Source organism: Saccopteryx bilineata, chromosome 11, assembly GCF_036850765.1.
Source record: "Saccopteryx bilineata isolate mSacBil1 chromosome 11, mSacBil1_pri_phased_curated, whole genome shotgun sequence".
In the NCBI taxonomy this organism is placed as follows: Eukaryota; Metazoa; Chordata; class Mammalia; order Chiroptera; family Emballonuridae; genus Saccopteryx; species Saccopteryx bilineata.
The window spans coordinates 33,115,357-33,383,632 of NC_089500.1; the positions used below are offsets into that span (position 1 = coordinate 33,115,357).

The following is a 268,276-nucleotide window of genomic DNA, read 5'->3' on the forward strand; positions in this document are numbered from 1 at the left end:
ATTTTAACATTGAGCATGTCTGTGCATTATAAAATGATGAAAATATGGTTCCTGAATGTCATTATTGGATTGTATGATATATAGCCACATTCAAGAGGGAAAGCTGACTTCCAGAGAAATCTTCAGTTTTGGCTGAAATTTCCTGTTTCTTTTCTGTTAATAATCTCTGGCTCAGTCTTATGAAAAATCAAGGCACCTGATGCTTTTGGGGGGTGCTTTTCTAAGTGAGCCTTAGCTTTGCATTATTTTATCTTCACATATTGTGCTTCCTTTTGTACTTAATACTTCAGATTCTTTTTTTTTTTTGCAAGAGAGAGAGAGGGACAGATAGGGACAGACAGACAGAAAGGGAGAGAGATAAGAAGCATCAATTCTTCATTACAGCACCTTAGTTGTTCACTGGGGAACAAAATTTTTGTTGCATTCACAAAAATACTTGTTCTTACCTAATTTGAGTGTGCTGATCTCAAATCTGACATTAGTTTTTCTCTGTAAGCTACAGTATTTTTGCGATTCAAGATTTTAGGTTTGCATCTTATTGTAAAATTTTCAACATTTAGTTTAACATGAAATAGAATGTCTTCTTGGGCATCATCTTTGTGAAAATATAATAATTTATATAATGCAGTAAATACACTAATACACTAAAAGATATGACTGCATCAAAATTTGTCTATAATTTTGAAATAGAACGTATTAAAACATTTTATTTTAATCATAAAATTTGTGCAAAACTTATTTAAATTCTATTCAGGCAAAAATTTGTGTTTGTACCTCTTACGTTTGTGTATTTGAAAGGACATTCTCTTTTGATGCTCCAGCAGTAGTCTGCTCATCACTAACAGCTCCAAGATTTTCGGGAAACTTATCAAGGTAACTGACTGTTCAGGAAGTGAATCTTAACGTTCATGTTCCATCCAATGTTGCGGAAAGCCAACATTGAACCAGAAGTTCATAGTTTTCTGCTTTTTTGTTTCCAAGGAAGTTCTTTGTAACTGCCACAAAAGACTGCCATGCTGCTTTCTCCTCCTTATTCATCTTCCTGGCAAATTGTTCGTTACGTATGAGGGTTCGAATTTCAGGTTCATCGAGTACACCTGCTTTTATCTTCTCGAAAGACAAGACAGGAAAAGCAGAAAATTGTTGAAAGCATTCACTTTCTTTATTCAAAACCTGAACAAACTGCTTCATTAAGCCAAGTTTGATGTGAAGTGGGGGAAAATGATCCTGTCTTGATTAATTACAGGTTCATTCACAATATTTTGCATCCCTACTTCCAGAGCTTCACGTTTCGGCCACTCCTTCTGTGTCCAGTGTTTCTCCCAAGCTCGGCTGTCCCACAAACACAGAAAGCAAGGATGCTTCGTGAAACCTCTCTATTGTCCTAGCAGGAAATTTCCCATTTTAAGATCCATACAAAGGATCCAGTTATGCTCCTCATACTTCAGAAAGTAGAGGAAAATTTTTATGTCATTATAATCTTCTCACAGATGAGTTGAATAACCAATTGGAACCACTGCATAAACATTACTGTTGTATAGGAGAACACATTTCAGACTCCTTTTAGAGCTGTCAGGAAATAGCTGCCATTCTGTTGGACTGTAAGTGGTAACACCTAGCTGGCTGAGAAGACTACTGATATCATGACAGTAAACAAAGTGTTTGTCTTTGGAAAAAAAGTCCACAAAAATTTGTTCACGCTTCCTGAAATGGGATATTTTAGCTGACCAGTGAAGTATGTTCTTTATTTGAAGCCCGGAGGCTAATAACTCAGCTGCTTTCTTTGATAGGCCCAAATCTCTGACTAAGTCATTCAATTCGGGTTGGCTAAACTACTGAGGGGTTAATGACTGCTTGGCATTAGAAGAAGACCCTTCAGATTTTACAACCATTTCCTCATGCATCCTATCAAAATACACTTGATCACCATGTTCACTTTCTTCGTCCTTAGAAGAAATAAAACCATTGAAAACTGGAACCGGGAGTATCTCAGAGTGTGGGATAGGTCGTATTGCTGAAGAAATATTAGGATATGCGATCATATGCCATTTTTTCTTGCCGATGCCCTTTGTATGGATCAGACAGAAATAACAGTCACTGCTGTCATCCTTAGGTTCACGCCAAACCATGGCAATACCAAAAGGCATTCCTTTGCGTTTTCCTTTTGTCCAGTCATGAAGCATTTCCTCACAATTATGACACACAATATGAGGAGCCCAATTTTTGTCTTGATCACCAAGGGGAACTTGAAAATAGGCAATATATACACGTGTCACAAATAATGAAATATTGCGCCTTTGATGTTGAAGTGTGTAACAGCCACATATATAACAGAAGGTGTCAGGACTATTCTTATATTTAAGCCTACTCAAAGAAGCCATTATTCAATCTTAAAACAAAATAAGAGGATGTTTTTATCAGATAATTTTTTACATTTAAAAACAACTACAATTATGTAAAAGTGACGTTTGTAAAACATTAATTGCCTTGTGGTTATGTTCAATCCAAGAGTCATTGCCCTTTAACTCCAATTTAAAAAGTAATGCATGCCATTAACTGTAACAAAAAGAAATTAAAATTGCATCAAAACTAGAGAATGCACCAAAAAACAGATTTCAGATTTGGAATCAGCAATGCAGAAATATATAGAAACAGTTCTAAAACCTCATGCAACAGGAAATGAAAAAAAAATTTGTTCCCCAGTGTAATTGCTTTCTCATATGTGCCTTGACCCAGGGTGGGGCTCCAGCAGAGCCAGTGACCCCTTGCTCAAGTCAGTGACCTTGGGCTCAAGCCAGCGACCATGGGTCATGACTATGATCCCATGCTCAAGTCAGTGATCCCGCACTCAAGTTGGTGAGTCTGCACTCAAGCTGGATGAGCCTCGCTCAAGCGACCTCAGGGTTTTGAACCTGTGTCCTTTGCGTCCCAGTCTGACACTCTATTCACTGTGCCACCACCTGGCAAGGCTTACACTTCAGACTTTTAATAAGAGTTTGCTTTAATAGAATTTTTTTTTTTTACAGGGACAGAGAAAGTCAGAAAGAGGGATAGACAGGGACAGACAGACAGTAACGGAGAGAGATGAGAAGCATCAATCATCAGTTTTTTTGTTGCGACACCTTAGTTGTTCATTGATTGCTTTCTCATATGTGTCTTGACCACGGGCCTTCAGCAGACCAAGTAACCCCTTGCCCGAGCCAGTGATCTTGGGTCCAAGCTGATGAGCTTTTTTACTCAAGCCAGATGAGCCCGCGCTCAAGCTGGCGACCTCGGGGTTTTGAACCTGGGTCCTCTGCATCCCAGTCCAACGCTCTATCCACTGTGCCACTGCCTGGTCAGGCTTAATAGAAAAATTAGGGTAGATTACTAACATAGCAAAGGAATTGGTACTATTTTGAGAAGTTGGGGTACTGAGGTGATAAAAACAATGAAACCTGTTTCTTCATTCTCTGTGCTTTGTGAGACTTAGCAAACCTGTATGTCTTTATTTTGTATGGGCCTGCATTTATCATTTGCAGGTGACATTTGAAAGGCTAAGCTGGTGTGTATTTTTTATTATTAATACCAGTGGAGGTGCCTAAATTATTAGTCCATGTTAGTTTGCCTGTCGACCCTGAATTTCTACCCTAGTCCTTGAATTCTAATACTAAAAAAAAAAAAAAAAAAGATTCTAGAGAAAGCGAGAGGAAAGGAGAAACATCTATTTGAAATCCCACTGATTTACACATTCATTGGTTGCTTCTTGTATGTGTACTGACCAGAGATTGAACCCACAACATTGGCATGTCTGGATGACACTCTAACCAACTGAGCTACCTGACCAGGGCTGGTACCTTTTATTTTTAAAAATTCTTGATAATAATTACATAAATTGCACAGATGAAAAGAAAATGATCCTAGAGTGATTCCGTTTTATTATTCCAGGCACAGGCAAACTGTTTGTAATCATAGCTTCCTTAGTTGGCATAGAAACTAACTTTTAACTGTGGCTTATCTCCTAAAAGATATGATTCATTAAAGTTGGAGAAATTATCTTGATTTATGCATACAGTTTCCATGTACCCTTTTGTGCCACTTCATTCAAATTAGTAAGTAAATCAAATCGCCAAGTCATGCTTGTAACCAGTGTACTAATTAGTATCAGACAGCAGCTCATTTATATAAACCAACATAATAAGCCTATTTTTTTGCATTTTTTATCTTCTATTTTTTTGAAATATATTTATTCAAGAGACAGCACATTCTGTATATTCTGTAAACATCCTCACCTTCCCCAGGTTATAAGATTGATAATGGAGAGAGTAAGACATTTATAAGTGAGTCCCCGACTGGTTTGAAAATTACATATTTTTCATTGTAAAACTTGGCAATCAGCAGAGTATGGCTAAAAAACAAGATGGGTTTTGAAGTTAGGCCAAGGTTGGAATGCTGATGTACTAATTACTAGTTACTTTACACAAATTAATAAATGTGTACATTGGCAACTTAAGCTTTGTAACACACAGTTGCTTCAAACATAAAGTAGGCATATAATCTTGGTCCTGCTGGGGAGTTGTGAGACATAATCGGGGAGAATACAGAAAGGTCTGGCATCTGTGGTTTCCAAGTTGGCCTTTAATTCAGTAAGCATTTATTCAGTACTCACTGTATTCTCAATATATTTCAAAAATAAGTCTTTCAGATGACTTCTTAATGAAAGGATCATTCGGGAGTATTCTGTAGTAAAAGAATAATGGGTATTTTATTATCTGAAAACTTCTCTTTCTCTGTATTTTTGCAGACTTATTATATAATAAAGATGATTAATATTTATTAGTATAATCTGGAGCCCAGAGGAAACTTCCAAATGATTAAAGATAGGATAAGTCATATGATTTCATCTTGAAGCATTTTTATTATGTTCTAATTCCTTAAGAATCAGTATTCGAATTGATTGAGTTTCCTTTGGGTATAGGCAAAAAGTCTATAATCATGCCAGATAACCGATCCATTGATAATTACTAAAAATAATATAATACCACCCATTACCCAGTGTTTACTATGTGCCACACTGTGTATTTCTCATCTAATTTCAACATGCAGTCTTAACATTAACTTGAACCATGCAGAATGTATAGTATTATCCCCATTTCACAGATTAAGAAAGTCATAGAGATTGAGTTAAGTAAGTGGCTCAAGGTCACCCAGGAAGTAAGTGGAAAAACCCAGGCTTGGATATATACCCATCTTACTTACCTGCCTTACTCCAAACCTTGGGTTCTTCACTGCCGTGCAATTTTAGATTGCCTTTTATATCTGCCTTCTCCTAAGTTTGTTTGTTTATTTATTATTTTATGCTCTGTCATTAAATCCTTTCTCTCTGAATGGTTCCATGCTACCGGAGTGTGTTCTAAAATACAAATGAAGGCGATTTTAAGTGAGGAAAATGTACTAACAGTAGCAAAACATCACTAAGGTTGATGGGGTAGAAAGGTCACACAGTCTTTGACATCATTGTTGAAGACATGGGGATTTAGCCATGTGAAAAGTCCATTGTGAGGCATTGCCATATGCATTGGCCAGAAAGTAGTAATGGAAATGCTAAATTTCACTTCAATAGAAAATAAAGGCAAAGAATGGAGGTCTTGCTGCCAATACCTGCAGACAACCTGGTAACATTAGTCTGTGAATGAGTACGATTCTAATCTGTTAGGGGACATACCCTTCATGTCGGCAGCCATCTAGACTGTTGTATGTGTAGTGTGTGTTTTTCCTGGGCAGAGAGTTCCACACCATTGTCAAATTCTCTACACCATTCTGAACCAAAATAATGTTAAGAACCAGCTCGTCTAAGTTTAGCCTTGTAGCATAGGTACTATAGTCAATAATATTCTAATAACTACGAATGGTGTCAGATGGGTACGAGACTTATCAGGATGATCATTTAGTAAGTTATATAATGTCTGATCACTGGGTTGCACACCTGAACTGAAACATATAATATTGTAGGTCAGCTGTAATTTAAAAATAAAACACAATTAAATTAAAAAACAAAGTGATATGAATAAGTAAAATAGTAAGTTTAGCCTTACAAAAATGATTTTTAAAAAGATATAGTTAGCCTGACCTGTGGTGGCACAGTGGATCAAGCATCGACCTGGAATGCTGAAGTTGCCGGTTCAAATCCCTAGGCTTGCCCGGTCAAGGCATATATGGGAGCTGATGCTTCCTGCTTCTCCCCCCTTCTCTCTCTCTCTCTCTCTCTCTCTCTTTCTTTCTCTCTCTTTCTCTTCTCTAAAATGAATAAATAAATAAAAATTAAGAAAAAGATATAGTTAAAAGGCGTAGTTAAAGATCATTTCTGAGGATGTAATTATGTATGGTTTTATGTTAACCCCTCCAGTAAAAGAGAATTGTACAGGCAGGTTTGCTTGATGGTTGAGTGGTAGGTTTCAGAAATCAGTAAGTAGGTTTGAATCATATCACTGTCTTACCCATTTCTAACTTCTGCGGCTTAACTTCCTCTTCTGTAAAATGGGGATAGAATATATTCCTCATTGGGTTGTTATGGAGATTAATGAGGAAATTTGAATTATCTCTGCAGAGAAAATATAAATTATCTCAATACAGCAAATAGTATGACACTGTTTTAGGGACTCAGTAAATGATTATAGTCAGAGCCCCAGAGCCTGTATTTTAAAATTAAAACAGCTAATCTAGCTAATATTCAGGACACATAGAAAACGTAACAAAAAGACTAAATTATTTTAAGTCAAGGAAAGTGAGCTTTTGGCAAAATTGAGGCAGGAAGTATAAGATGGCAGCAAGTTTGTTGTGTTTGAAGAAGATCTCCAGGTTATGATGAGAAGGTTTGTAGGAGGATTTAGAAGTGACCTGATCAAGCAATCGCAGGAAGTATATGATGCAGCTTTGGAGTTATCCCAGACGCAGGAGTGAGTCACACACCATACCAAGTTCAGACGCTCCAGTGTTTAATGATGTAAATTACTTCTCGAGGGGATATATTCCAGCTGCTGGCAAAGCCATGCCTCATTTATTACTCGTCTGAACACACAAGAGTCCTCATGTTGAAAAATATATTCATTTATAATGGGGGGTGGGAGGTGGCAAGGAAGGGCTTGGTGACTTCAAGTGCTGCAGAGCTGCCAGTGTTCTTGTGACAGTCATAAGGTGGACAAGCACAGTCCTTCACTTGAAGCAGGACAGACTTCTTCACAGGTAAGTCTTCCTCGACCTGCTTTAGATGGTGGTGTTTGTGCAAAAGAAGTGCTTTCATAATAAAATTAAAAATGTCCAAACAGCAATTGAAACAGGAGAAAATATTTTTTTTCTTTATTTTCGTATTGAATTATAATTGCCATATAACATATTAGTTTCAGGTGTACAATGTAATGATTCAATATTTGTATATACAATAGTTGACCTTTGAACAATGTGGGGTTTAGGCGTATCGATCCCCAAGCGGTTGAAAAATATGTATAACTTTTAACTCCCCCCAAACTTAACTTTAGTTGTGCCTCAGTATCCACAGAGGATTGATTCCAGGGCCTCCTTCACCCTCCAAGATACAAAAATTTGTAGATGCTTTTAAGTCCTTTATATAAAATGGTGTAGAACAGCAATTTTCAATTGCTATGCTGCAAGAAATTTTAAAACATACAATACCTGACTATCTAGTCAGGGGCACTGACCTCTTTTGTCTTAGATTGTCAAATAAAAACAATGACAACAGCCAACAGAACAATAGCTGTCTGGTGTAAATGAATCATAATTATACCTATTTTTTCTGTCAGATTGGCAAAATATATTTTGTGTGTGTGCTGCAGAATTTTAGCAGTTTATGTGGGTCATGAGATGAAAAAGGTTGAAAATCACTGATGTAGAACAATGCATATATTTCGTCCTTCCCATCCCTGACTTCTCAATCATGGATTGAAAACACTGTGTTTGACTTGCCATTGGTTGAATGGGCAGATGTGAAAGCCAGAAATATGGAGGACCAACTGTATATTTATTGAAAAAAATCCGTGTATATGTGCACCTGTCCAATTCAAACCTGTGTTGTTCAAGGGTCAACAGTAAAATGATTACCACAATAAGTCCATTTAACATCCATCACCACACATAGTTACAAATAAGAGAAAATGCTTTAAATTATAATCAACGATCTTCAACACTTGAAAACAAACTGTCTTTTTAACTTAGCTGGTTCTGTAATGCAACTACGTTCAACTCCCTCGCATGGAGCCTCGTGCATAGTAGGCTCACATGCTCCCCACCTCTGTCCTTTCATGTCTTTCTGGTTCAATGAAAACCTCTGAACTCATGAGGGACCCGAGTCACAACACCAATGTGGAGTTCCCTAATGAATGACAAAAACACATTTACAAGACAAAATATCTTTTTTTTTTTTAACTTATAAAAATATCCTTCCCCTTCAGAGTCAAACATTCTCTGTTCTACCAGGATATGAATGCTGAAGCCTTTTAACTCATAGAAACAGTGGGTTTTCTTTTCTCTGCAGTAAAGGCCTTAGAAAAGTTAGTGGTCTCGTCCTTGGCTTTTGTGAATGGGACATGAAAACACCCACTTCCCTTTCCCAGAGGCTGTTTCAGAGAATAACTGCTTTTCTCATTCTACTTATATCCTAAATCCTCTCACAAAGCTCTTAATTTATAATGGCTGATTTGACTGACTGTATAATCTTAATCTTAAAGCATTTCAAGTTCTTTTTGGCAACCACAGGAAGTTTCCATGTTCCAAAAGGGAATGTTCAGTTTACTCTCTTCTTTAATTAGATGCGATGGTGGTTTTTACCCTATCAAAAGAGGCAAGATCAAAAGAAAAATCTAGATCATATGATGAGATAGGGAGAACAGATCAAATCATGAAGAATGTCAGATGAGCAGCAACTGTAATTTGAACTCCTGTCCTTAATACTGTCAGAACACCAACTGTCAGACGAGACTGGGCACGCTTAGGGTGGTATGGGTGAAGATTGAACACCAACAGTCAGGATTTGTTTACTTTGTTCAGACCTGCAAAGGAAAATCCAAAACCCCATGGTAGAATATCCCATTACTTGCAGTGACAATCATCATCTCTTTTCATCCAGGTGGCCCATAATTTTGTATTATAGGAGAAGTTTGAGCTAAATTTTTATTTCTGTTGTCACTAGTTTTACAGGAAATATGGCAATTGTGTAATGTCTTCTCTTGTTACTTAAATAGCTTATTTTAGTAGCACAGTTTTGTCCCAAGTTATTCTTTAAAGGACACAGTAACTTCTGGGCTTACGGTAAATTGGAGGAAAGTGCTGGATGAAACTCAAGGAGCTTTAAGAAGCATTTGAAAGTCCCCAAATGGCAGGGATGATTTGGGACCCTTGGGAGTCTCCCTGTGCTTCCCTTGCTGGAAGTCCAGTGTGGAGCTAGAATTCACCTGGGTATCCACTTGGAAGAGTAGCAGCAAGAATAATCTGCTCTGGGTCTAAGCCAGATGTAGAGAGCTTCAGGAGTCCTTAGAAGGGTAGGTGTATTTCTGAGAGTTCTCAGTATGTTACAAACCTCACAGGAGTGGGTCATAAGCTGGGGTTTCTGTGGTCAGATTGCCTGGGTTCAAGTTTTAGTTCTGCCATTTACCAGTCGTATGATCTTGGGAAGTTACTCTGCCTTGCTTTTCTCATCTACAAAATGGGAATATATAATAGTACAGTTTTTATTTTTTTGTGACAGAGACAGAGAGAGAGGGACAGACAGACAGGAAGGGAAAGAGATGAGAAGTATCAATTTTTCGTTGCAGCACCTTAGTTGTTCATTGATTGCTTTCTCATATGTGCCTTGACAGGGAGCTACAGCAGACCAAATGACCCCTTGCTCACGCCAGCGACCTTGGGTTCAAGCTGGTGAGCTGTGCTCAAACCAGATGAGCCCACACTCAAGCTGGTGACCTTGGAGTTTTGAACCTGGCTTCCTCTGTGTCCAGTCTGATGCTCTATCCATTGCGCCACTGCCTGGTCAGGCAGTACAGTTGTTTTAAGAATTCAATATGTTAATTAAAAAGAAAGCTTTAGGGTCTGACACATCGTAACTGTGTATGTTTGAAAAAGAAAATACCAGAGGGGGAAACTCAATATAGTCTAGAGCAGGGCTTGGTCATCTGTAGCCCATAGGCCAAGTCTGGCCTGCCACATGGTTTTTGTAAGTCAAGTTTTATGGGAACAGTGCTATACCTATTTGTTTATGCATTGTCCATGGCTGTCTCTGTGACACAACAGCAGAGGTTAATAGTCGTGACAGGGACCCAATGGCCTACAAAACCTAAAATACTTATTACTGCTCACAAAAATTAGAGGATATTTTATTGCTTCATATTCATTTTGAAATATCCCCTAAATTTTGTGAGCAGTATATTTGGCCCTCTATGGAGATAGTTTGCAGGCTCTGAGCTACGGTCTTCATTCTTTTGCATTCATCTATTTCCTTTATTCAATAGTAAATGCTTTTGCTGCAGATCCAGCAAAAGTGCTTCCAGCTACTCTTTCCCTCTCCAACTGCGTGAGAGTCTGTAGGTCATGAAACTCCCACGAAGCCGCACATTGTACCAAGCCGACGGGCCGCCCATGTCACGGAATGAATTGTGACTGGATCTTTTGTGGTGGTACTGTGGACCATTGAGACTAATATGAAAATTACCTTCTGAGTATTTATGTGAAATAATTTAATTTTAGAGCTCATAAACAAGATCAGAGTTATGTGGTTTAACAAAAGGTCTCCTTATGTGTAAACACTCTTGCCAAAAACATGATGAAATCCTGAAACATGGCAAACTTAATGTGCACTTTTAGACTTACATGTGGCAAACAGAATTGACTGGTGTGTCTGCTCATAAATATTTCTGTTGCACTTAGGAAACCTAGATCGTTCTATTGAATATGAAAATAGAAATAAGAAGGCTCACTAGGGAACCCTCTGCCAATTGATACACTCAATACCAAAGTCCTGCCAGCAATTTTTCTTTTCTTTTTAAAAAATTACATTTATTGCGGTGACATTGGTTAATAAGATTATATAGGTTTCGAGTGCACATTTCTATGATACATGGCCTGTAGATTGCGTTGTGTGCCCTCCACCCAAAGTCAACTCACCTTCTGTCACCATATATTTGGCCCCCTTTACACGTTACTATCCTCCCACTCCCTTCTCTCTGGTAACCACCATACTGTTGTCTGTGTCTATGAATTTCAATTTTATACCCCACATATGAGTGAAATCATATAGCTATTAGCTTTTTTCTGCCTTCCACTTAGCATAAAGATGTCTCAAAGACATCCCTGTTATCACAAATGGCAGCACCTCATCTTTTCTGATGGCTGAGTAGTATTCCATAGTACATATGTACCACATCTTCTTTGTCCAGTCATCTGTGGAAAGACACTGGTTATTTCCATGGCCAAGACAAATCTTGGCCACCACGAATAATGCTGCAATAAACGTAGGGTGCATATATCTTTGCAAATAAATGTTTTCAAATCTTTTGGGTAGATACCCATAAAAGGGATTGCTGAGTCATATGGTAATTATAGTCTTAATTTTTTGAGGACCCTACTATACACTGCTTTCCATAGTGACTGGATCAGTTTACATTCCCGCCAGCAGGTAATAAGGGTTCCTTTTTCTCTACAACCTCTCCAGTCCTTGTTGTTACTTGTCTGGATGATACAGTCATTCTAACAGGTGTAAGGTAAGATTTCATTGTAGTTTGGATTTGTATTCCCCTGTTAGCTAGTGAAATTGAGCACCTTTTCATATCTTTTGACCATCTGTATGTCTTTTTGGGAGAAGTGTCTGTTTAGGTCTTTTGCCCATTTTTAAACTGGATTGTTTGGTGTTGAGTTGTATGAGTTCTTTATCTATTTTGGATATTGGCAATTCTTCTTTTTGAAATCTTATGTTTCATAGCTGTAGTACTCCAGCCCACTGGGAACTACCAGTGTCGCTTGGAAAAAACCTACTCAAGACACAAACTGATGTCAAGAGGAAGAGAAAGGAAGTCCAGCCAAGGGAGGTGAAGAGAGACCTCCTGATCTCCTTCTCCCTTAGCTTTTATTGATCAGAAGCAGAACAGAGGTAACAGGATTACAAGGGAGGGAGGCCAGGTGACAAGGGGGAAAAATGACTAATGGACTTTTTGCTGACATGGAGAGAGGGCTAATTTGGTCAGAATATTCTTTTTCTTTTACTAATTAACAAGCACAAAGGAAGGGGCAATTCAGAACCTCTAGGCTAATTTTCTAAAGCCCTGTTCACATGCATTCCTTTGTATCTGCACAAAGTTCACCCACTCACACTTTCTTGGTGTTTGCATCCAAGAGACATTTACTCAGGGCTTTTAACCAATCCAAGTCATAGAGGTTTGAAGGTTAGGTGGTGATTCCCTACACATAGCAAGCATACTCATCTTTTCCCAGCGTCTCGCCTATTCATTTGAATCTGTTCTTGTTCACACTGCCTGCTCATTCTTGTAGGAACTCCTATCTGAAGGCTGCCCTGGTGCTATGGCTCCCAGAGGCTCCAGAAGCACAGTGGTGGGCAAAAAAAGTTAAGTCTACTCGAGTCCCAGCTGAAGACTTAGATTGGACATACTTCCCAAAAGTTTTTAGGTAATTTAAAAATTACTAAAAAGCCTTTTCTTTCTTTCTTTCTTTCTTCCTTTCTTTCTTTCTTTCTTTCATTTTTCTGAAGCTGGAAACGGGGAGAGACAGTCAGACAGACTCCCGCATGTGCCCGACCGGGACCCACCCGGCACGCCCACCAGGGGCGACGCTCTGCCCACCAGGGGGCGATGCTCTGCCCCTCCGGGGCGTCGCTCTGCCGCGACCAGAGCCACTCTAGCGCCTGGGGCAGAGGCCAAGGAGCCATCCCCAGCACCCGGGCCATCTTTGCTCCAATGGAGCCTTGGCTGCGGGAGGGGAAGAGAGAGACAGAGAGGAAGGAGGCGGTTGGGGGTGGAGAAGCAAATGGGCGCTTCTCCTATGTGCCCTGGCTGGGAATCGAACCCGGGTCCCCCGCACGCCAGGCCGACGCTCTACCGCTGAGCCAACCGACTAGGGCAAGCCTTTTTCTTTCAATGTAATTTGAAAGCACCAAGCATACATATCAACTGGAAAAGAATTGATAGAAGAAAAATGCCTTCAAATTAATTCAAAGTTATTGAGAGATACACAACCACTCAGCAATGCATTGATAATTAGGGGCTGGTTTTATCACCGTTGAAGATAGATAGCAGATGCCATCAGTGATCAATTTCATTCAGCAAGTACTTATTTAGAATGGACTCTATGCAAACCATATGTGGCCATATTTAAAACTGGATTAGATATACTGGAACTAATGTTACTATCACCTGACTATAGATTTGAATAAAGACGTTTTAGCAATTTTGATACTCTAAAATAATATATATGTAGTACAAACATTTAAGCACTATAAATACAATAGCACTACAAAAAATATAGTAGTCATCTTATAAAAAATGCATACTGTATAAAACCTCACTGATAATTAAAAAAAGCAGACCGAAATAAAGTCTCATTTTTTACTTACTGATTGGCAAAGATGAAAAAAAATTGATAACATGCCATGATTTCTGAGGGGAAGTGACTACTCTCACATAATGTTGGTGGAAGTTTAAATTTGACAAATGTTTTTTGTAAGGTTGGTGGATAGAGGGATAGCCATGTGGGGAACTCAGACCTGCCCACTTTGGCTAGGACCACCCACAATCAAGCCCGCCAAAGGAAGCTTCCCAGGAACCATTTGGAAAGAAGCAATCGTCTGCCAGCCAGTGAAATTTCACCACGTCATAGTAGCTCCACTTCCCTAGAGGGACCCTTTAAATATCTCCTACGTGGTTTAATCCGTGCAACTTCTCTGGCCTCCATCTTTCCTCGGGGCCAGGGAACCTTGGCGGGCAGGGTGTGCGCTCTGTACTCAATAAAGCCGTTTACTTATTCCACATTTTGTGGCTCTGGCCCGTTCCTTCCTTCTCGGCGGGGAAAAATACCTTACATTTTTGACATATATATTTTGACAATATATATGAAAATTCTTTTGACTTGACAATTCTATTTCAAGGAGTTTATTCTATGGATATACTCACATGTACAAAGATATGCACCTGATGATGTTCACTGCAGCATTGTTGAAATAGTAAGAAGCTGGAAACAGCAAAATCTGTAATATACTTGTTGTGGGTTAAACTGTGTCCGTTGCTCTGTACTCTAATCCACATGATGCTGTAATCCCCGGTATTTTAGAATATAACTGTATTTGGAGACTTTAAAGAGGTGATTGTGTTTAAATGAGGTCATAAGGGTGGGGCTCTGCAGTATGACTGCTGTTCATGGAAGAAGGACGAGACACCAGGGACATGCGCTTAGAGGGAGGCCATGTGAGGACACGTTGAGACGATGGCTGTCTGCAAGACAAGGAGAGGGGCCTCAGGAGAAACCAAACCCAGTGACATCTTCATCTTGGACTTCTAGCCTTTAGAACTGTGAGAAAATAAATTTCCTATTGTTTAAGCCACCCAGTCCCGTAGCATTTTGTTATGAGCCCTAGCAAACCAATACAGCATCCATCCAATCAACTTCTATGCAGCTGCAGCATAAGGTATAGTATTCTCTCATTTATTGAATAAAAACAATTTTCAAAGGTACACAATGGAATGCTTATGTATCCATAAACCTTTTTTGGTTGCTTTTGGGGAGACGCCTGGTAGTAGGGCTTGGGAGTAGGTGAGGGAGAATTTTTTTTTTTGTTATATCCTATTTTGTGTTGTTTGGATATTTTTATAAGAAATTATAAGTTTTATAATAATTGAGCATATAGTTAAAATAAAGGAAATAAAAAATTCTGCCTAGAATATAAGTATTGTTTGACAGGTATAGGATGGAATATAGTCCCCACCAATGTATCTACCTATAGATAGATTACTTTTTGTTTTTTTGTTGCTGTCTCCCATTTAAGTTCAGCACTGAGGAATTTTTTCCTAAGGAAATGACAAAATTTAGGTAAAATAATAGATGCTCTCTCTTTTTTTTTTTTAACTTTTCCAAAATTTCTTTTATAAAAACTTTAAAAACAATAACTGACCAATGCTTCCATGGAGAGTATAAACAAGGCCCTGGCTGGTTGGCTCAGTGGTAGAGCATTGGCCCAGTGTGTAGATGTCCTGGGTTCGATTCCTAGTCAGGGCACACAGGAGAAGTGACCATCTGCTTTTCCACCCCTCCCCCTCGCCCCTCTTCTTCCCGTTCCTCTTTCCCTTCCTCTTTCCATTCCTCTTTCTCTTCCTCTACCTCTTCCCCCTTCTCTGTCTCCCTCTTTTCACAACTATGGCCTGATTGGGTCAAGCACATCAGACCCAGGTGCTAAAGATGGCTCTGTGGAGCCTCTACCTCAAGCACTAAAAATAGCTCAGTTGCAAGCATGGTCTCAGATGGGGGTTGCCAGGTGGATCCCGGTCAGGGTTCATGTGGGAATCTGTCTCTCTATCTCCTCTCCTTTCATGTGGAAAAGAAGAAAAAGAAAAAGTGTAAACAAAGTTAGATATTGATGTAAATTTTCTCTTTTCTTCCATTTTTCCTTCTTTTATTAGATTGAATTTATTGAAGTGACATTGGTTAATAAAATTAGGTAGGTTTCATGTGTACAATTCTATACGACATCATCTGTATATTGCATTGTGTGTTCACCACCCCAAGTCAAGTTTCCTTCCATCACCATTTATCTCCCTTTCACCCTCTTCTACCTCCTCCCAGTCCCCTTCTCCTCTGGTGATCACCATGCCATTGTCTGTGTCTGTGAGTTTCTTTCTTTCTTTGCTTAATCCCTTCATCTTTTTCATCTGGTCCCCAACACCCATTCCTGCTGTCAGCATGCAGTCTGTTCTCTGTATGAGTCTGTTTCTATTTTGTTTGTTAGTTTATTCTGTTTATTTGATTCATATGGTACTTGACTTTCTCTGACGGGCTTATTTCACTTAGTATAATACTCTTCAGGTCTATTATACTATTACAAAAGGTAAGATTTCCTTTTTTATGGCCGAATAGTATTCCATTATATATATGTACCACTGCTTTTTTTATCCATTTGTTCTACTTATGGGCACTTGGGCTGCTTCCAAATCTTGACTATTGTAAATAATGCTGCAATGAACATAAGGGTGCATGTATTTTTTTGAATGAGTGTTTTGGATTTATTTGGATATAGTCTCAGAAGTGGAATTGCTGGGTCATAAGACAGTTTCATTTTTAATTTTTTGACATACCTGCATACTGCCTTCCACAATGTCTGTACCAAACTGCGTTCCTATCAACAGTGCACAAGGGTTCCCTTTTCTCCACATCCTCACCAACACTTGTTGTTGATTTATTGAGGATAGCTATTCTGACAAGTGTGAGGTGATATCTCATTGTGGTTTTAATTTGCATTTCTGTGATGATTAGTGATATTGAACATGTTTTCACATGTCTGTTTGCCATCTGTATGTCCTTTTCAGAGAAGTGTCTGTTCAGGTCCTTTGCCTGTTTCTTTCTTTTCTTCTTTCTTTGCCTGTTTTTTAATTGAATAAAAGTTCAGAGGTGCTGTTGCAGCTTTGTTTATGCGAATGAAGTATTGGAATTTTCTTTTCTTTAGAGACAGAGTCAGAGAGAGGGATAGATAGGGACAGACAGACAGGAACGGAGAGAGATGAGAAGCATCAATCATCAGTTTTTCATTGCAACACCTTAGTTGTTCATTGATTGCTTTCTCATATGTGCCTTGACCACAGGTCTTCAGCAGACCAAGTAACCCCTTGCTCGAGCCAGCGACCTTGGGTTCAAGCTGGTGAGCTTTGCTCAAACCAGATGAGCCCACACTCAAGCTGGAGACCTCAGGGTCTCGAACCTGAGTCTTCTGCATCTCATTCTGACACACTATCCACTGTGCCACTGCCTGGTCAGGCAAGTATTGGAAATTTTAACAACAGTGTGATGTAAAGACCTAGAATTAAGGTTCCCTATTATGTGCTGCCTTGACATCTGAAACTCGAGGATTAGGGACTTGACTGGCCTAACTGCAGGTTCCCTTTCCCATTCTGCTCTGTGGATAAGATACCTGAGCCAGAAACTCTCCTCATCACAGGGCCCAGGCACAGTGCTGCTCATCCCTGAGGAGCAGGATTCAGTTTCCTGCCAGCCTGTGGAATTATTCAAACAAGCCCAGTCACATCCTCTGACGGCACCAGAGGTCACCACACTCTCTTGTTACTATACTACCAAGCCTGTTGCCGCAGACCCTGCCTGCTCACTCTGTCCCCAGGTATACACCCCCTGTGGCCCTGGATGGCGTGCACTGTTCTGCCCGGACTGGGAGAGTGTGACTAATAAATTGCTGTCAGTCTAACCTGTCCAGTGCCGGATGTCATGTCTCCTGCCATCCCCATACCCCTAGGGCAGGTTTCGTCCCTCACCAGCAAGGAGAAGAGGAGATGAAGAAAACACAAGGCATTGGTGAATTAAAGTACAGTATACCCAAAAGCCAAAAGGCTAGGCAATCATGAAAAATTTTATAAAATATTTAATATGTCAAACTGCTTACAATTTATTAGGCATAATAGGCATTTAGAATCATGCACTGCTCAATGACAGGGATATATCTCGAGAAATGCATCGTGAGGCATTTTGTCATGCAAACATCATAGAGTGCACTGACATGGACCTAGGGGTTATAGCCTACTACACACCTAGGCTACATGGAATAACTATTGCTCTTAGGTTACAAGCCTGTACAGCATGTTACTGCACAAAACAACCTGAAACTAAATCAGGCACAAGAGAAAATGATGTGTTCACAAGATGATATAAATATGAGATGTATGAGGCTGCTGTCAGTGTAATATGGCATACTGTTTTATAGTAAACTTTTTTTCTTCAAGATTTTATTTATTGACTTTATAGAGAGGAGGGAGCAAGAAATATTGAGTCATACTCACTTCACTTTATTTGTTCATTGCTTGCTTGTTGCTTGTTGTATGTGCCTTGACAGGGCAAGCCCAGGGTTTTGAACTGGCGACCTCAGTGTTGCAGGTCGACTGCACCACCTCAGGCCAGGCACAGTAAACTCTTTTAATAAGTAAAAGAGTACACTCTAAAATAATGAATAAAAAGCATAAAATAGTAAGTACATAAACCAGTAGCACAGCTGCTTGTTATCTTTGTGTGTAATGTACTGTAGATACTTGAGTGGTGCTGTGCTTTTATACAGCTGGCAGGGCAGTAGGTCTGTCTACAGCAGCATCACCACAAGCACGAGAATAACAGGTTTTGCTATGGTGTTACAACAGCCAGCATATCACTAGGCAAGAGGACTTTTTAGCTCCACTATAATCTTACGGGAACATCTATGTGGTCTGTCGTTGACTGGAACAGTTATGTGGCACATGACTGTACTTTAAGCCATTGAGTAATCTGTCCATCTCTGGCTGGTTTTGAGGACTAAATGGAATGGTATGTTATGGACACAGAAGGTGGTACATGGAGAAGCAACAGAAAGCCCCCCAGGACTCTGAGAGTTTTTGTCCTGATGTTTTGACTCAATCTGAAACATGTTATCTCTGAGATCATTTCTGACTGTAACATTGCGATTCTGTAAGATTATTTTTTTAAGAGAAATTGCATTCCAAGCTGCAGTGTTGGAGTCACATTACGGTCCCTTGAGTGTTTAGTGACGGTACTTGCTGAGACACAGGGACCAGGGGACCAGGGCCTCTGTCAGGACTGCTTGTATATGTAAACACACACACACACACACACACACACACGCGCGTGCGCGCGTGGCTTTGTATAGTAGAAAATAATGAGCTGCACACTGATATTCCCAGTCAAAAATTGGCTGTTGGGTCTCATGAAGTCCCAGGACCATTGCATGATGTATCAGAGCATTCCACAATATTGGTTGGGAACTCATATTCTACATAGGGTGACTTCAGAAATAAAGGTGGTCTTTTTTTTTTATTCTTCACCATTTTTGCCTTTCAGTATTCTAAAGAACTTGAACAGAAATATTCATAGAAGTTTTTATTTTATTGGAAATGATGAATTTCATAAATATTTATTAATATATAAGCTTATGATTTCATACCATAATATAAGATGTAATATGATATAGAAGGGAATAAAATAGTAAAGGGAAAATGTAAGAAAACTATGTAACAGATTTGGATTCCAGGAGCCCTCCCAGAGTTCAGAACTATTCTAAGATAACACTGGAATCCAGTTACATTTATCCTAAAGAGTGTCTGAGACTCTCCTTTAGTAGGTAGTTTAACATGGTGGTTGAGAACATGATTTTTGGAGTCAGACTGTAATAGTTGGGTCACAATACAAATCAAATGATACATTCAAATTAAGTTAATTTATGGGGCATTTTTTTGTGTGTGTGTGACAGAGAGAGGGACATATAGGGGCAGACAGACAGGAAGGGAGAGAGATGAGAAGCATCAATTCTTTGTTGGGGCACCTTAGTTGTTCATTTCTTGCTTTCTCAAATGTGCCTTGACCAGGGTGCTACAGCAAAGTGAGTGATCCCTTGCTCAAGCCAGTAACCTTGGGCTTCAAGCCAGCAACTTTTGGGCTCAAACCAGCGACCATGGGGTCATGTTCATGATCCCACACTTAAGCCAGTGACCCCGTGCTCAAGCTGGTGAATCCAGGCTCAAGCTGGATGAGCCCGTGTGCAAGCCGGTGACCTTAGAATTTAGAACCTGGGTCCTCTGCATCCCAGTCCGACGCTCTATCCACTGCACCACTGCTTGGTCAGGTTTATGTGTGATTTAGTGGAGGGACAATTTATGAGAGTAGAGAGAGATCACATTGGATTGTGTGTACTTCAGAGTGAAGGAATGAAGGAATGGGGGGTTGACTGGTTCCTAAACCCTGGAGGAGAGAGTTGTGTAGAGAGCACCATTTTGAGATCAGTGATCTTCACTGGAGGGGTACAGAAGCTTGAAGTGACTCCACAAGAAACACCTCTGGTGTTTTCTTCCTCCCTCTGACTTCCGCCTTGGCTTCCTTGGGCAAAAACAACTGCAATTCAGAAGTCATGGAAGCCTATTGAAACCATTCATAGAAATCAACCACCTGGTTATAAGACTGGCACGAGTCATACACTTGGAGTAGAGATTAGGATGGAAAGTGGATTTGGAAGGGCTAATGAGGAGAGCTAGCACACAGACCCATCTGAATTTGAGTCATAACCTGGCTGTTTCTTAGCCATGTAACTCTGGACCAGTTATTTAGCAATCATGGGCTTATTTCCCTATAGGTAAAATGGAATTGATAATACTGTTTCAGAGAGTTGTAAGGATTAATTGAGCTAATTTAAAGAAATTCCTTGGTGTGATGTTTGACTTGTAGAAATGAACAATAAGTGCTAGCTATGCCATTGTTATTGCCACATCACCATCCTCTTCCTCCTCCTCCAAAAATCAAGTTTTTTTAATTTTTTTGTTCTATTTATTTGTTACTCTTGGAAAATCTCATTTTTGACTGGATTCCATCTTAGAGGTAGAAGCTGTCAGAGAGGATAGCCTACGTCTCTTGGCGATCCATTCCAGATGTTTTGCTTTGGCCTGCTTCATTCTCTTAGCCAAAAGTTTAGCACATTCTGCAGCCTCTTCCTTATTTTTCTCAGTACTCCTTTTCTTCGGAGCAATACACCGACGTTTGTGTTGTAGGACACATGGAGTAACCAGATGCTGGGTCTTACCTTCTTTGTCTAGGAGCTTTCTCATAACATATTGGTAGATGTCATCTTCTTTAGAGATATTGAAAATTTGAGGGTTTTGCTAGAATTTTGGGGCCCCAGGCAAAACAGTACTATAAGGCACAGTAGTATCAGTGACACCAGGAGTATCTTTCTCCCCCTTTTCTTCAATGACCAAGTTGAGAATACTGAGATTGGCATCCACAATGCAACCCTGAACAGATTGCCCCAGCCCATCCTGGGCTTCATCTGATGAGATTCTGTTGACTAAGACAAGGATCACTTAGGGGTTGTTTTGATCCCCTATGAAGGCAGGGAGCATCTAGTGTTGTCACTTGGCCCAGCATTGTTCCATTCATCTAGAACCCTCAATTTGATTTCTATCAGAAGTCTGACAAGCATTATGATTCTATTGCAAAATACTTCTCACTATTTTCTTTAAATTTTTGTTTGTTTATTTGTTTATTTATTAATTTTTAGTGAGAGAGACAGAGAGGAACAGACAGGGACAGACAGACAGAAAGGGAGAGAGATGAGAAACACCAACTTTTCGTTGCGGCACTTTAGTTGTTAATTGACTGCTTTCTCATACATGCCTTGACCAGGGGGATCCAACTGAGCCAGCGACCATGGGGGTCATGTCTATGGTCCCATGCTCAAGCCGGCGACTCTGGCTCAAGCTAGTGAGTTCATGCTCAAGCCTGATGAGTCTGCACTCAAGCCAGCAACCTTGGGGTTTTGAACCTGGGTCCTCTATGTCCCAGGTTGACACTCTATCCACTGTGTCACCACCCAGTCAGGCTATTTCTCACCTTTTTAAAAGTTAATGATTAGGAAGAGGAGAACTGGGCTTTCTAAGAATCTTGGCGTTGCACCTAAAACTCTTATAGAAAAAAATATTTTTATTTCCTTTTTAAATGAAGGCAACAGATTTATTGTAGAAATGACCTAATACTTTAGTTACAATTTTTTTCTTGTAATGAGAATTTTTATGATTTACTTGCTTAGCAAATTTCAAATATGTGATACAGTATTATTAACTATAGTCATCATGTATACATTACATCCCCATGGCTAATGTCAATGTCTAATGTCTGTTAATGACTCTGGAAAGTTTATTAGACACAAAATGCCACCAGTGGAGAAAAGGACAATCACTTTACTGCCAGGATCCTTGGACTAGTTTCTGAAAAACTGTGTGAACTTTTCAGGAGAATACCTGTGGATAATTCATTTCATTTTTGATGTTTTAAAAATATATTTAGAAAAGACACCTGTGAGTGTCAAAAACAAATAGAGAGCAGAACATTAAATTTTACAGAATGGGGAAACATTGCCTTCCTGACAATGTATACAGTTTAATTCACCATACAAGGAAGATGTGTGAGGGAATTTCCTAGAGTAACATGTCTTTATAATTAAGATTTCTTGGATTGTGTTGTCTTTATTATAAAAACCATATACCGAAACCTCAGTCTTGCAACATGTGGGATGAGCCAGTGAACATACTATGTCGGGTTTCAGTGTCAGGTTTCTGGGTCTGTTGGTTCTGTGTCCATCTGAGCTGTCCTCCATTCAGAGGCTGCCAGTAAAGTTCTTATTCTATAACCCAAACTTCCATGGCAAGAGTATCCCCTGGTCTCTTCATCATCAACAGGTTACTAGAACATATGGCACTCAGGATTGATGGGTCTTCAACTTCTCTGCTTTGGGGAGCGTAATTAAGGGAGAAGTCCATTCATTTCATTTTATTCTATTTTTTAATTATGGAGAGGACTAGTTATCCAGTTGCCTTTATTAGAAACCATTTAAGGGACACACCACCTTTTCCTTTTTCACCCTAAACAGTTCGTGTCAGAATGATGTGAAGAAGAACATAAAGGTTAAACATGGAAGTGTCTGTCACTATTGCAAATTTCTTTCCTAAGAATTGAAAACACTTCTTACAATGTATAACGATTTTATTATAATATCATATTTTAAGTAAAATCTATGTCAGTCCTGTTCCCTCACCCCTCAAACACACACACACACACCCCTATACTCACATCTCTACACTCTACACACTACACCCATGTTCCAAAGGGGAATCCGCTGTTAACCTTAGAAATGGTGGTAATTTGGTTAACTAAGAACCCACGTACAGCCCGGATCTCATCCGGCATGAAAGCACAAAAGTGGAATGTCAACTCTAGAAGAGCATGGAAGATATTTACCAAAGACATTTTTTGTGATGGAAACTATACTAGTGATTAAAACAGTCTCCAAATTGTAAGTTGCTTTTGTTTCAAAAGTTAAGCTAGTTGTCATCTCTCAGAAGTTATTTTTCCATAAGCAATGTTAATAATGTTAGTTCTGTTCCCACACTGGCCCCTACAAGCTTATTTAACACGTGTGCAGTTGAACAATGCTGTTCTATTCATAGCTGAGGGTTGTGAGAGATCTTCACGTTCAGTAAAGCAGTACATTATACAAAGGATCAAATGGGTTAAGTGACTTGTTTAGGGTAATGCAGCAGAGCCAGGGATTGGATCCACATCTGAATTTCAGGCTGACTTTCCAACACACTGTAATTTATAAAACTGGACCACTGTTTACCACCTTGTACCTCTAAAAAGTTTACTTCTGCATAAGTATATATCACTATAGAACTTAGAAAATGCTTCCCCATTGAGGAGGCTCACAAAGTCCTCACAGGAATCCTATGCAGATGGTAGAGCAGATCTAACCCCATTTTAAGGATAAAAACATGGAAGCTGCAAGAGGTAAGTGTCCATGGTCACAGAATTAGTAATTGGAGGATCTGGGACTCAAACCCAGCACTTCTGAGTCTGAGACCAGTGCTTGCCCCTCCCTAGATATGATAGCAGTAATGTAACCCTCAGGAAGCTCGAGAGTTTCACCAGAAGACTGCTGACCTATGTGGTGAGTACCAGGGCCTGGGAATGGTGTTAAGACTGAAGGACTAAGAGGGGGTTCCAGCATGGGCCCAAAGGCTAAAAAGTGGATTAACCGTTAGGACTAGTTATGGGGTTGAGAAGCCTAGAACTAGGGGGATGAGGGCTGGGGCTGCAGGAGGTGGGACAGCCAGACAGGGCAAAGTGTTGTGGGCCCAAAGTCTGAGGCCTAGAGCTGGGAATGAACAATGGGCAGAAAGAAGAGCTATTGATACATGCCTTGCCTACCTCACAGGATTGTTGCTTGGCTCAGAATAGCCAGAGGGAGGCCCTGGCTGGTTGGCTCAGTGGTAGAGCGTCAGCCTGGCATGCAGAAGTCCCGGGTTCGATTCCTGGCCAGGGCACACAGGAGAAGCGCCCATCTGCTTCTCCACCTCTCCCCATCTCCTTCCTCTCTGTCTCTATCTTCCCCTCCCGCAGCCGAGGCTCCACTGGAGCAAAGATGGCCTGGGCGCTGGGGATGGCTCCTTGGCCTCTGCCCCAGGCGCTGGAGTGGCTCTGGTTGCAACAGAGCGATGCCCCGGAGGGACAGAGCATTGCCCCCTGGTGGGCAGAGCATCGCCCCTGGTGGGTGTGCCAGGTGAATCCCGGTCGGGCACATGCGGGAGTCTGTCTGACTGTCTCTCCCCGTTTCCGGCTTCAGAAAAATACAGGAGAAAAAAAAAAAAAGAATAGCCAGAGGGAGGCATCAGAACTGCGGAGAGGCTGGGTGTAGGTATTGGAAGTTTGGGTCTCTGTGGTACATCTGAAGTTGTGCTGTGGCTGAACAATGTAAACTTTCCCTTGCTTGTTGGGGGGTAGGGTACTGATGCCCAGCAGCCAAGGTCCCCTCTTAGAATTGGGTGGCCTTTGTCATCAGGCTCTGTGGGGCAGAGTGGGAGCAGGGCTGGAGCTTTGGCAGCCTGGCATTTGCACTGAGCCACCTGGGGGACCACAAGGCTGCCAGAGACAACTACCTACATGCTCTGCAGGCTGCCCAGGACAGTGGTGAGGGTGAGGGGGTTAGTAGGTGGCCTGGGGTGGTGGATCAGAGGCTGAAAGTCTTGGGGCTGGTAGGAAGCAGTAAGGGACTTGGGGGTGGGAAGTCCCTCTGAAAGAGAGGGTTTGTGGGATAGGAGCCATAAAAGGACCTCTCAGGCTCTCTTCCCAGGAGATATGAAGGACCAGAGAGCAGAGGCTGTGCAGGCAGGGTGCTGGGTCAGTCCTAGAGATGGGCGGGGCCTCCGAAGGAGACTGCAGTGCTGATAGGGCAGCAGAGATGAGGAAAGGATGGTTGGGGCTTAGGGTAGTTAGTTCCCAACTGTGGTGGGAGGCTGGCAGTTGGTGGTCCACAGTGATAGGAGGTTGAAATAATGGCAGAGTGGATGAATTGCTTGCTGTTGATATGTTCAGGTCACCTTTCCTTAGGAACTACCTATACATAAAGGTGACCTTTAATAGATCATCTAGCATATGATTGACGTTCTAATTTTAATGTGTGGATTAGGAAATAGTGCCTTGATTTAAGTAAGCATTTGTTAAGAATTTAATCTAAGTCCTTGTTGAATTAGCCTAACAGGAATTAACCTACAACCCCTCTATAAGAAGATGAAATGGCTACAAAATACCTTTTCAAAGCAACTGATCTCCATTTGAAGAACAAGTGCTTAATTGCGTAATAGAAGCGTATTTTTACTAAATCTTCCTTTAGAGCTTTGTGCATTTTAACCTCTATTAGAAAGAAATGTTTACCTACAAAAAAAAAAGGAACCTACTGAAGAAAATTGATTACAGCTGTTGATTTAAAACAGCTCTGACATTACTTGCACATTATGAATTCTCCGGCATGGAGAAGGAAAGAAAACAGCATTCTGAAGTGTGTGTGACACTGCTTGCCACTCAGCCCATCCTTGCTCTGGTTACAGGTGTTGGCACACAGGGCTGTGGGTACAGGTAAGTGTTCATGAAGAATCCTCCTGCTTGTTTGGTAGGAAAGATGGAGTCAGATTCCAAACTGCAGCTTGGTGGATGGACTGAGAGGGGGAAGAAATAAAATCCTTCACAGCAGCCTGCGGTCTGGAGGCTCGCTGCAGAATTGGAAATGGTTCCAGAACAACATCATGTTTCTGTGCCACATGCCATATTTCTAAGTATTATGTCATGTCGGTATTTAATTTGCATTCCTTGGTGCTTAATTTTCATTGCGAGGGGTCTCTTTGCTCACTGATGCTTTCAATTTATTACCCTGCGATTGCAAAATGTATCACTCCAAGTGGCTGATCCTGTTAATGTCAGGAAAGGGAGGGGGAAGCCCACATGGCAGGACATGGAACTAATTTATGAAATCTCTGGAAGGCTACATCTGCCTTCTCCTTTATTTCATTCACTGTAACTACTATTTCTTTGTCCCTTATCTCTAATTTCTACTTTTTCCTTGTTCTGGGCTCCTTTTATTTTCTCTGACTCTGGTCTTTCCTCATCTCCAGTTCTCACCTCATCTGGCTCTTTCGACATCTCCTCTCTTCATATACTCATCTCTCTCCCACTCTTCTCATCCTTTGAGTCTCAGGGTTCTCTCCCATTCCCCTTCAGAGCTCGCTTGTGGTTACCTCTTACCCACCTACTCTCTTTAGTTTACTCATTTTTCTTTCTTCGTCTATAATATTTCTTGCATTTAATGCTCCTTATTTTTAATTATGTCTTAGACTGTAAGAAAGAATGGCTGGTTCTGAGCTATTGGGTTACATCCTAAGATGTTATTTGGGAGTTGAGGATAATTTTTGCAACTTCTGGTCTAGGGTTACTGAACCATTTCAAAGACATTTGGAAAAAAAAAGAAGAAAAGGTAATATTGTATTATTATTCCTGCTAATAACTATCATATTTAATGATGAGTTACACCTACCTTACAGGTCTTCCACTTAGTTACTGTATTTCTCCAAGGATAAGATGCACATTTATTTGAAAAATTTAAGGTCTAAAAACTGGGTGTATCTTCTACAGTAGTAGTAGGTTTTCTTTACTTGCATTTCCTGCTTTTTTGAGGGTTTTTTTGCTCTCATTATTGAAGACAGTGATTCATCATCAGACACAGATGAGGACAAGCTAATGGATGGGAATTTTGACAGTGATGAGGAGTTGTATGAATTTTATGATGAATAAAACTTGAGTTCAATAACTTTATGTAATACTTTTTTTTTTCAAAATTTCGGCCCCAAAATTAAGATGCATCTTATACATGGGAATGTCTTATACATGGGGAAATATGGTATATATCAGTTCAAGCAAATGTAATTTCCATTTTGGAGAGGCAGCACAATAATGCGAGGAAAAAACATGCACTTTTGTGTCAAACAGATGTGAATTTAAATCTGGGCTCTGCCCTTAATTAGTACTGTAAAATAGTCAAATTATTGCTACCATATGATGATTTATTATTTTATTAAGTATCTCAAGTTCACTAAGAAGTATATATAATAACTGTTCACCCACTATTTTTATTTTGTCACATCTAATCATTTTGCCATATTAATTTCAGATCTCTTCCTTTTTGTCAAGAAAAAAAAATGTTACAGCAAATACTTAATTGCTCTGAATTTGGGGTTTCTTTGACTCTGAAATGGGTCTAATCAAATCTTTATTCCAGAGTCAGGAGAATTAAACAGCATGACATATCTAAAGTGTCTGCCATGAAGTAACAAATGAAATAGAAACAGACTCATAGATACAGAGGACAGACTGACAGCGGTCAGAGGAGAGGGAGGCCGGGGGAGGCAGAAGTGGGTAAGGGGTTACAAATAGTGATGGAAGGAGACAACTTGGGGTGAACACACAATACATTATACAGATAATATGTTTTAGAATTGTAGACCTGAAATCTATATAATTTTATTAACCAATGTCACTTCAATAAATTTAATAAAAACATCGTTTTTAAAGAAGTGTCAGCCCTATGGTAAGTGCTTAAAAGCATTAGCATTCTCATGCAGACAATCATGAATAAATTACTTTAGTCACCTTTCAAAAACTCCATCTGAGGCTTTTAAAAAGGTAACAAAATTTTTCTAACCTTGATTTTGTTATAAAAATAAAGATGATTTTCTCTACCACTGACTTAGAGAAGAACCCTAATTTAGTATTTCCTGAAATTAACTTTTAAATGTTTAATCTTCACAGGCATTTGAGTTTTTAAATACCAATGAGTTCCTTGTTAAATGCATTTTGAAAATAATGTTTGATAATCGCGGCTACTTTGTAAAAGGCTCCCTTCCTTGGCACAGCAGGGTCGCAGCCTTGGTGAGTGAGTGTCCCCTTGGGGAGCCGGTTCAGCAGCAGCTGCTGCCCTCTGATAAGCTGCTGTCTAGGCAAATGAGGAAAGGTGTCTAGTTCGGGAGAGGGTGACACTTCAGGGAGACCGGACTGCCAGGGAACCGAGGGGGATCACTGCCGAGGGAGCCAGGGCCCTCGGGACCCAGTGACACTGCAGAGGCTTGTCATGTGTTTGTATTATTGAGTGCCTAGTGAGTGTTAGGCACTGTCTCACCCGCTTGAGAATTAGGGCTGAATCAACCATCAAAATTCGCTTTTTCTTTTTTTTTTTTTGCATTTTTCCGAAGCTGGAAACGGGGATAGACAGTCAGACAGACTCCTGCATGCGCCCGGACCGAGATCCACCTGGCACGCCCACCAGGGGGCGACGCTCTGCCCCTCCGGGGCGTCGCTCTGTCGGGACCAGAGCCACTCTAGTGCCTAGGGCAGAGGCCAAGGAGCCACCCCCAGCGCCCAGGCCATCCTTGCTCCAATGGAGCCTCCCTGCGGGAGGGGAAGAGAGAGACAGAGAGGAAGGAGAGGGGGAGGGGTGGAGAAGCAGATGGGCACCTCTCCTGTGTGCCCTGGCCGGGAATCGAACCCAGGACCTCCGCACGCCAGGCCGAGGCTCTACCACTGAGCCAACCGGCCAGGGCCAAAATTCGCTTTTTCATAGAGCTTACATTTGGTGGTGGTGGGGCTTGATGAGGACAAGAAGATAAATTTATAGCATGTTAGAGGTAATAAGTGCTATGGAGTAAGAAAAACAGAGGGGCAGGGTTTGGGAAGTGCTGGAAGCAGGGCACGGTTTATGGTGACTGTGGGTGTATTCACTTTGTACGTTCAGCTATTCCACAAACATGTACTGGACAGCCACATCCTCTGGGCAGCGCAGGAAGATGCAGTCCAGGATCTGAGGTTCCCTAAGGTCTAGGGGGCAGCGTGAATCTGGCAGGATCTGCGCGAGGTGTGCCATGGAGGGTGGGAGGGGGCATTTCGACTCTTTAGTGTCCAGACGGTTTCTTGGAAGAGGAGAGTGTGTTGAATGATAATAAAGAGCTGGATCTGATAGGACATGACCGCAAGTAGGGAATGACTGCGGCAAGGCGTCTCGGATGAGGTGTGGTTGCTGCAGGTTCTGTTGCGTGGGATCAGGCAGTGCAGGAGGACCACGGGGGATGGGCAAGGCGAGGAGCTCTGTTTTGATGCGTATGGGAACCTGGGGCAGTTGGATAGAGGAGCTCACAGAGCAGTCAGCCTGGAGAAGCCACCTGGTACAGTGCGAGATTCCTGGGCATGTTGTCCAAAGTGCATATTGTTCATGGGCAGCTCCCTCCTGTAAGCAGGATGACTTAGACACAAAAAACTGAACGGGGTCTCACTGACTGCCTGGTGCTCTCTTTCACATGGGACAGCCACAGAGCTTTCTGTCCCTGCCACTTGTATCCTTCCTATAAGCTTACACTCCAAGCTTTAAGCTAAATCTTTGGGGAAAGCTAAGGAGTCCTTGTTTAAGAGCTCGGGCAGGTCAACTTTGCGGTCGGCCATACTCAGAAACACAGCATGGATCATCTTCCGAGAACCTAGTCTACAATGCAATGTAATAAACTGGACCTTTACTTTTCTCGGTTCTAAATCCTATCCTGGCACCTTTCCCTAGACTCTTACTCCCTTAAGACTGGTTTCCTGCTTGACCTCAGTAGTTCAGTTCCATTTATTTATGAGCACTTGCTGAGTCCCAGGCACAAAAGGCAGCGTGTAGGGTGCTGAGATTCAAAAATGAATTACACATGTCCCATGCCCTTATGGAACACATTACTTTAGTAGGAGAGCTGGTCAAATAAGCAAGCAATGCTGGGTCTGTATGATTTGATGCAATAATAGCAGAATATTTATCCAGAGAAAGCACAGTTCTGCCCAGGAACAGGGGTCCCAAAACCCAATCCTGACCTTAAAGCCACCTGCTACCTGCTGCAGAATTTCCCTGTTGGTAGTTGCTGGCCTGCTCACCACTATTCTCCACTTTGTTTTTACAGGATTGACCCATCAGTGGTTTTAAGAATTCTTTTTGGAGACTAAATATTATGTTCTGCCTTATGTCTCCACTGCCTTTCTCTGCTAAATACTCAAACTGTTCAGCCTGCCTTCCTCCCCTCTTTGCCCTCTCCTGTCCTGCTTGGACCTCATCTGTTCCCTGTCTTGACATAGAAAATTAACATTCATACAATAGTTTTAAATCTATATCAGAATTTGAACCAGTGCCCCAGAGCCACAATGCCATGTTCCTTCCATGAAAGCTTCTGACCAGGTATTTGAAAGCAATGGTGAAGAATTTTTGATATGCATAGTATGGTAGTTTAAAATCACATCTGTAAGTTCTTTGACATTTCTTTCTTTTTTTTTAATTTTATTTATTTATTTATGCATTTTTTACAGAGACACAGAGTGAGTCAGAGAGAGGGATAGACAGGGACAGACAGACAGGAATGGAGAGAGATGAGAAGCATCAATCATTAGTTTTTCATTGTGCGTTGCAACACCTTAGTTGTTCATTGATTGCTTTCTCATATGTGCCTTGACCGCGGGCCTTCAGCAGACCGAGTAACCCCTTGTTGGACCCAGCGACCTTGGGTTCAAGCTGGTGGGCTTTTGCTCAAACCAGATGAGCCCACACTCAAGCTGGCGACCTCGGGGTCTCGAACCTGGGTCCTCTGCATCGCAGTCCGACGCTCTATCCACTGCGCCATCGCCTGGTCAAGCTCTTTGACATTTCTTTATCAAAAATTGGACTCTAACATTGATAAGAGTGTGGTGGTTATGGGGGGAGGGGGGAGAGGGGAAGGAAAGGGGGAGGAGGAGGGGCACAAAGAAAACTAGATAGAAGGTGACAGAGGACAATCTGACTTTGGGTGATGGGTATGCAACATAATTGAACGACAAGATAACCTGGATATGTTATCTTTGAATATATGTATCCTGATTTATTGATGTTACCCCATTAAAAAATAAAATTATTAAAAAAATTGGACTCTAATCCCCCCTCTTTGAATATGGACTTCCCTTTGTTATTTTAGAGAATAGAATGTGGCAGAATGACAGTGTGTGACTTAAAAGTCTAGGTTAGAGGACAGCTTCTGGCTGGCTCTCTCTTGGATATTAGTATGTGGGATCCAGCCACCATGTTGTGAGGAAGCCTAATCACGTATAGAAGCTTTGTGTTGTGTCTTTGGCCCAGCTAAGGTCCCAGCATATGGCTGATTTCACCCACCAGACTTGTGAGTCATGAGCCTTCAGACGCTTGTACTTGTCAGCCTTTGCTCTATCCAAGGTGGCAGAGTGAAGCAGAAATGAGCTGTCCTGCTAAGTTCTGCCCAAACTACAGTTAAAGCACAAACTTTTGCAGCCATTTTTGATATAGCAATAGATTATCAGAACACAAATAAACAAAGTTACTGAACATGTCAAAGGCTGTAAGATATTTGAAACCTTGATTTTGCATGAGAAAGGCAAGGAAAGATTGCAAAACTTTACCTTCTTGGACTAGAATTGGTTGATCATCTATGAATAAGACTCATTTAAAACATTCTTTTGAGGAACTAAATCTTTCTCTGCTTTTGTACAGGACTGGTTTGTTTATTTGCAGTTAGTTATACCTGTCTGAAAACTGATATAATATCAGTAGATTTGAGCAGAAGGAAGTCAGTCTCTAGTTTCTTATGTATTATTATTATTATTATTATTCTTTGTGACAGAGACAGAGAGAGGGACAGACAGACAGGAAGGGAGAGAGATGAGAAGCATCAGTTCTTTGTTGCGGCACCTTAGTTGTTCATTGATTGCTTTTTCATATGTTCCTTGACTGAGGGGCTCCAGCAGAGCGAGTGACCCCTTGCTCAAGCCAGTGACCTTGGGCTCAAGCTGGTGAGCCTTGCTCAAATCAGATGAGCATGTGCTTAAGCTGGTGACCTCGGGGTTTTGAACCAGGGTCCTCCACATGCCAGTCTGATGATGCTCTATCCACTGCGCCACCACCTGGTCAGGCTGTATTATTATTTTTGTAAAAAAACTTTATTGACATACAATAAACTACATACATTTATTTTTTTTTTTAATAAATTTTTATTAATGGTAATGGGATGACATTAATAAATCAGGGTACATATATTCAAAGAAAACATGTCTAGGTTATTTTGTCATCAAATTATGTTGCAAACCCCTCGCCCAAAGTCAGATTGTCCTCCGTCACCCTCTATCTAGTTCTCTGTGCCCCTCCCCCTCCCCCTAACTCCCTCCCTCCCTCCCATGTCCTCCCTCCCCCCCCACCCTTGGTAACCACCACACTCTTGTCCATGTCTCTTAGTCTCATTTTTATGTTCCACCAATGTATGGAATCATGTAGTTCTTGTTTTTTTCTGATTTGCTTATTTCACTCCTTATAATGTTATCAAGATCCCACCATTTTGCTGTAAATGATCTGATGTCATCATTTCTTATGGCTGAGTAGTATTCCATAGTGTATATGTGCCACATCTTCTTTATCCAGTCTTCTATTGAAGGGCTTTTTGGTTGTTTCCATGTCTTGGCCACTGTGAACAGTGCTGCAATGAACATGGGGCTACATGTGTCTTCACGTATCAATGTTTCTGAGGTTTTGGGGTATATACCCAGTAGAGGGATTGCTGGGTCATAAGGTAGTTCTATTTGCAGTTTTTTGAGGAACCACCATACTTTCCTCCATAATGGTTGTACTACTTTACAGTCCCACCAACAGTGAATGAGGGTTCCTTTTTCTCCACAGCCTCTCCAACATTTGCTATTACCCATCTTGTTGATAATAGCTAATCTAACAGGAGTGAGGTGGTATCTCATTGTAGTTTTGATTTGCATTTCTCTAATAACTAATGAAGCTGAGCATCTTTTCATATATCTGTTGGCCATTTGTATCTCTTCCTGGGAGAAGTGTCTGTTCATGTCCTCTTCCCATTTTTTTATTGGATTGTTTGTTTGTTTGTTGTTGAGTTTTATGAGTTCTTTGTAAATTTTGGATATTAGGCCCTTATCTGAGCTGTCGTTTGAAAATATCAGTTCCCATATAGTTGGCTGTCTGTTTATTTTGATATCAGTTTCTCTTGCTGAGCAAAAACTTTTAATTCTGATGTAGTCCCATTCATTTATCTTTGCCTTCACTTCTCTTGCCATTGGAGTCAAGTTCATAAAATGTTCTTTAAAACCCAGGTCCATGATTTTAGTACCTATGTCTTCTTCTATGTACTTTATTGTTTCAGGTCTTATATTTAGGTCTTTGATCCATTTTGAATTAATTTTAGTACACGGGGACAGGCTGTAGTCGAGTTTCATTCTTTTGCATGTGGCTTTCCAGTTTTCCCAACACCATTTGTTGAAGAGGCTTTCTTTTCTCCATTGTGTGTTGTTGGCCCCTTTATCAAAGATTATTTGACCATATATATGTGGTTTTATTTCTGGGCTTTCTATTCTGTTCCATTGGTCTGAGTGTCTATTTTTTTTGCCAATACCATGCTGTTTTGATTATTGTGGCCCTATAATATAGTTTAAAGTCAGGTATTGTAATGCCCCCAGCTTCATTCTTTTTCCTTAGGATTGTTTTGGCTATTCGGGGTTTTTTATAGTTCCATATAAATCTGATGATTTTTTGTTCCATTTCTTTAAAAAATCTCATAGGGATTTTGATGGGAATTGCATTAAATTTGTATATTGCTTTGGGTAATATGGCCATTTTGATTATATTTATTCTTCCTATCCAAGAACAAGGAATATTTTTCCATCTCATTGTATCTTTTTCGATTTCCCTTAACAATGCTTTGTAATTTTCATTATATAGGTCCTTTACGTTCTTTGTTATGTTTATTCCTAGGTATTTTATTTTTTTTGTTGCAATCGTGAAGGGGATTATGTTTTTGAGTTCGTTTTCTAATATTTCATTGTTGGCATATAGAAAGGCTATGGACTTTTGTATGTTAATTTTGTATCCTGCGACCTTACTGTATTGGTTTATTGTTTCTAATAATCTTTTTGTGGAGTCCTTCGGGTTTTCAATGTATAGGATCATATCATCAGCAAAAAGTGATAGCTTTACTTCTTCTTTTCCGATATGGATGCCTTTTATTTCTTTGTCTTGTCTGATTGCTCTGGCCAGAACTTCTAGCACCACGTTGAATAAGAGTGGAGAGAGTGGACAACCCTGTCTTGTTCCTGATTTAAGGTAGAAAGTCCTCAGTTTTATGCCGTTTAATATGATGTTGGCTGATGGTTTATCATATATGGCCTTTATCATGTTGAGATATTTTCCTTCTATACCCATTTTGTTGAGAGTCTTAAACATAAAATTGTGTTGTATTTTATCAAAAGCCTTTTCTGCATCTATTGATAAGATCATGTGGTTTTTGTTCTTTGTTTTGTTGATATGGTGTATTACGTTAACCGTTTTGCGTATGTTGAACCATCCTTGAGATTCTGGGATGAATCCCACTTGATCATGATGTATTATTTTTTTAATATGTTGTTGTATTCGGTTTGCCAGTATTTTGTTTATTATTTTAGCATCTGTATTCATTAGAGATATTGGTCTGTAGTTTTCTTTCTTTGTGCCATCCTTGCCAGGTTTTGGTATGAGGGTTATGTTGGCCTCATAAAATGTGTTTGGAAGTATTGCTTCTTCTTCAATTTTTTGGAAGACTTTGAGTAGAATAGGAACCAAGTCTTCTTTGAATGTTTGATAGAATTCACTAGTATAACCGTCTGGGCCTGGACTTTTATTTTTGGGGAGATTTTTAATAGTTTTTTCTATTTCCTCCCTGCTGATTGGTCTGTTTAGGCTTTCTGCTTCTTCATGACTCAGTCTAGGAAGGTTGTATTGTTCTAGGAATTTATCCATTTCTTCTAGATTGTTGTATTTGGTGGCATATAATTTTTCATAGTATTCTACAATAATTCTTTGTATTTCTATGATGTCTGTGGTGATCTCCCCTCTTTCATTTTGGATTTTATTTATTTGAGTCCTGTGTCTTTTTTCCTTGGTGAGTCTTGCCAAGGGTTTGTCAATTTTGTTGATCTTTTCAAAGAACCAGCTCCTTGTTTTATTGATTTTTTCTATAGTTTTTCTGTTCTCTATTTCATTTATTTCTGCTCTGATTTTTATTATCTCCTTTCTTCGGCTGGTTTTGGGTTGTCTTTGTTCTTCTTTTTCTAGTTCCTTAAGGTGTGAAGTTAAGTGGTTTACTTCAGCTCTCTCTTGTTTGTTCATATAGGCCTGAAGTGATATGAACTTTCCTCTTATTACTGCTTTTGCTGCATCCCAGAGATTCTGATATGTCGTATTTTCATTTTCATTTGTCTGTATATATCTTTTGATTTCTGCACTTATTTCTTCTTTGACCCATTCATTTTTTAGAAGTATGTTGTTTAGTTTCCACATTTTTGTGGGTTTTTCCCCCTCTTTTTTGCAGTTGAATTCTAGTTTCAAGGCTTTATGATCAGAAAATATGCTTGGTACAATTTCAATTTTTCTAAATTTGCTGATATTGTCTTTGTGGCCCAACATATGGTCAATTCTTGAGAATGTTCCATGTACACTAGAGAAAAATGTATACTCTGTCGCTTTGGGATGAAGTGTCCTGTAGATGTCTATCATATCCAGGTGTTCTAGTATTTTGTTTAAGGCCACTATATCTTTATTGATTCTCTGTTTGGATGACCGATCTAGAGCCGTCAGCGGTGTATTGAGGTCTCCAAGTATGACTGTATTTTTGTTAGTTTTTGTTTTAAGGTCAATAAGTAGCTGTCTTATATATTTTGGTGCTCCTTGGTTTGGTGCATATATATTAAGGATTGTTATGTCTTCTTGATTCAACTTCCCCTTAATCATTATGAAATGACCATTTTTGTCTCTGAGTACTTTTTCTGTCTTGTAGTCAGCATTATTAGATATGAGTATTGCTACACCTGCTTTTTTTTGGGTGTTGTTTGCTTGGAGTATTGTTTTCCAGCCTTTCACTTTGAATTTGTTTTTATCCTTGTTGCTTAGATGTGTTTCTTGTAGGCAGCATATAGTTGGATTTTCTTTTTTAATCCATTCTGCTACTCTGTGTCTTTTTATTGGTAAGTTTAATCCATTTACATTTAGTGTAATTATTGACACTTGTGGGTTCCCTATTGCCATTTTATAAATTGCTTTCTGTTAGTTTTGTATCTAGTTTGATTCTTCTCTTTTGTTTTTCTATCATTTGTTTTTGTTTGTTTGTGTTCCATACTTCTTTCCTCTGTTGCTACCTTTTTTAAGTCAAGTGTTTTTGTGGTGGTTTTTTTGAGAGTGGTTACCATTAAGTAATGAAAAGGGTACCTACCATATTCATTGTAGTACCCTATCTTATAAGTATTTCTGCACTTCATCATCCTTTGCTACTGTTAATCTCCATCCTCTCCCCCCTTTTTTTCCTTTGTTGTCACAGTTTAAGTTTGGTTTTATTGTGTTCTTGGTGGAGCTGTTACTTGTGGTGTTGTTTTCTTTTGTTCTTTGAATCTGGTTGGAAAACCCCCCTTAGTATTTCCTGGAGTGGGGGCTTTCTGTTGATAAATTCTCTCATCTTTTCTGTATTTGTGAATGTTTTTATATCTCCTTCATACTTGAAGGATAGCTTTGATGGGTATAGTATTCTTGGCTGAAAGTTCCTCTCTTTCAGGGCTTTAAATATTGGGGTCCACTCTCTTCTAGCTTGTAGAGTTTCTGCTGAGAAATCTGATGATAATCTAATAGGCCTTCCTTTATATGTTGTACTCGTCTTTTCCCTGGCTGCCTTGAGAATTTTTTCTTTGTCATTGTTTTGTGTCATCTTTATTATGATGTGCCTTGGAGTGGGTTTGTTGGGGTTAAGAAAACTTGGTGTTCTGTTTGCTTCTTGAATTTGAGGCTTTAGTTCCTTCCACAGGCTTGGGAAGTTCTCGTCTATTATTTGTTTGAGTATATTCTCCATTCCATTTTCTTTCTCTTCTCCCTCTGATATACCTATTATTCTTATGTTATTCTTTCTGATGGAGTCAGACAATTCCTGTAGGGCTTTCTCATTTTTTATTATTTTTGAGTCTCTTTCTTCTTCTCTCTGTTGTGCCTCAAGTTGTTTGTCTTCTATTTCACTAATCCTATCTTCAATCTGGGCTGTTCTGTTAGCTAAGCTTGTTACCTCGTTTTTCAGCTCGTGAATTGAGTTTTTCATTTCTGTTTGATTTGTTTTTATAGTTTCAATTTCCTTGGTAATATATTCTTTGTGTTCATTGAGTTGTTTTCTGATCTCCCTATATTGCCTTTCTGTGTTTTCTTGTATATCTCTGAGTATTTTTAAGATTTCTATTTTAAATTCTCTGTCATTTAGCTCCAAGGCTTCCAATATGTTAAGTCTTTTCTCCATAGATTTTTCCACATCTATTTGTGTTACCTCTCTTTCTTTTGTATCCATAATATTCGATTTCCTCTTTCTTATCGGCATCTGAGGGTGGTCTTATTGATAGCACTAATTAGAATTAATAAAGAGTAAAAAGAAAAAAAAAAAAGGGTAAAACACCCCACAAAAAAAAACAGTAATAGTTTATTATTTCCCCCTTTTATTCTCTCTTCTCTTTCCCTCCTCTCCCCTCCTCAGGGAAATATCGTGCCTATAATGGAGGGCCTGATTTGGGGTGAAGAGTTCAAGGGGCAAAAAAAAGGGAGTAGGGACTTACTAAATGCAAAAAAAAAAAAAAAAAAAAAAGGAAGAAAATCTTAGACAAGCATAAGATGATTTGCTTGTAAGTGATGGTCAACTAAGAGATATAATGAGAGGGATAAGAGGGAATCAGAAAAAAGGACCAAAAAAGAATAATAAAGAAGAAAAAATAAAAATAATAAGTAAAAATCTGTTGTATTAAGTGGAGCGAAGACTAAATACAATGGAGACCTTGGGTTGGGAGGACCCAAAATGCCACAAAAATAAACAAACAAGAGAAAAAAAAAATAAAAACAAAAGCAAAAAAGAGAAATAAAGCCAAAAAAAAGCCTTGAGTCCCAAATTAACTAATTTGTTTGTGATTGAAGATTATATGGGAGGAAAGTAAAATGAGAAAAGAAAAAACGAATAGAAAGGAAAAAATAAGAAAAAGAGAAAAACGAAGGAAGAAATAAAATAGGAGGAGAAAAAAACAAAATAAAGCAAGACAAAGAAAAAAAACAAAAGAGGAGAGAGTGAGAGTTAAGTGTTTTGGAGTATAACCTTAAAGGAGGGTGAGGATGAAGAAGAAAAATAAAATGCAACACTCATGGGTAGTGTAGTTCAAGAAAGGGGAAGCATAAGATGGGCAGAGAATAGAAGGACCGAGGTGGAGGAAATAAAGGCAAAAAGATAGAAGAAACAAACAACAACAACAACAACAAAAGAAAATTAGTGGATCAAGTTGTAAAGTCTGTGGATTTTTCTTGATTTTGAGAGGTTAACTTCTTCCTTTTTCTTTTCTCTCCCTCTTCCTAGTCGGTGACTCTGTACCCCAGGCTCTGCCCCTGTGTCACTCTTAGGTAGGGATTTGCAGTTGATGGGATTCTATGGCAATGTCATATAATTGGCTTTAGTCTTGCTGGAAGTAAAGGCTTGTTGGCGTTTGCAGGGTCCAACGATGAGAGAGTTTGCTTTCCTGGATTCTCTCTCCTAGTCCCCCCTTTCTGAATTAGCAGCCTGGTGATCCAGCTATAAGGCTGCAACTGCTTCTGCCTGGGGAGTAAGAGGCTCAAAGAGCTGGGAAATCCCCACTCTATCCCCACTCAGTGCAAGGCTTTGGGAAAGGCTCTGAGAGTCAGGGCCTCCAGTGTAATCAGGCGGGGGTGGGAGTCAATTGTTGTCAAGGTGACTGTTCAGCGCCTATCATTTAGTTGGACCTCTCAACCCAGGCTTTCCACACTTTGTAGCCTGTTTTGGCTGGGAAGAAGAGGCACTAGTCTCTGCTTGCGACTAGTGTAGTATAGACCTTATTATCTGCCAAGTCCTTCTTGTTCGCGTTTATCCCTGAATATGGAGGCTCTATCAATCAGAAGTTGCCCCCACCCCTTTAGCGAGAGGCACTAAAAAATATCACGCCTCTTGTCTTGGATCGCTGAACTGAGAGAGATCTTATCAATTTGAACCAAGGGTGCGGAGATTTTATGGGTTAAGCTAATTTCAGTGATTGGGTCGCAGCTGTGTTTCCGAAGATATTTTAGGCTGCCTGCGTGTGCCCCTCCCCCAACGCTTGATTGTTAGCTTGAATGGCTGGGTGAGGTGCCCCGCCCACGGAGAGAATCTCCCAAGCCTCTCCCGCTCGCCCCGCCGCTGGCGGCTGGACCGCACCAGGCGCAGGATAATGGAGCCCCCTGGGTGTGCGGGCCAGTAGGGCGCCCTGGGCGCGTGGAATGCCCAAGGCACGCGCGAATGGGGCGCTCCGGGCACCGGTGGCCGGCGACCCCCACTCGCAGTGTGTGGGCCGCTGGGAACGTCAGCGGTGCTCAACCGGACCGGGCACGCGCGCGGCGGCTCGTGGCGGCCGCTCGCGGTGGCGGTTCGCGGGGGCTCGCGGCAGCTCGCGGTGGCGGTTCGCGGGGGTTCACGGCAGCTTGCGGGGGGCTTGCGGCGGCTCGCGATCGGCCGCTCGCGGCGGCTCGCGGTTCCCAAGTATATGGGCTGACTCACCGCAGGCGCACTCCCTGGCGGCTTGAATGAGCGTCGCTGCGGTAGCTTCCTCCACACCCTCGTCTCTCAGATTCAAGTGATAACAGTCCTTTTGCTTTCAGTTTGTGTGGAACTCCGGAATGCTCCGAGGATAAATTTTTCTGTTTCTAGTTGATAAATTTGTTGTGATTTAGGGGAGAGCTGTCGGACGCGCTTCTCACGGCGCCATTTCCGTGACGTCACTCCGCTCCATGTTACATACATTTAAATAGTGGTGGGATTCAAATAATTTAACAACCGGTTCTCTGCCCTAACGACTGTTTTAAGTATAAAAAAACCAATATACCCAAAGATAGTTTATTATTTCATGCATTTAATACTTAAATGAGAACAATAAAAGAGGTACACAAAACTAGGTTATGTTATAAAAAAGAGTTTTAAAATATTAATGAAAAAATATTAAATAATACCTGACAAAAACCAATAAAATGTTAAGATATTTCCATATTGCTTCTTGATTGGCATCCTTACATGTAATTTTTCCACCTATGGATGGAATGAACATTACTACAGGCGCTTAGAATATGCTGTTGTGTAGATGAATGTTAAAAAAGAGTAAGGAATGTAAATTTGCGATTTCCACATTGGGCGGCTGCCCAGGCACCCACCTTAGAGAGAACCCTGATTACAAGTGCCATTTTTACAACTAGTTTGCTGAAGTCAACAAAAAATTAGGTATTGGTTCTGCCGAACCAGTGTAAACTGGCTGAATCCCACCACTGTGTTTAAAATATGTGCAGATAGTACTGATGTATCTGACATATGTATACATTGGTGAAACTATCACCACAACTAAGATAATTAACATGCCCATCACCCCCCAACAGTTTCATTGTGCCTCTCTGTAATCTCTCCCTCCTGATTCACCCACCTCCACCCATTCAACCTGAGGCAACCACATTGAGCTGCTTTGTCACTACAGATTAGTCTGCATTTTCTAGGGTGTCATAGAAATGGAATCATAGAGTATATATTTTTTGTGTGTGTGACAGAGAGACAGAAAGAGGGACAGATAGGGACAGACAGACAGGAAGGGAGAGAGATGAGAAACATCAATTCTTCATTGCAGCACCTTAGTTGTTCATTGATTGCTTTCTCATATGTGCCTTGACCGGGAGGGTTGAGGTGGAGGGGGCTACAGCAGAGCAAGTAACCCCTTGCTCAAGCCAGCAACCCCGCGCTCAAGCTGGTGAGCCCGCGCTCAAGCCGTAATCTCGGGGTTTTGAACCTGGGTCCTCTGCATCTCAGTCAGATGTTCTATTCATTGTGCCACTGTCTGGTCAGGTGTATAGATTATACATTCTTTTTTGTCTTTTCCATTCAGCATAATCATTTTAAGATTCTTCCTTGTTGTTATGTGTATCATTACTTCATTCTACTGTGATTTTAGCCATTTTAATAGGTGTGTAGTGATATCTCATTATTTTAATTTGTATTTCCCTGATTACTAATGAGGTTGAGCATCCTTTCATGTACTTATTTATCACTTATATATCTTTGATGGCATATGTCCACATCTTTGCCCATATATCTATTAGATTATTGGTGTTCTGATTTTAGAATTTTTAGAATTATTTACATATTTTGAATACAAACCTTTTATAAGATATATGCTTATCAGATATTTTCTCCAAGTCTGGATCTTGTCTTTAATTTCTTAACAGTTTTTAGTTTTCATAAAGTCTAATTGATCAATTTGTGCTTTTATGAATCATAGTTTTGGTGTTGTAGCTAGGAAATCTTTGCCTAATGAAAGGTCATGAAGATTTTCATCTATGTTTTGTTCCAGAAGTTTTATAGTTTTAGATTTTACATTTCAGGTCCGTGGTACATTTAAGTTTTAAATTTTAAGGTCCATGGTACATTTATTTATTATTTTTTTTCCATGGTACTTTTTTTTTTTTTTTTTTTTTCATTTTTCTGAAGCTGGAAACAGGGAGAGACAGTCAGACAGACTCCCGCATGCGCCCGACCGGGATCCACCCGGCACGCCCACCAGGGGCGACGCTCTGCCCACCAGGGGGCGATGCTCTGCCCATCCTGGGCGTCGCCATGTTGCGACCAGAGCCACTCCAGCGCCTGAGGCAGAGGCCACAGAGCCATCCCCAGCGCCCGGGCCATCTTTGCTCCAATGGAGCCTTGGCTGCGGGAGGGGAAGAGAGAGACAGAGAGGAAAGCGCGGCGGAGGGGTGGAGAAGCAAATGGGCGCTTCTCCTATGTGCCCTGGCCAGAAATCGAACCCGGGTCCTCCGCACGCTAGGCCAACGCTCTACCGCTGAGCCAACCGGCCAGGGCTTCCATGGTACATTTAAATTAATCTTTGTATTGTGTGAAGTGTTAATCTCAGTTCACTTTTATGCATATTCCAGCATTGTTTGTTGAAAAGATTAACCTTTCTCCACCGACTTGCTTTTGCATCTTTGTTGAAAATTAGTTGCCCATATATGTGTGGGTCTATTTATAAACGCTGTAGTCATTTCTATTGATGCACTTATCTATCTTTATGACAATACCACACTGTCTTGATTACCATAGCCTCATAACATATCTTGAAATCAGGTAATGTTAAAGCTTTAACTTCGTTCTTTTTAAAAATGTTCTTCACCTTGGCCAGGTAGCTCAGTTGGTTAGAGTGTTTTTCCAATTTGCCAAGGTTGTAGGTTCAATCCCTGGTCAGGGCACATACAGGAACAGATCAATGCTTCTGTTTCTCTTATTCTCTCTCTCTCTCCCTTTCTTTCTCTCTCTCTCTCTCTTTCTTTCTCTCTCTCTCTCAAATAAATAAATAAATAAATAAAATGAAAAAAATTTTTTTTGTTATTCTAGGTCCTTTGCAGTTCCATATGAATTTTAAAATCAGCTTGTTTTTGTCTACAAGAATACAGCTGGGATTTTGATAGGAATTATGCTGAATTTATTGATCAGTTTGGGCAGAACTGTTACCTTAACAGTATTGAGCCTTTTTACTCATAAACAATCATCTCCAATTATTTAAGTGGTCTTCCATTTTTCAGCAATGTTTGTTAGGTTTATTGTACATTTTTGTACATATTTTATCAGATTTATCATATTTTTGATACTATTATAAATGATATTTTACTTCAAATTTTAATTATTCATCAGTAGTGCATAGGTATATAAAAATACAATTGATTTTGTGTATTGCTTGTATCCTGCAAACTTGTTAAATTCACTTATCAGTTCTAGTAGCTTTTAAAACTATTGTGTAGGATTTTTGCATAGACAATTTTGCCATATGCAGAAGAAGAGAGTTTTACGTGTTGCTTTTAAATTCAGGTGCCTTCTATTAATTTTTTCGCCTGAGAGGAGGGGAGATAGACATGTACCCCGACCAGGATCCACGTGGCAACCGCAGTCTGGGGCTGGTGCTCGAATTAACCTAGCTATCCCCCCAGGGTCCACACTTGAACCAATCTAGCCACTGGCTAAGAGAGGGGAAGAGAGAGAGAAGGGAGAGAGGTAGGGACGAGAAGCAGATCGTTGCTTCCCATGTGTGCCCTGACCGGAAATCGAACCCCGGATGTCTGCACGCTGGGCTGATGCTCTATCCACTGAGGAACCAGCCAGGGCCTTTTCTTGTCTTATTGAACTGGGCAGAATCTTCTGCATGATGTTGAATAGAAATGGTGAGAGTGGAAATCCTTGTCTTTTTCTTGATTTTCAGGGGAAAGTATTCAATCTTTAAGGATAAGGTTAACTATAGAGTTGTTATAGGTGCTCTTTATTGAGATGAGAAAGTTTCCTTCTATTTTTAGCTTACCGAGAGGTTTTTCTTGTAATGTTTATTTTATTGATTTTAGAGAGAGAGAGAGAAGGCAAGAGAGAAAGGAACATTGAACCACTTTTGTGTGTGCCTTGACTGGGGATTGAACCGGCAATGCACTTCCGGACAGTGCTCTAAGTAACTGAGATATCTGGCCAGGGCAGGTTACTGAGAGTTTTTATCAGGAATCAATGTTAGATTTTGTCAAATGCTTTTTCTGTGTTTATTGAGATGATCATATGGTTTTTCTTTTTTAGTTGGCTAATATGGTGCATTACTTTAGTTAATTTTTTAATATTAAACCAACCTAGAAGTCTAGGATAATCCCCACTTAGTCATGATGTTATCCACTTAATATATTGTTGGATTTAAGTTGCTAACATTTTTTTTAAAAGAATTTTTGCATCTCTGTTCATGAGGGATATTTATTCTGTGTTTTTCTTTTCTTGTCTCCATCTGGTTTCTTGTATCAGGATAATGGTGGTCTCATATAATGAGCTGGAAAATATTCCTTCCTCTTCAATTTTCTGGAAGAGTTTGCATAGAACTGCACATTATTTCTTCCTTCGATGGTTTTTCCCCTTTTTGTTGAATTTATTGGGGTGACACTACTAGACAAAATTATACAGGTTTCAGGTGCACAACTCTACAACACATCATCTGTATACACTGTATTGTGTGTTCACCACCCTCTTCCTTAAATGTTTGAGAGAATTCATTAGTGAAGCTTTCTGGCCTTGGAGGTTTGTTGTTGTTGTTGGTTTCCTGTGGTTTTAAACTATAAATTAAATGTCTTTAGTAGTTATAGGGATATTCAGGTTATCTAGTCATTTTTGTTGTTGAGTGAGCTTTGCTATTTTGTGTTTTTCGGGGTTTTTTTCATTTGTTTTGTTGTTTTTTTTTGTATTTTTCTGAAGCTGGAAATGGGGAGAGACAGTCAGACAGACTCCCGCATGCGCCCGACCGGGATCCACCTGGCACGCCCACCAGGGGCGATGCTCTGCCCACCAGGGGGCAATGCTCTGCCCCTCTGGGGGGTCACTCTGCCACGACCAGAGCCACTCTAGCGCCTGGGGCAGAGGCCAAGGAGCCATCCCCAGTGCCTGGGCCATCTTTGCTCCAATGGAGCCTTGGCTGCGGGAGGGGAAGAGAGAGACAGAGAGGAAGGAGGGGGGGCGTGGAGAAGCAGATGGGCGCTTCTCCTGTGTGCCCTGGCGGGGAATCGAACCAGGGTCCCCCGCACGCCAGGCCGACACTCTACCGCTGAGCCAACCGGCCAGGGCCTATTTTGTGTTTTTCAAGCAGTATGTCTGTTTCATCTAAGTTGTCAAATTTATTGGCGCAAAATTGGTCAAAATATTTCTTTATTATCCTAAAAATATGTAGATTCTGTAGTGGTGTCCCTTCTCTCATTCCTGATATTGGTAATTTGATTCCTTTCTTCTTTCCCTGATTGATCTGGCTAGAGAACGATCAATTTTATTGATTTTTTTCAAAACCCAGGTTTTGGCTTCATTAAATTTTTTAAAATTATTATTCCATTTCTTATTTTATTAATTTCAGCTCTGAACTTTATTATTTTCTTTTTTTACTTTACTTTGGGGTTAATTTGCTTTTTGTTTTATGGTTTGTTTGTTTGTTTTAAGGTAGTGACTAAAGCCGTTGGTTTGGGACTTCTTCCTTCTCTTAGAGGTAGTTAGAGCTATGATTTCCCTTTAAGTATGAGTATAGGCGCATCTCACAAAGAGGTTCTACTTCCGTCCCCCTCCCTGCACCATGTCCTGGGTTTTCTCTCAAGCCAGTAGGTAGGTAAATAAGAGGACTCACTGTCCTCCTTTGTCTGATATCCAGTATCTTGAAAACCATTGTTTCATGTTTTGTCTGTTTTTGAAACTTTCAGGCAGAAGGTTTCAATATAATTCTTGTTATTCCATGATGCTTGGAACAAGGAGTTCTTATGTATTCTTTAAAAAAATTCATTTATAGGCATTGCTTTGATTATGGAGTTCACTGTTCAGTTTATTCACCCTAAAGTTTCTCTTTCACCCTTCAGACACCAGACCTGGCATTGCTTTCACTAAGCGACAGTATAGTGTAGTAGTTCAAAGCTGAGACATTAGTCCTCTTCAGAAGACTTGTCAACCTTCTGATGTACTATTTATTTTGGTTATTTGTTTAGTTACCTTCTGTCCCTCCTCCTCCCCATGAGCACTGTGAAGAAAATAATTTTTGTCTCTGTGTTTTTTGCTGAGATTCAGCCCCTACATTTGTCACTTTACTAGCTAGACTTCTCTGTGCCTCAGTCATCGATTATAAAGTGGGAGCAGTAGTGCCTGTCGCAGGGTGTTGTTGTGAGATTTAAATCGGATGTGTATGTAAAGCACTTAGAGCAGTACCCAGTACATAGTGAGTCGTCTTCTTAGAGATGTTACTGACTCCCTCACTAGAGACGGGACAGAGTAACAAAGGATGATCAATGCAAGCTCAGCCCTCTCTGATAAGCCACAAACCAGTTGCACTTAAAATAGTTTGGATAGGGGTGTGCATTGAAATTATCCACTTAAATATGACTATTAGACTAAATACACACATAATCTAATAGCTATACTTTTCTGAATTAAAAAAAAAGCAAACTATTGAATCAGTAAAAGGGCTCAGATGACCTAGAGAAAATATGTAATGAAATTGTATTCTTGTGAATCTTTTTTTCATCAGGATAGTGGAGATATCTGAACTTCTTATTGCTGGGTGTGTTTTGGAATTTAGGTATTTTTGAATTTTAGAAAGAAAAAGGTGCATATTATTACTTACTATGTTACATCCCAGTAGAGCCTGGGGCAGCACCCCAGAATCCAACACATGACCCCATTTTGCACCAAAATGTATGAATGTTTGCATTTAGGGGGATAAATAAAGACTATTAAAAAATCCAGTCTGACCTGTGGTGGTGCAATGGATAAAACCTTGACCTGTAATGCTGAGGTTGTCGGTTTGAAAACCTGGGCTTGCCTGGTCAAGGCACATGTGCGAAGCAGCTACTAAAAATCGATGCTTTCCGCTCCTCCCCACCCTTCTCTTGCTCTCTCTCACTCTTTCTCTCTCCTCTGAAATCAATAAATAAAATCTTAAAAAAATATATCCAGTGTTGGTTCAGATTAGGTTTCACCACCAAAAGAGTTTCCTGTATATTTAGGAAAAAACATTTGGGTTTTCAGAACTGTTGTGTTTTAGAATTGTGGACTGTTTAGCATAAGGTTTTGGAGAGGATTAAATATGTGAAGCACCTAAAGGTAACAGAAACTCAGTAAGTTATTATTACTATTGTTATTCATTGCATCAATATCGTTAGTAGAATGTTGTAGTAGTATACATAGTAGGCATAATTATTGTGAGACTCTAAGAGTTAAAGGTCTGTTAGAAACGTTCCTCTATTTCCTTGATCACCCCGACCTGGTTGAAACTATGGATGATGTTGTGGGAGAGTTTAGACAGAAATAAAGAAACTGGGAGGCCCACCCTTTGAGGTCTTTCACCGTCCACTGAGGGAGGAGATGGAGAGGCTGGTGATAGGTGTGTGTGTGGGCGGAGGGTGGAGCCCCAGGTAACGTTGGTGCCCAAAATACTGGGAATTGCCTTTGCCCTTCTCCTCCTCCTCTTTTGCCCTCTTCCCCTTCCTCCCTCTATCCCTCATTCTGCCCCCTGTTCTCCCTCCCCTCCTCTCTCTCCCTCTGCTCTCCCTTCCTCTGTTCTCCATCCCCTCTCTCCCTGCCCCCTCATCCTTTTTGGTATCAACTTTATGACTCTCATCTCATGATAAAAAGGAAATTACTTCAACATGGGGCTAGAGGTTGAGGTTCATATGTGGGTGGTGGAAGCCAACAAAGGTTTTTACTTCTATGAGATGTGAAGAGTATGTTATTGCCTGCACCTTGGGAATGAGGCTCAACAGCCTCCTCACGATGCTAACATGGCTTTTGAGTTGTGTTTCAGCCACTTACTTGTTCAGCAGCACCTTGGTTTTTGCCCTTATTTCCTGAGTTTAGGTAAGGGACAACTGACTGACTTGGGGTTATTAAAGGCTGGGGTAGGTTTCCAAAGAAGTCAGTAGACCTGGGATTGTTCTAGGAGTTATCCTGCCATAATTGGAGATGGAAGTGGTTTCCAAAGTCTTTGCCCTGATGCCCAGTGCCTCAGAAATACCATAGACTTTGGAATATTTTGAAGCCTGGCTTTGCATGTGTAGGTGTGAGAAAGTCATTTAGCCTTTCTGAGCCCCAGTTTCATGAGATATAAAAATAACAGTTGTTTCCTTTGAACTGTGAGTTAAATGCTCCAAAATACGCAAACACCTGGTACATTCTCCAATGCATAGCATGTACCCCCAAAGAGTTATACATTGTCTATAGATATCTCATTTTATTGAATAAGAACATGCTAATAGAATTATCACTTGAAGATTATTTATAGTTTAAATTGCTGATGATGGCCCTGGTGGTTGGCTCAGTGGTAGAGCATTGGCCTGGTATACAAATGTCCTGGGTTCGATCCCTGGTCAGAGCACATAGGAGAAGCAACCATTTGCTTCTTTCTTCCTCCCTCTCCCCCTTCTTGTACTTTTCCCCTCCCACAGTCAGTAGCATGACTGGTTTAAGCACCAGCCCGGGGCACTAAGAATATCTCAGTTGGTCTCACTTGGATCAGCCTCAGGCACTGAGGATAGCTTGGTTGATTCAATCATCAGCCCCAGACAGGGGTTTCCAGGTGGATCCCTGTGGAGGCGCATGCAGGAGTCTGTCTCTCTATCTCTCATCCTCTCACTTAAAAAAAATGTTAATAAGCCTTGGCCAGGAGAATCAGTGGATAAAGTGTTGTCCCAGTACTGAGGTTGCAGGTTTGACCCCTGCTCAGGGCTCATACAAGAAGCAATTAATGAATACACAACTAAATGGAACAACTACATGGAATGAGTTGTTTCCTTGCCCTTCTCCCTCCTCTCTCTTTCTCCCTTTCTCTCTCTCTCTTCCTTTCTCTTTTTCTTTCTCTCATCAATGGAAAAAAAAATTTTAAGTGCTGCAGAATTGTAACAATTGTATTATACTGGTGGGGGATGTTGGTAGTGGAGGAGGCTGCGCAGTGTGAAGACAGAAGGTATATGGGAACTCTGTACTTTCTGCTCAATTTTATTGTGAACCTAAAACTGTTCTAAAGATAAAGCCTATCAAAAATAATAAAAATTTCCGACATGGTAACTGCAATAGCAGCTGTAGAGAAAGTCAGCATTGTACAAAAAAGTAGATATTTCTCACGTACTCTAGATGTCTAGAACATGATGCCGTTGTGGAAAGAGCCTGAAACCTAGTAACAGGGAACCTGGCTTCTAGCCTGGGCTTCACTGGTGGTGTGATCTAGAATTAGTCACTTAACTGGGTTTGAGTTTCGTCAGTAAAGTGAGGATCATGATGTAGACTTTGCCCACCTCCTAGGGCTGATGTGAAGATCAAATGAGAGCCTGTTAAGTGGAATCATTTTGTGACACTGTAATATGTCACAGAAATGGTTCTGATCCAAGAGCTAATCACAGGGATGGGCTGAATTCCAAAGGAACATCCTCTTCATTTCCTGCCAAACCAATATTTTGGTTAGAGGCAGGGAAATACTATCACTGAAGCAGTGAGGAAGAATGCAGGCAGGGATGGGTCTTTAAAAATGAAGCAAAATGAATAAAACATAGAAATTCCCTATTTTGGCCTCTCGCATTCGATACCTAGCTCATTCCTGGCATGGGTACTCCCCTCCTCTTGCTGGGGTTACCATGTATGTAAATTTCTTTATTTCCATTTTGTAAATCAAATGGAGTGTAATTATTTAGAAAATGGAGAATGTTGGCTGCCCTCCACACTGACAAGGCAAACTTGGCTGTTGTGCCCCCAGATCATATTTTTTCTTCCTATTACACTGTTGTCAGTTTGTTTCCATTGAATCTTTTTTTATATAAATTTTTATTAATGTTAATGGGGTGACATCAATAAGTCAGGGTACATATATTCAAAGAAAACATGTCCAGATTATCTTATCATTCACTTATGTTGCATACCCATCACCCAAAGTCAGATTGTCCTCCGTCACCTTTTATCTAGTTTTCTTTGTGCCCCTCCCTCTCCCCCTCTCCTCCTTCCCTCCCATGCCCCCCCCTCCTCCTCACCCCTGGTAACCACCACACTCTTGTCCATGTCTCTCAGTCTAGTTTTTATGTCCCACCAATCTATGGAATCATGTAGTTCTTGGTTTTTTCTGATTTACTAATTTCACTCCATATAATGTTATCAAGATCCCACCATTTTGTTGTAAATGATCCGATGTCATCATTTCTTATGACTGAGTAGTATTCCATAGTGTATATGTGCCACATCTTCTTTATCCAGTCTTCTATTGAAGGGCTTTTTGGTTGTTTCCATGTTTTGGCCACTGTGAACAATGCTGCAATGAACATGGGGCTGCATGTGTCTTTACGTATCAATGTTTCTGAGTTTTTGGGGGTATATACCTAGTAGAGGGATTGCTGGGTTGAATCTTTTATACTCCCCCATGCACTCTCCTTTGCTATAACATGCCCTTACAGGGTTCCCCAAACTTTTTACACGGGGGGCCAGTTCACTGTCCCTCAGACCGTTGGAGGGCCGCCATATACAGTGTTCCTCTCACTGACCACCAATGAAAGAGGTGCCCCTTCTGGAAGTGCTGTGAGGGGCTGGACAAATGGCCTCAGGGGGCTACATGTGGCCCGCGGGCTGTAGTTTGGGGATGCCTGACAGGGACACTGATTTGATGAGCGACACTTGGTCTTGTCTAAAACACCCATAGAGACATTTTTGGGACATACAGAATGCCCTTGATATTTAGTTCTGTCCTAAAATGTCCACAGAGACATTTGGTTCATGCTGAAAGGTCCCTGAAGTGTGAAAGACCAACAATCAAGCCATAAACAACTCATCGCAAGGTTCTTGCTGGTACGCTCAAATACAGCTGCCCACCTCACGATGATACCAGGAGAATCAAGTCCACATCACTGAAATGCTTCACAGGCAGAACGGGTGGAAAGCCGATCATCAGGACGATAGGAACTTGAGAGCCATCACTCACTAACATCAGGTAACCCTGCCGAGCTTCATGATGAGAAAGAACAAGAATCAACGTGAATTCCATGATTTCTCATAAATTACAAGAAAAATAATGTTCCTATAATTTGAATGGGGTTCAACATTTGTATTTTGTAACGAATCTTGATCCAGATGTCTCGGTGTATGTTTTGGACAAGACCAAATGTCCTGCAGCACAGTGGCTTAATTTTGAAAGGGCAGGGGAGAGTCAGCCTGACACCGTGGCAGGAACATGTACTTTGAATCCCATCTCTGCCACTGGATAGCTTTGTGATGTAACAAGTTGAGTCTCCTCTCTGAACCTCGCCTTCCTCACAAGGAAAGTGAAGTTAATACCCCTCTGCATTTAGGGTGATTTGGAATGGTTATAAATAACCTAGGGCAGTACTCAATACAGGGAAGTTAATTTTTATTAGGAGGAAAGGCTTTTGAAGTTAAATTCAGTTCTACTGTCCACTAGCTACTGGGGAGTGGACAAGCCAACCCTCCTGACCGCTCAGAGGTGACACCAACATTAAAATAATACCTGTTTATGGGGGTTGTTCTGAAAATTGAAGGCAACACAAGTGAAGGTCTGGAAAGTACTGGGAACGGTCTTTGTAATGCTTCTTGTTTAGTGATTGAGTTTACAGCCAGGAAGTCTGGGAGGAAACCCTAATTCTGCTACTGGCTTCTTTGGAGCTGTGTCCCCCTTAGTAAAATGGAGGATAACATCTTTCCTGTATAGTTTTTTTTTTGTGGCGATTAGAGAGATACTGTATACAAAACATCTGGCACTTTGGTAAAATTACTCAATAGATGTTAGGATTATTATTATAATTTTCAGTATTAGTAAATCTTTACTGTGTCCAATTTGCTAATTGTAGTTCTTTGTTTACTGAAAAATATCCAGTAATTGGCAGGAATGTTTAAACTTTAATTATTATATTTCTAGACCTGCGAGCATTACAGCAACGGAAAAAGTGAGTTCTTGACGTTTAGCTAAAGGAAGAAGTGAGGTTGGGCAGATGTCATCTGATCTGAAGACACAGTGGGGGAAATAATTCAAAGTCCTTTGTGCTCACATGTGACGGCAGGCTCAGTTCTCACCCTCCCACCTAGGAATGGTCTAGAACCTGAGTCTGCCTGCAAGGGAACCTAGCTGAATTTATACCTGAAGTCTGAACTTTAAAAGAGTGGCTCTTATTATCTTCCCTTTTAGACATGGCGGCTTGGAACCTGCTGCCAAAGCTAAAAGGTTCATTGTATATGGAGCCAGAAAGCAAGGAACTGTATACAATTGGCCCAGGTAACTCAAACCAGACATTTTCCTAAAATTAAATGTAGTCATGTAATCTGAGCAGTTTTCCCAATTGTTCTCCCCGTGTTGATCCAATTCAAACATATAATTGCCAATTAATAGTGCAGAATGCTTTCTGACTTGCCAATAGAAATTACAAGCGCATTGATTGATCCTCGCACTCACAAGAGACAATCTTTTTGATACCAGAGTAGAAGACAGTTCTCTTATCCCCAGTTAAGTATTTTATCAGTGAAATGATTGTGAAGTAATAATTGCAAAGTCGCTCTGGAATTGAGACAGTTTAAAAACTTCAGTTTCAAGGCATATGTTACAACCTGAATAATTGGAAAATGTGGATGTCTAACCATGTCTCAGCTCAATCTTCTGCACCCAAATAATGGGATATTGGACTGCTGCGACAAGGTACTGCACCGTAGGTGGCTCTGAACAACAGAAATAAACGGTCTCACAGTTCCGGAGGACTGCAGTCTGAAATTAGAGTGTTGGTGGCCCATGCTCTTTCTGAAGGCGCGAGGGCAGGATTTGTTCTAGGCCTCTCCCCTAGCTTCTGGTTGCCTCTGACATTCTTTGGCTCACAAATCCATCATTCCAATTCTCTGCTTCATATACTGTTTTCTCTGGGCATTTTCACAACATCTTCCTTCTGTGTATGTCCATTTCTGTGTCAAAATTTCTCCTTTTATAGGAACGCCATTTATGTTGGATTAGAGCCCACCCTAATCACTTTGTTTTAACTTGGTTACAGATGGAAAGACTGTATTTCTAATAAAAGATTACATTCTGAGGTACTGAGGGCTAGGAATTCAATGTGTTTTTCTTAGGAGACACAAATGAATTTGGGTTCTCCCCAAAGAAAGCTTGTGAACTTCTCAGTGTTTACCCTGTATATGATCAAAGAAATCTCTGATAATCTTGCTCTCTTTGTCAATACATCTCTTAAAGCAGTGGTTCTCAAAATGTGCGCCAGGGTGCACTGGTGTGCCCTAGAAGATTTCCGGGTGCACCCTACGGTATTCCAGAGAAATATGTGCCTGTTGGAGACCAAAAAAAGCAGGGTTTTTGGGGTTTATATTTTGGGGGGACAGAGGTGTGGGGAATTGGCTATAAGCTGACAGTCTACCCAATCCCCCACCTCACTTGCCTGATTAGGTTGCAAAAGGCTGTTAAGCTGTGGTGCTGCATTGTTCACACTACCCCTCATGTTCCCAGAAAGACTGGAGGCAAGTTTCTTCTATCCTTTGTTTGGTGTAAAGTTAAGATGATATGTATGGTGGGGTTTTCTGCATTCAACACAATGAAGAGTAAAAAGAGAGGAATTCTTTTTTTTAAATAATTTTATTTTTTTAATGGGGCAATATCAATAAATCAGGACACATACATTCAAAGATAACAAGTCCAGGTTATCTTGTCGTTCAATTATGTTGCATACCCATCACCCAAAGTCAGATTGTCCTCTGTCACCTTCTATCTAGTTTTCTTTGTGCCCCTCCCCCTCCCCCTTTACCCTCTCCCCCCGTAACCACCACACTCTTATCAATGTCTCTTAGTTTCACTTTTATGTCCCACCTACGTATGGAATAATGCAGTTCCTGTTTTTTTTTCTGATTTACTTATTTCACTTCGTATCATGTTATCAAGATCCCACCATTTTGCTGTAAATGATCCGATGTCATCATTTCTTATGGCTGAGTAGTATTCCATAGTGTATATGTGCCACATCTTTATCCAGTCATCTATTGACGGGCTTTTTGGTTGTTTCCATGTCCTGGCCACTGTGAACAATGCTGCAATGAACATGGGGCTGCATGTGTCTTTACATATCAATGTTTCTGAGTTTTTGGGGTATATACCCAGTAGAGGGATTGCTGGGTCATAAGGTAGTTCTATTTTCAGTTTTTTGAGGAACCACCATACTTTCCTCCATAATGGTTGTACTACTTTACATTCCCACCAACAGTGGATGAGGGTTCCTTTTTCTCCACAGCCTCTCCAACATTTGCTATTACCTGTCTTGCTAATAATAGCTAATTGAACAGGTGTGAGGTGGTATCTCATTGCTGTTTTGATTTGCATTTCTCTAATAGCTAAAGAAGATGAGCATCTTTTCATATATCTGTTGGCCATTTGTATTTCTTCCTGGGAGAAGTGTCTGTTTATATCCTCTTCCCATTTTTTTATGGGATTGTTTGTTTGTTTGTTGTTGAGTTTTATGAGTTCTTTGTATATTTTGGATATTAGGCCCTTATCTGAGCTGTTGTTTGAAAATATCATTTCCCATTTAGTTGGCTTTCTGTTTATTTTGTTATCAGTTTCTCTTGCTGAACAAAAACTTCTTAGTCTGATGTAGTCCCATTCATTAATTTTTGCCTTCACTTCTCTTGCCATTGGAGTCAAATTCATAAAATGCTCTTTAAAACTCAGGTCCATGAGTTGAGTACCTATGTCTTCTTCTATGTACTTAATTGTTTCAGGTCTTATGTTTAGATCTTTGATTCATTTTGAGTTAATTTTTGTACAGGGGGAGAGACTGTAGTCCAGTTTCATTCTTTTGCATGTGGCTTTCCAGTTTTCCCAGCACCATTTATTGAAGAGGCTTTCTTTTCTCCATTGTGTGTTGTTGGCCCCTTTATCAAAAATTATTTGACTATATATATGTGGTTTTATTTCTGGACTTTCTATTCTGTTCCATTGGTCTGAGTGTCTATTTTTCTGCCAATACCATGCTGTTTTGATTGTCGTGGCCCTATAATATAGTTTGAAGTCAGGTATTGTAATGCCCCCAGCTTCATTCTTTTTCTTTAGGATTGCTTTGGCTATTTGGGGTTTTTTATAGTTCCATATAAATCTGATTATTTTTTGCTCTATTTCTTTAAAAAATGTCATTGGAATTTTGATGGGAATTGCATTAAATTTGTATATTGCTTTGGGTAATATGGCTATCTTGATTATATTTATTCTTCCTAACCAAGAACAAGGTATATTCTTCCATCTCATTATATCTTTTTTGATTTCCCTTAACAATGGTTTATAGTTTTCATTATATAAGTCCTTTACATTCTTTGTTATGTTTATTCCTAAGTATTTTATTTTTTGTTGTTGCAATCGTGAAGGGGATTATTCTTTTGAGTTCGTTCTCAATTGTTTCATTGTTGGCATATAGAAAGGCTATTGACTTCTGTATGTTAATTTTGTATCCTGCGACCTTACTGTATTGGCTTATTGTTTCTAGTAGTCTTTTTGTGGATTCTTTGGGGTTTTCAATGTATAGGATCATATCAACTGCAAAAAGTGATACCTTTACTTCTTCTTTTCCGATATGGATGCCTTTTATTTCTTTGTCTTGTCTGATTGCTCTGGCTAGAACCTCTAGTACCACATTAAATAAGAGTGGAGAGAGTGGACAACCCTGTCTTGTTCCTGATTTAAGGGGGAAAGACTTCAGTTTAGTGCCATTTAATATGATTTTAGCTGATGGTTTATCATATATGGCCTTTATCATGTTGAGATATTTTCCTTCTATACCCATTTTGTTGAGAGTCTTAAACATAAAATTGTGTTGTATTTTATCGAAAGCCTTTTTTGCGTCTATTGATAAGATCATGTGGTTTTTGTTCTTTGTTTTGTTGATATGGTGTATTATGTTAACCGTTTTACGTATGTTGAACCATCCTTGAGATTCTGGGTTGAATCTCACTTGATCATGATGTATTATTTTTTTAATATGTTGTTGTATTCGATTTGCTAGTATTTTGTTTAGTATTTTAGCATCTGTATTCATTAGAGATATTGGTCTGTAGTTTTCTTTTTTTGTGCCATCCTTGCCTGGTTTTGGTATGAGGGTTATGTTGGCCTCATAAAATGTGTTTGGAAGTATTGCTTCTTCTTCAATTTTTTGGAAGACTTTGAGTGGAATAGGAACCAAGTCTTCTTTGAATGTTTGATAAAATTCACTGGTATAGCCATCAGGGCCTGGACTTTTATTTTTGGGGAGGTTTTTAATGTTTTTTTTCTATTTCTTCTCTACTAATAGGTCTGTTTAGGCTTTCTGCTTCTTCTTGACTCAGTCTAGGAAGGTTGTATTTTTCTAGGAATTTATCCATTTCTTCTAGGTTGTTGAATTTAGTGGCATAAAGTTTTTCATAGTATTCTACAAAAATTCTTTGTATATCTACGGTGTCCGTGGTGATTTCTCCTCTTTCATTTTGGATTTTGTTTATATGAGTTCTTTCTCTTTTTTCCTTGGTAATTCTTGCCAAGGGTTTGTCAATTTTGTTGATCTTTTCTAAGAACCAGCTCCTTGTTCTATTAATTTTTTCTATAGTTTTTCTGTTCTCTATTTCATTTATTTCTGCTCTGATTTTTATTATCTCATTTCTTTGGCTGGTTTTGGGTTGTCTTTGTTCTTCTTTTCTAGTTCGTTAAGGTGTGAAGTTAAGTGGTTCACTTGGGCTCTCTCTTGTTTGTTCATATATGCCTGAAGTGATATGAACTTCCCTCTTATCACTGCTTTTGCTGCATCCCATAGATTCTGATATGTCGTATTGTCATTTTCATTAGTCTGTATATATCTTTTGATCTCTGCACTTATTTCTTCTTTGACCCATTCATTTTTTAAAAGTATGTTGTTTAGTTTCCACATTTTTGTGGGATTTTTTCCCTATTTTTTGCAGTTGAATTCTAGTTTCAAGGCTTTATGATCAGAAAATATGCTTGGTACAACTTCGATTTTTCTGAATTTGCTGATGTTGTTTTTGTGGCCCAACATATGGTCAATTCTTGAGAATGATCCATGTACACTGGAGAAAAATGTATACTCAGTCACTTTGGGATGAAATGTCCTGTAGATGTCTATCATATCCAGGTGCTCTAGTGTTTTGTTTAAGGCCACTATGTCTTTGTTGATTCTCTGTTTGGATGACCGATCTAGAGCCGTCAGCGGTGTATTGAGGTCTCCAAGTATGATTGTATTTTTGTCAGTTTTTGTTTTAAGGTCAATAAGTAGCTGTCTTATATATTTTGGTGCTCCTTGGTTTGGTGCATATATATTAAGGATTGTTATGTCTTCTTGATTCAATGTCCCCTTAGCCATTATGAAATGGCCATTTTTGTCTCTGAGTACTTTTGCTGTCTTGTAGTCAGCATTATCAGATATGAGTATTGCTATGCCTGCTTTTTTTTGGATGTTATTTGCTTGGAGTATTGTTTTCCAGCCTTTCACTTTTTTTTTTTTTTTTTTTAATAAATTTTTATTAATGGTAATGGGATGACATTAATAAATCAGGGTACATATATTCAAAAAAAACATGTCTAGGTTATTTTGTCATCAAATTATGTTGCAAACCCCTCGCCCAAAGTCAGATTGTCCTCCGTCACCCTCTATCTAGTTCTCTGTGCCCCTCCCCCTCCCCCTAACTCTCTCCCTCCCTCCCTCCCATGTCCTCCCTCCCCCCCCCACCCTTGGTAACCACCACACTCTTGTCCATGTCTCTTAGTCTCATTTTTATGTTCCACCAATGTATGGAATCATGTAGTTCTTATTTTTTTTCTGATTTGCTTATTTCACTCCTTATAATGTTATCAAGATCCCACCATTTTGCTGTAAATGATCTGATGTCATCATTTCTTATGGCTGAGTAGTATTCCATAGTGTATATGTGCCACATCTTCTTTATCCAGTCTTCTATTGAAGGGCTTTTTGGTTGTTTCCATGTCTTGGCCACTGTGAACAGTGCTGCAATGAACATGGGGCTACATGTGTCTTCACGTATCAATGTTTCTGAGGTTTTGGGGTATATACCCAGTAGAGGGATTGCTGGGTCATAAGGTAGTTCTATTTGCAGTTTTTTGAGGAACCACCATACTTTCCTCCATAATGGTTGTACTACTTTACAGTCCCACCAACAGTGAATGAGGGTTCCTTTTTCTCCACAGCCTCTCCAACATTTGCTATTACCCGTCTTGTTGATAATAGCTAATCTAACAGGGGTGAGGTGGTATCTCATTGTAGTTTTGATTTGCATTTCTCTAATAACTAATGAAGCTGAGCATCTTTTCATATATCTGTTGGCCATTTGTATCTCTTCCTGGGAGAAGTGTCTGTTCATGTCCTCTTCCCATTTTTTTATTGGATTGTTTGTTTGTTTGTTGTTGAGTTTTATGAGTTCTTTGTAAATTTTGGATATTAGGCCCTTATCTGAGCTGTCGTTTGAAAATATCAGTTCCCATATAGTTGGCTGTCTGTTTATTTTGATATCAGTTTCTCTTGCTGAGCAAAAACTTTTAATTCTGATGTAGTCCCATTCATTTATCTTTGCCTTCACTTCTCTTGCCATTGGAGTCAAGTTCATAAAATGTTCTTTAAAACCCAGGTCCATGATTTTAGTACCTATGTCTTCTTCTATGTACTTTATTGTTTCAGGTCTTATGTTTAGATCTTTGATCCATTTTGAGTTAATTTTTGTACACGGGGACAGGCTGTAGTCGAGTTTCATTCTTTTGCATGTGGCTTTCCAGTTTTCCCAACACCATTTGTTGAAGCAGCCTTTCACTTTGAATTTGTTTTTATCCTTGTTACTTAGATGAGTTTCCTGTAGGGAGCATACAATTGGATTTTTTTTAATCCATTCTGCTACTCTGTGCCTTTTTATTGATGAGTGTAATCTGTTTACATTTAGTGTAATTATTGACACTTGTGAGTTCCCTATTGCCATTTTATATCTTGCTTTCTGTTAGTTTTGTGTCTTGTTTGATCCTTCTAAAAGAGAGGAATTCTTCAATGTATTGATGAGGAAATGAGAATTTGCCTTTCAAATATATGTCCAAACATTGAAGAAATAGCTAGGACACATCAGGCTCATGTTTCTCATAAACACAAGAATGAAAAAACTTAACACATTTGCATTGGGACCTGCCAAATTTACTAAATCTTACTAAGAATGTATCTATACATATAAAAAAATAACTTTTTTGTCATTTTTAAATTTTTTAACTCCTCTTTTTTATGAATTCTAAAAAGCATAACTCAAAAAAAGTAACATAAAATGTTTTTTAATGTCAGAATAAATTTGTCATATTTATTTCATTTAATTACCATAAAAGCACACTTAGACTTTATATTTTTCTTTAATATTTGACTTAATTATTATAACATATTTCTCAGAAATTTGTATATAGTGCGCCTACAATTATTTGTAGGATTTTAAATGCATCCTGACTTAAAAAGTTTGAGAACCACTGTCTTAAAGGCATGAAACATTTACAGTTCTGGTGGCTACAGTTCTCCTAAGTCTGAGAATGTCCCTGGCTTTTTGTACTTATTTTGTTTTGTAACCTGTAGAGAGAAGTAACTGAACCTGGGCACTGTACCCATTACTTAGATAATATTGTCATGTCTTAAAAGGCACCAAATCTTCTGTTAAAAACACAAAATTCATTGTAAGCTAAAGAGCTGAGAGTTTCGTTGTATGCAGGCATACCTTAAGACTCACAGAGTCTGCAAACAGAGATGCTAATGCAAGCAGTCTCTGTTGGCTAAGTGCATAAAAAATCCATGGTCAGTAGAGCGAAGCTAATGCAGAAAAGATTTTTCTACATTAGCTTCTGAGGAGGAGTTATAAATTTGGAGTTTGAAGGGAGGAAAAGTGGTACTTATATTACTAGATAGCTTGGGGGAAATCAGCCTGAAAAGGTAACCATGACAAAGCTTCAGAGTAGCATGGGCATTTCGGTGGTGGACTGTGGGCCCACATTCTAGGCACTTGGGATATCTCAGTGAACAAAACATGAAAATCACTGCCCCCATGGGGCTTACATTTGTGTGTGTGTGTGTGTGTGTGTGTGTGTGTGTGTGTGTGTGGTGGGAGGAAACAAAATAAGTAAGTAAATATTATAAAGTGATAAGTACTGTAGAGAATGGAAAATGTGTGGTAGCGGAAAGACGGCTGGGAGCACCAGAGGGACGGTGGTTGCAATGTTAACCAGGTGTTCAAAGCAGGTCTCACTAAGAGGGAAACAGCTGAGCAAAGACTTGAAGAATGTGAGGAAACCGTGCAGCTATCTGGGGGAAGAGCATTCTAGAAAGAGAAGTGCCAGTGCCAAGGACCAAAGGGAAGAAAGTGCCTGAGATGTTTAAGAAACAGCCAGGTGGCCATTAAGGGTTGAAGCCAGTTAAAAAGAAGAGAAGCAGGAAATAAGTCCAGTGTTAGGACTTCTGCTTTAATAAGTGGAATGGTTGGTCTGTGAGGCACTGAAGCAGAGGAGTGGAACGATACGACTGATGTTTGAAGAGGGTCTCTGTTGGTCAAATAAGTTTGTAAACATGATATATATGTTTGCTCGCTTGTGACTTATAATGGGTGTGGGGGACAGGCTATAAGCAGGCCAGGTTGTTGTAGCCTGAGGTTTGGTTTTGGGACTAAGCTTTTCCCCACACCCTTGACTGATTGTATGATCTGGGTGGTGCACTCTCATGAGGAATCCAATTATGCCTTGGATAAGTGACTTTGTATCGGAGACTTCCTTGTTTGTATATTGGATTAAGGGATTTTGGTTTTCTGCACTATAAAGTGGGACAGACCAGGAGCTTGGACACACAGTTCCTGCTATCCCAATTGCAGGGGCTCCCCTGATCCCTTGCCCTTCATGAAAAGAGCTGGTTTTCTGCTTTTCCCTTGTCTTCTTTTGTGGTTTGCCTGTCTTGGTGAGACACCAATAAATAGGATGGCCCCCCATCCTCTGACTCTGCCAATTCTTTATCGTCTGCCCGAATCCAATGGGAACCTGCATGTGAATGGCCACGATGGCGGCTCCTGGCCTTACAGTCTCCTTGGCTCTTTAGGGGGCAGGGTTAGAGGGAGAAGACCATTTAGGAGGCCATTGGGTAAGCCAGGAAAAACGTCATGGAGCCTGGACCAGGGTAATAGTTATGTAAGTGACAAGGGGATGGGTTGGATTCCATACAGTTTTCCTGATGGCTTGCTTGTAGCCAATAGGACAATCTGACAGATTGGTTGTGGAGTGTGGGAGTCAGTGTGACACTATGACCTGTCTTGAGCAACTGGAAGGATGGAGTTGTCCTTAGCTGAGAAACAGGAAGCTTTGTAGGGGCAAGATGGTTGTGGGATGGGGTAGGGAAAACCGGGAGTTCAATTTAGGACATATAAGTTGGAAAAGTTTGAAATGTTTATTAGACATCCAAATGGAAATATAAATTAGACAGTGTGTATGTAAGTCTGGAGTGCAGCAGAACGGTTTGAGCTAAAAATATAAATTTGAGTGTCTCTGTAAGAGGTAGATTGGACGAACTCTTTAGGGTGTGATTGATACTGGAAAAGAGAACAAGAACTGAGCTCTGGGACCTTCCAACATTAAAGAGGAGAAACAAACAAGAGACCAAGATGCAGTAAGCAGTGATGGAGAAGAAATAGCCATATGATTTGTTTGAGATGAGACAAGGGATAAATTGGGAAAAAGTCTTGAAGATCAAGCATCCAGTCTGTATTTCTTAGATGCTGAAACTGAGGTATAAATTGATGTAAGATTTATGTAGAATGACTTGATGATAAATTTCTTCTAATTTGAGTTCCTTGATTCAATTAGAATCTTTGTGGTTGGAAAAATTTTGTAATGTGCAAGGTTTAGAGATATGTACTTAATTCTATCATAGATTTGGTAAGAGAGGCTGTTTCATTTGAGTTCAAAATAAAGTCTTCATCTATGTGTGTGTATACTTCTGATAAATTGCATTTTAGAGAAGCATCCCCAGAACCATTGAAACTAGTTGGCCAGCATTACTTCCTAACATGTAGTTTTACTCAAGTAGCTTGATAAAGGAGAGGTTGCTTGAAACGCAGACTTAGAGTCTTTAAAATCTAGTTCTGGCCTCATGCTTTTTTGGTTTTTGCTAAGATGATTTGTCCTGTTTTGTTGACCTTTGACTCAACAATTTGGGTTTTCTTCTTACAGTATGAAATTAAAGAGAGTAGATTCCAAAAAAAAAGACTGAAATAATATCTTTGGAAATTCAAGTGTGATATAAGAATATACAAGAGAGGAAGGTGTAGAAATTCAACAACATCCCACAAGAGAGAAGAGGGGTCAGAGGTGGTGGTTTGGCACCTCCTGTGACACACAGATCCCAGGTGTCTATCATGGGAAAAAGACTTGAGATGGTTCAGAACTTCCATTGATTTTTGTTTGTGGCTACTGGGCAATTGCCCACTACACTGGGGATTTGAAGAAATAAGTAAGTGTTGGCATTTAATAGCCTTTAAAATTTGCTTTAAGACATCTTTGGTCCTGTTTTCTTTTTTGACCTAAACTCTCAAACTCTTTCAGAACTACAGCAGAAAATGTAGATTTAACCTCAAGAGTCAATGTTTTGTCTTGTGTCTCCTCTAATATAATACAGATGTTAGGATGGCTATATTTTACTTGAACACTTATTGAATTTCTGCCTTACTCTTTTCTCTTCTTAATGGGAAACAGTCTAACTCTTGTCCTCATTAAACTCAGAGAATCCAAGTTGTAATCCTGAGAATGAACATGGAGAGGAGATATATGCTATTTACTTAGATTACAAACCCTTAAACAGTTTCACTATTTGAGGGAAAAAACCTCTGTCCAAGAAAAAGACATCATAAAACAAACAAATAATATTAAAGATTCAAATACTATTTAATAATTGAAGAAGTAGACATCTGAAATGCTCTTTTTTGACTAGAATGAGTGTCAGTTCACTACTTGGGCAGCCTGTAATGTGGGGGAGATGTCACTTCCTAACATTACATTCTAGGTTTACAATGTCTAGACTTTCGCTCTAGAAATCCTGTTCTAAATCGTGCTATTACAGAGAATTGCACAAACCATCTGAATATTTCAACAATTTGAGATGAACTGTTTCAGCTCCGCTCTGTGTATCCCTGCTCTAGGTCAGCTGGCCAGAGAACTCAGCGTTCGTGTCCAGTGACTCTGTGATGCAAACAGTGAAACCGGAGGCCTTTAGCCAAAGTGCTGCATTTACTGATCAGTACTGACAGAGGCGGATTAAGGTCGGTTGAGACCCTGGGCACAGAAGAAATATCTTCCTTATATTAGGAAGAAGTATAAAGTTGGGTTTTGCGGGGCCTTTCAGAAGTCGGGGCCCAAGGAGCACGTCCAGTGCGCCCACCATTCAATCCACTTCTGAGTACTGAACCAACATCTGAAAAATTTTTTCAGTTTGGTGACAAGTTTATTTGAGTTAAAAAATACTCTATAACATGGTTGTGTAATGCGAGCTCATTTATATGGTTTAGGTACTACTTTCTTCACTAGCCCAATGACCTGACCTGCTTCTGCTAGTCTAAACATGTGTCATGATTGTTTGTTTCCTCTTCCGATTAACTCCATTAGAGACTTCTTTTTTGTCTTGCATTACAGAAGAAAATAAACATGCATCCATGTCCTGAGATGAATCACTGATTTGTTTACCCTGATAGCTACAGCTAATCATGAAACAGAGCTGTCCAAAGATGGAATGATGGCCTCTCCTGGGATGTAGTGAGCCCTTGGTCTGCATAGCCAGGTGCGACAGCAGCTTCTGGCATGCAGCCAGGTGATTACCAGGCGGGGATCTTATAAAGAGACTCATGCACTGAATGAGCAGTTGGTATAATAACTTCCAGGGCCCCGTCTCACTCCTAGAGGCTTTGATCCATGCATTTGATTCAGTGCTTTCAGGGATGACGGTGTCTGGAGAGCTTGGTTATTAAATGAGCAGCTTGGAGGCATGTTCACATCTGGTCCATTGTGTGCTGGTGAACCTGCTAATAATTACACGTGTACACTCAGCCATGGTATGGAGAATCAGCATTTATAATCATCTGTTGTTTGGGCATTGACATTTTCTTTGAAATTTAAAATTTCTATTTGTGTTAATTAGGAATGCTAGACATCTGGTTTTAAAAAACCCAAACAACTTATGTTAGCTGGCACTTCTAAAATAATACATATATCTAAGACTATAATAATAACACAATTATTATGTCAGTGATATTACTACTGTGGCAGGAGGCAATTTAGTGTACTTAGTCAAGAGCTGTATCATTTTTTTTTTTTTACAGAGACAGACTCAGAGAGAGGGATAGATAGGGACAGACAGACAGGAACGGAGAGAGATGAGAAGCATCAATCATTAGTTTTTCATTGCAACACCTTAGTAGTTCATTGATTGCTTTCTCATATGTGCCTTGACTGTGGGGCTACCGAAAACCGAGTAACCCCTTGCTCAAGCCAGTGACCTGGGGTCCAAGCTGGTGAGCTTTGCTCAAACCAGATGAGCCTGTGCTCAAGTTGGCAACCTCAGGGTCTCGAACCTGGGTCCTTCCACACATCTCAGTCCGATGCTCTATCCACTGCGCCACTGCCTGGTCAGGCTGTATCATTTTTTAATAGGATACTAATATATTTCTACTGTTATCACTATGGTACCTTATCACTGTGGAATTATAACAGACTTTCTTTTATAAATGTCTGTCCCCACCTCCCACCCTGCCATGGGTTTCTTGCTTTTCCACGTTGCCTAACAGTTACTATGTAAGCTTAAGCCTATAAAGGTAAACTTGAAAGGCACGTAGAGGGAGAGTTAGGAGCTGTAGGTCCAGATTGGCTTGGGTTTGAAACTTAGAGGTGAAACTCACTGTGTTGCATAGTTTCCAACTTCTTAGATTGTTTGGAAAAAGATCACGGGATTTATGAAATTCTATTTTGAGGTAGGTCCCATGTCCGGAGAGAGAGAAGAGGCACCGCTGTCCGCAGCTGGGCCTGGGGCATTAGCAGGAACAAGAGCAGTGTGGAAGAGGACAGGCAGCGTCAGAGCTTCTCACGTCCTTTTCTCATCTCCATTATTGGCTTGTATCTTGTTCGGTGGTTGATAGGAGACCCAAGGTGGAAGGGAAAGCTCAGTCAGGCGGTTAAACCAGTGCATGCCCAACAGTGAGGATCTTAATGTTCCTGAAACATAATCTGATGTTGCCTTCTCCAGTGTCCTGGAAGGATCTCGACACCTTGCTCGTGTTGTGTCCTTGGCGAAGGCTCTTCCAAAGTGGAGGTGTGAGTCCTTGAATCAAGCTTGCTCAGATAAGTCCAGCCAGTGTGTATATTGCACAATTAGTAACCCTCTATCTTTTGGAAAGAGAGCTTCATGTCTTCAGGTACTGGAGATGGCAAAGATTATTTCAGGATCCCCTTCCCATATTTGATGATCCTATAAAAAAACTTGGAGTTTATATAGGTTTGTATATAGACAATTCCTGGATGCAAAGAACTTGAATTTAAATTGAGTGACTTATGTTTTGACACTTATACCTGCTAATGATTACAAATTGTTAGGTAAGTTTACTTATGGACCATGTAGCAAACGATATGCTGAATCTGGTAACATTAATGCTCTAATTCATAATAATTTACCATGGTATTACTAATATTTTAATTCGCTTCATTAATACAGAGGATGATAAGCCTCACAGTTCAACAACAGCATCAGAAAGACTCCCACATATGTTACTGTTTATGTCAGGCACACAAATCATTGGCTATCTTTCCTTCTCTTTGGGAAGGTGTTGAACTTGGGTGATGTGGGAGGAATCTCAAGTGCTATTGGAGAACACCTGTAGCTAGAACTCGTCATGTCCACACCATTCCACGTGACAGGCAAGTGGCCCCGAGTTGTAATAGATTGAGGTTTCTGAAGCTGGAGAAGGGTTCAGGGGCAGAGCAGGGCGGGCTTGGCCATTGGGCCACAGAGCAAAGAGATTGAATGACCGCATCCAGGCTAGAGCTCGAGTGGGTGCCAGACTAGATGAAGGAACAAGCCAGAGCAAGAGAGAAAAACTGGGCATGAGTCTATGGCAAGGTATCTGAGGACACTAGACTGAGGAAGTGGAGGATACAGGGGCAGGATGCAAAGAACTTGAATTTAAATTGGGTGACTTATGTTTTGACACTTATACCTGCTAATGGTTACAGTTATGTGAATTTACTTATGAACCATCTAGCAAACTATATGCTGAATCTGGTGACAGGGCTCTGAGCAGGGTCAGACAGCCTAGCTAGTCAGGGAGCTATATATGAAACCAGCTTACTTATATCACATGGAAAGGCAAACACTGTGTAAGAGAGGTTTGCTGCACACCCTAACCTTGAATCCTTAGGGTCCCTGGGCTTATCTGATTGTTCTGGTTTCAAGAGAGTGGGTTCTGGAAAGTGATAGGTTATCCTCAGAAGCTGAGGATGTCTAACTTGGTCCTACTCTACCTTCCCTCACCAATCAAATACTTGGCAAACCTTGTGACAGGTCTTAGGAACTGTCACAGTTAAAGAAAATGCTGGAGAAGTGGTAGGAAACTTTGGTTCTTTAAACTTGGTTTGAAGCTTTACAATCTGGCGGCTGAAGGTGCATTGATTCCACATTCCCTGTTACCTGCTTTTACCATTTGGCATGCAAGGCAATGTGTTTAATGCACATCTATTCCTTATTTTTAGTGTGTTTCTTTAACTATAAAGGGACAGAGGTGTCTTAGTGGAGTTAGTCATTAGATGATCTAGATTTCCAGTTCCTTTATTAAATGATGGTCTGTTCATTTTAATTTGTAATACAAAGAAGCTATTGAAATGGAGGCATATTTTCATGTTCTCATATGAGAGCCAAATGAACAAAACATTAAAGAATAGTAGTTGAAATAGTTTCCAAATCAGAAAAAGTCACATTTCTCTATAGTTGTCTCATTCTGGTTTCTATTTCTATTTTCTGAGGAGGCTGAGTTGTGGTTGTCACAGAAATTCTTTTTTTAACTATGAAACTCTGATATTTTTACTATCTGTACCCCATAGCAAAGTCAAGACCTATTCAAATCTAAATATTTTATTTAAGATAATATCTGACCAGAATAGGTCTTTTAACATTCACCTATTTACCCTAATTTTTTTGACCTCTGAATTATAGGATTTCTTATGATTCTTTTTTTTTTTTTTTCAATTTAGAAATTAAATTTAGCCCTGGCTGGTTGGCTTGGTGGTAGAGGGTCGGGCCTGGTGTGTGTAAGTCCTGGGTTCTATTTCTGGTCAGGGCACACAGGAGAAGTGACCATCTGCTTCTTCATCTTTCCCCCTTCCATTCTAACTTTCTTTCTTCCCCTCCCGCAGCCATGGCTCGATTGGTTCAAGCAAAGTTGGCCCCGGGCGCTGAGGATGGCTCCATGGCTTTCCCTCAGGTGCTAACATAGTTTGGTTGCTGAGAAACAGAGCAATGGTCCCAGATAGGCAAAGCATTGCCTGGTAGGGGCTTGCTAAGTGGATCCCAGTTGGGGAGAATGTGGGGGTCTGCCTCTGCCTCCCTGCCTCTCACTTACTAATAATAGTAATAATAATAATAATAACAATAAATTAAATTTAATAGGGTGACATTAATCAATGAGTACAGAGGTTTCAGATAAACATTTATTTCTATAACATATGACTGTTGATTGCGTTGTGTGCCCATCACCCAAAGTCAAATAATTTTCCATCACTGTATATTTGTCCCTCTTTACTCCCCTTAGACTTCATTCTTTTTTCTCAGGATTGTTTTGGCCATTTGGGGTTTTTTATGGTTTCATAAAAATCTGGTGACTTTTTGTTCTATTTCTTTAGAAAATAAAATTGGGATTTTAATGGGGATTGCATTAAATTTGTAATATGGCTATTTTAACTATGTTGATTCTTGCATCCATGAACATGGAATATTTTTTCATTTCTTTGTGTCTTTTTCAATTTCTTTTAATAATACTTTGTAGTTTTTAGTATATAGGTCCCTCACATCCTTTGTTAAGTTCATTCCTAGGTATTTTATTATTACTTTTTGTTGCAATTGTAAAAGGAATTGTTTTTTCAGTTCATTTTTTGAAGTTTCATTGTGGCATATAGGAAAAAAGTGGACTTTTGTGTATTGATTTTGTATCCTGCAACTTTACTGTATTGGTTGATTGTTTCTGATAGTTTTTGGTGGAGTTGTTGGGATTTTCTGTATACAGGACCATGTCATGTGCAAAAAGTGATACCTTTACCACTCTTTCCTGATATAGATGCCTAAAATGTCCAGTACTATGTTGAATAAGAGTGAAGAGAGGGAGCAGCCTTGTCCTAATCCTGATTTTAGAGGAAAAGCCTTCAGTTTTTCACCATTTAGTAAGATACTAGCTGATGGTTTGTCATATATAGCCTTTATTATGTTGAGGTACTCTCCTTCTATACCCATTTTATTGAGTGTTGTTTTTTTGTTTGTTTGTTTGTTTGTTTTCTGTATTTTTCTGAAGCTAGAAACCAGGAGAGACAGTCAGACAGACTCCCGCATGCACCCGACTGGGATCCACCTGGCACGCACACCAGGGGGCGATGCTCTGCCCACCAGGAGGCGATGCTCTGCCCCTCCAGGGTGTCGCTCTGCCGCGACCAGAGCCACTCTAGCACCTGGGGCAGAGGCCAAGGAGCCATCCCCAGCGCCCGGGCCATCTTTGCTCCAATGGAGCCTCGGCTGTGGGAGGGGAAGAGAGAGACAGAGAGGAAGGAGAGGGGGAGGGGTGGAGAAGCAGATGGGCGCTTCTCCTGTGTGCCCTGGCCGGGAATCGAACCTGGGACTGCTACACGCCAGGCCGACGCTCTACCACTGAGCCAATCGGCCAGGGCCTTATTGAGTGTTTTAAACATAAATGTATGTTGTATCTTACTGAATGCCCTTTCTGCATCTATTGATAGGATCATATGATTTTTTAAAAATAATTTTGGCAAACTTCATCACTTTATCACATGTATAATGTTGTAGGAATTTATTTTTTCTCTTTTTTTTATTAATTTTTATGGGGTGACATTGATAAATCAGGGTACATATGTTCAGAGAAAACATCTCCAGACTATTTTGACATTTGATTATGTTGCACACCCCTCACCCAAAGTCAAATTGTCTTCCGTCACCTTTTATCTGGTTTTCTTTGTGCCCCACCCCTCCCCCCACTCCCACCCCTTCCTTCTCCTTCCTCCCACCCTCTCCTTCCCACCCCACCCCCCAGTTACCATCACATTCTTGTCCATGTCTCTGAGTCTCATTTTTATGTCCCATCTATGTATGGATTCATATAGTTCTTAGTTTTTTCTGATTTACTTATTTCACTCCGCATAATGTTATCAACGTCCACCCATGTTATTGTAAATGATCCGATGTCATCATTTCTTATGGCTGACTAGTATTCCATAGTATATATGTACCAAAGCTTTTTAATCCACTCGTCCTCTGACGGACACTTGGACTGTTTCCAGACCTTCGCTATTGTGAACAATGCTGCCATAAACATGGGGGTGTATTTCTCCTTTTTGTAACAGTTCTATGGTGTTCTTAGGGTATATTCCTAACAGTGGGATAGCTGGGTCAAAAGGCAGTTCGATTTTCAATTTTTTGAGGAATCTCCATACTGTTTTCCACAGTGGCTGCACCAGTCTGCATTCCCACCAGCAGTGCAGGAGGGTTCCCTTTTCTCCACATCCTCACCAGCACTTATTCTGTGTTGTTTTGTTGATGAGCGCCATTCTGACTGGTGTGAGGCGATATCTCATTATGGTTTTAATTTGCATTTCTCTAATGATTAGTGATGTTGAGTATTTTTTCATATGCCTATTGGCCATCTGTATGTCCTCTTTGGAGAAGTGTCTATTCATTTCTTTTGCCCATTTTTGGATTGGATTGTTTGTCTTCCCGGTGTTGAGTTTTACAAGTTCTTTATAAATTTTGGTTATTAACCCCTTATCAGATGTACTGTCAAATATGTTCTCCCATTGTGTAGTTTGTCTTTTTATTCTGTTCTTATTGTCTTTAGCTGTGCAAAAGCTTTTTAGTTTGATATAGTCCCATTTGTTTATCTTGTCTTTTATTTCACTTGTCCATGGAGATAAATCGGTAAATATTATATATTGCTGCGAGAGATGTCGGAGAGCTTACTGCCTATGTTTTCTTCTAAGATGCTTATGGTTTCACGGCTTACATTTAAGTCTTTATCCATTTTGAGTTTATTTTTGTGAATGGTATAAGTTGGTGGTCTAGTTTCAGTTTTTTGCAGGTAGATGTCCAATTTTCCCAACACCATTTATTAAAGAGGCTGTCTTTCCTCCATTGTATGCTCTTACCTCCTTTGCCAAATATCAGTTGTCCATAGAGCTGTGGGTTTATTTCTGGGTTCTCTGTTCTGTTCCATTGATTTATATGCCTGTTCTTATGCCAGTACCAGGCTGTTTTGAGTACAATGGCCTTGTAGTATAACTTGATATCTGGAAGTGTGATACCTCCCGCTTTAATCTTCCTTTTCAAGATTGCTGAGGCTATTTGTGTTCTTTTTTGGTTCTATATAAATTTTTGGAATATGTGTTCTATATCTTTGAAGTATGTTATTGGTATTTTAATTGGTATTGCATTGAATTTATAAATTGCTTTGGGTAATATAGACATTTTAATGATTTTATTCTTCCTAACCATGAGCATGGTATGTGCTTCCAATTCTTTGTATCTTCCTTGATTTCTTTTATCAATGTTTTATAATTTTCTGAGTACAAGTCTTTAATCTCCTTGGTTAAATTTACTCCTAGGTACTTTATTTTTTTGGTTGCAATAGTGAAGAGGATTGTTTCCTTAATTTCTCTTTCTGACAGTTCATTATTGGAGTATAAAAATGCCTCTAATTTCTGAGTATTAATTTCATATCCTGCCACCTTGCTGAATTCATTTATCAGGTCCAGTAGTTTTTTTCAGTTTATTTTTATTTTTTTATTTATTCATTTTAGAGAAGAGAGGGAGAGACAGAGAGAGAGAGAGAGAGAGAGAGAGAGAGAGAGAGAGGAGAGACAGAAGTGGGGGAGAAGCTGGAAGCATCAACTCCCATATGTGCCTTGACCAGGCAAGCCCAGGGTTTCGAACTGGCGACCTCAGCATTTCCAGGTCAACGCTTTATCCACTGTGCCACCACAGGTCAGGCCAGGTCCAGTAGTTTTTAGACAGAGACTTTAGGGTTTTCTATATACAATATCATATCATCTGCAAATAATGATAGTTTTACTTCTTCTTTTCCAATTTGGATGCCTTTTATTTCTTCTTCTTGTCTGATTGCTGTGGCTAGGACCTCCAGGACTATTTGAATAAGAGTGGTAAAAGGGGGCACCCCTGCCTTGTTCCTGATCTTAAGGGGATTGCTTTTAATTTTTGCCCATTGAGTATGATGTTGGCTGTGGGTTTGTCATAGGTGGCCTTTATCAATGTGAGGTATGTTCCCTGTATTCCCATTTTGCTGAAAGTTTTGATCATGAATGGATGCTGGATTTTATCAAATGCTTTTTCTGCATCTATTGAAATTATCAGGTGGTTTTTCTCCTTCCTTTTGTTTATGTGATGAGTCACACTGATTGATTTGCTAATATTGTACCAGCCTTGTCTCCTCAGAATAAATCCCACTTGATCATGGTGTCTGATTTTTTTCATATGTTGCTGGATCTGGTTTGCTAATATTTTGTTGAGGATTTTAGCATCTAAATTTATCAGGAATATTGGCCTATAATTTTCTTTCTTTGTATTGTCTTTGCCTGGTTTTAGAATCAGAATTATGCTCGCCTCATAAAAGGAACTTGGAAGTCTTCCTTCCTCTTGAATATTTTGAAATAGTTTGAGAAGGATAGGAGTTAGTCTTCTTTGAATATTTGGTAGAATTCACTTGTGAAGCCATCAGGCTCAGGAGTTCTTTGTTGGGAGTTTTTTGATAATTGTTTCGATCTCATTTGTTGTAATCAGTCTGTTTAGGTTTTCTGATTCTTCCAGATTGATTTTTGGAAGATTATATGTTTCAAGAAATTTGTCCATTTCATCTAGGTTGTCTAGTTTTTTGGCATACAGTTCTTCATAGTCTTTTCTAATATTTTTTTGTATTTCTGTTGTGTCAGTTGTTATTTCTCCTCTCTCATTTCTAATTTTATTTGAGTCTTCTCTCTTTTTTTCTTGGTGAGTCTAGTTAAAAGTTCATCAATCTTGTTTACCTTTTCAAAGAACCAGCTCCTGGTTTCATTGATCCTCTGTATTGTTTCTTTAGCCTCTATGTCATTTATTTCTGCTCTGATCTTTATTATTCCCTTCCTTCTACTACATCTGGGCTTTACTGTTTTTCTAGCTTTTTTTTTTTTTTTTTTACTTTTCTGAAGCTGGAAACGGGGAGACAGTCAGACAGACACCGCACAGGCCCGACCAGGATCCACCCAGCACGCCCACCAGGAAGCGATGCTCTGCCCATCTGGGGCATTGCTCTATCATGACCAGAGCCGTTCTAGCACCTGAGGCAGAGGCCACGGAACCATCCCCAGCGCCTGGGCCATCTTTGCTCCAATGGAGCCTTGGTTGCGGGAGGGGAAGAGAGAGACAGAGAGGAAGGAGAGGGGGATGGGTGGAGAAGCAGATGGGCGCTTCTCCTGTGTGCCCTGGCCAGGAATCGAACCTGGGACTCCTGCACGCCAGGCCGATGCTCTACCACTGAGCCAACCGGCCAGGGCCTTTTCTAGCTTCTTAAAGTACACCTGTAGTGCTATGAACTTCCCTCTCAGTACTGCTTTTGCTGTGTCCCATAAATTTTGAGTTGTTGTATGCTCATTATCATTCATTTCTAGGAATTTTTTATTTCTTCTTTGATCTCATTCTTAATCCATTCATTATTTAACAACCTGCTATTTAGTTTCCATGTGTTTGAGAATTTTTTTTCTGTTGTGGTTGATTTCTAGTTTCATGCCATTGTGATCAGAGAAAGTGCTTGATATGATTTCCATTTTCTTAAATTTGTTGAGATCACTTTTGTGCCCTAACATGTGGCCTATCCTAGAGAATGTACCATGAGCACTTGAAAAGAATGTATATTCTGCTGTTCACCCTAAAGGGTGAAAGGTTCTGAAGATATCTATTAAATCCAGTTAATCTAGTGTGTCCTTTAAGTCTGCTGTTTCTTTGTTAATTTTCTTTCTTGAGGATCTATCTAGTGATGTTAGTAGGGTATTGAAATCCCCTACTATTATAGTATTGCTATTGATCTCACCCTTTATATCCATCAAAGTCTGCTTTATATATTTAGGTGCTCCTATATTAGGTGCATAGATATTTATAATGGTTATATCTTCCTGTTGGATTGCTCCCTTTATCATTATGTAGTGGCCTTCTTTATCTCTTACTATATAGCCTTTGTTTTTTGTTTGTTTGTTTGTTTTTTTTGCATTTTTCTGAAGCTGGAAACAGGGAGAGACAGTCAGACAGACTCCCGCATGTGCCCGACCGGGATCCACTCGGCACGCCCACCAGGGGGCAATGCTCTGCCCATCCTGGGCATCGCCATGTTGCGACCAGAGCCACTCTAGCGCCTGAGGCAGAGGCCACAGAGCCATCCCTAGCGCCCGGGCCATCTTTGCTCCAATGGAGCCTTGGCTGAGGGAGGGGAAGAGATAGACAGAGAGGAAGGCGCGGCGGAGGGGTGGAGAAGCAAATGGGCGCTTCTCCTGTGTACCCTGGCCGGGAATCAAACCCGGGTCCTCCGCACGCTAGGCCGACGCTTTACCGCTGAGCCAACCGGCCAGAGCCCTATATAGCCTTTGTTTTAAAGTCCATTTTGTCTGATATAAGTATCGCTACCCCAGCTTTTTTTTCATTTCCATTTGCATGAAATATATTTTTCCATCCTTTTACCTTCAGTCTTTGTGCATCTTTTGTTCTAAGCTGTGTCTCTTGTAGACAGCATATGTATGGGTCCTGTTTTCTTATCCATGCAGCTACCCTATGCCTTTTGATTGGATCATTTAATCCATTTACATTTAAGGTTATTATTGATATGTATTTGTTTACTGTTATTTTATTCTATAAAGCTGTATTCCTCTTTTGCTATATTCTTTTCCCACTTTGATCTGTTTACAACAGGCCCCTTAACATTTCCTGCAGCATTGGTTTGGTTGTTATAAATTCCTTGAGATTTTTTTGTCTGGGACGCTTTTTATTTCTTCTTCAATTTTAAATGATAGCCTTGCTGGATAAAGTAGTCTTGGTTGTAGGTTCTTGTTCTGCATTACTTTGAATATTTCTTGCCATTCCCTTCTGACCTCAAGTGTTTCTGTTGAGAAGTTGGATGTCATCCTTATGGGGGCTCCTTTGTAGGTGATAGCCTTTTTTTCTCTAGCAGCTTTTAATATTTTCTCTTTATCACTTAGCTTTGGTATTTTAATTATGATGTGTCTTGGTGTCAATTTCTTTGGGTTTCTCTTTAATGGAGTTCTCTGTGCTTCTTGAACTTATGAGAGTTTTTCCTGCATTAATTTAGGGAAGTTTTCAGCTATGATATGATTGAACAAAGTCTCTATCCCTTGTTCTTTCTTTTCTTCTTCAGGAACCCCTATGATGCGGATGTTATTTCTCTTCATGTTGTCAAAGAGCTCTCTAAGAGTTTCCTCATACTTTTTGAGTCTCTTTTCTTTTTTCTGCTCTGCTTCCATGCCTTCATTCAACTTGTTCTCCAACTTGCTGATTTGATCCTTACCTTCATACATCCTGTTTTTAATATCTTCCATTGTGGTCTTCATTTCTGATATTGTATTTTTCATCTCCGACTGATTCTTTTTAAATATTTCAATGTCCTTTTTTATACTTGCTATTTCTTTATTTAGGTTTTTGTAATGACCATCCATTGTTGTTCTAAGATCCCTAAGCATCCTAACAATCATTATTTTAGACTCTGTATCCAGAAGTTTGGTTATGTCCATACTACTCAGTTCATTTACTGGAGGTTTCTCTTAGGTTTCATTTGGATTGCACTTCTCTGTCTTCTCATTGTGTTTGGGTGTATTGTATGTAGAGCTGGTTGAGTCGAGGCTTGGTATTGTCTGCTTCCAGTTTTCAGTTGTGTTATTTCTAGGTCTTCCTGGGTTGGCATCAGCTGTTATTTGTAATACACTTACGAATTTGGCTTTTCTAGTAGAGCTGATTTGAAGTCTTGATTTGTTTGTTTTCTTCTCAGTTTTCTTAACACTGGGTAGTCTTGTTTACTGATCTCAGCAGGGGGTTTATTTGAAACTGTATCCAGGAATGCAGTGGGTGTAACCAGAGACTCTGAAGGTCTGATCTGCCAGTTACTCTCTTTGGGGGTGGGGTGCTTTCTCTGCTTCAGTAGGGGGAAGTGTATCTCAGATCTCCATGGAGACCTGAGTTACTGCCCCTCCTCCCCACTTCTTGTTTTCAGCTGTGTCTTGTTGTGCTGATTGGAGCTGGAGAGATGTCTGGAGATGGGTGACCTGGAACCACTTTAATCTTGTGTTATGTGGAAGGATCAACCACTCCCCCAGCTATGGCTGCCTCCAGCACTGGATGAGTCAGCTTCTCAGGTCATCTCATGCATTCTTCTGCCCCTCACAGTCTGTCTCTCCCTCTCCCCTTTCCTTTTGGAAGACAAGCCAGCCCTTTCAACACACCTCATTCCCAGGTCCCCAGGCAAGTGACTGTGTAATATTTTCTTCTCTTTTCCTTGGAGTGAGAGCCCTTCTGGGCTCTCAGCCTTACCCCCTCTCTGTTCCTGTAAGCAGAGGAAACTTACTGCTCCTTAGCATTCCCTATCAGGCTTGGTGTGGCTTCTTCTTTGCTCCTTGGTTTTTTAGAGCTGTTCTTATAGTCCAGAGTTGGTTTTTCATGCTGGTTGTTCCTAAATTAAATTGTAATCCAGTCTGGTGGTGTGAGCTGGGAGTCAGTGCATCTGCCTACTCCACTGCCATCTTTAGGATCATATAATTTTTGTCCTTTGTTTCGTTGATGTGGTGTATTCATTGATTGATTTACATATGTTGAACCATCCTTGTACTACTGGAATGAATCTCATTCGATCATGATGTGTTATTTTTTAAATGTATTGTATTCAATTTGCTAGTATTTTGTTTAGGGTTTTTTCATCTGTATTCATTAGAGATATTGGTCTGTAGTTTTTCTTTTTTTGTGTTGTCCTTGCTAGATTTTGGTATCAGGGTTATGTTGGCCTCATAAAATGTTTAGGGAGTATTGCTGCTGCTTCTATTTTTTTTTTTTGAAGACTTTGAGAAGTACAGGTACTAAATCTTCTTTGAATGTCTGGGAGAATTCACTAGTGTAACCCTTTGGTCCTGGACTTGTATTTGGGGGAAGTTTTTTTATTTTTTATTTTTTTTATTTTTTATTCATTTTAGAAAGGAGAGAGAGAGAGAGAGAGAGAGAGAGAGAGAGAAGGGGGGAGGAGCAGGAAGCATCAACTCCCATATGTGCTTTGACCAGGCAAGCCCAGGGTTTCGAACTGGCGACCTCAGCATTTCCAGGTCGATGCTTTATCCACTGCGCCACCACAGGTCAGGCTGGGGGAAGTTTTTGATATTTCTATTTCCTCCCTGCTTATAGGTATATTTAGGGTTTCCACTTCTTCATGACTCAGTCTAGGAAGACTGCACAGTCTAGGAACTTACTCACTTCTTTTAGATTGTTGAATTTGGTGGCATATAATTTTTCATTGTATTCTACTATGATCCTTTGTATAGCTATGATGTCTGTGGTAATTTCTCCTTTTTTTCAAATTTTGTTTATATGAGTTATTTCTCTTTTTTCCCTAGTGAGTCTAGCCAGGGGGTTGTTAATTTTATTGATCTTTTCAAAGAACCAGCTCTTTGTTGTATTAATTTTTTCTATAGTTTTTTTGTTCCTATTTCATTTAGTTCTGCTCTAATTTTTACTATTTTCTTTCTTCAGTGGTGGGATTCAAATAATTTAACAGCTGTTTCTCTGCCCTAATGACCGTTTTGAGTATAAAAAATGATATACTGAAAGACAATTTATTTCACACATTTAGTACTTAAATAAGAACAATTAAAGAGGTACACAAAACTAGGTTAAAAGTTTTTAAATATTAGTAAAAATATTTAATAATACCCGACTAAAACAATAAAACTCTTATTTAAGATGTTTCCATATTGCTTCTTGATTGGCACTCTCACTTGCAATTTTTTCCACCTATGGACAGAATAAATAATACTATAGGCACTTAGAATATGCTGTTGCACAGATGAATGTTAAAAAAGAGTAAGGAATGTAAATTTGTGATTTCCACATTGGGCAGCTGCCTATGTGCCCACCTTACAGAACCCTGATTACAAATGCCATTTTAACAACCAGTTCACCAAACTCAGCAAAAAATTAGGTATCATTTCTGCCAAACTGGTATGAATTGACTGAATCCCACCACTGCCTTTCTTCTACTGGCTTTGTGTTGCCTTTGTTCTTCTTTTTCTAGCTCTTTAAGATGTAATGTTAGGGTGTTTACCTGAGAACTCTCTTATTTCTTGATATAGGCCCATAGTGATGTAAACTTCCCTCCTACTATTGCTTTCACTTCATCCCAAAACTTTTGATATGTCATGTTGTCATTTTCATTTGTCTGTATATATCTTTTCTTTTTTTTGTATTTTTCTGAAGTGAGAAGTGAGGAGGCAGAGAGACAGACTCCTGCATGCACCCGACCAGGATCTATCCAGCAAGCCCACCAGGAGGCGATGCTCTGCCCATCTGGGGCTTTGCTCTTTTGCAACCGAAGCCATTCTAGTGCCTGAGGCGGAGGCTATGGAGCCATCCTCAGTGCCTGGGCCAACTTTGCTCCAATGGAGCCTTGTTTGTGGGAGGGGAAGAGAGATAGAGAAAAAGGAGAGGGGGAAGGGTGGAGAAGCAGATGGCCGCTTCTCCTGTGTGTCCTGGCTGGGAATCAAACCCAAGACTTTCACATGCTGGGCTGACACTCTACCACTGAGCCAGCCAGCCAGGGCCTGTATATATCCTTTGATCTCTGCTTTTATTTATTCTTTGACCTAGTCATTTTTTTTAGAAGTATATATGTTGTTTAATTTCCACACTTTTGTGGGTTTCTTTACTTCCTTTTTGCAATTGAAATATAATTCCAAAGCCTTATGGTCAATAAGCTTGGTATAATTTCAGTCTTCTTGAATTTGTTGAGGTTAATTTTGTGGCCCAACATATCCTTGAGAATGTTCCACGTACACTGGAAAAGAATGTACAGTCTGGTGTTCTGGGATGAAATATTCTGTAAATGTCTATTATATCTATTTGGTCTAGTGTTTTGTTTAAGGCTGATATTTCTTTATTGGTTTTCTGTTTGGATGATCTCTGTACAGCTGTCAATGGTGTGTTGAGTGAGGTCTCTAAGTACGATTGCATTTTTTAAATGTTTTTTTTTGTTCTGTTAGAAGATGTCATATATTTTGGTGCTCCCTAATTTTGTGCATATATATTAAAAAGTGTTATGACTTCTTGATATAGTGTCCCTTTTATCATTATGAAATGTCTATCTTTGTCTCTTGTTACCTTTGCTATCTTGAAGTCAGCATTGTCAGATAGTATGGCTATACCTGCTTTTCTTTGGAGATTATTTGCTTGGAAAAGGATTCTATTTTGATGGGCCAGGAAATAGTCCCCTGAGCAGGATGGTTTGAAGATGATGAAAGTCTAGGACTTCAAGAACCCACCATTTACTCTTTGCTTTTAGCACCTTTAGTGTCTTGGAGGCCGTGAGGCGTTCCCATCATAGCTGTACAAAGTGGTCTGGCTTAAATAACGAAGTCTCTTCTGGAGTTTGTCCTTTTTTCTTTCCTTCATCCTTTTTTCTTTTTTTCCTTCTGTGTTTAGTTTTTTTGCCCTTGCCATTTTCATACATCGTTTTGAGCTCACTACTTTACTGAAAAGTTCTGTTTGAAGTTGACATTTACCCACTTCTTGTCAATGCCACTAGCATCTCAGAATTTATTTACCATCTGTGTCTTCTCTGGCTTTGATATTGGTGACCAGTTAATCCTCCTTGAAGATGTCCCCCCCTTCTTTTTCTTTTACTTTTTTTGTCCTTCCTTCCATTTTCCCACTCACTCACTGGCTTTGTCATGCCAAGATACCCTCCATTCAGGGATCTGCATTGTTCTAATTACTGAGTGGACTTTTCTCAATATCTCCTAGGCTCTTCTTTAATTCCTCTTCCAAAAAGTAGCCCCTTGCTCCAGTTTCTGCCTTGAATGGCTCCATGTTGCACATTCACTTCCTTGGTGGGCTTATTTACTCTTAGGATACTACCTGTTACTATGGAGGGCTGACACTCAAATCCTATCACTGGTTCTGACTACTCACCTCCACTACAATTCTGTCTCCAAATAGATACTGAGACAGTGCAGGAGCTCTCAACTTACAGGACCTGCCATCTAATACTGGGTTCAGCACCTTCTCCTCCAGTGCCAATATGGCTATTCTCAATTGCCAGAGGCCCTACTACTTTTCTGCCAATTGTCTAGACAAAAAAAATCTTTGAATCTTTGACTCTTACTTCTTTTTCATTTCCAATTTCTAGTTTCACAAGGATGCTTCACTTTTCAGGTAGGAAAGATATGTCTAGCTCAGGGAACTATCTCTTTTGGGCTATCTTTTCTTTTTAATTGTGTTATATATGTTGGTAATCTGAGATTTTAAGAAACAGAACAGATCTCAAACATCATAGAATCTAATTTTCTCATTTTACATTTTCATTTTATGAAGCTGAACAAAGTGAGGAGCCACATTATTTCACAGCTGTTTAAGCAGCAATGTGACTGAAGTTCCACTCTCTTTGCATGATGCCTGCACAAGGTAAAATTTGTCCTCCAGTAACCTGTTGCTGTGTAACAAGCTGACACTTAGTGACTTAAACTGATGTATTATTATTTCTCTGGTTCCATGGGTTAGCTGGGCGGTTCTTGCTTGGGTTCTCTCCTGTGGTTGCGGTCAGATCTGTCAGATGCATGGATGCTCAGAGGCATGTGAAGGCTTAAGGGGTCTGGGTGTCCAGGACAGCTTCTTCACACCTAGCTGCAGGTGATGCTGGCCTTCGGCTGGGAGCTGCGATGGAGTTGGGATAGGATTGTTTTGAAGGTCCCTTCTGTTCTATAAACTTATGCAAGTATTCCCTCTCAAGAACTTCACCTCATGAGAATGTCTTAGGTTACCAGGAAGAAATTCATTTATGTGATCCCTGACTTCTTTTGAGATGATGTGTATGTGCAATGCCAATAAAACTGGTTGCTTGAATTTCAGAAGAAAAAAAAAAACCACTGGTGGATGGTTCTGGATTCAAGGAAGCAACAGATGCTCGTGGATCTCAGATAAAACATTCCCTGGCTCTTTCCCAAGGGTCAGCTTGCTGCTTCCATCTTTTCTTCAGAGTAACTGCTTATGTGTAACATTAGCTCGCAGTGATCCTTCCTTATGGCTCCCTTCACTCTGCGTCCTTTCACACTCTAGCTCCCATTGCTAAGGACCTCGACCCTTAGTACAAAGGGGAGGAAGGGAAGATCTGATTGGTTCGGCTCAGAGGCAGGCCACATGGTCAATGGCAGCCCTACACTGGCTGCCCCAAGTTAGATGCCCAATCTAGACTCAGCTGTAATGGGGAGGGGGCAGGATTCTGTGGTGGGACATGGCTGCTCCTTTTGCAGGGGCGGTGGGAGTGGCGGGCAGTGCTGAAATGTCTAGTACTAGGGTAATGTCATTATCATAACATTTGTTACCTCCCTCACAGGGCTATCAAAACTGAAATTAGTAGTAATGGCTACTATTTATTAAATACCTACTGTGTCCAAAATGACTTTACAAACGTTACCACATTTAGTCTTCAGGACTTTTTGAGGAGGGCTTAGCTACACTCTGTTGAGGAAATGGAGGCTATGAAATGACGTGCAGTTTGTTTATAAACACCCAGCTAGCCTCCAGGGCAGAGCATTTTCAAAGCATAGCCTCTTTTTCTTCTACATGGTTATTTGTGAAACCATTTTGTGACCCCCTAAAGAATTTTATAGATGTAGTAAGATCTTTATTAAAACATTATCCCTTTGCTCCTACAAACTTATGTTTGGACTTGGGAAACATACTGTTTGTCAGTGGACTACCTCCAGGATAATTCTGAGGGTTATGGGATTGTGTACCAGCTAAGTTTCATATTAGTAATCTACACTGAAAATTGCCCAGTGAGTCAATTGCCAAGGATAATTGACAAAAACAAGTCAGACTCTTACAATGCTTCTGGGGAAGCTGTGACCCTGCACAAAGGTCTCCTCTCATCTGCCTAAGAAGGGGTGGGGTGGCCTTCTCCTGTGCCTTGTGTCCTGGCCAGGCTCCACAGCCTTCAGTGCGAGAACATTCCACATCCGTGTCGGCTGTCAGGACAGGGACTAGGTCTTGGTCAGCGGCATTCAGTACCTGCCCTCTAGGACCAGTTGGGTCAGCGGCGTTCAGTACCTGCCCTCTAGGACCAATTGGGTTCGAGGATCGCGTTCCCTGCCCTTCCATGTTCACCTAAAGCCATGCCGCAATGAGTAGGGCCTGTGTTGTCCCCATGCCTCTACCAGGGGTCTCAAACTCATGGCCCGCGGGCCGCATGGGCCCGCCCACCAATTTTGTGCGGCCCGCAGATTAATCCACGAAGTTTGATTAGTCTGCGGGCCGCACAAAATTGGTGGGCGGGCCGCACGACCGCGAGTTTGAGACCCCTGCTCTAGACACTCTGTCCAGGGACAAAGCTCAAAGCTCTTGGAGCTATTTTCATGCAGTTTTGGTCTCCGGTAGAGTGGTTTTTATTGACCTGTATCTAGGCATTGGGTCACCAGGGATAGTCCTGGTGACTATTAGAGAGAGATCCGTTAGACTGACTGTACTTGCTGTGAGATACTATGAAGGTAAGGCTCCCTAGGCCATTTAATTTCTACCCAGGAGGGGCTGTGGAGAAATTTCTCTTAGGCCCAGATATCTGTGCTATTAAGCAACTGATTTGTTTTTAGCTGCAGATACTTTAAATTGAGTATTGATTACCTCCCTCTCTGTGCTGGCCACGAGGACACCTGAAAGTCCCCCTGCCCACCCAGGTGAAGCCTGGAGACCTTAGGGCATGTGTGAGGCTACTGACTGTACTGCCTTCATTTCCCCTCCACTCTGATATCCTTACCTACATGTGATACTGCTTTATAAACTATGTATGTAACCTGCTTCAGTTTACTTCTCTTCAGCGGGGCAGGTATGGATTCAGAATGCCTCTTTAGAGTTCCCTCAGAGTAACTGAGGGATAGTGACATATTTTAGGAGTAAAAACTTACTATGGACTGTTATGTTTTGCCCATAGTTGGTGCTCAGCTTTTGAAAACAAATTAGAGAAGGAAAAAAATCCCCCCCCCCCGCCTTTTTTTTAAGCTTAAAAATTTCTTTTGGGTCCTTCCAAGTTAGTATCAGCAGCTTTCTTGGTTGTATGCTTTAAAAGTGGCTACATTTGGAAATTTTATCCTCTCCTGCTCCTTGGGGAGAGTCAACACTTGAACACATACACCTGTTCGGTAGAGAAAGATGACCAGGAATGAACTACCTGTCCATGTAGCTGTGGCCTCTGGTTGCCAGAGCATGGCTTCTCCAGAGGGGACATTAATAGTCCGAGTGACCAAACACCTTCCCGGGGCAGGAGCCCCGGAGCTCGTCCTGTGCTGAAGCTGCAGCCTTGGCGAGGTTCTCTTGCCCTCTTGCCGCCCGCCAGCCTCTGCTGGCCTTCCTCCTGTCCGCCCCAGGGCCTGGCTTCTCACCTTCTCACACTGTCCTACGAAGTCAACACAGATCCTGCTGCAAGCTGATCTGTTCCTGCTGGGCTGCTTCTGGGCAGATGGCACGATCAAGTCTCCTACCTTGCTACTTTCAAACCAGAAACAAGCGACTTGAAGGATACGGGATTATTTTTATGATACCCTTAGAAGACAAGAGGGGTCACATCACCTTATACCACTGTCCCCTTTTCCAGCCTTCCCTCTCTTTCCCTCAGTGCGAAAGGATATATTGGGGGTTCCCACTGAAGGGAATGAGGGGAGTTACAGGGAGCTGAAAGCTGCTGGAAGCACAGTGTTGACGGGTATCCTCCGTCCAGGCTTTCAGACGCCTACAGTAAGGTCAGTTCAGTCCCAAAGCACACCCACACTGGCTGTGTGGGCACTTCTACTCACAAATTCACCACTTTTCTTTCCTATATGGAACTCAGCATAGTGCAAAAGAAAATGGGAGAGGCATTTCCCAGCAGCCTGGAAACCAGCTTGGGTGACAGAGCATCACAGTGAAGTATGCTAGATTATGAAAACCATTCACACCAGGTAGGATGTTAAGGAGTTAACTGAGGTTATTTTATTGATATGTTATGTGTTGGATGTAGCAGTGTGGCCCATGGTACCATTTGTAAGTTGTATGAAAACTGGCAATTATGAATGTTTTCAAATTAAGTATATTTGGTGCCTCTTTAAAATGCTCAGTGGCTAACACAATTGTGTGTTCTAGCTAGGGATTACCTCCATTATAATAGTCTTTGCTTAGAAAAAAATGGTTGGAGATACAACCACATGTCTATTAATTTCCAACTTTATGTTCTCAGAAGAATTACATTTAAGCCCTTTTAGATATACTATAGCTATGACAAACACAACCATTCACTCTGTGCTTATTAAATCTTTAAAAGGAATGTTTTTCACCCCTAAGTAAATGGTATAAAAATTTTAAAAAAGGAAGGAAAACTGGAAACTGTAGATGCTGTGCTAATGTCTTAGCTATAACTGGTCAGCATCTTGTGATATTGATCTCAAAACCACTCTCTCAAGAAAAACAGAAGATGCATTTTCCTCCTCTTCCCCCTTCTCCCTTTTTAAGCTCAGGGATAGACAGTGTCTGTGTCTACAGCAGGGGTCTCCAAACTACGGCCCGCGGGCCCGCATGCAGCCCCCTGAGGCCATTTATCCGGTCCCCACCGCACTTCTGGAAGGGGCACCTCTTTCATTGGTGGTCAGTGAGAGGAGCATAGTTCCCATTGAAATATTGGTCAGTTTGTTGATTTAAATTTACTTGTTCTTTATTTTAAATATTGTATTTGTTCCCGTTTTGTTTTTTTACTTTAAAATAAAATATGTGCGGTGTGCATAGGGATTTGTTCATAGTTTTTTTATAGTCCGGCCCTCCAGTGGTCTGAGGGACAGTGAACTGGCCCCTGTGTAAAAAGTTTGGGGACCCCTGGTCTACAGGAAAGGAAGGTCTGTGAACTTATCTTTGAGATATCTTATAAGAGACTAATATTTAAAGTGATTTTCTATGGTCTTTCTCTAAAAAAAACTTCTAAGCTGGTAAAAGGAATTGTTCCATTGGTAGGAGCTCACACTTCATCTGTATATCAATAAATAAGATTGAAAGAACATCCTAGTAGAAAGCTGTGAATTTGGATTAAAACTCTGAATACATTTATGGGAACTTTTCATTCTCTAACTTCTAAAGATTAGAAATTAAGGCACGAGAGCAACCAGATTTGGTAAAAACATTTTAGTGAATAAGATAAACATATCTTAGAACAATTTCTTAAAGACGTTATATAGATAACCTTCGAGACCTAAAGAAATACCATAGTGTAAAGATACAAATGGAAACCGCTACACAGAAGTGTACTTTCTTTCCCTGAATAAACATGCACAGGCAGTAGGCTAATTCCTACTGAATATCAAAAATTCAAAGTATGTTAATATTTTATTACCCTTTGGAAACACTTGATTCTTTTTTTTTTTTTAAGGTCCAGCATTAAAAAAATAAAAAATAAAAATAAAAAAGGTCCAGCATTTTCTTTTAGTGGAGAGTGAAAAAGGTAGTCAACAATTGAGCTCTGGCCGGGCCTGCCCTTTGTGTTACCGTCCTAACCCTACACCAAAAGGAGGCAAGGCTTTGCTGAGCCTTCGGTGTAAACCCTGCCTCCACTAGGTGTGGGGCCAGGTCAGAGCTCGGCGAAGGCTTTGGACCTGACATTCTGGTGCCACCTGAGGGTTCCCCAGGGCTCGACGGACTCTAAGCTTTGCCTCCCATTAGGCAGTAAAGCCAGGGCTCTTCCATCACGGGAACGCCCGAGTTCCCAGTTCCGCAAAGCAGCTGTCAGACGCAGGAAGAGGCTCTGCTCTCCTATGGGTCCTGCTGGCGACACTGCACAGCGCTGAGGAGCTGGGTCAGGGGGCGTCTGCTGGGGATAGTGGCCAAAACAATCGCCGTGCCTGTGTTCTAGCAGTTAGGAGGGAGGATAAAAAAGTTCTGAAACGAAGTCTTTGATTTTAGACAATTGTCATTTTATAACCCAACTTCAGTAAATTACATCCTCCTCTTCCCCCAGGCATGGCCTACCCAAAATACGAGTAGGAACACGTGCTGTTTTAAGAGATATCTCCTATTTAATAAGTAGACATGTTATTTTACCACTTTTGAACCATTAGTGATGTGTTTACTAGAGCACACCAGTGCACCTTTAAAATTTTTAAAGTTTTACTTGATTTTATGAGGGAAGGGGGAGAGAGAGAGAAACACTGATTTGTTGTTTCACTTATTTATGCATTCATCTGTTGAATCTTACATGTGCTGTGACTGGGGATTGAACCTGCAACCCTGACTTATCGGGACAACACGCTAACCAACTGATCTACCCAGCCAGGGCCAGTGTGCCTTCTAAGTGAGATGAATCTCATGTATTCCTGATTGTGCACAAATATCTAAGTGGAAGATCCTGTGTTCAAAATCCCTCGGTTGGTGAATTAAATAGAAATGTGTGTTTTGAGCATCAGACTTCCTCAAGCGTACCCTTTGGAGAAATGAGTGTAGATAAAGAAGAGTGCTAATATCTTTGTCTTCATTTTCTCACTTCTCTGCTCTTAAAAAAAAGAGGGCCTAAAGCAGGGGTCCCCAAACTTTTTACACAGGGGGGGGCAGTTCACTGTCCCTCAGACCGTTGGAGGGCTGGACTATAAAAAACAACAACTATGAACACTGCACATCTTATTTTAAAGTAAAAAAACCAAAATGGGAACAAATACAATATTTAAAATAAAGAACAAGTAAATTTAAATCAACAAACTGACCAGTATTTCAATGGGAACTATGGGCCTGCTTTTGGCTAATGAGATGGTCAATGTGCTCCTCTCACTGACCACCAATGAAAGAGGTGCCCCTCCTGGAAGTGCGGCGGGGGCCGCATGCGGCCCGCAGTTTGGGGACCCCTGGCCTAAAGGCAAGGAATGGAAAACAGGTGCCCAAAGATAGGACAGAAACAAAACTGGCCTCTAGGTGGTGCTTGAAAGCAGTTCAGGAAGGTTGGCACCCTTCAGGGTGAAGCAGGTATCGGCTGAACCTCATAACCTGCAGGCCCTGGGCAAAGTCTTGGACAGACTGTCCCCTCCGTTCTCCAGTCTCTACAGGTGGCTCACTGGGCCAGTTCTAATACATTTGTTTTTCATATATTCCTCTGCCTTGAAAAAACTTTCAAGCTGGTAAACACCATTGGTAGCAGGTCACATTTCATCTGTATAAGTAGTGTATCAGATTGGAAGAAAGTCCCAGGAATAAGCTGTGAATTTGGATCAGATTAAAATTCTGAATACGTTTATGGGAACTTTAAGTTTTATATTCCACTTAATGTCTATAAATCATTCCTGTTCAAGTCAACAAACCCGAGAGAAATACATTTCATCAAAGAGCTGCTGCCAGTCACAGATCGTTCTGACACACAGCTTTACTTCGAAACATCTGCCTGCTTCCCCCACTGCGTCCTACCTGCCCAGTCCTGTCTCGTCCAGACGGAGCAGGCTGGACCGTGGGAGCTCGGCTGGGCTCTGCTTGGAGGTGGAATGTTTCCTCAGGGAACGGTTTAGCTTTATTTTGGTAATTTTTTAAAAAAGTATTACAGCTACATTTGATATGAAATAGTAATCTATAATCCTACTTAAAACTTTTGCCATAAAAACCCCTTCTCCCTGTGTAATTATAATAAAATGAATCCATACAAGTAGCCTATTCATACACACATGCTCACTCAAAAGGAAACCTTTAAGCATAGAAATTTAAGAATCTACAGATCCAAGCCAATTTTAACATATACTTTTTTTTTTATTAAATATGTAAAAAGATAACCGCAAGTCAAGTTATTCACATATTCAGACAAAAAGCCTATTCTACCATGCGACAGTTGGTGGGTAATGTAAAACGAATGTGATACATCTGAATAAGACCTTTTCATCTATGATGTCATTACTTATCTATATTTATAATTAACAATACATATGTTTACATTCCTTTCGGTTTACATTTAATATATAACAAAAGCTCTATGGTGTACTATTTAGTAAAAGTAATTTGAATGCATATGAAACCTGAACGGAATCATGGAGATACTCACCAGGTAAGGGAGCTCTTGGTTCCCTTCTGGAGTTTACTTCTCTCGGGTCAACGGGGTGTTTGTCTTTTTCTGCTTTTCTGCTCAGAAGACAGGCTCTCTTTGCCCCCTGCTTCGATCACTTCCTACCTGGCACGGGCAGTGGGAGTGCTAGACCAGCTGCTGCGGGTGTGGGGGCGGCCGGGCGTCCCGGCTACTGGTGGGGGGGGGGCGGGGGCGGGCACACACCCAGGGGGAGCTGCCGTCGGGCGGGACGACACGTGGTGGGGGCTGTGGAGGAAGGGTGCCCGGGTGCTGAGATGGAGGAAGGAGGGGGTGAAGGCCCGCACAGACGCTGGGTGCTGGCGAAGAGGAGCTTTGCTGTCGGGGCTCCCCTAGGCCTCAGCGCGCTCCCTGGTGAGGCAGCGCGATGGAAGGGGTTTCAGACGGCACAGAAGGAGTGTATAGCTCTTTTTTAAATAAGTGAACAGTGTGCTCCAAGACTCTGGGCAGGAGAGTACAATTGGATGACCGGGGAAAGTTCTCTTTGCAAACTCCCTGGCCAGTGCGTTTACAGCTGGGAAAGAGGGGGTCTGGGAGAAAGGCAGCGTTGTCAGTGGTGAGGCTTATGCGAGGTGCACAGTAATCACGTGCCCCGTCGCGGGGTGTCACAGCACTGTCTGGGGCCAGCAGAAAACAGCGTAGGGGCCACGGACACAGACTCAGGATGGAGTGGGTTATGGTGCCTCTTTGTAAAAGCTACTTTAAAACCAGGAAACTCAGTGAGTGCAACAGGCTAGGGGGGGAAACACCCTGAGGCATGACGCTGCGAAGAGCACAACCAGTACCAGGTGTAACCAGGTGTGGGAGGATGTCACTGCTGAGAGCCAGGCATTGGCCTGAGACAAGGGAGCTGTCCCTGGAGCGCAGAGCGAGCAGGAGAGAGAAGAAAGGGAAACCGAATACCATGGAACATCTGTCCTATTCCGCACAGTGTGTTGTAACCACCTCAAAAATACAAGCAATCTTTTCCACATGTAACTCAATATATACCACTTTGCTGCAAAAGATTTATTTTTGAGAAGACTCCTTTTGGTGGAAAGCTTCAATGCGAGAGTTTAGAATTAGTATTTCATCATTAATAAAGAAATGTCAAAGCTTTATGATACATAATTCAGAAATTTATTTGAAGCTTCTCATTTACGAGGAAAGTGGGGTGGGCACACTTGTTTGCTGATTTTGTTGCACCTGCTAAGTCAAGTAACAAGTGAAGTTAGAAATCAAGGGAAATGAATGATCCAGGAAGGGAGACCATCTGTCAAAGGGGACGGGGGGGGGGGGGGGGGGGGGGGGGAGAGGCAATGATTTGGAAAGATTCTAAGAAAATGTGCAAATCTTAGTTAAAAAAATAAGGAATGCTTTTAATTCACCAATGTTTCCTTGGTTTATGAACTGCCACGGCTTAGCGAAGGTCAGTGATGGGGCCGCAGTGTTAAAGAGGGAAGTTCCTTGTCCCAGAAGGTGCTGGGAGTCACAGGCTATTCTGTGCTGTCACGCCAGAGTCAACACTGGACTTCAAACCATGACGCTCCCTCGGAACTGTCCTCCTATTAATAAGGCCTTCCCTTCCCAAGCGTGCGGCATGATGCAGAACCTCCTGGGTGGCACTGAGGGTGGCACACCCCTAGTGCGGGTGGCAGGATGGGCACTGAACCCCACACCGGAGGCAGGAGGACCTGTGTACCTATGCGGACCCCTCTGGACTGCCGATAACGGACGATGGCATCCTGGGGAGAGTGGCTGCCCACCAAAGAGGACCCTGAGAAAGAAAATAGCATGAGAACCCAGGTGGGGTGTGCGGGCGGGGACAAGCACTAGAGGGCCAAGTTGAGATAGTTTTGAGAGACATTCACTCAAGGAAAACACCAACAACACACCGTGTGGTTGTCTAATGTGCTGATGTACGAACACTGCTGGGCCCTGCAGTCCTAGTTCTGAATCGGTCTCTTTTTCCCTTCAGTGTTGTGAACGGAGGGAGAAACTGACTCCACATTTTCCCTATGAAACAAGTCACTGTCATTATGGCTTTCGTATCAAGTATCTCTTTCCCTTTGTTCCAATTTATTATTTTTACCAAATTTATGTTCAGAGGTTAGACTTGCAAACATCAAAGCACCACAAATGTGTGTGACATCTAGTGACACTGGGTTGAGAAATGCCAATATAAATACCATATATCAAATTACCATTGTTTCACACCAGGATAAAAGGGGGTGTTGGTGGTGGTAGGGGGGTGGGGAAAGTTGTTCTGGAAAGAAATGAAAAGAGCAGAACCAATCTCACGCAGCCAAGTGGTGAAGTTGAAGGTATGTGACCCCATGATCTCTCAGGCCACCACACGGCCGGCTGCTCTGTGTCCTGGCAAAGGAAATGGGGACCGAGGGCAGTGGCTGGCGTATGTATGCGACAGTGCGTTGATGTTACCGGCAGACTGGGAACAACTGGTTTCTGTTGAGCTTGAGGCCACACGTGTTCCAATGCTCCAGAAGGAAAGTTCCCACGCAAACTGGAGTGTCCAGAGCTGCCAGGACCGGTCAGTACTCTTCCTGCTGCTGGGGCTGCTGTTCGTGGACTTGCTCCTCGGCTTCGGGCTCCTCCGGGTGGCCCTCCTGCGGGGCGGGGGAGAAACGGCAGCTGAAACGGCTTAGTGGGTGGAGGCCCCGCAGTGCCCAGCCCTCGCCATGCCAGCACAGCGTCCCCAGGTGGCAGGGACTTGGGCTCAGGGACAACGCGCCACGCAGGCACCCCTACTCCCAGGAGCAAATGCACACAGGGAGGATGCCTTCGCTTCCTGCTCCGTCAAAGAACAACTGTCCTAGGCACAGTCATCAGACTGTGTGCACCAAACTTTCCCTTCTGCACTGGATGGAAATCGTCACAGAACCTACTCTGTACTTTCCTACGCTCTGTGAGAGTGAACCAGACACAGGGGCTGACGAGCACCAGGAGACCACGGGGGAACCTGCTGCGAGAGCAGAGCCCCAGGGCCCGCAGGTGGTCACCTGAGCTGCTGTCATTCTTCTCACCTCGCGGCATGTCTGCCTGCAGCAGACCCCTGACTGTCTGCTACTCATCTGGTACAGGCTTAGATGCCAGGGAAGCAGCCTGTTGGAGAAGGTAAGGAGAGGATCCTGCATGTTTCAGGACAGGACCTGCTACACCCGTTACTCGGCCGTGATGACCGATGATGCTTCCAAGTAATCCTCCTGCTCGGGTGTCTGCACCCACTGCTTTCACACTGAGAGAACGGCTTGCCGAGTCCCGTGTGTGTGTGTGGTGATGTGAAGACTAGAACGGAGGCTGAGTGTAGTCATCTGGGCAGACCCCTTCAACTCAACCCAAGAGGCAAGAGCTCCTGTCTAAGGCAGTCCTGCCTGCTATTAACTTGGAGTTTACCTGACAGTGTTCCTACACAAGGACTCCTTGTTGGGATAAGACCTGGCTCAGAGTTAGAATCAGGTTTTTCCTCCCATTGGGAGTGCAGGGCTAGAGAGAGTCCTGCATGTGCCCTGCCTCTGGGTCACAGGCCTGTCACTCAGGCCCGCAGTGATGGACATACTGCGCTGGGCGTGGCGTCAGACAAGCTTGTGAAGAGAAGAACCAGTGTATCCTGTGCTTGAAGGCGACAAAGCCCTCTCTCCATACAGAACGTGGAGCCCGTTCCATTCGGGGGGGTGCAGACGCCCTGCAAGCAGCCTCTGGTGGCATCCTTCAGGTCTGAACACGGAGAACCGTATTTTGTGAGGCCATCACTGTCTCTGGGACCTGACCGGGCGGATTCTCAAGCTTCAAGTGCCACAGTCTGAGCCAGGGGTCCCCAAACTTTTTACACAGGGGGCCAGTTCACTGTCCCTCAGACCGTTGGGAGAGCCGGACTATAAAAAAAACTATGAACAAATCCCTATGCACACTGCACATATCTTATTTTTAAAGTGAAAAAACAAAACGGGAACAAATACAATATTTAAAATAAAGAACAAGTAAATTTAAATCAACAAACTGACCGGTATTTCAATGGGAACCATGGGCCTGCTTTTGGCTAATGAGATGGTCAATGTCCGGTTCCATATTTGTCACTGCTAGCCATAACGAGTGATATGACGCGCTTCCGGAGCTGTGACGCGTGCGTCCTGCGCCACTGGAAGTAGTATTGTACGTGAGCGCCACCGCCACATACAGTACTCCAGTGCTCCTCTCACTGACCACCAATGAAAGAGGTGCCCCTTCCAGAAGTGCGGCGGGGGCCGGATAAATGGCTTCAGGGGGCCGCATGCGGCCCGCGGGCTGTAGTTTGGGGACCCCTGGTCTGAGCTAATGATAACCAAGAAAGAAGTCTAAAAAGAAGATGTGGGGAAAATGAAAAATAAAAAAATAAAAAAAAATGGAGAGGCCCCAGATAATTTCTTATAGTTTAGGAAAATTACGTAGCTGGGATTTTAATCTTACATGGAGTAAACATCTGCCTGGTGTCAGCTGGAAGATGACAAAGGAAACTTGCCAGTGGCTTGTTCCATTCCACAGAAACACTAACACGCATGCAGCTCAACCACAGAGCCCACACAGCACTGCAGGCCTCGGGACAGATGGGACATGGGACCCTCTTCCAGCATCAGGTGGTTAGGTGGTGGCACTCCAACCCACAGGCCCCCCTCCCGCCCCGTACAGCACGGCCCTGGGGGAGGAGGCCCCGCCAGGCCCCACTCCCGCCCCGTACAGCACGGCCCTGGGGGAGGAGGCCCCGCCAGGCCCCCCTCCCGCCCCGTACAGCACGGCCCTGGGGGAGGAGGCCCCGCCAGGCCCCTCTCCCGCCCCGTACAGCACGGCCCTGGGGGAGGAGGCCCCGCCAGGCCCCCCTCCCGCCCCGTACAGCACGCCCTGGGGGAGGAGGCCCCGCCAGGCCCCACTCCCGCCCTGTACAGCACGGCCCTGGGGGAGGAGGCCCCGCCAGGCCCCACTCCCGCCCCGTACAGCACGGCCCTGGGGGAGGAGGCCCCGCCAGGCCCCTCTCCCGCCCTGTACAGCACGGCCCTGGGGGAGGAGGCCCCGCCAGGCCCCACTCCTGCCCCGGCGGCTGGGGCCCTTGGTTTCTGCCCTTCACCCCACCTGTCTCCTTGCTCCTCTTTCCTCCTGGCGCCTCATGCCCGCACGTCCTTCTGCACGCTCACTCATGAGGAGCGATCCAGGGGGCAGGCCCTCTGCACAGAAGAGGCCTTCTAGAAGTACTTTTTGGGAAAAGATGGTCCCACAGAGCTGGTCTGTCCTGGCAGTGAGTAACCCAGACAACCAGCTCCAAGAGAAAATCAGACAGTTCTGGGCCTGTGGAGATGCACACAGCATCCAGACCCGATTCTTCTTGCACCTCTCTGATCTTTCACGAAGAATCCTTACACACATCCTTACTGTTGTTTTTGCTCAGACTTCTGAAAATCACCTGAGATCTGGCTGCCCAGGCCTGTTTTTCTCAATCAAAACCCTCCTCCACTCCCCCACCCCACGTCCACCATCTCTTCCCAGATTAATAAATGGATGCGTATGTCACAGGCATGTGGCCAGTGGCTCTTGATGACAATGCTGTTTATCCCTCTGGGGATCTCAAATGCCCTGGCTGAGCTGTACTTCCGCTGCGGTCCCCGGGCAGTACCCTAAGGCACATCGATCGCAGCGCTCTGATCACGAGCGTCACTCCAGAACACAGAGCCACGGCTCCCACACTCACGGGCTCGTCTGAGGTGTAGAGGACTTCCATTAGTCGCTGCACCAGGTTGTCGTTCTCCTGCCCCTGTTCTTGGCAGAGCAGCTCAATCTCTCTCAACTTCCCAAAGTAGAAATCCCTTTCCTTTTCCACACCTTCAAGGGCGAGTTTTAACGAATGTACCTGCAAGGGAGGAAGGGTGGAGAAGAAAACCCCCCAAATACAGCGTAAGAAGCCAGCGACCCACTCTGCCTGTGCAGAAAGACCCAAAACACAAAAACAGACATGCAGAAAGTGACCCATGTGCAAATCTGAGGAGAAACAAGGGGCCGTTGTTTGGAGCTTGAGCCTGGGCCAAAACGTCCAACCTCAACAGCACACCAGTCATTCCCCTCCGTCGCCCGATGTTTATGAACCAGGGTCAGAGAGCGTTCTGCTGGCTCCAGTTCCCCCGGGTGAGTAAGCTCTCCTCTCCTGCTAACTCGGCCGGACGCCTCTTCCTCCTAGCCCATCCATCCTCCACAGGGAGGAGGCAGAGGCAAGCGGGGGACATGGGCCAGGACAAGGAGAGAGCCTGTCACTGTGCTTACAAGTCTAGCTATATTTGGAGGACACTTCTGGCTCTACATCACCTGTACTGAGTCATGCTCAGTTTTGGACCCCTTCATAAACATTCCTGAGCCAAACTGGACAGACACCCTCTACTATGAAACTGGGTGTCCTGACTACACAGGAAGAACTGGGTGAGATGAAAAGCCTGGCTGGGAAAAACTGTTCATTTCTCTAGTTCTGGGGGATGGCGGGAGGGGAGTCAAGAAGGACAAATATCCAGTGATGGAAATGGTTGAGCTTTGGCTGATGGGCACACAACACAGTCAATAGTTCAAATGCTGTAGAAATGTTCACCTGAACCCTATGTACTCTTATCAATGTCACCCCATTAAATTTAATTTCTAAATAAACAATTTTCTCTAGTTCTGGCTTTTTTTTTAGAGACAGAGAGAGCGTTAGACAAGGACAGACAGAAACAAAGAGATGAGAAGCATCAATTACTTTTTTGTTGCGCATTGCGACACCTTAGTTGTTCATTGATTGCTTTCTCATATGTGCCTTGACCGCGGGCCTTCAGCAGACCGAGTAACCCCTTGCTCGAGCCAGTGACCTTGGATCCAAGCTGGTGAGCTTTTGCTCAAACCAGATGAGCCTGCGCTCAAGCTGGCGACCTTGGGGTCTTGAACCTGGGTCCTCGGCATCCCAGTCCAACGCTCTATCCACTGCGCCACCGCCTGGTCAGGCTAGTTCTGGCTTTGTGGAAGATTTCCACCACTCGAGAGGTAGGAAGAGATGGAAGCCCCATTCCCTCCTCCCCCTTCCTGTCCCTTGATGCTGGGTCAAGGACCTTCAGAGGGATGCAGTGTCTCCTTGTGGTCAGAGATAGTGCTGGGAAGGGAAAAGACAAAAGGGGCAGAGCGCAAAGGACCCGTCATTCGGGCAGAAGGAACACTCACACTCAAATGACCACGCATTCTGGCTGAGACTCCCTCACTTTTTTTTAACCTTTTATGCACTTTGTATTCATGCAGAGAATGTTCTTTAAAAGGTAAATTAAGTCCTTCCTGGCCCTCTGCAGGTGAAATTTCTTTCAGTATTGAAAAACCACCCTTCACTGCCAAAAATCACGTCTGGGATGGAGAATTTTCTTCTCTTTCTAATAACCCTGGGCCTTTGCACATACTCCTTGTCTGTCTGGAGTCAGTGACTCATTCAAACACGTTCTGACCAGACACAGGGTCTGTCCTCCTTGCACTCCTGGCAAAGGTCTCCATCTGTACGGCTCAGGGATGCGGTTCCTCAGAGCGCCCCGCACGGACGCCCTCACACAGCTGCTCTCCAAGCAGCAGAGCGTCAGTCTGCGAATGCTGAACTCTGACTTCTCATAACTGCCTGGATATTGGTAAAAACTGAAGGCAATCAGCAGCCCCAGTTCCAGGAAAAAGAAAACTCCCTTTATCCTAGAAATCCACTTTTGATGCACCCAACCCACTCCCGGGGCTGGCCACTCAGCCATCGGACGCCCGGCGTGATGCTAGTGCCACAGCCATCGGACGCCCGGCGTGGTGCTGGTGCCTGCCAGCGCCCCTCAATGAGCCAAGAGCGCAGGCTTCTGCAGATACCCAGCCCGAGTCAGGCTTTGGTGGTATTCCAGACACGTTAGGCAATAGATGCGCAGCTATAAACATTCCCTAGTAAAAACCAACAGGAGCTAAATTATACGATGAAGATCAAGTGGCAACCGAATTCCAAGCTCATGGTCCCACTCATAAAGACTGATGCCTCCCTGCTCTTCACACGTCACGGCAGAGGCCTCCCTGTGGAGGGGGTGCTGGGAATGGGCCGCGAGCCAAGTTGGGGGAAGGGACGAGAAGGGAGAGCTCTCTTGTCCCACTTCTCTCCATAGCTAGGGTAACCAGTGTCCCCTCAGCACAGCAGGGACTCCACCCCACTGCCTGTTTGCTAGCTCATTCTCCAGAAACTGTCCCCTAATTATTTCAGTGATGTCTTTGTCTCCCCTGTGCCTTCTGATTCACTTCCATCACTGGAACCGTCTAGCTCGGTGGACCTTGAACAGTATGCCATGCGAGGCTGCCTGAATAAAGGCACAAGGCAAGTAAATGCGAATTCTTCAAGTTTATGGAGCTTGTCACTTTGTCCATTACTGCTGTATTTCACTCATCAGCCTCGCCATTCCCGGTCCTGGTGTCCTTGGCTCTAACAGTGACACCAGTGTGGCTCCCTGCAGGCTGCAGGGACAGAACGTGGAGGGAGCAGTAGCCGGTCGCCACAGAAACGAAGCCGGAATGAGAGCTCACTCGGCAGTTGTTGCACGAAGGCTCACAATTTCGGATGTGTATGACCTTCTGAGGGACAGGGTGTGGAGGGCGGGCACACTTCTCCTCCAAGTGAGTAAACAAGGGGGCAGGTGGGGAGTGAAGCCTTCTGGAAGTAATGGAGGGATTATAATGAGGGGGAGGAAGACCACTGGGGTGTGCCTTTCTTTTCTCCCTCTGTCTTCTCTAGAGCGGCAATTTGGATGGTAGGTCAAGGTCTGGGTCCCCTGGGGGTGTGGGGTTCTCGTGTGACTGGAGAGGGGGTGGGGCCGGCTGGCTGAGGCTGTAAGGGAGAGGGGGGTAAGAAGGACCTGGAGATTTCCGTGTGGTCACACTCTGGGGTAGAGGGGCTGGGACCGGAGGGTGTAGAGGATGACAGGGAGGGGAGAAATCACAAACAACAATAAAGATATAAAAAGAATGGGGTTCCTAAAGGTAAAAGAGTTATAACCTATGTATTTCAGACCCAGGCCTGATGCTCTTTATGTCTGCCCTACTTGCTAGCAGCCGAGGCATGTGGCCCAAGACTCCTTATGGCTTTCTCAACCGTCTCTCATCCGAGGAGAGTGAGGATGTTCTACATGGGCTCAGACTGAGACGCTGCATGTAGTGAGAACATTCCACAGTTTCTAAATCAAAGTCCTACCCACCAATGACTTAAGGCTTCACCTTTTTCATTCAAGTGATCAGAATTATAAGGAAGCACCCTAGTAAAGCAAATACCTGCTTTTAAACTAGCTTCTTGATTGCAAATATAATTACCTCAAAAACCATTTCCAGCCTCTTGATGGTTCATCAAGAGTCAGATTAATCATAGGAATGACCCAGTAGTGAGTGGCCAGAAATAGCTAGAGGACCTCAAATAAAGGCTCCTGTTCCTGTGGTGAGAGGAGACAGAATAAAAGTCCCTCTTCCTAACCTAGGTTGTGATTAGACGGCTTCTGCAGTGGGCCCCTCCCTAATAATGATTTTATTACTTTTAAAACTATTTATGAACACCTAAACTCAAGACATCTCAATTTCCTATCGTCAGCTCAGCCCTATGTAAGCAACCATCTACATCAGAGGTCTCCAAACTTTTTACACAGGGGGCCAGTTCACTGTCCCTCAGACCGTTGGAGGGCTGGACTATAAAAAAACTATGAACAAATGCCTACGCACACTGCACGTATCTTATTTTAAAGTAAAAAAAAAAAGGGAACAAATACAATATTTAAAATAAAGAACAAGTAAATTTAAATCAACAAACTGACCAGTATTTCAATGGGAACTATGGGCCTGCTTTTGGCAAATGAGATGGTCAATGTCCGGTTCCATATTTGTCACTGCTAGCCGTAACAGGTGATATGATGCGCTTCCACAGCCATGACACGTGCGTCCCACGTCACCGGAAGTAGTACTGTACGTGAGCCATGCTGCGCTTTGTGGCGCCGCCACATACAGTACTCCCGGAGCACAGGATGAGGATGGATCCTGTGCTCCTCTCACTGACCACCAATGAAAGAGGTGCCCCTATCGGAGGTACAGCGGGGGCCGGATAAATGGCCTCAGGGGGCCGCATGTGGCCCGCGGGCCATAGTTTGGGGACCCCTGATCTACATGCTGCTGTCTTAATATGGGCAAAGTACATATTTTGTTCGAAATGAAGTTCTAAATGCTACCTTAAAAAAAATGCAATGTATGCTATTGTTAGCTAGAAAGCATACCTAAACTTTTATACAGAAATTTCAAAGGCAATAGAGCTAGATTTACTGTAATCGTGAGGAATATGGGGTAGAAAGGAAAGTTCTACGTAAAAGACACTGGACTTTCTGATCACCCCATTATTGGTTTCAGTACTGCTGTGGTAACAAATTTTGGCTGTTTTGGGAAGTGTTAGGGTTTTTGCTTTTGATTGCATAATGACCAACCCTGAACACTTGCTGTCTGTAAGTTCTACGAGGGGAAGGAAGGTTACCATTATGTGAGCATCGAGCACAGCGTCTGTCACACAGAACAAGCCTGACAACTTTGACGGCTTGAAGAAAAGGAAGGCGGAAGGGAGACGAACCCGAAAGCCTTTAACATGATCTAGACTGAGTAGAAGTGGGCAGACAGACCATGGTCTAGACCAGTGGGCCCCAACCGTTTTTGGGCCATGGACCGGTTTAATGTCAGAAAATATTTTCACGGACTGGCCTTTAGGGTGGGACGGATAAATGTATCACGTGACCGAGACAGGCATTAAGAGTGAGTCTTAGACGGATATAACAGGGAATCTGGTCATTTAAAAAAAATAAAACATCGTTCAGACTTAAATATAAATAAAATGGAAATAATGTAAGTTATTTATTCTTTCTCTGTGGACCGGTACCGGTCCGCGGCCCGGGGGTTGGGGACCACTGGTCTAGACTGGAGCTCATGACAGGCACTCAGGTTCATGGAGGGAGAGGTTGGCCTGCAAGCCTGCATTTACCTGGGGACTGAGTCATCTGTCCTCCTATCTTAACGTAGCTTTGAGACTTGTGACTAACATCTTCTATTCATAATGGGCCATGGGTTTTATCTGCCCTAACAATTTCTTTTATTCTTACGTGTGTGCAACCCCCGTGCTGCCTCACCTTCCTCTCTGTGGGCCTACAGGGGTTTGTGCCCAGTCCCCTCCCACTGCTGCTGCTCCCAGGCACAGGCCCAGCGAGGAGAGTTACCTGCTCATTAAGCTGTATGACCTGTGTTTCCAGATCTTTATCAGATCTGGACGCTGAGCCGCTGGACGAAGCCCTTTTGGCTGAAGAGGGACGAGAAGATGTGGACCCTGGCTTAGATGCTGGACTTGATTTTGCTGCACCTGAAAATAACCAGAATAAAGGATCAACAATGGCAACATTACAAATGCTTTTTAGACAGACAGCAAATGCATGACAAAGTTTGCTGAAACGTGTAAAAGACAATGGCAGCGATTCCTCCCTACAGCAGGGGTAGCACAGATTTATGTAGGAAGAGTGCCCGAGAAGATGCTAGTGTCATCTTGGGCAATTTATGTAACCTTTCATAGCACTTCTTTTTCCCTCAAATAACATGAGATTAACATAGTTGTCCCTTCTATCTCAGAGTGATAAGAGTAACACATATATAGGGATTTAAAGATTTTTTTTCCTAAGAGGAGAAGTTTTCAGATCAGCTTAAAGCAGTACCATAGTTGACTTTCTAACGAACAAGAAAAAGACCTTATTCTATATTAATACTTTAGAAGAGATATTAATACAAGTGTTATGTTTTTTTCTTTTTTAATATATTTCCTGGCTTTAGTCACTGAAAGAGCCTGGGAACAATGGTATCTCTATGGCAATGAGCATTCCTGGTGTCCAAGTTCTGGTTTCTAAATTTTATTCTGCAATAAAAGAGCTACTTGAGAAATGGCTGATTCCGGGCCTGGGGCAGGGAAAGTGCGAGGTGAGCCTGGGATACTCTGTGTCAAAGGCAAGGATGTGCTTAAGGATTAGTGTCAAAGGACACGGGGACCAGGCTGAAGGGGCTCCCAACCAGCCATACTTGGGACAGTCTACACACCAAAAATAAGTAAATAAATAAAGGTTGTATTGTAATGCACTGATTAAATAAAAGTGTAGTCTATAATTATGGGGAGTGGGGAGGAAGAGACAGAAAGATCTTTATAGAACACTGACAGCAGAATAAATGTTAGAACTAGAAAAATCACAATTTTGCAAACACTGACTCAGGAAAGGCTCATTGATGGATTCTAAAACATTAAGTGATGTTTTTGGGTAATAAGAAATTCGTATGTTTCAAGGTATTGCCCTATAAATTACTTATTATACAGGGAAAAATATGCCTTTACAATGGGGAGATCTGGGAACTAGCACCCTAACCAAGTGCTTCAACAGCATCGCTAGTAATACTATAAATTGAAAAAAAAAAAAAAAGCCGTTGATTTCAGGTAAGAGCTCCCCTAGCTGGAATCTGGCTTACAATAAGCTCTCTCACTAGCCAGAACATGGCACAGACATATGAAATGACCTCAGCAGCCAAAACAGAAGGTACAAGGTAAATGCACTTCACGGATTGGGAGGTTTGGGGTCATTACTAGGGGCCTACCCCTCCCTTTCACTGAACACAGTTCTGACTAGGCGGCGTCTTAGCCTGGTGGCGGGAGGTGCTCCTCCGGTGTGCTCCCATTGGCTCAATTCTCCACCACAATCCCCAAACTCTGCTTCTTCTAGAAGGTTCTTGGAGTGTAAGGAACAGGTCATATTCAGCTTTGCAAGCCCAGTGATGAACACTTACTGGTTGAAGGAACAAATGTTGAAGTAACTACATGAACAAGTGAATTAAACATGGTTATACAGTTTACAATTTTATAGTTTATTCCCAACTTTATCAGTACCAACAGATTAGAAAGAGGTTATAAAGGCTAAGTGTGCTGATGGCAGCTAACAAATTTCAAACCCTCACTTAATTACAAAGTAGGAAACAAGAAGACTGAAATTTAGACTTGCGTGTCTTCATGGGGCCTAGAGTCACTGGTTATAGATGCAGTCATATACACCCTCAGAAGCGTTGACAGCATCATACCCTAATATATTTTAAAATGAGAATGATTAAATTGCAAATGGCTTAAAACAATTTTGAGTATTAAAAGAGTAACTCTTCAGTGACCTGGAAATCTCATCTACTTCCCGAGGATTATAGAGAGCTGACCTTCTGCTTTAGTTGTGATTCACATACAGTGGCGAGGACCTTCATCCCTGTAGAAGCCCATACAAAACACTCCCGGAGCACCACGTCCATGCCCCTTGGCCAGGTATGCTAAGTAAAAGTCAAGCCAACAGGGAGAGAAAACAGTGTTTTCTTTCAACAACCAACAGGAGGAGAGGCGGGGTGAGAACATGCTGACCTGACAAAGACCCTTTTCCGAGGGAAGCCGCTCGCCAGCCTAGCTGGGGAGGCAGCTTTTGAAAAATCAAGTTATTTCAGACCTTTTTATAAGTGCTGCACCATACTTTAATATAAAGACCGCCCAACAGAACGCAGATCAAAGCTGTCTGTGATCAGCACATCTCATTTACTAAAGACATACTAATAAAGTGCCGACGTCGAGCCACGTAGTGGCGATCCCTGTTCTCCAGGAGCTCATGGTTTTGTAGGAGGGAAAGCCATCTAAGAGTCCCCAGGCATGGCCACGTCCAGTGTTCTAGACTACGTGACCACAGAGTGTGATGCAGGCACTATTTCCTCTGCCTGAAACACTCCTTCTCCTCCCCTCCTTTCTGTGACCAAGTCTACCACCCTTTAGGTCTCAGCTTAGATGTCCCTGCTCTGGGAGACGGCAGCGTCTCTACAGCCTTCCTCACAGCACCTATCAGCTGCAATGAATAGTATACAGTACCCCTTATCCACGGGTCCACTTGCTGCAGGTACCTGTGGTCAACTGCTGTCTGAAATATTAAATGGAAAATTCCGGAAACAATTCAGAAGATTTAAATTGCATGCTGATTGAGCAGCATGACGAAGTTGTGCACCATCCCACTTGGTCGCCTCTGGGATGTGAATCCTTCCTTTGTCCTGTGTCCCCACGCTGCATACACTATCCACCCGTTAGTCACTCAGTAGCCACGCTGGTTATGTGATCGACTGTCACGGTACCTATGTTCAATGACTGTTGTGGTATCTATGTTCAAGTAACCCTTATTTTAATACCACAGTCACATAACTTATACTACAGTATATTGTTATAATTGTTCTATTTTATCATTTATCTCTCACTGTCCTTAATTTATAAATTAAACTTTGTAGTAGGTATGTATGTATAGGAAAAACATAGTATATACAGGGCTCAGTACTGCCCATGGTTTCAGGGGGTCTTGGGACACATCCCCCAGGTACGAGGGACTACTTCTCCCGTTGGATCAACTCTACGAGGTGGGAGTTTCTGCTTGGTTCACCACTTTGTGTTCCCACGCCAATCGCAGTGCCTGACCCAGACAAGACGTGTAGAAAAGTTTTTATAATTCACGGGACAACTCCTAGGAGAGGCATCTACCCACAGTGGAGCTACCAGGGAAAGCTTGGGGAGCTGGTGCTGGCGTCCAAGTCACTGACAGAGCCTGCACTACACAAAGGTGACTGAATAGAAGTCACCGCCTCTCAGAACGAGCTCTCTTACTTGGTGTCCTTTCAAGATCACCTTCCGTTATTACTTAGGCCCTTTATCTATGGAATCAGGACAACAGTTCAAGAGGACAGATTCAGTCAGTAAATGGTGAACTCTAAGTAGGGAGGAGCAAGGTGGTTTGGGCCAGGCTGTCCAAGTCTTGGCCATGTTCACTGGCCTCTTCTGAAGGAAACAGCCCTGCAGAAGGGACTTTCCCTGGGAGCACGTGACCCAAGCCCAACCAGGGGCAGTCCTCCCTAAGCAGGTCAGCAACTAGGACACAACTGATTCTGACAAATGGGCTAGTTCACCGGACACACTCATGTTCTTATACTTTCTGCCTTATCCAGCCTCACGTAAACTATAAGACAAACACGGAAGGGATAGAAAACAGGGCTACCACTGATTATATTTCCAGGACATCTTCAGTGAAGCCTGGGAAAAAAGCGGAGCTGTCTGAAAGCAGTGAAACGAAGTGAAAGCAGAAAGGGTCCTGGCAAGCCAAAGCCCTGTGCACGGCCACGTGGGGCAGGGGGCTACAAGTCAGCAGAGGAAGCTGCCGGAGGGGAGCAGCAGCGCGGGCCACGGCGGGCCCACACTGCTGCAGCGTCTGCCGGCAGGGACCACTCCCAGCTCCAAACACACGGGGTCTCACAGACCCAGTGTTTTCTTGAGGAAACATCTCTTGCTACTGACAGAGCCCAACTTAAAGATGCTTGTGGGGGTCTGTTTCACCAAACTGGTTCAGTCAGCCTTAACAATGGCATCCATTTCATGATCCTGTGGAAGATGAGGCTCAGGAGCTCAGGGGTTTCACCCTGGCCCTCCAAGGCTGCGGCAGAGCAACGTGAGATCAGAAAGAGGAAGGCCACGAGTGTCAGTGTGGCGTCCTCTGCTGTGGCAGCAGGGCTGGCGGGAAGCAGGGCTGGTGGGAAGGCCAGTTCTTGCTCCAAGAGGAATCAAAGGCTATCTTCTGCCCCTCCTGACAAAGGGTATCTTCTGCCCCAGTCCCTAACTGGGGTACAGTGTAGGCTGAAGAAAGCAATGAATGGAGGACGAATTTGGAAAATTTAATAATAGATCTATTAGTAATTAAGATTTGAAAATTAAAATTAGAGGGATTTTGAAATTCTGATTCAAGTTTGGAAAGAAACTGATAATAGAGGGAAGCAGACATCTGATGACTGTGGCTCAGAGACTAGTGCTGGCTAGCTGGACATTTATACCTGTGAATGAATAAATGCGAGGACATCAAAGAACAGCAAAGACATGGGGTAGCTTCAGAAGTTTAGAGTTTTAAAAACCAGGCAATCAAGGGTTAAACCTAAAAAACTCGTTTTTAAAAAGATGTAATGTAAGCTCTTCACATCATCACAGATATAATTTGATATGGAAGTGATTGACCCTTCCCAGCTATCACACGGTTAACATCCAGTAAGAAGTACTAAAATTTATGAATATAAATTTATTATTCATTAACCCTCATTAAACAGTTAAGAATTATGTTTTTGTTTTGGGTTTTTTTGCTTTAAAAATCTTATTGTCTTCTTTCACTTCTCTGAAGTGTAGTGTAGCCAGCTTCTGGGCTGCCAAATACTCTTTTCTTATTTACCTGGGCTACTATAAGGATATTATCAGAAAATTGTAGTTATCAATGTCAGTATATTTAACAGTGATATAATATTTTTATGTAAGCTACCGTTTGTAGTCCACCTTTGTAAAGTGACACAATAATGTCACTGATTGCATCCAAGCCCAGTGTGAGATACCACGGTCCTCAAGAGCTGCCTTCCTGCTTCCTAGAACGCCCCGGTCCGTCCTGATCTCACTGCGCTCCCCTGCCTCTTGGCTCAATGATGCATACGGGAAAACACTTATAAAGGCAGTGCAGCCGCTGTGGCTGTAACACAGCTTTAGATTTTTTTTCTTGCAGCTATCAAACATTGCAATTTCTTTCAAGTTGCGTTTGATGATGTCCTGAGAACATAATTAGTGGTCACCCTGCTTTACAAGAAATCATTTTTCCCTGAAGCTTTTCTTTCCCTCCCTAATTTTCCCTTTCAAAATAAGGAGTTTCAGAAGCAGGAAAATAGACATAAATTCTGTACAAGTCCCTGTAATTCCGACTTTACTCACTGGATATGGACATGACTTACAATGCTAGGCTTTGAGCGTTGCGTCTTAATTAATGCCTTTAAGATTTGGGGTGTAAATATGACTCTAAGACATTTTAACGATAGTAAAAAGCAACGAGTGGCCTGATTCATTGCCTCAGGGAAGCCAGAGCATCATTGTGTTTAATGTCAATAATTAGTAGCTTGTGCAGTGTCTATGGAAAACGCAACAACATTTTGGGCACACAAGGCCCAATGAATTCAGAATGATGAAGTAAATAAAAGCATTGTATTTGGCTTATCCTTCATGGCCAGTGCACTGACGGAATTCAGAAATTCTTCTCACATAATCTGCCGTATTCCGTCTGCCAAAATCATAAACAGAAAAGCTAAAAATATGACATTAATACTGTTGACAAGAACCACAGAGACATTAAAAACATGTGCACACACGCGCACACACACTCAGGAAGTAATCACTCTCCTTTTCACCCCCTACTTTGAGAGAATATTCCCTTTATCCCTGGGTCTCCACTCAATTCAAAACCCCTGAGAGGCAGGGTGTGGCAAAATGGGTGAAGGTAGTCAAAGGTACAAACTTCCAGTTATGAAATAAACGAGTCCTGGGGATGTAATACACAGCACAGTGACTGGAGTAATACTCTACTGCATATCTGAAAGTTACTAGCAGAGCAGATCTGAAAGTTCTCATCACAACAAAATACTGCAACTCTGTGTGGTGATGGGTGTTACCTAGACTTACTGTGATGATCAGTTTGCAACACATACAAATACTGAGTCACTGAGTAGTATACCTAAAGTATTATGTGTCAATTATAGCTCAATAAAAACAAAACCACACAGGAAACACATTGCATTTACTGTGCTGAGTTGTTTGTGGATAGTTCTGATGTTACTTCCTTGTCCCTTTTACCTTGGCAAACAGATTTTATTTTTCAACTGAGATAATGAGCTTTGTTAAATAACTTAGTAGATAAAGCCAGTGCTGGGGGCCAAAGGACGGGGCTGGATTGATGAGAAAATTCCCACAGGAGAGGGTCTTCTGAGTGACCCCACCCACACCAGAACCATCCCAACTGCAACATGACGCCAGTTCTGATCACTGTACATTCAAGATCCAAGTCTTTCCACCAGAAGTGGCTCCACCCTTACTTTGTAAATTCTGTAATTTGCTCTGAGGGCACCTGTAAGGCCAGGGGCCGCTGCTGTGGCCATGCAGGTTCTCACCAGATTTGGGCAGATGGTAAAGGAATTGTGGAGCCAGAAGATGGTGGGCCATTCTGTTTATTAAAGTCTCATAATGGTGGATGGGCAAACAGGCAGGGAAGATGCTTCCCTCTCTCTCAGGGCTCCCAAGGCCCTCAGCACTCCAGACTCAGCTGGACTCATAGGCCCCCACCAGTCTCAGCAGGGCTCCCAATCAGCTCCTATTCTCTCTGTGCTCTCCAGCAAAACAGGTGTGGGGGGGGCCCTTCTCCAGCAAACACTAGCAAACAATCACCCCTCCCAAGCAGGAAGGCAATCTGCAATTTGCAATCTGCCACCCTGAGGGCAATCACCAGCAGCCTTCCATAGACTATGCACACATGGTGCTGCCCCAATACAAGCAAGCAAACAAATTGAGATTCATGGATATAGATAAGAGTGCAGTGGTTACCAGGGGGAGAGGAAGGGAGGAACGGAAGGGGCGGGGGTGGGGAGGGGCATAAAGAAATCCAAATAAAAGGTCAAGGAGGATAATTTGACTTTGGATGATGGGTATACAATATAATCAAATGTCAAAATGATCTGGAGATGTTTTCTTTAAATCTATGTATTCTAGTTTATCAATGTCACACCATTAAAATTGTCTAAATAAAATTATAAAATTAAAAAAAATTATTTTTTTATTTTTATTTTTTTTGTATTTTTATGAAGTGAGAAGCTGGGAGGCAGAGAGACAGACTCCTGCATGCACCTGGTGGGGATCCACCTGGCATGCCCACCAGGGGGCGATGCTCTGCCCATCTGGGGCATTGCTCCACTGCAATCAGATCCATTCTATTGCCTGAGGCAGAGGCCATGGAGCCATCCTCAGTGCCCGGGCCAACTTTGCTCCAATGAAGCCTTGGCTGCAGGAGGGGAAGAGAGAGACAGGAAGGAGAAGGGGAAGGGTGAAGCAGATGTACACTTCTCCTGTGTGCCCTGGCCAGGAATCAAACCTGGGACTTCCACACATTGGGCCAACACTTTACCACTGAGTCAACCAGTCAGGGTTTACCCAACAGCACCCTCCCCCCACAAGACCCCCCAAACATTCCCCCACCTTGGTGGCTACATCAAATGAACTTGAATGGGATTCCACAATGCCCTGATTCATGGGATCATTAAGAGGCTAGTTCTTTTACTCTGAAATTAGTTCACAGCCTTTAGGGCCTCTGTCCCACTAGTATAACTAGTGACAGAGTTTGGATCCTGCTTTTTGATACTTCAGTGTCAGCTCATAAAAGTGGGCAGGATTCCCTTTTGAGCAGCTTGGGGAACTTTATACAGCTGAGCACAAACCAGGTTATCCTCGTGGGCAGCCGTCCTCTTGTCCTGCAGGAAGCCGTGGTTAAGAGCAGGGCCCTGCAGCCAGTGGCCTTCATGGGAACCCTGGCTCTGCTGCTTGCTGGGGGTGACGTTTGCTGCCACCTGGATTTACGTTTAGGAGGAACAGCAGTGCCCACTTCCCAGATCTGGGGTGAGTACACGAGTTAACAGATGGAAAGTTCTGCCATGAGAGCTTGGCATGCAGGAAGCGCTCAGTAAATGTTAGCGTACATTATTATTACTCAGCACATGAGACCTGACTCAACTAATGACGAAAAAGTACACAGATTTCCCATTCCTAGACACTAGCAAAATAAAAACTAATGCTGAAATAATAAGAAAATAAAACTCATTTCATTAAAAAAATCTTTACAAAAATTTATTAACTAATAACCTACCAGCGGGCTCCAGGGCATGGGCTCCCCGCATTCCACGCACTCTCTGTTGTGCAAGTCGGTGTGCTGCTGCCCAGGGCCCTGTGCTGCCGTTCCGGTTACCCAGATCCATCCAGCCACATGGCAGATGTTCACTGAACCCCTCCTGCCTACCTGGCAAACTGCAGGCACTTGGCTAAAACAATGAACAAAACAAGAAGATGCCTGTCCTTGTGGAATTTCCATTCTAATGGGGGTTATTAAATAGTAACTGACCTAAATAAATAATAAATTAGTAACTGACCTAGTAAACTCGAAGGTTAATGCCACAGAAAAGAGGGGTGGGCAGGTGCCAGTTTAAAATAGGAATGTCAGGGAAGGCCTGAATGTCCCCTACGGGCCATCTATAGTCCCAGCTCTTCCCTGAGACCCACAGGACTTCCAGGGATCACACTCAGCCCGAGCCCACTAGTGGGACAGGGGGTCAAGTTAGATTAGTGCAAAGACCTGAGCAAGGTGAGGAAGCTGGCCATCTGGGCACCAGAAGCAGTGTGTCCGGGCAGAGGGCAGGCCGACTGCCTGGCCTGGTCCAGAGCCCAGCGGGTGCTGGAGCAGAGCACACCCCAGGTACTGCAGGAGGACAGGTCTGAGAGGGCCGCAGGCAGGCGGCGTGGGGGCCAGAACACAGAGCAGGCGACACCAGACGTGGGTCAGCCAGGCAGGAGACCCTGCAGTCATTCCCCTGGGGATGAGCAGTGAGTGCTCAACACAGTTTTGTTTTTGGTAAAGCACGGTTTAGAACACCCTCTTACGTATCCTAGTGAGCAGGCACCAAATATCCAGCCGTTTTACACAACATACATTTTGTAACATCAACAGCCAGCAAAGACCTTCTGTGATCAATAGCATCAGCTATGGATTCCAAGGAGAGGCCTGAAGGAAAGGTTGGCAGTGACAAGAACTGTGAGTCAGCCAGTGTCCCTCCCAATCCACTGCTCAAGGGTCATTACACAAGTGTTGTAACTAGCTGTCCCGACAGCAAGCCAGTGAGCTACACTGGAAGTCAGGGGCCAGCGAGGGCGTGGCTGCCGCTGCACCAGGAGCTGGAGGTGCTGGAGGGCTCCCCCTCCTGACCTGCGGTCCCAGGGCCTGCCCCTGTGATGCGCAAGAGGGCCCGACTCCAGTGCGCATGTCCGGCCAGTGTGAGCATTCGCAACCGAGTTACTTCCGCCCTGGTTACCGTCCCTGAAGATGATGTGTGTATTTTTAGCCATCATGTGACCCGCCAGTATTTTCCAGGCTCCACTTGAGTCACTCTGGTTTCAGAGTATTTTTCATAGGGGGAAAAACGTAGGAAAGAACTCCTCATCTTAAAATGGTTCAAGTATTAAAAATTCTAACTTTTAAACAGCTATTTGAACATGGTGTATATTGTATTTCTTTTGATAAACTTCTGACTTTTCACATCTCTCATGTCTTGTTAGAAAATTAACTATTTTAAAACATGTGGGTGTCAACCAATCACTACCTTAGTTTGAAATCCCTGGGGTTTTTCTTTCTTTCTTTCTTTTTTTTTTTTTTGTATTTTTCTGAAGCTGGAAACGGGAAGAGACAGACAGACTCCCGCATGCGCCCGACCGGGATCCACCCAGCACACCCACCAGGGGGCGTCGCTCTGTTGCAACCAGAGCCACTCTAGCGCCTGGGGCAGAGGCTAAGGAGCCATCCCCAGCGCCCGGGCCATCTTTGCTCCAAGGAGCCTCGCTGCGGGAGGGGAATAGAGAGACAGAGAGGAAGGAGAAGGGGAGGGGTGGAAAAGCAGATGGGCGCTTCTCCTGTGTGCCCTGGCCGGGAATCGAACCTGGGACTTCCGCACGCCAGGCCAACGCTCTACCACTGAACCAACCGGCCAGGGCCTGAAATTCCTGTTTTTAAATTGTTCTCAGAATACTTTCTTTCTAGAAATGGTGAGGATCCCTCACCCCCATGAAAACCAGACACCGCAGAATCGCAACAATCATTTCGGGAAGCATCCCCCTTGCCTGTTTACTGCAGCACTGCAATGGACATTGCAGTGATTCAATTTAACAAATACTCAATAGGAACTTTCTACATGTCAGGCAATTTGGAAGCAATGATTGAACAAGGCAGAACTGGTTGATAGTTTAATTCACTCAAATTCAAAGGGAGTCTAGAAAATTCTTCAAAATTGTTTTCTATTCCCACCCAACACATCAAGTGACACAGAAAGGCACCAATAATAATAATAATAATAATAAAATAGGTTCACTGGTGATCTGACATTCTGCTCATGGGAACAATAAGTGCTAAGTCACTGCCTTTTGAGGCCTGACAGGTTTTATTGTGAGGCTGAGAGGCTGACACCTATATTCCAAGTTATTACACCTATAGAGAAAGCAGAGAGGACACATCAAAGTAATGCATGGTGTTAGCAGCACGGCTGGTTAGTATTTTGATATATAAAGGGAGCAGCTACATGAGAATTGACCCAGTACTGTTTGAAAAGGGTCTGGCGGGTTTGCTTCCCGGGTGCAGGCAGGACAACAAAGGCCATCAGCTTTCTTCGGCCGAGTCCTGTGAACAGACAGTGTGGCATGCTTGAATGCACGCCAGTTTTGTCCAAGGGGCTTATGCTTTACCAAGACTGTCTATTCAGAGAATTATTTGAATTGAAGGATTAAGAAAAATCAGAGATTAGTAGTCCTCCTAATCTAGGGCTCAGTATTCTGGGCTTTATACACATTTCTACTTTGGAGCTGTTAAAGAGGCCTGGTACAAGTGGCTTTACCATTCCTGCCTTTATAAATGTGAATACAATACAGTAACTCCCACTAAGAGCCTGCTGCAAGAATGAATGGGAACGGTTTTGAACTTTTAAAAAATTATTACTATTGTTAAAATATGCTATCCAAAGAGAGCAGCATGTGTTCTAAGCCGTTCCAACACTGTGGAACCTTTTATGTCCTCCATACACATGCAATTTGGATTTGGTCTGTGAAAATTTACCGTGGTTCAGTATGGCATGGAGAGAAGAACATAAAACAAGACCAAATCACAGTCAAGCTTCAAATCTCGGGGCCCTGACTTCTAATGTAGAACACTGGCGAGTTACTGAACCTCTCCGTGCCTTAGTTTCCTTAACTCTAAACTAGGGGTAATGGTCTCATCTATCATTTAGGATTGTGATGAAGCTAAATTGAACTAATAAATACTAAGTGCTTAGAACAATAGCTGGCACTTAGTATGTCTTCAATAAATGTTTGCTGATTCCCTCTATATATGATGGCTCCTTCTACATATTAAATGTGTTCCTTTTCCTTAACTTTCATGAAAAAAATTCTATTCATATTAGGTTAAAAAAGACAGTAATAGATCCACAACATGTTGCAGGTTTTGATCTCTAAGTTTTAAAAAAATTCTAGTTTTAAAGAAAACTATGACCTATTTCCATCCCCCAAACCAAAAATCGTTAAAAATTGCAAATTGAATTAGTAAGTTATCTGTCAAGGATGCCATCTCAGAAAGCAAATGAAGTGGGATAGAATTGAAAAATTCATGGCTCTTCCCAGGAAGAAGCGCTTGGGCTCCTCCACAGACAGTGCCAGAAGGTGCCTATCTGAAGCTTCTGAATTCTTCATGACTCCCTGGCTCCTCTCTGTGCCCAAATTCCAAACTCATCGATATTTACTATCCTGGCAAGGCACAGCACTGCTCACATTTTGTGCTGTGGTTTTATCATTATTATAGATAAGGGAATGCAGTTTGAATTATTCTTTAAGGAGAAAAGTATCCCAATACTAGCAATGTATCTTATCTTTCTTACATACAGTAGATGTATAACTAGAGGAACAAAACCACTTATAGCCTTCTCCTTCAAGGGAGTAGGGGATGCCCTCTAAGAATTTAATTAAGCTATTATAAGTGCTCCTCTCCATGTTTTCCAGGTCTAAACGTAGCTAAGAGAGCAGCCATCAATTGCTATGCAGCTTAGCAATGGGATGGTTTCTTAATAGGAACAGGCTGAGGGGTGCAATGCTGACCACATGGCAGGGACTGAGTGAAAGATACATTGTTCACACAGGAAGGAGAAGTGCTAACCTCTGTTTGAAAAGATGTCTTGCTAATTATGTGACTGTTAAGAAAAACATACCTCTTCCTTGTTTTGAGTTGATACTACATTCTCTCTCTCTCTTTCTCTTGCTCTCTTTAATGTTTAATTTATTGATTTTAGAGAGAGGAAAGGAGAGCATGAGAGAGTCAGGAACACCAATCTGTTCCCATATGTGCCTTGACCAGGGATAGAACCAGCAGCCTCCATGCTTCAGGACGATGCTCTAACCAACTGAGCTATCTGGCCAGAGCAATATTACGTGATCTCTTAAAATTAACATTTGATCTCTGAAGAAGTAAGTAGTTATGTGGGTAGCAGAGTGTGTGTGGCTGGGGACTATGGGATAACAGCATCAATCAGGTATATACTGGGAAGTTGTAAGAATAAATAGGCATAACTCATTTTGATAGGAAGATCATAATGGGACAAAAAGGTGCCTGTGTCTACCCTACAGGGCTCTGGGAAGTCAAATACCATCATGGACTGTACTAGTCTAAACAGAAGACATGGAAAAATGCATTTCTTAGAGTAACTGATGGCTTTGGGGTGAGAACAATGTTTGTGTTTAAGGGGTGGAGATTCTCGAAAGTCAAAAGAAAACTTACATCTTGATGATAATAAGAAAAAGGAAGTCTTGCATAAAGATACAGGCTTGAGTGGGATTAACTTCTTGCATACTTTTTACTTGGACTCTGAGTTAAATGCCTGTTAGATCAAAAACATCAACACTTTTTGGAGCAATATAACAAAATCCAGAGTCTCCACAATATGACATCACAATGTCTAGGATGCAATCCAAAATCACTCAACATGTGAAGAGCCAGGAAAATGTCACGTATACTCAAAGGAAAAGATAACGAACAGACGACAACTGTGAGATGGACAGAATGGTGGAATTAGCAGGCAGGAACTTTAAAGCAGCTATCTTAACTATGCTCAGTGAAGTATGCTTGTAATAAATGAAAAGGTAGGCAATCTCAGCAGAGGAGGAAATGGAAAATTTACAATTGAAAAAAATACAATAGTCAAAAATTTTAAACCTCGATAGTAAAATGAAGATGATTGAGGAAAAGAGGGTAAACTTGAAGACATAGTAATAAAAACCATGTAATGTAGAGGGAGAGAGAATTACCAATTTGTACTTAATTTCTTTACTATTTTTACTCAGTCCCTCAGCTGTCCTCCCTCTGGCGACTATCAGTCTGTTCTCTGTATCTGAGTCTGTTTCTATATTGTTTGCTTATTCCGTTCTTTAGATTCCATATTTTTTGCTCCATAAGACGCACCTGACCATAAGATACACCTAGGGTTTTAAGGAGGAAAATAAGAAAAAAAATATTCTGAACCAAATGGTGTGTTAAAATATTTAATAAAATACTGTAATTTTTGTTCCATAAGACGCATGGCATTTCCCCCTTTTGAGAGGAAAAAAGTGCATCTTTTGGAACAAAAAATATGGTAAGTGAAATCATATGGTATTTGTCTTTCCATTATTCCACCTAGCATTAAACCCTCTAGGTCCACCCATGCCTTTGCAAATGGTAAGATTTCATTCTTTATGACTGAGTAATATGCCATACTATGTATGTACCACAGCCTCTTTATCCACTTGTCTACTGATGGGCACGTGGGTTGCTTCCATATCTTGGCTATTGTACATAACCCTGCAATGAACATAGAGGTGCACATATCCTTTCAAATGAGTGTTGTTTTTTTCAGATATACACCCAAACGTGGAATTGCTGGGTCAGAGGCAGTTTCATTTTTAACTTTTTTGAAGAAGCTCCACACTGTTCTCCATAGTGATGCACCAGTCTGCATTCCTACCAATAGTGCGTGAGGATTCCCTTTCCTCTACATCCCTTCCAACACTTGCTTTTTGATTTATTGATGATAGCCATTCTGACAGGTATGAGGTGATATCTCATTGTGGTTTTAATTCGCACTTCTCTGATTAGGGATGCTAAGCTTCTTTCCGTATGTTTACTGGCCATCTGTATGACTCTTTGGAGAAGTGTCTATTCAAGTCCTCTGCTCACTTTTTAATTATTATTTTTTTGGTGTTGAGTTGTATGAGTACTTTATGTTGTATGCAAAGCACAACTGAGTATACAGTCAATGATATTATTGTAACTATGTATGGTACCAGGTGGGAACGGAAAATATCGGGGGAACACTTTGTAAAGTATGCATATGACTGTCTGACCACTATGCTGTACACCTGAAACTAATATAAAATAATACTGAATGTACACTGTAATTGAAAACTACAATTAAAGAAAAATAAAGAAAATACTGGAAAAGTACCTCAGGGACTATGGGATAATTTCAAAAGCTCTAACATACAGATAAAAGGAGTCCCAGAAAAATAGAGAGTGAAACTAAAAAATATATTTGAAAAAATAATGGCTGAAAACCTTCCAAAAATGATAAGAGATATAAACTTACAGATTTAAGATGTTTAATAAATTCCAAAACAAGATAAATTTAAAGAAAACCATGATGAGACATATCACAGCCATACTACCGAAAACCAAAGGGAAAGAGAGAACCTTGACTTCAGAGAAATACAACATATTATATATATAATGGGAAGGAATGATTAGAATGAGCATGCGCTGCTTGGGAGGCCACAGACAGTGGGACAACAGCTTTAAAATGATTAAAGAAAAAAAGAAAGAAAAAACAGCCTGAATTCTTTCTCTGGGAAACTAATCCTCAAAAATAAAGGTAAAATAAAGATATCTACAGAAAAAAGAAAAACTAAAAGAATTTGTTGCCACTGGACCTGCTCTATAAGAAATGCTAAAGAAAATTATTCAGTCTGAAGAGAAATGAAATCAGCAGGCAACTCAGATGTTCAGGAATTAACAGTGAAATAATAAAAATATAAAAAAATAAAACTATTTTTCTCTCAATTTCATTAAAATATATATGGCTGTATAGAGCCACACTGCTTAATAGAAACATAATATAAACCATGTAAGTAATTTAAATTTTCTAGTGGCAACTTTAAAAAATTTTTATATTAACTTTATTATATGTAAAATATACACAAAGTATAATTTCTACATGTAATCAACATAAATATTATTATGTTTTGTATTCTTTTTTACACACTAAACCTAAAGCTGGCATGTATTTTATACCTATAGAACATTTCAATGCAGAATCAGCACATTTAAAGTGGTCAAAAGCCACTATATTGAACAGTATTGATTTAAAACAAAGGTTTTAACATTTTCTTGCAGGGTTTATAATGTTTGTAGATGTAATACATATGCCAACCACAACAGAGGACAATGGGAGGGAGGGTTGCCAGGGTTCCACATATTACATAAAGCAGTATATTAATTTTAAGTACATTGCAAAATATATATATATAGTAATCCTTAGAACAATCACTAAAAAAAGTAATGCAAAGACGTATAGTTAAAAAGGCAACAGCCTGACCAGGCGGTGGCGCAGTGGATGGAGCGTCGGCCTGGGATGCAGAGGACCCGGGTTCGAGATCCCGAGGTCGCCAGCTTGAATGCGGGCTCATCTGGTTTGAGCAAAGCCTCACCAGCTTGAGCCCAAGGTCGCTGGCTCGAGCAAGGGGTTACTCGGTCTGCTGAAGGCCCACGGTCAGGGCACACGTGAGAGAGCAATCAATGAACAACTAAGGTGTTGCAACGTGCAACGAAAAACTGATGATTGATGCTTCTCGTCTCTCTCCGTTCCTGTCTGTCCCTGTCTATCCCTCTCTCTGACTCTCTGTCTCTAAAAAAAAAAAAGGCAATAAATTAAGATGGAATGCTAAAAATATTTTAAAAATCCAGAAGACAACAAGAAAGGAGAAACAGAAAAACAGAAAGGACAAGCAGAAACAAATGATAATATGGTAGATCTAAAACCAACCAAATCAATAATTACATTAGGTTGTAATGGACTGGATTCTCCACTGTCAAAAGATTACCAGAATGAATAAAGACACAAGACCTAGTTATATGCTGTTTACAAGAGACATACTTTAAATATTAAAGTCACAATTAACTTATCATGGAGAAAGAGACACCATGCAAAACACTAAGCACAAGGAAGTCAGAGTGGCTCTGTTAAACCAAGTAAAATAAATTTCAGGACAAAGAGTATTACAGAAGATATAAAGTGACACCATAAAATGCAAAGGTCAATTCATCAGGGTGACTTAATAATCATAAATACATAGGCAACTAATAACAGAGCCTTAAAAACAGGAAAAATTGATAGTATCAAAGGGCAAAACACACAATTCCACAGTCAATGCTAACATCCTCTTCGCAGCAATTGTCAGAACCAGACAAAAACACAGAGGACCTGAAGAACACTATCCAGCTACACCTTGAGATCAGCCATATTTCTAAAGTACATATAACCAACCACAGCAGAATACACATCTTCAAGAACACGCGGTAGGTTGACCAAGAAAGAGCGTATTTGGGCCATAAAATCAAGATCAAGACAAGGAGAAAAAACACCAGAAACTGCTGTGTTTCACTGCCTCTCCTAAAAAACAAAATACAAACTTTCTGGGGGAGGAAAAGCATCTCTTTTTCCCCCCGCAGAGGGTGATAGGGATGCTTACTTCGATTACACGTGCTTACACACGTGCAAACACTGCTGAACAAATACATCAACAGACTCGGCACCTTGTTCGGGTTGTATGAACAGCACAGGGAGGCTGAAAGGAATGAGAATGAGAACGAAAGTACACAAATAGTCAATAACGTTTTTTAAAAAAACACTGGATTTATTTAAATCTACATTTATGGATTTAACCATTATTGTTCAAATATTTTATTCTATTATAGTTCTTAGGTTGCTTCCTTTTAAAAACCATTTTTCTAGCCTGACCTGTGGTGGCGCAGTGGATAAAGCGTTGACCTGTAAATGCTGAGGTCGCCGGTTCGAAACCCTGGGCTTGCCTGGTCAAGGCACATATGGGAGTTGATGCTTCCAGCTCCTCCCTCCCTTCTCTCTCTCTGTCTCTCTCTCCTCTCTCTCCCTCTCTGTCTCTCTCTCTCTCCCTCTCTCTCTCCTCTCTAAAAATAAAAAATAAAAATAAATAAAAATAAAAAAATGTTTAAAAACCATTTTTCTAGTGCTGTATTTCTATTAATCTGACTTTAAGTCTGGAACTCTAAGGTCCCTAAGGCAAAGAGAAAGCTTAGACTCAATTTCCATGGCAACTCTAAACCTATCACACTGTATTTGGATATGGGAGTTTGATTTAAATACATTAATATATGTGAATTTGCAATGTGTCTAAGCTGTGGTTGCTATAGGAACTGCACCTTCAAATTTCCTTTTAAGTTTAGTAAGTGCTCACACATAAAAACCGATCCCCTAACAGCTATCTTGAGTTGCAGATATGCCTCATAGCAATAAATTTACAAATACGACGCATGATGATATATGCACTTAACAGATATCTCTCATTATGAAAATGTGCATTTTAATACAAGATCCTAGTTGGCAGATCAAAAAAAAAAATCAGGATGCAGTTCCTCCAAGTGTAGGTAGAAGGAGATTGCTATGCAGCCATCCACACTCACATGACAGCCTCTACTTATGCTGAAGCTTGTCACAGTCCAAGGAAGTCACCCATCTACACACAAACTCCAACTGGCTCTATGGCGTCTCTGAATTCACAGAACATCTTGTGTCTGTACTGAAATGGCAGAAAAATCTAGCACAGTCTCACAAAAACAGAATGCACTAAATACGTGGAGTGCAACCATTTTACACACAAGCAGACAACCTAGGGGCATGGCTATGTTAGTTTGTGTGACGTAAAAAATGCTTTCTTGCCAATGTAGACAGTCCTTTCTTAATGATCAACATGTGGCTAATCCATTCCATGATCACCTCTCCGTTCCAATACAGGCCCTTTGCCACAAGACGCTCTGGAGCTTCCACTTTCTGCTCTTAGTGTATTATTGTCAGGACATGCAAGTTAATTTTAGTATTTAGCTAAGGAAATATTTGGGGAGAGATAAATCCACTGCAAAATCAATCAACCATTTCAAAGCAAAAATAAAAATGTAATCAAAGACCATCTCATCTCCCATTTTTGATTATACCAACCATTGCTTATTTCCACTAATGCAGATAATTAAGAAATAACCAAGGTTAGAGGTGGGAACAGAAATCACCGCCGACTGCTACTGACCCGGCATCGCTGTGAGGTAACTGTGCTGTATAGATGGGGATTTCCCAGACAGCTGACCCTCACCCTCATCAGTCACTGTCATTTGTCTTGGATGGTCAAAATCAGACCTATGTATGAAGCGGATGGCCTTGAATGATTTCAGATCAGAGGCCGGGGGAGGCCAGTTTAGAGACTTACACAAGTAGTTCATGGGGGAGATGATTATAAACAGATAATTAAAGAGAATCTTAAGAACTGGAAGGGAACTGAAGGTATGAATGAGTACATGCTGGCATCATACAGACCCTGGGGATACGGAGATGCATGGACTATAGATTCTGTAATAAAGATCTCAGGCTGCTGAGTAAGGTTTTGGTAAATATTTCTGCCTCTTCTTTTATAAATGCTTGTACCTTCTATTGACATCACTGTACTCCTTGCCCCAATAAGTTATGTGCTGAGAAAGCATACCCCCATGTTTATTATAATTATGTCTAAATTAAGAAAGAGCAAATAGACTCTGGAGAAATATCCTAGGAACTCTCTTGTAAGGAGTAAAGTACATAAATTTATAGCAGATTTTACAACACTTATTCTGACGCTTAGAAGACATTTGGTTTACTTTTTTATTTTTACCATATTCCCAAGAGGTAGATATATGACCCTTAGAAAAATGAAGTCCTTACTGCACTTACAGGACCCTTTCTAATACAGCTTTTAAAACAATGTTCTGCGTGTGTGGTATACCTTGCTGTAATTTTTTCCATAGTTTTACAACCCCACAATGCCCAAGAGTTACAGCGCATTCTATCAAAAAGGGTATGACTAACTTGGCTTCTGGAAATATCCTTTCTCCCTGATTAAGACCAATGAGGTAAACATGGTCAAGGTATGAGGGACCTGCGTCTCAGGAATTACTGCCTTCTGGAACATTAAAAACCAAATTTATTATCTGTTGACGTTAATGTGTTTCCTGAGCTTTAAGCTCTGGAAAAAAATACACAGTATGTCTCTTTCAGGTTCCTGGCCATTCTTTCCATCAAAATGGCACAAGCTTCTCTGTGGCTTTTGTGAAAGACATATGAGGGAATTCCTAGCAAACAAGGCCAAGGCAGCTAATGACGGCTCTGTTGGAGGGAGTAGGAGGGCTGATGCCAATTTAAGGACCCATTATGTTTGTGGAAGACAAATCTTCTGAGGCCTGTCCATTTTCTCTAGTGAAAACTCGAAAAAGTGGCAGTGGAGTTTCAAGATGAACTGTGCCTCATAGAACGTGAGAAGAGCTCATGGTGAGCGCCCCGGCCACCTGCACGTTCTCACCGCCCTGTCCTCCCGCTGCCCCTGCCTGCGGAGCCCCTAACTCTGGGAAGACACCCCGACGCTCTGCCCTAGCTCAGGGACTGTGAGGGTTGAAGGACAAAAGTTGAAGGCCAGTTTGAACCACCCTATATTTTTGTCCCTCCCAGTTGCCAGTGGCTTCATTTTTACCCAACCTTTCCCCAGGGCTTCTGTTCCAAAAACATAAATATTCCCTTTCCTCTCTAAACCTCGACTGATGCCTGTGACCTCATCTTCCCCTCCAGCTTCAGGGTCACGTTCCACCAACTTGCCCTCCTTCTTACTTCCAATTATCCCTTCTCCCCGGACCTTTCTCCCACCGTACAAACCGGCTCGACTGTGTGTTATTCTAAAAGCAAGCAGAAATAGACGGAGGACATTCTCCTGCTTCCTGAAGCCACTTCCTGAAGCCCGACATCAATAAAATGTTTTTATTGTCCTCAGTCTTCCTCCTGACGAATGTGGTGGAGGTGGAATGTCCCACCTTATCCTCTGCACCCCTGTCCTGTCCTGCCCTTGTTAGGTCACTGCAATCTAGGCAGATGTGCTCAGCATTTTAACAGACCGACTCTCTAAAGGATTGTTAATCACCTTCTAGGAGTCCAATTTCTTTGGCTTATTTTCAGGCCTCAGCCTATCTGATGTCTCCACAGCTGAGACTCAGCACTGTTGGTGACCGCCCCCTAGAAATCTCCCACTGTTTGTTCTCTGATGCTGAGCTTAACTGCCCCACCCCCATGTTCATCTTTTTCTCAGCTTCCTCTTTTCCTCTTGTCCTTTATATGCATGTATGTATTCCCAATGCTCTGCGCTTTATTTTCTATAAGTCCATTCTCCCTGTGGCTTCCAAGTCGGGTTTTTACACCATCTGAATCTCCTTCCTCTAAATCAGGGATAGTCAACCTTTTTTATACCTACCACCCACTTTTGTATCTCTGTTAGTAGTAAAATTTTCTAACCATTCACAGGTTCCACAGTAATGGTGATTTATAAAGCAGAGTTACAGCAAGTTAAAGCATATAATAATAATTACTTACCAAGTACTTTATGTCGGATTTTCGCTAAATTTGGCAGAATAAATCTTTATGAAACAACTTACTATAGTTAAATCTATCTTTTTATTTATACTTTGGTTGCTCCGCTATCACCCACCATGAAAGCTGGAACGCCCACTAGTGGGCAGCAGGGACCAGGCTGACTACCACTGCTCTAAGTCCTCACCCCTCCTGGTCCCATCATTCCACTGAGTGACGCCCAAACTGAGAAATCCAACAGAGGCAGCCAGCCCTCATTTTCCTTGACTCCTCCGCAGATTTAGATGCTGCTGACTTTCTGCTCCCTTCCTTCTGTGTCCCTGACACGTCATTCCCTCATCTCCTTCCGTCTCCCTGGCACCTTCCCTGCTCCTATGCAAGCCTTTCCTTTTCTACCTAACATTAATGTTCGAGTGCTCCTGGCTTGCACCCCTCCTCCCTTAGTAGTCACTTCCAGCTTCAGTTACACAGGGATATGTGTAATATGTGACCACAATGTTCACCTTGAGCCTGCACTTCTTTGCAGTCCAGACAGTGCATGCGTGAGTATTGTCACAACCACTTCTAATCCATGACTGGAGGTTCGGCATAAGTGAGGCATCTGTATTATTTACAACACAAAGGTTACTGAATTAACAAGTGTCAACACTGGTTTTGGAGATAGAAACAAATGGTTTCCGAAGATTTTGCTGTTTAACTGTCCAGTCTGACCACTTGTGTTCTTAATAATGACCCTAATTTTAAAAGAATGCTCTGCTTGGTAAAGTATGTTTCTTAGAGCTAGGATGTTTATATTTTAGAAAGATTTTTTTATCCACAAACGTTTTAAAAACCTCAAAGTTCTAGGTACTTATTCTCAATGACTTCACTTTTGGATGAAGCTGAATAGGAGTTTTGCTGAATATCATCATATAAAAATTGGCATTGCCCCTCATAGGAGATAGGATGTAGATTTCATGAATTTCCTTTGAAGGATAAATCAGTTCAGATTCTGGTATGTAATACCAGCAATTAAGCAGTAAAATATTTCAGTCAAAATCTAAACAGACTAACTTGAAATTTCTCAGGAAAAAAAAATACAAGGAAAATGAGATCTATTCCTGAAGTATTTAACATATGGCTGCAGTGATTTAAAGTGAATAGCTCTGCCTTTTTAATATTCAAATCATGATTATTAGACTTATAACAGAGGGGTCACTCTGAAGAAGAGCAGTGTGGTCAAACAGACAGCAGACAACATCAGAATGGCCCAGAGGCACTAAGATACGGACTGCTGGGAAGAACCGATCAGTCACAGGGAAGCACGGGGCCGGCCGGCACCTACCTGCGGTGGGGGAGTTGGCATGGTGAGACTTCTTTGGCAGGTTGAAGATCTGTTCGCCAGGGTCGGGGGGAGGAATTGCATCTTGCCCTTGTCGTGCTTCCACAGGATCATACTCCTTCCCGTCGTAGTTAGCATCGTAGAATTTCTTAAACCACTGAATAAAATCCAGGTTGTCCTGGAAACGCCCTTTCACTAGCTTCTCCACTGGAATTACCTGCAACACACAATCGCCGTGAGTCACTAGGGTTCGTGTGTATTTAATGCGTACAACTGAAGCGAGCTGGAAACATAGCTGTTTCCCACATGTCTGCAATTCCCGGTGACCGGTCTCTCCCTGGGCTTCTGAGCCAGCTGTATTTTAGAACTCACAGAATTTTTCATCATGTTGAAAAAAACAAACTAAAATGTTATAAGTAGTTTTCTTAGAATATTTAATACTTCTTGAACAGCCTGAAAAAACAAGGAATACCCTTAGCCAGTGGTTCTCAAAGTGTGCGCCAGGGCACATTGGTGCACCCTAGAAGATTTCCAGGTGCGCCCCATGGTATTCCAGAGAAATACCTGCCTGTTGGGGACCAAAAAACTGACAGGGTTTTTGAAGTTTATATTTTTGGGGGACAGAGTTGTGGGGAATTGGCTGTGAGCTGACAGTCTGCCCAACCCCCACCTCACTTGCCTGATTCGGTTGCAAAAGGCTGTTAAGCTGTGGCGCTGATTGTTTATACTACCTCCATGACCCCCAGAAAGACTGGAGGCAAGTTTCTTCTATCCTTTGTTTGGTGTAAAGTTAACATGATATGTATGAATGAAAAAACTTAACACATTTGCGCTGGGACCTGCCGAATTTACTAAATCTTACTAAGAATTTATCTGTATATATAAAAAGATAACTTTTTTTGTTGTTTTTTATTTTTATTTTTTAACACTTCTTTTTTATGAATTCTAAAAAGCATAACTCAAAAAATGTAACATAAAAATGTTTTTTAATGTCAGAATAAATTTATTTTTGTCAAATTTATTTCATTTAATTACCATAAAAGCACGCTTGGACTTTATATTCTTTTTCTTTAATATCTGACTTAATTATTATAACACATTTCTCAGAAATTTGTATATGGTGTGCCTACAATTACTTGTAGGATTTTATTTATTTATTTATTTTTTTACTTTTTTAGATTTTATTTTTATTAGAGAGAGAGAGGGAGAGATAGAGAGAGAACAGGGGGAGGAGCAGGAAGCATCAACTCCCATATGTGCCTTGACCAGGTAAGCCCAGGGTTTTTTTGTTGTTGTTGTTGTTTTTTTTCTTTTTTCTTTTTTTTTTTTTTTAGAGAGGAGAGGGAGAGACAGAGAGAGAGAGAGAGAGAGAGAGGAGAGAAGAGAGAAGGGGGGAGGAGCTGGAAGCATCAACTCCCATATGAGCCTTGACCAGGCAAGCCCAGGGTTTCGAACCGGCAACCTCAGCATTTCTAGGTCGACGCTTTATCCACTGCGCCACCACAGGTCAGGCCAAGCCCAGGGTTTGAACTAGCAACTTCAGCATTCCAGGTCGAAGCTTTATCCACTATGCCACCACAGGTCAGGCCACTTGTAGGATTTTAAATGCCCCCCAACTTCAGAAGTTTGAGAACCACTGCCTTTACTGTCAGGAGGAGCTGAGCTTCTTTATGGCATGTTTATGGCCAAAGCAACAGCCTCCAAAACATGGGCCTGGGGTGTTGTGCCGTTTAAAGATTGATGGGTTTCTCCCTATTTCGTTGCAGCACTTGGCCCAGTTGTGTTGGAAGAAACTCTTAAAAGGATTATAGCTCTCAGAGAATGTGAATAAATAAGACTCAAATCAATGCAAATACGTACAAATCTAATGGTTCCGAATGAGCTTTCCCAGAGCTTATTAACAACGTGGAGAGAGAAGCGCCAGAACAACTCACCACACAGTACAGGGCCTGGGAATGCCTCGGAACACAGGAGCACGGCTAGCGTGCAGGGAACGTGCCAGGGCGGAGGAAAAGAAATGGAGGCTGATTAGGGGAGTCAGGGAAGGCGCTCTGGAGGAGGAGTGCACAGCATTCACCTCAACTCCTGAGGCAGATCTCAGCTTTTCCCTTCCCACGGGCAACCTAAAGAGCCAATCAGTATTCCCTTCAGGGCTCTTACAGGAACCTTCATTTTATGTCGGAAAGATATGTGGTGTGACTGCTTCATTTTAATTCAGTGGACAGCTATTTTTGAAGGAAAGTGGGAAGGTGCCTAGTTCTCCAAGCTGCACCACTACCAGATTCTTACTTGCTCATCTTTGGGTTGGAATAGTAGTTGAACATGAGCCATGCGAGTTATAAAGCTAGGGAGTGAGTCAGATTGTAGGTCTGCAAGTGTGTGTGAGTGTGAGATTCAGAAAAAGATGCAAGGCTCATACAATGCAGCCTCACTGTGTAGTGATATGAATGGGAACTGTATAAATTAAAATTTTCACAAGACTTTGCCACCTCGGGAGAGATATACCATTGGCATCCTAAAATGGATCACTAGGACCACTTCTCAAGAGTAGAAAGATCTTAAAATACCAATGGCAACTTGAAAGAAAAAAAGTAACTGAAACCTTTTATAGGGCATCCATTAACCAAAATATTAGCAATGATAATAATGATTTTTATGTAGCTAAAATTGATACTGGGTATAGAACAAAATAAAGAGAAGCAAACTTTTGGAGGAGCCCACAGTTTTCTTGAAGACTCTTTCAGTAATGGAGACTCAGGTACTGGGATCTTTGCTCCTCTCACTCCTCCTGAACTTCAGGGAAGTCTGCTCAACAGAAGACTCCTTCCACACATGCACCTAATTGACTTTTCACTGCACCACTTAAATGTGTTCATGTCTTCTGAGTTATAGGTTTTGTTTATGCTAATATCAAATGTTTAAGAAAGTGCCTTCTTAGTGCATAAGGCCATTTCATTAACATGTGATATATTTTGCTTTCTGCCAAACATGAAAATTTATAAACAGATTTAGACAATGGGGCTACTACGTTAACCATTCAAAGTAGGCACTTACTTCTGTTGACGTAATTTTGCATTCTCTATCAAAATGAAAGTCGTGGGCATAAATTTAAATCTCAGGTGGCAAGTAAATCTTTGCACAGAAGCTTCCTATGTGCTGTCAGGCTATGGGAAACATAAGCGGAGGTCTCTATCCGAGGACTTTTGGGTAGAATTATAGTGTATTAAGCTAGAGATTCCAACAAAGGCCATCTTCCTCCACTATAAGAATTTTACCTTCCATATTCTTAGGAATGGCTCACCCACTCTGTATGTGTATACTTCTGAAGAGATAAGGAGCCCCTAACTTATTATATTGCACATTTCATCAATAAACCCATCCAAGGGTGTTTCTTTTCAGATTAGGAGCATGTACTGAAAAATAAATGAAGAAGACATGAGTGATGCTGCTAATAAGTAAAGAGAACTGTGCAGCTCTGGTTCTGAAGGAGCTACTTGGAAATCAACCACAGCAAAGGACATACATATAACGTTGAAAAGAACTCAAAAGGTTAGGATGTTAAAGAGACTATTTTTGAAATTAAAATTCTGAGAAAATGAGAAACCAAGATTCTAGTAATAGTTTCATTAAGAATGTTTTGATTAAGAAAGGTATTAATTGCGTTAAAAATATATACACTTTACCAACCTTTTTCTTTTCCTTTATTTAGTATCTATTCTTTTTTTTTTTTTTTTTTTTTACTTTTTTTTCTTTCTGAAGCTGGAAACGGGGAGAGACAGTCAGACAGACTCCCGCATGCGCCCGACCGGGATCCACCCGGCATGCCCACCAGGGGCGACGCTCTGCCCACCAGGGGGCGATGCTTTGCCCCTCCGGGGTGTCGCTCTGCCGCGACCAGAGCCACTCTAGCGCCTGGGGCAGAGGCTAAGGAGCCATCCCCAGCGCCCAGGCCATCCTGGCTCCAATGGAGCCTCGGCTGCGGGAGGGGAAGAGAGAGACAGAGAGGAAGGAGGGGGTGGGGGTGGAGAAGCAAATGGGCGCTTCTCCTATGTGCCCTGGCTGGGAATCGAACCCGGGTCCCCCGTACGCCAGGCCGACGCTCTACCGCTGAGCCAACCGGCCAGGGCCAAGTATCTATTTTTAAATGTTTATTTTATTGATTTTGGAGAGAAATAAAAAGGGAGAGAGAGAGAAAGGAAGAAGGAGAGAAAAAGAGAGGGGGAGAGAGAGGAAGGGAGACAGAGCGCTGACTGGGGATTGAACTGGCAACCCCTGTGCTGACCCCTGTGCTAACCCTGTGCTGACCCCTGTGCTAACCCCTGTGCTGACCCCTGTGCTAACCCTGTGCTGACCCCTGTGCTGACCCCTGTGCTAACCCTTGTGCTGACCCCTGTGCTAACCCCTGTGCTGACCCCTGTGCTAATCCTGTGCTGACCCCTGTGCTAACCCTTGTGCTGACCCCTGTGCTGACCCCTGTGCTAACCCCTGTGCTTCAGGACGATACTCTAACCCAGTGGTCCCCAACCTTTTTTGGGCCATGGACCGGTTTAATGTCAGAATATATTTTCACGGACCGGCCTTTAGGGTGGATGGATAAATGTATCACGTGACCAAGACAAGCATCAAGAGTGAGTCTTAGCCTGACCAGGTTGTGGCGCAGTGGATAGAGCGTCAGACTAGGGTGCAGAGGACCCAGGTTCGAGACCCCGAGGTCTTCAGCTTGAGCGCGGGCTCATCTGGTTTCAGCAAAAATTCCACCAGCTTGAGCCCAAGGTCGCTGGCTCCAGCAAGGGGTTACTCCGTCTGCTGAAGGCCCGCGGTCAAGGCACATATGAGAAAGCAATCAATGAACAACTAAGGTGTTGCAACGCGCAATGAAAAACTAATGATTGATGCTTCTCATCTCTCCGTTCCTGTCTGTCTGTCCCTATTTCTCTGACTCACTCTCTGTCTCTGTAAAAGAAAAGAGTGAGTCTTAAGACGAATGTAACAGAGGGAATCTGGTCATTTTTAAAAAATAAAACATCGTTCAGACTTAAATATAAATAAAATGGAAATAATGTAAGTTATTTATTCTTTCTCTGTGGACCGGTACCAAATGGCCCATGGACCAATACCTGTCTGCGGCCCGGGGGTTGGGGACCACTGCTCTAACCAACAGAGCTATCCAGCTAGGGCAACATCTATTTCTCAATAAACCAGAACTTTATTTTTTTTATTTCTACAGCCTATCTATTGCTATTATCTATGCAAAGAAAAGTTTTTCATTTCTCCCCTGCTAGTTTATTTCTTTTCCCTTATTTAAAATTTAGTTTTTTCCAAGACTATTCCCTTGAAGAGATATATCCTAAAGAAATGATATGAATTAAATAAAAATAGCAGGAAACATGCAGATTGCGTGGGTTTTAGCAACAGTCTTTTATTGGGGCTGGACGTAAGAAGGGTCTCCTGTCTAACTCCATTTGTATCACTCAAGGACAAAATTACAAAATTCAAAAGAGAAATGGACAATGACCAAGATCCTGAGTGTATACACGATGCTGGAGATGTTCACCTATATTCCGTCACTTTAGCTTCATATAACCCCAGGGAAGGGGGCATCAGTCTTATTTTGTAGATGGGTAAACCGCTCAAAGAATTTAAATAACTTGCTCAACTCATGTTGCTGGGATTCAGACCCATGTTGCTTCCACTGTAACCTGCTCCTTCTCCAAAGGAGCAAAATGTACAGAGAACCACAGTGGCATCTGGTAAACACAGACACGTTTATATATATACAACGTTTTAATGTGTAATTCCTGTTAGGGTTTTTAGTCTAATGGTCACAAGTTTAGGAATCTCCTTAAATAAAAGCCACATACAAGTATGGGAAGTTAGGGTTGATGCCTTATGCCAGTGGTCGGCAAACTCACTAGTCACAGAGCCAAATATCAACAGTACAACGATTGAAATTTCTTTTGAGAGCCAAAAATTTTAAACTTAAACTATGTAGGTAGGTACACTGTTATTAACTTAATTAGGGTACTCCTAAGCTGGCCTTTGCGCCCGCACTCAAGGGGCCAAAGAGCCGCATGTGGCTCGCGAGCCGCGGATTGCCGACTAAGGCTTTATGCTATGCATAGACCCCAACCTACTGCTGAGATATCAAGATATATCCCATTGACACACATATATATATATATATATATATTTGCATTTCTACACAAAACTTTTTTTTAAGAAAGATAATACATTTAATGGAGGTACAAGTTAGTCCCCTACCTTATCAACATTCATTCGCTTAAATGATGCTTGTAGAAGTTTAAAATTGTGAATATACTCATGCTCCAGCTTTGCTTGAAATTTTACTTTCTTCAAACTAATGCAGCCGGGGAAGAGCATGTCCATGAACTGGCAGTAGGCCGCTCCTGGAAAGAGACAAGAAAAGTACTGGTGTGAGTCTGAGCGTCCGCAGGTGTGAGGGAGACTGCCGGGCAGGACGGAGCTGTCCTCCCACAGGGCCCTCCTGGCCACATGTGCCCCTCTCTCAGCACACTTACACCTCCCGGGGCTGGGTGGCAGAGCGTAGGGACAGCGCGCAGTGCAGCTCCTGGCACTGCCCCACTCCTCAGCACTGTGGTACCGACGTGGCCTTCACCACGGCATCGCCCGATGCCACGGACACTGAACACAACCTCCTACTTCAATGTCAAGCAAACGGGCAAATCACTCTTCTTACCGTCTACAAAAAAAGGAACCCATTTTTTCCTTCATTTACCTCCACATCATCAAACTCTATGAATGTAAGATATAAATAGCAGAAATTTAAACATGAGGAAACTACTAAAGTTCTCATGAAATGAGCAGCTCAAAAAAATACACATATGCTCTAGCTGTTTTACATCCATTTTATAAAACGGCTTAGGTGAAACTGTAATAACTAAGCCATCTAATACCAGAAACAGTTGTATACCAATTTAATTCCAATCCACAGCAATGGGGTTCCCATGTTACCATGAAGGATGGAGACTCAGAAACTACAGAAGTTCAGAGTCATGCTGTTTATGACTGACGAATAAAAATAACAGAAACGTTCAATGAGACCCCTGAGGAAATGGTCACAGGAATAAGGGTTTATTAGGAAGTCTTTGATTTTTTTTTTTAACAACTCTTAGATCTTCACAATTCCAACTAGAAAATCATTCCCAGATTATGTTTACTGATTCATATCTTTTTAAATATAAAGTCTGAAGGCATTTACAAAAGAAATTCAAAGCCAGAATGACAATTTCACGATTTTTCTTTTACAAGGAGAAGCAACTCAAGGTGGCATTTCTGTCTTCTCTTTCCTTCTTTGCTTCTCCAGATCCTTGGTGTGTTTCTACAATGTGCTTTCTGCAACATGAAAGGCTCCTTCCACCCTTTGGTATCAAGGTGTCTGTGAGAAGCCTTTCATTCCACTCGGATGACTCACCTTTGCAGAGGATAAACCCACGGTCTCTTATGTCAAATAGATGTCCAGCATCCTTTATTGAGATAGGAATCCAAGATAAGAGCGAACAAGATATCAAGGCTCAATCTAAAAGCTGCTAAACCAGGAAATGGTGGGGCAACTCATTTGCAGATAAGAGCACAAAGTGATGAAATACAGGCCACTTAAGTATGTCTGGCAGAATCTTGACATCTGTGATGCTTCCCCTTAGATGCCAGTACCCGAAATACTAACTAGTCCATCCCCAGTTAAGCAGATGGGTTCTCTTAAAATCAAGACAAAATAAAACAAACCAAAAAACAAAAACCATCAGAGGAGGTAAGAGAAACATCATGATCTTGGGGTGTGTTCTTACAGTCATCATCCAGCTATTCAGTTTTTCCTTTTGAAGTGCCACCAGATGGAGCGAATCCCAATGGCCACTTGAACATTATTTTTATAGAAATGGGGATGTCTAAACACAACAATTATCTGCTCTTTCAAGAGTTGTTTTCACTTTTGCAGAGTTTAGCATAAAGTCTACCTATGAAGACTAAGATTAACTTTGTATTCTTACAAAGAACCACCCAAGTCACTCACTTCAAAAATTTTTAAATAGCTCTCTCAAAAAAACAAACAATAAACTTCAATAAAGGCAGGCAGAGAAGGAGAAAGGGAGAGAGGGAGGGAGAGAGAAAGGGAAGAAGAGAAAAAGGCAGGCTCATCTCGAGTCTATTATTCAGAGAAAACCACGGCTTATGTTCTGGTATGTGCTTTTTTTTTCTTTTCTTTTTTTAATTTAACAGACCATGATTCCCTTTCTGAGTCATATAATATTCTCTATTGACATTTTTAATGGCTTTCTGATTTTTATATCATACTCAGCAATGTTCCCAAACCAAGATTACTTAAATATTCACGTGTATTTCCTTCAAATACTTTTATGGTCTCAAGTTTTACATTTACATTCTGAATCCATGTGGAATTTATTTTGGTCTATGATACACACAGGATGCTTCTAATTTTAGTTATTCCAAATGTTAGTGGGAATCTGTCATTTTTGGCTCTGCAGCATTTGGGCACCTTCCTACCTGAGTTGAGGCTCCAGTGCCCTGCCTCCCACCACAGTAGCCAGGGGGACATTCCTTTCCAGTCTTCCAGCAGTAAGGATACAAGCCCACCACCCAGGCTTTGCATCTGGATACTCGCCCGGGGCTCAGGGTCTTGAGGGAGTGACGAGAACATGCAGGGACCATAGTGGCAGGGGTGGGGTCTGGAGTCCTGAAACAGCCACAGCAGCACCAGCACTGCAGCGTCCTAACGACCCTCATCCAGTGGCACGAGGCAGGCTCTGTTCCCAGCTCCTCAGTATTTTTCATTTGCTGTCATTTTCTGAGCTTGGTTTCAAGCTCAGAATTGACGCCAAGTTACCCAATATCTTTCCTTTAAATGCATCTTTTGCTCAAGCTTGCCAGGATTATTTTTTGTTATTTTCAACCCAAAATTTCAACTGATAATATTAGCTGAGTGTTGAACACCATCATTTCACAAATAAAATATATATTTTTTTCCCATTGAGGAGAAGCAGCATCTTTACTATACATTACTTTCCTGATACATGCATTTAGGTCCCTTTCCAGACTTAACACTTTTGTTGTCTGTCCTTGTGATAGTTGTAAATCTCTTCATTATTTAAACACTAAAATATGTACTACTCTCTGAGACTAATTTCCCCTTTCCTCTTAAAATTTTCTAGTTTTTTAAATTGATCATTTATGCATTATATAGAAAATAACATAAATTTTAAAATATTAGCCAATTATTACTTTAAAAACAGAACTTTATTAAGATATAACACATATACCATAAAGTTCAGCCTTGTAAAGTATATTTAGTGTTTTTTAATATAGTCACAGAACTGTGCATCCATCACTACCATCTAATTCCAGAAGATTTTAATTACCCTCCAAAAGAGACGCCTTACCTACTAGTAGCTATTCCCTACTCTCTCCTCCCCACGGGCCCTTGTAACCACTAATCTATTTCCCGTCTCTATGAATTTGCCTAATTTTTACATTTAATATGAATGAAATCATGAAACATGTGACCTTTGTGTCTGGTTTCTTTCATTTAGCAAAATATTTCAAGGTTCATCCATGTTGTGGGATGTATCAGAACTTCATTTTCCTTTTTATGGTTGAATAACATTCTATTGTATGACTATAACACATTTCATTGATCCTTTATGGTGATGAACATTTGGGCTGTTTTCATTTGGGGGCTATTATGAACAATGCCGCTGTGAACATTTGTGTACAAGGTTTTGGATGGACATAAGTTTTCAATTCTCTTGGGACATACCTAAGAGTGGAACATGGTAACTCTAGGTTTAATATTTTGAGGAACTGCCAAACTGTTCTGCAAAACAGGTGTACTATTTTATATGCACACCAGCAATGCATGAGGTTTCTAAATTCTCTGCATCTTCACCAACACTTATATCTTTTCGATTCTAGGCATCCCAGTGGGAATTAAAGTGGTATTTCACTGTGGTTTGGTTTGATTTCCCTAATGACTAATAATATTGAATATCTTCTTCATAAGCTTCTTGGCATTTGTAAAAACTTCTTTGGAGAAATGCTTATACAAACCTTATGCATTTTTAAACTGGGTTATATCTTTTTTAATGGTAAGTTTTAAGAGTTCCTTCCATATTCTAGGTATGTCTCTTATTGGGTGTCTGATTGGCAAATATTTTATCCTGTTCTGTGGATTGCTTTTTCACTCTTTATGGGATCCTGTGACGCACTAAAGTTGTTAATTTTGATGAAGTACAATTTGTCAAAAAAATTTTTTGGCTCACATCTAAGAAATCATTGCCTAATCCAAGGTCACGATGCTTTCTACCTATATTTTCTTCTAAAAGTTGTATAGTTTTAGTTCTTACATTTAGGTCATGATCCATTTTGAATTAATTCTTGTATACAGTATGAGGTTTGGGTCCAATGTCATTATTTTGCATTTGACTATCCAGTTGTCCCAGCACCATTTGTTAAAATGACTATTCTTTCCACCTTTTAACTATCTTGGCACTCTTGTTAAAAATTAACTACAGGCCCTGGCCGGTTGGCTCAGCGGTAGAGCGTCGGCCAGGCGTGCGGGGGACCTGGGTTCGATTCCCGGCCAGGGCACACAGGAGAAGCGCCCATTTGCTTCTCCACCTCCCCCTCTCCTTCCTCTCTGTCTCTCTCTTCCCCTCCCGCAGCCAAGGCTCCATTGGAGCAAAGATGGCCCGGGCGCTGGGGATGGCTCCTTGGCCTCTGCCCCAGGCGCTAGAGTGGCTCTGGTCGCAAAAGAGCGACGCCCTGGAGGGGCAGAGCATCGCCCCTGGTGGGCATGCCGGGTGGATCCCAGTCCGGCGCATGCGGGAGTCTGTCTGACTGTCTCTCCCCGTTTCCAGCTTCAGAAAAATACAAAAAAAAAAAATTAACTACAAATTTATAGGTTTATTTCTGGACTCTCAATTCTGTTCCATTTATATGTCTATCCTTACAACAATAACTTACAGCTTTGGTTACTGTAGCTTTGTCAGTTTTGCAACCCAAAGTAGAAGTCTTCCAACTTTGTTTTTCCTTTTCACGACTGCTTCAGCTATTCTGGGTCCCTTGCATTTCGATATTAACCTTAGAATTAGTTTACCAATTTTTGTAAAATGGAAGCTGATATTTTGATAGAATCCAAATTGAATCTAGAAGTCATTTGGAGAGTACTGTGATTTTAACAATATTAATTCTTCCAGTCCACGAACATGGAATATCTTTCCACTTATTTCTTTTAATGATGTTTTAAAGTTTCAAGAATATAAGTTTTGTACTTCTTTTATTAATTTTATTACTATTTTATTCTATTTAATATAGTAAGTGGAACTGTATTCTTAATTTTCAGATTGTTCCCCGTTAATGTATAGAAATGTGATTGATTTTGACACTTACTTTATATCTTGCAATCTTCCTGATCTCACTAATTAGTTATAAGTTTTCTGATTTCTTAAGATTTTCTACATACAAGATCATGACAAAGGTAGTGCTACTTCTTCCTTTCCAGTGGACTGCCTCTATGTCTTTCTGTTGTCCACCTCTAGCACAATGTGGAACAGAAGTGCTAAGAGTGTATACTCTTATCTTATTCCTGGTCTTAGGGGGACATTATCTAGTTTCTCACTGCCTAGAATGATGTGAGCTGTGGATTTTTCACAGAAAGTATTAGATTGAAGAAATTCCCTTCCATTCCTAGTTTGTTTAGTGTTATCATGAAAGGATGCTGAATGTTGTCAAATCCTTTTTCTGTATCTACTGAGATTATCATGTGGCTCTTGCCCTTCATTCTATTATTATGGTATATTATACTGGTTGCTTTTAATATGTTAAACTAACCTTGCATTAATTCCATTGGATCATGGTGTCTAATCCTCTTTATGTTTCTAGATTTCTTCTGCTAGTATCTTGTCGAGGATTTTTGTGTCTATATTAATTAAAGATATAGGTCTGTAGTTTTCATATATCTTTGTTTGGTTTTGTTATCATGGTACTACTGGCCTCTACAATGAGCTGGAAAGTGTTCCCTCCTCTTACATCTTTTGGAAAAGTTTGTGAAGGACTGGTATTAATTTTTCTTTATACATTTCATAGAATTCATCATTATAGTCATTTGGTCTTGGTCTTTATGGGAATTTGAAATAAAATTACTAGTTCAATTCCTTGTTATATAGATCTATTTGGAATTGCTACTTTTCCTTAAGTTTCAGTATTTTATGTCTTCTAGGTGGTTATCCATTTCATCCAGGTTATTAAAAATGATTTATTTTAAAACATTTATTTCATAACTCATGAGTTATGATACATTTTCAGTTGTTTCTTTTTTGTTTCCTATGGAGAAATCATAATGCACAAATGCATTTGTTGTACTATATAGATCAGGGGTCCCCAAACTACGGCCCGCGGGCCACATGCGGCCCCCTGAGTCCGTTTATCCGGCCCCCGCTGCACTTCCGGAAGGGGCACCTCTTTCATTGGTGGTCAGTGAGAGGAGCATAGTTCCCATTGAAATACTGGTCAGTTTGTTGATTTAAATTTACTTGTTCTTTATTTTAAATATTGTATTTGCTCCCATTTTGTTTTTTTACTTTAAAATAAGATTTGTGCAGTGTGCATAGGGATTTGTTCATAGTTTTTTTTATAGTCCGGCCCTCCAACGGTCTGAGGGACAGTGAACTGGCCCCCTGTGTAAAAAGTTTGGGGACCCCTGATATAGATGTATGTGTATACACACACTTTTTTTTCTTTAATGAGAATATCTCATGTTTGTCCTCCAAGTCTGTTACTGGCCACTGGTTAATGATACTAAGAAAATCCTCTTCTATTTTAAGTTTTACCAAGAGCTTTTATCAGGAAGGAATACTGACCTTTATTAACTACCTTTTCAACCACCAGGAAGGTAATAAAAATGGTTTCCTCTTTTGAACTATAATTATAGTCAGTCATATTTATTGATTGCCTAATGCTGAATCACTTCTGCATTCCCAGCGTAGGTCCTACTGGCAGTGTTTACTAAGTTTCCATTTTGGTGCTGGTTTAGATTCACAAATACTTTATAATTTTTATGCCTACACCTGGTGAGATTTGTGTGCTTTTGTCTTATTTTCTCTTTTTTTTTTTAAATTCACTCTTGAGAAGAGAAGAGAAGAGAAGAGAAGAGAAGAGAAGAGAAGAGAAGAGAAGAGAGGAGGAGCAAGAAGCATCAACTCCCACATGTTCCTTGACCAGGCAAGCCCAGGGGTTATAACTGGTGACCTCAGCGTTCCAGGTCGACGCTTTATCCACTGCACCACCACAGGTCAGGCAGTATTATTTTCTTTTCATGGTTAAGTTTAAAAAATAAGTTGGGAAACTGTCCATATTTTTGAGGGCCTAAAAGCTTGAACACTAAAGTAAAGAAAAAAATGTTTGGTTAGCATCCTGACTGCACAATTTACTATCTGTAAGCTCTGGGCTTTGCACATCTTCCCTACGCACTGCAGAAGCAAATGAGCATCAGGTAAGAGGAATAACTTTCTCAATGAGCAATATAGAAAAGGAGATCATATTAGTATTTCCAGTAAATGGTATATTACATGCTCTTTTAGATATAACATCATATGCCACATTTTCTTGAATCAAAGGAACTCCTAGAATTTTTAAGAAATATGTTACTGACTTTGGGAATTATGCTGAAGATTTACTACTATTGTCCCTGGGTATGTCCATTTGAGCAGTTTCAACTGCTCCCCAAATCGCTAGTGTTTAAGAGACATCATAACAAGGATATCTTGAAATTAACTTCTGCCACTAAGAACAGCATCAAGGATTCTTGTTGGGGCAGGCAACCATACCCAGGCATCACCTGAACAAGGCTGCTGCATTCTGAATCCTATCAAATGTCAGCCCTGTTGTACTCTGGGTCACAATTCCTCTCACCTCCTCACTGATGTCACTTTTACAACCATTCTCACTCTCTCTTGCAATGTCATTTTTATTTTCTCTGTATGGATTACTGTTAAAGCAAGCAACCATGCTGGTATCATGTGACTTTGTTGAAACAAAATAAAAAACCTTCCTTAATTCTACACCATCCTTTAGATCAGGCATTCCCAAACTATGGCCCACGGGCCGCATGTGGCCCCCTGAAACCATTTATACAGCTCCCGCCGCACTTCTGGAAAGGGGCACCTCTTTCACTGGTGGTCTGTGAGAGGAGCACTGTATGTAGCGGCCCCCCAACGGTCTGAGGGACAGTGAACTGGCCCTCTGTGTAAAAAGTTTGAGGCCTGACCTGTGGTGGCGCAGTGGATAAAGCGTTGACCTGGAAATGCTGAGGTTGCCGGTTCGAAACCCTGGGTTTGCCTGGTCAAGGCACATATGGGAGTTGATGCTTCCAGCTCTCTCTCTCTGTCTCTCTCTCCTCTCTCTCCCTTTCTGTCTCTCTCTCTCTCTCCTCTCTAAAAATGAATAAATAAAATAAAAATAAAATTTATAAAAAGTTTGAGGACCCCTGCTTTAGATACTGGACCATTTACCTCCTTCTATGTGCAGCAAAACTTGACAAAATTGCCCCTATTTCCATTGTTTCATCTACCATTCAAACCAATTCAGCTTTCAATCTTACCATGTTCTGGTCAAGGCCCACAATAGCTTCTCTGTTCCCAAATCTAACACCCACTTTTTTTTCTTCATCCAACTTGACCTCTGAAAAGTATTTGGCCCTGTTACCTACTCCATCCTTTTTGAAATTCTCTATTGTCTTCCTTCATCAGATAAACTGGGTACCAACTAACTGGAAAGTTCAGGAATCACTGCCATTGTCCTGGAAGTCTAGCCATCCACAAATCAGGATGGTCTTCAATGACAGGTGTACAGACTTTTGGGTCATTTCATTAATCTTGCAAAAAAAAAATGACTTACATTTTGCACTGATCCCACTCTCATCAAATTTATGCCAAGGTCACCATTATTCAGGTCATGTAGCATCACTTGCTAAGTATAAGTAAAGTGGCTTTCTACACAACCACTGTAAAATCCAAACTCCATCCCTGGCCCACAGCCCTCTGTCCACCTCTCCCTTGCCTAATTTCCCTTCAGGAAACTCCTTCTGCATGGGCTTCCTTGTTTTTCCTAGAACACCCCAGGTCCATTTCTGCCTTTGGCTGTTTCCTCTGGAACTTCACATTCTTCTTGTCATACAGATCAAGGCTTAGATGTCACCTCTGAGACCCTCCCTTACCATGTCATCTGAAGTGACACTCTAGTCACATTTTATAACCTAATCTTGATTTATATCTGGTATTTTAACATTAATTCATATATTAACTTGTGGTTTAGCCTCCTTCACTAGAACGCAGGTTTCAAGAGAGCTTGTACCTTATCTGTCTTGGTCCCTGGACCCAAGCTTTTTCTATAGTAGTTGGTATAGCCTGGGCTTCAATAAACATCTAGTTAATGAATGAAGGCCTACAGGGTACAGCAGCTGAACCACAAAGATTGGTAAATAAAATTCTAATGTTACCAAAGTCCCAAATAAGAAGTATTAGTTGAGGAATTGCAATTCTTTTAAGAATTGATGGGATATAAATAAAGAATTTAAGACCACCAAAAAATGTAACTCAACCAAAACAAGAGCCACTCTGGAAACCAAGTCTGCAGAAAAGTGAAAGATAAACTTCAACAGGCTAAATATAACACCCTTAGGTAAAAGCAATAGAAAAGTGTACAATGTTGTGCTCATCAAGAGATTTATTATGATGAGCTATGTCCTGAGTCCATCAACTCAAGGTGCTACTATAGTTATGGAGCTCAACAAAATTCTGGAAATGATCAGGAAATGAATATGAAAAAGGAAAATATTCTGTCTTTCTACTGCGCCTGCTATGCCTGTAGCTAAAGCCCTAACAAATGGTTGTGGCTCTTATCCATCCAACGTGGCAGAATGGAACTGAAATGTTCGGGGAAGGGAATCCAAAATATATATAAACAGGGCCACTCTATGAAGGCAGAACTCTACAGTGAGTATCTACACTCAAATGATTCAGGGGTTTATGATTTAAGTCTATGAAATCATGAGAGGGAGAAGACAATCTCATTTTTACCAGCTCTCAGGTCTTCAACAGAAATACTAACAGGATAAATGAACATTTTTTTAAAAAAATTTTCATGTAACAAAAAGGGAATACTAGTAATAAGAAATTTATGGAATGTTATGCCAGGAGATATAAGAAATGAAAATAGCTATATTATATTATAAAATCTGTGAAAGCTTTCATATCTATTTTTAACATTCTGAATCCTACAGACGTAAGTATTATTACCACCATCCTAGTTTACAGATTTGGGAACAAGGCTCAGCTAAATACTTAACAGAGGTGTAATTTAAACTCTGACCTGAACTTCAATTTTGAAAAAAATTTCCTCTTATCTATGCTGCTTCTAAGAACTAAAAAACTTGAAAAGTCAAAGATTCAAAGACAGTTTAGAAAAGTTTCTAGATTATAAGGAGTTACAAAGGAAACTACAAAAGTATGTATGAACCTTTCCAATTGGTATCAGGGGTGTCAGCTTCATTTTTCCCATTCAAATGAAATGTTCATCAGCTCCAATGTGATCTTATGTTTTAGTATATATACTTTGAAGAATTTCATTTTACATATATATAGTGTAGATATATAAAAAATATAATAAACATTTCATCTCTTCCGCTCTTCCTACCTCCCTCTCGCTGGTATATATTTATATATATATATACATATACACACACACATATACATATAATTGCTATCAAACCTTCATAGCACTTTCCCAGAAATGTGACATAATCTTTGGAGAAGGCATCAAGGCATCTAGTTATATCAGGTTCTGCCACGGCTACTCAAATTGCCTGTCTAAATTTTTCACAGGCAGAGGAACTAGTATACAGTAAAGCCTATATCATTGAAGGATTTAGTTACAACTTCCCATAATCTTATTTGGTATTGATGAAGGATCAGAAAACCAGAATGACAACCTTAATATACTGGACACATCTATGCAATTATATGTTTCATTACAGGAAAACGATTTGCAAAAAAGCTATTCTCTTACTCTAACATCAATGAGGGCCAGGGAGGAGGCAGGGAAAGATAGAGAACTAGTTTGTTGCTTCTTGGCTCTAAGCCTTAATCATCAAGAATGAACTGTGACATGTCATCATACTCTTCTAAGCCAACAGTATTCCCATCTGCAAAATGTCAGGTTTGGATAGATCTCTCAGCTCTAAAATTAGACGATTCTCTAATTCTCAGTCTGTTACCAAGATTTCTTTCAAAAGATACTTGATATTTCTGCTAATTAAAAGATAATGCTTCATCGTCATAGGACTAAGACTTCTGCCAGTGCTCTTGCTCCTAGCCATGACCATCTTTTTCTCTTAGCTGCTATAAAAGCCATGAGTACACAGCTGCATGGTTGGAAAGAGACTCCCAGGACACCACCCCCTCACGCCCTTTCAAGATTACAGGTCTGGTGGTCTTATCTTTCCTGTATTCCTCTTTGAGCTCTTGATATTTATATACGCTGCAATATAACCATATTTTCTGTCATCTTCAGTAGTTGACTACTGAGTGACTTTCATTTTAGAAATATCTTTCATATTAGAATTTAATTGAATATGAAATACTTTTCATATTAATCATAAAATCATTTCAGCTCTATTTTCGTATTTTCTTCTTCCACCTTGTCTTTCCTTGAACTGATCTTACTACAGAAATGCATCTGTCACCATGGCCCAGACCTCACGTTCAAGGCAGTGTTCCCCTCTGGGAAATCAGAGCTTCCTAACAAGGAAAGTGAGTCTGCAACACACAGGGTTACCTATTTCCAGCACATCAGCAGAGATCTCTCCACCTATACAATACCAGAGCTGGAAGAGTTTAATGGCAATTGTGAAATAAAGCTTTGAAACATTAATGTTTTAAAGAAATTTAAAATCCCAAAGTCCAACTGCATTTTTCTAATCGAACGAAAATATGATGCAGTGAGTAGTAGCTCTGTGTTGTTTGTGGGCACCTTCCCCATTCCTGGTATGAACAGCAGCTTGACAGCTTCAGTCACCACAGTATTATTTAACTCTGGAAAAGTGAGCTTAGGAGTCTGTCCCCATCACCTGCCCTGAGTCATGAAAGCAAAAAGAAAGATCTAGACTTCAGAAATCTGGTTTCAACTGAGCTTAGTCCCTGCAATTCCCACGGTCCTCTACTGAGCTTCATGCTTCTTCCACACTGCTTGGAGTTATGTCAGAAACTTTTTATTCATATTTTAAGTAAGTCTCAAAGACAAGTGGATTTCAAACTGATCCCATGAAGGGGAAAAGGAGTAATAACCAGCAGGAAGACTTCAACTCCCGCAGACACAGACAGAGAAGGCTTATGTGAACTGTGCAGAGAGTGCTGAAAAGCACCCCATCTCCATACACACAGTCAGCTGTCAAAGCACATTTTCCTCTCCTTTCTTTTACAGAAAAAGAAGTAAGCCAGCAATCATTCTTCAGGCAGATGAATTTTTAAGAGTATTAGCAGATATATTAAAAAGCCTTGTCACACCACATGGTTGGGTGTTCATTTGATATGTGCCCTCAGGTTCTTACTAATTCATATGATATAAAACCGTTTTAAGAATCTTATAAAGCTGTTGCAAACTGCGGTCAAAGGTACCGACATTCTCTATTTACAATCTGACTTCAAGAACCAAGAAAGCTTTTTAGAAAGTAGTGTTGCCGTTCAATGAGATGTTTATTAAGAGCCTTGCAGAACGATGTTAAAAGTGAGACCTGTTGCAGGGAAAACCATTGGATATTAAGATCAATGTGCTGAGTTAATTTAAAACTGCTTCTTCATCAAAAATCACAGAAGAATGAAGAATACTTCCCTTTATCTGCCACAAGAAAATTTCAAGATAGTAAAGATGTGCATACCAGTAGTCTTGATTAGGATCAACATTTTTATTAAAACGTTGTAGAGAAATAGCTAGATTATAATATAAATGCACAGTACCCAGAAGAGAGCTGATATACTGAGTGGTATTTGTAAAATAATTCTTGTAGAAATGAACTATAACTTTCTGAGTTGAGAATACCATAATGTAAAAAACACTGAAATACGACTGGGATATTTATAATTGTTCTATCCAATGAAATCATGATTACCTTGTAACTTGTCATCCTGCATTTTAATACTTTAGGAAAGAAGTACAAAACTTCACATCTGCCTGTTGATACAAAACATGATTCAGCCAATTGAAAGAATAATGAGATGGCAAGTTATGAAGTATCTTGTTGGTTTGGAAGATTTCTTTTCTCTACTAACTGATGGCAGAGTGTGAGGTGATCAGTTTCACTTCTAGCTTCTCACACCAGCGCTCTCCTCTAGGGGAATGTGCTCATCACGCTGGGCCCCTACATAGGAATGGAGAAGGAAGGAAGCGGGAGAGCACTTGGAGCACAGGCAAGAACGATGTGCAGGACAAAAGGTCACTGGCTCCCGGGGAGTCTGATACCGACACTGGCAGCAAGAGGTCCCAAAGGCTGAAGTCTGAGAACAGGGCTAAAGTTAGAATTTGGCATTCTAGAGAGAGAAGTAAAGGAGGCACAAAAAGCCTTTATTACAAATAAAAACAAGTTAGAAAGGTACAAATGGAACCTGCTCTGAAAGGATCAGTTTTCTTACTAGGTTCATCAAAATAAAAAGTTCTAGAAAGCTGTAATATCAAGGGGCATAGTTTTTCTGGGGGCACTGATGCATTTTCATAGAGTTGTTTGTTACCTACTCTACTGGAATGGACACAGAAATTTTTGGAAGTGTTAAAATTACATCATTGATTATGTAAAAAAAAATGGTTTAAATTCAGAAAAGCTTTAGTTGGAGGCAAGAATCTGAAAAGACGGGAGATTTCCTATATAATTTTTGTGGTTATAGGTCACTGCTAAAGAAATGCCAATCTGTAGGTGTTTTAGAAAGATATCACTTTATTAATCAATGAAGTATCATTACTATCATTGTATTAATCAATGAAAAACCAATAAACCAACAAATACTTATTGAAGAATATGATTCCAATCTTAAAGAAACACATATGGTAAAACCAACAAAAGTACAACTGTAAGTGCTAAATTATGGCAAGGACACACAAATACTAAAGGAGTTCAAAAATTCTGCCCCCCAAAAAACCCAAGAAAGAGTAATCAACGGTATCGAACAGATAACATCAAGTCAAACTTGCACGGTCATTTCCAGTCTTCTAAGGAGCTTAACCTCTAATGTCAACGTTACAGGTATTCAATGACCATCAGACTGCAGAGCTCTGAAAATTGAAGCGGGACAGCTAACACTTTGCGGAAGGTGATCAGGAAGAACAGGGTGGAAGGTGGCACTGGAGTTGGCCCGCAGTACAGGCATTCCAAGCAAAGAAAGAGCACTGGGACATTTGGTGAAAGGGGAGTGGGAAAGTGCACGCTATGGGTAGGGGAGTTATGGAGGCAGATATTAAAAACATGGGCTGCAGGCAGACTAGTCATGACCTTAAAACCCAGGGAAAAGAAGTTTAATTTGCTAGGCAGTAGTGAAACAGTACTTATTTCTGGGCATAAATGTCTATAGAGAGAGTGCCTGAACTATATGACACCTTAAAAGCTCCAATTTTAAGAACATATCTATTTCACGGGCAAAATGAGATTAAGGGTAAGAAACCTATAGCTTATATACTTGTTTCGATTTCTCAAAGAATTTCTACTGAATCATTACCCATAACATTTTACTACCAGTTTTATATGCCAGGCCACTACGTAAACTCCAGGTATTGTAGCTGATGAAGAAACTGCTGGTCCAGTGTAAGATGTACAAACCGCAGTCCATTTCTACACAATGGGCCCCTCTCTCAGGTTGCTCTTTTTGTGGCAGAGGTCACTGTCCCTGGGACTGGGAGCTCCAGGGTTCTTCCTAGATATAAGCCACCTCCCCTGCTCTCCAAAGCCTGCAGGTGAGGGCTCCTTACTTACTGCCATTCTCTGCTGAAATTCATCCCCTACCAGCTCTGACCAATGCCAATAACATCCTCTCCTTTCCAGGGAGGAACATTCTGTCCCCACAGCTCCCATATAAGGAGCCCAGTGGCCAGACAAAGCCCAGAAGGCCAGGGGTGGTACCAAAGGTAGCCTCCAGCAGTTACAGAGGAACTACCACATAACATTCACGAAGACGGTGATATGTAAGAGTACATTTTTCTATAATGAATTACTTTCTTTATATTTTACAGATCAATCACAGAACACATTGTTTTTCTAAGTACAATTCTAGTATTAGGAAGAAGCCAAATTAGTATGAGGAATGTATAAATATTTACTCAGGGATTCAATCATATGACCACAGGAAAAATAAAAGCAGAATGGAATTTAATTTTAGTTAAAAAGAAAAGGCAGGACACAAGGTTTTGTAATTTTTTTAACAGTGGATTTAAACACAATTATGTGTAATTTTAAAATTGACATACATGTTTTCATTAAAATTTGGCTATTCAGTTTTCTCAAGTTCTTCCATGAATTGTCATACAAATGTAATCTACAAGAAATGAAAGTGGAAAATGATCCTCCTTAAGGAGAATGCTGAGAAATTGCAGGAAATTGTGTTGGCATGAGTTTCACACTTACACGCTTCTTAATGGCAAATAATTTGGACAGAAAAGCTCATGAGTGTTAATACTTGGGTAAGAACAAACCCTTGGAACAGAGAGGACAAAGAGAGAGGTAATTTGTAATCTGCCAGGATTACGTAATGCTGACAGGGTAGAAAAACCCAATCTGCACAGTGATGGTTATTTTAAGATCTGCAGATTTTAAGATTGCCAAGCAAGTCAATCACTCTGTTTCCAGGTATGGAATTCTAACATGCCTAAGTGTTTGACAGTGACTTCTGACATTTCATTTTTTTCTTTTTACAGTGTCTATAGCTGATAAACTGTAAATATAAAAACACAATTCAGAAGAAATGTTTTCCTGTGAAGAACAGCAGAACTAGAAGATCCCTGGCTGCTTGATCATCTTAGTTCTGTAGACACTAGATGGGCTACTAATGTTTCAGATATTCCATGCACAGACGCCCGTTAGTGTTATATGCTGTATAATAGTGGAACAGGCTGGATGTCTACTTTTGTCCAATGACCTTGGTTCTACCTTTGCTTTGTACTTGGGTAAGCTGAGGGAAAAAAACAAACAAACAAACAAAAAACTGGAATGCTCTGGATACAAACGAGTCAAGGAGAACTCTGGCAGTAAAAGAATGAGTTCTAACTGGGTATGATTTGTATTATTTTTTCTATATAAGCTGTATCCAAAAATCCTAGACCATCATGTGACATTCTGTAGGCACTCACTAAATATCTGCTGACTTCAGGAATACATAAAGCAATATGCTAGAACATCAAATCAATATCTACATGGTATTTACGCAAGATTTCCATCTTCTTCTTGGCCCGAATCCTATCTTAGTTTGAACACCATTTCAATTAAATTCCATTTAAGCCTGACCAGGCAGTGGCGCAGTGGACAGAGTGTTGGATTGGGATGCAGGGGACCCAGGTTTGAGACCCCGAGGTCGCCAGCTTGAGCACGGGCTCATCTGGTTTGAGCAAAAGCCCATCAGCTTGAACCCAAGGTCACTGGCTCCAGCAAGGGGCTACACGGTCTGCTGAAGGCCCTCAGTCAAGGTACATATGAGAAAGCAATCAATGAACAACTATGGTGTTGCAACGCGCAATGAAAAACTAATGATTGATGCTTCTCATCTCTCTCTGTTTCTGTCTGCCTGTCCCTGTCTATCCCTCTCTCTTACTCACTCTCTATCTCTGTAAAAAAAAAAAAAAAATCCTTTTCCTAAGTATTTACTGACCATCCACTAAATTTGCATGGCTATTTGGCCAAAGACCCAAACAAGGCTAAGACAAGCTTCTCTAGACTGAAATAATCTTTCCTTTCTTTGAATTCTACAGCAAGTATTACTAAACATCCCTGTCCCTCTTCTGTGGCTTTGTATCCTCTTACATGTTTCAGAGTTTCAGGGATGCATGTACATGCCAAAAAACCCTTTTCTCTACCTTGCTAAAACATCTTCTGCCTAAAATGGCCCTTTGCCACCCTTTATCCTTGAAATTTCTCATTCCCTTAAGTTTAGTCTAACCGTCACTTCCTCTATGATGTCTTTCTATTCCCAGCACAAAACTAACTTTCACTATAATGGCTATGGAAACCAAACAGCAGCGTGACTAGCATTTTAGTTAGCTATCTCTCTTAGTTCACTGTGAGTAACTAATTAGTGTCTCACTACTATTGGTAAAAAAAAAAAAAAGTTCTTGATGATTCTTCTTGGGTGAAACCCTTGTCATTAGTAAAATTAGCAGACATGTCCCATTTCTTCAAATAGAATGCAATAGAAAGGGTGGTGGTATGGACTTCTTTTCTAACTCCTCTATTTCTAGAGATCTCCAATGGGTTCTTGATAGAAAAGAAAAGAAATAAGAAACACACACAGTGTGCCCTCTATCACATCCACATCTACCGGACACACAGCAAGGACAGCGCAAGGATGTGATCCAAGGAGATTCTTGTTCTAGTGTCAGCTGTGACACTTGGCTTCTCTGAGCTTTGATCCTCTTATACAAAATCGGAATAAAAAACTCATATACTTCTGCACACAATTGTTATGAGAATTAAAATGACTACTATATATAAAAGCCACTGAAAATGGTAAAGAGAGACATGTAAAAGTTGCAACGTTATGACGTCATTAAGCCCCTAATGTGTAAAACTATGTATTTTATGTACAGTTAAAATAATCAGAAGTTTAGGCCCTTGCTGGTTGGCTCAGCAGTAGAATGTCAGCCTGGCGTGTGGAAGTCCCAGGTCCAATTCTCAGTCAGGGAACACCGGGGAAGCACCCATCTGCTTCTCCACCCTTCCCCCTCTCCTTTTTCTGTCTCTTTCTTCCCCTCCCGTAACCAAGGCACCATTGGAGCAAAGTTGGCCTGGGTGCTGAGGATGGCTCTATGGCCTCCACCTCAGGCGCTAGAATGGCTCTGGCCACAATAGAACAAGGCCCCTGATGGGCACAGCATTGCCCCCTAGTGGGCATGCAGGGTGGATCCCGGTTGGGCGCATGCGTGAGTCTGTCTGACTGCCTCCCCGCTTCTAATTTCAGAAAAATACAAAAAAAAGAAAAAAAAGAAAGAAAAATCAGAGCTTTAAAAATAAATATGATACTATGATAGGATTGTTTCAGATGTGAAACGTGAATTTCCACAAAATACATGTTTCAGATTCAAAGGGCAAAGAACCAAAAAGCAAAACAAGGTCCTTGGCCTTTTACTAACAAAGAATGGGTATGAACACATTCCTAAGATCCTCCAGTTTATCTACTGGAAAATATTTGAGGGTTTCTCTAGTTCTTAAGTCTTCCCCAGATAAATATATGAGGTCCTTATGTAATCACAAATTCATTTATAAAAGGAAATGACTATTTCTCCCCACTTTTATACTCCTCCTGTTAAAGTCTTTATGATGATCAAAACTGAAAAGGAGAAAAAAAAAGAAAAAAATAGTAATATGAATGCAAAATAATGTTTTATTGGGAACATATCCATCATGTAAAGTAATTGACAGCTTTAGAAAAAATCAAAATTGTGAACAGTATGTTGGAATGTACATTTTTTTCTTTTTAAGATACTGGTGTTTATAGAGCTTGGTGAATGACTTCAAAATAAACATAGCATATGCTTTGCCTGACCAGTGGTGGTGCAGTGGATAGAGCGTCGGACTGGGATGCTGAGGACCCAGGTTCGAGATCCCGAGGTCGCCAGCTTGAGCGCGGGCTCATCTGGTTTGAGCAAAGCTCACCAGCTTGGACCCAAGGTCTCTGGCTCAAGCAAGGGGTTACTCAGTCTGCTGAAGGCCCACCGTCAAGGCACATATGAAAAAGCAATCAATGAACAACTAAGATGATGCAACGCGCAACGAAAAACTGATGATTGATGCTTTTCATCTCTCTCCGTTCCTGTCTGTCTGTCCCTGTCTATCCCTCTCTCTGACTCTCTGTCTCTGTAAAAAATAAAATAAAAAATAAAAAAAATAAACATAGCATATGTTTTAAAAGTAAGCATCATAAAACAAAGACAAAATCAGAAAAGAAGGGGCTCTAAAGGTTTCTGACATTAGAATGATGAATTACTAATGAGTCTTACATATACCATATCCTTGGGCTCCAGCCCTGTTTCCCACACCTTTGCCCGGGATCCTGGGGCCAGGAAGTCAGCGCTCCAGGCAGTAAAGCTGATGGACCTGATTCAGAGGTGCACTCATTGTTCTCAAGCCTGTATTCTCACCAGCATCACCCTCATCACCTACCTACCCCTGGTCAGCAAACTGCGGCTCTTGAGCCACATGCAGCTCTTGGGCCCCTTGAGTGTGGCTCTTTCACAAAATACTACATGCGGGCGCTACCTCGATAAGGAATGTACCTACCTATATAGTTTAAGTTTAAAAAATTTGGCTCTCAAAAGAAATTTCAGTCGTTGTACTGTTGATATTTGGCTCTGTTGACTAATGAATTTGCCAACCACTGAACCCACTCTGTACTTGTTCTGATGACCTGCCCATGGGACAGCACAGTTCTCATCCCTAGACTCACAACCATAAATGACTCACAGTTTCTGTGCAGGTAAAATTCAGCCAAGTCTCACTACAGATCAGAAGAAACCCAAACTCAAGGAAATGCATGATAGTTTGTAAATTAGCAATATACTAAGAACTCTGAAGATGGAAAATTTTCCAAGTTAAGGGAAAATAAAAAATGAAAATCTAGGATTTAACTAAGGGTATTGCTTTGTGCAAATTCCTACACTTATTAAATATTTGTGATCTTACTGAGAATTCCCAAAGACAATCATTAGTTTAAGTTTCTACAAATATGTCATCATCTGTTGCACTGCCCCCAAAGAAATGAAAAATTCTATAGTTTCCTGAGACTATCCCACATGTATTGTATGCATAGTTGCTTCAAATAGAGTAAAACGATTTTCATTCTCATACAATGAGATCACCAGGAAAATCTTTTTACATTTCTCTTAGAGAAGACAACACGCTTCATGCACTTAAGGGCTGTACCTAATAAAATACACTGTGTCCTAAGTACAGTCAGCCCAGCTGACTCAGGAGGGGGGATTTTGGAGGCATTTCCCAAACTGGGGCCATTCCAAGTCAACCTGGCAGCACCCAGACAATCCCCAAATAATCTGAATGCAGGTCTATGTCCCCCCAACCCCACCTCCATTGTATGCTCCAAGTTCTTGCAAAACGGCACTTACCATGGTATGGTCTCTAGTCTTTTGTAAGACGGCATTTGCTGTATGTATGGCCAGTAGCCACGGCCACCATCACAGCCGCCTGGCCCATGCAGGTTCGCATTGGATTCAGACAGTCGGTAATGAAACAACGAAGCCAAGAACTGGTGGGCCATTAGCTTTAATCCTAGCTTGCACCTGGCGGGCAAGACATACATACAGTGGGAAGACACTTCCCTTTCCATTCAGGGCTTCCAAAGCACTGACTTACCCGAGTTTCTTAGAATCAAAGATTTGTACCACACCCGTCTCATTCACCTCTGTTCCCCATATTCTCTCTGCACAAACTCTACACAAACTGGCTTCTCCTTCAGCACTCCACCATCTTGGTTGCCTCTCTTCTCCTCTCCTCCCTGTGGCTTTTCTCTGCCCTCTCCTCCAGCATGAGCTCCTTCTAGAGCCTAATCACTCTTCTCCCCTCTAATGATAATCTCAGTAACCAAGAGAAAGCAAGCTCCCGGTCTGCCCCATTTTATAGTGTAGAAATCAAAACCTTTAATCCAATATACAAATAAGGAAGTCTCTGATACAAAGTCACTTAGGGTGGGAAGGGCTTAGTCTTAAAACTAAGCCTTAGGGTATAACAACCCTGCATGCTTACAGCCTGTCCCCCACACCCAATGCAAACTATAAGAGAGCAAACATATATCATATTTAAAAACTTATTTGACCAACACTGTATTAAGCTCTTGGAGGACAATGACCAGTACTATTTATCTGGATCCCTAAGGCCTAGCTCAAAGAAGGCCTCAAAATATGTGCAATAAATAAAACTAAACTAATGATCACAACCGAATAGTACAGTGTTGATCAAATAAGTTTTAAAATATGATATATGTTTGCTCGCTTATAGTTTGCATTGGGTGTGGGGGACAGGCTGTAAGCAGGCAGGGTGGTTATAGCCGAAGGCTTAGTTTTAAGATGAAGCTTTTCCCCACATCCTTGACTGATTGCATGATGTGGGGTGGTGCACTCTCATGAGGAATCCCATTATGCCTCAGATAAGTGACTTTGTATCAGAGACTTCCTTGTTTGTATATTGCATTAAAGGTTTTGATTCCTACACTATAAAGTGGGGCAGACCGGGAGCTTGCTCTCTCTCGGTTCCTGAGATTAGCATTAGAGAGGAGCAGAGAAAGGCCACGTGGAGGAGGCCAGGAGAAGCAGTCAAGATGGTGGAGTGCTGAAAGAGAAGTCAGTTAGTGCAGAGTTTGTGTAGAGAGAAGGAGATGGGGAACGTAAGGCCAATATCCAGGGCCACCATCACAGCCACTGGCCCATGCAGCTTTGCATTGGATTTGGACAGTTGGTAAAGAAACAACAGAGCCAAAAACTGATGGGCCATTATCTTTAAGCCTAGCCTGCACCCAGCGGGCAAGTAAAAACACACACTGGGTTCCAAAACCCACTCATTCAGTGCTCACAAAGCTACTGACTTATCCGAGTTTCCTAGAATCAAAGGTTTCTAGCTCACCAGACTTATTCACCTCTGTTCCCTATCTCCTTCCTTCTCCCTGCACAAACTCTGTACAAACTGGCTTCTCATTCAGCACTCCACCATCTTGGCTGCTTCTCCTGGCCTCCTCCACATGGCCTTTCTCTGCTCTCTGCTCTCTAATGCTAATCTCAGGAACCGAGAGGGAGCAATCTCCTGGTCAGCCCTGCTTTATATTACAGAAATCAAAACCTTTAATCCAATATACAAAATAGGGAAGTCTCTAATACAAAGTCACTTACCTGAGGCATAATGGGATTGCACCACCTCACATCAAAAAGGGTGGGAAAGGCTAGTCCTAAAACCAAGCCCCAGACTACAAGGATCCGGCCTGCCCACAGCCTGCCCCCAACACACATTAATATCACCTGGTGAGGGGCCTCCACGTGAGCAGCGCCATCTTTAACAAAGTGAGCATAATATATTTTATCTGCCCAACAGGGAACAAAGGAGAATGAGGCTGGTGAGGCAGACACCTTTGATTCTAGGAAACTCGGATAGATCAGTAGCTTTTTGAGTATTCAGTGAGTGGGTTTTGGAGCCCAGTGTGTGTTTTTACTTGCCCGCTGGGTACAAGCTAGAATTAAAGATGATGGCTGTTGGTCAAATAAGTTTGTAAATATGATATATATGTTTGCTTGCTTGTGACTTATATTGGGTGTGGGGGACAGGCTATAAACAGGCCAGGTCGTTGTAGCCTAAGGTTTGGTTTTAGGACTAAGTTTTTCCCCACACCCTTGACTGATTGTATGATCTGGGTGGTGCACTCTCATGAGGAATCCAGTTATGCCTTGGATATGTGACTTTGTATCAGAGACTTCCTTGTTTGTATATTGGATTAAGGGATTTTGGTTTTCTACACTATAAAGTGGGACAGACCAGGAGCTTGCTCACACAGTTCCTGCTATCACAATTGCAGGGGCTTCCCTGATCCCTTGCCCTTCATGGGAAAAGCTGGTTTTCTGCTTTTCCCTTGTCTTCTTTTGTGGTTTGCCTGTCTTGGTGAGACACCAATAAATAGGATGGCCCACCATCCTCCGACTCCACCATTTCTTTATCGTCTGCCTGAATCCAATGGGAACCTGCATGTGAATGGCCACGATGGCGGTTCCTGGCCTTACAATGGCCCACCAGTTTGTGGCTCTGTTGTTTCATTACCGTCTGTCCAAATCCAATGCGAACCTGCATGGGCCAGGTGGCTGTGATGGTGGCCGCGGCTACTGGCTTTACATACAGCAAAATAGATGACGATATGACTGATTGCTTTCAAAGATGTATCATCCATATATATACATATATATATGTAAAAAAACTTATAGTGGCAGTTTGATAAATGAGGGTGAGTGCATACACACTTTCCCCAATGATATTTAGCATTACAAAATACAGTAAAAAACAAAAAAAACCCAACTTGTTTATTTTTACCAATAAAGTATCCAGATATATGTAAATTTATAAATTTAGAAGGAAAGTTACTCTAGTCCATATTCTGCTTAAAAAATAAACTTTTTAACGAGCATAGTAGTACACTGAAGTACACTGCTGACTACCACTGAGCCTGAGGCTGGACCTCTCCCCACATTGTCCAACTCACTTTTTGCCCTTTGCTCTGCAATTAGTTGGCATGCTGAGACCAAGTAAACTTATTTTAGAAGTAGAAAAAAACTACTAGCAAAACCTAAAAACAAAACAAAACAAAATAAACCTTTCTACCTACTACATCACGAATGTGGATGAAAAAGGGGCCGCATGCTGGACCTGACAGCTCAGGAAAGCCTGCCTGGTGTCCTTACAGACTCCGGGACCTAAAGGAACACACAGGACGGCCTGAAATGGAAACTTTTAAGTAAACGCGGTTTATAGTGGATAGTCATGTCCTAGGGAGTTATTCTCTATCTGAACAAAGTCAATGTTTGCTTTGAAGCCTGTCTGTCGCCTTCTGCTTCTACAATAATGTATCTGATAACATGCCTTTGAAATGCAGGGGTAATGTTTTCTCTGCCCCTCAGGGCGGGCTTCGCACCAGAGCAAGAATCATTGTTATTATTATCATGTTAATTAACTTGTCTCGTGCCTCCCTATGTAAGAGAGGTTTTAGTGTATTCATTTTCACTTTTATTCAATTCCAGAGATTTCCCCACTCTGCTTTCTCCCACCTCCCTAATCTATTACCAATCAATTTCATGTAACCCGTTTAAGTCTTTCCCTTTGATTCTAAGGTATAAAATAAAGGATGAAACCACCATTTTCCGGACCACTTTCTCAATCCATTGAGACTTTGCTTCCTGGCAATTGTTGACAGTTTGGCTCAAATAAACTCACAAAAAATTCTTACAGGTTTGGAAGTTTTTTTGTTGTTGTTGACACAAATAATATTCCATTCTAATACAATTACATCTCTAACAATAGTAACACAATCCAAGATGACTTAACTTTCTTGCAGCAAGTAATACTCCATAATTTCATAAAGCTAAGTGCGTAAGCTCCTGAGCTTACAGATACTGATGAAATATCCTTACTTGGTTTCAGTTCAAGAGAGCCAAGGAGAGAAGGTCTACTAAATTTAGACTCTGAGCTGATTTCATCACCAACCTGTCCTTCAGACAGAGGTCTCTGCAGGCAGAGAAGAGAGGAGGCATAGGGGGACAGACAGCACAGGAGGATGGATCAGCCCAGCTAAGAAGCCCAGACTGCAGTCAGAAAGGGTCACAGAGAGCTCTCGGCCGCACCTGAGCACGTGTACAAGCCCTGGGCATGGCTGACAGCCACAGCTTTGTGACTCACAGCCTCACTGCGAAGCCTAGACCCTCCTGGGGAGCCATTCAGGACCCTGGATCATCAATATGACTACAGTGACTACAATACAATCAGTGGGATTCAGAAATTTTTCTGGAAGAAGAGAATACCAGAAATTTGATCCAAGACAAAGCCTGAAACAAGTAGTAACACAAGTTGAAACCGAATCAAATCCTGATCCTTTTCCTTTTTTCTTTTACGATAGTCAAGATAATATCTAGCTTTCCATCTAAAAAATGGTTTAATTCAAATTACCTTTTATTAAAAGACCAAAATGCTCAGGAAAATAACTGGGCTGTTAACCAGCACAGTGACAGTCCAGACAGTGCCCACTGACATGTACACTGTGTCACATATGTAAGAAGTCCGTTTTTTCTGGGCCTGTTGGGGGGCGGGGTTGGAGGGGAGGCTGCGCAGTGGGAAAGGGTGCTGTGGAGGAACAGTATATACACACTGCTCACAAAAGTTAGAGGATCAGGGAACGTGCAGACACTCCAGTACTTTCAGCCTTCTGTACAGTGCATTTTCATCAATGAAATAAAAGTTGGTTTTGTATCTCATTTGCACAATCGAACAACTTTGACTTGTCATTTGCTTTTCTGATGTTCTTGTTTAATAAAAATAATACCAAATGCTTCTTTTTTTTAATTTTTTTTAATTTATTCATTTTAGAGAGGAGAGAAAGGGGGAGAGAGAGAGAGGAGAGAGAGATGGGGGGAGGAGCTGGAAGCATCAACTCCCATATGTGCCTTGACCAGGCAAGCCCAGGGTTTCGAACCGGCGACCTCAGCATTTCCAGGTCGAGGCTTTATCCACTGCGCCACCACAGGTCAGGCCCAAATGCTTCTTTTTTTATTGCTTCATATTCATTTCGAAATATCCTCTAGTTTTTGTGAGCAGTATATATAAATTTGAACTCAACTGAATATGAACAATAAGGGTCACAAAAAATGGCTGCAGGAACGACTAAGTCATTTACTCAGGTTGGGATCAAATGTTCTGCTGCAATTTCCTGGGAAGCCAGGGAGGATGGTCTTAAGACATCCTGCTTTTCCTGAGGCTGCTCAGGTGTGCAGTTTCCCCTGAAACTAGGGAGGATGTTGTTGCCACTTGATTGGGGGCCTAATTATTTCAGAATGTGGTGACCTTTCTTTGTTCCTAGAAGTTATGCACCAAGGGCCCAAAATTTTCCTATAAATGTCGGTCTGGCCCCTAAAGCTCTAGAGAACCCTTCCTAGTTGATGCGCACAGCAGGTGGCTGACTCTGTGGCCCCGGCTGATGCTTGCTGGTCTGGTGATGTGTTACTCCACGGTTTGGTGAGATTTGTACATAATCATAATTCTCCTTTTCTTAGTCTATTGCTTTGACTAGTGTTGGTCAAATAAATTTGTAAATATGATATATATGTTTGCTTGCTTATAGTTTGCATTGGGTGTGGGAGACAGGCTGTAAGCAGGCAGGATCCTTATAGCCTAAGGCTTAGTTTTAAAACTAAGCTTTACCCCACACCCTTGACTGTTGAATGATAGGAGGTGGTGCAGTCTCATGAGGAATCCCATTATGCCTCAGATAGTGACTTTGTATCACAGACTTACTTGTTTTGTATATTGGATTAAAGGTTTTGATTGCTACACTATAAAATGGGGCAAGGAGCCCATGCTGAAGGAGAGCAGAGAAAGGCCACATGGAGGAGAGGAGAAGCAGCCAAGATGGCAGAGTGCTGAAGGAGAAGCTAGTTTGTGCAGAGATTGTGCAGGGAGAAGGAGATGGGGAACAGAGGTGAATAAGGCTGGTGAGGTACAAACCTTTGATTCTAGGAAACTCGGATAAGTCAGTGGCTTTGGGAGCCCTGAATGGAAAGGGAAGTGTTTTCCCACTGTGTGTATTTCTTGCCTGCCGGGTATAAGCTAGGATTAAAAGATAATAGCCCACCAGTTCTTGGCTCCGTTGTTTCATTACCGTCTGTCCGAATCAAATGTGAACCTGCATGGGCCAGGTGGCTGTGATGGTGGCCGTGGCTACTGGCTTTATATTAAGGATATTTGGTTTTGTTCTTATTCTAATAGCACTGTCCTTGCTGACTTAAATGTCTTCTAGAACAATGAAAGGTATAAATAAATTCATAAATAAATAAATAGAAAATAGCATTCTCCTGCTAAATGCCATTGCTGAATACAAGAGAAAAGTCACCAACTAAATTATGAATAAGGAAACTGTGCCAGATAAGATTTTGGATAATTTAACTACAGTTTTAGTGGTTTGGGTTTTCTCAAAAATGCACTGCAAGCTTCTGGCTGCAGCACAAGGCACTCAAGGTGCTTGTTATGATGCAGGGTTTGGACTTCACACCCATAGATATTGATTTAGAAGGTCAAGGACCTTAAGTGTGAGTCTACATTTTCAAGCAGCTCCCTGGGAGGTTATAAATGCATACTGTCCACAGTTTATACTTTAAAGCAGTGATCCCCAACCCCCAGGCCGCGGACCGGTACCGGTCTGTGGGCCATTTGGTACTGGTCTGCAGAGAAAGAATAAATAACTTACATTATTTCCGTTTTATTTATATTTAAGTCTGAATGATGTTTTACTTTTAAAAAATGACCAGATACCCTCTGTTACATCTGTCTAAGACTCACTCTTGACGCTTGTCTCGGTCATGTGATACACTTATCCGTCCCACCCTAAAGGCCAGTCCGTGAAAACATTTTCTGACATTAAACCAGTCCATGGCCCAAAAAAGGTTGGGGACCACTGCTTTAAAGCAACTATTGTCTAAAATAGAGTAACATGTTTTTTTCCAGCTAAAATACATGTTTCAGAGCAGAAAGATACTTTTAAGTTTTTCTGAACCATTTACCTTGTTGTAACCTTTGGTAGCCAGTGAGTTATCCTATGGAAATTATCTGTGTGGACAAAAAGGAGGCCACACAGTATTCAAGCTCAGGGGAGACCTATATTATGGCCTTACAAACTCAGAGATCTAAAGTAACCACATAAGATGGTCTGAAATAAAAATTTTCTAACAGATCATGGCAGGAAATCATGTCCTAGGCCAGGGCATTATTTTTCCCTAACAAAGGTCAACGTTTACCTTAGCCTGTCTCATCAACAATAACATACCTGATAACATGCTTTTGAAATGCAAGAGAAATCTTCCAGACCCTTCAGGGCACACACACTGCATTAGAGGGGAACCACAAATCCTGCACTGTTGTTATCATCAGGGTCATTGTTAGCTGCTAACTACCCTAGACCTTCCTATGTCAAAGAGGTCTGAGTACACGCATTTTCCTTTTTATCCAAGATTCCCCCCACTTTGCTCTCTCCGCCTCCCTAACCAATCACCAGTGGATTTCATGTAACCCCTCCTGTCTTCCCCTTTGGTTCTGATGTATAAAGTAAGTGGTAAAACTGCCCTTTTCCAGAGCATTGTCTCAATCAGCTGAAATTTTGTTTCTGGCAATTGTCATCCCTTTGGCTCAAATAAACTCATAAAAACTCTTACAGGTTTGGATGTTTCTTACATTGACATCTGTTTAATGGAGATAAAAATTGTTTCTACAGATTTCATCAAGCCACACCTGATAGCAGTATAGCTGCAAATGGTTGTAAAATGCATGCCAATGCTTACTTTAAGATAACTGCACAAATGTTTAAGAATCCTTCAACAAATGCTGCTTAAAATTTTGGTGAATTTGGCTTAAGAAATTAGAAGGATTGGTAAAAAAATTATGTATATTACTAATAAAATTTTACTTATCTAGGAAAAAACCTTTGATTTGCCTTTATTTGCTAGCAAACACTCTCCATGCATATTGTATAGGAAGCTCCTTATGAACTCAACATTTTAGAACCATGATTGTGAATTTTCTCTGACTCTTCCTTGTCCTCTTCCATCCTGTGTCTTTTTTTTTTCTTTTTTCTTTTGTATTTTTCTGAAGCTGGAAACGGGGAGAGACAGTCAGACAGACTCCCGCATGCGCCCGACCGGGATCCACCCGGCACGCCCACCAGGGGGCGACACTCTGCCCACCAGGGGGCGATGCTCTGCCCCTCCGGGGTGTCGCTCTGCCACGACCAGAGCCACTCTAGAGCCTGGGACAGAGGCCAAGGAGCCATCCCCAGCGCCCGGGGCCATCTTTGCTCCAATGGAGCCTTGGCTGCGGGAGGGGAAGAGAGAGACAGAGAGGAAGGAGGGGGGGTGGAGAAGCAAATGGGCGCTTCTCCTATGTGCCCTGGCCAGGAATCGAACCCAGGTACCCCGCACGCCAGGCCGATGCTCTACCGCTGAGCCAACCGGTCAGGGCTTCTTTTTTTCTTGATAAACAACCCTATTCCCCATATTCACATGTACATATACCCACTTTGTGGCTAAGATATATATTAATTATAATACAAAGTGGCATGTGCTAATAACAAAAAAACTTGTTTTCAGAGTTTTTTTGGGGGGTGGTGGTGAGAGCAAATTAATAAAATATGAGAGCACTTCTGAATGCACACCAAGAACAGCACAGTAAAAATTTGATTGAGTGGAGATTTAAAGCTGAGTGAGATGCCACAGGGGTTGATCTGATAGTAACTGTTAAGAGCCATTTCCTTAGGCTAACAATATATACCTGCGACATCAATGAAGTTTAAGCTTTCCTCTAGTTTGTAACAAAGGACAGGAACTGGTTAGTTAGCACCTACTACTGACCTCACAAACCACAGGACTTCATGTTTGTGGCTGGGCACAGAGAGTGGAGTGAGGCAATGCCTAGGTTCTGGCCAACCTCACTATGTTCTGCCTCATAAGAAAAATGATCATGAGAGAAGAGGTGTCAACAGTATTCAAAGTTAGTCATTTAGTCTGTTCCCGTCAGATCCGGAGCTGGCACAGGGAGAGTGTGTTCACTGGTGGGCACTACAGTTGGACATATCTGAGAGTGGCTACTGGGGGCTTTCCAAATTCTGAATGCACTCCTGAAATCTTTTTACACACAGCTCACTGGGAAAGACAGTGGAACACCCAAAACCACTGCACCACATAAACCTGAGAGCTCCTTTGTATCTGTTGTGTCTCATGGAATTCCACAGGAATACGTTTCAGTAATATAGTCTATTTTCTAACACCATTTTCATGTCAGAGCCAAGGACAAATCTCTTACTTGTTAGTTCACAAGAAGAAAAGACTCCCTGTTTCTAAAGGAAGACTATTTCTTTCTTTGATGAATACACAAATCTATGCATGAATTACTTCACTAGTGGCACATTTTTATAACAGGTTCCTACTTTATCACTGAAGTCGAATCTTTTTATTTTTTAACCAAACTTAACTCAATATGCTTTCCCTACAGACCTCCTTTATCCCAGACATGGTGCCCTCGCAGACATACAACAGAGTAAAAATCAAATGCAATTCTGTCCTCGAGGATGCTCGATGCCGCCGTCAGGGGCGGAGTTAGACCTTCTGACAGTGTGGCAAGTGTTATTCTGGAAGGGGAGGCGCCGTGTTTCAAGAAAACTGCGGACCCTGGGAGCCTGGGGAACCCTTCACAGAGGGAGTGATAACTGAGTCAGATTTTAAAGTGCGAATGGGATTTTACCACAAATGAAAGGAAGAGGGAAGACATTCTCAGCAAAGGGAGCATGTAGAAAGGGATGCGAAGGGGAAGGTAGCCACAGGGAACAGAGTATTTTGTGGGGCTGAGACACAGGGGAGAGAGATGCAGCAGACAATGAAAACGGAGGAGACAGGTTGCAACTAGAACTAGCCTTGTAAAAGAGTTTGAATTTTATCCTATGGGAAGGACAACATGGAGCTCTGAACGTTTTTAAGGATGAGAGTTGCAAGACCCAATCTGTGTTTCAGCGAGAAAAGTGTGGTGGCTAACAGGGGACAACAGAGAAGAGGCTGGAAGACCAGTTAGAAGGCATCACAGGGCTCAAGCGAGACTGTTCCAATTATGCACAGGATGGTTCTATGCTCTTAGTTGCTGGTGAACGTTTCCCCCATACATTCTTAAGTTATACCTGAGTTCCCCCCCGTTAGTTATGTCAATACTGATAGATACTTTTCCTATACCAAATATATCATCTGTGATTCATAAAATCACATTCCACATGCTAGACAGTAAACAGGTAAATACTTAAGAGATAATCTCTTACCTGAACAAAGCTGTTCCACTTTTGTGTAGTTTAAAGATACTATGTCATTAACCCATGCAATGATGTCATGTCTGCTCATAGTCTCTTGGGTTATCGAGGTAGAATACACATTGACCGCCATTCCCCAGCTAGAAAACAAACAAACAAACAAGTTTATTTGCCTACAAGGAAGTCTATTTGCCATAATTCTAAATTTCATATATTGTTCCTACAGTATCATTTTACATGGCCCTCAATTGGACTCAGAAACAGTCCGCTGTTTCTGAGATTCCTCAAACATCCTTATTAAAGTGCATGTGTGGAATTAAAAAGTTATCAGGTCAGACCAGGCAGGGGCACAGCGGATAGAGCATTGGACTGGGACGCAGAGGACCCAGGTTTGAAACTCCAAGCCCTCCAGCTTGAGCACGGGCTCACCAGCTTGAGCGCAGGGTTGCTGGCTTGAGCCCAAAGGTTGCTCGCTTGAAGCCCAAGGTCGCTGGGTTGAACAAGGAGTCACTTGCTCTTGCTTTGCTGTAGCCCCCTCCCTCCAAGGCACATATGAGAAAGCAATCAATGAACAACTAAGGAGCTACAACGAAGAATGGATGCTTCTCATATCTCTCCCTTCCTGTTTGTCTGTCCCCATCTATCCCTCTCTGTCTTTGTCACACAGACACCAAAAGTTATCAGGTCTGTAACAGTGCACATTAGACTAATCTTTTAGCCTTATACATTATTTTATAGTACTTTCACTATTTGCCAACAGCCCACTGCTCATCTAAAAACACCGCCATTCTTGCCTACTCTTTCCCTCCCCATTACACCCAGTCCATCAGCAAATCCTCCTGGCTCTACTTTTCTCGTATTTTCAGAGGCTGATACCCCATCCAAACTTCCGTCAACTCTCACCTGGTGTTCTGCAGGAGTCTCTTCATGCTTCCCCTGCTCACCCCCTTGGCCCCACCGCCTAGTCTCATCACAAACGGCACAGTGATCCTATTGGCACAAATCAGATCTTCTTTCCTTAGTTCAAAACCCTCCGATAGCGGTTCATCCCACTTAGAGTAAAATCCAAAGTTCTCAACATGCTTTATAAGGGCTTATATATTCTACACCTGATATCTTCTCCTACTACCTTTTTCCCAACTCCACTCTATGGTATATATATCATACTATATATATCATGCATATGGTATATACATCAGTGTGTATGTGTGTGTGTATCTTTTTATTTTGGAAATTTTCTGACACATACAAAAGGAGAGCAAACAGAACAAGTAAGTTGTGTTTACTTCTTGGCTTCAACAATTAACAGTAGGCCCTGGCCGGTTGGCTCAGCGGTAGAGCGTCGGCCTAGCATGCGGAGGACCCGGGTTCGATTCCCGGCCAGGGCACATAGGAGAAGCGCCCATTTGCTTCTCCACCCCTCCGCCGCGCTTTCCTCTCTGTCTCTCTCTTCCCCTCCCGCAGCCGAGGCTCCATTGGAGCAAAGATGGCCCGGGCGCTGGGGATGGCTCTGTGGCCTCTGCCTCAGGCGCTAGAGTGGCTCTGGTTGCAATGTGGCTACGCCCAGGATGGGCAGAGCGTCGCCCCCTGGTGGGCGTGCTGGGTGGATCCCGGTCGGGCGCATGTGGGAGTCTGACTGTCTCTCCCTGTTTCCAGCTTCAGAAAAATGAAAAAAAAAACAAAAAACAAAAAAAAAAACAATTAACAGTACTTGACCTATCTTGTTTCACTTATACTTCTGTCAATACTCCCTACAGCAGGTTATTTTGAAGAAAATGCTAACTAAGCATCACATCAGTTTACCTATAAATATCTCACTATGTTGCTAAAAGGACATAAGAAAAACCAAACCATAATAGTATTATCACACCTAAAAATAAAAACTTTCTTATATCATCGAATATGTGGTATTAATGTCTTACAATTTGTTTGTTTAGATCTGGATTCAAATAAAGTTCATATACTGTGATTCTTTGATATATACTTTGCATTTTTTTTACTTATAGGTTTCTTCTCCATTTCTAATATTTCCCTTGCAATTTTTTTTTTATTATTGTTGAAGGAACTGGGTTGGCTGTCTTATAGAATGTCCACACGTGGGTTTTGCTCACTGCATCCCATTGGTGTGATTTAACATCTCCCCTGTCCCTTGTATTTCTTTTCCTCTTTTTAAAAAATTTAAGTATAGTTGGTATACTACATTATATTAGTTATATTAGTTTCGGTATCAATACAGTGATTCAGCATTTTTATACCTTACAATGTGATCATGTCCCTTGTATTTCATACACTGGTAACTTGATCTATAGGTTGATCTGATTCAAGTTATAACAGGAGTGGGGTGGCGAGACAACCTCTTGCGGAGCTTGGACTTCCATCGGGAGGCACATGACACCTGACTCCTTTTGTGATTTACTAGCCATTGATGGCATCTGTCTAGACCCGACAATTCTTTAAAGACTTCAAAGTGATAGTCTATTATATGTTCTTGACTTATTAGCTTAATGAATTCTATAAAGACAAATTTCTCCCTGAGGTACCAATCATACAAAACAGGCAGAAAAGGTGCCTGATTCTTTCCCTTTATTTACCAGTTTTCCAAATAAAGATGTAGTTCCCTAATATTTTCCAAACACGACAAGTGGGGTTTTAGTTTTGAAATGTAATTATGAACTCATGGAGTTAAACATATTTGATATGCTTCAATTCACTGCCGTTTATATCTTTATTGCTATAAGCTTGCAGAATGCTTATTCAAGATGGTGTCTGAGTTCTTCTGACAAAGTCCTAGAAGTCTTCAGTAACTTCCTTGCTTTCTGGTATGACAAAGTGTCCTAGGCTTAAACTGCACACTCCCTGGGTTAGACCTAAGACCAGTCATTTCTCTAGGTTCCTTATCCCTTTCAGTGGCAAATGTTATTCAGAGATAATATTTTTAAGCATGACTATGAACTCCAAAGTCCTTATGAACTCCAAAGAAGGAAATAAAAATCTGCTTTTTTACTTAAAGGGCTAAATGAAGATTTAATTTATAAATGAATATCCATCCATTCATCCTTAAAAGCACTCTCATCTCTAAATTCTCTTCCTCTGAATATCTGAAAAAAACTCATGGCACTGGCATCTCAGATAACTAACCATAATGACTGCTTTTCTACAATATTACCAAAGGATATTTATTTTTGGATAGTAACTCCCATTGTTTTCTTTAGTCTATCATTTATTTAAACAAAACCATTGACTTTTAATACCCATTCCAATTTTTAATTCACCATGTAAATTATATAAAACCTTAAAAGATAAATAATTTAAAATTTAAAACATTTCAGATGTTTGATAGAATTTCCAGATACTGGCATAACTTTTGGCAGTTGATGTATTTTTCTAATGGTTCTCCAGGCAGTGCGGAAAAGCTTTTGAATTACTAAGCAATGTATCAATGGAGGATGAGGCATCCAGGCCCAGAATCGTGCTGGATGGGAATAAACTAAATGGGGATGAAAGTTTACTCTGGATGATTTAAAAACAAACTAGACACAATATAGTGAGAGACAATCCAGTCTGTGTTTTGGAAAGTGAAGCCACTTACAAGTAAGGAAGCATATTCTGTGGTTACCTAACAAAAAGAAATGTACACAATACAAGCAGGTAGAGGAGTTATTCCAGCTTTTATTTTTTTATTTATTTAATTTTTGGGGGGGTATTTTTCTGAAGCTGGAAACGGGGAGAGACAGTCAGACAGACTCCCGCATGCGCCCAACCGGGATCCACCCGGCACGCCCACCAGGGGCGATGCTCTGCCCCTCCGGGGCATTGCTCTGCCGCGACCAGAGCCACTCCAGCGCCTGGGACAGAGGCCAAGGAGCCATCCCCAGCGCCTGGGCCATCTTTGCTCCAATGGAGCCTTGGCTGCGGGAGGGGAAGAGAGAGACAGAGAGGAAGGGGGGGGGGGGTGGAGAAGCAAATGGGCGCTTCTCCTATGTGCCCTGGCCGGGAATCGAACCCGGGTCCCCTGCACGCCAGGCCGACGCTCTACCGCTGAGCCAACCGGCCAGGGCCTATTCCAGCTTTTAAAAAATCTCTGAGAACAAGGAAGCAAGTCATCTGCTGTAGATTCTGTCAATCAATCACACTCTTCTCCAGGTCTTTACTGATAGTGTTCACCTAAGGACAACAATCCTTCCATATCTAAAGACTTTCAGCTCACAAAAATAAGTAAAGCACTACTTGCCTTCAAGGACCTCATTAAGGTGACCACGTGAACAAATGATACAGCATCTGAATTTTGCTTTAGAAAAGTGCCAGTTAGTTTTTAGTGAATAACAGTTAATAGGCTCGCCACTCTAACCTCTACCATGCCCCCTAACCCTCTCTAACCTTCTCTAATCAGCACACTACAGACTCCAGAACCCCTGTAGTAAGAGCAATCATGAGTTAAGGGACCAGTGGGAAAACTAGGATAGAGGACAGACCAAGAATAAGGGTGAATAGGAATATTTTCTAAAATAAGACAATGGCATTAATTAGATTTCCATACCTACTTCCAATTAATAGGTATAGAAATGTATACCTATTAATGGAATCAATATAGTTAATTTCTAATTACCATCCATGCTGAGTAGAATATTCTTATAATCTATCTCCCTCCTCCAAACTTCACCAAAATACTTCTAAATTCACTTTGTGGCTGTCTCTGGCACCCTTTGTTAGCTCCCCACCCAGACAGGCAATGCCTTCCAGTTTGGGTGCGAGAGCTCGGGGTCCAGATTCCCTGTCCCCAGGTGGAGAAGAGCTCTTTCTCACCTCCAGTACGGCAGGTGGCAGCCAAGGCGGAAAAAGAATTCTGCTACTGCTCTGCCATCCAATCTTTTCTCAACTCCTTCAGCTCCCACTTTTTCTATAACTGTGACTCCAATATATTCAGACGTAAGTTATCCAGGCCACTAAACAGTTCACATAAGAAAAATTATATTTGTCCAAATATTAAACTCAGGGCTGATGAGAGAGTACTTCATAGTGTTAGTGCTTCTGTAAACACACCCTAAAATCCCAAGATGTCATTATAATTTCATGGGTGTCAATCTGTCTTACAGTATAGAGGTAAAAGGGCCAGCCCCTGCTTATTCTTCAGAAATGTGCAGCTAACAAGGAGTTTCTCTCTCGTTTTAGAATTCAAGTGGTTCCATGCTCCCACTTTGACCCTTGGGAGAATCCTACGAGGGAGGCAGGGCAGGAACTGTAGTCTCTCCTGACAAATGTGGATTCCAAGTCCTGTTGAAGGGGGAATTAAAATTGTTCAAGATGTTAATTTTTTAATTTACTGAGTAATTTCCAAAAATTCAGTCCAGAAAAAGAAATGGCTAAGATATAATAAAGTAATATCAAGTGTCACAGAATGAGGAGCCAGTGAATCGAGCAGGGTTTCTCTTCCCGTCTGGCTCTTCAATGACACAACAGTTTATTCTTAGGTGAAGTGCCATCTGGTCTCTGGGAAATAGCATTTCTCTCTGTGCCATCCTTGCAAAAAAAAAAAAAAAAAAAAAAAAAGGAAGTTGAAGCACTGTCCTACAATTTGTGGCTTTCAGCTACATTGTTAACCAGGACGCCCGTGTTTAAACCCTGGTAAGTACAGCAGCACCCACAGTGGTGGATAAGGGACTTCCAACAGGAGAGTCAGTCTGTGAGTCACTGTACTTTGACATGGTATTTAAATCTTATTCTTAAAAAGTAAAATCTAGGCGCAGTGGATAAAGCGTCGACCTGGAAATCCTAAGGTCACCGGTTCGAAACCCTGGGCTTGCCTGGTCAAGGCACATATGGGAGTTGATGCTTCCAGCTCCTCCCCCCTTCTCTCTCTCTGTATCTCCTCTCTCTCTCTCTCTCTCTCTCTCTCTCTCTCTCTCTCTGTCCTCTCTAAAATGAATAAAAATAAATCATCAGAAAAAGTAAAATCTATCGGTCCTACTTAAAAATAAACCAATAATGATAATATATTTATACACTTTTGTGAATGTTTAAATGCCTTTCTGAAAAGCTGTCAATCTATTTATTTTTTGCAAACAGGAGAAAAAAAAAACAGAGAGAAACAATCCCTTCATATCTCCCGCAGGCAAAGTCTAGTCACTGTTGGGGCTTGCCCGTGGCTGGTGACCACTGACCCAGTGACTTCACAGAAGGAACAGCCCCAGCCTGAGGGCCTGCTGATCCTGCCCCGTCCTCCACATGAGGTGGGGGTGGTGAGGCGGAGGCAGGGCCTAGGATGCTAGGCCGCAGCTCCTCAGACGTACAGAGACTGCATGTCAGCCGGCCAAAACACAAGGAATTTTCTGTGACTAAGTGAGACCTGAGTTAACCTGCTGAGCAAAACCTGGTTAAAGGCTTGGCAAGTCCTGAACTACAGAAACTAAAGTATGAATTCTACCACCTTACCAGTCATGGGCCCCCAAACCAATGACAAAACATTCTACCATTTTGTCTAAGGACAGATTTGGCCATGCTTGTAAATTACTCCAGAAGAGTGTCTTCAAAATTTGACCGATACTGTATATAGAATATCGTAACCAGCATCAAGTGCAGCCTTTAAATTATTTTTTATGTAGTTCATTTTGTCTCTCTGCCTCACCTTAACCCTTAGCAAATAGATCATAGCCATATTTATGCGTGTGTGTATTTGAGGTGGCAAGGAGGCCACTTTTCCTTATCTCTTCCCTTCACATTTGTTTTATTTATTTTTTATTTTTTATTTATTTTTGCATTTTTCTGAAGCTGGAAACAGGGAGAGACAGTCGGACAGACTCCCGCATGCGCCCGACCGGGATCCACCCGGCATGCCCACCAGGGGGCGACGCTCTGCCCACCAGGGGGCGATGCTCTGCCCATCCTGGGCGTCACCATGTTGCGACCATCCTGGGTGTCGCCATGTTGCAACCAGAGCCACTCTAGCGCCTGGGGCAGAGGCCACAGAGCCATCCCCAGCGCCCGGGCCATCTTTGCTCCAATGGAGCCTTGGCTGCGGGAGGGGAAGAGACAGACAGAGAGGAAGGAGGGGTGGAGAAGCAAATGGGCACTTCTCCTATGTGCCCTGGCCGAAAATTGAACCCGGGTCCTCCGCACGCTAGGCTGACGCTCTACCGCTGAGCCAACCGGCCAGGGCCACTTCCCTTCACATTTGAACTGCTCATTCCTTCTGGAGGAAAATGCAGTGATTTTCCAGCAAGCCCCACCATAGGCTAGGTGTCCCAGGATCCTGGGTCTGGTCTTGTTTTGGGTGTGTGGATGTAAGGAGAAGCATTCAAGAAATTAATTTTGGGAATGAGGCATGTGGAACCTATTTTGATATTTTTTTCACAACTAACATCTGAGTTTGCCAAACTTCCCAAGTTTAGACATGACCATCTGCAGAAGAACAGCCCACCATATGTGGTTGACTGCCGTCTGTAAAGAAGTTCCATTTGGCTCAGATTTACCCCAAACCCATTTTGAAGCTGAACCTCTAAAAGCCTTTCCTGACTTGAGTTACCTTCCTTATGTCACTCCCGAAAGGAATCTATGTGCAACGGCAAATTTCACCTTCAATATAAAATATTATGAAAATGCTCCCTATTCCATGCCAATGTACCCCATTCACACATCTTACACTGACAACTGACAACTGTACCTACAGGGATGACCGTCTTTCTTTCTCTTGTAACAATTTCTGTTTTCAGTATGTTCCCCCATCTCTGAGAGAAGTAATCTACCTCTCACCTGGTGTCACATAAATGAAAACAAGGAACAGACTGAAAAGACATTCACCTGAAGAACTTACTTCTTGAGTGTGGGCACATAAGGATCTCTGAAACCCTTATAAAAATCTAGAACCTAAATGGTTTCTTAAGTAATATTTAAAGATATCAGTGCTTCATAGGAAGTCACGTCCTGCAGACAACTGTTGGAGGACCTTGTAAAGTGCCTTGGAAGCCACCTTTCTTTACTAGTCACTGAATTTACACTTGGTCCAGGTTAAGACCTCATCTTAAATTCTCATCTCACAGGGAGATCTTTGGTTCAAGTTTTAGGATTAGGTTCAAGCTTGGCCTGTTCCAATATACGAGGGAGATGCATTATTTCCAACACACTCATAAACACAGATTTTAGTCAGAACTTTGTCATTCTAATAGAAATAGCCATTTTGCAAACACTTCTAAGTATTCTCCTGTTTGCCCACCTCCATAAGTACAATGCTAACAGCGTAAGCCAAAATACTCCCGTCTCAATTTTTAAAAGTTTTTATGGGAGTGTCATAAACTCAAAACATCTTATATCAAGACTGTCATAACCCGAGGACCCCCCTGTATTATGATGAAGAGTTTAAAAAGAGATTTAGCCAATCACTGATATAAAATATTTCCTTCTCCTACAGGTGACATCTTTTTAAAATAGCTGTAAATATTTTGAAGGAAAAAAAAATTACATTGACACCCACAGATCAAATCCTGAGCCAAAGGGAAAAAAAATCCCCAAAGTTGTTCTCAAAAACCACTTCTGCACTAGAATATATGTACTCAACCTGCGTTGGGGGGTGTGTGTGTGGAGATTCAGTCCCACAGCAGACATTCACTTCAATGTGTGAGTTTCCCTTTGAAAAGCCTTAAAGGGACACAAATAGATTCTGCCTGACTGCCCCCTTCCTGACTCCCTCCTCACAAAAGCCTGATGTGCACTCTCCTGTGGCTGTCCCTGATAATGACCTCTGTCCCCAATAATGAACGGGGCATCAGTAGGGAGTGATGGGTCAATGTGCCCCCTGAACCAGAAATTTCCCTGCTTTTCAGCTGTGCACAATCCAGTCTCCAGATTCAGTATGGCGAGGGGGAGCATTTAAACACTTCACCAAAGAATAGATAATTCTCTATTCATCACTTTCTCTTTATTGGTGACCTGAAGTGTGGAGGCAGGGTGACAGTATTTGAGGAGGGAGATCAGGATGGAGTGAAGGTGGAGTAGAAGAGGATATATTTGAAAGACAAACCTTGACAAGATGAAATCTCCCTGGAGAGACATTACATAAACTGTATTGAATTTCACTTAGAATTGGGTATTCAGGCTCCCACTGAACTTGTGGGAAAACTGTTGCATGCAGGGACTCTACAGCTGAGTGGGAATTTAGGAGGTCCTCTGTGGTCTTCAGGTAGATGACAACACACTTGAGCTTCCCCGGGCAGATGTGCATCTGTTTTCTTTTTACAGGGCCCTATACTCTGGTATAGGATTAGACAGACAACGCAAGACTAACTCCTCCGGGCACGCCCCTCCCCAGAGAGTGGCCACAGCGAGGGGGAGGGCTCCCGGGGCAGCAGAGGTCTTAGTGCAGTACTGACCAGACAAGGAGAGCGGAGAAACGCCAGGACATGCCCAGTTAGCAAATACATATATTTTATTAAAACACAGATGTTGAAGTACTACTTTTTTTTAACTCAAAATTAGGCTTTATACAATTTAGATCTAGTGAAGAAAACCAAGGTAAAGAACTTCAGTATTAAGCTGCTTAGAGAAACACTAGATAAAATATGAGCTTATCCAAAGGCAGAGTTGCCTGCCCCTTAGTTTAGGTTTTTCTACGTGGCACACCATTGCAATTATTAGCATGCTCTTCCTTATTATTCACTGCTTAATGACAATGCTTTTCATATGGAACAAAGTTCTATTTAAGTCTGACAGTCACAAGTCCTACCTCCAGCAGATAACTGCCACCTCCCTGAGAAAATGAACAGAAAATAATCCTTTCTCAGGGCGCCCATCTCTTTTGCCATTGACAGTTACTCCTTAAAATTGAGAGGTGAAGCTCTTCCCTACCCTATCGCCAAGTATTCCAAGTACTATTTTAAAAAATAAAGGATGATTAAAACACACAGATTTCTCCAACTGCCTTGTAAAAGAGATTGCTTAACTAGCCTTGAACATCTACCTCCATTTTTAATAGGTTTGACGTTAACTGCGTTAATCCATCAAATACTCTTCAGTTAGAGGCTCCTTAACTTCACTATCTACAGTGTTGTAAGGAAAGGCATCTTTCGGAACAGCCCATAAAGGTTTGGGTTTTTTAACTTCAGAATTAACAAGTCAATAGTTATATGGGCCTGAAATGACTTGGAAACCTGGCTCTTATCCAAGGAATGAAGAAATTTTAGAATTCTAAAAAAAATTCTTTGTGGGATTCATAATGTTCATTGATATGAATGAAACTGAGCTGCAAATAACAAAAGAGTAAAAAGGCTAAGGCAGTAAACACATAAACACATACAAAACGGGGATACACGGTTTTCATATGGTAAGAAATGCGGCAGATTAGAACTGATTGTATTTGCTTAAATGTCCATCTGTTTCAAACAGTGGGAGGCTTGGTATCTGTGGTCTGAAAATAATTTCACTGACCCAGAGCTCATTCCCATGCCACAGGGCTTGGCTGGTCTCCTCGGGTACCAACTCTGCTCAGTGCTCCCCCCACAACTTGGCTCCTTCTTGACCATATGCCTTCTGTTTACTTTCCCAGCCCTACTTGGCCCTGTTCCCTCCCACCCTGAACTTAGCTCTCTCCCATGACCCCAAGGCATTTCCAGTCAGGTCCTGAGCTCCCCCCCATGACCCCGGGTCAACCTTTCAGGGCATGAGTGCTGCTGCCACCATGACGAGAGCTCATACTCCGCTGTCAGTACATCGGGCATAAAACCGGGTGCATAAAATATAGCAGAAGTGTGGCAGTGGAATGAACATGCCACCACACTAGGCCAGGCTGTGCAGCGGGCAGATTATGCGGCGAGTGCTCCCACTTCCTGGTTCTGGGCTATTCTGTACTCCTGGTACTGCTGGCTCCTCCTCAGGTACTGAGCATTCACCGCTGTCTACCTTTCCACTTTCTCATTATAAAAAACACATGAAGGATGACAGCGTCAAGGTTAATCCTTAGGGGTCATCGGGGCTCGAGGCCTCCTGCAGAGAGAGATGTCATTCCCAGCTCTTGGCACCCCTGACTGCATCTCATGCTTCAGGCTGGGCTCAAATGTCAACTCCTCAGCAAGCGCTCCCTGCTCACCCTCTGCAGTGGTCTCTCCTCCAGTTACTGCCAGGTCCCACTGCAGGTGATACTAACACAATCTGTAATTACTCTGTTTGCTTACTGTCTGTCTACTCCTCCTGCCCCCATCAGGTAAGCTCTATGAAGACACACACTTTATAGAACATATTTTGTTTACTGCTGTATCTTCTGTGTCTAGGGCAGTGCCTGGCACATTAGTGGGCACAATAAATAAATGCTGAATGAATGCCTGTGGGGAGGAGTTTGTGGGGAGGGGGAACACACAGGTTCCTGAAACCATATGATGTAAGCAATTGCCAATATATGTCTCTACTGCCATGTGAGAGGGTTAGGAGGAGATTAAATTAGGGTTGCATGGATTAAAAACTTTGTCTCCTATGACTAAAACAGGAGAGAAATGTGTCATTCTTCATGTTTCCAATGCTGATATGCAAACTCAACAGCTGTACTTCTGCTTCATGAGAGCACTGATCGAGAAGTCAGGGGCACTGACTTCTAGTTCCGGAGCTACCATCCAATCGGGCGGGTAAACTTGGGCCTCATCTCTTTTTCAAAAGTGTAAGTAGTTAACATGTATTTTCTCATTTAGTCTTCACAACCGTGCTGTGCGGTATTTACTGCTTTTATGCCATGATGTTGGATAAGATACAGCCACTTGCCCAGTCACAATTGTGAAGTGGCAGGGCTGGCATTGGAACCTGCGGCTGTTTCCAGGATTCTGGCTTTCAACCACGCCCCTTTCTGCCCTTAGTCTTCATTATATCAGGAAAGTAAAAGGGAAGGAAAAATAAACTTCAAATGAGGATAAAACTGTGGTCTTCAAAAATCATTTTCTTTTTTCGTTCTACTAAGCCCTCATTTTGCATTTCACTTTAACCAATATGATTTTTTTTAAAAATACTAAACCTGGCCCTGGCCGGCTGGCTCAGTGGTAGAGTGTTGGCCTGGCGTGCGGGAGTCCCGGGTTCGATTCCCAGCCAGGGCACACAGAAGAAGCGCCCATCTGCTTCTCCACCCCACCCCTCCCCCTCTCCTTCCTCTCTCTCTCTCTCTTTCCCTCCCGCAGCCAAGGCTCCACTGGAGCAAAGATGGCCCGGGCGCTGGGGATGGCTCCATGGCCTCTGCCTCAGGTGCTAGAATGGCTCTGGTCCCGGCAGAGAGATGCCCCCTGGTGGGCGTGCCGGGTGGATCCTGGTCGGGCGCATGCGGGAGTCTGTCTGACTGCCTCCCCGTTTCCAACTTAAGCAAAATACAAGAAAAAAAAAAAAAAAAGCCTGATACATAGACATCTGGACGACTGAGTTATTCAGTTTATTGCTGGGAATAATTTTTGGCTCAAAACCCTGCCAGCTGTAACATATATGCCATGCTAATATTTTAGGAATTACCACATTTTACATTTCTGGTTACTATGTATTTTGGACTAAAGTCTCTCAATTTGCTTATTATGGTACTTTAGTCAAAATAAGACAGAGATTATGTTTATTACTACTTATAATTTTTTCAACAGTAATAAGAGACTTCCAATTAGTACCCTGACTAGGTGTTTAGATAAATCTATTTCTTTTTAAAAAAAATCTCCTGATATCTCACTCATAAAGATTGGTGCCTATTCAAAGGTCTGTATTTACATTTTGGTAAAATTCATTTTTAAACTCATGAGAACATTTTGCAATGGAAATGGAAAGTGAAGTACCAATAAAATTAAGCCAAAAAGGATGAGGAAAGTGCAGGCCAGTGTTAAATTTATTCCAGTGAATTGGGGTAATGCACATCCATAGACCCCCGAGCCCTGCAGGTGCCCTCTACTCTTAATTCTTTCCATAGCAGACTCTGACACAAAACCCAAAATGGCCAATTTCACATTATAACAGTGTAACATCCAACTTCTTAAATATTAGCTTTAGTTGACAAGGGACTGATCAGCTTGTACATCAAAGGACACCCCAATGCCGAGAGAATCCTGAATATTACATACAAGATGGCTGCACTTCATGAGAACAGGAAACAGAAAGTTTGGTTGTAGCTAATGTTCAGCCAAGCTGGTGCAGCAGTGGGGAAAGGGTATTCAAACTAGGAGCACTACTTCATCACCAGCTCCCCAGGCCACTCCCTTCCCAGCTGAAATGAGTCATTTCAGTCAGAGAATGGATGTCCCCCTATGTTCCTAGACTTCCACCCTACAGTGGAGGTCATCCTTCTTTCCCCTCCCTTAGTTTCCTGCTACTCTTGTTTGGGCAACTCAATACCAGTCTTGTCTTTTTTGTATATTCAATTAAAAAAAAAAAAGTTTTTGGGCCCTGGCCTGTTGGCTCAGCGATAGAACGTCGGCCTGGCGTGCGGGGGACCCGGGTTCGATTCCCGGCCAGGGCACATAGGAGAAGTGCCCATTTGCTTCTCCCCCCTCCCCCCTTCCTCTCTCTCTCTTCCCCTCCCGCAGCCAAGGCTCCATTGGAGCAAAGATGGCCCGGGTGCTGGGGATGGCTCCTTGGCCTCTGCCCCAGGCGCTAGAGTGGCTCTGTGCGGCAGAGCAACGCCCCGGAGGGGCAGAGCATCACCCCCTGGTGGGCAGAGCATCGCCCCTGGTGGGCGTGCTGGGTGGATCCCGGTCGGGCGCATGCGGGAGTCTGTCTGACTGTCTCTCCCCGTTTCCAGCTTCAGAAAAATACAAAAAAAAAAAAAAAAAAAAAGAAAGAAAAATTTTGTTTTTTGTTTTAAACCAATAGGCTCACCTGCCAATTATTTACTAGAATGAAAAATAAAGAAGGAACTGAGAGACTTTTGCATCAGAAGTACTCAACAGCCCCTGACAAAAATTAATTTACACACACATACACACACACACACACACACACACGCACACACAAAACCTCTCTGCTCTCTTATCTACTGCCTTGTTTTAGGTCAAAAGTGAAAACATTTCCATCATCAGGGTAATAACACTGCAACTCTCAAAGGGAAATGCAAAAACTGAGCATTTGAGTAAAAAGTGGGTTAGAATTGAGCCATGTGCAAACTGAATTAGGTACGCAGATAACAGAGGAGCAGAACATGGGAAAGCCTTCGGGCTGGGAAAGAGTGGAAGCCAAGAAGTGTCTTAAAGCGAAGCCTCCTTTGATTCTTCCATTCTACAGCATGAGGATTTACAGGAAGGAGCAAAGGACAATGTAATATATCCTTGTAGTTTAACAACTGTCAGGGATTGTGGTCTGTACTGAATTGATAGCGTTTTGTTAAACTTCGGAAACTTAATGGCAGGAAAATAACTGATCAATGAGCACACATAATAATAGGAAAGGAAATTACTTATTAGAAGACCTTATACATTATTTAACTAAATAACTAGAGATGTTACTATTGACAAAACAGTTTTCAGAAGGTTGAGTGGATGAAGCTAGCTCTAGAGTAGATATGTGTGTTAAAAATTACCCAGTATTTGAGCTAATGTGATAAAATTTGGTAAAAACTCACCATCCTGCCCCTGCACCTACAGTGTGTCCGTAAAGTCATGGTGCACTTTTGACCAGTCACAGGAAAGCAAGAAAAGATGAAAGAAATATGAAATCTGCAAATAAAAGGAAATCCCTCCCAGTTTCTGTAGGATGATGTGGCAGCATGTGCGCATGCACAGATGATGACGTAACACCGTGTATACAGCGGAGCAGCCCACAGCCATGCCAGTCGAGATGTGGACGGTACAGAGGAAAGTTCAGTGTGTTCTGTGGCTCACTAAATTCAAATCCGTGACCAAAGTGCAATGTGAATATCAGCGCATTTATAATGAAGCGCCACCACATAGGAATAACATTACTCGGTGGGATAAGCAGTTGAAGGAAACCTGCAGTTTGGTGGAGAAACCCCGTTCTGGTAGGCCATCAATCAGTGATGAGTCTGTAGAGGCTATACGCGATAGCTACCTAAGGAGCCCTAAAAAATCTGTGCGTGAGCCCACATCGAACTGCACTGAATAGATATGAAATTGGGAGAGTTTTCCTTTTATTTGGTGCAGATTTCACATTTCTACTGTCTTTCTGTTGCTTTCCTGTGACCGGTCAAAAGTGGTCCATGACTTGATGGACACACTGTACTTTCTAGGTTCCTAAAATTAGACTTAGATTTTCAAAACATTTAAAAATTAATTTTAATTCAGCAATCGAGTATAATTGTAACCTTTTTTTTTTTGCTCTCTAGACTTAAAGCAAAGACTTGATATTACACGAGTTGACCCAATATCTCAAGATCTTCTTTATTTCAAATTTAGCTATTGTTAAAATTAATATAATAAGAACAATAAACAATACCATAAAAGTAACTTGTTACATATATTTTTATGTGTGTATACCTATGCTACTAAAAAATTTTGTTTTAAATTAAGGATAAAATATCTCAGAATAGTTTGATGAGGCAAAAAAAACACACTCAAGGTAGGATGTTTGTAAAAAAAATTTACTATTTTTAAAAGAAATTTAAAAATGCAATTTCTTTTTTTTCAAAATATTTTTATATAAAAAACTGTACACTTTCACTATAGAAAAAGTAGAAAATAAAGATAAAAATAAAATGAAAGACCTTTTTTATGTGTGTGTGTGTGGGTGGGTGGGTGAGTGGTACATGGGTATAAATTTTGTACGCACATACCTATCTATAAAAATGGATTTATATACACAGGGTTCAATAATGTCCCCCCAGAATTCATGTCTAGCTGAAACCTCAGAATGTGCTTTTATTAGGAAATAGGGTTCTTTGGGGAAGTAATTATTTAAGATGGGGTCATACTGATTTAGAGCCCTAAATCTAATGAGTGTTCATATAAAAAGGCCATGTGGAGCCCTGGCCGGTTGGCTCAGTGGTAGAGCGTCAGCCTGGCGTGCAGGAGTCCCCTGTTTGATTCCCGGCCAGGGCACACAGGAGAAGCGCCCATTTACTTCTCCACCCTTCCCCCTCTCCTTCCTCTCTGTCTCTCTCTTCCCCTCCCACAGCCAAGGTTCCATTGGAGCAAAGTTGGCCCGGGCGCTGAGGATGGCTCTGTTGCCTCTGCCTCAGGCACTAGAATGGCTCTGGTTGCAACAGAGTGTTGCCCCAGATGGGCGGAGCATCGCCCCCTTGGTGGGCATGCCGGGTGGATCCCGGTCAGGCACATGCGGGAGTCTGTCTGACTGCCTCCCCATTTCCAACTTCAGAAAAAAAAAAAAATTAAAAAAAAAATATATAAAAGGCCATGTGGCGATGGAGAGAGACATAGACACAGGACAAAGGTCATGAAATAGTAGAGGCAGAGATTGGAGTGACGTAGCTACAGTCAAGGAACAAGCGGGGCCAACAGAAGTAGAAAGAAGAAGCTAAGAATGACCACCCCCCCAACACACACAGAGCTCTCGGAGGGAGCACACCCGTCAACACCTTCATTTCAGACGTCTACACTCCAGAACTGTAAGAATAAATTTCAAGCCACCTGGTTTGTGGTAATTTGTGATGGCAGCCATAGGAAATCAATACAATACATATACACTTTTGTACTAAGCTTGTTTCTCTTAACATATTGTGACTATCTTTCATATCTTCTCCACATGTAATATTTTCACTACATTTCATTATATAGATATACCACGATATACCTGATTCCAGAACTTTGTTAACATGTTCACTTCTAAGAACTACTAGTTTAATCATTTCTCCTGTTTTTCAGTCAAATATTATTTCAAGACAACAGAACCAGTGGTCACTTAAATGCTAAAATGACCAAATCACTGTTGGCTCACATAAAAAGACATGGACATTTTTCCAGGTCCTGTAATTCTGCAGGTGATATGGGGAGGAGATTTGGTTGTTTGCTGGTTAGAGTCCTTAAAGCCAAATGGAATCATCAGTTCTAGGCTCCCTTAACAAGAAAGGAAGCAAGCAATCTTGTTTTTTTTAAAAATGGTCATGTCCTTGGCCATCATAAACTAAGGGAATCACAGGATGTCCTGTCTAATAGTATTTGGCTTCCTTTCATGGAACAACCTCAATTAAAGTAAAAACAACACTCTCAACTGCTTCTTGAGTGTCTGTGACCGGCTAGGTCCCAAACTGAGTGAAGAAAAAAAATTATCATCTCAAACTGAGATTAGCAAGAGATTACTGCCATCATGGAAGCAGTGACTCATCTGAAATTGGCCGGAAGGTTTCGCAATAAAATAAATGATAGATGAAATAAGTCACACTCACAAAATCCCTAAGGCATTGGTGAAATCAGAAGTGATCTTATATTTTATAACATCTTGGATTTTGAAAAAAATGTGGCTAAGAAATCTGGCTTTTAGTTGGACAGACTCGAGAAGCCCAGCATTCCTACCCTCTTGAAATCCCACAGTGTTCAGTATCTCCTCTCAGGTAATCCCCAAACTGTACTAGGCCTTTGCTTCCCAGTTTCTGATTTCTATTTAAGGCGATTTCTCCTCAGGGGTTTAGAGAAGTCAGGAGTCAAATTGGCAACAACAAAACGGCCAAATCAGACCCAATGAGCGTGGAGCAAGGAGGAGTTGGGGATGTTTGCCTCAGTATTAAAAAAAGAGAAGGAGCATCTAATGCTTTAATAATCTAGGGCAGGATTTAGAAAGCATAAAAAACGGTTCCTTACTGCTTTAAAGAAAAAAGCTTTTCTACATACATTTCCCTCAAAATTTAATACTGGAAAATCTTATCTAGTGTTAAGGGGGCACTCAATACAAAGAAAGCGCTATCTAGGCCCTAGCCCGTTGGCTCAGTGGTAGAGCGTTGGCCCGGCGTGTAGAAGTCCTGGATTCAATTCCTGGCCAGGGCACACAGGAGAAGTGCCCATCTACTTCTCCATCCTTTCCCCCTCTCATTTCTCTCTGTCTCTCTCTTCCCCTCTCGCAGCCAAGGCTCCAATGCAGCAAAGTTGGCCCGGGTGCTGAGGATGGCTCCGTGGCCTCAGCTTCAGGCATTAGGATGGCTCTGGCCTCAATGGAGCAACACCCCAGATGGGCCAAGCATCGCCCCCTGGTGGGCATGCCGGGTGGATCCCAGTTGGGCACATGGGGAGTCTCTCTGCCTCCTCACTTCTCACTTCAGAAAAATAAACAAACAAACAAAACTATATCTACATAATGACAGGGCTCTTCTCCACAGAATTTAAAAAGCTTCATCTATCAAGACCCCATAGAAAAACTAGCTTTTAAATTTACCTCTTGCAAATCAGACTACTTTTAAAGTGCATTTAGTGGTTTTTTTCTGAGCTCAAATAATGGTCCTGTTGTTACTTTGCAGTCTATTTCAACATAATCAATTTATATGTACTTGTTGAGGGCTGGACCTAATTGCTAGAAAAGACATTGTGGACAGAGACCAGGGAGAAACAACTCCTTTTCCTTGAGGCATTTATATTCCAGTTAAAAACAATGGACCCGCCTTGCCAGGCGGAGGCGCAGTGGATAGAGCATCAGACTGGGATGCGGAGGACCCAGGTTTGAAACCCTGAGGTCGCCAGCTTGAGCGCGGGCTCATCTGGTTTGAGAACAGCTCACCAGCTTGAGTACAAGGTCGCTGGCTCAAGGAAGGGGTCACTCAGTCTGCTGTAGTCCCCCTGGTCAAGGCACATAGGAGAAATCAATCAATGAACAACTAAGGAACCACAACAAAGAATTGATGTTTCTCATCTCTCTCCCTTCCTGTCTGTCTGTCCCTCTCTCTGACTTTCTCTGTCTGTGCCACAAAAAATACAAAACAAAACACAAAAACAAAACAAAACAAAAAACAATGGACCCATATTCATTAAAATCTAAGTCAAGACTATATTATGTTTCCTGACTATATTTTCTAACAATAAGATAAAACCACATAATTTTTTTAAGTGAGTAAAAGATTTGAATAGACACTTCACTAAAGAAGATACTCAAAAGGTCAGTAAGCACATGAAAAAAAGATACCCAATATTAGCAACCATCAGGAAAATATGAATTAATGTTCTCAATGCAATATCACTACATATCCATAGGATGGCCAAAATTTAAGACTGACAATACCAAGGTTGTCAACAATATAAAACAACTGGAATTCTCCCACTTTGTAGAAATGTAAAATGGTACAATTATCTGCAGTACCTTTCTTTTTAAATTCAAATTTTTATGTATTTATTTAAGTATAGTTGGTATACAATATTATATGTTTAACACCACTTATATGACCCAGTCATTATACTTCTAGGTATTCACCGAGGAAATGAAAACAGATGTTCCCATAAAGACATGTATATGAATATTCATGGATTTATAATTGCTGAGAACTGGAAACAACCCAAATGTTCATCAACTACTGAGCTGATGAATAAAATAAGGTATAGCCATACAATGGAATACTACTCACCAGTAAAGAGGACTGAACTGCTGATAAACCCTATCTGGATGTATTTAAAAATCATTATGCTGAGTTAATAGAAGTGAGAAACTACAGAGGACAATCTATATGATTCCATTTATATAAAATATAATCTAGACCAGGGGTCCCCAAACTATGGCCCGCGGGCCACATGAGGCCCCCTTAGGCTATTTATCCGGCCCCTGCCGCACTTCTGGAATGGTACCTCTTTCATTGGTGGTCAGTGAGAGGAGCATAGTTCTCATTGAAATATTGGTCAGTTTGTTGATTTAAATTTACTTGTTCTTTATTTTAAATATTGTATTTGTTCCCGTTTTGTTTTTTTACTTTAAAATAAGATATGTGCAGTGTGCATAGGAATTTGTTCACAGTTTTTTTTAATAGTCCGACCCTCCAATGGTCTGAGGGACAGTGAACTGGCCCCTGTGTAAAAAGTTTGAGGACCCCTGATCTAGACTATGGTGAAAGCAGAGCAGTAGTTGCCTAGGGTTGTAGACAGAGGAGATATGAATTCCAAAGGGTATCAGGAATCTTGGGAGCGATGGTTTCAAAGGCATATACTATATCAGGGGTCCCCAAACTTTTTACACAGGGGGCCAGTTCACTGTCCCTCAGACCATTGGAGGGCCGGACTATAAAAAAAACTATGAACAAATCTCTATGCACACTGCACATATCTTATTTTAAAGTAAAAAAAACCAAACGGGAACAAATACAATATTTAAAATAAAGAACAAGTAAATTTAAATCAACAAACTGACCAGTATTTCAATGGGAACTACACTCCTCTCACTGACCACCAATGAAAGAGGTGCCCCTTCCGGAAGTGTGGCGGGGCCGGATAAATGGCCTCAGGGGGCCGCAGTTTGGGGACCCCTGTACTATATAGTGCCAAAAGTCATGGACTCATATATAGTACTTTAAATGTATACAATTTACCATATGTAAGTTAACTGTTAATAGAGTTGATAAGAGTGGAAATGCTAGAGGATACTTTAAATTTTTTCCACATTCAATTTGGACTCTCAATGAACATCTGTTATGTGCCAGGTATTGTACCAGGTACTGAGGACACAAAGGCCATAGATTAATGGAAAGACATGGTAAAAGAGCAGATTAAAACTACAAATACTAGCTAACATTTTGAAAAGCATTTACTTCTACCAGTCACTGCTTGGTACACTTTATATTCCATTATCTCATTTAAATCCTCATTAAGAACTCCGTGATGTTGAGATTATTATTTCCACTTGCACATGAAGAAAATGAGGCTTGGAGAGGCTAAAAATTTTGCCCTAGATCATATAGTTAGAAAAGGGTGCAGCTAGGATAGAAAGGTCTTGAGCCAGAGCCCAGCTTTGCCACTAGACTGCACCGCCTCCCCAAGCAGCAATTTGGAACCGTGCGAGCCCCAGTCGGTCATAAGGTGGGGCTGGAATGGAGAGGTGCTGGACGGTCCAGGCTGTTTAAACTGGAATTGAGGCAGCAGCGACACATTCATCACACAGGCTGGAAACACGTTCACTGCTGGTCATCCTGGTATCTTAAAGTCAGTGGTATGACAATGCTATCTGCCTGTCAGAAATTCCAGGGAGAGAAAAACCGGCTTCCCAAACATCAAACCTACTTTTTCATTTACTGTGTGTTGCTAGCCTCACTAAGGGATTTTGGGAAGAATTACAGGTCTTCATTCCCTCCTGTCGTCGGCGCCCTGCCTAAGTGGCTGACGATTCATCCCTTTCTCCTTCCCTCTGGAGAACAAGTGTTGCAGGGACAGATTTACTCTGTCCTCAGAAAGGACTGAGGAAGGGAGACGCCAGGATCTAGCACCTTCACCTCAAGACGACCCCAACCTGCACTGGGCCCATCCCCCTCCAGGCTGCACCCACAATCAGCCCCTCTTAGCTTCCTCCTTTTCTAGCAGAAACAGCTCACAAGTTCCACAAGCTTTCTATTTCACCGTTATCGGTTATCGATGGTGGTTACTGATGGTGAGCAGGTCCCTACAGCTGGGATAATGTATTTAAAGCTCTCCTTTTGGTGACTCTTAATTGGTCAGTCTCCATGGGGATTCACTCACACTGGTGGGTGAGACGGTGGAGCAGGGGAGTATGGTGTATGCAGATGGCTTATTTCCTGGCCAGTGTCACACCAGCACTATTGCAGGGGTCACAGGAAGGCCAGATATTGCTCAACAATGTCCATAAGGTGGGAGGTTAGACTAAGGGTTGGGGGAGGCCAGAGGACTGCAGCAGAGTGGCTAAAATATGGCAGCAACCTTTCATCTGTTTTAGGGACCCACACAGTCCCTGACACACAGCAGGCGCTCAAAAAATGAGAAGGAAACAAAAATTCAAAGAGGATATGAAAAAAGAATCTTCACAGAGGATTATTTTGCAGTTAGTGTGAGATTCATGGAGCATACTAAGCAGGCTGGACACATCACCAAAAAACACAGGAGGCAGATCCAATGTACTCTGGGGAAAGTGAAACAAAATATGGACTATGGATTACAACGTGTGACACCTCAAAGGGCAGGTGCTATCGGACAGCTCGTTTGTGACTGGTGATATTGTTTTAATTAAGAGTGGTGCCTGGATTAGGCAAATTTTTAGTATCATTCGTGCGACTTCAGTAAGTCCATGAATATTTTGAGATGCTTCCTAATATATTTCAGCAGCTAAATCTGTTAAAATAAGACTCTCTGAAAAGATACACAGGGTGTTATCTGTCCAGTTCCCACCATTATTAGTTTATATCCTTGTAGTTTCTCCAGGCATATCATAAAAGTTAGCAATTATTGTTAACTTAGTGATGGTCCACACAAATATCATAAAAACTGGAGGACCAAAAGAGATAAGGCCTTTTTACTTGTCAAGTGACTCTTTGCAAGGGAGAAGTCAACTTCCCAACACATAGGTCACTCAATGATGCTCAAAACTATGCCTTAAGGCCAAATTAACACACACAGCAGTCCTGGCAGGGGACATACACATTCAAACACAGTTTTTATTTTCAGGCTCCATTTCTGAAAGCTTTTGAGAATTATAGGAGTGATCATTTTGCCTCTGCCAGGTATCAGCACAACAATCACAAATTGGTGTATTGGGGTCAGATTCTTCCCGCCTTGCCTGTTGTCCTAGATTCTAGAGGCTTTTCAAGGAGGGGCTCTGCATTATTTATCTTTGTATTCTAAGTGCCCAGCATGGAGTTTAGCATATAGAAAGAACTCAAGTTTGCTGAAAGAACAGATAAAGAGTCTGCCAGGATTCTGGCTTAAATTTTAATATAACAGTAATTGTGTAATTATTTAAAGAATGGAAATAAAAAAAATGTATTGTTCATAATCTGAAAACATGTTTTGGCATTCTCAAATGATAAAAAGGAAGTAGACAGTGTCAAGGCCCCTCGGCACTTTTGACAAATTACCTCTCAGAGGGTTTTGCCAAGGTAGGCTGGCTCTAAAGAACAACAACAACAAAAAGTATTTAAAACAACAGAACAAAAAGAAACACTGCTTCTTCAGTAATACAGGATCATAGAAATAGGAGGTGTGCTATTGTCATTTTAGGATTATGCAACGCCAAGCACTAGTCATAAACTCCAGAACCTATCCTGGGTGCAGGATCACAGGTTTTAGAGACTCCCACCGATGCACACTACATTATTTATAACACGTCCTCTCCTCTCAGATCTCTTGCCCTATTCCTCTTCTGTTCCAAGTCATGGCCCAGATCTGGCTCTGTTGGCCCATTTTTACCTGCCCAAAGCAAATGAGGTTTAGAACTAACAGGAAGACTGAATTCTAGATAAATTCACTAAAAGCAGCCATCAACTTGACCAACCTATGTATATATGATATTATCACCATTGGAAAAAACAAAATAATGCTGTAAGTAAGAAAGTTTGTTCTGGTTCAAGAAAGTAAAATCCTAATTAGCCCTGGGAGAGCTGACACTGAAACTACACAAGTATTCTTTTTTCTTGTTTTTAGCAATTTGCTAAAAGAATTATTTCTCAGTGGCCTATAAAACTAACCGTTACCTCAACTAATGATTATTTTCATTAAAATAAATGAGCCCTTTGGGAATGCATTTAACAAAAAACATATTTAGGAGAAATTTCTTTGATTCACCCTATGAGGTGAAGGTTGTATAATTTCAGTTTTTGACTATGTGAACTGTAGGCTTCCATTTTGAAGGAATTCTCTCAATATAATATAAATACCAAGGGCCAAAACACCAAGATAAACAATCAGACTTTTAAAATGAACTAAGAAACAGGGTTCATATGACAGCAAGGGGATGTGTGCGTAGTGTTATAAGAAGACACAGGCCACTGGAATAGTGCTTAAGCTACTAGGTGAATACACACATCCAATTTAATATTGCAGCGGCTGACCGCTGAGGGACAGCCTAAAGCAGGGGTCCCCAAACTACGGCCCCGCGGGCCACATGCGGCCCCCTGAGGCCATTTATCCGGCCCCGCTGCACTTCCAGAAGGGGCACCTCTTTCATTGGTGGTCAATGAAAGGAGCACATTGACCATCTCATTAGCCAAAAGCAGGTCCATAGTTCCCATTGAAATACTGATCAGTTTCTTGATTTAAATTTACTTGTTTTTTATTTTAAATATTGTATTTGTTCCCATTTTGTTTTTTTACTTTAAAATAAGATATGTGCAGTGTGCATAGGGATTTGTTCATAGTTTTTTTTATAGTCCGGCCCTCCAACGGTCTGAGGGACAGTGAACTGGCCCCCTGTGTAAAAAGTTTGGGGACCCCTGGCCTAAAGTCAGGAAAATGAAACTTCTAACATATATGCATATCCTGACATATTTCATTGTGGAAAAAGAAACTTTTCACAGGAGAGGAACAAATCAATTTCTCCTTAAAAAAAGTGAAATTGACAAAATCCTAAAGGAAACAAACTCATACATTCCAAGTTAAATTCTCAGTCAACTCCAGAGCCTGGCATCAAAGGGATCACCTGTCAGCTGTCAGAGGAACTGGCACCAGAGCCACATCAGGGTCACATTTGCACATGTTATAGTATTAAATGACTCAGGAGGATCCTTTACAATGAAGTAGCAGACACCTTGCTTTTGAATTTGGGATGATTAGTGTAGTTTAAGCACATAGACTAGCTTACCCCTTGAAGCTAGGCTAACTATGAGGCGGGCTTCTGCAAATACAGCCCATCTCATAGTTACAGGGTGAAGCTGTCACTGCTTCTATTCGGGGAAAAATGCCTTCAGCCAGGGAACATCTGTCTACCTTGTCCTGTCCCTACACTGGGCTCTAGAAAGCTCTTCTCATGGTGAACCAAGGATTCTCTAGTAATTCTGGAGCCAGTGGGGCAGGGCACTGTTAGAACATAATTTTCTTTTTAAATCATCTCAAAACAGGACACAATTCTAGCAATGCACACTTCTGTTTATACAATGCTGTTTTTTGATTAATGAGCTTTCAATGGCTTTCCATTTTCAAGTTCTGACCACCCTACCCGCCTTTCAATGTTCCTGCCTCATTTCCACAACTGTCCAACATGGACCTCGCAAATTCTGATTCAAAAGCCTACACCCTTGCCTGGCCTGTGGTGGCACAGTGGATAAAGCATCGACCTGGAATGCTGAGGTCGCTGGTCTGAAACCCTGGGCTTGCCCAGTCAAGGCACATACAAGAAGCAACTATCTATGAGTTAATTAATGCTTCCTGCTCCTCTCCCTACCATCTAGCTTTCTCTCTCTCTATCAATAAATTAAAATTTTTTTTTAAAAAAAGCCTACACTCTTTGCATCACTGTGGTCTCCCACAGTGTCATTTAGCTTCTTACAGTGTACTGGCCTGAGGCCTTTTTCTCCTTTGAATCACTGTGGGCTCAGGAAATGCAACCCACTTTTGCTATCAGACAAAGCCAAATAGTCAAAAGGTATATCTGTTACAAAATGAGCTGTGTACACATCTGACTTTCCTAGAACTCAAGGTCCTTGAAGGGGCATCCAGCAGAGAGCCTGCTTAGAGCAGATTCAAGTATAGTATTTGTCAAATTAATTCCCCAAACCAAAAAGAACATTGAGATTAGTCCCAATATTGCCCCCTCCATTAATCTAAGAGATTATTCATTGCAGTTTTAAGAGGTCCCTGTAAACACAGAAAAGATACCACATATGGACAACCACCACCAATATTCTGAAAACCACCTCAAACCACTGTTCCACTGATAGTGCTCTGTAAACAGATATGACCAGTGAAAGCCGCTGGGGAGGAGAGGTGAGCCCCTCACTAATGGTACCCAGAAGACCATCCCCTTAACAGAAGCTCTGACAAGAAAAGAAGTTCAAAGATTGGGCACCTACAAATCAAAGCATCAAGCCCTGGCCAGGTAGCTCAGCCGGTTAGAGAATTATCCCGATATATCAAGGATGAGGGTTCGATCCTTGGTCAGGGCACATATAAGAATCAACCAATGAATGCATAAATAAGTAGAACAACAAATTGTTGTTTCTCTCTCTCTCTCTTGCCTCTCTTCCTTTCTCTGTCTTTCTAAAATCAATAAATACAAATTTCAAAAAATCAAAGTTTCAAGTAATCCTTTGATTAATTTTTTTACAAATACTAAAAAAACTTTAAGGTTAACAATCACCATTTTTAAAAAACCTCTTAGGATAGTAGTAAACCCAGATGATAAATACATACATAATAGAGACACGTATCTGCAGGGCTGTTTTGGGCATGTGAGCTGAAATCTACATTTTGATTCGAGTGAGCCACGTCTCAATAGCCTCTATTAACTGGAACATGCTTTCACTCTATCTTCTATGCACACACATGCATGATTTTTTTTTTTCCTTAACAAGAGCTCATTTTTCAAAGTTGCCAAAGTTGGATGTCAGAGCCAATGTTTTAGGCTTAAGTTTTCATTGGCTTTTTATTTATTTATTTAGTTTTTACAGTTCATTTCCTGGGGCCAAGTAATTTTTTAAAAAGTATTCAGGGACATATGCTACTACAGTTGCATGTTCAAACACCCATGTGGAAATAGTCCTCTGGACTTATACATTCATTCTTAAAAGCCTGGAGTATGCAAACAAAGATGCGGTGGGCAGAGGGCCAGTTAATAAATCTTATTTCCTACCAGCATCTGCATGAAACAGCTACAGGGAGTAGCCTCTCCAGGGAGAGCCAGCGCAGGGCTCACTCACTCTGTGAATTAAACAGTGTCACCTCAAATGGCCCACACTGCATTTATATTTTAAGTGGTTCTTAACATGTAAGGATTTCTAGTGCTCAGAAACCCAGTGAGGAAGCTGGGCTGAGGCGGCCATCACACAGTAGTGGACATGAGCTGTTGGAAACACATCCACATGGCTCTGCTGAGCCATATATGCACTGGCTCTTCTCAATTGAAAATCCCTAATGGAGGGGTAATTTTCTAAAGAAAACTTGCTCTTCTAACCAAAGTGCACACTGGTTTCAATAATGATTTACTACCCACTCTAGTCCAGGCCGGAAAAATGGGCTCTATTTGCACTAAGAGATACCTGGGTTAAGATATCTGGGTCATGCACCATATTTGACCCTTATTTATAAATAATTGGTGCAAATGTCAAGGCAATCATGTCTCCTGCCAGGAAGACTGACGGCTGGCTCACTGACAGTGCTGGGAAAAACCGTCATGGTGTCCAACCGTCTTCTCCTCCTCTCAGCTGCACTACCTGCCAGGTGAGAGGTGTCCATCCTGGAGCTTCTAAAACAGTCCCTCTTTCAGTAATTCCAACATTCTTCTTATATTTACATAGTTCTTTTCTTTTAAGAAAGTCTTTGTTTTCAATGTTTTAAAGTTAACCTCACACCGCCTGACCAGGCAGAGGCGCAGTGGATAGAACATTGGACTGGGATGCCAAGGACCCAGGTTCGAAACCCCGAGGTCACCAGCTTGAGCGCGGGCTCATCTGGTTTGAGCAAAAGCCCACCAGCTTGGACCCAAGTTCGCTGACTCGAGTAAGGGGTTACTCAGTCTGCTGAAGGCCCGCGGTCAAGGCACATATGAGAAAGCAATCAATGAACAACTAAGGTATCACAACACACAACGAAAAACTAATGATTAATGCTTCTCATCTCTCCGTTCCTGTCTGTCTGTTCCTGTCTATCCCTCTCTCTCACTCTCTCTGTCTCTGTAAAAAAAAAAAAATAATAAAATTAAAAAAAATAAAGTTAACCTCACAAAAACTTTCTAAAAATGCAGTGAGTTATCCTATAGGTAATGAACAAGTAAATGTAGGTATCTCTCAAAAGATAAAGGCCCTGCTGGGGGTCCTACTTAGTAGTCAATAAAGAAACCAGAAGGAGAATTTTCTCTGCCAGCCCAGGGTTCCGGGCTTTCCCACGCCTTCCATAGGGCTCAAGCATTACTTTCAAGCACTTCTTATTGATGGGGGCTATACTGAACCTATAGCCAAAAAATTTATTTGGTTATACCTCTATTCTGGCTTTCAAATTGCCTTCCAAGTTTTCCCAGTAATTAAATGGCAATATTATTCCAGCCCCAGGATGCCAAAATAATTACGGAACGGTTTTTGGATAGAAAAGTGTGTCACATTTTTCCATCCCCTCTGCCCCTACAGAAAAATAAGTGGTAGTTGTGAGACACTGGACATCCACTTTGGAAGAAACACAGACCGAGGGTAATACCAAGCATGTCTGTCTGTGTGTGTTCCCTTTGTACAATACAGTACATATGCAATTTGGGAGGCTTCCTTCCTCATTTAACCTATGACATCTCTCATTCTAGTGTCCAATAATCCTATTACATAAAATACAAAAGCAATGATGCTCACAGTGACTTAAGCATTTGTTTAGTCAGATCTTTATTCCAATTTACTTTTGTTTTTCACATAATTTCAGGTGCCATTATAGAGACTCAGAATGCAAACTGGTAATACCTCTGGAAATGGAAATAAGTTGGGCAGGATTAAAAAGGTAAATAAGATTTTATTTTAAAATAATGACTTATCACCAGAATTAGTATTTAACCTTTCTGCCAAGTGATTTTCCACTGCCATTTCAAGTTACTAGTTCACATGACTAATAAAACCCAACTAGGCCACATCCTTTGGCCCACATGGTAAAATTCGAACTCTGTCTTAAAAGCAACCTACATGGCAGAGATCAAACCATTTAAGAAATGAGGGCTGCATTGAACAGAGAGAGGGACAGGAGAACAGATTAATAAGTTTAAAAACAACTCAGGGTTTTTGCTTTAATTCTATTTTAAGCCTTGGCATGTTCATAGAAAAAGGTAGAGAGAGGAGTGAGGGACAGAGGGACCCCAAACTTCCAATCACAAGCTTGGGTCTCCAAAAGGAGAATCCCGGAAGTTGTGAGCCAATTTTTGTTTACATTAAGAAAATGACAAGCACTTGGAATCTGTAAGGATGCCATGTCAACATATTAGCTGGAACCATAATGCATGAGATTTTGGTGACTTCACGGGCACTGCCAAAATTAACTCCAAGTATTTATATAACTACAGGGCAAAGGTTGCTTATCACCTTTTCTTTCCTTTTTTTTTTTTTTTTGAGTTGGCAAATAGTGTTTCTTTGGTCAAAGACAGAGGAAGTGGGATACTTTGGGTCCTATTTTATAAACATTTAAACACAGAGAATATTCTACCTATAATACTATCTGAATGTTTAGATGAAGGCATAAAAAGAGTTATTTCCTGTTGCTCACTAGCTGAGAGGATGCACTTTAGAGGTATGTGCGCTCGGCTTCAAAGCAAAAGCATTGTTAGTGGTTATCAAGGTAACGTTTAAAAATAACTACCCCAGTACAAAAGAACTTCAGAGGAAATATGAGTGAAGCTATCAGTCTCCCTTCAAGTCTGGCCTTGAGCTGCATTAGACTCTAGCTGCATTCTCCGTTACATTGTTATGCTTATCAAACAATGCAAACAATTTTAATGAGCTTATCTACTAGAACATATTGCCAGATATGCTAATATAAAAAAAATGATGCCAGCCACGCAGGATGACTCATTAATCAAAAGGCTCACAATACAATGACCAAGATCAGCCCCATCCTCAAATCAGACCTCAGCAAAATACCAACCAGGAATTACCTTCCTACTGTAAATAAAAAGGGCGGGCTCTCCCACCCATGCGGAGGCCATAAACTCCTAAGAAAATGCATCACAGCACCCATTTTTTTTCCAGGTCTGTTGCAGTCCAGTCTCTCTCTAATAAACCTTGGGTTCTATGAAGAGAATTTTGGTGAATGCCTGACTCTGTGACCTCTGCTGTCAATCCTTGCACCAATCAGAGAGCAGAATTCTTACAAAGCTCCATCAATCTGGCGGTTTTAACATCACAGACTGCAGCTTAATCTAGAGGATTCCATCTTTCCTGCACACATACACACACACACACACACACACACCAGGGCAAGCGCAAACATTTCCCTCGCCATCCTCCTGTCGTCCGCCTTTAGACACAGCCCACCTCATGGTTCCTTTAATATCTAAAAGGGAAGGAGAAAAGGAAGTGCTACAGCCTGTCTCCCTTTGGAGAAGGGGGAAAATTGCTTGCATTTTTATCAATGTGTAAGGAAAGAGATGGAGGGAGACCCCTTGCAGGCAGCAAACCTATTCACAAAATGCTTTCCATCTGCAATCGTGAAGCCTCAATGCATGTCCAACATGACACATGGAAACGGGTAGCAAAGGACCAGAACTGCCCTTACAAACGCACGCCTGCAGCCCGGTCCGGGCAGGGTCTGCTTCATTATATAACGGGCGGATTTCCGCGCGCCCCCGCCCAGCGGCGCTCCCGGTGCCAGACCCATTACCTGTAGGAACGCTCGCCGCGCACGGTGTGCTTCCGGAAAGGAATGATGGTCCCGTTATCCTGGATGATGTCGTTGTTGTTCTCGCCATTTGGGGACAGGGTTTGGGTCGGACCAGGCATTGGCGCACTCCCGAGGAAGGGCACAAACCGCTGTGGGCTGGCTGGGGAGCAAGGTGGCTGGCTCTCGCCTTCCCGCTCGCCTGCTCCTCACGCAGACCTCGCCTGCCGCCTGCGCCCGAGCTCCCTTCTCTCAGCTCAGGCTCCCGCCCCGCCCTCCTGCGTCCCGCCCTCCCGGCTGCTGACGTCAAAGCGCCGGCAGCAGCACCCTGGTCACGTGGCCCGTCCCGTCACCATAGCAACTCGCTAACTCATCACCTCGCTTCAATTCGCACAGGGCCGCGGCATGACCACGCCAGCAGCCAGCAGCTCCGGGCAGGCACCCGGGCGGGCCTGCATCTGGCATGTAAAATCCCAGGCCGCCCCCAGCCCCCCTTGCAGATTTGCCTAGTCTCAAAACCGGCTCTTCCTCTAACCATTTCCTTTCCGACCCGTGCTCCAACTGCAGCTGTGTACACAAAAGAGCGATTCAGGCAGAGGGGTGTGGGAGACCCTTTAACTCCTTCAATGCCAAGTTCTCATGCCATTAAAATTAAACTCGGTCTGGTTTCAGAAAAAAATGGACGACCTGGTGGCCTGCTTCTAGGAACTGTATCAGACTAAGGGTTTAGAATTTCCAGATTCATCCCTCACTCTCTAAACAGAAGCAACCTCCTCCCCAGAATAAGCCCCAAACCTGAAAACCTAAGAGGAAGCTATTATTTCCTCCTAATCAATATACCCTTTACTTTAATAAAGTGAAGATTAAAGTATGCAAATTAAGAGATTTTCTGCACAAAAGAATTCCCCAAGAAGGGTTTGTAAAAAAGATAAACACCATTTTAAAACATCATATTTACCTAAGACCCCCTATTTCAAATTCTTATACTGCCTTCTGATAGATAATTAACACTTTGTCATTTATTTTATTTCTATTTGAATTAAATAAGTAAACACCCAATTTAGGATTTGGAAACTCTCATCATTCAAACTGTTCTATATCATTGTAACGCAGTTTTCAAATACACTGGCTATGAGACAGGTACTATTATTATCCCTATTTTAGAGACCAGTAAACTAGTGGGGTTAAGTATCTTGCTCAAGGTCACACAGCTAGAAAGGAGTGAACTGGAACTTCAAAATAACATGCTTTTATCAATGTGATTAGACAGGAGTGATCTATATTTAATGTGAGCTCATAAATATTGTAGATTAGGCCCTGGCCGGTTGGCTCAGCGGTAGAGCGTCGGCCTAGCGTGTGGAGGACCCGGATTCGATTCCCGGCCAGGGCACACAGGAGAAGCGTCCATTTGCTTCTCCACCCCTCCGCCGCGCTTTCCTCTCTGTCTCTCTCTTCCCCTCCCACAGCCAAGGCTTCATTGGAGCAAAGATGGCCCGGGCGCTGGGGATGGCTCTGTGGCCTCTGCCCCAGGCGCTAGAGTGGCTCTGGTCGCAACATGGCGACGCCCAGGATGGGCAGAGTATCGCCCCCTGGTGGGCAGAGCGTCGCCCCATGGTGGGCGTGCCGGGTGGATCCCGGTCGGGCGCATGCGAGAGTCTGTCTGACTGTCTCTCTCTGTTTCCAGCTTCAGAAAAATGAAAAAAAAAAAAAATTGTAGATTAAGGTGAGAATCAAGTACTTTATGTACATTCTCAACATGACCAGCTGTGACTAGATGTGCTATTACTGTGCAAGTTCTATGGATTAGGTTATAAACTCTGAACAGACCCTAGATATGTCCACTGTTCTCCTCCAGGAAGGAGAAGAGGTTATCTGAAGGATTCTCTGGCTATCAAAAGTAGTCTCTGACCTTTTGTCCGGTGGGCAGGGAAGAAAAATTGGGGTGTAAAAGACAGTATAAATATATGTAGCAGAAAGTGCTATATATGGCTCACCTGTTCACATCATTGTATGGTCATCAGTTTTATTTTGTGACACAGATATGATAAAAACAAGTAAAAACTTAGTTATTTCTGACAGTTCTCCAGTATATTTTCCTGGTAATAAGTTATTTCTGGCATCAAGCTACTAAAATTAGAATCAAATGGTTTACAACCCAGATGGTAATGATATTTCCAAACAAGGGGGCATTACCTGCCCCCTATATATTCTTTTCTTGGGCTACATTTTAATAATTTTATTTTATGCTTCTGTAGTTAATTCACATTATACAAGTTGATTTTTTCATATCTTAGCTTACATGAGAATTTTTTATTATGTAATAAAGATACAATTCTGACCTAAACTTAATATCTAAGTAAGAGAGATGCACACAAGCCTCACATCACATGATGAGCTATTAGGGGCTTGAGATGTAGTCATTGGTATAAAGTTCCACTTCCTCTTACTATTTCTGTCATTGGACCCACGGTTGTCAATTTCCTTACTACTTTATTCCCTTTCCCCAAAGCTTCCCCTTTCTTTGGAAACAGCCTGAAGCTGAAAGGTATGGTTTACAAATCAAGTAGTTAATATTTACAGAAAATGCCCTCTCATGTTGTGTTCTTTATTACAGCTTACTTTTCCATAATCCCATATATAATTAATAGATTGGACATTATTGGTGTTATCATAGAGACTAAATTTGTCAGAATTTGAATGGCATGGCTTATTGATTATACCAAATAATTTGTGGAGCGAATACTGCCACTATTTCTAGGCTGCTTGTTAAGGAGAAGACTATGGCCAAGAAGTTGGAGTGATGGACTAAAAGGGAAAGGGTAGTGAGTCAGCTGAAGGAGGTACCTAAGAACCCTTGTCAATCTTCCTCTAGAACTGCTCCAAGCCATGTTGCTATAAAGGAACTCAGAGAGCTCGAGATCTATGATTATCCTCCAAGATGCAGGGGTAACAGGAGTAATAATTGGAAAATATTAAATAGATGTATTTTTATTTCTCTTCTTAAAAATCAGGTCATCTGGAAGCCATTCCCCAGTTTAGTCTTAGGGAGAAGGGGGGGGCAAATTCCACATTGGGAAGGAGGATGCTAGGATGTAGGGAATTTTATGAACTTGGGCATGGACGCATTTCAGTGAGAGCATTCAAAAAGGCATGTCTGTAGCTGGATGGTTGAATTATAACAGTCTTGCTATAGTGAAAATGAAAGTTGATAAATACTAGTCAAAGGCGTTCACAGCTTTCACACCACCTTAGATGGGGGCTTCATTAGATTGTTATTACCTCCAAATGCAGACAGCAGATTCCACTTAGCTGTCACCATTGCTGTCCAGGGAAAACTAATTTCTGTCATGTGTATGTCCTAGGATATTTTCCAGTAGGAATGGCAGGAACAGTTTATCAATCAATGACTTAAAATACTCTTCACACTCAAAATGATAGCAGTGAATAAATATGGGATTGGTCAGCCGGGGGTACTGGCCCTGAGGTCACATTGGTAGTAGAGAAATGTATTTGAGCATGGTCCTCGCTCACTACCTTAACCCTGAGGCATAGAAGATTTGACTAGTTCTCTCTTCAGATTGAGTGAAAATTGTATAATATGTATATGTCCCCTGGCTTTTAGTAATAGCATCTTATTTAAGAAAAACAAGTAAATGATGTTTTCTTCCTGATGTCGAAACCCTCTTCAAAGCCAACTTAAACAGGTGTGCTCCTCTAGGATTGACTTTTTAAAAAAAATTTTTTTTAATTCATTTTAGAGAGGAGAGGGAGAGACAGAGAGAGAAGGGGGGGAGGAGCTGGAAGCATCAACTCCCGTATGTGCCTTGACCAGGCAAACCCAGGGTTTCGAACCAGCGACCTTAGTATTCCCAGGTTGACGCTTTATCCACTGCGCCACCACAGGTCAGGCTAGGATTGACTTTTGAAAGTACTTGTCTTTGCAGATTATTTATCAGCTGCATTTGTAGCTATGCCGACATTCACACAAGGCAGCATCCTGCGAGCCTCCTCCCCATGTGCTAGTAAAACAGCAAGGTTTCCATGATATCAAAACACAGAACATACTATTGCATGAGATCTCTCTGTGTTGGGGTTTATTTATGAATTTTCTTTTTCTTGGATTTTCTCAAGCTTGGGCTTAATTTTGTGGAATAAGTCACAGAACATGATGGAAATGCAATCTAAAAACACAGAGCATTATGATTTCTGTAATCGTTCAATAAAACCCGTGCAATGTCAAGTTTCAGTCTATTAAATAGAAATGTGCTTTTGAATTATACCATCTGGTTAAATTTAAGAGCTTTAAATATGTTTTCCATAAAAATACAATGTGATAAATGTTATAATTGAAGAATGTATTAAGTAGCACAGGCATACAGAAAAGAAAGTGATTGTGTCTAGGGAAATAGAAAAAGCTTCACTAAGGCAGTTATATTCATTTGTATTAGGGCTCAATCATTCATTCAACAAATATTTATTGAGCACTTACTATGTGCTAGGAAAAATTCTAGGCATTGAAAGTATAGAAATTAACAAAATATAAATTCCCTGCCTTCATGGAGCTTACACTTGAGTGCATGAGTATGCGTGTTGTGAAATAGAGGGGTAACTTGGGAGGTGAAGTGAGAAAGGTCACATAGGGCTTTGAACAGCCATTGTAAAGACTTTGGCTTGTAACTAGTTAGAAACCATTAATCTGTAGTAGTGTTAGCCGTATTGGCACAGGTGTGGAATTCTAGTAATAATGACAACAATAATAGAAATAGCAATACCTAATATTTATTGTGTACTTTTTAATGGGTCAGATACTATGCTTTAATTGAGTAGGTATTATATTTTAATCCTCACAGAAACGTATGAGGAAGGGCTGATTTTAAATCCCATTTGTCAGAGCCTGACCAGGTTGTGGCGCAGTGGGTAGAGCATCAGACTGGGATGCAAAGGACCCAGGTTCGAGGCCCCAAGGTTGCCAGCTTGAGCGTGGGTTCACCTGGTTTGAGCAAAGCTCACCAGTTTGAATCCAAGGTTGCTGGCTTGAGCAAGGGGTCACTCGGTCTGCTGAAGGCCTGCGGTCAAGGCACATATGAGAAAGCAATCAATGAACTACTTAGGTGTCACAACGAAATACTGATGATTGATGCTTCTCATCTCTCTTCGTTCCTGTCTGTCTGTCCTTATCTATCCCTCTCTCTGACACTCTCTCTGTCTCTGTAAAAATATAAATAAATAAATAAATAAATAATCCCATTTGTCAGAGGAGGTAATTAGTGAAATAACTTCACCTGATCACTGGGCATGCCAAGCTCACAGCTGTCATTCTCATTCACTAACAACCTAGAATGCAGAATCTGGGGTTGGGGAGGGAGTAGCAGGGATGAGATAGCAGAAGGGCACAGAGGCAAGAGAATAGAGATTGCTGCCCTGAAGGCAATTTCGTCTAGGGAGCAAGGACAGAAAGCCAGGGAAGGGCTGGCAAACCAGGGAAAGGCTGCAGGCAGAGGCAACAGAGGGGATGGGAGCCTACAGGGAGCAGTATTCACGGAAGCGACTAGCAGGGGGAGGATAGCAGTTGTGCATTACAGTCAAGAAAGAGGAAGTTAGAGGGAGGCAGAGATACCTGGATTTGGGCTTAGCAGTATATGTTATTATTAGAGAAAAATAGTTCTCTTACCCTTATTTATAGTGATTAACTATTTTCTTTTTCTGAGTAAGCCTTAACTATCAATGTCCCTTTCCTCTGATATCTTTTGGAGGGGGAAGAGACCACAGGCATTTTTCTTGGTATTTGTTTTCAAAGCTAAAATCTGCTTTCATTTTCACTATACCAAGACCGTTATAATTCAACCATCCAGCTACAGACATGCCTTTTTGGATGCTCTCACTGAAATGTGTCCATGCCCAAGTTTATAAAATTCCTTTATTTCCTTCCTCTATCTCATTCCCATATTTAAATACAACACAGCTTGTTTAACTGATGAGGTAGGACAACTAAAAGAGGTTAAAAGGCATCGTGGGCTCAATAGGGTGGCAAGGAAATGAAAAGACTCTAGGTCCTATTGACAAATAATCTTCTAGAAGGCTCAGGAGCTTTCGAGCAATGATTTCTTTAGGGCTCTCAAAAATCAGCCAACCCACTGGACCTCATTTCTGACATTGATAGTAAGAAGTCCTAACTGAGAGAAGAGACTCCTAGAGAGAAATACAAAGCCAAAGGAGGAGCAGTGGGGACAACTCAGGTACCTGTGGCCTCCAGAGTTTCAGAGTCACTGAGAGGCCAGGCCACCAGTGGCAACCAGGGACACTGGGAGGGAGGGAAGGTCTTCCTGAACCTGGGGCTTCTCTGTTGAGTCTGTTGTGCATGGCAGCGGAGCTATGGCTCACCGATGGCTCCTCAACAGCATGTCACGGGAACATGAGGCCGGCAGCTGGGAAGCAGTGTGAGTAATGGAAGAGAAATTCACCAATTTCTGACCTCATCCAAATAAAATTTCAAAAAAAAAAATTAAAGAAACTTACTTCATTAAAAAGAATGCAAACGGAAATTATGAAGTAAGACGAAGTTTCCATTAGAAATGTTTTAATTAGTGCTTATATTTTGTTTACTCAGAGCTTACAAAAAAAGAGCTTATTATGTCAAGTATCTTCATGATCTCAATTCACATTCACTGAATATCTATAGACATGAACACAAGGGATCCAACTATGGGGTATAACCCATGAAAACAAAGTGTCACCTTTAAGTGGCTTCTATTTAATTTCTATATGAAGGAATAAGATCTCCAGGAAATCCAAAGGGACGTTAGTCTTAAAATACTGTATAGGAGCCACAGTGAGTTAATAGCTAACACAGCAAGATTAATCCTTGGGATTAACTCCACTGCACAACCTGCCTTTTATACTCTCCCCCAAACTCCCAATTTCAGTCTCTGCAGGGTGAATGCTATCAGCATTCAATGATGCAATGGGATCATTATAAATGAGAAGTAATGACATGTAGTACAATGTGTATAAATTTTTATTATTTTGTCTTCCCCTCCTTCTTCTGGGAAATATTCATTCAAACCTGTGATTCAAGCAGAGCTTGACAATGATAATATTCTATCCTCCTGGCATTAAGGGGTGGTTCAGAGTTAGGCTTGTGCCCCAAGCCAGGCTGTTTAGAATATTTCTCTAAATTAAAAAAAATTAGAGCTTCAATGCAGTGTGTGTGTGTGTGTGTGTGTGTGTGTGTGTGTGTGTGTATGAATGTGTATATGTTTGTGGAGTGGGGAGATGGTATCTTCCTTATTAAAGACAACAGTTTAAGATTAAGAAAGTACAGTATAAATTGCTAGACAAGAAAAAGGCATCTAATCCAGAAAGGAAGAAATAAAACTCAGTATTTGCATATGATATGATATTTTATATAAAAACCCCCAAATACTCCACCAAAAAGCTGTTAGAACTAATAAATTCAGTAAAGTTGGAGACAAAATCAATATAAAAAATCTGTTGCACTTCTATGCACTAATAATGAACTATCAAAAATAAATCAAGAAATAAATCCCACTACAGTTGCATCAAAAAGAATAAAATATCTAGAAATAAATGTAACCGAGGAGATGAAAGACATATATATTGAAAGCTATAGGGATTGGTAAAATATATTGAAGAAGACACAAATAAATAGAAAGATACTCCATGCTCATGGATTGGAAGAATTAATATTGTTAAAATGTCCATACTGCCCAAAGTAATCTACAGATGCAATGCAATCTCTATCAAAATTCCAATGGTATTTTTCACAGAAATAACCCTAAAATTTGTCTTAAACCACAAAAGACCCCAAATAACCAAAGCAACCTTGAGAAAGAACAAAGTGGAGGCATCAATATTCCTAATTTCAAACTATATTACAAAACTATACTAATCAAGACAGTATGGCATTGACATAAAAGCAGACTTATAGAGCCTGGCCTGTTGTGGTACAGTGGATAGAGCATCGACCTGGAAAGCTGCAGTTGCTGGTTTGAAACCCTGGGCTTGCCTGGTCAAGGCACATACAACAAGCAAACAACGAACAACTATGAATTTATACTTCTCATTTTGCCCCCTTTCTCTGTAAAAGCAATAAAATCTTTTCAAAAACCTCATAGACCAATAAAATGCCCAGAAATAAGCCTACACATATATGCTTAATTTATAACAAAGGAGCCAAGAATACACAATGAGGAAAGGAGAGTGTCTCCAATAAATGGTGTTAGGAAAACTGAACAGCCACATGCAAAAGAATGAAGCTGGATCACTATCTTATACCACACATAAAATTAACTCAAAATGGGTTGAAGAATTGAGTGTAAGACTCAAACCATAAAACTCCTAGAAGAAAACATAGGCAGTAAGCTTCTTGACATCAGTTTTGGCAATGATTTTTTGGGTCACACGAAAAGCAAAGGCAACAAAAGCATAAATAAACAAGTGGGACTGCATTAAACTACAAAGCTTCTGAACAGCAAAGGAAATCAACAAAATGAAAAGGCAATATACCAAATGGGAAAAATATTTGCAATCATATCTAATAAAAGTTAAATATCTAAAGTATATAAAGAACTCATACAACTCAATAACAAAGAAGCAAACAGTTTGATTAAGAAATAGGCAGAGCATCTGAATAGACATTTTTCCAAAGAAGACATTCAGATGGCCAACACGTACTTGAAAAGGTGTTCAACATCACTAATATTCAGGAAAATGCAACTTAAAGCCACAATGAGATATTACTTTTACCAATTAGAATAGCTGTTATAAAAAAGACAAGAAATAAGTGTTGGCCAGGATGTAGAGAAAGGGAACACTTGTGCATTACTAATGAGAATGTAAATTGGTGCAGGCACTATGGTAAACAGTATGGAGATTTCTCAAAAATTAAAAATAGATCTACCATATTATCTATTGATTCCACATCCAGAAATTTATCCAAGGGAAACAAAACCACTAACATATATGAATGAAAAGTTATATAAATCCTTATGTCCACTGCAGCATTATTTACAATAGCCAAGACACAGAAACAATCTGAATGTCCATCAACAGATGAATGGATAAAAAAATGTGGTATACATACACAAGGGAATATTCAACTATTAAAAAGAAGGAAAGGTCGCCATTTACAACAACATGGATTAACCTTGAGGACATTATGCTAAGTGAAATAAATCAGTCAGAGAAAGAAAAATGACATATCTCATGTTGAATGTAAAAGCAAACGCATAAATACGGAGAATAGATTGTAGGTTGACAGAGGTAAGGATGAGAGGTGAGTGAAATGAGTGAAGGGGTGGAGTCAAAAGGTACAAACTTCTAATTATAAAATAAATAAGATATGGGGGTGTAATATATGCAGTGGTTTTCAACTTCCGGTCCGCAATTTAATTGTCATACATCAGTGTGGTTAGCTCTTTCACAGACCAGAATGACATTTTTGGCAGACCAGTGGTTGAAAACCACTGATACACAGTATGGTGCCTATAATCAATAAGACTGTATTGTATTTTGAAAGTTGCTAAAAGATCTTAATTCTCATTACAAGAAAAAAGTTGTAACTGTGTAGTGATGAATGTTAATTAGATTCATTGTGGTGATCATGTTGCATATACAAATATTTAATCATTATGTCATACACATAAAACTAATGCAATGTTATGTCAATTACATCTCAGTTTAAAAATATAATATAAATTGTATATTTACTATAATTTGAACAGAAGAGTAGAAGTGGAAAGAAGTCATGGTCTAGGATAATATAGGCTAGAATTTGAAGCAAGATGTTGATACTCATGAGCTGAGTGACCTTGGCCAATTGCTGCTCCTTGCCTTAGCTTCTTCTTCCAGAAATTGGGCATAGAAAGACTTACAAGGTAACATTTTAAGATGTAAAACAATATTCCCTTTTTATCCACTGGGCCCATCATTTTCCATACTCTTCCTTCTAAAAGTTGGATCTATTTCTCCTCCCCTTGAATCTGGACAGGCCCTGTGAGCAATAGATTTTGGTAAAAAATTATATCATCCAGTTCCTAGCCTTGACCTGACAATGACTGGCAGCTTCTGCCTTGGTCTCTTGGAAGCCAGCGGCCTTGTAAGAGGCATCAGCCACCGTGGGGAAGGACCACTATGCTGTAGGGAGGACAAGCCATGTGGAGAGGCCACAGATGATGTGACCACATGGAGGAAATGATGAGAGAGGGTGAGAGAGACAGTGAACACATAGAATGCCAATGCTCCAAACATGACTGCAGAAGCATCCTCTAGAGTCTAGACCCAGTTGCCACTGCTGACAATGACCACGATGTGGATCAGAGACAGACTGCCTAGCCAAGACCTTTCTAAATTTCTGATCCACAAAACCATGAGTTATAACAAAATGGGTTTTTTTTTTTAAGCTAATGATTTTTGGGGTAAGTCTGTTACGCAGTAACTGATAACAGTAACACCTTGTTGGTTCACTATAATGTGTCATTCCAAAACTCAGTAGGTTAAAACAATAGTAATCATTTTACTATCACTATTCTGGAGGCTGACTGGGTTCAACTGAGGTGACTGTCACTTCCCTCTTATGCAGCTCTAATTAGAAGGTGCCTGATTACTGAGGTCATCTTAATGGCTTCCTCAGTCTCACAACTGGGGGGGGGGGTGATGTTGCCTTGGTTGGGACCTCAGCGGGGGCTCTGTCCACACATATCCAGACCCATCCAAAGGGCTGGGTTTCCAGCACTACCATCCCTAAGGGCAGGCAGAAGAGCATGGCAGTTTTAAAATCTAGTCTTAGAAGTAACAGACCATAACTTCTGTCATTCTTTGCAGGTCAAGGCAACCACAAAAGTCTCCCCAGATTCTAGAGGAAGGGATATCGACTTCATCAACAGGCTAAATGGGAAGACTGTCGATATCACTAGTGAGGTAGCCATCATTGGAAAATACATTCTTCCTCACACATACCCTGCTTCACCTTCTGACTCCTCATTACCTCAGCACAGGGTTATTATAGCAGGAATTCAAGAGAAGAAAGGGAATTGATACTCGTGTTATTTCAAAACAGACTTTTAAGCCCATGCCAGAGAGAATAACCTGCAAAAGGGCTGTGTACCTCAAAATTCTGATTTTTAAGTATCAAAAGTTAATAATCCTTGAATGACTCAGCACCTAAAGTGCCTGCTATGAGCCAGAAGGTAATGACTAGTTGGAGACTGTTGGGGTAGACACTGGCAAGGGTCCCCAAGAGGGGATCCTGCCTTTTCTTTTAACTTCGGCCTCATCCCAAACTGGTTTGGGAATTTGACAGTAGAGGGAACCTTTTCATTTGATATCTGGAACCTTGAGGGTAGCAAAGCCACACAGAGGTGGACTCACTGTGCAGAGCACAGGAATAGGAGGGGCCAGACGCAGGTGAAGGGTTTAGTGTGACACCTATTTTTCTGCAGAAGTGGCCAAGTCTTTCTGGGAGGTTGGTGGGACATACCTGACCCTATGTGGTAGTTGCCGGCACAGCAGCAGAAAATCGGCCTCTTCTGCTCACCCGGTGGATCTTTCTGAGGCAGAGTGGCCACGAGAGCAACTCAAAAAACATTGTTTTGGCCCTGACCGGTTAGCTCAGTGGTAGAGCATCGGCCTGGCATACGGGAGTCCCGGGTTCGATTCCCAGCCAGGGCACACAGGAGAAGCGCCCATCTGCTTCTCCACCCCTCCCCCTCTCCTTCCTCTCTGTCTCTCTCTTCCCCTCCCGCAGCCAAGGCTCCACTGGAGCACAGTTTGCCGGGCGCTGAGGATGGCTCTCTGGCCTCTGCCTCAGGCGCTAGAATGGCTCTGATTGTGACAGAGTGATGCCCCAGATGGGCAGAGCATCGCCCCCTGGTGGGCGTGCCGGGTGGATCCCGGTCGGGCGCATGCGGGAGTCTGTCTACCTCCCAGTTTCCAACTTCAGAAAAATACAAAAAAAAAAAACCCCAAAAACAAAAACAAAACCCCCCCAAAACAAACAAAAACATTGTTTCCAGAATCACCTTGTAAAAAATGTCGTGTGGTGTCTGCAGTCCCCACTGCATTCTCTCACTTACTGAATAAGAGCAGACCGGAGGCAGAAGCAGAAACGACGTGGGTGCCGTCGGTTGGGACAATACACAGTGCGTTAATGAGGAAGGTTCTTCCCTATGGCTCCCTTACTTTCCACAGCCTCTGCTTGGACTGGACCCAAAGTCAGCACTCAGCTTTGAATCCTCAGAATCGTTGCCCTCCCTCCCCTGTGTCTCTGACTTGGTCACCATACCAGTTCATTTCTCAATACGCCATGTAGCCTTCTTTTCCTCTCCCAGTCCCGGCACACTACGGCAGACACACCCCTCGTGCCTAGCTTACGAGATTCTCCTGAGCAGTCTTCTTGCTTCCTGACTCTATTACTTCCAATGCTTCTGACATGTCACCATGAGATTGATCTTGCCTCCCTTCTTTTTCAGAAATCTCCAGCAGTTCTCTATCAGGTTCAGTATAAGAATTCTGTGTTTTCCATTTGGCATTTAAAGTCTTTTGCAGTCTAACTACCCTTAGAAACCTATCTCCCACCACATGAAGTAAGGGTGGGATTTAACTTGGTTACCTCTTAACCTGCAATGCTAGTTCTGTCTCCCGGTGTCAGCATAAGACGAGACCTCTCTGCATGTAATCAGCAGAGAAAAGAGCCTAAGTGGTCCTATTTTGAATCATTCACATATGTTCTTATAGAAAGAGATTCTTCCATCCAGTTATTGCACTGGGTGTGTTTAGTGAGCCTGCTAGAGCTCTAAGCTACCACTTGAAAATAACTTCAGCTGGCTTTATTATAAAGCTAGGAAGAGGACAGCAACTTAGTCGAATGAATTATGATGTAACTGTAACAGTATCCGAATTGTTCTCTCCATACTGTTCCTGTCCATCCAGGACGAGGAGAGGGAGCCAGGAACATCCAGCCACTGCCATCTCATCTTCACAACTGCTGTGCCTAATCAGATTACATCATTAAAGTCAGGCTCCCTAGGTTTTAGCAAGTTAAATGATCAACTTAAAAAATTCATAGGAGATTACTGCCCAAAAGAAAATAAAGAATCATAGCATCGCTGTGGTTTCTCTTGTCTGGTTAGATTAGAACATTCAAAGTTCCACACTGGGTAAGTGGTGAGGCTGGATGACAAGCTCCCCAAAAGTTTCTCTGGCTGGTCACTTAATTTGAACACAACCTGCTGAACAGCAGCCCTCACATTCTGCACACAAAACACTCGGCTCTGGGTAAAGTAAATCATTCCGTAAGTGGTCTCCTCCCACACTCACCATACTTGAGAAGAGTTCCTGAAGTTTGGACACAGTGCCGTGGAGCAGAGCCAATAAACTTCATAGCGGTTATGAAACAGCTGCAAATCCATGCTTATGACATGCATTATACAAATACAATAAAAAGGCCACATTCAGATCAAGAGAAGAAATATGACTTTGCTGGTGCTAAATCAAGGTGTGAAGCTTAATTTCACTGAAGAAACTTAAGAATAACCCCATAATGTCGTCTAATGACGCTATTCTAAAATGTATAATCAACCTGTATCGCCTTTCCTACTTTATTTCCTTACATCCTCTCCTCCAAGCAAAGGAATCATTTACCTCTGTCCTTTCAATTCATCACTCTAGCCACTCACAGCAAGGAGGGAAAAACCCCAACCACAAACCAACACAGAAAGTCAGTTCTACCTCTCAGTTCCCATGCACACTATTTTACGATGTCTCTGCAAGAGACAGTGCCCAGAGTGATGAGAGATGTTGCTGTCCCTAATACTGTCTGTAGCAGAAAGAAAGATAATTTACTGAAAAGCTCTTTTTCTGATTCCCCTTGAATATCAATCAGGCAAATGCGAGAGCCAAATTTTCTGCATGATTTTATGCTCAATTATAATTCTCCCCTACGTGGGAAGTGGAGGTTAAGTGAACTTTTGGATCCTGTTCCACAGATCTTGATAAATTTTATTAAATTTGGCATTCTTGTTTCCATTCGCTAAGGAAAAGCACATTTTATAGTTATCAGTAGATCTGAAATATGTTAATTTGTGTAAAATGCTTTGTTCTACTACAATCTGAAAAAGTAGCAATCATAGTCTAAAGGCTTTCAGCAAATAACTGCAACGGATACTCCATGAGTGAGGGGTGGTGTCAGGGTGTGAATGAAAAGAAGAGAGACCTAGAGAATTCATAATTCGAAAACATTTCTCTGTTCCTTCCAGCTTCAAGTTAAAAGTTGAAAAACTTTTGGTAAATAGGATCAAGATGGGAAAATTGCTAAAAGCCCAGCTCATGGGAGCAGAGCAGGATGAGAAGTTCACTGAAAACACAACAAATATTCACAGCCCTGGAACTGAGTGCTTCTAATGCAATAAAAACTGGGCACTCACCTCCTGCCATTAATCATATCACTGAAAGCTATCTGAAGAGCCAGCATACACGGTTAGCTGGAAGCATCAACTCTTTGTCTTTATGTAAAAACAAATGTTTTTATATATAAAGGTGTTGGCCAAGATAACTTAATTTCTTCTTTTTTTAAAAAATTGAGTTTATTGGAATGACACTGATTAATAAAATTATACAGGCTTCAGGTGCACAATTATATAACACATCTCTGTATACTGTATTGTGTGTTCACCCCCTCACCCCAAGTCTTTGCCTATTACCATTTATCCCCCTATACTCTCTTCTATGTCCACCCAGCAATCACCACACTATCATTCATGTCCATGAGTTTTTCTCCTTTTTTGTCCTTTTTTATTCAGTCCCTCTATCCCCCACACCCCGCTCCTCACCCCTACCCCAACAGCTATCAGCCTGCTCCCTATCTATGAGTCTCTTTATTTTCCTTGTTAGTTCATTTTGTTCACGAGATTCTTTGTATGAGTAATATCATAAGGCACTTGTCTTTCTCTGACTGGCTTATTTCAGTTAGCATAATGTTCTCCAGGTCCATCCACGCTGTCGCAAAAGGTAACTTATTTTTACTGTATCCTACACTGGTTCTTTACTATAATATACATATTTTACCTTTGTGATTAAATAAAAATATTTAGGTTATCACATTCTTATGATGACACATATTTAATCATATTATAAATATCACCTAATAAAATGGCTATATTTTCACTTTTCAACCAGGCTGAAGGAATACTACTGGGTAAGAAATATCAAGGTATCAATAAATTTAAAAATATGTATATTATCTCGGGTATCATTTTATTAGTAGCTTCAGTTCAGATGTATATAATTTTCATATTATACATCTTTATTCCCCATTTCCCCATCTTAAAATCTATCCTGCTCAAATATCTACTCAACACAAAATCTTATTAATCCTTTTCCAGTTGCTTCTCTCAATTTCTTTTTGTTTCCACCAAATTCACATCATCAGAAACGTAGACAAATGCAGTAACTTCTAAGACTCTGTCTTTTCTGCTCTCCCTTCCTTCCAACCTGCTCTATTTACATGAATAATATATTGTTTGTAATCTATAGAATATGCACGTTAAGAATTTGAGGACTATACAGTGTGTAATATTAAGAGAGTAAACATCTCTCTTATTACTTTCCTTTAAACCAGTCTCATTTTTCAATGGTTAATGTTTTTTTTTTAAACTATTTGTTTTTAGTTCTTCTGAGGATACAATTGTATCTCTAAAGATTCAGATATATTCTATGGATCTATTAACAAAATATAAAAATATAGATCAAAGTAGTATCTATTTTCTACTAAGAAATTCAACATACTTCTATTACCTCTTACTTCTCCTCTCAGTTATTGGTAGTATTTTAAAATTATTCTAGTGGTTAACATTACAATTTTAACATTCTTAAAATTCTATTTATTGACTCATTCCAAGTAATATTACTTATTGACTGTCTATTATATGTTTTTTCTCAAACTTCTCTGCTTTTCATAGCATGGTTTAACCATTATGTCTTCTTTATTCTTTATACGTGTATTTATATATATCATGTTCTATGAGTGTAGTTGAGTCTTCTGTTTTGACTAGATTGCTTCTAAACCTAAAGTCTAGTAAACAGCATTTAAGATTATATAATTTCTTATTCTTTTCAAAATCAAGTGGTATCACCAGCAAAGATCTGGAAACAGCCCAAGTGTCCATCAGTGGACGAGTGGATTAGAAAGCTTTGGTACATATATACTATGGAATACTACTCAGCCATAAGAAATTATGACATTGGATCATTAGCATTGGACATACTAAAGTAATATAATATTCTCATTAAATCCTGCAATCAGAATAATATTCTAATGAAAGCATCAAGGCCAAATGGATTCTCGATGTTCACATGCCATTATTTGTTCAGAAGTATGCTTAATTTTAAGATTAAACTTGAATCTTATATCTAATAGCTGACATCTGTATCTGTATCTCGATATATCAATACAGTTTTTTTCTAGAGCTTTTAACTACTTTTTAGACAGAAGAAACATACTATGGTACTATAAAAATACTCAGACTTTAGGTCTAAATTTATATAACAGAATATGACTTTTTTCAAGATATTCTTCATTGAACCCACTACCTAATTTGAACCAATATCTTTGACATTACTCCTGACATTCTGGTGTTTCTTATATTTCTTATAATAGGACTCTTCCATTAGTTTCATAGATTTTTAGATGCTATGTTACCTTTATTGTTTTCTCTTTTACATTATCCTAGAGCACCTCTTTAAATTATTTTTTGAGAGGCAAGAGGTATAAAAATTTTAAAGCCTTTTCACGTTTATTTTTTTGATTAATTTTAATGGGGTGACATTGATAAATCAGGGTACATATGTTCAGAGAAAACATCTCTAGGTTATTTTGACATTTGATTATACTGCATTCCCATCACCCAAAGTCCAGTTGTCTTCCATCACCTTCTAACTGGTTTTCTTTGTGCCCCTCCCCTCCCCCACCCCCCTCCCCTCCCCTCCCCCCCACCCTGTAACCCCCACACCCTTGTCCATGTCTCTGAGTCTCATTTTTATGTCCCATCTATGTATGGATTCATATAGTTCTTAGTTTTTTTTTTCTGATTTACTTATTTCACTCCGTATAATGTTATCAAGGTCCATTCATGTTATTGTAAATGATCCAATGTCATCATTTCTTATGGCTGAGTAGTATTCCATAGTATATATGTACCAAAGCTTTCTAATCCACTCATCCACTGATGAACACTTGGGCTGTTTCCAGATCTTCGCTATTGTGAACAGTGCTGCTATAAACATGGGGGTGCATTTCTCCATTTGGAACAGTTCTATGGTGTTCTTAGGGTATATTCCTAACAGTGGGATAGCTGGGGCAAAAGGCAGTTCGATTTTTAATTTTTTGAGGAATCTCCATACTGTTTTCCACAGTGGCTGCACCAGTCTGCATTTCCACCAGCAGTACAGGAGGGTTCCCTTTTCTGCACATCCTCGCCAGCACTTATTCTGTGTTGTTTTGTTGATGTTGCTCTCATACTTTGATAGTTGGGCTGAGTATAGAACTATAACTCCAAAACCACTTCCCTCAGAACTCTGAAAACATGGTTACACTGTGTCCTAGCCTCCAGCCTTGTTCAAAGCTTATACCATTCAGGTGATCCCTTCCATGGGCAAACTCCTTACTATCTGACTTTCTGTCCCTGTATCTCAAATATCTTTCTTAATCCCAAACCTAGATAAATTTAGGTTTTTTAATTTATCCTACTCAACATTGTGGCCTCTTAATCTGAATCTTCATACTTTTATTTCTTTGTCTGCAATGTCTTTGATTTTTTCCCCTTAAAGATACTTCTTACTGTTAGACCATCTAGATCATCTTGCCCTATCTCTAATACTTTCTCATGTTTTTTCCATCTCTTTATCTTTTACTTTATGTTCTGGAATACTCTTTAGCCACATTCAGTAAGTCTTTCTTTTCATTTTTAATTTCATAATTGAAATTTTATTTTATTTTATTTTTTTTTGCAGAGACAGAGAGAGTCAGAAAGAGGGACAGACAGACAGGAAGGGAGAGAGATGAGAAACATCAATTCTTCATTGCGGCTCCTTACTTGTTCATTGATTGATTTCTCACGTGTACCCTGACGGGGAGGAGAGGCTACAGCAGACTGAGTGACCCCTTGCTTGAGCCAGCGACCTTGAGCTCAAGTTGGTGAGCTCAAGCTGGCAACCTCGGGGTCTCAAACCTGGGTCCTCCACAACCCAGTCCAATGCTCTATCCACTGCACCACTGCCTGGCCAGGCTGAAATTTTAATTTTTAAGAACTGTGTTTTCTAACTGCTTCTTAACCACAGCATTTTGGGGGATGGGGGAGGGGATAGTGGAGATTAATGGATGTAATAATTTTCGTACTAGGAATATTAGAATTTTTTGTGTTTTCTTCTGTTCTCTGAATTATTTCATCTGTATTATGATAATTTCCTGAATTGTCTGTTTTTTAAAAATATTTTTTCTCTTGTGCTTTTAAAAGTTTAGCTAGCAATATAACCTTATCCTCTTTCTTTCTAGAAGTCTGTTCATTTCTGGTCCCCATTTATGCCGCCAGAATTGCCATAGGTTTGCTGTTTTTACATGCTGTTATTATTTCAATCGAAGATCTGGAGAGAAGGAAAGCAAAGCTGTGTGTTTAGATTACCCTCTTAAAACATTGATTTTTCTAGAGAATATTTGCATCATGTTCAATACTTCCTACTATCTAAAATTCAAAGTTGAAGTAACTTAGTGTGGTATGTGGGACTCTGCACAGGTTGACTCCAGCTTATCTTTCTTCATCTTCCAGTATCCACATTAAAGAATGTCATCCCTGACCTCCCGAGATGGTTTCTGCTCTGTTCTTTTTTTTTTTTTGTATTTTTTTTTTCCTGAAGCTGGAAACAGGGAGAGACAGTCAGACAGACTCCGGCATGAGCCCGACCAGGATCCACCCAGCACGCCCACCAGGGGGCAACGCTCTGCCTACCAGGGGGTGATGCTCTGTCCTTCCGGGACATCGCTCTGTTGTGACCAGAGCCACTCCAGCGCCTGGGGCAGAGGCCAAGGAGCCATCCCCAGCGCCAGGGGCCATCTTTGCTCCAAGGGAGGGGAAGAGAGAGACAGAGAGGAAGGAGAGGGGGAGGGGTGGAGAAGCAGATGGGCACCTCTCCTGTGTGCCCTGGCCGGGAATCGAACCCGGGACTTCCGCATGCCAGGCCGACGCTCTACCACTGAGCAAACCGGCCAGGGCCTCTGCTCTGTTCTTTATACCTTTTGACTGGTGCTTGGATGTCCTTTCTTTTCCTTTTCACCCACCCATATTTACAGAGGTAGGTGCAGCTCCACGGCTACCACCTCTCCTGAAGCCTTTATGACCAGCTTAAAATAACTAAAATTCTATATTATTTAAAAACATTTCAATTTCATCCAGGCGAACAATTCTGTTCTTTGTGCCAGCAATGTCAAATTTTCCAACCAATACGTTCTCTTCTGCCATTTTCACCCTGAAATCCAAAATATTTTTACTTCTGTGGAATAAAATCTAAAAAGCAACTGCTTCCTGTTTTGATATCTTACAATAAAATATCAAAGTTTTTGATGAGATGAAGCTTTTAAAAAAATAAAGCGGTCTGACCTGTGGTGGCGCAGGGGATAAAGCATTGGCCTGAAATGCTGAGGTTGCTGGTTCGAAACCCAAGGCTTGCCCAGTCAAGGCACATACAAGAAGCAACTACTATGGGGTGAGGCTTTCTGCTTTCCTGCTTCTCCCCCCTTTCTCTCTCTCTCTCCTCTCTGAAATCAATAAATAAAATCTAAAAAAAAAAAAAAAAAAAAAAGACAGTGTGCCTGAGTTAGGCGATTATGATGATGTGATGTTTTCTAGAGCAAGGAGTCAAGAATGGTCGGATATTCTTATTTTAAGACATCTACATAGAACTGTGATTCCTGGTTGGAAACAATACTGTCATTACACAATGTTCCAAGCACTCAATTCATATATTTTTAATAAACCTAGCCTGGTTTTTCTCTAAGCCCAGTACCAGAAAAAGATACCAATGGTTCAGTCCAGCTTATAAGCCAAAGGAGCATTGCATGAGTTGCATTACCTCACACAGGTCTGAAATATATCACTCCCTAAGAGCAAAAATAAAGTTAGAGACAAGGCTTCCACGAGAGAAACTCTACCAAGCAGATATTATACAGCCTCGTCATTGCCTTAAAAAATCACGACAGCGTAACATATCAGCGTTTTGAAATGCCACGGTGCAGTGAAGGCTTTGTGCCATACTCCAAAGCAGGAGCATGAAGTATTGGAAAATACAAAACCCTCATAGCTCTGCATTTAGTCCCATAGGGAGGCATTCTGAAGTTTATCTTGACCTTTACTGTTCATGCTTCTTAATGTTGTTGGCTATTAACCTAATAATCTGTGATTCATTTGAATTGCTTTCTTGAAGACTGAAACATGACTAACTTTAGAACAGAGACAAACACGTCAGTGCATGCATTTTAGGCAGAATGATATTTGAGGAAAGGGATGCTAAAAATCTGTGTCATACACATTACCAGTTACTGGGCAACCTGATGCCAAGCCAGTTTTAAATACTCATACAGAACTTAACAGAAGCATAGATTGAGTGTCTAAAGGGTGGGGAGGGTGATAATTAAGATAGAGTGTATCATCAAAAATGGCTCTTGAGAATATTGTTTTGCAAGTAAAAAATTATCTATGTGAAAAATTTAAATCCAAGGTAATATCCAATCAGGAATTTCATAGTATAACAACTATATTCAGAGGGGATGTGGGAATACAGGTGGGAGACTGCCAGTCAGGGGTATTGTTTAGCCAGTTATGAACTACTAGTGTAAAGTCTACTGAAGTTAGCTCTGGAAAAGACTTCACACATCAGACAATGGCATGTTGGAATAATAATGACATGTGTACAGACTTTAACACCACAATCGTGAATAACCTGGCAGCATGGAAAACTGCTTGACAAGGTAAGAAAGCAGTTCACTGATGCAGGCACAGCTATGGTTACAACTATGTAAAACAGTATGAAGGAAATAAAGGAATGATTTGTTAGGGCAGGAATATAGGTGATTTGCTTTTTATGATTTTCATTATTACTTCTAATAATGGAAATTTTGGAAATGCTGCAGAAATAGAAGAAAATATATACATTAGAGATATTTGAGAAGGCAGGCAGGCAGGCAGCAGCTAGAGTCTGGGTGATGTTACTTAAATGATTGTAGAGAATCTAATATGCTTCTCATAAAACATAAGTATAGATAAATACCAAGTGGCTTAAGACTTTCACCTCCATGGTGGTAACTAAGATGCTGAAATATGTCTTTGTTTCTTGAGTAATTTTAATCCAAATGAGCAACTATATGTATATCTACTATGACACTAACAGTTGTATTTTCATGATGGAGTAACATACAATCAATATTACTCAAGTGTTTAAGGGTAGGGAAGGCAGGAGGGAGAGGGAGAGGGGAGAAGAGGAGGAATACAGGTACAATCTCTGAGATAAACAGGATTAAACACACACACACACACACACACACACACACACACACACACACACAGAGTCATTTGCCTCCCATAACCTACACTCTACCTCCAATCCTGCCCTGAAGGTTTTCTGCTTCATGGGTAGTTCAAACATGCGTACCTAGGTGTGAGTACTGCTTTTAGAAATAACTTTGCATTCACACCTGCTTGGGGTCTAATCTTGCCTCTACCCCATAACTAGCTATGTGCCTTGAACAAGTTAGTGATCTCTCTGAAATTCAATGTCCTCACCTATAAAAAGCATAAGCAGGTTTCACAGAGGACATATAAAGATTGAGATAATGTATGTGAAGTCGCTAGCTGAGTACTTGTACATAGGTAGGCATCAAATTAAGTTAGTGCTCTTTCACATGTTTTCCCCTTTGAACCCAGGACTCTGGTGTTCAGGTATTGGAGAGACAGTTTATGGAGAAATGAACATGACTCCACCTTGGCTGTAGGTTGTTTTCGGATCTTGCTCCTTCCCCCATTATTACCTTCACAGGGACCAGAATCCTTAGGCTATAATCACCATGATGGCAGGATGAGGCCAGCCCAGACTTGTCTGCACATCCAAGACCAGAGTGAGTTCCCCGGGGTGGCTCTATTTGGAAGATGTACTTAAAACTTCAGCTCTATCTAATCTGGTGTCAGAGTTGGCTGTCCAATACAGTAGCTGCTGGCCACATATGGCTATTTACATTGAGTAAATAATGGAATCATTTTTTTTACTCAATTTTGTTACTACAATCATTTAAGTAACATCACCCAGAGTCTAGCTGCTGCCTGCCTGCCTGCCTTCTCAAATATCTCTAATGTATATATTTTCTTCTATTTCTGCAGCATTTCCAAAATTTCCATTATTGGAAGTAATAATGAAAATCATAAAAAGCAAATCACCTATATTCCTGCCCTAACAAATCATTCCTTTATTTCCTTCATACTGTTTTACATAGTTGTAACCATAGCTGTGCCTGCTTCAGTGAACTGCTTTCTTACCTTGTCAAGCAGTTTTCCATGCTGCCAGGTTATTCATGATTCTGGTTTTAAAGTCTGTAGACATGTCATTATTATTCCATTTTAAAATGAAATAAAATTTAAATGCATATAAAATGTTCCTCAATCACATAGCCACGTTTCAAATCCTCAGTGGGCACAAGTGGCTAGTGGCTGCCAGATATGATGGCACAGACACAGAACATTTTCATCCATCCGAAACATTTAGGAGTCTGTTCTCAAGTTCCAGAGCTATCAGTAGGAATAAGACATGTCAGAGGGTTAGCACCAATCATCTTTGTTCAAACTAAACTCAGAGAGTGAAGAGGGGGCGTGTAGAAGGAAAACATTTTTTGATTAGGGAGCTTCAATATGTACGAGCATTCCAGGAACCAGCTTATGAGACATCAATAGCATTCCTTCCACATACCACAGCCCACTTGTAAAGAACACTTTGATAAGATATATCAATCCAGTGACATTGTTGCTAGCCAAAATGAAAATACTTAACCTGATTCTAGTCCTCTATGTAAAAGACAGAAATCTCTCGGAGGAAGGTACGACGTATTAAAGGTTTGCTAAGCAGTTGGCAGTTTTAATTCTGAATGCAACAAACCAGCTGACTCAAGTAGAAGCCATAAGTACCCGTGACAAGCAATACAAGTTTCTGAATGGGGGATGTGATACCAAAGTACAAACTGTTCTAAGTGTCATCATTAATCAAATCAATTGTTAATTAAGGTTGGTCTAACAATCTATTCTGTTATGTCAACAGGGGGGCGCTAGTGAGTTAATTACAACCCTGTACAAATACCAAACTCATACACCCAGTAAATTTGGCTCCTACAACATTTAAAAATTTTTAAAAAGAAAGCATCCACCAACTTGAAAATAACTGTATTGCCCTTATGATCAATTTTCATGTTTCTACTAAAAAAGAGCTCTTGTAAGTTCTCATCTGTTAAGGTACAGGTGCTACTGCAGAGGTCTATTTGGAAAAAAAGGCATACTGCTTAGAAGACCAGCACAGCTATAAATTCACGGCCTCCAAAGCAGAGTGGGTGTCTGTGCTTCCAGACCATCTGGCTGCTTCCCTAGTCAGTACTCTGTCCTTAACTCATCAGCCAGGCATTTCAATATTTGTTCAGTTTCTTTACATCTCTGACCCTTTCACCCACGTCTCCCTCAGCAGACGACCTTGCCTCTGACTTCGCGGAGAGAATCGAAGCCATTAGACAAAAATTTAAGTTTCCTGCCCTCCAACCTTCACATTTACCTGAAAGGTGGCCATCTTATTCCGTTTCTAGCTTGCTGTGATGAAGAGGTGTATCTGGGCCAGATGCCTCCTGCCTTCTCAAAGACCTGCTGTGGAACTTTTCACTGGACCCTCACACACCCCTTCTATTGGTTCCTTCCCAGCAGCAGTTGAACGAGTTAGGTCTCTTCCACTTTAAATGGATTCTTCTTCACCACGGGTCCCCCTTTTCTCTTTTCATCTTTACAACACATACATTAAGGCTTATCTAAGCCTACCCTCTCCACTTCTCCATTTCTCCCTCACTCTTCAACTTCCTGCATGCTGAGTTCCACCTTGACCATCCACTCCATTGAAATTATCCTCATCAAGATTATCAACTACTCTTGCCACCCGGTAAAATACACACAACACAAAAACGTACCATTTTAACCACTGAAGTGTGCAATTCAGTGTTATGAAGTACATTCACATGGTTGTGCAACCATTATTAGCATCTAAGTCCAGAACACTTTTCATCTTATAAAACACAGTAACTTTCCATACCCCCCCCCCCTAGAGTGCCTGGCAAACATTATTCTACAATTCTTCCTTCCCTGCAGCCCCTCTCTCCTAACACCTGCTAGCTTCTCCTTTCCCTTCGGGTCTCAGAATAGATATCACCATTCCTTGGAAACACTGATTTCTCGGCACTAGCTCTGGCTTTGCTGTTGCTGTTGCATCTCACAGTATCCTGTGCTTTCCCATAGTGCTTAGCGCCCTCTATCAGAACTGCCTGTTTCATTAACGTCCCTACAGTGGCTCATAGCTCCACTGGGCTGATTCCCTGACTTTCTTACTCAAAAGGTATCTTCTGCACCTTTGATGGTGATGGTAGAAGCTTAATATTTGATACGTAATTCTTCAAAAAAAAAAAAAGTTTGTCCTGGGACATTTCAAACAGCCAGAAAAAGAGAAAAAAAAATTGTATAATAGTATCATGTGCTCTCATTCCCACCAGCTGTACTTAGTAATTGTTAACTTTTAGCCATATCTCCTTTATCATCTTTCTATGTTTGACAGACCATTTTAAAGTAAATCACGGAGAAAGTAAATGAATCTTTAAGTCTTACCAACATGTCCACAAATCGTCTAAAATGAGCTACTGAAGAAAATAAGAACCATGATTACAAACCTCTAAATTTCTACTTAAGCAGAGTGAAGTGAAATTCAGATATGAGAACATTAAGCTTTGCACTAGATGCTTTTCAAAATGTCCTCTCAGTCCATCATTTAATTCTCATGAGTCTTAGAAGGTAACCTAATTAATAAACAAAAGGCAATCTATGAAGAACCAGTAGCTCCAGGAGGGAAGGAGAAACAAACATTTGCTGAGTGCCCAGGATGTACCTGACACGTCCATTTCCTCCAACTCTTCCCACAGCTAACTCAAGATTAAAAACTCAGTGAGGCTAAGTGATGTGCCCAGATCCTAAAGGAGGTAGGATCTCCTTTAGGATTCCCTCTCTTTCCACTCATCTATTCATTACTATATATAAAAAAAAAAAATCATGGCCCTGGCCGGTTGGCTCAGCAGTAGAGCGTCGGCCTGGCGTGCGGGGGGGACCCAGGTTCAATTCCCGGCCAGGGCACATAGGAGAAGCACCCATTTGCTTCTCCACACCCCCCCTTCCTCTCTGTCTCTCTCTTCCCCTCCCGCAGCCAAGGCTCCATTGGAGCAAAGATGGCCCGGGTGCTGGGGATGGCTCCTTAACCTCTGCCCCAGGCGCTAGAGTGGCTCTGGTCACAGCAGAGCGACGCCCCGGAGGGGCAGAGCATCGCCCCGTGGTGGGCAGAGCTTTGCCCCTGGTGGGAGTGCCGGGTGGATCCCGGTCGGGCGCATGCGGGAGTCTGTCTGACTGTCTCTCCCCGTTTCCAGCTTCAGAAAATACAAAAAAAAAAAAAAAAAAAATCATGGGCACAGACAACAGTATAGTAAGTGGGAAAGGGGGTGGGAGAGGTAAAAAGGGTAGAGGGGAAAATGGTGATGGAAGATGACTTGACTTGGGATGAACATATGCTACAATATACAGATGATATATAATAGAAATATATGCCTGAAACCTATATAATTTTATTAACCAATGTCACCCTAGTAAGTCCAATAAAAAAAAGAAGTTAAATTAAAAGTTTTTTTTTATTTTTTTATTTTTTTTTATTTTTTTAATTTTTATTTATTCATTTTTAGAGAGGAGAGACAGAGAGGGAGAGAGACAGAGAGAGAGAGAAGGGGGGAGGAGCTGGAAGCATCAACTCCCATATGTGCCTTGACCAGGCAAGCCCAGGGTTTCGAACCGGCGACCTCAGCATTTCCAGGTCAACGCTTTATCCACTGCGCCACCACAGGTCAGGCAATTAAAAGTTTTTTGTTTAGGTCTGAGATGGGTAAATGACATATTGTTTAATGTGCACAAGGAATGTCTATGTTAATTCTCCTTTTAGTTCTTATTACCCCTGTAGTAAAGATGAGGAAGGGACAATGACAGCAGGAAGTAGAGAACAAGCATGTGAGAGAGAGCCAGGGTTCTGGTGCCACGGCGTTTTCCCCAGATGTCTGACAGTAGGCTAGCCACTCAACTCTCGTCACCCAAGAATGTTCATCTAGAAAGTGAGTTGGATTATTATTCAGGTTCCGTTCAGCTGTTTAAAAAAACAAAACACAAATGAAACCCTGCCATTCTTGGTGCTTTGCTTCTGTCACCAGCTGGTGAGGGCCGGGATGGAGGTCTTGTTGATCCTGACTCTCTGCTCTGCTGTGCGTTCTCAGTAAATGCACTTTCAGGGGATGAACTGTAAATGTAGACCCATTCTAGTTGAAATGTTGGTCAGTACAATTAGAATAACGTTCTAATTTCCAGAAGCAGATCTCCCACAGATTCTGAGAGTAACTGCTGAGGACTGTGCTCAGAGAGGAGCCACGAAGTTCTCACCAAAGGAAACCCCATGTCATCCCCACACCCCTGTTCTTGTTCTCTGCCAGACAAGCTACCCTACTTATCACACTTAGGACTTTTTTAAAGGCACTCTACTTTACTAGATAGTAAGTTCTATGAATTTCTGTCCTTGTTCACCTTCGTATCCCTAGTGTTTAGTATTTGGCAGTGAGTAAATGTTTATGGAATGAGTGGCAAATCTTCCAACCTCCGAGTAAGACCAACCCAACTTACTTTCAAGGCTTGGCTCACATGCCACCTCTACCTCCTTCACCTCTTCCGAACTCCCATAATATTTTACCTGTATTTCTCCTCTGGTGCATCTGATCATCTATATCTGATTATAGTTATTTATGCACATATCCACTGAAACCCCACTATTAAACCCTACAATATAGGTTCTCAATAAATGTTTGTGGAATGAGCACATTATATATACCAAAGCAATTAGCACAGTTCACTACATAGAGACATTCTTTTTTTTTTTGCTTTGTTTTTTTTGTTTTTTTTTTGTATTTTTCTGAAGTTGGAAACAGGGAGGCAGACAGACTCCTGCATGCGCCCAATCAGGATCCACCCGGCATGCCCACCAGGGGGCGATATTCTGCCCATCCGGGGCATCGCTCTGTTGCAACCAGAGCCATTCTAGCTCCTGAGGCAGAGGTCATAGAGCCACCTCCAGTGCCCGGGCCAACTTTTGCTCCAGTGGAGCCCTGGCTGCGGGAGGGGAAGAAAGAGAGAGGAAGGAGAGGGGGAGGGGTGGAGAAGCAGATAGGCGCCTCTCCTGTGTGCCTTAGCTGGGAATCGAACCTGGGACTCCTGCACGCCAGGCCGATGCTCTATCACTGAGACATTCAATAAATATCATTGAAATAAATGCTGCTTCAAAAACTTTGTCTACATAAGAAATGGAAACATATTTACTATAAAAAATATCAAAATATTAAAAGATGATAAGCTGAACTAAATGCTGTTACTGATAAAGCTGTGGTGGGTCCATGACCCTCAAGCTGCAAATATTTGTAAAGTATTCCAAACCTTGTGTGGGAAAAATATGGTAAACTAGATTAAAAGTCATAAAAATGATTATATCTTTTAATAATAATCCCATATCTGTGATTTTGTCCTAAGGAAAGAGATGGACAACCAAACCAAACCAAAACAAATAAACCCAAGGTAAACTGAACAAAACCAATCTAACCAAATCAACAAAAATGTCTACAAAATATTAGCTTAGCATATTTATTTATTTATTTATTTATTTACAGAGACAGGGAGTGAGTCAGAGAGAGGGATAGACAGGGACAGACAGACAGGAATGGAGAGAGATGAGAAGCATCAATCATTAGTTTTCCATTGCACGTTGCAACACCTTAGTTGTTCATTGATTGCTTTCTCATATGTGCCTTGACCGTGGGCCTTCAGCAGACCAAGTAACCCTTTGCTGGAGCCAGCAACCTTGGGTTCAAGCTGGTGAGCTTTTGCTCAAACCAGATGAGCCTGCGCTCAAACTGGCGACCTCGGGGTCTCAAACCTGGGTCCTCTGCATCCCAGTCCGACGCTCTATCCACTGTACCACCACCTGGTCAGGCATTAGCTTAGCATTTTTAAGTAAAAAATTGGAAGTATGGCACATTCATATGACATAATGCTATTCTACATTCTAGTGACAGTTCTGAGAACGCATGGAAGATGCTGTGAGGATTGCTACATAAAATAAAAGTCCAGCCCTGGCCGGTTGGCTCAGCAGTAGAGCGTCGGCCTAGCGTGCGGAGGACCCGGGTTCGATTCCTGGCCAGGGCACACAGGAGAAGCGCCCATTTGCTTCTCCACCCCTCTGCCGCGCCTTCCTCTCTGTCTCTCTCTTCCCCTCCCGCAGCCAAGGCTCCATTGGAGCAAAGATGGCCCGGGCGCTGGGGATGGCTCTGTGGCCTCTGCCTCAGGCGCTAGAGTGGCTTTGGCTGCAACATGGCGACGCCCAGGATGGGCAGAGCATCGCCCCCGGTGGGCAGAGCTTCGCCCCTGGTGGGCGTGCCGGGTGGATCTCGGTCGGGTGCATGCGGGAGTCTGTCTGACTGTCTCTCCCTGTTTCCAGCTTCAGAAAAATGCAAAAAAAAAAAAAAAAAAAAAAAAAAAGTAAAATAAAAGTCCACACGCACTACGACCACCACTGTAGAAAAATAGGAATACTCATAGAAAAAGTAAATAAGCAAAAATAGAAAAATAGTTATTTGGGATGATGTTACAAATGACTTTCTCTTTCCCCCGAAAGTTTCCTTTAAATGTATTGTTTTTTATATAAAAGTTTCGGTATAGTCAACATGAACATTTCTTTAATGTGGCTCTATTTCCTATAAATGGTTATTGACTGAGGACCAAAGCATAAAATTAAATTGTCTACTGAATAGTTTTTGCTCCAGTACTTAATTCTAGCATTCAGGTGGCACCTGAACAGGGATGCTAGTTTATGTTATGAGGCATAAAGCAGAGGAATGTTATACATGGTGCCAAAATAGATTTAAATGAGAAGCAAGCAGCTAGACCTGGCAAAGGAATCCCAGGAAACCTTACAACTGATGATGAGATTACTTTCTCAAAGAAACTATTACTACTAGTTCCTGAGAGGGTTAAAATAAAGGGGCTGCCACCCAGAAGGCTTATGAAGAGGAAAGGAATTAAGAATGGCTGTCTTCTTGGTTCTCTACTGTTTCCTAGTCCTTTCTCATCTATTATCTCACAGGGGTCTGTAAATTGTGGCCTATTTTTTTGCAAACAGTTTTATGGGAACAGCGAAGCCCATTCACTGATGTATTGCCTATGGCTGTTTTCACACTACAAGGATTTGTTAGTTGTGACAGAAGTTGCATGGCTTACAAAGCAAAAAATATTTACTGTGGCTCTTTACAGAAAAAGAAGTATTTGTCCTCTAGCTCCAGATATAGAAAGACATTGATAAACAGGTATCCAATTTAAGTACTGGGCTACCCCTTTCTATTACTTTTTCTTCTATTACTTTTTCTTTAAACATGTCAACCTGGAAGATAGTTTGGACAATAAATGATATGATCACTCTAAGATACTTTTGAGGGTGAAGGGGTTGCTAAATAGACAATACTCCAAGACAACAAGTAAAACGGGACTCTCCCAGACACCAGACATATGGGTCCAAAGGCGAGTAGCCAGAGCAGGTTTCATAGCCAGCCTGCATCTGTTCAGGAACTGCTTTTTTTTTTTTTTTTTTTTTTTTGTATTTTTCTGAAGCTGGAAACTGGGAGAGACAGTCAGACAGACTCCCGCATGCGCCCGACCGGGATCCACCCGGCACGCCCACCAGGGGCGATGCTCTGCCCACCAGGGGGCGATGCCCTGCCCCTCCGGGGCGTCACTCCGCCGCAACCAGAGCCACTCTAGCGCCTGGGGTAGAGCCCAAGGAGCCATCCCCAGCGCCCGGGCCATCTTTGCTCCAATGGAGCCTTGGCTGCGGGAGGGGAAGAGAGAGACAGAGAGGAAGGGGGGGTGGTGGAGAAGCAAATGGGCGCTTCTCCTATGTGCCCTGGCCGGGAATCGAACCTGGGTCCCCCACACGCCAGGCCGACGCTCTACCGCTGAGCCAACCAGCCAGGGCCTGTTCAGGAACTGCTTTTATTGTACAAAGAAAGCTTAGGTGACTGCTCGTCTTGCTTCTGTTTGAACTGCCTCTGATGCCTTCCCACTTTCCTCTGTCCCAACTCTGCCCTAGAGCCAGCTCTGGTCCTTGAAGAGTCAGCTGTGCGGACACCACTCAGGGGACAGTATTTCCACTTTCATTGGAGCAAAAGGGGGAAAGTTTACTCATCCTATTTAAATAATTATTTCAATTCAATACAAGTAAATTTTATTTTATTTTATTTATTTTTAACAGAGACAGAGAGAGAGTCAGAGAGAGGGATAGACAGGGACAGACAGACAGGAATGGAGAGATGAGAAGCATCAATTATTAGTTTTTCGTTGCGCATTGCAACACCTTAGTTGTTCATTGATTGCTTTCTCATATGTGCCTTGACCATGGGCCTTCACCAGACTGAGTAACCCCTTGCTCGAGCCAGCAACCTTGAGTCCAAGTTGGTGAGCTTTTGCTCAAACCAGATGAGCCCATGTTCAAGCTGGCAACCTCGGGGTCTCAAACCTGGGTCCTTGGCATCCCAGTCTGATGCTCTATCCACTGTGCCACCACCTGGTCAGGCAATACAAGTAAATTTGTACCTGTATATTTCAGTGAGTTTACTATCAAGGCAACTCCTTCAAATTCTATTCTTCTTTAGAATTTAGAAGAATAGAATTTTAGGTTTCTCTTCTAAACTGATTTAAAAATGTTTATCAACCATAGCATTTATCACAAAGTAACCCTACAACAAATATGGCATATCATCCATTGATCTGAGCTTTTAATACTCACCAATACAGTTTGAAGAATTATTTGAGAGTGGAGTTCTGGTTTTATCATTCCAGAATTAAAACCAAAAGAAAACAACACATCCACCCCACACTCTTTTTTTCTCCTCATAATAATAAAAAAAAGGCGATGCCATGGGGGGAAAAAGAGGTCAAACAAAAGATGTTTGGAGCAACTTTATATAATCTAGGATGTTACACTTTGTGAGACTCTTCTCTGAACAGTAATAGCTCATAGCCTTGAAACCTCTCTACATGGCTTTCCAAATACTGCCATCTGGTGGAATTTTAGTTAATTGTTCCTTTGTTCTAGGGAGCTCCTAAAGGGAACCCTGAAGGCATTATTACAGAGACTCAGTACTGGTGGGGAAATAACTGAAGGTCAAATGTTTCTAAACAACATCCCAGACTGAAAAAAAACGGAGGCATCTCAGGTCTTCATCTCCTTTGCAAGATACCCATCTCTCTCTATTATAAAGTCAATAGAGAGCAGTTGCCTTTATTTTGAAGAAGATCAAATAATCACATAACAATTAGTAATGTCATGGAGGTCATTTGACTATATCTTGATATTTCCTTCCTCCATTTACTATATATCTAAAATTAAGCCTTAATTGGCTTGACAATGTTTTAGAGAAATCACTGATAGCAGTTAATTATCCCTTAGTGCACATGGGAAATGGAATATAGTTTGAAAAATGTTTGCACAAAACGTGTTTACTCAAATATTTGCTTTAGTTGTATAATGCAATTTTGAGAATAACTTTGTTACAAAGCATCAATAACACTCCAATTTAGTCTGTAAGCAATTATTCTATAAGTCAAACAACATAATTTATATTTAAACCTTACCTTGAGCATCCACGCTCTCTTGCTGGCTGTCGAGATGAACTGTTCCTCTGAGAAATGGGATGCTGGGATAGTAAAAATGAAAAGAAAAAAAAATTAAGAGCAAGCATTTAATGTGATGAAAACACAGGAGCAAAGAGTTATAATTTAGTTCATTGGGTGTGGCCGACAATGCAAAAGGAATTTAAAGAAAACACACATACAAAATATCCAAATTCAGTTGATTTTTTACCATGAGCAAGATCAGCCAAACAATAGGTTCTCAATCTATACTATTAGATCTACTCTTAGGTTGATTTATTATAGTTTGTAAATATTTAGTACAATATCAGTCCTATGAAGAGAATTTTCTTTAGCCTCATCCACTCCCCAGTCACGTGTTTACAGATAACCCCAAGAAGCCGTGCCTCTTGTGGGGTATCAAATGCCAACATCAATTAAAATATCAACTTCCTCAGACTTAGGTTAATTTGCAGGTTTTATATATAGTATCAACACAGGCTTAGTCTTTTAGTCAAAAGATTTGTTTCACAGGATAAGCATTCAAAACAATTCCAGGATCAAATTTCAAAATCTACACACCCAGAAGTAATAATTTACTTTCTTTATATAAAGTGACTATTTCCCTTTACAACACGCTGTGGCAAAAGGATAAGACGGTAAACCAATGAAGGGCAGATCCAAGTGTAGAAGCTCAGAAATGTGCCCGGACTCCAGGCTTTGAGGGTCCAGTGTTGGGGGCAGGATGGATGAAAACTGGGGAGACTTGAGCAGATGCTGCTGCTAAAAACAATCCAAGCTGCATCCACGCATGATCCTGAACGGTCTTCCCACCTGCCCAAGACACAGACTAGAAATGAGCCTGCCCCACCTTCTCCTGCACATTGCTCTTTGGGTTCTCTGTATGTGGCCATTTCAGAGAGGCCTTCGGTGCTTAGTTTAAAATCAATTGTATAAAAATAAAGTATCGGCCCTGGCTGGTTGGCTCAGCGGTAGAGCGTCGGCCTGGCGTGCGGGGGACCCGGGTTCGATTCCCAGCCAGGGCACATAGGAGAAGCGCCCATTTGCTTCTCCACCCCCCCCCCCTCCTTCCTCTCTGTCTCTCTCTTCCCCTCCCGCAGCCAAGGCTCCATTGGAGCAAAGATGGCCCCGGGCGCTGGGGATGGCTCCTTGGCCTCTGCCCCAGGCGCTAGAGCGGCTCTGGTCGCGGCAGAGCATCGCCCCCTGGTGGGCAGAGCGGCGCCCCTGGTGGGCATGCCGGGTGGATTCCGGTCGGGCGCATGCGGGAGTCTGTCTGACTGTCTCTCCTCATTTCCAGCTTCAGAAAAATACAAAAATAAATAAATAAATAATAAATAAAGTATCTGTGGCAGATCCAACACAATGTGATTAATCCCAGATATTGTTCAAGAGGGGTTGCTGGGAGAAGGACTTCAAGAAAGGGAGGAAGAAGGCATTTTATACTTTCTTTGATAGGGCAGAGAAGAGATGGTAAAACAAGAAAATGCAAATAAAATGGTAAGTGCTGAGAGAGTAAAAGAAAAGCTGAATTTTCAGTGCTACACTATTCAATAAGGGAGCTCAAAAGTAATTTGTAAAATTTGGCTTCTTTACAAATTAGAAAAAAATTTAACATGAATGGTTTCGAGAACTGCATTCTGGTAACGACATTTTTTTTCCTTCCAGTAGAACAGGTAGAATTTTTTATGTCTTATAGCAGAATTTAATTTTATGGGAATTTCACATTTTTTTCCATAACTTAATGAAAGTCGATAAAACTAAAAAAATCAAGTTTAATGAAAAAATGTTCCCATCCATGTCCAATTTATTTTCCTAATTCTTCCAATCTTCTGGAAATATTAACTGGATCAGGATACAGTTTTCATTTGCCCTCCTTGCCTAGTAACAGAGCTGCTGGATCCTAGTTAAAGCGCTGGCCACAGAGCTGGGAAGCAAGAGCATAGGGTTCCTAGTTTATCTATAAGCCAGATAATTAGCCCTTAGAAAGATTCAGCACTGGCTGCACACAATTGGCCTTTTTCCTGTTCTCCAACAAGAGCACGCTGCTTATTTTCCAACAGCTGTAATGGATCTGTTTGGAGAAGAATGGGATCATTGACTGAACAGACCTGCGCAAGTCATTTCACATACTTTATCCAGCTCACTCCTCAAAGCCATCTGATTACAAATGAGAAAACTGAGGCTCAGAGTAGTGTCTCCGTTTGCCTGGTATCATGCAGCTAGACTCTAACTGAGTCTGCCGGACTCGAGTACCAGCTCTCTCGCAACCACACCATGCTACCTTGAAAGCCATGCTACCTTGAAAGCCAGGACCTTGTCATTGATCTGAAACACCTGGGGAGCTAAGACAAAGTTGGTGACGGTGGTCTTCTCTAGTGGGGGGAAAGAGGATGCAACTTTTTTTTTTTCTGTGGTGTTTCCCAGATGTAGAGCAGTAATTGTCTATGAGTTTCACAGTTTATATAAAGATCAACTCAAGATGGATCACTACGTAAATATAAAATGTAAGAATGATGAAATGTTTAGAATAAACAGGAGAAAATCTTTGGAATCCAGGGCCTGGCAAAGAGTTCTTCACCTTGACCCCAGAACACAATCTATAAAAGGGAAAACTGAGAAATTGGAATTCATCAAAATTTAGAATTATTGCCTATGTGAAGTATATGTAAATATAAGGTATAAATTCAGAGAAAATATTTGCAAACCACATCTGACAAAGGACTAGTATCTAGAATTAAGAACTCTCAAAACTCAACAGTAGAAAAAACCCCCCAAAACGCAAACAATTGGAAAATGGGCAAAACACATGAACAGACGTTTAACTGAGGAGAATACACAGATAGCAAATAAACACATGAATTGATATTCAACATCATTAGCCACTAGGTAAGAGAAAAGTAAAAACCATAATGAGATATCACTATTTATTTATCAGAATGGTTAAAATAAACAGTGACAATAGGACATGCTGATGAGGATGAGATGAAACTAGATCATTCATATATTTCTTGTGAGAATGTACAATATAGTGGTTCAGCAACTCTGGAAAACATTTGAATTAAAAAAAACAAAACCCAAAACAAAACCTAAACATGAAACTACCTTACAACCCACCAATTGTACTCCTAGAAAAATTTCCAGAGAAGTTAAAACGTATGTTTATAGCAGATTTATCATAGTGGTAAAACACTAGAGACAACCCAGATATCCTTTGACAGGTTAATGGTTAAACAAGCGATGGTACATCCATACCATGAAATATTACTTGGCAACAAAAAAGAAACCGACTATTGATAGTTACAAAAGCCTGGGTGAATTTTTAGAGAATTATGCTGAATGAAAAAAGCCAATCCCATAGGTTATAAACTGTGTGATTTCTTTTATCTAACATTCTTGAAATAAGAAAACTATAGAAACGGAACACAGATTAGTGGTTGCCAGGGGTTGAGGAGGGAGTGAGGGCTGGAGGGAAGAGGGGATGGTCATAAACGGGCAACAAGAGGAATCCTTATGGTGGTGATGAAAATGTTCTGTATCTTAAACAAACATGTATTGATGTCAATATCCTGGTTGCGACACTGTAGTATAGATTTTCGAAATGTTACCATTAAGGGAAAAATTGAGTGAAGGGTACATGGAAATATCTCTGTATTGCTTCCTACAATTAAATGTTAACATAAAATTGTCTCAAAATAAAAGTTTCATTTAAAAAACCAGGAGATGGGACAGCAACTAGAATTGAATAGGATAATTCCCTTATTTTCTTACTTTTTTCAGAGAAGAACAAAAAGCCCAAAGCAATGGGCAAGATTGGGTCAGGAATTTGCTCTACTTTGCACAGATCCATGGGAAAAAAACCTCACCTAGTATTTTAGCATTCAGATACCAGTGCAAACATTCTGATGGCCAAGTTAGACTCTCTCTTTTTTTTTGTATTTTTCTGAAGCTGGAAACGGGGAGAGACAGACAGACTCCCGCATGCGCCCGACCGACCAGGATCCACCTGACACGCCCACCAGGGGCGACGCTCTGCCCACCAGGGGGCGATGCTCTGCCCCTCCGGGGCGTTGCTCTGCTGCGACTAGAGCCACTCTAGCGCCTGGAGCAGAGGCCAAGGAGCCATCCCCAGCGCCCGGGCCATCTTTGCTCCAATGGAGCCTTGGCTGTGGGAGGGGAAGAGAGAGACAGAGAGGAAGGAGGGGGGCGGTGGAGAAGCAAATGGGCGCCTCTCCTATGTGCCCTGGCCGGGAACCGAACCCAGGTCTCCCGCATGCCAGGCCGACACTCTACCGCTGAGCCAACCGGCCAGGGCCCAAGTTAGACTCTCTTGAAGTTCACTCTGCTTTTAAACCTTCTGCTACATTTACTTTTCCAATCTTTCATTGAAATTCAAAATATTAATATAAATACACACACACTCAAAACCAGGAGTGACTTGTAAATAGTAGTATGATGACCTTGCATTTGGGAAATGACCTTTCATACCTTCCAGTTTATGCTCTCCAAGAATTTCCAAAAGTCCCACATATTATTTGCACAGAAATAGAATTTTATCCTTGGTGGTTTCTGTGGGTGACAGGCAGGTGCTCTGTATTCTAACCTGGACCACACACTAAGTCAGGGCATACCAAGACTCACCCGCGCCCCCATAACGAGGAGCTCCTGGAGCTCCCTCCGCACTAGATGAGACCATGTTGCCTTGCAGTCTCCTCACCTGGAGCACTAGCCAGCTGCTCAGAACCAAGCAGTCCAGAGCCAAATGCTTTCTCCTTGCTTGCTGGCATTGTTTTTATTGAAGAGACCGAATATCTTTGTCAGGATAGGAGTCATGATATGGCCAAACTCTTTAACAAAGCACATTATTTCTACAAAAGCCCACTTTCCCTCATCCTGTAGAAATTGCAAATTCTCTTTTTTTAAACAAACAGAATTCTAGCCTCCCCCTCCCCAAAAGACTGCTTTCTTTTTTTTTTTAATTTTATTTATTTATTTATTTTTTACAGAGACAGTGAGTCAGAGAGAGGGATAGACAGGGCCAGACAGACAGGAACGGAGAGAGATGAGAAGCATCAATCATTTCGTTGCGACACCTTAGTTGTTCATTGATTGCTTTCTCATATGTGCCTTGACTGCAGGCCTTCAGCAGATCGAGTAAGCCCTTGCTGGAGCCAGTGACCTTGGGTTCACTGGTGAGCTTTTGCTCAAACTAGATGAGCCCGCGCTCAAGCTGGCAACCACGGGGTCTCGAACCTGGGTCCTCTGCATCCCAGTCCAGCGCTCTATCCACTGCGCCACCACCTGGTCAGGCAAGACTGCTTTCTTGCATGACCATACAGCCACAGGCACATAAGAGATATATCAGAATGAAAAAAAAAAGGTTGTAAAAATATTTTCAGTCATGCCATGGCCCTGAAAAGTTGAGCTTTCTCTTTCTTTAGTGCTGTGTATCTAGCCAATGAGGCCTCAGACCAACACAAGGTTCAAACACGCTCCTCACAGAGACAGGAGTTCCTGTCTCCCAGCTTTCCCAAGAGAATGTGTCCAGGACCTGAATTTAGTCTTTCCTCAGGGGTTGACTAGGTTATCTTTGGATTTTCAGAATGAACTGTATCCTATATTCCAAACACCCTCTGGCTACTTAGAGATATGGAATCACTCCAATTGTATATCACATTCTTTAGTGTGGGAGGGCCCACAGCTTTCTAGGAATAAAGCAGTTTGTAAGCATTAACAGAAGGTCACAGGCTATTAATCCTTAGATGAATCCCACCTAATAACAGCCTTCCAGAGACCCCACCTCCACCAGCTCCTCCTCAATTAGTGGTCTCAGGGCCTTCCCAGGGGCATCAGAGGGGTACAGCAGGGGTGGGGGTGTAGTGCCAAGAGCCTGCCCAGTTCAACTCCCCCGAGGTGGTGTTGGTGGGGCAACTAGAGGCACGAGTGTTGGGAAGCCCAGAGCTGAACACACACCAGGAAAACCAAAACTAAAACCAAACAAAGAGTATCTGGCAGGTTAAAGGGGGCCAAGTAACACTGAATCCTGGGTATTGAGTATGATATAAAACATTCTTCTCTTTAAGAAAGGCAAACTACCAAATGACCCATATTGTGTATTTAAGGGCTTTTGAAAATTTTTAGCTGGCAGATAATGGGATTATGGTGAATGACTTTATGGTTTTGTGATTTGGGCTTCTCCTCAAGGGGGAAAAAAATCCCCAGAAACTAACGTAATAGCTGTAATAAAATATAAACCCAGTACTTTTCATACAATCTGAGCCTAACCTCCCCCACCCACTCCTTCTTAGCATCCTCCTTATCCATCTGCCACTTCCCATGGTAGGCATAGCTTGCCCTTTCTATTCTAGAGTAGACTGACTATTCATAGTGCTAAATATACAAAAGTAAATTTCTAAAGAAAAAAATTACATGAGATAAACTACATACACGAGAACTACCATGTGCATTATAACTCTGAGACATTTTTGGTAATTATTTTCACTTATGCTTTTATCCATTTTTAATCAGAGACCCTTGACAATAAAGTGGTTGGGATAGAAGACTGGCTCCTGGCCTCATAAGCGTGCTTGATGAGGAAACATGGCAAGCGTTCATCAATCACAGAGATTTACTTTCCGAGACCAGGGTTCAAATTCAGTGTTTGGCTCACAGAGGACACAGTGCTTTACATTTGTCCTGTATTTATAGTCTTGTTATTCTTTTGACCATCCAAAGGAATGACACAGTAATGTGAGACCTAAGTAAGACTGACAGTGGCAGAGTGCTGCTGTGACCTCCCTCAAAAGATAGATAACCTCTATCTAACCCTGTGTTTTAAATTTATTTTTCTCTAGTCCTTGCATGCTCTGGTGCCTTAGGTGGGTGGGTGCCATATTGGTGTTCAGTAACTGTTCAGTTACATGAAACCCCAGGATGAAGACCTTCTTGTCTTTGTCTGTATTTGGGGAAGCACAATGTAACTCATGCCAGACTGGGTTAGTAGTTCTGCCTCCTCCATGTCTTTCCTTATTCGATAGGATACTATACCTCTTTATATCTCAGCCCAGGCCCAATGATGGAGAGAAGGCCCAACACTAACCACCACACCAGGAAAAGTGAGCTCAGGAGGGTTTCTGAGTGAATGCTTTTTAAAAATGTGTCTGCTCTGCTAGAAACTGTACTGCTTTCATGTTTTGAGGAGATACAATGGCATGCTCCATGTGTTAAGTGGAATTTTATCATTACTCTGTCTATTCCAATTTAACTGTATAATTCTAATGGACTATCAAAACTCTATTTTCATCAGGTGTTGAAAAATCATGGATTCTCTAATAATATAGTTCCCGTGGCATTTTCTATTATATGTTATTCTAAGAAAGATGGATTAACAACCACCTTTCAGAGAGCTGGGATAACCTATGGGGAAAGGATAGATAAAAATAAGATTTCCTCCTTATTAAGGAGGCTAGAAGCCTCAGGGGAATTGAGATGTGTTGCATTGCACTTTAAGCAGAGCTGGGATGAGAACCAGGTCCCTGGATGATCAGTTTAAACTGACTTATTATTAGTGTAATAAGAACAAGAAGAATAAACGTTGTGCCTCACTTCCAGAGTTACTAAGAGAAGATCGTTGTTTGAATAAGGGGAGTAGTTGGAGACAACCATTCTGTCTAAACTCATGCTTATTTTTCTTTTGAATTTTTTGGTAGATGTTGCTTCTTCTTTGACTATCATTTCTCTAACTCTTTGTATTTGGAGTCATTTTAACTTGCTCCTTTAATTATTTTATCTCTAGAGCTTCCACTCATGATCGTTGGTAACAAACTTTTGCGTAGTTTTTCAGAGAAATCAACAGATGTAAAAGTTTCTTGAGTTAAGTCATACAAAATGTGCAGAGTGGTAACAAAGCCCAAGGTTAGTATTTAATGTTTTAAAACAAACCCCCCAAATGTGAAAACAAACCAAAAATGCACATTGCTTTCAGATTCCAAGAGCAACCCTTAAAACACCACTATGTCTCATAAGAGAGTATGTTAAAAATCTCTTTCCATTGGGATGGGTGGCCCACAGGCCCCACAGGAAAATATGACTCAATAGATTTTAGTTTGCTGCTACAGTGTATAGAACACAGCATTTTTTTCTACCCATCCCGCAAGGCTCACCTGCGTCGGATTGCTCAACAAGCTACACTTTGAAGGTGTCAAGTGATTCATATGAAACCGCACCCAAGTCCCCAGGTCTGGGCAAATTACCATGAATAGCATCATCACAGACACTCGGATTAGTAGTTTGGGACAGAGAGACAACCTAATACATGCTTCCACCGGAGATAAACCTGACTAACTCAGTCCTGATTCCACTTGGTGTCCTTGGTGATGAGTAAGCACAATGGAAGACTGGAAAGTGGGGGGAAGCCACACATTCTTGACTATAATTATGCTCCTTGTGGTCTGTGTGGCCAATTGTGAGCGCTGCTGGTAAGCAGTACCAGGAGCCTCTAGCTCCTTTGGAATTAAGACAAACAACAGCCCTGTAGGACAGAAGTGTCTTGTTTCTGGGTACAATTTGATTCCAAAGCCCTCATCAATCTCCTGCTGCTTCAACACAGCAGCTCTGGCCGGGCCTCCCTCCATCAGTTGTCCTGAGTTCACAAAATCTTCCTTCCACAATGAAAAGACCAAGTGGTTTCCAAAACACACTGAAAGCTGTTGTTTAGTTTTGATGTGAGTTTAGAAAGAGCAGTATAGAAGTAAACATCAGTGCAAACATCACTGCACTTTGTCTACAATTTAAAAATATCTGGGGGTAGGTGAAATGACTGAGTGTCAGTGGTTGGCTTTGAATGCAGGGCTGGATAAAAGGCAGAATGGAAGGGAGAAGAGTTCCATCCTGAGAATCATTTTACAGGTAAGAAATGCAATTGTTTTTTAAATGTAAAAGTGACTTATGCAATGATTCAAAATAAAAAAAAAAAGGAAAGATCTGTAAGAATTCGAAGTTGTTTTGCAGCATTCCACCATTTATTTTTTTCTAGCACCTACTAGTATTCTCTATCTTCTGTCAGATAACAGTTATCTCAATGCATCTCCCAGACACTCACCAAAACCTGCCAGCAGTTCAACCTTTACACCAAATGTAACATACGGGTCCTCTTAGGGATACTGGTGTTTAACAGATATTAACATTTTACGCAAAAGGGACAGAGTTCCAGCAATGGACTTTCAGAAATATTTGTAGAGAGAGAAGCATTCTGCCCTCCCCCATGTTTGCTGTAGTAAAATCTGCAACAAAAGGGAACTGCAGACCAATGACCAAGAGAGCCATACCTGAGGACACCATTTCCCAGGACGGAAGAAAACTGCCATCTCTATTTCTTCACCTATAAAGCCGTGCTATGGGAAAATGATGAAACAATTCTAAAAGTGAACTCCTAACAGGTCAAGCATGGAGCTAGGACCAAGGGATGTGGAAATGACTGAGTCAATTCCCCTCTCCAACCAATTTATGTGTTAGAGAAGCCCAGGTGTGGGGAATTAAAGGAAAACCATCATGAGCCTCCTGACCTATCCTGGATGGGTAGGCCAGTGGAGGTGGGGAGAAGCAATGATTAGGGAGGCAATGAAGGTTTTCCAGAACAGTGTTTCTCAAATGTGAACCCATAACAATGGGCACCTGCGGATCTTATTAAAGTACAGATGTTGATCGAGAGTATCTGGGGTGGAGCCAGAGTTCAGCATTTGTAAGGTGCTCCCAGGTAATGCTGATGCTACTGGTCCATGGACCCCACTTTGAGCAGAAAGAACCTGGAGGAATCAACACCTGAGACAAGACAAAGGCTGAGCTTCAATCTACCAGGGGAAGACATCCCAGGCAGAATGTGCCAAGACACTGAGGCTGGAAGTATTATGTTGAATAACGGAAACAACAGTTAGCATGCTAAGAAAAAGTTTTATGTGAAAAATTATTGATCGGACAATAAGAGCTTTACACAAAAATGAGAACTGTTTTTGCAATCATTGTGTGAAGGCGGTAAGATTAGGAATGTGCCCCCTCATGCCCCACCCTCACCTTGTTCAGACTCCCACTAATGAATTTATGTTGTAATTATTAACACAACAAAAACATGAATGTTTCTTTGCCATGTTCTGGTGGGGTTAATAGTCTGCAATGAGATGTCTCTTAACAAAATAATGATGCAGCCAGACCAGGCGGTGGCGCAGTGGATAGAGCATCAGACTGGGATGCCGAGGACCCAGGTTCGAGACTCCGAGGTCACCAACTTGAGCGCAAGCTCATCTGGTTTGAGCAAAGCTCACCAGCTTGGACCCAAGGTCACTGGCTCAAGCAAGGGGTTGCTCAGTCTGCTGAAGGCCCACGGTCAAGGCACACATGAGAAAGCAGTCAATGAACAACTAAGGTGTCACAACAAAAAACTAATGATTGATGCTTCTCATCTCTCTCCGTTCCTGTCTGTCTGTCCCTATCTATCCCTCTCTCTGATTCTCTCTCTGTCCTGTAAAAAAAAACAACCAAACAAACAAAAAAAACCAAAATAATGATGCAGATTCTTCCAATTTGAGATTATGTGATTGGATAAGATGCAATGCTACTTAATAACTTATTATGACAATTATATAACAACATGGTTATGATGGCTACATGAAAATATGTGTTGTCAATGGAATAACAGAAGGAGTAACATTTTATATCCAAGGTATCATTGGAGCAATTTTATAAAAAGAGCTGAGTAATTAAAAAAATATTTAGCAGCATGTAATCCATTAATAATTTTTTGCTTGGGAAACAATGCAGGAGGAATTCTATAGAATTCTGGCAGACAAAAACAAAAAAACAAACCCTTGTGTCTTTTGACTTTGCAGAGCAATGAGGGGTACCCTCATGAGGAATTCATTGCCTGGTATTCTGGAGAAGTCTCTGTTCCCAGCCAGGAGAACTTTACATTTCGCAGGAGCAGAAGGGAAAACTGTGGTTGGCCACTAGCTACATGTTGATAAGACAAGGGCTCTATGGTTGGTTCCCTTCCCAGTGCATAGATAGAACTGTTAAAGTGAACATCACCTTTCTTCCAAATTAGGCACGTTACAAGAAACCACCTCAGACAATATTTAGTCAACTGCCAGCCCTATCTGTAGCAGCTCACTAAACGAATCATCACTGTGCACTAACAGTCATCATGAAGACCCACACACACGCTACCTAATTTGATTCCTACAAGAATCTGGTGAGACAATGCCAGACTCCACCGTCTCCGCCTGACACGTTAGAAAACTTAGTTGGAGGATGTTGATGAAGGATGCTAAGCAGCATCTCCAAAGTCCCCCAGCCAGTCAGCAGCAGAACTAGTTTTAAACATCAGGCCTTCTAACGTTCTCACTCCCACTCCAGAATTCTTTCTATGATACAACTATATCATTACATATAACTTCCACAACAACAGGCAGACTGGCATAATGAAGATATTTTGAACTCAAAAGTAATTTAAATCTATGGAACTTTAAAAGAAATTACTTTTTAAAACTTAGAATTTCACAAGAGTAGGTTGAAATTTACCAGAGGATCAAATTGCATTTTGATTCAGTTTTAGAGGAACCTAGGGATACAAATATATGAATGTGTGGTATGAATATTCTGAATATACCTGACCAGCAGGGCATCACTGGAGTCACTTGGGATTGAACGTCAGTGGCTTTACCCAAGATTGAACTATGATGAGCAATATCCACATTGCTAATGGGTTTCTCAAGTTGCTCCACTTGAGCTAACAATTTACCTATTGACGTATCTATTAAAAATTCTGTGAAAGAATAGAAAGTACCTGAAGACATCTTACAAAATAAAAAGATTGCTAGTTTTCTAGTTCTGGTTTTTAAAAAATTTTTTTACCTTTTCGTATTTTTCCGAAGTTGGAAACGGGAGGCAGTCAGACAGACTCTCGCATGCGCCCGACTGGGATCCACCGGGCATGCCCACCAGGGGGCGATGCTCTGCCCATCTGGAGCGTTGCTCTGTTGCAACCAGAGCCATTCCAGAGCCTGAGGCAGAGGCCACAGAGCCATCCTCAGTGCCCGGGCCAACTTTGCTCCAATGGAGCCTTGGCTGAGGGAGGGGAAGAGAGAGACAGAGAGGAAGGAGAGGGGGAGGGGTGGAGAAGCAGATGGGCGCTTCTCCTGTGTGCCCTGGCCGGGAATCGAACCTGGGACTCCTGCACGTCAGGCCGACACTCTACCACTGAGCCAACCAGCCAGGGCCTGGTTTTATTTTTTATTTACCCTATTAATTAAGCCAATTGTGCAGACAACTTTAAATAATGACTTTTTTTTCTTTAATAGGTGAAGGCAGCTCATACTTTTAATTTATTATCCCAGCAATGTATTCTCAGATAAGATATTTTACAGACCAGGAAAGCTAGTCATTTTGAGATTTACTATGGGATAACAGTAGGGTTACAAAATTTAGCAAAAACAAAGAGAAAACAAAAATAAAACTGCAAATCAACAACAACCACCCAAAATAATGGTCATTTAAATTAAAGATTGGGCCTGACCTGTGGTGGCGCAGTGGATAAAGCGTCAACCTGGAAATGCTGAGGTCGCCAGTTCGAAACCCTGGGCTTGCCTGGTCAAGGCACATATGGGAGTTGATGCTTCCAGCTCCTCCCCCCTTCTTTCTCTCTCTCTCCTCTCTAAAATGAATGAATAAATAAATAAATAAATAAATAAAGATTTTTTTTTTGAGTATGACTCTATCCCATGCAATATATGGGACATACTATTTATAATAAAACAAACCATAAAACAACCCCCCCAAATACTCCATTGTTTTAAGAATTCAGATTCAGTTGATGTCCTGTATTTCATCTGGTACCCTAAATCCCAAATTCTAACTGACTTTGAAGTGCCAAAAGAGCAAGTTCTGGGGTAGAGATGCACAGACCCACTGAGAGTGCTGCTGAGCCATTCCAACTGAACAGAGAATTGCTCCCTGGATTTGCCATACCACAAAGAACACTTGGTTATTACTGCTTTTGATCTGTGGAAACTTCTGTTGGGAGATTTGTGCCCAGAAGACCACACTTAAAAAAAAAAAAAGTCATGATAGAGGCCAAGCCGGAAGTTAAGCTAACAAGTCTTCTATCAACAGCTTCCTTTCCAGAGAAGGATCAGGTGGGGCAAAACAGAAAGGTGTTCTTCTAGCTTCCTCTCTTTTGGAGAGTTGAAGAAGCTTAGAGGGGTAATGGAGACTGTGGTTTCTTGGTTAGACTCATGAAAGGTTCTTCATAATGGATCAAATTTTGGCCAGTTGGTAAGATATCTCTGAAAGAAGGAAAGTGTAAGGTGTAGGCACTCTCTCACCTCCTGCTTACTAGTTGTTCAAAGCAGCCTTGAGGCCCTGGCTGGCTGGCTCAGTGGCAGAGCATTGGTCCGACAAATGGTTCGATTCTCGGCCAGAGCACATAGGAGAAGCGACGATCTGTTCCTCCACCCTCCTCCTCTCCTTTCTCTTTATCTCTCTCTTCCCCTCCTGCAGCCAAGGTTCCAAGTTAGCTCGGGTGCTGAGGATGGTTCCATGGCCTCTGCCTCAAGTGCTAAAAAATGGCTTTGGTTGCAACGGAGCAACGCCCCAAATGGGCAGAGTATCGCCCCCTGGTGGGCATGCCTAGTGGATCCCGGTCAGGTGCATGCAGGAGTCTGTCTCTCTGCCTCCCTGCTTCTCATTTCAGAAAAATAAAAAAAACAACAACAAGAAAACAGCCTTGACCAGCCTTTAAAGAGGGTATATGTAACTTAGTGCTCTGATTTCACTTGGATGTTTACATCCAATAGAAAGTTTCAGATACTTTAGTAAAGCTAAAAAAAGATCATGTCATTTTCCAGCGGCTTTTTCATGTTTATTTTCTCTTCTCCCAACTTCAAATATCAACAGTCATTTCTGTCGTGGTGCTTATAACTAATTCTCCGTTAGAACCAAGGTTTGCCCCTGTTTAAGCATTGACAATTCTGAATTCCCTACTGTGGTGAAAATGTAAGTCCAATTAGCTCCTAATTTAGGAACTGCTGTGGAGAGAACTACAAATGATATTCAATGTATGCATCACATAAGCTGTATTAAAATATATGTAGTAAAAATGTGAAATCTAAATTAGGTTGAGGGAGGAAAGGTAATTTCTCTTGAAATGGCTCCTGACCCAGTCAGCGCAGGAGTTATACAATCTAACTCCCTCCTCCCCTTTCAGGAATGTGACTGGTTAAGTTACCTTGAGAGTTAGTTATTCACGTGTCCTTACCAATGGTCCTAGAATGGGATTAAATACACTTTTATTTCTGTTTGTCTTTAGAAATGACAGAAATGATTTAGCTGATCTCAAGTACCTCCGATGTTACATTATTTATAGTATAGTGTTTGATTAGTGAAAAAGAAGCTCCTTTTTTTATATTTTTTGGTCTTTAAATTGCAGGTATACTGATTCTGAAAGGGATGAAGTGGACACCCATTATATATAACCTTTACAGTTGCTCCATTAATCTAAGTGAAACTCATTTGCAAATCTGTGGCATTAACAAGTCATCAAAAAGAGGAAGTTCTCCTAACTGAAGGAAATTTTATGAGGCAACCCTTATAAGAAAAAATTAAGACAAGTTTCTATCAGGGCAGTTATTGTTCTTTCAAATATTCTTTGTATATTAAAGGAAAATGTATTGGTAGAATTTTATTAGTAATTTGCCCAGCGTTAGGCAGAAGGCAAATAATTTAAAGACCAGAATCTGATCTCTTTTTAAATTTGGATATTTCAAACTAAATTGTCCATGGCATAATGTCAGCTTTTAGTGATGTGACTATATATATATTATATATATATATATATATCTGCTTATTATTTAATGATCACTGATTTTATATGTAACAAGTGACTTAGGTTAAGGTGTGTTCCGACTTACACCAAAATTTGGGTTACATCCCGGTCATAGGAATGGAACTGTGTCATAACCTGAGGACCCCTGTTCTTTTTTTTTTTTTTTTTTTTTTTTTTTTCATTTTTCTGAAGCTGGAAACAGGGAGAGACAGTCAGACAGACTCCCGCATGCGCCCGACCAGGATCCACCCGGCACGCCCACCATGGGGCGACGCTCTGCCCACCAGGGGGCGATGCTCTGCCCATCCTGGGCATCGCCGTGTTGCGACCAGAGCCACTCTAGCGCCTGAGGCAGAGGCCACAGAGCCATCCCCAGCGCCCAGGCCATCTTTGCTCCAATGGAGCCTTGGCTGCGGGAGGGGAAGAGAGAGACAGAGAGGAAAGCGCGGCAGAGGGGTGGAGAAGCAAATGGGCGCTTCTCCTGTGTGCCCTGGCCGGGAGTCGAACCCGGGTCCTCCGCATGCTAGGCCGACGCTCTACCGCTGAGCCAACCGGCCAGGGCGGACCCCTGTTCTTTAAAAGAGTAGTGCTATTTCCAAAGGCAGCAGTGTGAAGTGGCAGTCAATGAAACTTTTCTAAATCTGAATAAATCCTTAGATTATACCTGCATTTACTTAAAGAAATAAGCATACAAATGCCCTCACAGGTTGTAGAAAAAGGAAGCTGCTGCTGTAAAGAGCTAAGGCAAGTGTCACTCTGGGCTTGCTGGCAAGGGTATGTTACCCCACTTTCTAAAGCTCAGTGTAAATTAGTACTGCATTCCTTGGGCTTGTTTAGGTACAGAAGTTTTATGATTAACTGTATCACTAAAATTCATATATTATTTAGAAATGTACTGATTTGGCAAAGTAAATATACACAAAAAGGGGATATGAAACTAAACTACCTTTAGTGATTAGTTTGAAAACACCCCTCCCCCTTTTTCTATGGTGGAAAAAAACTAAAAGAAGTCTAAGGCTTTCAATGAGCAAATTCTCATTTAAAATTTAAGTATGTTGAAATGGACTATATCAAGGGTCTACTAACCTTGTCTGTAAATAATCAGTCGATATTTTAGGCTCTGTGGCCCATACAAAGCTGTGTGCCAGTCCACTTGGCTGACGTAGTACAAACCAGCCCTGGACAAGTGGAAGCACACAAGCATGGCTGCATCCAGTCGGGTTTACCTCGTCCACTGAAATTTGGATTTCATGTGATTTTCAAGTGTCTCAAATACTTTTTTTCTTCGGATATGTTTTCAACTACTAAAACTATATAAAACCAATCCCAGCTTGTGGCCCATACAAAAACAGACAGGAGGCCGTAGTTTGCTGAATCCCAAAGCAGTTGGAGCCACAAGTTTCAACTCAACCTGAGCTTAATATCATTGTCCAAAATGTGTCGGCAGTCAATTCTGAAGTGTGTAGTTATTAGATTAGGTTTGTTGGAACCAAATTTCCCAATGCTTCTATTCTACCAAACTCTGATATAACAAACCACAATTTTGACTACTTCTCTGGGAAATTTATGGGTGCAAATTTGGAGCTTAAATTTTGTACGGTGAAGAGATTGGAAATGTTATAGCCAGATTTTTCTGATTGAGGAGAAGAAATTCAGTGTAAGTGTTTAGGAGGGTCGCAGGTGAATCTGGAAGAGAGTTGGATTTAATTTTTGTGCTCTTCCATAGGTGGATGCTGCACAGCCTTGCATGGATGGGTCTGCTGTGAAGGAGACATGGAGACGCAGGCCAGGGGATCATTTAGCGAAGGCGCTGGACAGGACACTTACACTTTTGTTGGCTGCTGGAACTAATTAAGGACCCTTAAGAGGCCTTGCTTCTATGACTTGAGCAGAGATTTTCAAACTTACTTTGGTTTTCTAAATAAGAAGCTAACCATGGCTCAGAATGTTTGGGGTTAGCCTTGTCCAAAGGTTATGTAAGAATAAAGTCAGTGGGAGCATGACACACGTGAATAGTATCTCCTATTTTAAGGAAGGAGGAGTTAATTAGCACTGAGCTGGTCTCACTAAAGCCACCCTTGCAAGATTACATCAAAACCTATTCAAGAAACAAGCAGTATGATGTAACAGAAACTGGGAAAGGAATCATCAGTACCCTAGGTTTCTCACGTTGGCATTGCCACTTTGGAAGCTCACTTAATTTGGGGGCTTTCTTGTGCTATTTGACATATGGAAATATTATTTACCAAATTATGTTTAGGCCCTGATATGTTAATAAGGCTGAATGAAGGATGGTATAAATTTAAGGTAATAAAACTGGGCAGTTCTCAAAAATGTCAGAGCTTCTAAAGTTGAGATGACACCCCCCTTTTTTTAAGTGAGAGGAGGGGAGATAGAGAGACAGTCCACCGCATGTGCCCCAACAGGGATCCACTCAGCACCAGCCCTCTGGGGACGATCCTCTCAACCAAGCTATCCTCAGCACCCCGGGCCACGGGCCACACTTGAACCAATTGAGTCACTGGCTGTGAGAGGAGAAGAGAAGGAGAGGGGGGAGAGAGATGGGGAGAGAAGCAGATGGTTGCTTCTCAAGTGTGCCCTGACTGGGAATTGAACCCGAAATTTCCAATGATGGCCGATACTCTACGCACTGAGCCACTGGCCAGGGCCAACACCCTTTTGTCCTACGTGTAAACATTAAAGACATAGGTATATACCATTCTCTGAGGAACAGTTTCTGATCTGCATGGATTAGTCCTATTTTCTCCAGTCTACTTTTCAGCCTTTCAGTACCTTATTCCCTCTCAAAAAGTGGTGGGAATTTCAGAAGTGCATCCCGAGTCCTTTTCCTAAGCTACACAGAAGTGAGGATGGAAGCACTTCCATCATTTTAGCCTTGGAAAATTCTTCTTAACATTTATTTTTGGTGGTACTGTAGATGTCAAAGAATATATCCAACTGCCCACTTTTAAATATGCTGATTACTTAAAAGCATTTGTGCTATCTTAATAAAAGCAGTAGATAGATGACAATAAAAGCTGCTTATTCACTTGCTATTTGTCCTATTCTGAAACTACTCGCCTTGCTTAATGAATTCCTTTAGGCATCCACATAGTTGGACAGGTGTGTTCCTTCCACAACAATGGGTGCAAAGGGAACTTTTGTGACGTAAGTATTCTAACTATTGTTGGTTATACTCAGGATGCTAAATTGTTTTGTGTAAAAATGTAAGTGAACAAATGAGCTGCCATTTTATAGCCCTTAAGAACTGTGACAGGTTTTCCCAGCCGTCGCTAAGGTGCTCTGCCCTTCTTAAGAAGCCAAGGCCGAGTTGGGGTGAGGCCCTCACTTCACCTGCCCACTAGCCCTGCTCCCTGTAGGGCTCGCCCAGCACTCGCCCACACCGTGGCCTCCATCTGGGAGTTCGCCTGCATCTACTTGGTTCTTATGATCAATGCCCTCATTAAAGCAGCTGGTATAAATGCTGAACATTTCTGGCCAGCCTTGTTTGCAAGGGCTCTGGCCAATGTCGACATCGAGAGCCTCACCTGCAATGTAGGGGCTGCTGGACCTGCCCCAGCAGCCAGTTCTGTACCAGCAGGAGGTCCTGCCCCCATCCCCGCCCCCAACCCCCACACCAATGCTGCCCCAGCTTAAATTTTTTTTTTAGTTTTATTTTTTAAATTTTTTTATAGGGACAGAGAGAGAGAGTCAGATAGAGGGATAGATAGGGACAGACAGACAGGAACGGAGAGAGATGAGAAGCATCAATCATCAGTTTTTCATTGTGACACCTTAGTTGTTCATTGATTGCTTTCTCATATGTGCCATGACCGCAGACCTTCAGCAGACTGAGTAACCCCCTGCTCGAGTCAGTGACCTTGGGTCCATGCTAGTGAGCTTTTTGCTCAAGCCAGATGAGCCTGCACTCAAGCTGGCAACCCCGGGGTCTTGAACCTGGGTCCTTCCGCATCCCAGTCCGACACTCTATTCACTGCGCCACCGCCTGGTCAGGCTGCTGCCCCAGCTTAGAAGAGAGTAGAAGCAGAAGAAAGAGAATCGGGGAGTCTGACGATGGCATGGGCTTTGGTTTTTTGACTAAACCTATTTGTAACACATTCAATAAAAAGCTGAACTCTTGGGGAAGGAAAAGGTAACAGAACTTTGTCTCCTACATATTTAGAATCTCTGTCTTGGAAAATAAAACTGAATGTACTCAGGATGCTTTGCTTACAAATGTTCATCCCACCTTCTGATAATGTTCAATGCAAACAAGCAGCCTTGATTACATAAAAGGCCTTGTGCTCTGTGCCATGGGGGCTGCCGGCATAAAGGCCCTTGGGAGACAGAATACCAAGCAAGGCAAATAAGTACCAGGAGAGGCTCCAAGTTCAATAATTGGCCACGTGCCACACACTGTTGTTCCTTAAGGAACTGAGCATGAGAAGAAAGCATTTAGGCAATGGTAGACTGAGTCGTGGTGATATAAAAAATAATGAAGAAACAAGAGGTATAAAAACAAAAGCAATAGTAATAAAAATAAGGATAAAAAAGCATATAATAAACTTTGTGTACATCTTTAAACAGGTAATTTTATTTAGGCTGATCTCTTGGGGATGATTTTGTGTGTATGTGTGTGAGAGGGACAGAGCCAGAGAGAGAGACACAGTCAGGAAGGAACAGAAATGAGAAGAATCAATTCTTTGTTTCATTGTATGTGCCTTGACTGGGAGGCTGGGGGGGAGGGGTGCAGAAGAGCCAGTGACCCTCTGCTCAAGCCAGCGACCTTGAATTTCAAGCCAGCAACTATGGGATCATGTCTATGATCCCACAGTCAAGCCAGCGACCCTGCACTCAAGCTGGATGAACCTGTGCTCAAGCCAGCGATCTTGGGGTTTCAAACCTGGGTCCTCAGCATCCCAGGCTGATGCTCTATCCACTGTGCCACTGCCTGGTCAGGCAAGAACAATTTTTTTAAAAGCAGGACACCTTCGATTATTAGCAAACAAGAACAGAAAAATTAATTAAAATGTTGGGTATAACCATTTCCACTTAAATTGACCCTTAAACACACCCTTGAGTATGTAATCAGACTGTATTTGACCTTTTTGTATCCAAAATTTATGTATTGCAAATTCATCCTCTCTACTTCATACAATTGAAATAACTCAAACTAGTTCACATTTTTCCAACAGTTTTTTTTTAATATGCCTCAAACCCAAAGAATGATAAGATGTCTAGTTGGCTTTGTGTTTTCTCTTCTAACAGGAGAGAATATTATTTGAAGCATGTAGAATGTGAGCTGGAAAAGGGAGGGGCTCTCTTGCAAGCCAACAGACCCTGATTCAATATTTAAATAGGTTTTCAAAGGAGTGGCATTAGTGCACGTCAATAAACTACTCCATGTAATTACTTCCTATTCCCGGGCTCCGCCTTGGAGTGCAGCCTACTGCTGACTCACCAGACTGACTGCTCCCAGTTAGTTTCTGCCGGGTTTCCCCACTGCCTGCTGCTACACGTGAGTCATCACAGGAAGGAAAGTATCTGCCCCTCTCCTTAACGACCGCGCAGCAACCAGGCGCTGACAGTGAACTTTAATCTTTCCACTAAGAACCAGTCCCTAGGCAGAGAGGGTGAAAAACGATGTCGCAGGTGTCACTGCCAGCCAAGATGATGGATGACAGTCCCCCGCCCTAGGGCGTTCTTCAGCGGCACCCCAGTTTCAGCGTCTTGACTCCCACCCACCCAAGTAGTTAAACTGGCATCTTGTCCTGCAACACCTACAAATGTGGGCCACCGAACTCCTTTGCACCAGTGACTCTCAAACTCTGCTGCACAATGGAATCACCGGAGATTACAGTAAAATACTGACGCCTGGCTCTCACCTCCAAACAGTCTGATTTAAATGAATTGGGATGAGAGATGGATATAGGTTTTTTCAAAGCTCCCGGGTAATTCTAATAGGCAGCAAAGTTTAGGAACCCTTGCTTTGGAGAAGCATGCAAGTAGCCTTCCCATGCAAGAGAAACCTACCAGTTCAGCTTACCTAATGACTGCTCAGTGGGCTCCCGAACCTTCTGTGTTGGAGATCTATTGACCCATAGCCCCTGATATTCTAATTAGTCTGGCAGAAAAGAATGCTAGTAAAGCAACGGGGTCATTTCCAGCAGGCACACTGGCCAGACAGGGACCAATGTGTCCCTCTGATAAAAAACACAGCTAGATTTAGCGTCCAAGAGAAGCAATGCAAAACGTTGCTGTTCTTTTGGTTACCTTTTGATCTCTGTTCTGTTTCATTCTACAGTCTTGTTCAGCAAAGTTGTAAGCCGTGGGTCCTCGCAGGTTAGAAGCAGGAGCTGCGTCCAAACCTCAATCAAGACTGGACTGCACGCTTCACTTGGGCTGGGACCGAACCGCCGCCTTGCAGCGTGGCCCCAGGGCAGAGACTATGCTAATCAAAGTTCTCCGGTCTCCTCCTAGGCGGGCGGGAGGGCGGGTGCAGGTTTGAATACTTAACCCTTGATTTTACGTGACTGCACTGTAGCGAGGTTAGTGACCTCCGGCCTAGTGGGTCTGGATCACGCTCTTTTTCTCTTTTTTTGATAAAGAAGAGAACGTGAGCAAGTGATGGAGAAAACACGCAGGGAGAAGACAGCAGTGATGGCTGGTGCCAAGACGAAGGGACGGCTAATGTTCGTAATATTAATTGCTCCATGCACTACTGACCCAGCGAGGACTAGCATAAGGGGACTGGGGGCTAAGACAAAGGCTCCTCCTGATCAAATGGCTGCAGCGTCCCTTCCTCCGAGGTTACGTACAGCTTTGCCCTCTGCGCTGGCCGGCCCTTGACACAGGACTGGCAGAGTGACTCAAGGGGTGACCAAATCTACAGGCTCTTTTGGGGTTTGAAAGTCTGCATTTCTGGACACTCCAGGCTTAGAAGGGACAGTCTTTCTGTGCCCACTCCTTCCTCTGGCCTTTTGTGGGGTTTCTGGCCGTAGCACAGCCCTTCTAAGGGTGGAGTGCAGAATTTCGTTTGGAAGCAGAGTGGGGAATCGCTGTGTGGCCCTCGCCTTGCGCGCAAGGAGCTCCCTGCAGAAGAACCACTTGGGCTTATAACAACTCCCTCTCGTTCCCACCGACCCAGCTACTAGTCCCAGGCGCCGGGGTGACAGCCGTAGGCAGTGTAGGAATGGGGAGTGGTAGGGGCCGGTCTCCGTCGGAGGGAAGACGCGGGGAGGCAGCAGGTTGGGAGGCCAGGGGTTGCTCCCCCGCCGGAGAGCGCCAGCGCGCTGCACTTTCCGGTCTGCCCCGGAGCGCGCAGCCCCGGCCAGGCCCCCGGCTCTCAGCCCTGCGCCCCAACTCTGGCGCCTCGCGCTTGGTGCGCTGCTCGTGCGCACCCGCAAGATTCACTTCTTCACGGGCGCCAAGTGTCCCCGTCCTGGACAGCCTCGGCCCTCACCCGCGAGCCAGTCCACTTTGCTCTGCCAGCGTGGCAGCCCCGACTCCCTCCCTTTTCCCGGGGTGTGCAGCGCTGGGGCACCAAGGCAAGGCGCCCCGCGGGACTGCGACGGGGGCACACCCGGGCTTCGGCGCCGACCCCTGCACAACTTCTTGCTGGGCTTGGAGACCCCGGGTCGCGCTGGCTCAGCCACCAGCGCATTGCAGTCTCCCGGCGGCGAGGGGAGGAGAGGCCAGCGCTTGGCCGGGGAGGGACCGCGCCAGGCCAGTGGGTGTCGGGGTGCGTCAGGGCGGTACCGCTTTAAATGCACTTGACTCACCTGCTCCGGCGCTTTCGCCTCCTTCTTCTACTGACAGCTGGGGGCTTTGTTTTCTCCACCCACCCGGCGGGTCACGCTCCGCCCCCATTGCCACACGTGACTCGCCGTCTGCCACAGCCGCGGTTCTGCTAGTCCACCCGAGAGAGTCCGGCCAGAGTCACCACCCCTTTCCGGGGGTGCGAGGCGGAGACCCCAGCCAAGGAGAGGTCAAGGGAGGTCCGAGGTGACCTGCTGGCAGTCAGTTAGAAGGTGGCACGCTGGTTAGAAGCCGGGTGAGTTGGTGAAATAAAATGAAAGTGCCAGCTGGGGAAATGAAGCCGGGCTTCTGGAACACACCCGAGAGGGAGGGGCAGGCGCGGCTTGGAGAAGGGGGTTGGAAAGGCGGTGCTACACGCTACGTTAAGGACCGCACACCAAGCCACCTGCATCTGCTTTTTACACCAACTGTTTATACTCATACTCATAACTAGGGAACAGCTGATGAGAGGCAAACTGTATAGTTTTGTCATGAACATTATTAATGACACTAGGCAATTCTAAATGGAAAGACACGATTAACAAGGTAATAATAAATAGCAAGTTTTATTGAGGTTTCAAATCTGGGTTTTTTTGCTGCTGTTGATATTTGGATTCTATTTGGAAAATGGAATCCAGGCTGGATAAGCTAACTCTAGATTATTGATGTGGGCATGGGTCCATTTGGAACAGCACCTATTTTGAATGAAATGAATTAAGAAAATGTCAAGACTCAGCCCAATATCTGCTGCTTTTGGAAGTGGTCCCAAACTTTGCTATCTCCAGTGTTTGAAACTGCAAGAACCTGTTTTCTGAGTCCTTTCTTTTGCCCTTGGAGAACACTTACATAGTACCTCCACACACACCCCAAATTGCAACTCAGGACAAAGATCGTCTCTATCTCCCCAGCGTTCATTAAAGTGAAGTCTGCATACTTTAATGCTTCCCAAACTCTAATGTGCAGAGGGATCATCAGGGGGCCGTGTAAAACCAACATCTGATTTAGTGGGTCTGGAGTTGGACTTGAGATTCTGCATAACACTCCATGGTAATGTCAGTGTTACCAGTTTGAGGGCCACGGTCTGAGTAACAAGGCTTACAGCACTCAATTTGGCATTAGCCAAACTATTTTGAGTCCTGACTACACCACTTAATAGCTCTGTACTTTAGGCAAGTTTTTTTTTTTTTTTTTTTTTTTTTTTAATATTTAAGCCTCCCAAGCTGTAAAATAAGACTGTTGCTAATATCTACCTCAATCTTGAAAATTAAATGAGAAAACGCATCTGAAGTACCTAGTGTAGTGCCTGGCACACATACGTTGGATTTAGAACATATTAATTGGTGGGGTCATCCTTGTAGGAGGAAAGCTGGCACAAATCCCAACATACCCACAGAGGGAGTAGTCGGTGAAATGGGCACTGATGTTAAGGCAGCCAGAATAATGACAACTGCATCCCAATAGTGCTTAGCATGGGCCAGATGTGTAGAATAAGTTTGTTGAATAATTGAATGAGTATAATGCAGAGCAAATCATACATATTTACAAGTTCTGTTTTGAGCAAGAACCTTGCTCTCAGTCACAGAGATAGAGATAGAGTCAGGGGGCTTCTCTGACTGCTCTCAGCAATGGGAGGACCTGATCTCTGTGTCAATGGAGACAAGTTTATGAAAATAGATGAAAGCACCAAAAGGTGTTTGTGAGAACACGGTTTCCAGTGAACTAGAGAGTCTGTACCAGGAGGGAATTTCCAGTAGTGAAAGTGGCTTGGAAAAGCAATATGCGATCCAGATGTGAAAATCTCCTGGAGCAGAAGTGCCTACGTTTTCTTTCTCAGTACCATGTGACAGCTATTTTCATTTGAACATTTTGAAAGAGTTATTATCTGTTCTTTTTGTCATACAGTTCTTCTGTCAACATATAGCACTGGATCCGTAAAACAACTAATGCTAATTTTCAGGTTTAACCAGGGAAATCCCACAAAACAAACTGCAAAGAAAATTAATCCCAAAATGTGTTTATTAAAGATTTTTGAAATATTTTTAAAAAGTTCTGTTTCATCTGCGAAACTTTAAATCTTGATAAATTAGTTCTCGGACATTGAATTAAAAAATCATTTTGCTTTTTATTACAGATAATGCCCAGCTGCCTGTCAGAAGGGTAATCTATTTTAATATCTGAGAGAGTAAATGGATTGTTAGGGAGTGGTACATTTTTTACCCTCATTAAAAACCTTGAAATTTAAATTTAAATGAATTTATTAATGAAGATATATTCTTAGCTCTCAAAATGAATGGGTATTGTCATCACCATTCTCATAGCTCCCTTCCTTTATTCTCCTCTCTCTGTCCCCCACGCCCAAGTCTGAATGTTTCCTAAGACTCATTTCTTGGCTTTTTATTTTTCTCAGTTTCTGCCATTTTCCTTGGAAATTTATATCTTATATTTAATGTTCAAGTGTGTGACTACTTCTGAATCTATATATACCTACATTTTTAACCTGTTTCCAAGTCCCATTTCTGCATTACCAATTACTTGTAAGGCATTTCCACTGAATTTCCCACTTGTCTAGAAGTGTCAGTGTGCTCTAAATTAAGCTCCTCCTTCCTCCCATAAAACTGATACCTTCTTGGTAATAAATCAAGATGGTTATTTGCATTGGGCAGCCTCAATGTTATTTCAGGGACTTGGAAAGGATGCAGGACACCCAGTATGATTATCCCTGCTACTTTCCTGTTCTATCAGGTATTTCTGTGAGACTTTGCCTTCAACAGTGACTGGGGCCAACTTGTATATAAAAACAACTTACTGGTATATCATCCACATATGCAGCTGTGGGCTGCTGTATAAATGGTGATCAGTGTGAATTGAGCTAGTGAGAGACTGTATCAGTCAGGGTAGGCTAGATTATGCTGCTGTAATGCACACCATCAAAATCTCAGTGGCTTAATACAACAAAAGTTAATTTCCTGCTAGTGCAAAGTCTGCTGGGCAGCTCTTACGGTGACTCATCATTCTAGTCTGCTTGATTCCTGTGGCCTCTCCAGGAGCACCATGACAATGGGAGAGTATGGAAAACTGCACCTGAATCCTTGAATGCTTTCACCTAGAAATGACCCAGATCGCTTCTCATATTTCACTTGTCAAAGAAAGTCACATGGTCATCACCTAACTTTAAGAAGTATGTACTCAGAAGGAATGGGAAAGTAGAAATCTTGGGGAGCATAAGTAATGCCTACCACAGGGATTCATTTGACATAAGAGGAAAAAATAAAATTGGAAACAGTCTACTTATAGTAGGGGGTGGATTTAAAAGAATACCAGTTGGAGGAAGATAGTTGTATGTGGAGTTTTGGAGAAGCATTGCCATTGCTGTTATACAATATTATTACGTAGAAAGACATGAAAAATTCTGTCTCTCTGCTTGTCAGTGTTATCTTATGATTTAGCCAAGGTCAGGGGACTCCAAGTGTTGATCATCTAAACTCTCCTGTGACACAAGAGCCAGGAAATATCCTCCATTTTGATTATATCCTGGGGACACACCAACCACTAAGTAAGCTTTCATTAACACAAGAAAACTTGCTAATTTTGCTGACCTTGATGGTCATTCTCCACTTGAGGAATGAATATGTCTATGAAGAATGAAATATTCAGTAAGATCAAACTGTCCCATGTTTTCTCCCACAATTGTCTGAATTGTGCTTTTGACTGAGAATTTTCTTGTCTTCAAGGGAATGTTGAAATGAAACAACACTGTGGAGTGGAAGATGAGAGGCCAGAGTCCAGAAGATCAGCCTGGCAGCTACTACCCAGATTCAGAGGACAGCTGATGAGGACCTGGTGATGGAGAGATCACCAAAGCACGTGGTTAGGTTTTCAGTAGGAGTGTGTGTGTGTGTGTGTGTGTGTGTGTGTGAGAGAGATAAATTCCCAGGTTTGGAGCTTGCCAGTGTGAGTGGATGGTGGTACTTTTACCTGAGATGAGGACACAGGATATTGAACAAGATACTACTGAGTTCAGTTTAGGACACATTAAGTCAGAGGTGCCCAAGGGATTTCCAGGAGATGACTAGTGGGTGTTTTAAATATAAATCTGAGGCTCAGGAGAGCTGGGAGATAGATTTTTTAGTAGCTTTAATTTCTTTTTACAATTGCTAGTCTTAAAAAAATATCCCTTCAAGACAAATGAACACAACAGCTTAACATTTATAATTATTCATAATGTAATAAAATGATTAAGAATCACCTTACCATTGTAGGATGGTATGACAGACATCATCACCAGACAATCTTAGAATTTTTTATCTTTTGTTATTTTTCAAGTGTTATGGTTTATTGCAGTGGTAGTCAACCTGGTCCCTACTGACCACTAGTGGGCATTCCAGCTTTCATGGTGAGCGGTAGCAGAGCAACCAAAGTATAAATAAAAAGATAGCTTTAACTATAGTAAGTTGTTTTATAAAGATTTATTCTGCTAAACTTAGTGAAAATCTGACATAAAGTACTTGGTAAGTAATTATTATTACATGCTTTAACTTGCTATAACTCTGCTTTATAAATTTTATAAAGTTACTTCCCTACTTTATAAATCACCGTTACTGTGGAACCGGTGGGCAGTTAGAAAATTTTACTACTAACAGAGATACATAAGTGGGTGGTAGGTATAAAAAGGTTGACTACCTCTGGTTTATTGTAAGATGGTCACTTTCTCTTGTACTATGTTCTGTCTTTTCACAACTAAAACCTTGTTGTTCAAGCCAGTCATTTTCTTATCACTATACTGTGGAAGTTTTCACTATACTGTAGAATGTTTTCTCATTCTGCTATACATGTGTCTCTTCTTCAGGAATTATGAGCATTGTATCACCCTGGTACAAACCATGCCATTTCCTCAATTCCTTACCTTTTACTTACTAAGCATCTGCAGATAACTTACCACTTTAATTTTCAGGTTTCATACAATGTTATTTCTAACCATTTATCTCATAAATAAGATACTATAATTGAATAATGCTTAATATTTATTTAAATTTGTAATTTCTTATATCAGAGTTTTGTGGCATGTGTTATTTATCATCTCAAGCAGTTACACAGTTTTCTTTATTAAAATGTAATTAATTTTAGTGTAGTTTATCTCTCTCCATTAGAATGGAAGCCCCATGAAGGCAAGAATTTTTGCCCATTTTGTTTATGGTTCTATCTCCAGTGTATAGAACTGTGTCTGGGACATGATAAGTATCTCTGAATGACTGAAAGAATACATAAATGAAAAACAAACTCATGTCTTAATTTGAATCACTCTATTTTAAAAAATTTAAATCTTAGCATGTAGTATTATTTCTCTGTAATTTGGCCACTGCGTGTGTGTGTGTGTGTGTGTGTGTGTGTGTGTGTGTGTGTATATATATATATATATATTCATTTATTTTTTTCCATTGATTTGAGAGAGAGAGAGGAAAGGGAGGAGGGAGGCAGATGGAGGGCGGGAGAGAGTGAGAGACAGAGAGAAAGAAGCATCAACTTGTTGATCCATTTAGTTGTGTACTCATTGCTTGTTTCTCATACATGTCCTGACAAGGGATCAAACCCACGACCTCTGCACACAGGGACAATGCTCTATCCACTGAGCTATCAGACAAGGCCTCCATTTATTCTTTTAAACTCAGTTTAATATGTTTATTGTGAGATAGTTTGATACATATATAAAGTTTTAATCTTTTAGCATCTAGGAGAAAAAGTACTAAAGATACTTTAAGTATTAAAGATATATTTATATCTTATGTTAAGTCTCCCAGAAATATTTAGGTAGAAAGGTTTAGTCTTAAAAATAAAATGCAGCATTCATGAGCAAAGGTTATCTCTAGAATATGGCAAATAAATAAATAAATAAATAAATAATATAAAATATATTAAAACAGGAGATCTAAAAGTCAATTTTTGAAGAGCATGACTGTCTGTATCAGTGAAGCACTAATCATATGCTGCATTCAAGGCACTGCTTAAAAAGCATTTAACCAAATCCACAAATTAATTCTTGCCATTATTATCACCATTTCACATTGTTTTTCCTCCATCTAAAATCTGAGAAGAGTAACTGGGGAAAATGCCACTTAACCATCTCAGGGAAATCCAGCTGCTAGGAGTATACACTGGCCCTGGGGAATTGGGTCAGACCTCCTTACAGGAGGATAATGGATGGAGAGTGAAATCAGTAGTGGTGGGAAAGTCAGGCCCTGAAACTCCCCAGTCAATTATGCTCGAGAGAAATGCTAACGTGGTTTGCCATGCTACCATGTGTTTCTTTGTTCTCCAAGAACATCCATTCTGTGCACCACTCATGAGTGCACATTTAGTTTTCGTTCATAATTAGTATAAATGAATAAATATAGAATGCAGACTATGCTCCTATTGAATCCACATAGGCTGCTTCATAATTCTTCTCCCTCCTTTTATTTTCTTGTTTTTTCCCCCCTACTCTTATGAGGATCTTGTAAGATTAAACAAATTTTGGACAAGTCACAAACATTTCATGTTACCTGCAAAGATGTGTGCTCTTTATGTGATAACGACATAGGAGAAGGGGTCAGGAGTCCATATCACTGCCATAGAGACCTTTTTGGTGGGTTCAGATCTTTGTGGTAATCTCCAGAATAGTGGTATTTATTTATGCCAGGTCAGATTCACTGTGACTAAAGACTGAATTAGCAACATGCTGTTTATTCATAATGAGCTCTAGCCTGCACCTAGTGGAACCAAGTGCAAGATATAAAAAAACTATGTGTTTAATGTACACAACTTGATAAGTTTAGAGGTAAGACTTTTGATCCTGGCTGGTGGAGACCTCAGATTCCAGAGGCAGAGCCCTGCTGGCTTCTCATATCAGAAAAGAGAGCTGTGGATTTAAAGAATAAAATAGAACCATCAAAAAGCCCAGAAATAGTCAAATAGTTAAACATATTATGGATTGGTTGTGATGGATTTTGGGTAACTGTTAAAAAAAATCACATTTAAATATTTTAGACTATAGGAAAATGATGATTTTAACATATTAAGGGACAAAGACAAGATTCAAAGGTTTTGAAATCTTATATATCCAGGATGACATCATTTGAATAAAATGTTTCCATATGTTTTTATGCATAGAAAAGTAAATAAATAAAAAATAATGTTGGAGAAAATATTTTAAAATGGTGGCATTCCTGGATTACAGGGAATTTCTGTTCTTTTTTGTATGTATCTCTGTCTCTATATTTAGAGAGAGGGAGGAAAAGGGAAGGAGGGAGGGAGCAACGGAGGGAGAAAGGGAGGGGGAGAGAGAGACAGAAACTGATTGATTTTAAGGAATTGGCTTTCACTAATGTAGGATTATTGCGGGGGTTGAGAAGTTTGAAATCCAGAGGCTGAAGGCTGAAGAGTTGTTGTAGTTTCGAGGAGAATTGTTTCTTTCTTTTTTTTTTAATTTTTATTTATTTATTTATTTTTGACAGATACAGAGAGAGGGACAGATAGGGACAGACAGACAGGGAGGGAGAGAGATGAGAAGCATCAATTCTTCGTTGCAGCTCCTTAGTTGTTCAGTGATTGCTTTCTCATATGTGCCTTGACCAGGGGGCTACAGCAGAGCAAGTGACCCCTTGCTCAAGTCAGCGACCTTTGGGCTCAAGCCAGCGACCCCTTGCTCAGGCTGGTGAGCCAGTGCTCAAGCTGGCAACCTCGAGACTTCGAACCTGGGTCCTCTGTGTCCCAGTCTGACACTCTATCCACTGTACCATTGCCTACTCAGCCGAGAATTCTTTCTTTTGAAAACCTCAGTCATTTCCCTTAAAGGCTTCAACTCATTGGACGAGGCCCACTCTCTTTCTGGAGGACAATCTACTTTAATCACATCTAAAAAATACCCTCACAGTAGCATCTAGACTTGTTCTTGACCAAACAAACAGCTGGGAACCATAGCCTACAAGTTGACACGTACAATTACATCACAGCTTTTAAGCAATTCCCTCTCCTTCCTTTCATTTTTAGTCACAGGCAGATTTTCCATTTAGGTATTTCTCCCTTCCCTGCTCAGTCCATGTACTTTTCAGGTTTATTTTCTTTTCCCCAGTAATAGTAACAGTGCAGGTGAGGTAAGATGAGATGACCTAGACGATCTTAGCAGTGCAGATGAATTTTAGAATTCTTGCCTGGAGTGCTAGGATAGAAGCCCTTTCTCCAGCGTAGAGTGGGGTACCAATGGAACTGAAAGCACTGAAGTAGCTTGTCTCAGGAAGCTGACACCACGGAAGGCGGAACAGAGAGACGTAAAGAAACTGCACTCGAGATAGCCTTCAATCCTTCAGTTAAATCAACCCTGAACTCTGTCTTTCTGCTGGATTTTCAGTTACACAGACACTTATTTGCAACTTATGTTTCTGCTAGTACACAGGTTTTTTTCAGTTTTCCAGCATTTTTTTTGAGGGATACAGAAACATTAATCTGTTTCTGTATATGCCCTAAGTAGGATCATACCAGCCACCTCTGCATATCAGGACAGTGCTCCAACCAATGAAGCTATCCAGCAAGGGCTTACTTTTTTTTCTTATTTCACAACTGTCATTTTATTGCAAGATTGTAGAATTAGTTAAAAACTTAAACTATAACCTGGTAGTCTTTAGTCAGGTACCAAATTTCATTAAAAGCAAATTGCTTATTCAAAAGTGATTATGGACCAACTCAAAATGTAGAGCGAGGACAAGAAGCATCTCACTGACCAATAGATTGTTTTAATTCTCCCACTAGATGAAACTCAAGCTTTTCATTTTTAGGTGGGGGTAAACTGTAACTCCAGTAGACAGTGATACACAGAGTTTGTCACACAGCCTAGTTCCTTTAGTCAACTGTTTCTGGCTGTCTCATCTGGGATAGATGCATATGGATATGCTTGGGTTTTTCTTTGCAGCTTTAGATCTGCAGTGCACGTGGCATCTGTCTCCTTTTCCTGACGTGCAGTGATGTTTTGCAACACGTGCATCTCTATCCATGTTATCATGTGTTCTTCTTTCGATGCATTATATTCTGCACAGAGATATGGTAGTGCAGACAATTCTTTACCTCTTGTACCACCATTCCTGTTAAGTAACTTCCAGGCCATAGCAACGCTATTCCTCTGGACACCAAAAAGGTAATGGCATTTGCTGAGACTTCTTCAGATCAGTTGCATCCTGGATGTTTTTGATGGGAGCTTGTTTCACCTCTTCTAGTTGGGCAATTTTTAGCTCATTGAATTTATCAGTACCATAACTTCAATTACATAGACAATCATCCCTATTGTTGATATGGTAGAGATAATCTCTGGAGTAATTACATATATTTCATTGGATAGAAAATATAAGATAAGCCCAGTTCCGAGCACAAAGGGTCCAGTTTTAGGATAAAGGAACCGAAAGTATTGCCCAGGGATCAGCCCATGATGAACTTGTCCTCAGTATTTAGAATAAATTAGTACAGGGGCCTCATTGCCTGCAATACCACTGGACCAAGGAGGGCTCTGTTCTTCAGAGAAGGGACTGCTGCAGCAGTAGAAAGTACCATCTGAGACAGCATGGTCAGTGAGGGTCTGCTTAGCGATCTTGGTGTCCCAGTGATCTGGACGGGAGTATGTCAGGGGCAAGAACAAGACCGTCACTCGCAAATCTTTAGGGATTACTTTTTATAATAAGAAAGCAATCGCTATATTTATTGATTCTAAGAAAGACTTTCCTTTTGCATTTTAAAATCTCTAAAATTGGATGTGTTGTAGCATGTTGCAGTTTAATAGAAATTTCTTTTGTAGTGTATTTAAAATGATGGTGTGTCATATTCAATAATATTTTAGTTTTGATGAAAACATGATGTTTTAAACTTGATAAAAGTTATTTTTAAGGAAGATGAAATGTAAATGCTTAGGACCTTTAGAAGAATATGGCATATACTCCTGGGACCGTACGGTGACCTGGATGCCCCTACATCTTTAGAATGGTCCAGGAAAAAATTGATAATCTAGAATTTGGCTTTGCTGTACTATTTAGGACTGATTTAACTAGGCTAATGTAGAACATTTAATTCCTCATACTGGAAATGGGAATAAATATTTTCCTTTTAAAGAATCTGTGTATCATTGCTTGAAATGGCCTAGCAATGGATGAGTTTTCAATGTCTGTCTTCTTTTTCTTGGACTCTGCTTTTGTATTACTTTTAATTTCAAAACCAACTTCCCCGATTATGCTATTAAAGGCTCTTGCACATGAGTATTACATAAATAATAACATACATTGTATAGATCTTTAAATATTTTTCAAATATTTTTAGATCTACTATGTGATTTGATTCCCATAATTATGTGGGTAGGCAGATTATGAACCTTTTAGTATTTTAAAGACTTGCTTACAGGGGAAGACAAGATGGCACTGGAGTAGGCGGACGTACCTACATCCACCTCCCAGAACCAAAGTGGATTACAAAATAATTTTAAGAACTATCATCTGGAAAAACCAACTTTGGACTAAACTAAGAGGACTCTTCAACCAAGGAACACTGAAGAAGCCACATTGAGACTGGTAGGAAAAGCAGTAACATGGAGAGGGCTGCCCAGCTCCCTGGAGTGAACGGCAGCCGGAAGAGACTCGCGTGGTGGGAAGTGAGTTTAGCAGAGAGGGGCGGGTCCTGAGTCCCAGGAACAAAGCCCCAGCCTGCAGCCCCAGAGCCTAGAAGAGGCATATGGACAGTATTTAGCTGGAAACAAGTCAGGATACTGTTTGTGAGAAACAGGCTGATTTCTCAGACACAGGATTCTTCTTCTTTTTTTTTTTTTTTCCATTTTTCTGAAGCTTGAAACAGGGAGAGACAGTCAGAGAGACTCCCGCATGCACCCGACCGGGATCCACCTGGCACGCCCGCCATGGGGCGACGCTCTGTCCACCAGGGGGCGATGCTCTGCTCATCCTGGGTGTCACCATGTTGCGACCAGAGCCACTCTAGCGCCTGAGGCAGAGGCCACACAGCCATCTCCAGTGTCCGGGCCATCTTTGCTCCAATGGAGCCTTGGCTGCGGGAGGGGAAGAGAGAGACAGAGAGGAAAGCCCGGTGGAGGGGTGGAGAAGCAAATGGGCGCTTCTCCTGTGTGCCCTGGCCGGGAATCGAACCCGGGTCCTCCGCACGCTAGGCCGACACTCTACTGCTGAGCCAACCGGCCAGGGCTTAACAGGATTCTTCTTAAAGGGACTGTGCAGAAAACTTCTCTCACAACCACTCACCTGGGGCTCCGGGGGACGGGGAGAGAGGAGAGTACCAGAGTAGCAGGAAGAGAGTGTAATCTAGCAGGCACAGGGAGAAACATTTTGGGAGACAGCCACCCTAACTCCTGGGACGAGTCACTCCCCAAATCTGAAGTGAATATTTCCCCTGGAAACAGCAATACCAGCAAAGGGAAGCAGGACACCAGCCAAACAAGCTTTCCCACGGCACACAGAGCAGATTCACTTAGAAGGAGGGAGCTTTCGGGACTACAGTAGTGAGTGTTAGGGTCTGAGCTGCAGTGCCCCTACCCACATGGCTGAGGGCGCGCCAGAGGGAGGGCGGCGGCGGGCTGCGGAAGCACAGTTCTGTCAGCAAGGGCAGAAGCTGGCTGGCCACCACTGGGCCTGGGTGTGAGCTCAGTCTTGCCCGGCTGGGGAAGAATTGGCGTGCAAAAGCGGTCAAGCCCAGCTGCGGACAGCCTGTAATCCAGCTTGTGGGAGAAGGGCAGGAACCCTGGAAGGGGTGGAGACCAGCCCTTGAGCAAGGGCGCAAGAGCACAGCCTTGCTCCACCCACTGAACCAAGGCTTGTGGCCTGACTTGGGAGCCGGCTCCTCCCGTGGGCGTGGAGCGAAAAACCCAGAACAAGCAGAGTCCCACTACTGAACGTGGGCATGCAGTCCCACCTGGCCTGTGGAGCCAAGGCTTGCAGCCATCCTATGAGCGGGCTCCTCTGGCAAGGACAGGGCAAAAGCCTGGAAACAGGCGGAGACCCACAGCTGAGCAAAGGTGCTCGTCACTGCCCTCAGGGCCGAGCATAACTCCACCCACAGGGGCAGGGCAAAGGCCAAGGCCACCAAGGCTTGTACACCTGAGCATGTGATCACAGCCACTCCCATGAAGGAGAGGCGGAAACCACAGCAATAGCCCTAGTGGGCAGGCACCGGAAACGCCCATACCCAAATGCCCTAGGCAGCAACAGCAGAGGTGGTGGCGGGACTGCAGACAGACCATACCTAGGGAACAGAGGCCACACCCAGTGGACTCCAGTGGCCAAAACCTTCCTTTACACAGACAAAATGAGAAGGCAGAGAATTGCAACACAAATGAATCAAGGGAAATCCCCAGAAAAGGACCTGAATGAATCAAATATAACCAAATTAACAGATGCAGAGTTTAAAATAATGATTGTTAGGATACTCAAAGATATTAGAACAACAATAGATGGTCATTACAAACACCTAAATAAAGAGATAGCAAATATAAAAAATGACATTGACATAATAAAAAAGAATTAGTCAGAAATGACAAAAACAATATCAGAAATGAAGAACACAATGGAAGGAATTAAAACCAGGATGGATGAAGCTGAGAATTGAATCAGTGAGTTAGAGGACAAGATAAATAAAGGCATGGAAGCAGAACAGAAAAAAGAAAAGAGACTCAAAAAGTCTGAGGAAACTCTAAGAGAGCTCTGTGACAACATGAAGAGAAATAACATTTGCATCATAGGGATTCCTGAAGAAGAAGAGAAAGAAAAAGGGATAGAGACTTTGTTCAAGCATATCATAGCTGAAAAATTCACTCAATTAAGGGAGGAAAACATCTCACATGTTCAAGAAGCACAGAGAACTCCAATAAAGAGAAACCCAAAGAAATCAACAACAAAACACATCATAATTAAAATACCAAAGCTAAGTGATAAAGAGAAAATATTAAAAGCTGCTAGAGAAAAAAAGACTATCACCTACAAAGGAGCCCCCATAAGGATGACTTCTGACCTCTCAACAGAAACACTTGAGGCCAGAAGGGAATGGCAAGAAATATTCAAAGTAATGCAGAACAAGAACCTACAACCAAGACTACTTTATCCAGCAAGGCTATCATTTAAAATTGAAGAAGAAACAAAAAGCTTTCCAGAAAAAAAAAAACTCAAGGAATTAACTACAATGAAACCAAGGCTGCAAGAAATGCTAAGGGCCCTGTTGTAAACAGATAAAAGGAGAAAAAGAATATAGCAAAAGAGGAATAAAGTTTCTTTTTTTTTTTGAGGAATACAGTTTTAAAGAATAAAATGGCAATAAACAATTACATATCAATAATAACCTTAAATGTAAATGGATTAAATTATCCAATCAAAAGACATAAGGTAGCTGCGTGGATAAGAAAACAGGACCCATACATATATACTGTCTACAAGAGAAACACCTTAAAACAAAAGATGCACATAGACTGAAGATAAAAGGATGAAAAAAATATTTCATGCAAATGGAAATGAAAAAAAAGCTGGGGTAGCAATACTTATATCAGACAAAATGGACTTTAAAATAAAGACTATAGTTAGAGATAAAGAAGGTCACTACATAATGATAAAGGGAGCAATCCAACAGGAAGATATAACCTTTATAAATATCTACGCACCTAATATAGGAGCACCTAAATATATAAAGCAGACTTTGATGGATTTAAAGGGTGAGATCAACAGCAATACTATAATAGTACGGGATTTCAATACCCCACTAACATCACTAGAAAGATCCTCAAGAAAGAAAATTAACAAAGAAACAGCAGACTTAAAGGACATACTAGATCAACTGGATTTAATAGATATCTTCAGAACCTTTCACCCTAAAACAGCAGAATTTACATTCTTTTCAAGCACTCATGCTACATTCTCTAGAATAGACCACATGTTAGGGCACAAAAATGGTCTCAACAAACGTAAGAAGATTTAAATAATATCGAGCACTTTCTCTGATCACAATGGCATGAAACTAGAAATCAACCACAACAGAAAAACTGAAAAATACTCAAAACACTTGGAAACTAAATAGCATGTTATTAAGTAATGAATGGGTAAACAATGAGATCAAGGAATAAATTTAAAAATTCCTAGAAATGAACGATTATGAGCATACATCAACTCAAAATTTATGGGACACAGCAAAAGCAGTGTTGAGAGGGAAGTTCATAGCACTACAGGCATGCCTCAAAAAGCTAAGAAAAGCTCAAATAAACAAGTTGACCCTACATCTAAAAGAACTAGAAAAAGAATAGCAAGTAAAGCCCAGAGCTAGTAGAAGGAAGGAAATAATAAATATCAGAGCAGAAATAAATGACATAGAGGCTAAAGAAACAATACAGAGGATCAATGAAACCAGGAGCTGGTTCTTTGAAAAGGTAAACAAGATTGATGAACCTTTAACCAGACTCACCAAGAAAAAGAGGGAGGACTCAAATAAATAAAATTAGAAACGAGAGTGGAGAAATAACAACTGACACAACAGAAATACAAAATATTGTAAGAAAATACTATGAAGAACTGTACGCCAAAAAACTAGACAACCTAGATGAAATGGAGAAATTCCTTGAAACATAATCTTCCAAAAATTATTCTGGAAGAATCAAAAAACCTAAACAGACTGATTATAACAAATGAGATTGAAACAGTTATCAAAAAACTCCCAAAAAAGAAAAGTCCTGGGCCTGATGGCTTCACAAGTGAATTCTACCAAATATTCAAAGAAGAACTAACTCCTATCCTTCTCAAGCTTTTTCAAAAAATTCAAGAGGAAGGAAGACTTCCAAGCTCCTTTTATGAGGCAAGCATAATTCTGATTCCAAAACCAGGCAAAGACAACACAAAGAAAGAAAATTATAGGCCAATATCCCTGATGAATTCAGATGCTAAAATCCTCAACAAAATATTAACAAACCAGATCCAGCAATATATGAAAAAAATCATACACCATGATCAAGTGGGATTTATTCTGGGGAAGCAAGGCTGGTACAATATTCTCAAATCAATCAATGTGATTCATCACATAAACAAAAGGAAGGAGAAAACCACATGATAATTTCAATAGATGCAGAAAAAGCATTTGATAAAATCCAGCACCCATTCATGATCAAAACTCTCAGCAAAGTGGGAATACAGGGAACAAATCTCAACATGATAAAGGCCATCTATGACAAACCCACAGCCAACATCATACTCAATGGGCAAAAATTAAAAGCAATTCCCTTAAGATCAGGAACAAGGCAGGGGTGCCCCCTTTCACCACTCTTATTCAACATAGTTCTGGAAGTCCTAGCCACATCAACCAGGTAAGAAAAAGAAATAAAAGGCATCCAAATTGGAAAAGAAGAAGTAAAACTATCATTATTTGCAGATGATATGATATTGTATACAGAAAACCCTAAAGTCTCAGTAAAAAAACTACTGGACCTGATAAATGAATTCAGCAAGGTGGCAGGATATAAAATTAATACTCAGAAATCAGAGGCATTTTTATACACTAACAATGAACTGTCAGAAAGAGAAATCAAGGAATCAATCCCCTTTACCATTGCAACCAAAAAAATAAAGTACCTAGGAATAAATTTAACTAGGGAGATTAAAAACTTGTACTCGGAAAATTATAAAACATTGATAAGAGAAATCAGGGAAGATAAAAACAAGTGGAAGCATATACTGTGCTCATGGTTAGGAAGAATTAACATCATTAAAATGTCTATATTACCCAAAGCAATTTATAAATTCAATGCAATACTGATTAAAATACCAATGACTTACTTCAAAGATATAGAACACATATTCCACAAATTTATATGGAACCAAAAGAGAACCAAAAAGAACACGAATAGCCTCAGCAATCTTGAAAAGAAAGAATAAAGTGGGAGGTATCACACTTCCAGATACCAAGTTCTACTACAAGAACATTGTACTCAAAACAGCCTGTTACTGACATAAGAACAGGCATATAGATCAATGGAACAGAACTGAGAACCCAGAAATAAACCCACACTATGGACAACTGATATTTGACAAAGGAGGTAAGAGTATACATTGGAGTAAAGACAGCCTCTTCAACAAATGGTGTTGGGAAAATTAGACAACTACCTGCAAAAAAATGAAACTAGACCACCAACTTACACCATTCACAAAAATAAACTCAAAATGGATAAAAGACTTAAATGTAAGCCGTAAAACCATAAGCATCTTAGAAGAAAACATAGGCAGTAAGCTCTTTGAAATCTGTCGCAGCAATATATTTGCTGATTTGTCTCCACAGGCAAGTGAAATAAAAGACAGGATAAACAAATGGGACTTTATCAAACTAAAAAGCTTCTGCACAGCTAAAGACAATAAAAACAGAATAAAAAGACAAACTACACAATGGGAGAATATATTTGACAATGTGTCTGATAAGGGGTTAATAACCAAAATTTATAAAGAACTTATAAAAATACCAGGAAGACAAACAATCCAATCCAAAAATGGGCAAAAGAAATGAATAGACACTTCTCCAAAGAGGACATACAGATGGCCAATAGGCATATGAAAAAATACTCAACATCACTAATCATTAGAGAAATGCAAATTAAAACCACAATGAGATATCACCTCACACCAGTCAGAATGGCACTCATCAACAAAACAACACAGAATAAGTGTTGGTGAGGATGTGGAGAAAAGGGAACCCTCCTGCACTGCTGGTGGGAATGCAGACTGGTGCAGCCTCTGTGGAAAACAGTATGGAGATTCCTCAAGAAATTAAAAATTGAACTGCCTTTTGACCCAGCTATACCACTGTTAGGAATATACCCCAAGAACACCATAGCACTGTTTGAAAAGAAGAAATGCACGCCCATGTTTATGGCAACATTTTTCACAATAGCGAACATCTGGAAACAGCCCAAGTGTCTGTCAGTGGACGAGTGGATTAAAAAGCTTTGGTGCATATATACTATGGAATACTACACAGCCATAAGAAATGATGACATTGGATCATTTACAACATGGATGGACCTTGATAACATTATACTGAGCGAAATAAATAAATCAGAAAAAAAGTAAGAACTATATGATTCCATACATAGGTGGGATATGAGACTCAGAGACATGGACAAGAGTGTGGGGGTTACAGGGTGGGGGGGGAGGAGAAGGAGGGGGTTGGGGGAATGGAAGGGCACAAAAAAAACCAGTTAGAAGGTGACGGAAGCCAATTGGACTTTGGGTGATGAGAATGCAGCATAATCAAATGTCAAAATAACCTAGAGATGTTTTCTCTAAACATATGTACCCTGATTTATCGATGTCACCCCATTAAAATGAATTAAAATAAAAGGAATGTGTCTCACGGCTAATTCAGGCAGTTAGAAGAATAGTATAAGGATGCTAATTCTGCTTCTCAGGCCACATCCTGCAAAAGGGGCCCCAAGAAAATTGCTGATTTGGCTCCTCTGATTTTGCCAATTGGGTTTAAAAAAATAGGTCAGGAACGCCATGAAATGGAACTAACAATACATGGAAATAAATTTAAAGGACTTTTAGATACTGGAGCTGATGTATCTGTTATTGCTAAGCTACATTGGCCTCCTTCCTGGCCCCCTCATGCAGCAGCCACAGAATTACAAGGTATAGGGCAGAGTAAATCCCCTCGACAAAGTTCTAGTTTTTTACATTGGGAAGATTAAGAAGGTCATTCTGGATTTTTTAAGCCTCATGTGCTCCCTGGATGGCCAGTTAATTTGTGGGGTAGAGATGTTTTGAAAAATACAGGAGCATTGCTTGTCAGTCCTAATGGTTTAGTCAGTTAGATGCTTGATCAGGGATTTTTGCCCAGTAAGGTACTACGGAAAGAACAGCGAGGAATTCTCACCCCCATAGAAGTGGCACCCAATACCAGAAGGCATGGATTAGGATATCAAAATTTAGCATAGGGGCCTTGGTAGCTCCTGCTACCCCAATAATGCATTGTGCAGACCCAGTTACTTGGAAATCAGTTAATCCTGTATGGGTAGACCAACGGCCCCTTTCTCAGGAGGAACTAAGGCAGCTGCTCAATTGGTACAAGAGCAGCTACAGCGTGGGCACATTGAACCATCTAATAGCCCATGGAATACACTTCCATATTTTGATCTTGTCACCTCCTTGATTATCAAGGGGCATAGGCGACCCTTACAGCTTATAGGTTATGAGCTTCAAAATTACTGTTGTTCCTTTTTTCAAAGAATCAACAACAATGGCTCTGGGAAACTTCCACTAAATGGCAAATCACTTTTGCAAATCAATGGACAACTTTATACTGAAACAATCAACTTAAAATCAGCTCAAAGACTAGAATTATATGCCATTATCATGGCTTTTCAGCACTTGCCATATTCCTCCTTTAATCTATATACAGACAGCACATATTTACTTATGGTTGTTTCCACTATAAAGACTGCTGTCTTAGGGACAACTGCTGATGAACTATTTCTGCAGTTCCTCCTTCTTCAAAGACTTGTATGTTAACATAGAGCTCCATGTTTTATAGGACATACTCAAGCTCACTCCATGTTCCCTGGAGTTTTAGCATAAGGGAATGCCCTTGTTGATCAAGCTTCCCAAAAGAAAATTACTTGAAGTAACCATGACAGATCGAGCAATTCAGTCTCATACTATTCATCACCAGAATGCTGCAGCCCTGTGTAAACAGTTTCAACTTTCTCGGGAAGCAGCACGGCAGATTGGTAAATCCTGCCCAAGGGGTCCTGTACTACAATCTGTTCCTTCATTTGGAGTTAACCCCTCAAGGACTCCTACCAGGACAACTTTGGCAAATGGATGTTACTCATATACCTTCATTTGGCAAACAGTCCTATGTCCACGTTATAGTGGATACCTATTCTGGGTTTATAGTAACCTCTGTCAGAACAGGAGAGGCTGCTAAGCATGTTATAGCTCATTGTCTGTATGCATTTTTCTACTATTGGATTTCCTAAACTGGTTAAACTGACAATGCTCCTGCATATGTAGCAAAAGCATTTACTGTATTTTGTCAAACCTTTTGAATTATGGGTATTTCTTACAATCTTTAAAGTCAAGGTATTATTAAAGTGTACCCAGCAAATATTTTAAGGTCAATTTAAAAAAATTTTAAAGGGAGGAGTCATATCCTGGAACTCCTACGGGTCTACCATATCATGCTTTTTACTTAAAAAATTTTAAATTTCTTTTGAATGCTGATGAACAGGAGACGGCAAATCTTTTTCTCCTGCAAACTTCTACCTTCTTTTATTTGATCCAGCTAATAACACTGTTTTGTCTTTTTCCAAATAGCTCCAGATATACGGAAAAGGTTTATATAGGCGGATGGGGATTCTCAAACCCCTCAGTGAGATCTTCTGAGCATGGCTTTTAAGGTACCAAGAGGCAGAAAAAGCCCAATAGAGATCAGGTGAACTACCAGCTTTTAGGATATGCCCAAAGGGGTCTCATAGGATTCCATCTGGATCCTGCTTCAATAGTGAATGGGAAGGTCATGTTCCTGCCAGGCTTACATGCCTTTGCTGTGAGGAAAAAGGGACACTGGAAGGTAGGCTTTCCCCTCGCTCCTCTAAGGGAGGGTTCAGTCTCTTCCAGCCCTGCTCCAGCCACCTATGACCTAACCTTGCCCAGAATGCTGGGGTTTGCCATTGAAGGCTGAAGGTGCCCAGGGCCATCGGCCCCATCTACGACACTGTGGACGAGCCTAGGGTATTTCTTCCAAGAAGCAGGTAAACTGATCTAATTTGCATAGGGCATTTAACTATGTCTTGCCTGAATAGTCAGGTTTTCTATTCTTCCCTCGAAGATCTCTGTTGTGGGTGTTGATAGTCCTATTTTCTGCTGCTTTGCTTAATATATAGTGTTTCCTTTATTCCTCCTACCTCAATGCCTCACTCATAATTTAGAGCTCTCTTTCCCCTTTTTGCCAACTTCTATTATGAATCTACCTTTGCCACCCAGCTTAGTGTATCCCAAGGTTCTCTTTACCAAGCCACAGTTGCAGAGCTCCAGGGAAAAGCAACCTGGTCTCATCTCTCCAGGCAGAGGAGAACAGATGCTGCAGATGGCTTTTCCAGTCTACCTGAATCATTACCAGCTAGAAGCAGTGGTCATTGGGACTTGGACGTGAGCTGTAAAGTATAGAATTGTGACAACAATTCCAGTGCCATGCGGACTTTTCCTGGATGTGGACTTTTCCTGGACTCCTGTTCCTTGTGACAGCCCCTAACGGACTGAACTGGGGTTGGGTTGCATTTGCAGGGATTTGGAATGGTGTTGGTGCCAACTTGGACTTGGTGAACATGTTAAGGATGCTACTCTTTTATGGATTCTTGCTGTATTGGCCAAGAGTTTGCTTAAAGGCTTTAATAACTGTAAAAAAAATATAGAAGACTGGATGTGGCACATACACACTATTGTATACTACTCAGCCATAAGAAATGATGACATTGGATCATTTACAACAAAATGGTGGGATCTTGATAACATTACATGGAGTGAAATAAGTAAACCAGAAAAAACCAAGAACTGCATGATTCCATACATTGGTGGGACATAAAAATGAGGCTAAGAGACATGGACAAGAGTGTGGTGGTTATGGGGGGGGGGAGGGAGACGGAAGGGGGAGGGGCACAAAGAAAACTAGATAGAAGGTGACAGAGGACAATTTGACTTTGGGTGATGGGTATGCAACATAATTGAATGACAAGATAACCTGGACATGTTTTCTTTGAATATATGTACCCTGATTTATTGATGTCACCCCATTAAATTTAATAAAAAAATTTTTAAAAAAGATTTGCTTATTATTATGGAGTGAATAGTGGTAGAGGTGGGCCTTCCAGTGAACTAGAAAGAAAGGGCTGATTAAGAAAAGTTTTATTGCACAAAGTTATGATCTGTGTCATTTGCAAAGATAGAATACAGTTGTAGATTTTTTGAAATCTAGGTTATGGTCATCAATTCATCACCATCTTTCTCTTCACATGCATATTCCTGTCATTAAAAATGGTCACTGGTGAACTGAGGCCCTTGTGATTAAAAAGTCTTATTTATTCTGTGCTAACTCACATCATGCTGTAAATAATTCAACAATGAAATATCCCAGGAACTAAGGGCTAAAACATGATTATATTTTATTATCTTGATCTGAATTTTAAAATGGTTTGGGATGTATCTCACATTTACATTTTTCTGAATTACAATAGGTAAAGACAATAGATAGGAAAATAATTATAAATTAGAAGATAGAAAGTAGTTAGACTGAATTCAGTGTAAAACCCCAGGTAACTACCATATTTCTCCATGTATAAGACACTCCCATGTATAAGATGCACCTTAATTTTTGGGGCCCGAAATTTGAAAAAAAAATGTATTAAATAAAGTTATTTAACTAAACTTTTGTTTATCATAAAATTTATACAACTCCTCTTCACTGTCAAAACTCCCATTCATTAGCTTGTCCTCATCTGTGTCTGATGACGAATCACTGTCTTCATATATTGCCTCGTCCTCAGTTCCATCTATGGCATTTGAAATGCTGCAGCCACTGTATAAGATGCACCCAGTTTTTAGACCCCAAATTTTTCGAGAAAGGTTGCATCTTATACATGGGGAAATATGGTACATCTTTTCCTTTCACTTGCTTTATAAAGGCTTGCCTTGGGAACTACAGTCTCACCTCATTCAACATTTACTATGTTTTGTTTTAATTACTTTTCCCTTCACCTTCTTCTTCACTAGGCTATGCATTTCTGGTATTTATATAAAATAAGAACATTTAAAGATTTTTTAAAACTGAATTTTAAATAAATTAAAATTTCCAAAATTGCCAAAGCCTTTTAATTATCTACAAGGCATTTTCAGAGTGATGGATCATAAGTGTGAATTTGCCAGATAAGACAGATTTGCTAAACTAAGCTATTTAAGCTAAATTATTTATTTTTACTTCTGCTAATAAGATTCCAAGATGTAGATGTGAAGAAACAGAATACATACCTTTCCGAGGAAGGAAGGAATGTGAGTCATGTGCACATAGGCACAGAGGGATTTATTTAAAGAGGAATTAGCACTGTGGGGCATTAATATACCTGTGATTAGCATTGAGGGTTGGGGCCCTTCTGGTACCATGAAAAAGTAACAATGAAAATGGAAAAGTTTTATTTTAATAGTTGGCATGAATTAAGGTATTTTTTAAAGAATGCATTTGGTAGATATTTAAGGAAATTATTACCGATAATACATGATCAGGGCTAGTCCTGTATTAACATGATGAACATATTGAAACTTCTATCTAAAATGTAAATGCCAAAATCTAAAGGAGCATGACATCAATTGTCAATAAATTTAAAACAAAATTTTATGTCTGAGCCATTTTCTAATTACATATACAGTCTGAAGTTATGGTAAGAAAGCACAATTAATTGTAATAAGGTATTTTAACTAAATAGCAGTAATAAAACAAATGCATTCTTTGTGCGCTAAAAAAGCAGAATCAGGTCTTCTGGTTTCCAAAGTCATTTGGCAATTTTCACAATCGGAAGCCAATTATCAGATTTTCCATGTACTGAAATTTATGCTCTCATTTGTCATCTATTATGTGCAGCATTCTCTGGGTACTACAAATAACACAAGCCAAATTCCTCAGTTGCTGCCTACTGGTTGCTTATGGAAAAGTAAGAGAGAAGACTTCAAATCAGTGAGTAAAAGCACAATGGAGACTGCAGACCTTTATAAAGAAGAGGTATTGCCTATCTATCTTCAAAATTGGGGCTAATGACTCCATTATAAACTTAGGTGCTGAACAAAACTTCACTGGCTGCTGAAAGAATGATTGGCCATGAATGGTTAGAGAAGTGAATGGGAACCCCTGAGAAGAGCTTCCAAGTAGTCCTCTAAAATAGGAAGGCGGCAAGCTAGGTAACATCCCAAGTGGAATGTTCTTAGGTAGGTGATGCTTCCCATTTGGAAAGAAGCTAATCTCCCCTTCACAGCATATCTAAGTGGCTGCAGATATGGGATGGTGATTCCTAAGAATACTCAGTAATCCTGAGTATATTTTGGCCAGTAGAAACTCTCTGAATCTCTCCTAGATCTTTGGTCTGCATAAAGCTAGTTTCTATGAGTGAGAGTTGTGATTACAGTTGATTGTCGGCCCAGTTGCATGGTAAGTGAACAGATCTGCTTTACTATCTACTTTCTTAGATCAGTCAAGTCACTGGGGAGTCAGTGGTTCTGTCCAGCTCTGTGTGTCATGATATTAAGCAGATGGGCTGCAAGCCTGGAGGAGTTTGTCTGTATGGTCACCACAGCCTCGCTAACACCCTCTCCGGAACACAATACAGGTCTGAAGCTTATGCTTCCGGTTATTCCTCATAGAACCTCAGAAAGCAGAGAGTAAATGAGTCTTGCTTAACAGGCTTTCAAAAGAGCAGTATACAAACCTCAACCTGATTCTAAGGAAAAGCTAACATTTCTTTCAGTTACCTTTCTGAGTGTAAAAAAAATTTTTTAAAGGCAAAAACAAAACTCACACCATAATCAGTATTTGTGCCTTAACTAACTGTTAGATGAAAATGGACCAGTCAGCACATTCAGAGCACAAGGAGAGTCAAACTATTAAAGTGATGAGTCTGTTATTCAAACTAGAATAAACTGTAGTAAAAAAACAGTTCAAATGGATTTTAATCTTCACTTGGAATCAAATCCTGGGGCCTGTTTACATCTTCAGATCAACTGATGTGGGTCCACAAGTTTGAGATGGGTGGTCTCCAAATACTCTTCCGCTTCACGTGCACTGACATTACTGATGTACACTGGCCTCAAGCTGGTATACACTGGGTGAAACAGAGGCCTGGTGGTCTGCCACCGCTGGCAGCCTCTGGACCATGCCGGACTTCTCACGCAGTGTCCATGTTCCTATGGCTGCACTGCCACATTGCTTTAACTAACTGTTCACGTGCCTCTTAGGACACTGTGCTGGCAGCACCTACCGAGTATGAGGAAGAGTGTCCGAGTATGAGGAAGAGTAAAACACAACAAGGCACTGCTGCCTTTCGATATTCTGTGCAGATTTCAGTGCATCTACCATTTGGAATGTGGTCTTCCTAGGTCAAAGATCAACAGTTTAAATACATCTGACCTAGCACATTATGGACTTAGGCTTTTAATGTTGATTCAATAAACATTTACTGCAGGTTATACAACATCAGGCATAAGTACAGACTTTCTTGTGTGTAAAGCAGTATAGTAAAGGTCACAACCACATCATTCTGTACTTCAAGAGTTTTGATAATGATTCTCCTCATTTCTTTTTTCTACCAATTTTAATGTAGCCCACTGATAAATGTTTAAGAACATGTGCTTTCAGCACTCTGATGAAAATGACTGCTGAAATGTGAACACATTCCACACTTCCTACATATGCTATTAGTCATTACTGCAGAAAAAATGTGAATAATTTATTGGTGAAAGTTTGAATTAATCCACTGATAACTTTAATCATGCTTAATGGTTCCTAAGGGTCTGAAGCATTAAGGAAAAAAAGTCATGTTCTTTGTTAATAAGAGGAGTGACTCCTTGCAGGACCAAGAAGATTTCACCTCCTACGGAAAAAATCAGCACACAATCACCTAACCTATTTCCTTATAGTGTAATCATCTTGGGTAAGCATTTCTTTTTCCATTATATTTATAACTGGTATTTTTAATTATACCAATTTTATGTGGATTCACTCACACATATGTGACAAAGTAACATGATTTGTTTAAATTATGTTTTAAAATGCACTTTTTATTATTATTATTATTTTGAGAGAGAGAAGCACCAACTTGCTGCTCCACTTAGTTGTGCATTCATTGATTATTTCTCATGTGTCCTGACCAGGGCTTGAACCAGTGACTCTGGCACCCCAGGATGATGCTCCATCCACTGCACCACTGGCCAGGGAAAAATGCACTTATTCTTAAAGATCAGTTTTAGATAATTACATTTGAAAAAATAAAAA

General features: G+C 41.5%; 1 protein-coding gene and 1 pseudogene across 4 annotated transcripts; both read right to left on the minus strand.

Moving 5' to 3' along the window:
• Positions 1–88,548: 88,548 nt before the first annotated feature.
• Positions 88,549–243,313, minus strand: MAPRE2 (microtubule associated protein RP/EB family member 2). Of its 4 annotated transcripts, none has more exons than XM_066246848.1 (8): positions 243,190–243,313; positions 220,522–220,583; positions 158,145–158,272; positions 127,519–127,664; positions 121,261–121,474; positions 98,717–98,856; positions 93,166–93,324; positions 88,549–90,058 (listed from the first exon to the last, which is right to left on the minus strand). In XM_066246848.1, the coding sequence occupies exons 3-8, from the start codon at positions 158,263–158,265 to the stop codon at positions 89,984–89,986; spliced, it is 855 nt and encodes a 284-aa protein (XP_066102945.1). In that variant the 5' UTR covers positions 158,266–158,272; positions 220,522–220,583; positions 243,190–243,313; the 3' UTR covers positions 88,549–89,983. The 4 variants fall into 4 exon arrangements, with proteins under 4 accessions (XP_066102945.1, XP_066102944.1, XP_066102943.1 ...); XM_066246847.1 differs by lacking the exon at positions 243,190–243,313 and adding an exon at positions 241,682–241,834; XM_066246846.1 differs by lacking the exons at positions 220,522–220,583; positions 243,190–243,313 and adding an exon at positions 188,429–188,688.
• An 8,203-nt stretch (positions 243,314–251,516) lies between these two features.
• LOC136315354 (ATP synthase F(0) complex subunit B1, mitochondrial pseudogene) lies at positions 251,517–253,198 on the minus strand (annotated as a pseudogene).
• Positions 253,199–268,276: the final 15,078 nt, after the last annotated feature.

Bases quoted from the DNA above. Each gene is read 5' to 3' on its own strand.
- MAPRE2 (XM_066246846.1), bottom strand. From the start codon at position 188,547: ATGCCTGGTCCGACCCAAACCCTGTCCCCAAATGGCGAGAACAACAAC. The intron at 158,273-188,428 runs GTAATGGGTCTG...TTTGTTTTCTAG, and splicing joins CGCGGCGAGCGTTCCTACAG to CTGGGGAATGGCGGTCAATG. The intron at 121,475-127,518 runs GTAGGGGACTAA...TGTGTGTTGCAG, and splicing joins AGCGAATGAATGTTGATAAG to GTAATTCCAGTGGAGAAGCT.